Source organism: Lonchura striata, chromosome Z (genome assembly GCF_046129695.1).
Source record: "Lonchura striata isolate bLonStr1 chromosome Z, bLonStr1.mat, whole genome shotgun sequence".
NCBI classification, from domain to species: Eukaryota; Metazoa; Chordata; class Aves; order Passeriformes; family Estrildidae; genus Lonchura; species Lonchura striata.
The window spans coordinates 40,473,559-40,724,120 of record NC_134642.1 but is presented as its reverse complement, the minus strand read 5'-3'; the positions used below and the strand labels follow the sequence as shown (position 1 = coordinate 40,724,120).

Here is a 250,562-nt window from a genome sequence, read left to right as displayed (position 1 = left end):
CATTGAAGGGCGTAAAACAAAGTTTCAGCACAGCAGGAGGGTCCACTGGGAAGCTGAAAGCAGGAGACCCATGTTGCATCTTCAAGGATTCAGTCTCAACCTCTGGAATGATCCCTGGGACCTGGTTTGTGCAGGGCATGCTTCATCCCCTCCTGCAGAACTGCCCCAGAATGCATTTTGTTTAGTCTTTTATTAAATTCAACTGCTGCATCAGACCCTCTGTCTCACAGGCTGCCTCTGAAGCACAGCGGTGCAGCACTTTTCTGGGGGCTGTGTGGGCTGACATAGAACAGATACAGAAGCTTACCCTACCTGAAGAACTTGCATTTAGAAGGTTATCTCCCATGATAAAAGGGAGTTGCAACAAGGAGATTTCTCCAATCTTTCTTTCCTCTTCTTACTCCTCCCTAAAACTTGTCATTGTTGAGGAAATGGCAAGACCTGCAGCACATGGGAGGAACAGCAAACACCAAATAAAGCCTGGGATAGGACCAGCAGCAGACAAAGGTCCATACTATAACCCATTCATTAGAGTCTGGCAATTATGCTGGGTGTTAATTGCTGCTGCACCAGTTGGGAGTCAACAGCACTGGCATGTCTGGGTTGGCACCAGTGCGACCCCACAGCAGCCCACCTCTGCTCCACCTCTCCTTGGCATTGCTCACCACCTTACTCCTCTCTGTCCTTTGGCAAATCTGGCCTGCACATTTGGAAACAATGAGCTAAAGCTCACAAAATGAAGAGGTTTTGAGCAGGTGCTGGATTTATTGATTCGTCCCCTGGCCTTTCAATTGCTGGGGGTCACATCTCCAAGTTCAGCCATGAAATAACAAGGACTATAAATAAAACAAACAGGCTGAAATTTTTCACAAGGCTCCAGTCACTAACAACTTCTAGAAGACAAAGTACCAGGTGATACAGAAGTCCTCAGGATGTACAACCAAAGCTGTCAGTCTATAATCCATGAACACTTCTCTTACCAGTCATATGGATAAATACCTCTCTTACGACCTCTTCTGCCACCAGCAGCACTTTCTCCCCTCTCTGCACCACTTCTGTAAGCAGACTCTAGGTGATCTGGCTTAAACATAGGTGTGTTTAATACATATATCTCTACAGACAGCTTACTTTCTGTCAGTTCCCTGACTGGGGTTGTTTTGTGGCTTCAGAAAAGGGGGATGCATTCCCTCATTTCCACTATTTTCCATGAACAACCGCTGTGAGCTGTTTAGCCTGCCCTTAAATAATTTTAGCAGCAATTCCTCTGACATCTTCCTATAGACAGAGCTCAACAGCCAAAATCAGCTCTTCCTGAGAGCACTCTGCTCTATTTTTCAGTGTAAATTTTCTTTCCCTTCTGCTTTGTGCAACAGAGCCGTGGTACAACAAATGGGTTTTTTTCTCAGGGTCATCTATTCATAGGATCATCAACACATAGGATCATCGACTCATAGGATCATTTAAATTGGAAAAGACCTTTGACATCATCAAAGTTCAGCTGTTAATCCAGCACTTCTCTGTTCACCCCTAAACCACATATGTAAGCACAGCAGATCTTTTAGGCAAGCCCTCCTGGAGTAACACAGAGCAGTTGCTGTGCAAAATGTGCTCATTGGTGGGGCAGAGACTGAAGAGGGGAAACCCAGGCTGGGCTTCCCAAGGGGTCTGCTGAGCTGAGGGACATGGCTCTGCATGTGTGGGACCTGGCATCCCAAGGGTTTGTGTGAATAGAGTCAAGACAAACAGATGCATGGAGACAAAGCTGTGGCAGGGCTGGCCAGCAATGATAATGGCAAGGAACAGAGTTTCATGCCAGGAAGTGGTGGATCGCCAAGAGGTGTTGAAGGTCATTTAAGCTTCCTTCTCTTAAGTATTACTCCAAAATATTACTAAGAGACAGGTGTGAGTGAACATTTTTTTCTGAGGATCCTGGGGTGCTGTGCTCTACTTCCTGCTGTTCCCTGGTCCCATGTGTGCATTCATTCTATCAGGCTCCCAGCAGACTGCTCTGGCTCACCAAGGCACCATGTGCCAGCTGAGATAGGTAACTCCAGATGCTGAAGGCAGTTAATGGCTCTGAGTCAGAAGAGGCTCTTCAGCTGCAAGTGACAGGGTTAAAAACCTCAGCCAACTGCAACACAACTGTTTGTTCCTACCTGCTGGCACTGACAGACCACTCTGTCAAAGCCACCCCACGAAAGGGGTGCCACAGCTGTAGGGGGAAAGAGAAAAGCTGTGTCAGTACACTGTGAGCTGTGCACATCCCTGCTTGGCATTTTGCTTTTACCCCAGACTCTATCTTCTCCCTTCTGCAAAATGGGAGTTTGCAGTTGAACTTTCTCCTCCCCAGCCTCTGCAAGCTCAGTGCTCTGTATGGGATAGATGGATAGCCAGGGGTCCTGCTTTCTGCAGGGGTGAATCTCCTGCTCCTCCCACTGGGCTGGAGACAGCTGGGTGGGTTCTCCTTTGCCTGGTAAGGTGTGAGCATCCCTGCCACACCACGGGACCTTTCTGCCAGCAAGGACATTAGAAGGATTTCCTCTCCTCCACCTGGTGCCCACTGCAATATCACAGAAGCTTCTTGCTCTTCACATGCTCTCTCTCCAGCTGAGTGTGTTGAAACTGGTCTGTGTACTCCAAAATCGAGATGGGAGGCACAGCAGCCCCCTGTGCACATTTACACAGAGGCAGTGCTGGAACAGATGCCTGTCCCTGAGGACACTGGGCAAGGTGAACATGTCGTGCCTCATCCCCCAGGAGCCAGAGTCCTCTGCAGCAGTGAAACTTGGCAGGAAAGATAGAAGGACAATTCAGAAAGGCAGGTGGTAAAATGTATTTGCAGACAAGAAAAGAAAAAAAAGAGACACTGAGAAGACTGAATTATTTGCTAGTTTGGAATGCTTGATTTTCATCTTTTCTAGAGCATTTGCATAATCTTTTCTCTTTTTTTTTTTTTTTTTTTGGTGCATATAGGGTTTTTTGTTTTGTTTTGATTTTTTTGCTTGTGATTTCTTTTTTTTTTTTTATGAAACGCTTTTTTCTCTGTGCTACCTTGGCAGCCTCTTTTTGAGCATGAGCAAATTATTCTGTTCTTACTGCCATCAGAAGATGCCAGCTCTTGGGAGCCTCACAATGCGATTGCAACCAAAGCCCTGGGAAAGGGGAGAAGCTGGTGACAGGGAGGTCACCAAGCCACCATTGCCACAGAGCAGGATTCCTGCACCCAGTGCAGCAACCTGTGTGTATCTACAGCCTATCTCATCCCTGCAGGGCCATGGGGTGTCCCTTTGGCTTTTTAGCCTGTGGCTGTGGGTCCAGGCAGGGGATGGTGCCCAGTGTGGCGTGGGTGGAGGTGTTGCTGAGCAGAGGCAAATCTTGCTGCTCCTTGGCTTATTCAGCATTTCTCTTGATCAGAAAGTACTAAAGCTCAGAAACTCAGCGGAGGCTCTGCCAGAGTGTTTCAACTGGTTATTGAGATCCTTTGCTAAGCCCCTTCGGCACATTGTCAGGCTGACAAACACAAGCATTGCTGAAAAAAATGGAGACATTTCATTTAAAAATTGTGCTGAAACCCTGCATTCAGCCTTCTCTGCAAGAAAATGTGATTAAGCATCTCCTCTTTAACTTGAAAACACTTGCCAAGTTTTATCTGAAAATTCATTACACCCTCTCACCACATATGTTTTACAGTGAATGCACTATTTATCTCCATCCTATTAAAAATATATATATAAATATCTGTCCTTTGCTGTAACACCAGACTGTGGGGCTCATGTGTGGGTTCAGAGCCAGACTTGCTTTGAGCTCCTTCATTCTCCTATGTGTCCCTAACTGTGCTGGAAATCTCTGGATGATGGACTTCCAATCATGTCTTAGGGAAGGGAGAGGCCACTTCCAAAGGGAAAACTAAGTCATTTTAAAAAACCCCGAAAAGCCAAAAAACCCCAAACTAACACAAACAAACCAGAAAAACAAACCAACCCAAAACCTCTTGGAAATAAAAATGAGCAATCTTCAGGCTCACTGGTGGTTGGGAGCACCAGGGAAGTGATCCTTGATGGCTAGCACAGAGCTATCCAAGTGCTTCAAGTCCTGATCTCCCCAACCAACCCTCCTCCTAATGGGGAATATTTATTCTGTGTTGACAGGAGTCTGCTCCAGGGTGGGAGCTAATATTAATTATATGACAAACACATCCTTGGGCAGTGATTTGCATGCGGCCTTACATCAAACAACTCAAGGTCCTATAAAAGAGGAGCAGAGTCTGCTCCTGCTCCCTGCTGCATACTGAATGAATCTAGGCATGATATTTGATTGCTGTGACCTTCAGGAAGGTCTGAACCTGTTCCCAGCCCTTGCACGCCCACACAGGTGACTGGCACAAACTTGGCAGCCCACCTGGTGGGGCTTTTCAAATACTTTGGAGAACCTCTTGTGAAATACTGGGTGTGCAAAGGCACAGGGTGCCTCGAGCTGGGGTCCTTAAACCAGCATCATATTTATAGCTTTATCATCTGCAGAGAACAGCTGGTGCCTCATCCCACAGCACATGCTGCAGTGTGACTCTCTAACTTGCAGTCTGATTTATGGAGCATGCCTTGCTTTACTCAGTAAAATTAATAAATTGCACAAAAAAAAAAAAAAACAAAAAACAAACAAAAAAAAAACCCTAGCCCAAAAAAACCAAACAGGAAAAGAAAAGAAAAGAAAAGAAAAGAAAAGAAAAGAAAAGAAAAGAAAAGAAAAGAAAAGAAAAGAAAAGAAAAGAAAAGAAAAAGAAAAGAAAAAGAAAAGAAAAAGAAAAGAAAAAGAAAAGAAAAAGAAAAGAAAAAGAAAAGAAAAAGAAAAGAAAAAGAAAAGAAAAAGAAAAGAAAAAGAAAAGAAAAAGAAAAGAAAAAGAAAAGAAAAAGAAAAGAAAAAGAAAAGAAAAAGAAAAGAAAAAGAAAAGAAAAAGGAAAGAAAAAGGAAAGAAAAAGGAAAGAAAAAGAAAAGAAAAAGAAAAGAAAAAGAAAAGAAAAAGAAAAGAAAAAGAAAAGAAAAAGAAAAGAAAAAGAAAAGAAAAAGAAAAGAAAAAGAAAAGAAAAAGAAAAGAAAAAGAAAAGAAAAAGAAAAGAAAAAGAAAAGAAAAAGAAAAAGAAAAGAAAAGGAAAGGAAAGGAAAGGAAAGGAAAGGAAAGGAAAGGAAAGGAAAGGAAAGGAAAGGAAAGGAAAGGAAAGGAAAGGAAAGGAAAGGAAAGGAAAGGAAAGGAAAGGAAAGGAAAGGAAAGGAAAGGAAAGGAAAGGAAAGGAAAGGAAAGGAAAGGAAAGGAAAGGAAAGGAAAGGAAAGGAAAGGAAAGGAAAGGAAAGGAAAGGAAAGGAAAGGAAAGGAAAGGAAAGGAAAGGAAAGGAAAGGAAAGGAAAGGAAAGGAAAGGAAAGGAAAGGAAAGGAAAGGAAAGGAAAGGAAAGGAAAGGAAAGGAAAGGAAAGGAAAGGAAAGGAAAGGAAAGGAAAGGAAAGGAAAGGAAAGGAAAGGAAAGGAAAGGAAAGGAAAGAAAGAAAAGAAAAGAAAAGAAAGAAAAGAAAAGAAAAGAAAAGAAAAGAAAAGAAAGAAAAGAAAAGAAAAGAAAAGAAAAGAAAAGAAAAGAAAAGAAAAGAAAAGAAAAGAAAAGAAAAGAAAAGTAGCTGAGCCTCTTTACTTCATGTTCCACCCTCAGAACAGGTAAAAGTGCAGATGGGAAAATACATGCTGAGAATGAAGGAAGAGCTACTAAACAGAGAACTAGCTCCACTCCCCATGAGGTTATCAATGCTGTGGTGATCTGAGTATGAAAATAACATATTTTTGGAGCCAGGTGCCAGCAGAGGAATAGCCCAGCTATACAGAGCCTCATAAAGAAACAAATCTGAGGTATTTGGAGCAGCCCAGACAAGAGATATCTGATCCTGGAACTGTCTCTTATTTTGCTTATCCATTTCATTACCCATGGTTGACTTTCACTGCCAGAAGACATGGAAACAGCACCATGAAATCCTCTGGCTCAAGGGGATCAGTTTGGAGATGTTTGGGAAATCTTATGATTTTTCCCTCCATCAAAAAAAGATGGAAAAAAATCTGATTTCTCAATACCAAAACTTGCCTTAGGGAATGGTTGGAATGATGGATTTCCCAACTCTAAAAGTAATTGTTCCCAATACCTTTTGGAATTGTAAAACTAAGGGTCTTTGACTTCTTTCAGTGCTTACTTAGAAATGCAACCCCAGAGTAACAGAAATGTTTGAGGCGAGAGCAGAGAAGTTGACAATGACAATGTAGTGAAATACTTTGACTGTGCCAAACCAGTCTTGAAGGATTATTATTCCAGTTTTAGTCCAATCTGGAATAGACTTTTTTTTTTTTTTTTTTTTTTAAATCTTAAAAATGTTCACAGCATAGGAAAATAGCTCTGGGAGAGGCTCCTGTTCTGCCCGAATCCTATCACTTCTGTGGGGACTCCATGGATATGGTACCAGTAGGAACTATTGGGAAAAAAGAACAGAGGTGCAGAGACTGTTCTTGTCATAGTGAAGCTCCCCATGCCCTTACTGCATGTAACTTGGGAAACTCCTTACTGAAGCAGGAAAGATGGAAAATTAATCTATGCATTAAATTGGTTGTTTTCTCTGGGCCCAGCACTGGGCTGCACCTTAAGGACTTGAAGGTAGGTACAAACCAGTTGTGTGAAATTTCTGAGGGGAATCCCTTTCAAATACCCATCATCCAGAAAGGAAAGCTTAGTGACTTCCCATACCCCCACTGCCCTTAAATATTTTGCTTACAGAATTAATACCTGCCTATCTTTTGTTTTGCTTTGAATATTCCCTGAGTGCCTCCTCCCATCAGCTGGGATTCAGGACCTGTATCCTCATTTCAGGGAAGCAATTATTTTTCAGCTCTTGCTAGTGCTCTGCCTTGCCTCTCCACTGAGATATGGTCCTGACAATTCTGGGAGCACTGCAGGGTGGGATTCAAGATGAGACTTAGCTGCAGCTTATGGGAGACTCCCAAGAAAAGAAGCTTGTCCAGGCATAAGGATCACATACTTCACCCAGTAAGAGCAAAGTGCCTCATAAATAGCCCTCAGGGTGTGGGGTCTTTATCTTGCCCCTGCTGGTTAAAAAAGCCCAAGATATGTTGGAATCCCATTTCCTGGTGATTCTGAGAGAGGGTGCTCCAAGGATGGAAAAAATTTTAGGCTGCAGATTAAAAAATGTAAATGAGGGGAAGATGTTGCCTGATGGTATGAGGACTGTGGAAACCCAAGTATCAGGTGACAGAGTAGAAAAATGTTGAAATGTGGAGAACAGAAAGAGAAAAATCTAAGAATGAAAGAGAACAGCCGCTGCTGGTAGTGTGTCTTTGATGGAGAGGGAATACACACAGCTGCCAAGGGGATTTTTTTCACCTTCATGTGTGAAAATTCATGTGAATTATTTAATGAGCAGATTTCCATATTTTCAAATAAATCACAGTTTATCCTGCCAATCCTTCTCATTCTGTTTCTGTTGACAGAAGCTGTTGCTAATCGAGGAGCTCTTTTTCTGTAAGGTTTTATAAGAGGTGCTCACTGAGACACAGTTGCTCCTTCCAGGAACACACCAGGAGGGGGAAAGGCTTGGGGACAGGATGAGATTTCTCTTAGGACACACACCAAAATCCCATTTCCCAGTGGGAACAAAATCCTTTTCAGATTCTATGGTATGCTTCACTTAGGGTGGGAGGAAGCTGAAGGAGGACTTGCCATGATGTGAAAACCAGAGGAGTTAACAGTGTAGAGATGGGTTAGGAGTCTTTATCCTCCACAGAACAGCAGGCAAAAGAAAGAATTGTGCTGTATTAATAAAGCCTAGGTATGGTTTTCTATAAATGTGCCTAGGGAGTAAGCACACAGGGGTAGGAGAGCTATTTTAGCCAAAGGAGAGTGCTGGCATGAAAACAAATGTATATAAATGGCCATAAATAAAGCAGGCTGGAAATTAGTCGAGGGCTTAGAACCATTAGAGCAATTGGGTTTGGGGCAACCACCCAGTAGGAGCCATGGAGGCAGAAATCCAAATAGCTTTTAGGAGAGAGCACACTCCAGCTCTGAATGGGAGTTGTGATGTGTTACTGCAACAGCAGAGATTGAATTTGGCAAGTCTGGAATTCCCTGCCAGCCCCACATTCTTGTGTTTCAAGTGTTTGGGAGGTTTGACTTCTAATTTTTTTTGTAGATTAATATGGCTTTGTGAGCAAGAGCAAATAAACTGCTGGTGGAAAAATTTATTTGAACATTTTTCAAGGTATTTTAAGGCAAAAAGAGTTGAAAACAAAAGCTGAAAAGCCAGCTCTCAGCTCCCTGTCAGAGCTACGACAGCCTGAGGTGTCCTTTCCAGACAGGAAAGCTGAAAAATGAAGATGTATGGAAATGTCACTGACCTGTGGGCTCAAAGAGGGCATTGGGATGGGGTATCCTGGAGACGCTGACCACCAAATTCCAGAGTGGTTTCCCAGTCTTAGGCAAGAAAAGTGTCCTACCAGGCATTACTCAGTGATGGAAAGGATGGAGCTGAGATTCTGAAACAAGCTCCTCCTCATTAGTCCCTTGACAGCCCCCTGCTTCACGTCCCAAGACAGCAGTGTATTTCCTGTCCTGCCCATACCCAGGTTTTTATTTGCTAGCTCCCACTAGGATGTATCAACATCGTGCAGTTCGTGGACAAAGAGCCTCGTGTACCAATATAAGTCAGGAACCACCTGCTGGAAAGCAGCTCAGCAGAAAAGGTCTTGGAGGGACTGGTGAGCACAAACTCCATGATCCAGCAATGTGCCCTTCCAGCAAAAAAGAACAGTGGGACCCTGAGCTGCACCAGGCTCAGCATTGCCAGCAGGTGAGGGCAACTGATCCCTGCCCTCTGCTCAGCCCTGGTGAGGCCACAGCTGCAGCGTTGTGTCTGCTTGGCTCCCCACTGTGGGAGAGACATGGATGTGTTGGAGAGTGTCCAGTGAAGGACTGATGTAGGGGCTGGATCCTGTTTCCTGTGAAGAAAGGCTGGGGGAGCTGGGACAGTTCGGCCCGGAGAGCACTGAGAGAGGATCTCATCAATGTACAGAAATACCTTAAGGGAAGGTGACAGAGAACAAAGCCAGGCTCTTCCAGTACCCAGTGGTACCCAGTGACAGGAACAGAGGCAAGAAGCACAAAGTGGGACATACAAGGCTCCTCCTGAACATCAGGAAACACTTTGTAACTGTGAGGGTGACCAAGTACTGCAACATTTTGAGTCCACACTCTATGAGATCTTCAAAAGGTATCTGGACATAGGCAAGTCTGCTCTACATGGTCCTGCTTGGACAGAGAGCTTGGATAAAATGACAGAGTTCCCTGTCAGTCTTAACTAGCCTGTCATTCTGTGAGATCCACAGGCAAATGATGTTCTGTTTCAAAGGCTCTATTATATTTGCAATCTGCCATCTACAGTTTTCATTTGAAGCCTCCTAACTCCATTGTAAGGAACAGAAAATAACTGGCTTCACTCCATCCCTTCCTTCCCTCACAATCTTGCAGACCTTTCTCACGCTTTGGTTATCAGTTTGTCAAATCTTAACTTCAGCTTATTGGGCTCCTCCTCATGCAGCTGCAGTTCTATTGCTTCGCTTGCTATTTCTGCCTTTTTCTAAACCTTTCCCAAAACAGCTCACTCTGGGAAGCATCATGACACTGGAAAGTCCTAGGTCACAAACAGCAGGAGACATATACAGTGAATTTATAGGCCTTTGTCGCTTACAGAAGGTGAAATTGAGGTCTCAGAGAATAGGTGCAGTATTGACTGGTAAGCTGATAAATCAACACACAGCTTTGGGATGCTGTGCCTGCTTGTTTGCACAAGGAGGATCACTCTGATGAAGGAGCTCCATATGGACCTCCTAAACTAGTCCTAAAGCTACATCTACTCACCTTTCCAATGTGGCCAAACCACCTTAAACTGTGTGCCACTTTGGGGCCAGAGTGGAACCTGTCCAAATTAATCCCTAAAGGATACTGGTATAGATGGGGTTCAAAAGTCACCCCATCCTTGAATTGAGAGGGGTGGAGTCTGGTATCATGGTTTTCCATGGCTTGCCTACACATCTCCCACTCTCCTTCAATCAGTGGAGCTCTCTTTGTTTGGACCCATCATTTTCTGGCATATGAATTGAGAAACAGCAATTGCCAGAGGTGCTGAAGCACTGCAATTTAGCTCTGGGTTGCTGGGCAGCAATTTAAACTACCATAATTTTAGGAGATCCATAGAGGAACCCTTCCCTAATTGAGCCTTTTTGCTTCAGTCAATCAGAGATGCTTATACAGAGGACAATGAGTCACTATAGGAAACATCAATATAAGAAGTCACTGGGAAGGAACAAAACTGAGTTCAAACTGCCCACAAACTTCCTGCAAATTTCAGTTCAGCAACAGCATTTCACAAAATCAACCTTCTCTAAAATATTTTTTGAGAGCTGCTTTTTGGTTTTTATTTTTTTAAGGAGGGAAAAAAGGTAAGGACACACACAAGAAAAAGAGCTATAGCAATCCTGTTCTCTAAATTGCAAAGTATTTTCTGGTTGAGAATTGAGACACGGGAAAGGCAGTAAAGGATGAGTAGGAGCTCCTTGCTTACAGCAAAGCACGGGGTGAAGTCATGGCTCCTCACCTGAACTTGTGGTCAGAGCAGCCCATGTGGGAGCCCAGAGGGGTGACTCTGGAGCAGGGCTTTATCTTTCCACCCATGTCCTGCACCCTAAGAATGATTTTGCTTTGAGTCTGTGTGAACAGAGCGAAATAGGATGTGTGCCTGGGAGTAGGATGTGAGCTCACATCTCAGCCAGTACCACTTGCCCTTTCTCATTAAGGCAGCCACGTTTCCTTGCACTCCCCTCACAGCTCTAAACCCCGTTATTCCTTCTTGTTCCAGCTTCTAAACACATTAATTAAAAGCATCTGGGGCCAGTCCATCCTCCTGTGCAGGTGAATGTCTTTTCAGTATTCATCAAGCTTCATTCTCTGGTGCTTGGTGACAATTTTATCTTCCTCTGGGGAAACAAAAGAAGGAGAGATGATGTTGCTGTAAAGAGATGCTAATCGCACTATGGGGATCTCCTGAAGAATTCGAAGAGCTCTTTGTTGTGGGATACCGGGTCTCCTTGTCCTCAGCTCTTTCTTTCCTCTCTGATTTCTGTAGCACGTTGTGTAGGCAGGAAGAGAAGGCTGAAGTTATAAAGATATTGAAGGGCAAGGGAAGGGCATTACTTACTACTGCATCTCAGAGAATGCCACAAGCTGTTTTGAATTGAGTCTGCTTTTTTTATTTCACATGTGCAGTGCCTAGTTGACAGGAACAAGGATCTGCTCTCACCCTGCATCAGTGTGGGGGTCTACTTTTTTCCTGCTATGATTTTTGGTTCCTTTCTGGCTTACTATGAGCTGAAAATGGATCACTGTCCATACATATGCATTTCTTCTTCTGGACTTTGGGCAGAGCTTGGGGAGTCTCTGGAAGAACACGTGGAGCCAGGTGTGAAAGGAAGATGGTTCTGGATGGGACTGACAGTGTGGGACCGGCAGGGGCCATTTTCTCCTCCTCCAACACAGCCCAAGGGCAGCCATTTGCAGTCTGTAGATACATCCAAGATCTGCCTCTGTGCTCCCAAACACAGCCTAAGAACCAGTCGTCTTCTGTTTATGTCCTAGCTGCAGGGGACAATAACCAGGTGGGCTGTAGTTTGATGGCTGAAATAAGTAGTGTCTTTGAGGGTTGCTTTGCTATGTCCATCAACAGTGACTTTGGAGCCTTCATGACCCCTGCAGGTGAAGCTACACATACCCAGACTCGCCTTCTAAGTTGTCCTCAGTGTCTGACAACCAGCCTAGCATGTCCTGACAGTGTCAGCTGCCTGCAAAGCGTTTGGATCTGCATGCCACATCCCAAGGCGTGCCACATCCCAATGCGTGCCATATCCCAGTGCATGCCCTGGGCTCTGTGGACTGGCAGCTTCGATACCTTCAAAGAGTTAACTTCCCTCCAGATACTCTTTCCCGAGTGAAGTTACTTGAAACAGGGGCCAGCACACAGCAACACAGAACAGACTGGAGCAAACCATATGCTTCTGCACAAGAATAACAGCATCATTAAAATCCTGAACCAAGAACTCAAAGGAGCATTTGAAGAGTACATAGCAGCGGGTCCTGAATCCTAACTATCAGCTTCTCTTCTCCTCGAGTCCTTTGTATGGGCTGAATGTGAAAGCAAAATGTCATCACAGCATCCCACTTTCCTTCTCAAGTGACTCTCCAGGTATGTGCTCACCTCAGGAGTGAAATGTAGCCTAAAACAGCAGGGAAACAAACAGGTGAAACAATAGAGAGAAAAGGTATATGGGGGGAGAGAGAGCAAGACAGACCCCAGTCACTGCTTAAACTTCGTTTATTTACAGCTGCAGCATACATATGAAGATCTATAGCACTTATACCCAAATAAATCCTCCCCTGGAGACAGGTGGCAGATATCCCCTTCCATTATTTACAGCCACTTCTCAGTGAAAACTGCAAGCTGTAAAATGCCCATACAGTGCTGGAGAGATTTATAGTCCTTCTGTATTTCACATACTGCCTTGCCCCGCTGTGTTGCCTTTGGGAAGACATGGCAAATGGACTCCAAGGTGTTTGACAAAGATGAAGACTCATTTATTATTTGATGCTTTGGAGAGAAATATTTGTACGCAGCAGCCTACATGGGTGGCAAAGGTTAATCCTCTCCTCTCCTGTCAATTCAGCTTTTCATAGACAAGGGGAAAGCAATGTATTGGCAAGGAAAGGAGCGAGGAAGGGGAGCAGCAGCAGTGACCCGTGTCACCCTGCATCCTTTAGTAAGGCCAGAGGAGACTGGGGATTTCACTCTGCCACTGACCCTTCACCCAACCAAGTTTGATCTCAACATTTTCTTTCACAGGTCTTGGTCCTACAAGAAGGGGACTGATAACCTCACTTTTAAGCAGCAGATGAGATTTCCTAAATCCTGCTGTTAGAAGAGACTTTTGGCTTGCAGGTCAAAAGCATCCATGACACCTAGCAACCTGAAATCCAGTTGTGACATGCTTGACTCCCCCTGGCACAGTGGAGCATAGGATCATACAGGCTTTTGGCAACCTGGGCTTCAAAGGGGGCTTCAGAGTGTCTTCTCTGAGACTGAGACCCCACAAATGCATCCCCTTGTCCTTCTCTGCTGGCAGGGCCAACAGTATTTCTCTCTCATCTCTGAAGGTGAACCCTGAGAGTGGGATTGAGGCAAAGAGCCAGCGTGGTGCCAGCAGGCTGCTAGCATGCTGCCTGCTCTGGATATAGACAAAGAGCTTCAATCTCCTGGGCTGTCGATAGAATGCTTTTCAGCAGCACTAAATTCTTGCAAAAACTCGAACATGAAAACATAAAAATAAAAACACTGTGTAAAAAACAAACAATAAAAATATAACACCAAATACATCACTTAACTAAAACCACTTACCCAGTGGCTTTGATGTTAATGCATTGTCTATAACAACATGGCATTCCAGCTGAATACTAACTGCTGCAGAGCCCAAGCCCAGCCTCACTCCAGAGGTTTTTGGTTTTACTACCCTGATTTCTGCAGTCAGTCTTCCTCTCCTGGGGTTTATTAGGTCTTGTCCCCTGCCATGATCAACTAAGTGCTGTTTTCACTTTCCTTCCCCAGAATTAATTAACGCTGGGAAGGAATAACCCACAGAAGACTCCTCAGAGGAGGGAGAGGAAAACTGAGCCCAGCACGATGACAGGGTTTGATCAGTGGAGAGCTGTGTTAACAAGAGCCTATGGATGTGAGTGGGATGAACAGTCAGTGGGGAAGGCAGGAACAGATGGCACCCAACTATGTGCAGCATGGTTCCCAGTGATGCAAGTGTGGCAGCATTGTGCAGATATTCAACACCCAGGTGCAGGCAAAAGGCTAAGTGAAAGCAAGGAAGCAAGACAGAAGGGGAATCATGTCCTTGTCCCCAGGACATCTGGGGACTGTTTTGAGTTGTGACACCTGGATGCACGACTTCTGTTCCATACTAGAAGGGGTATCAGTTGCTCCAAAAGACTCTGGTCACTTTGTTGATGGAGCACCTGGATTTCAGTCTCACCTGCTATGGTCTCTTGCTGACTGCTGCCAGTCAAACGGTGAGGGAAGGGGGTGAAGACGTCCCCTGCATGGGTTAGTCAAGTCCATGGGGCAGGAACTGAGACAGGAGATAAACTGGAGGGCTTAATCCTAGAGGTTTTCACTGAACACAATGTGTAGATGCTGTTTCAACTACAGTTAATAAAACCAGTACCACAGGGTGATGGCCCTGGATGGCCCTGCCTCAGCTCACATTGCTTGCTGAGACAGCAATTGCCAAACAGACAGCTGGGGAAGCTTCCATCCATAACCTGTAAATCCACACCCTGAACTGCTCCAGCCACAGTCTGTCCTTGGATTTCAACAGGTGGAGTCATATGGAGCAAAATGATCCAAGATTTCCCATTCCTGCAAGGTCATGGTGACCACTCTCTCTTCAAAGGAAAGCATCCCATCTGTTCATGGCTGTTTCATGCTGCAGAAGGCAGGTGGTCTCTCTTCTGCCTCTGGCTTAGCTAACATTTACTTCCACACCCAATCTTCTTCCAAAACACAGTTTTGTTCCCTAAGATAATCCTGAGACAAGCATCAAGCACATGTGTTGCTATGGCCTGTGTCTGGCCCTGGAGCTTCTTCCTGGTCCATTTCTCTGCTGCTGGAAGGAGCACATGTCCTTCGCTTCTGTAGCCTCTTACCCTTTTCCTGCCTTGGTACAGGCAGTGGTGCTGGGCTAGGGCCCAGGATGGGAAGTCAGAGGCGTGCCTTTTGTCTTTAATCACACAGCAGAGGTTAAGAGCAGGGCTGTGGCTGTGACATATATTAGCAGGAGTGTGGCCTCTTCCTGGCTTTTTTGAGTTTGGATGTACAGCATGGATGGACAGTGGGAAGAAGGTGGCATCGGTTAGCTGAGGCAAAGAAATTCTGTTCCAAGTCAAGGGAGAAAGTGTCCAACTTGATCTAAAGTGAGAAAGGAAGATAAGTACCTGAGAAAGCTGAATATTACCCATAGACTTGAGTATGCCCTTCTTTAATTTTTTTTGGCAAATTATTCATCATTGCAAGGTGTTTTTGCCTTGCTTTCACCTAGATCTTGGCCTTAAGTGACCCAACCTGCAGCAAGGGTCTCTCCCACATTACCACACAGAGTGCTTGAAAAGCTGTGCAAAATCCTTTTGTTCCTCCAGGCATCCTGAGCTATTTGGTGATGTTGCTGCTTGACAGCAAGGGATATGATGGGGAATCAGAACAGGAGAAATGTCTCCCAGTGACAAGTGATGAATAGGGAGATTCCTCCTGTAAATGAGCCTACTCACCTACTAGCTGGCATCAGGGACTAGGAGAGAGACATCACAAGAGCCTCCCATCCAGGATGTGATGTTGCCTGTCTGCCCCTCTCACCCAGCCATGGATCCCACTCTGCTTCCTGCAGCAGGTCCTGGGCTTGCAGTCCTGCTCCATAGCCCCACTGCCTCCCACACCTGCAGAACATGGAGCTGTACATCTCCCCTCTGCTCTCTCATGCTCTCTGTTCCCATCAGAAGTCTCAGAGAAGCATGATGCTCTGTGGGGAGCTCAAGCTTGTCTTGTCACGCAGTCTGCTGTGTTGTGCATTGGAAGAACTCCCTAGGTTTAATTAAGGCTTTGAGGACTGAAATCAGGCAGAAAGAGGAGAAAATGCTAAGAACAGCTAATTTCTTAAGCTGCCCTCTGGCACCTTTTGAAACGTACCTCATGTAACAAATTAAAAATGCTAATAGATGGCCAATAAAAAAAAAAATCCAAACCCTTTTTTCTCTGTAATTTCAGAGAGATGAGTGGTTCTATGCATCAATTAGTAGTGGGAAATGAGATATTCTTCACTGGAGAAGGGCTGGGCCAAACACACAAACTCGTAGGCTAGCTTCTGAAAGGGTTCAGTCCCCTGAATGTCTTCAGCAAAGACACGTGAGGCCACACTGAGCTGCCCCTCTCACTTTCATAGTTCTTACAGACTTATTACTCCTCATTACCTTTTGTCTCAAGGCAGACTGTAAGTCTGGAGACTGAGATGGATCAAGCACCGCCCCTTGTTTTTCAGAGGGCTCCATCTCATCTGGGTACTGCTTTTGCAGCAGTAATTAATACAAAATTACAACAGACACTACCCTTGTACTGCCTGAAGTTGTCTTTGCAGAGATGCTATCTATTACAACCTCAACTGCTTGCCAGCAGCACCCGTGGCTGCAGCAATCTCAGCTTGTGCTCAGCTGGGATCCCAGCAGCACTAAGAGTTTTGAGAGAAAATGGTCCCTGAAGGCCTTGCAGATCTTAGGCAGAAGACATAGGAAAACCTGCCTTCTCCCCCTTCCACCCTTCTGTCACTACAGGGTTGCAAATTGAAAATACGTATACTCTTTTTTTTCTTCTGGTCAGAGGTTTGAGTACCAGGCTCCTGATAGCCAAACAAGCACTCTACTAGTCAAGACCAGAGAGTTTTGGAGGAAGGATTGATATTGATGAATACTGAATAGTTTATCCAAAGCAGGACAGCCACCAGAATTGAAATGGTAGCTTGCCTCATGTGTATCTGCAGAGGACACAAGTGAATCAGAGGAGAGATAAAACTAGAGTTTGACACTCTCAGTAGAGTGCCCAAATGTCAGGATGACATAGGAAAAAGCCTGCAGTGCTTTGGATCTTCTGTGCTATGCATAAATACTCTGTTAGTGCTCCTGGGGCAAAACCAGAGACTTCAGCCTGGAGAAGACAAGGCTCCAAGGAGCACCTTCCAGTAGCTAAACAGGCCACAAGAGAGCTGGAGAGGGACTTTTTACAAGGGCATGTAGTGACAGGACAAAGGGCAATGGCTTTAAACTGACTAAGGACAGGTTTAAATTGTACATTAGGAAGAAATTGCTTACTGTGGGATAGTGAGACACTGGCACTAGTTGCCCTGAGAAGTCATGGATACTCCATCCCTGGAAATATTAAAAGCAAGGCTGGAAGGGGCTTTGATCAGCCTGATTTAATGGAAAATGTCTCTGCCTGTGGCAGGGGGTTGGAACAAGATGATCTTTAATGTCCTTGCCAATCCAAACCATTCTGTGATTCTGTAATTCTATGACCATGCTATTTCTACTGAACAGCATGAGCTGATTCCCTTCTTGCACTGATCTTTACACCCTTTCATTGTCATCTCCCATTCATCTTTTTCCAGAAATACCTACATTTTTGAGGCCTTGGCCCAAGACAAGCACTCAGTTAAATATACAGTCCCAGCATATTGATTTTACGGATCAGCTGGAACACCTGGGAGGTAAAAAGTCCAGGGAGCTTGAAGGAGGTCATGGACAGCACCACAGTCACACAACTTGGCCTATATCCAGTGGCCCTGCACTTAAAAGCTTTCAGCCGGCTAAAAGCAGGCTTGGAGCACCAGGAAGGTCTGAATAATAACTCTTGAGCATGGTTAATGGAACTTCTGAGTTTGACATATTTCAGCCACACCATGTCTCCCTTCAGCTTCTACCCTCCTATCACTGCAGAGGAGCAGATGGGAAGGAGTGAGAAAATTGTAAGCAGAAGCATCCACTTTCCTTTTGGAATTGTCTTGACTTTTGACTCCCTCAAGGGCCACATGAGTTTGTTGCACAGCAGGCCCAGCCAAATGAACATCGACACCTTTGTAATTGCACTGGGCAAGGGAAGGTTGCTGAGAGGGGAGTACAGGATGGTCGGTTCCCAGGGCTCCATGACCTCGTCCTTCCATTGTCACAGCAGAAGCACAGGGAGCAGGAAGATAAGGTAGCCTGGAGAAGGAGAGGATCAATTTCCAAGCAGGATTTGAGCTCAGTTTTCACACACCAGGTGCTTCACAGTGTTCCAAGGCTGTTGTGGTCAGGGAGTTTCTCTTGTTCCTTTTGTGGGGCAAAGTTAATAGAAGAATCCCAGTTGGGTGCAGGCCAATTCTTGGTCACCAGATCCCAGGATACAGTGAAGAAAAGGATGAAGCTGTACAGATTTGGGATGTTGAGTATTTCCTCTCCTCATGGCCAAAACATGGCACCAGCTTCTCTATACTTGAAAAACCCACTTGTTCAGTGCAGCACAGCAAACACAACCCGATGGAAGGTTCCACTTCTGCGATGATGCTACAGAGGATTTTCTCACTATTTTTTGCAGCTCTTTGACAAACATGCTTCAGGATCACCTCTATCTCCTTTACACTCACAGGAACACAGCAAAGAAAGGAGAGATCTGTAGCTCCAGCTTGTCTCAGTAGAACAGACAGATAAAAACCAGCATGAGTTGCAGGACCTTGGTGATATATATGCCAGCAAATCAGGACTGGATGGTGATGGCACTTGCCAGCACTGAGGAGAAGTTTCATTTGCTGCTTTTCAGTGGATGGTTGGAAATTTTCTGAAAGCCATGTAATCATATTTTTTTTTCAAATATTTGTGTTCACTTCTGGTGGGACAGTGGGCAGGTTTTTGTCCAGGCTTTGGTTGTCTAGATACTTGCCATATTTCAGGCCACTTAGAAATAGAGAGTGTCTCAGGAGAGGTTGATTTTGATTTCTAGAAGTTCAGCTTTTCTTCTGTCACTTCTCTAAAGTCCCACACAACAACACAGGTGTTGCAGCCACAAGGACCATTTTGCCTAAGTAGGATGGATTCCTATGGTGCAAATCATGCTTTCCCTTTCCCCTGCTGCAGGTCACTGTCTGAAACCTGTTGAGAAGTGTAAATCTCTCCATGATTTCCCAGTGGGAATTGGTTGCACTGTAAGCTGGCTGGGCTATTAGTAGATGCAACTGAGATTCCTTGGACCAGGGGCCATGAAGGAGAAGACCCTGCTGTCCTAAGCAGTGTCCATAGGGAGTTAGAAAAAAGATATCCAGGGCTATAAGCTCTTTATCTTACACAAACATTAAATTCAATTTAATACAAAGGGGGGAAAATGAGATTTATATCTTCCAGATTCTGCTGGTCTGGGACACAAACTTAATTAGAAAGACTGAAATGTCATCATCTCCTGGAGGAGGGTGAGCATCTTTGCTGGATGCACTCACTGGCCAAATAAATGTGATCTGCTATTTCTTAAATGCCAGTGTCTCATTGCAAAGAGTGGGGAAATGACCCTCTGAAAAAAGAACAAACCTCTGCTCATCCGCTAGTCCATTTAAGGAAAATTATTAACGTGGCTATCCTTACCTAGGTTGTGCATGCTGTAAAGGGGATCCTGGACGTGGCTGTGGTTTTGAAGCCATGAGGAGAGTTTTAGGCACAGCTTCTACAGGCTGGGAAGCCCCTGGCTGTGCAGCAGCTGCAGGAAGGTTAGAGAGCATATGGAGGAATGCATGTCTGTGCCTCTTGGTGCCTGCCTCATCTGTGCAGATCATGAGCTGTGCAGAGCTGCAGTGACCAGCAACAAGCTTGTACTACTACAGGCTGACATCTCCAAAGGGCCTGTGAATTTTGCAAGTGACCATTTAATCTGGCAGGCGATGAGAACTCTGACCTTGACATCTTCCTAGTGCAGTAAGTGGTACCCACACCTGCAGGGTACTTTAGGGCTGTGGTTCCCAAACTGGGACCTGGAATCTATGGCACAAAAACGAAGTCATGGAAGATGACCTGTAGTTGTCCTTGGGAACTGCACTAGTCAGCATTTCTTCCTCAATGGTACAAAGCGCCTCAAAACATCTTCCCTCTGCCATGGGATTAAAGCCAAGGTCAGACTGTTCCCATGGAATAGCCAGGTCATGGAGAAATGTTTGTGCAGTGTTTTGTGTTTTCCATTCCAGCTCTGCTCTGCTCACTGCAGCATCTTTCACTGCTCAGGGAGGATGTGTGCAGAACAGAAGATCAGGAGGATGGGGAGTGTGAGATGGAAAGCGGAGACAGGGTGGGAAGCAGTGTCCAGGATAGGTGGAGCATGCATTGAGGAGACTGGGGGATAAAAAACAGCCCTGGGACTGAAAGCTTGATTTAAGAATGAGAGTTTTGAAGGAGAGATGGAGATGGAGATGATGGAAAGGGAGAAGGAGAGGGAGAGAGGGGCTGAACAGGTCTGTAGAATAGCCTCCAGATCTTTGTGGCAGTTTAATTTGCCTAAGGCCTGCTTCTGTGAGACAAAATATTTGGAGACACGTGTATGGGGAACAACCAGGCAGTGGTGGTAGGAAATAAACAGGATGACAGTTCAGGACTTTTCTGGTGATGTTTGATCCTGCCTCAGAGAGTGGGAGAGACTGGATTGGTTGACCTTGGTGTAGGAATGCAGAGCCTTTAAGGTGCTGGCTTCCACCCATCATCCAGCTGTGCCAGAGCTTTGCAGGGCTGGCCCTTATGTGCTCTTGGGACAGACAGTTGCACTTTCAAGGGCAACCCTTGAGTGTGTTTGGAGCACCAAGTTATTCCCACTCTACCCCCAGGACTGCTAAACAGCCACCCAGTGAATCCCAGGGCAGTGGCAGGAGGCTGGTCAAGAGATGGTTGTGCAGTACTTTCCACATGATATTTTCTGAAGGAATTGTGGGATAAAAGGAAGCAAACTCAGATGGAACAATCTTGGGCTGACTCCTCTCCAGGCCGGCCTTGGACACATCCTTAGAAATGACGGATCCTAATCTGCCTTGATGACAATCCAAAGCCCAAGTCCTGGTCTCCAGTCAGTTTGGAAAGAAGGTGATCACAGGTCTGTCCCAAAGCAAGAACACAGTCTAGGCATGCAAATGAGACAAGAAGTTCTCTCCAAGCGGATATCAAGCTGATCAACACAGACAAGTTTCTTCCAAGGAAGGCTGAGGAGTACCTTGAATGTTGTGGTCTAACTAGAATGGCTCCTAGGCTCAACAGCAATGGTCCTCCTGCCCCAGTATGGCCCACAAAGCACACATTCCATTCAGCTGAACCCCATTAAGCCATCAATTTCTCAGTTTCCCCTGAATTATGGAGATCAATGACCCCTTAACTCTGCTTTCCTCCATACATTTCCTGCTTTTTCCAAATGTGGAGCAGTTAATTGCAGTTCACTGCTCATCCTAATGTTTCCTTTCTTGCTCACTTTCTCTCTCTGCTGTAATTTACTGACATTTTCCAAGCACGTTTAGGCTATGTTGGCAGCTGGATTCTGCGATAAGATTTTTTGACATCTAGTGATCGTTGGTCGATAATATTTCTATCCCATAATGAACAGAAGAGGGGAACAGGGAAGGGAAGTGCAGACAATGAGTGATCTTCAACAGTTAGGAGATGAGATCATTATCTCTTAGAAATGTGGGAAAGGCAGAAGTGAGAGCGGAAAGGTAATGCAGTCATCACAGCTGAGAACAACCTCATAATCACCTTTCACAAGGCAGGCATTGCTTGGTACAAACAGAGGTGTCCCAGGGTGCTCTCTGCTTCCCCAGCTCCAGCCTTGGGATGTCTCAGAGAGGCAGCCCGATCGCAGATCTCCTTGCAGGGGGTGTGGCCAGAGAGGGGCAAGTACAGGTCTTGCTTTCCTTCCAGCTGGAGTTATTGTTGCTGGCTCTGGCCGTGTGTTCCTGAGTGCTAGTGGGCAGCCAGCATGCTGCTAGAGTCTCCAGAGATGGGAGATCACATCTCCTTCTGTCTTTCTTTCTCTTTCAGCTGCTCTAAGACCATGTCTGCACTTTCCACCTGTGCCTGCAAAGTCCAGCCTGACTGGTGAGTCCAATGAAGGCTGAGAGAACAGGGTGCCAAGCTCCTGATTTCTAGGAAACATCCAAAGAAATCAAGGCTGCTAAAAGTCAGGATTTGTGCCTTGGGTTATCAAGACCCAGCTGTGTTTGATCTGAGATGATAAGGCTTCAGAGTTTTCCACTATCACAGAGCCAGAGAATCACAGAATTGTAGAATAGTTTTGGTCAGAAGGAACCTTCTGAAGGCCACTTAGTCCAACTATTCAGCAGTGAGCAGGTTGCTCAGGGCCCTGTCCAGCCTGACCTTGAATGTTTCCAGGGACAGGGCATCCACCACCTCCCTGGGAAATCTGGGACCCTGTTCTACCACCATAACTGTAAAAATCTTTCTTTCCTATACCTAATCTAAATCAACACTCATTCAGTTTGAAAGCATTGAAAACATTGTCCTTTGTCCTTTCACACTATTGGGGTGAACTTGCTGCTTGGGGTCTGGCTTGGCTTGGGCCTCTGTTTAAAATCAGGTTGAATGAACCTAGATAGAAAATGCTGTCTCTGGTGAAGATGCCAGGAATTTCACACAAATGCTGTTGTGTGGGCTAGGACCATGGATGAGGGATTGTGTTCTGTCTGTGACACAGACACTATGTGTGGGTTTGGCATAAGAATTGTCTTAGTCTTTCTTTTGTCTCCCAGACTGCAAAGGAATGGTGCTTCCTAGTCAGGAAGTTTCTCTGGGCAAGAACTGCCTATTCCCTGGCTGCCTGGCATGATGGAGTTTTCTCCTGAGCTCCTAGGCTTCCACTTTTCAGCTGACATCAGAAATAGAAGTGATTTCATGACCTTGAGCTTATGGCATTAGTCTTGTGCTTCTCCATGAGCCTCGCTGGGCACTGATCCTTGCCCTCAGCACCATGGGATGGAACTCTAGCAGTAGCCAGTAACCCAAAGCAGGACTGGCTCACCTGGACCTCAACACACTCACATGCAGCAATGGGAAATGAGACAACACATTGTTTCTAACTCCATGCCCAGTCAGATCTTCAGCTGAGACCCACAGCATGCAGGGATTCACCAGGCAGCCAGGCATCAGCCTGTCTCTGACTAAAGGCATTGCAGCCTTTTCCAGTCACAAAATTGGTGATGGAGTTAGTGAACAGGGAGCTGCTCACTGCTTGGGAAGTCCCAGAGCAGCAGATTGCTGCCAGGTGGGATGACTTGCTGGGGAAGCACAACTGCAGGCTTGTCCTGCTGTGTGTGCTAGAGGTGGATGCTCCTGGCTGCTGTCAGGTGAGCCCCACTGCTGTCGTCTTTGTCACCCACCCTGTGACAGTGCCTCTGTCTCTCCTGGTTGCAGAGAGAGCTTAAAGCAATGGCACACACTGTTAAGGAGTCACACGGAAATGCAGATGGGGTAAGGCTGGACTTGAGTTTGTTTTACTGTCATTCTTCTCATCTCTGGAGTCTAAAGGGTTCTTAGCTCTGCTTTCTGCCTGCGCCCAGCCCACCCTGAATTTATACTACAGGTTTATAAGGTCAGGCAGCGAGGGGCAGAACCAACCTTCTCCTCCCAAATCCACCCTCTGCCACCTCCCACTAGTAAAAATTTTAGAGAGAAACACAAGAGACAAGGCGCATATGGCCATAGCCTCCCCACTCCCACACCTCTCAAGATGGTATCTTTGCCCTTAATAACTTTTGATGGGATTTTTTTCCTCTACTCAGGTTGTTCACTCGCTTTGGAAAACAGATGAAACTCTTGTCATCTGCAAGATCTGCTGGCAACAAACTCCACAATTTGAACACAAACTGGGGGGTGGGGAGTGATGGGTGGCAGGAAAGCATCCTTTTGTGTTCATTTTAAGCCCATTGCCTGGTGAATTCCCTATATTCTTGTTCACCCTTGTGCTGCAAGCTGCAGCAAAAAATGAATACTTCATCTGCCACCTTCTTTTAACCTGTCAGGTTACTCCCAACATCTCCATTCAGCTTTTTCTCTGAGCTGCAGAATCCTAAGTGATTTAGTCACTTTGTGTCTAGAGCTGCTGTGTGCCTCTGATCAGACCTGTCACCTTTCCTTTCCTTTGCTGTTTCCAGCTCTGTTTCTTGTCTGAGACAGAGGTCAAAGCCACATCCAAGATGCAGCTTCCCCATGGTCTGTGTGGTTGCACAGGTGCCTTCTCTATTCCTCCCCCAAAAAGGCAAAACTTTCTGTTTGCTTATTTGGCTGCTAATGAACAGGATACTGAGACTTCTGTAAAGCTGTCCATGCAAAACCCCCTTTCAGGAGGATAATAGCTTGTTGTCAGTTGAATACAGCTGTGTGAGATTCTTTGGGTTTTTTCCCCTCAGGTGCATCATTTTGCATTTGCAGGAGCCAAACAGAGCCAGTAGAGCTAAAGGCCACTCACTGCAACCACCGTAACTGATTCCAGTCACGGTGTAAGCAATAAACTAATTCAGCACAGGGTTCCTGCACCCCAAATCAGGCGGGGCAAGGTGGGGCAGGGCTTGCTTTAGGCTGCTAAAATATTAACATGTCTGCTGGCTCCTGACCTGGTTTTTAAGGATGTCTGAAGACATTCTCCTCAGCCCTGCTGCTGTATCCTGGAAGACACAAAGTCTCTGCTTCCTCAGCACACCCTTTCTTCTTCTTCCGCCCATTGCTCTTAATTTGGTCCCTCATTTATTGGACCAAGAAAAGAGGAACATCCTCTATGTTCTTGCCAATCCATCCAGATAAAACTAATGGGATTTCAGGCTGACAGGACTCAGAAAAGACTATTTTATCTGACTGAGAAACATAACCACATGCCTCAGACTAATGGAGAAATACCTGTTGAGAGCCAGATATAAAGAAGAGTAGCTGCCGGATGCTCTGTTTGGTTGTTAATATCATCCAACTTTTAAAACTCCTTAGTTATCAGATTTTGCAGATCAGCTTAAAAAAGAACTGCAAGATCTAAAAAATGGGAAGCATTTGCTCTTTGCTATATTAGGAACACATCGCCCAGCTTTTCTCCGCAACTATGACAGCAAAGACTATGCTCCAAAAACTGAAAAAAACCAAGCTGAAATTCCCTGGAAATAGCTCATTTCCACCAGAGGGAAGGGCATTAAAAAAAAATAACACCACCAAATAAAATCATTAAATGTGAACTATAGATTGTCTTTCCATCTCTACCATTACCAGGTTAACAAGGAGAGAATCAACACCTGAGGAAGGATTTTCTTGGAGATGCTTGGTGGTGAGGTTCTCCCATGTGTGGGGCATCTGATTTTTATGTCCTCCTCAGATGGGAAAAGGAGCTCAGAGACACTTCTTCACACTCCTCCCAGCAGAGGGAACTATCGGTCCTTGCAGGAGGCAGATCACTTGGAAGCTGGGACGTTTTGCAGAGCTTCAGAACAGGCGTGCAGGGGTAGCTGCAGTTTAGGCTGGGGGCCACAGGCTGCTGCTGCTATATCTTCTGAGGTGGCAGGGGATGTTCGCAAGCCCACAGGGCTGTTCCATCCTCTGAATTATAGTCCATGCAGCAAGGGCTAAGCCTAGCCTGGTCTTGGGTAGGTTTATGGTAGCTCCTGCTGCCTCTCTTAGTCACCTCCTTCAGCAAGATGTTTCTGTTCTTCTCTCTCTACCCACACATTCCTGTAAAAAAGTAAGGAAAAATGTCTGTCTGTCCCCTACCACAGCCCCTGTACAAACCCTACCTGGATTTGCCTTCCAGTGCCCAAATCCCATGTTAACGCTGTTTACCTCACAACACCCAAGGGGCATGCCTGCCCTGGTGCACCCATAATATAACCTAATTTTTATTAAAGAGGCACCATAAAAGTGCTGAAAGCAAAAATCAAACAAGTAAACCCTGAAATCTATAATGGAAAAGCTGTATCTAAGGCAATAAAGTAAAAAAGCACAATTTTTGCTGTTGCTGGAGTACCTTATTTTGCTTCTTCCCACCTGTGCTGTCTGTACTGACACTCAAACTTATAATTTTTCATAGTTCCTCATGTCTCATTTAATCTTTGGTGCACAAAGAAGATAAAGTTAACCTAGATAACCACAAATTTCCTTTCCCCCAACACTTGCCAGCTTGACCTGAGGAATATAACCTCCAGAGCAGTGTTTATGTGATTCTGCTGTGGCCGTACATGCAGCTGGGCACACACACACGCACACACAGAGGCTGTGGCCATACTTGTGATGCAGGTAGTGGGTCTGCAGGGAAGTGAGGGACTCCCAGGGAACAGATTACACCTCCCTTCACAGGCACGTGAGAATGCTCAGTGCACTTCAAGCACAAGCAAATGGCTAATGAGTGAAGGAAACTGGTGTTTTATTGTGCAGTATAATAGGATAGCACAGCAAAACACAATAAAAGGCAGACAGCCATATCCCCACAACATAAACCTGGCTGGGCTTTGGAGCACTTGGGGTCTATTACATGAAACACTGTGGCCTGGGGAAGGCAGAGGATTTCTGCTTCATTTACTGACATTAGGCAAGGCTGCTGCTAGCGTTGGTTCACCCCATTATAGCCACCTGGCAGGCTCTCCTGCAAGTTGTCTCTCCCTGAGATATCCCTGGAGTTAGGATATTCATGCTGAAGAGCTGGATGCTCCTGTAAACACCACAGCAGTTAAACCCAGTCCTTCCCAGTCTAGCTGCCTGTTGATATTTCTTTGAACATGGCTTTCCTCTTGCCCCTTTTTCTTGTTCAGTAAGTCCCCAATTATAGTCCAGCCCTGGCAGCTCCAGGCTCCCTGGGTGGCTGATACAGCCCCAGCCCTTGTGCTCTTGTGGGGCCATGGCTGATGGCTGTGCTTGCTTTAACTTTTCACCAGCCTCTTTAGAAGATGAATGAGCCTTGTTAATCAGCAACTGTCTCTAGGAGAGGACTAGGGGATAACATACCTGCACAGGACCAAGAAACTGGGTTGTCTCCTGTCCTCTGCTTTGATGCCTTGTAATGCATGTCACACCTTGGAGAGGAAGATTCAGAACTCTGCAATTAGGGCTGATTTGTTAGTATTCATTAGACATATAATTGTTTCTGAGCTGCAGAAGCCCTGAGCTCTTTCAGACTGTGCTGTTCAGCATCCCCACGAGCAAAACCTTTTCCTTGTTTCTATTCCCAGCCTCATGTGAGCCTCTCCCTGCTTCTGTCCATTCCCTGTCTGATGCTGCTTTCTGGGCTGTGCTCAGTTGCTGGTGGTCCTTGACATCTCCATCAGAGATGTGGAAGAAGATGAGTCCCCAGGTGCATGTAAGCTGCCAGAGCAGAGATGAGCTGTGCTGGGGAATTTGGGTTTGTTCCATGGCAGAGACCTGCCCATGGCTCCACAAGCAGTGCAGATGGGGTCCTCTGCTAAGGTAAACTTCACATCCATCCCATGGTGCTTCATCCCTCCAGCCACCCTTTCTGCTCCAGAGGAGACCCAGCTCCCTACATGGAAGCCATTCTTCTGTTCATCTTTGCCAGGATCCTCTAGACCTTTTCCAGCTTCATCTGGATGAAAGATAAGGAACAGAGGCACACCCTGTGCCTCGGTCAAAGGTGTAGTGGCCCTGTTCCACACCATAACATGTGTGCCTTCCTAATAATTCCTGCCTTTTGCTTTATAATTTCCGTCACCGTATTTCACCAAGCTGACATGTCACACAGGGTATCTGCCCCTCCATGATTCTTTGCTGTGTAGCAATGCTTTGTTCAGAGCAAAGGAAAACCTAAGGAAGCCTTTAAACACAGGCTTTCTTCCATAGGCTGGTGGAGCAGCTTGAATGATTCCTGAAAACACCTGCTGGATAACGTACGTAAGAACATGCTGCAGAGCCTGCACTCACAGAATTCACAGAATCCCAAGGTTGGAGGAGACCTTAAAGATCATTGAGTCCAACCCATTCCCTGACACCTCAACTAAACAATGGCACTGAGTGCCACATTCAGTCTTTTATTAAACACATCCAGGGATGGTGACTCCACCACCTCTCCTGGAAGATCATTACAGAAGTTTATCATCCTTTCTGTAAAAAACTTATTCCTAATATCCAACCTTTATTTCCCTTGATGCAGCTTGTGACTGTGTCCACTGGTTCTGTCAGTGTCTGCCTGGGGAAGGAGACCAATCCCATCTGACTACAACCACCTTTCAGGGAGTTGTAGAGAGTGATAAGATCACCTCTGAGTCTCCTTTTCTCCAGGCTAAACAACCCCAGCTCCCTCAGTCATTCCTCACAGGACTTGTGTTCCAAGCCCCTCACCAGCCTCGTTGCCTCCTCTGGACATGCTCAAGCATCTCAACGTCCTTCCCAAACTGAGGGGCCAGAACTGGACACAGCACTCTCTTCCTGCCATGCCTGCATTCTCCACAGCTGTGCTTCACCCATCACTGCTCCAGCCTGCCTGCACAAACCTTCCCAGCAGGACAGAGCTGCAAAACAGTTGATGTTGCTCCTGTGTTTTTTGCCTCCCTGGGCAGCAGCAAGTTCTCTGCATGGGTCAGCATGTGTGTGGGGGTGTGCCGGGGGGCAGTGATCTCTCTGTAGGAAGGTGGCTCTCCATCGGGGCTTCTTGGAGCAAGAAGTCCCACAGGGAAGCAACAGACATGCTGAGAAGTCACCACTGCTCTGCAAGACAGACATAGGAGCCCAGGGAAGAAAGAGGGAGTAATTTCTCCAGTGCTGTCCCCAGCCACCCTTGTGGTAACATCTCACCCACTGTTACCCAGAGCCCATCTCTGCACCCTTGCTGTGTGCTGAAATGTTGTCCTAGAGAAGCACAACTCCACATGTAACACCTGAAGGTAAATGGACTGGTTTAAAATTATGAATCCTAAAAAAAAACCCAAACCCTGATAACATGGATGGGAGGGTGGCGGTAGGGCTGTGGGAAGATCCGTATGGTGGGGTGAGCTCAGGCATTTGATGGCTGAAGTGTTGGGGGGAGATGTCTGTCCCAAAAACCTGCAGTGAGAGGAAACAGGATGCCTCAGCGATGAGACTGAGGGCAGCCCAGTTCTGCCCACAGAGGCAATGGCAAGTAATAGGTTAATAAGGCAGAGAAAAAGTCCTGCCTAAATATAACCACCGTGCTTCAGGGTGGTTAGGCCATGTCCCCAGCAGGTCATTCTGGTCCTGACCTGATCCAGTTGCAGTGACACGAATAGCCATCTGTGAGTTTTGGTGTGGAAAATATTACTAATTAAAATTAAAAAAAGGAAAGCAAAACATCTGTACTCGGCAGCATCTGTCATTCTTGCTTCTTCAGGGCATCGTGCTTGGAAACTTTAAAACAAGAGGGTATTTTTAGTTTGAAAAAAAATTAAAAGCACAATTTTAAAATTATATAAAAAAAATAAACCAGCCCAGCTTCCTCTTTTTTTTCCCCCATTGCTGCGTGTGCAGCCTGGAGAAGCTCTGTGAGCTCCTGCCAAGGAGCTGAGCATGGGGAGGGAGCGGGTGTGCAGAGGGATAGGGGTGGCAGTCTTACCCCTCCACATCAAGACTTGGCTTCTCTCTCCAGAAAGGAGAAAGTTGAGCAGGAATAAGGTCTGACTCCAGTGCTGCCTCTGCCCCTCAAGCTGCTGACAGTGTCACAGGCATTAAAAACAATGTTTTGTTAATTAGCACAGGGCTGGCTGGAGACCAGACCAGGGTAAGAAAATTGGGCAATTTTAAGAAGTCTTCCCTGCTGGCATATTGGAACAAAATAAATAAAAAGTTGCCCATGGCAAGCCAGTGGGAGACAATGTTAATTAAACTTTGTGAAAAAGAATCAGGGAAGGCAGAGAAGAAAGCAGCTAGCACCAAAGAAGGGGCAGACATGCAGGTGGTACGTGCCCTACCGGGCTGGCCACAGCCCCCACGACCCAGTTCAGCCCCATGATGCTCCCCTCTGGTCTGTCCCTCCATCTCCCCACCCCATGGACACCCTAAAGCCTGTTCCTTGGCCACAATCCAACAGCACCCCTATCTCAGAGGTACCATGTACAGCATCCAGAGCTCTGGAAAACAGGAATCAGAAGCCAAACACTTGCCTAAGCACCATTCATCTCCCCCACATATGGATGCGTCCTTGCCACCTCTGCTCTGCCCTATAGCCCTTGCTGCCTGCTGGCAGAAGCCCCACACTTTGGAGGTGGAGGGTGACCTGATCCAGAGCTGTTCTGTGGATCATTTTGATTCCTGCAGCATCTAGGATGAGCTAGCTGAGAAATGGCAAGGCTTTTCTAAAGGGCAACAGAATGGTTTGCAGTTTTTCTCATGAATATTTTCTAGATTTTTAGGTTTTGGGTTTGGTTGGTTTTTTGGTTTGTTTTGGGTTTTTTTAGCTGGTGATAGAATTACCCAAGGGCTTGTGTGGTTCCCTGCCTTAATCCTGAGAATTTTGCAGTTATTTATTGGAAATTTGAAAGACTGTGAATGAAGTTGAAATCCTGGTCTGGCAGGCTGTATCTGCAGTAAATATGGAAGGCACAAGGGGACAGAGCCAACAGGGAGGCTTGGGATGCTCCGTAACAGTGCTGAGTGCTGCAGGGTGCTGGCCAAGCTCTCTGCATTGTCCATGCTATCCTTTAGTCCATGGATCACTCACTTACACTCACTTCCATGTTGGTGATGCCAGCCTTTGAGAGCAGGCTCATAATTTCTTGACTGCTGCCAAGATTAAAGGCGGTCTCCACCCAAGGCAAACTTAAAGATAGGGACATCCAGGTGGGAAGTGCCAGGATTTATTCAATGGCCAGGTGCAGCACTAGCTTCCTTTCTTTACTGGTTAGGCTCAAACCAAGTAATTTTTAGGAGTAAGCTGTGAGGCACAACCAGTTTTCGTATGCATTTAGGTGTCTGTATGTGCACTGTCATCTGAGTGGCACTTTGGAAACCTCAGGGAGATGTTCTCTTCCTGGAAGCAGACACCATGATCTGCTAAGCATGGTGGAGAGCACAGGGACCATTCAGGTGTCTCCTATTCTCTTGTCCTCCCAGAACAACACGTCTCTGCCCTGTGTCCTGCCCACCACCTGTGCCACAGTTATCTTGGCAACTAACAGGTGAGGAGGACAAGATGGAAGTCTGGAAGAGAAATGTGCTGTCTTGGGAGCGGGTATCCCTACAGTTGTCCCCCACAAAAGACAAAAAAGAGACCTGCACCACCCTGATGCAAAATGGAGTTTGCCTCTCTAAAATCAGTGGGAAATTAGGGTAATGATTCCAGGCATGAGTTGGAGGGGCAGGGAGAAACTCAGGGCAATCTGTGACTCCGAGAGCCTTTGCACTTCCCAGACAGATGGCACTTGGCAGAGGCTGCTGTCATGCTTCTCGCGTTTGAAGCCCTGACTTGCTTTTCTGGAAGAAGACAAGCCACGGAGGGGAACTGGTAAATACTCCCAGCCCCAAAATGTCCCTGTTATCAACCCACAGCTCTGCCTAGAGCTTGGGATGCAGGCAACATGCAGGATTTTGGGCAGCAAGTGCTGATTTGTTATTGCAGGGTCACTGGGGAGCACATGGAGCAAGGTGCTGAACACAGGGACACATGGCAAGTGCAGAGGGGGAAGAGCACAAGTTGTTTAGTGCCAGTTTGTCAACAGCTCATGTGGAGGGCAGCTGTGGTGGAGGGTTCAGGGGTTTTGAGTATTTTCTGTAGGGTTTCCAGGTCTGCCTGTCCAAGGATCTGTGACTTGCCAGGAGTGCAGGGCACATGCAGGCACAGGGGCAGAGTCACTGTGCACACAGAGCAGGGATGGGACAGGAGCATAACCCCACATTGCCTCAGCTGCAGCCCATTAGCTGACCATGCTCTCTGCTCCTAAATCATTTCCTGAAGGGCTTTTTGAAACCAGAAAAAAAAAAAAATCCCCTTCAAGATGGTGGTGGAGGGGAGGGAAGGAGGGGGGTAGAAAATAGTGAAAAGTTCAAACACAGCCTGATGTCTCAGAGCTGCTTTCATGCCTGGCTCAATCTACCAGGAGTTTCATGTGGGTGTGCAAAAGGTAAAGCTGAGCACAGGCAAACCCTCCCCTCCATGGGGGTGGGAGCCCAGGGACCCAGACTGAAGCTCTTTTTTTTTTTTTTTTTTTTTCCTGCTTGTGACTTTTTAGCAGTCCTTAGGGGACATTCCAAGTATGTGGCCAGGCATGGAGATAGTTTAAAACACATTAAGTTCACGGACAAGGTGTCATTAGGGCTTCTTTGGAGGAGGAGAGAGGGAGGAATTATTTGAAGTTCGTTTGCCCAGAGGGAGTGCTCTCTGAAGAGAAATGGTTTAAGGGCACGGCGGGTCTGGTTCAGGGTTTTTGCTCTTCCTGCGACTTCATGGAGCTGTTTTATTTGAAGATGTTGGTTGTTACAGTGCAGGACGGGACGGAGAACAGAAAAGCATCAAAAGTATTTTGCCTGCCCTGCCTTTAACGTTGTTCTCTCCAGACTGTCTAGAAGAGCAGGTCGGAGCCGCAGAGTCCTGTTTCATGGGAAATATCGACCTCTTTGTTGTTGTTGTTCCAAACAGGAATGAAAAATGTAAATTTCTGGTCAAGCAAACATTCCTCAGGGCTGTTCTGGAAAATTGAAGCGACACTTTCTCAGCATTTTTGTTATATTAAAATTCAGCATGCAAATTGGCTGTGTGATATATATATTACATAACATACTGTAAGCAAATTGTAATAGAATATAAGGTATAAATCCAAAACATTAAGTGGAATGGTTTCCCCTAAATATGTTACCAAAATGATACCTTTCTGGCAAAAGGTTTGGATTCTATTGAAACAGCTTCTTCTTTTGTTTTGGAAAATTTGCCTGTTGCAAACAAATCTGAGCCATCCGCAGGCATAGTCCCAAGACAAGCCTGCCCTTCCTCGGGGCCATCTTTCCATTAGGACCATCTCCTCGGTGAGGAATGGGCTCCTTTCACTTCTCCCTGCTCAGATTTTGGAAGAGCTTCCTTGTGGCAGGGGCTGGAATTTTACCAGTTTTGCCAGGCTCCAAGATACCAGTCACCTACTTTCTGGAAAAGGCAGAAGAAAATTGGCCAGACCTAGAAGAGAGTCTCTTTATTTTTTTTCCCTCTGTATTAAATCTGCAATTACAGTTGGGTTTTGTTTGTTGGGTTGTTTGTTGGTTATTTTTTTCCCTTTTCTTTATGTGCTGTTGTTCATTTGAGCAATTATGAAATCAGACTTTTCTAGGCCCTCACAAGCAGAAATTCTGCTTCAATACATGTACTAAAGTGTATTCTGGCTGCTGAGGATGATGAGGAAGGTAGGTAAGCCTTCCTGGGCTGGAACTCACTGCCCAGTCTTACCTCAGCAATGGGCTGCCCCATAGTGATGTCCAGGGGCCTGGAAATATCCCTGGTGAAACCTCAACAGGAGGAGGGAAAGGCTCTTTTGCCCTGAAAAAATCACAAACTGAAAAGAAAGGAGATACGGAGTGACTTCTGAAGTGTCCTGAGCACTACCCCCAGCACTCTAAGAAGGAAAAAAAAGCATCTTTTGAAGATAGGATTGACTTTGGATTCACATTGCACACTAACTGCTGCAGAACTGCCTTGGGCTCAGGAGATGCACAGAGCTGAGCATCCCAGGCTGGCACTGTGCTTGTCCCTACAGCTTGGTGAGTCTGGGGGTCATGATTCCTTGGAGAAGGTCCTTGTGCAGGCTGCAGCATGGAGCCAAAGCCTGGCTGCTGTGGGGCAGCTGCATACTTCAAGAGTTGCCTCAATGCAATCAGAAGCTCTTCAGCTTCCAAAATACTTCCTGTTCAACGCCCCACTGGTGACACAGACGGTGTGTGAGGGCTACAAGAGTTTCTAATGTCTTTTTAATTCAATAAAAGCACTGAGGAAAGCAGGGTTACCTGTCTCTGTAGTTATGGGATAATTTGGGGAGGTACATTATTTTTAATGATAATCATTCCAGTGAAGGCTGCAGGAGACATTCTATCCTTAGCTTGTTTTTCTCCCTAAAGAAGTCACCAGATTGTCAGATTAAATACAGCACAGGGGAAAATTACCCTACAAAGCTGGACTGGGGTGGGGCAGGACCTGAGTCCCAGATCTGTGAGAAGGAGAGGTGTTAGAACCACTCCAGGGTGGCACTGATTGGAAAAACAAAACCTTGCAATCTTTAAAAATGTCTCTGTAACAGTAAAGGAGGAGCGTGGGGCTTGAGAACAAACTGTCTGTGATCAAAGCCTCTCCTAGAAGCTGCTTGCTGCGAAGTGATGCTTTGATGATATGTTACCTGTTCAGCGGCTGGCAGGCCCCCCCTGGAGCAGGAATCACTGCAGCCCCCACACTGCAACAGCCTCCTTCCTGCTGGTGCAAGCTGTGCTGGACAAGAGGCTGCTCAGCCCACAGGCTGGTGTCACAGTGTGGAGACAGGAGCTGTGCCTCCATCAGCTCTCTCTCCCAATGTGCCAGGGCAGACCTGGAAGCTAAGAAGGTGCCCTGAAAGGCTGAGACATCCCTTGTCTGGACTGCTGCAGCTGGCCTTGCTGGAGAAGGTGCATGATGTTAATTAACTCCATCTGCTTCTAAAGCAGGAGTGGTTAAAATTGTTCTATCTCTGCACAGCACAGCCCAGGGAGACTTCTGCTCTGAAGGGCTTACAGTGAAAACATCGAGTGAGACAGTGGGTGGAAGCAGAGGAAATAACTGTGGATAAAATCCCAGAGTGGATTGGGATGAAAAGGATCTTAAAGATCATCTAGTTCCAACCACCCTACCATGAGCAGGGACAGCTTTCAGATTAAGGCAACAAGAAATTACCTGCACACTTATGAATAGGGTGGTGCAACAATTCAGGTGTCTAGGCAGGACCAGAATTCTAGGGAAATTTAACACCTATCAAACTAACCGACATCATTGGACACTAAACCCAGCTTTTTTTGGGACACATCAAACCTTTTCCAGGTCTCAAACAGAAAAAGCAAACTTCAAAGGGAAATGCAAATTGGGAAGCATGGCTCAAAGTTTAATTGGACTTGTTAATCGGCTAGACTGGAGGAGTGAAGAAGTACCTGATACACAAACATAGGGGAGAGCGTGGCCTCTGTCCAACTGAACCAATGGTGCAGGAGCACACACAGATCACCACGGTGCCCCAGTTTGATTTTCAAAAAGATAATAAAATCAGGTAAATTACCTACTCACCTTCCCTGTTGAGGGAACAACATGTGCCCTGGGGACCGAGTCTGCCTGGTTCTGCTGGTGCAGCTCTCATCCCCACTGGGTATCAGGGGTTTTGCACAGGGGGCCCTGAGAAGTTGCAGAGCTGAGCTGGGCTGGGATGACACCCTCATGGATAGCCTGGCTGGGCTTCACAGATGTGTCAGAGGTGATCAGAGATGGGAGTTTTCCTTTCTACTGAAATCTCTGATTTTTTCCAGCAGAGACATCATGAGGGATCTCACTGAGTCTTTGCTTTGGGAGAAATGTGTCAGGAAATCAGGAAACTACCTTATTCCTGCATGCTGAGAGCCCATTTGGGGATTGCAGCCTCAGGGCTGCTTCTTGGGGCTGAAGAGGGATTTTGTGCCTGGCACTGCAGACAGAAACAGGCATGTCTGCCCTCATGGTGGGAGAACAGGAACTGGCAGCTGCAAATACCAGCAATGCTTGTTCCCAAGGGGGAATCATATTCAAAAGCCCCCGTCTTGAAAAGCTTGACAGTCTCATTTTCATACTTCTGGTCACTACAGAAGAAAATTGAAAGTTTTCCCAGCCTGAAGCACTCTGCTTTAACTTCCTGAACTTGCTCCAAGTGATTTGAACTGTGTAAGCATCTCCTTGGAAATGGACATTGCTTTTGAGGATGTTTTCCTCCAGGAGCTCAATGCCTGTTTTTCACACTGAGTCATTCTCCTGACTATGGATCTGCATCTTCCAGTGTCTTCCTTGATAACTGGGATGCCTGTCTGGAGCAGTCTGTGCTGCATGGTGAAGAAGGAGACATTTTAGGAAGAAACTGCTACAGAAGGGAATGATTCATTCATGGCTCTAAGAAATGCAATTCTCTGTGTGGAACATGCTGGTAGATTTACAATTCATCCCTTTTGCACAGCAAGTAAACTTGGATGACAATAGCTTACCAACCTTGAGATGCAAATATCTGGCAATTCTTGAGATAGCAGAGGGCAGAGCTTTGTGCTGGGACTTGGTAGCAGCAGCGGTGTGTGACTGGCAGAAACTGATTTGAATAATTGGGTGTCACGTCTCTATTTTTCTTTCAGTTTAACTACATGTGCAATTAATTAAAATAATAACCTAAACGGTCTCCTGCTGGGGTTGTGTTTGCTGCTTTACTTCAGTCTGCCATCAACGCTGCTGAAAGAGTTTTATCGAGAGTTGCTTCTTGCTGAGAGGAGCTGGAGCAGATAAAGGCTTTCCCAGCAGAGAAACCTTTAATACTTGTGGCATCTGTGCTCTCCTCACCCATGTTGCCTGGGTGGTGGATAGACAGTATGTAGGGATTTAATGTGTCACTTCCCACATCCTCTGCCTGACCTGCACTTTGCCTGGCATGGGGAGCTGCCTCATCCATGTCATGGGAAATGTGGTCCCTGTCCTGCATCCAAGGTGTCTTGGTGATGCTGCAGAAGGGCTTGTGAGGATTGCTGTGAAATCACCATCTCCCCCAGGTGCAGACACAGAATAGCCTCTAGTATTTATGACGAAGTACAGAATACGTGACCTGTGCTGGTGAAAGATCCCGCAGGACCACTCCATAGAATGTCAACATGTCCAGACTCCAGGCACCAAAGTTTTCATGAAAGTTCCAACTCTTTCTCTTCTAATTAACTCTAATCTCTAACAGTTCAACAAAGGTGCAGCTGCCTCCATATCCCATCTGATAATTTTGCTGTCTGTTTCCATCTACATTCCCTGCCTCACCTCTGCTCTGCAAGCCCAAGACTGGCAGGGGCCCTCAGCAGCCTTTGCAAGGAGAGAAAGCTCTGGTCCATGAGGAAACCATTACAGACTTTTCATTCATTCATTCATTCATTCATTCATTCATTCATTCATTCATTCACTCATTCATTCACAATGTTCCCTAGGTGAGGGCCGAGATTTTGGTGCACACAACATCCCTTGCAAGATCATGGTGCATCTTGTGCCCGTTGCTTCCATGCTGTGGTTCTCTGTGGGAGAAACGAAATTAGTTGGGGAGCTGTGCTCCTGCTTCTCACACTCCTCGTAAACAGCCTTTATCTGTGAGTACATGCATCTACAGTGGCGGCAGGAGCATACTTTGAAAAATCAAGATGCTTACAAGTCTTTCCCTGTATTCATTGCTGGTACAAGAAATATTCCCCTGCAGCTGAGTGCATTCACATCTCATCTTGTTCCTTTTCCCAGTTCTTTTTCTTGCCTGGCTGATTCTTTGTCAGCAGCCAACACTAATCTATCATCTATCCCTGGCAGTTCCTTCCCTGCTTTTAGTTTTAAGGATGCTTGAGATACAAGGTATTGACCATGGTTGTGAGCATGGTGCCAAACAGCCCTTCACCCCACAACTCCTGCCTGCTCTGGCGACAGAGGATGGTAGAGATTGAAGCACTTGACTGGCAGAAGCAAGATTATAAACTTGTCCAGAAGAAAGTTAATTGGAATTTAGCTGAATGGAAAAGCAATAAAAATTCAAAAGGTTTTGTTGGGTTTGTTGTTTTGTTCAGGTTTTTTGTTTGTTTGGAGTATTTTATGGTTGTGTGGGGTTGTTTTATTATTTTTTTGGTGGTTTTTTTTTTTTGGTTGTTTGTTTGTTTGGGTTTTTTTTTTTTTTTCTTAAACCAACTGACTGAAGTAGAGCTGCCAAGACTTTTAACTGCATTCATAAACTTTAAGGACAGCGAGGACTATTTTGATCATCTGGTCTGACCTCTTCCTTACTGTGAAACTGATCACTCCTGCTGACCTGAGCACTCCTGCATCAAGCACTAGATTTTTGTACCTCCTTTAGAAAAACAATCTGATCAAGAGAATGATGAGCATCTCACACTCTTTAGTAGTCCATAAGTGGAGATTAAGCTGATTTATAAATTCTTTGAATTAAAGGATGTATCATGCCTACCCCAGAGATAGTGAGGAGCTGCTTCTGTGCCCACTTCTGGGCACAGGGTTGTCAGAGCATGAAGGATATACCAGGAGGAAAAGCCAATACACTGAGCCAGAAGAGAAGGGGAAGGAGTCTAAAAGCATGGCTTAACAAAATGTCACCACTTTCCTCTGAGCCCATTGTCTGAAAATAAGAGATGGTGTGCTTTTGTTTCCATCCCCACTTCAATTAGCATGGTGGGGACAACCATTAGTACCCAGCATGCCTCATCCAGAACCCTGACCTCCACAGAGAGGTCTCTAAGTACAGTTGAGATCTACAGTGGGGTTACTGCAGTTATTTATCACTGGTTACAGCAGAAAGTGTTGTGGTAGGAGCTGTTACACCCAATGTACCAGTATTACACCACTTTCTTAGCATGGGCTTGAAATGGCTGCTGGAAGGGAACATTTCCTCTGGCTCTGACAATCCAGATACTTGGGAGGTGCTGAGAACTAGAAAAGAGAGAACTCCAAAAAAGGGGTTTGCTCCCTGGCCAGCTCAGAGGAGTATGTGGGAAGAATCCAGCCCAAATCCAGGAAAATATGGGGCACTGCTGACCTGGGCACAGCCAGACCAGAGCAGGACCACTGATGGGATCCAGCACACTGAGGTCTGGGCTGTTCCAGCCCCAGGGGGTAATTTTGCTGTTGCTCTGTTCACCAATCTCTAGCCTCTGCTGGCTGTATCAGATGGGCTGCACATGCCTGGGGGAGCATTCAGCTGGTTGGGATGTCTGCTACCCCCCTCTTCTGTCCTGCCCTGAATACATCCCTTCTTCACTAGCCAGTGCAGACCTCAGATGTGAGCCTCACACTGGAAAACACAGATACACCCTCTCAGTAGCAAAACTGCTGCTCAAAACATCTCACAGAGCAAGAGTCACCTGAAGGCATGGAAACTGGCCCTTCTCAGCACTTCTTGTCCTCCATGTCACTGCTCCTTTGCCAGGGGTGCCTGAGGAGCCCAGGACCCACTATTTGATATTTGAACATGCAGGAGGATGAGCCCTTGCTTCCCCACACTGCTGTAGTAACAGGCAAAAGCCAGAGGAAGGATGCAGGGAAAGCACATGGACACTGTGAGAACTTCTCAGGGATATTTTCATTTATACCATGCTGTAATGTCCAACACCACTCTTCCACTTCTATCCAGACATCAGGTTTAGCAAGGGTGCCTGTCATCCTATTTGTCAGAGAACGCCTATCTCAGTTAAACACCCCCCACACCAGGAATCACTTACATTAAAACAGGGAAAAGCGTGAGACCACGGTGTTACCTCTTTCCCCTGCAAGCTCAGCCAGGCCCCCGGCAGGCTGGGGGAAGCATCCCAGGCTGAGCACTGTCCTGCCGAAAGATGTGCCCACCCTGGAGAGTCCGCGCGGCCGCTCCGCGGGCGCCGAGCATCCTCCCGCGGTCCCCGAGCGGGCCCTGCCGGGAGATGGCACTGCAGGCACGGCCAAGCATCCCGCCGCGCTCCGCCGCTGCCAGCCGCCGCCGCGGCCACGACTGGCCTTTCATTTGGTCTTTCCTATCCTTCCCCCGAGACCCCGCTGGAAAAATATTCTTCTTGTCCCCTGTGATCGCTACATCCTCGCCACTTTGCAGTATTTCTTCCGCGCAAAACTCGCAGCTCAGGAAGGAGGCGGAGGGTGCACAAGGGATGGCTGGGAGTAGCTGCCACATCCCTGTCAGCATCCGGGCAAAGAGGGGTGGAGGCAGAAAAAGTCTCTGCTCTGTCCTTAAGCGATGAAGACACCTTTCCGGACATGGGGTTTGCAGTCTCAGACTCTGCCTGGAACCCTCCAGAGCATGAATATTTCAACTGCAACCTCCTCTGGATCCATAATCACCCAAAACTTCCCTCAAAGCTTTTTTTTTTTTTTTTTTTTTTTTTTTTCCAGTTCAAACAAAGAAGCTGTGCAAGCATAATTAATTTCCCTGTCTCTAGGTGGGAAGCTTTGCTAAAGTGGCTGTCAGGAAATCAAAATTTACAGCACCTGAAGTTTTGCTAACTCGCTGTTTCACATCATGGTATCAGGGGAGATGCAGATTTTCTTGTTTCTCATGAGAGCTTAAATCTCCACCTGGATGAGACTGAGAAATTTCGGCAGCCTTTTGCAATGCTGGCCCAATTTCCTAAGGAAATTTCATGGGCTTTTCCTCACCCTGCCAGATTTTTCAACACCTTTCAGGAAGTCACAGCTGAGCAGTTTTGGTCAGGATAGTTTTGCGTTTCAGGGAGAATATTTGGACCGTTAGGTCTTCTTGGCAAACAGTTGTTGGATACTCCCAGGATGGGTGTTTGTGCTCTGCAGTGGTGCATTGTCCCAGGCAGCAAGGTGTTCCCAAAATGGGATATAATGCAAAAACTCAGTGAGAAGACACCCATCAATTCTCTTGTGAAAACACATCTGTTTGGGTTCAGATAAAAGGTTCCACAGAAATGCTTTCTAAGGCTTGGGTTGTTTTATTTTTTTTTGGGGGGGGGGTCGGTTTTGGTTTTTTTTTGGGGGGGGGGTTGGTGGGGCTTTTGTTTGGTGGGGTTTTTTTGGGGGGGGTTTGTTTGTTTGGTGGGGGTTTTTCGTTTGTTTTTTTGTGGTTTTTCTTTGGTTTTGGTTTTGGTTTTTTTGGGGGGGGTTGTTTTTGGTTTTTTTTTTTGTTTTGTTTTGTTTTTGTTGTTGTTGTTGTTTGTTTGTTTTGTTTTTTTTTTTTTTTTCCCTTTACTGACAGTTTGGTACAGGGCTTTTTTGGATTTTTTTTTTTTTTTAACCTTCAGATGGTTGGTTTTGTTTGTCCCTTTTTGAGTGGGGGGTGAGGGGAGGAAGGGCTGGATGGGGTGAGAGGAGATAATTTTTTTAGTTGGAAATTCTCAAGTCTGAAGTTTTGAGAACAGGAACATGCAGGTGCCCTACCTGGTCTTAGGAGACAATAAAAAGCAATTATGCATTTTAACATAATTATCTATTCTGGCATTTTTACAGAGTAGTTGTTTGCTCAGTTTAAAGGAGACAAATAAATCTGAAAGAAGATTAGTGTTGCAGGGTCACAAGTGGGAACAACATGAGGTAAACAGGAAGGTGGGCTGGACACTCTGTGATTGTAACAGGTGTGTGAGAGAAAAGTAAACAAATGCCCCCTTTTGGGCTTGGCAGTGGTGAAGGTGCAGGAAACGATGGTGGAATGCAGTTAATGGAGAAGAGAGAAAAAGGAAGATGGCAGAGGGTGCAGGAGCAGAAAGAAGAGGGAGTATTTCTCCCTTTTATGAAAAGACTGTATGGTGCACAGCGGTGTCCATTCTGACTTTGTCAGTGGCCACAGGAGCCATCCCTCTCATAGTATAGGTCTACACCATACAGAGGCACCAAGGAGCTCTGGGGTGAAGACAGGGCTTAGCCCAAGAGGGTTTCACTTGCTTGATTGAGCTTCTGGACTTGTAGGAATTTATTCTCAATGTTAAGGAAGATAAACCAGCAAATCATTATTTAAAAAATGCATCTTTGAAAGGTTTGTACTCACAAGCCAGAAAGTGGAGGGCATAGGAATGGTGGTGGTGTGGTGGCATCTCTTCACAGGCATCATATTTGGGATGGTGACTTCCCATTGCAGCTCTCTCTCCAAAGGCAGCTCATGGACTCTGCTGTTAGAGATGGGAGCTCTCTCTTCTCTTCATCCCCTGCTCCGCACACCCGGCACTGATGTTTCCCAGGTGTTTCTGACTTGCAGGGTTCGAAACTGAGTCACCTTTGATTTCTTCTGACATTTCCCAGATTTTTTTTAACTGCAATATTGTATTTATCCCAAATGTGGGTTTCTGGGGAAATCATGCTTTTCAGCTAAAGGCAATAAAGAGAGAAAGTGAAACAAAATTAATCTTTCCCTATCAAAACCCCCCCCAAAAAAACAACAAAAAAAAAGCCCCACCAAAAATCCCCAACCCTTTTTAAAGTCATGGGGACAGAGGGTTTCAAATTCCTCACCAAACCACATTCAAAAAGCATCTCTTTCACTGTTTTCTTTCTTTCACTTTTTTCTTTCAAACCCGACCTTTTCATGCTAAAAACATCAAACCGCTCTAATCCCTGGCTTCTGCTTTCTTATGTGAAGAAGATGATTTGTGATAGAAGCCAGTCCCTCAACCAGAGCAAGGAGCCACGCTGCAGCAGATGCTGGCTTGCCTCGAGGTGTTAATCCACAGGCGGATCGTGGGGATGAACCAGCCCTGCTGGCATTGGCCACAGCTTGGGAAGGGTTCGCACGTGGCTGGGGAATGGTGGGGTTTTGGGGCAGGGGCTCTCAATCCAGGCAAAAGCACAACCATCGGAACATCCTTGCTTCCTCCAGAGCAGCAGGAGCACTTCTGCCATGCAGAGCCTGGGGCCGTTTGGGTGCAGTTCTGCTACAGAAGGGGCTGGAGGCAGAAGGCTCCAGAGAGCAGCACTAGCCTGGATGTGCCTGATGCCATCCACATTCCCTCTGGACACCTCCAGGGCCCCCAGCCCTGGCAGTGGTGAGCCCCTGTAACATGTCCTGATCCATGGGGAAAAAACACCCGACCTGGCAAACACACAGGATTATGGTGCTGATTTCCCCATTCCAGGAGCATTGCAACACTAATCCTGTAATTCGGTGCAAAGTGGTGCAAAACATGATCGCTTTAAGGTCTTGGTTCTTGCTTGAGATTTCATGGGATTGCTCTTCTGGCACCATAGGAAAGAGAGTGTTGAAGGAAACCTTTTCCAGACCCCTATCCTCTTGTTTCTCACTCAGAAAGGCATGTGCAAAAATGTATTTTAAATATGGCTTTCATTCCACGCTGAGCCCCTTCCGAGTGAGGAGCTGGCAGCCAGGGGTCATGTGGTGAGTGGGTGATGGGACAGACCTTATTTATAACAGCTGTCAGGTGATACTTTGTCATCGATATCTTACCCGGCAGTGGCAGCAGCACTAGTGTGGGGTCTCTCCATACTCCAATCTCTGTTTTCCAGGAGTGGGTTTGGTAACACTGAACCTGACATCCTTGTTGCACATGGAAATTTGGAAATTTCACTCACTTATTTCAGCTGACTGGCAAGACCTGGTTCTCTCTGTAACACTTTTAATCACAAATCATGCTAATCACTCATCTCTGTGCCACTTGATGCCCATGATCAGGGCTACATCCAAGGACAGGATTTTCTCCCACACAAATCTTTTCTCACATGGTTGCATCACACTCTGTCCAGGCTCTGGAGGTCCCCACGGTCTCTTCTTGCCTACGCATTGATGTATGCAGGCAGATGCTCACCACCATCACCAGGACTCTTCCCAGGCAAATGGGTAATGGACTGGAAAGCCACAGCCAGGTCCTGTGCTTTATATCTCTGTGTTTGTCTTTTGCATGTGCCTCCCACTTTCAACACAGGAAGAAGTTTTGGCAAATGTAATAAAGACAAGGTGAAGTTTTACATAAAATATTCTCTTCTGCCATGAGTTCTGAAGAATTTTAATCAGTCCAGGAGTACCAGAAGAATTCCTTTGCCTGCAGTCTTTTCATGATCTTGCTTTCCCCTCTTGTTCCTCGTGGGGAGCATTTGCTGAGAAGATGATTAAATTGGGCTGGTAAAAAGCTTGTCGGCTCCATAGCTTCCATCTTTTCCTGCTTCTTTGCAAGAACATTTGTACTTTTTTCTGGCCTGCCACATGCAAGGTCAGCTGCTTTCTTTGCAGTTTTCTTGTACGTTTCCTCACCATTGTTGTGGGGTTTTTCCCCCTCCAGAGAATCTCTTTTGTGCAAAGGCGAGAGACAAGGCTCCTAGCTCAGCCTGCTGTGTTGTTGTTCGCCTGAAGTCCAGCAGGAATTCAAGGAATGGTTCCCCACGTCTCCTATTCACCTTGCTCCTGCCAGTGGCAAGGGGTCGGGTAGGGGGCGGATATTTTGGGGATGCTATGAGCAAGGAGTGCAGACTCAGGGGCTGATGTTAGCTCGGGGATTTTGGAGGTCTGAAACTCATCTGCTGTTGCCTGCCAGTAGTTCAGTGTAGGAATTTGGGCATTTTCCTTTGAACAAATGATTCACCAGTAATCATTTAATCAGCTCTCCCGATGTTTGAATAATTTGTGAGTAATTTAGTCAGATGTTTGCCACAGAGTATCAAATAAATCGTTTGGAAAGACATTGGCTCAGACGCTCACCTCATTTATGTGCAGCTTTGGCATAAAACAGGCCAATGCTGTCCCCTGAGCTTTGGCCTCAGGTGTCCAAGAGATTTACAACTGGCCAGGACCAGCCTCAAACTGGCTGGTTCGGGATCTGACCATGGCTCAGCTGTACTGTATTTTTGCCATGCAGCTGTGAAGCTTCTGCCCTCCTGCTTGGGGTGCAACTGCTGCTGGAGGCTGGGGGTGGTGTGCAGTGCGGTAGAGTGGCATTTTTGGTGATAAATGTCCTGGCTGGATATCAGTGTACAGACTTGTGATGAGACCCTTGCTTTTTCTGAGTGGCTCCCTCTGGGGTGCTATGGATGAGGAAAGCAGCCCAGCGTGATGGACCTATGCTGGCTCATAAGCTAATGGGGAATCATTTCCCCAGGTTCAGCTCTCTTCCTGGAGTGATTAAAGCTCCAGTATCTTTCCATTCCTGTCCCCACAAAACCACCTGCTCTCCTGACACACTTCCCAATGGCATCGGAAAGCTGCTGCTTCTTGCACAGCTTTGACTCCTTCTTTTTCAGCTCTGATCCTGGCTGACAGCAGGGAGGAATGGAGAGGGAGAATGAGGGGCTGGTATTTTTTTTCCTTTTCTTCTATTTTGTGACTACTTCAATCTAGTCCTGACTTTCTGGGCAGCAGGGTCACTCCCCGGCTCTGCTGCATCCTGTTGAAAAGCCTTGGAGACATCTCCTTTTGACTTTTAATTTTCCCTCCTGTTTTTTTTCCCTGTATTTTTTTTTTCTTAGGACCTGCTATCACAGATTCTCCCAGACTCCCAACATGCTGGTTGTTCTTCATGGATAAAACTAGTAACAATAATAATTTATTGTGATCTTTCATCTGAGACAAAACATCATTATTTCCATCCAATTAATAGTGTCTTTTAGCAGCATCAGTGAAAAACTAGACAAAACCTGGCTCCCACCCAGCCCCCTTTCTCTGCCTGTGTGACATTGTCTGCAAAGAGAGGTGGTAGCTTTGATTTGATCAACACTTACCTAGTTAAAACAAAAGAGAACTACTTTTGTAGTCTTGCCCAAATGTTAGGTTTTTATGTTTTTCTTTAACAGGAAGACCAGGAAGAAAGTTCTCTTGTTTTGTTACTACGTTGTTTTCTTCAGACCAGGAGAAGTTCTGGGATGCCAGGAAAAGTGGGGACCTGCCAATGGGAGTATTTCTCCCAAGTCTCTCTGCAGAGTGTTCTCGCATGTGTTGTTTCCTGAGTCACAGGGATTTGAGCTGGGAATGCTCAGATATCTGGAAGCTGGAACAGCCATTACTGCCGACCTGAATGCTGATGTCCAGGGAGCAGAACCCCTGACACAGTCACTAGGCTGGAGATAAGGGCAGAGGATGCACGTAATGAGATACAGGGCTCTGCAGGGCTCCCCAAAATCCCCTCCAGGCACTTCTCCCTGTCCCTTGCTGGCAGCTAGCCCCTGGCAGGAAGCAGGCTGTTTCTTCATGGGCATTTGTCTTTTCCAGGCTGGGAAAACAGAGGTATTTTTCTGCACACTGGCAGCCAAGTGGGGGATGTGTCTGGGAAAGGCTATTTCCCCCAGGCCTCCTTCTCCATGGCATCCCCCAGCCACTGCCACCAGGGTGCCAGTCAGCCTTTTCCCAGATCCTACCCACAAGGTGTTTGCTGTTTTCTGGGCAGTTGGCAGGAGGCGGGGGTGGGTGCCCTGCAAGGGCGCCTTCCCCTCGGCCTCCTGCCCACCCTGCCCTTCCTTGCCCTGAGGCCGCTTGGCTGTCCTTGCTCACTCTCCCCATTGGCTCCTGCTTGCTTGGCCTCACTGCTGCTTTAATTTTAGCAATTCCTTGGAAAGAGTCATTTTCCATAACTCAGCTCTCAGCGGAGCCCTCTGCCTGCCAGCTCTGCCTTCTCACATGTGTTGCTGGCGTGCCCCAGCAGCACACGCCTGCACCTGCCCGGCCAGGCCTGCCTGTCCCAGCCCTTTGCACACCAAATCCTCACACCCGGCTCCCGTCCCCACTTGGCACATTTCAGCCCGGCACTCCCAAATCTGTTGTGCCATGGCTGGAGTGGGCAACCCGGCCCAGTTTTATGCCTACCCCTGGAGCTTCCCCCTCATCAGGGGTAACTGACCACAGCATGGGGAGATATCTGTCCTTTTTGCCCTGCAGACCCCACCCACACGTGTCTGTAGCTGTGATGGGAAATTAAAATTCCCACATGCTACAGGGGACTCCACAGCCTGGGGTTTTGATGGATGAGCAGGGTGGGCTTGTTCAGCACCCACCAGCAGGTTTTATTGAAGTGAGGAAGGTGGGCTCAGGTGTGGCTGCAATGGCTGTGCAAGAGGGAGCACAGCCCACACGTGTGGTGGTGCTGGGCTGTGCAGTGTGTGTGAGGAGTGAGATGCTTTCACGACAGTGTGCATCTTCCTGCAGGCACTGTTGGGCACTCCAGGAGGGTGTTGGTGTGAGGGAGTGCAGCACTCATGAGTGGGGCATGTGCAAGGATGCACACGGAGATGGAAGCACAGCTTCTTTTCTTGAATTGGCATCTAGTGATGGAGGGAAGGGACAGTGCACATGGAGGGTGCATTGTGCATGACCGCGTGTGTGTGTGCGTGTGCACAGGGTACGCGTGAGGTGACCACGACCCTGCTGCTTCCACTCTGGGGAAGTGGGGGGCTTGCAGAAACTGGTGCTGGTGATGTATGTGTGTGTGTGTGTATGCGGGGTGCCATCCCCACGGTTCTTCCACGAGTGTGCATTTGCACGGGGGTCGGTGGGGCGCGCGTGTGTGCTGTGCCTCCCTCCAGCTCAGCATCCGTGGGGAGGGAGGAGGCGGCGGCGGCGTGTCCGCAGGGGCGTGGACCAGTGTGTGGCTGCGGGGGGTGCGTCTGTGGGTGTGCGTGCGTGTGTTTGTGAGTGTGTGTGTGCCGTGTGTGTTTGCGGGCGGGTGCGCGCGGCGCGGCGGGGCCGGGAGCGCGTCCCCGGCGCTGTGCCGGGGGGTGCGGGCTGAGCTCATCGCTGGCTCCCCGGCGCTCCTTACCAGTGGCTTCTGCGGTCACATGGGTTATGTGCTGGAGTTTAAAAGAGCTTATAGCCCCCGAGCCGGTGCAGAAGCAGCCGGTGGTTGCATGGGGTAGCGCCGGGAGCGGCGGCAAGGAAGGCGCCGTGAGTACCGGGCGGCCGGGGCCGGAGGGCGGCACGGGATGTACCCCCACCCACGGGACGGGGGAGGCGGCGTGCGGGCACGGGGGTCAGCGGAGGCGAGCCGCGGGGCCCGCCGCCGAGGGAGGCGGAAAGCAAGGCGGAGGGGAACGCTTTCTTCCCCCGCATTCGCTCCCGGTCTTGTGTTCCCTCCCGCCCCGCAGCCGCGCACCTTCCCAGCGCCCGCGTGTGTCCGCGCCCCGACGTGGGCCGCGCGTCCACCCCTCCGTGAAGAACCAATATGGGCAGCTTACTTTCCTGGGAAGTAGCACGCCGTGCGCGTGTTCCTGGCGGGGAGAGATGGGGGACAAGGGGCCGGAGCGTCCCTGCAACCTCCGAGACACCGGGTCCGCATCGAGGCGCGGCGGTGGAACCCCCGTCCCCTGCCCGGCCGCACCTCTCGTCTCCTGCCCGGCCGAGAGGGCATCGCGGCCGGCACCACGCTGAGGGCTGGGAGGGATGAGTTCTCCCTGCGGCAGTGCACGGGGCTGGAGCGGCTGAATCTGCGGGGCGGCTCTTTGTAAACCGGAGCCCGTGGATTTCCTGGGCGGGAGAGCAGGCTGCTTCTCCGTCTCTCCAAAGGCGCAACCTGCCTTCTTCTCTGCTGTGGCAGTGCAGAATTTATTTTTATTTTTTTACTTTTTAATTTTTTTTTTTCTGAAGTGTGATTTTTATAAGAAAAGCGTCTGCATGGTGCTTCTCGGGAACTGCTCTCCCTGGGCTAGGCAGACAGTTCATCCCGAACGTGAGTACAAGGGCTGCTTTCCAGAATTGCATAATACACACCGATCCCTATGCTGCACAAAACTCCCTGACATTTCCATATCTTGGTGACTTCCCCCACTGCAATCTTGAAAACGAGTTGTGACTCCAGTCAGCTCGTGAGACAATTTGTGGTGTCTTCATTGGGGACAGAACCAGGTCTGCATGTTCCAGCTTCCCTGACTCCTCTGGCAGTTGTTTCTTTAGCCACTAAACTTTTTTTGGTATAACGATTGGCACTCTTTTACGTTCCCCACCCCATGTGCAGGGTCTGTTCAGAGCACAGGTTATAGAAAGGGACTTGCCTGCAAAGCTGTTCAATTTCTTTTCCCCATCTCTTTGTGTTTTAGTTTGTGGGATGGTTGAAGAGGTTCTTCCCTCTGATCGCTTTTTGCTCGGGAACTTGCTGATGTCTCCTCGAATTCAGCGAATTTCAGTGACTGCCCACTCTCAGCACACCATGTTGTGTGCTTGTGTGAGGGACAGGACCTGCACATGCTGCTGCCAGTCCTACTGGCTGTGTGTTCAGGCAGTGAGGCACTGACATTTCCTGCTTTCTGCAAAATGTGCAAATATGTGGGAGCAGCCGTTCTTGCTCCTGGATCCCTGCCTTGCCCCTCCGTCAGGAGTTAGAGTTTTGCTGTGATGTCTGGATATGTGCAAGGGATGCTCGTGTCTGGCCAGGCAGCATGCTGAGACCTGGTCCTGTGATCAGAACTCTCTAGGGCTCACTGAAGCAGGAGGACTTTCCCAAAACAGGCAGAGCTTTAGAAATGAGAGCCTCGTGCCTGGCAGTCTTCCTTGCGACAGCTCCTAAAGATAAGTTTATCAGAGCCTCTTGTCAGAGCAAGCCAAGCCATTGTACAATATCTTTGGGCTGATTTACCCCAAGAGGACACCATTGTGCCAGGACTCTTCATCCCCTTCCCCCTGGAAAGTGCTCAGCAGCTTCTGGACTTGGAAAAAACCCTGGTACCTCTCAGAGCCACAAAGCTTGTGATGCACACACATATTCAAATAACTGTGCAGCCAAGGCTTAGCTTTTGGGGACGTAACTGGCTCTCTGAAGCTAGCAGCAGGAGTTTTGTGGGTGCAAGCCCCAGCTCCTGGCCACTTTCATTTAATTCCCTGCAAGCTGGAGACAGGCATTCTGCTCCAGCTCAGTCTGGGGTTGGGTGTGCGCCTGGGGAGCCTGTCTCTCAGCTCTGTCGTTTATTATTGCTGCCGCTGCCATTATGCCTGACAAATGAGAGTTGCTGAGTAATGTGCTGCTTGTGTGTAAATATCTGAGTGCTCGCAGCTGAGCTCACTCCTGCCACTTTGCAGGAAGCCATCTCAGCACCTTTCCCCTGCGAAGACTCGGGAGCGCAAAAGCGTCCTTCTGCGGGGACCTTCCCACCGCTACCGCCAGCTCTAGCCTTTGCTCTCCACTGCTTCCCTGCAAGCGTGAAGCCTCCATCCTCTCCGGCTATCGTGGCGGCCCTTCTGCTTTCCTGAGTGTGAGTCAGAGGTGGGAAAGGGCTCTCTCTCTCTCTCTGTGTGTGTGTGTGTTTCTGTGTGTATGTGTGTGTATATGTGTGTACGTGCGCAGTTGCTCCCAAGGGTCCTTGTCTGAGGCAGAGTGAGTTTTGGGGACTTCGAGTGTTTTGATGGAGACAGTTGTGCATAACTAGGAAAGAAGTTTTGGGGTTGGTTTGGTTTTTTTTTCCCTGCCTACTCAGCCCTGAGTTCCCCCTCATTTCGTCCAAGTACTGATGAAGGTGCTAAATTGCTCCTTCCCATATTGTTTTCATCCCATTTGCAGATTAGCATCCAACTGCTTCTTGCAGTCAGTACTTGCTCAGCCCAGCTAGGCTGATTGCAGATTTTTTAATCTCCCCTTGTAAATCAATCCCTTCTACTGCCTGATAATTTTTGTCGCTCATTTTTCTGAAATCCCTCCAATTTGTCCATTTGGTGTCGGTGACGTATGCCTGGCCCTAAACATGATGTATACCAGGCATGGCAGTGTGAGGGAAGGACACCTCCTCCCCTCCCACCCCGCTGGGGCTTGTGATGCTTTGTCAGCACTGAACTGAGTTACTTCCCCATTATTCTAAGCTATAGTCCCTGCTCGGTGTTGCAGAAGAAAGCAGCATACTCAGGTCAGTGCCCTGGGGAGAATTCCTCCAAATTTTGGTGATGGGTTACTGAGGTTTGGTTGCATGCTGGTAGCAGATGCTGGAAGGGACTGGTGGTCTAGGTGTATTCCCGGGGTGCCTCTTCCCACAAAAACTAATAGCTAAACAGGAGGGATGAGGAAAATAAGAGACGGTAAAAGCTGGGCAGATGGGGAAACTGAGGCACATGCATGCACTTTTCCTGTGCACATTTCCAGCACACGGTTCTTGTTTAGGTGCTTTGTGTGTGGGGTGTGGTTGCACTCGTTATAGTTCCAAGCTTCCATGGGCATTTTCCGAGGAGATGCTGGATCTTTGGTCAGAGCAGGCTGGCACATGGGGATGATGCTGGGTTCTGGGCTGATTTTGTTAATTGCTTCTTGTGCTTTTAGCCAGAGCCTGATGCCACAGGTGCTCTCATGGAGAAGAAACAGGGTAACAAAGTGCCTTGCATTCATGCACTTAGAAGTTTTATCATGCCAAACCCTGAGTTCCTAGGACTGAGCATTCACATTCCCTGGAAGGGCCATGCCCTTCCAGGATCTGTCTATTTTTAGGAGGAGTTGTATTCTGGACAGTGTCCACTGCAGATGCTCTCTGCCTCCTCCTCTTGGCCCTCCTCCAGGGACACCCTTTGGGCTATCTGCTGGAGGGGCAGATCTTGCCAGGGCTCCTCCAAAACAGAGCAGAGGTGGCACCTTGCTGGGCATGGGGATGCCTGATGGGCTGTAGCTGCCCCAAGGTGCTGGAGAGGGACAGGAAGCTCACGCTGTCCCTTGCATTAACTGTTGGGAATGGCATTTTGCTATGCTCTGGTGCCAGCAGGACACGTGGATTCTTCAGTGTGGGATGAGCAAGGATGCTGCCTGGGCCAGGTGGTACCCGATGCTTGGCGGTGCCCGGTGTCGGTCCGTTCACCAGGATGACACTAGGGGGCACGAGATCTGCTGGAATTCCTTTGTTGGGGATGGGAAAGGAGGATGCAAAGCTGCTCTTGACCCTTCAAGCCCCGCACATCATTCCCCCGCACGTTTTGTAGGAATTAGGAGTGTTAAACCCCACTAGCTGTCCTGATAACTCATCCTGCTGCCAGGGTAGGACACAGCTCTCCAGAGGCTGATCCACTGGATCTGTCCGTCACTGGCCGTGGAAGTAGCAGGAGTAAGGATGGAAGCGGTCAGCTGGAAACATCTTTGATGCAAGGAGGTGGATGCAGCCGGAGTGCCAAGGAATCTCTGGGGAATCTGGGAAATCCAGGAAAACACCTTAGCATGGTTTTAATGTCTCTCTAGAGGCGTTGTCCACAGCGGGGATTAAGTTAGATTCAGGTCTGGCTTTCAAGATGCAGTGTGTTATGGTTTCATTTTCTGCTGGTTGTTAAATTCATGCATGATGTCTCCTCAGGGTCATGTTTTCCCAAAGCAGCAGAAACTTTAGAGAGTCTGATCTAATGAATGGTTCTGATCGATCTGAAGCATGGGAGTGTGTGGTGTGTGTGGTGTGTGTGGTGTGTGTGGTGTGTGTGGTGTGTGTGTGTGGTGTGTGTGTGTGTGTGTGTGAGTGTGTGTGTGTGTGTATTATATTTGTGTCCATCTGCGTATCTGGGTCGGGTGCAAAGGATATGTTTTTGAAGGTATGTTTATGCATTTCTACATACATCCAGATGTAATATTGTCCTGAGCCCTTACAATCTATTATTCCAGCTGTGAATGCATGTATATATATATATTAAAGCACTGTATACTGGAGTCTTTCTCTCTTGTTATAACAAACCTCACAGAAAGCAAATAAAGAAACATTGTTCTCATAGAAGGTTTTTCAGGGCTCAATATTTACCTTCTATGAATTTTGATAGTTTTTGTTCAGCATGTTTGCAGTTATGATGGTGGTGGGGAGTTTGCCTATCTACTTCAAATTTTGTGCTGTTGGGAAACTGAAAACATTTGGATCATTTCAGCTTATTCATGAGGTAATGAAAACAGAAGTCAAGCTTCTGGATTTAAATGTTGGCACTTGATATAATTCTGGCATATTAATTTCTCAATGGTTAGGGTTTTTTCTAAAGCCTTCTGTTGCCAGACACCAGGCTCCTTTGCTGGAGCCGTGTTTCTCTTGCAAGCCCCCAGGCAATATTTTTAGTAGGACACTGCTGCATCGCGAACACTCCTTTACTCCAAGAAAAAGCTTTGCTGGCTGTTGTTGGAAGTAGCACTAGGATGGGTAGAAAGGCGAGATCAGAGGAGGACGATGCTGCCGCTGCGTCAGAACGTTTGCTTTGTGCCTCTGATGGAGGTTTTGTGTCGGGTCGTGCAGGTGTGTGCCTGTGCGGATGTGAGGGCAATTCCTCAGCTGGGTTCTGAGACAGGACTGAGGAGCAGGGGTTTATTTATTTTGAAATGCCTTGTGAATTGGAAGGAGGTCCAGGAAGAAGTGCTAAGTCAACTTTCAAGTCAATTAAGGATGTATCTGGAGGTGTGAAGAGGTTTGAAGAGGACAGGGTGATTTGTCTGAAAGTGTTACCTAATTAGAGGGTATAGTCAGGGCTCTAATTAGCCATGACACCCTAAAGATGTTATCAAAGCCCTCTTGAGGCATGGCTGATCCAGTGCCGGGCTGTGAGCGTTCTGGTCAGTGTGGCCATGCACGGCCAGAGCTGCTGCCCTCTGGCTCAGAGGCAGACCAGATGCTTGGAAAGGTTTTTTTTCCTTTCAGGTGACTTGTGATACCCTCCGGGGCTGCTGCCAACATTGAGTGATGTTCATAAAGTCACAGAATGAAAGGAAAGCCTCCAGCAGCTTTAAGAAGAATTAATACTTGTGCCCACTATGTGGGAAATCTCCTCTCTTTTCCCTGAGGGGGATCACTTGCTGCTGCTCTCTGCCCTGAGGGAGGCTGGAGGAGGAGAGCTGTGAGGATTCGAATTAAGTGATGCTGTAACACTAACAGCTGGTGGAGGAATCGTGATCCCTTTCTTAGCATTGCCTGATAGAGGGGACATCGGATCAACTGAAACCTGGCTTGCCCAGACCTGGTTGTATTTAAATACTATGCAACACACCCTGTGAGGGGGAACTGGTGCAAGAAGCAGTACAAGAAGTGCTGGGTAAGAGGGAAAGGCTCCTGGGAAGGCTTTTCCCTGATATTGGAAGGAGCTTGCAGCCTGAACCTCTGCTGGACCATACCTGGATGGTGGGTGGTTATTTCCCTTTTGAGAGTGAGGGCTGCTCCCTCTGGGACAGCTCTCCCTGCCTGTTGTTCATGTATCAAAACCATTTTTCAGTCAGCCCTGTGAGGAGAGGAGAGTGGGAGTTGCCCAGTTCCAGCAGTGGTGCCAAGAGCCAGTAGGACCTACCTGAAGCCAGGGAGTTGGCTGGTAGATGAGCATGGAGAGCAGGGCCCATTGCCATTCTCAGCATCAGTAAGCAAAAGAGTGAGCTCTTTTCTCAGAGCTGAGGTCCTCATGGCTGCCAGAGCTCTCTGAATTGTCAGGAGAGAGCAGTGGGTGGCTCAGACCTCCTTGGCAGGAAGGAACCACTGTTACTCCTATTTCAATGGGAAATAAAATGGGTTCTGGGGCAAGTGTGTTCCCTATGTGTTTCATCAGTGCTATGGGGATTCTGGCTTTGAAAAGGGACTCTCTTTGCTTTTGTACGTGGTATCGCAGCCCCCCAAATGCAAACAAACAACAAGGCACACTCCCGTGCTAACAGTTACCACAGGATGCGCCTGCTCGTAATTATGTGGGTGTTAAGCCAATGAATTCATTTTGTTCACAGAGTTGCAGCCTGGTATTTTCCTACTGCTCCTGGTCTCTAGTGGCATTCCCAGACTCTGGAGCACATGTGCAAATAACTTGGAGGCTGGGTCTAGTAACTTGGAGGATTGTGCCACACAGGGCTGACCCAGGCAGCTGTCCCTGTGCTATTGCCATGGTGTCCCAGTGCTGCAGGGGCCACGCTGGATTTTAGGGTGCTGTGTTATAGATGATGGATAGGGAGCTTCTCCCTGGGCTGTGGCATTACAAGCTGATCAGCGCAGGAGGAAGGATCTGCACTGCTGCCCTTCTGCCTGGTAAACAGCCTGGGTTGGGTACCTCGGCACCAGGCACGAGATTTGTTTGTGAATTCAAACAATACCATGTGTAATAAAACAACCTTATCTCTGCTTTTGCTCTATGTACACTTTGCACGACAGTCCTTTTGTCCAGGGCCTAAAAATGCTGGTGATAATGAGGACACATCCTTTTTCATTATTTGAGTGTGGTTCTCAGATGCAAAGGAGAGGCAGCCTGTGCTAGACTTCACCACCAATGGGTGATTTACCTTCCTCTGTGCCACTGAACTGAGGGCTTAAAAAATAAATATGTTAAAAGGGAGTAAAGACAACAAAAGGTGCTCTGAAATTCAATCAAAAAAAGCTCTGTCCAGTCCTCTGGGCTTCTCACTTAACAAAGAGCTCTAGAAATAACAGTGCTACAGTGAAGTGCACCCACAGATAACTGTGGGTTTGGAGAAGAGACTGCTTTGTTCTTGAGGAGCCAGGTTGAAGTTAATTTTGGGTATTTTTACTCCCCACCAGAGGTGGGCTTACTGCCAATCCATGAATCCAAGGCCACACAAAGCCTGAGACCTCTCCACTTTGAAATCCTTGTCTAGCCTATTGTCTCCCCAGCATGCCAGACACACATATGGGTGGGAGGCTGCTGGATTTGGGACCTCAGCTGGTGGGGGTGGGAGAAGTCACACCAAGCTGCTGCCGCTCTTTCTCCCGGCTCGGTTCAGAGCGGTTTCCTCTCGCCCCATATCCCGGCCACGTGCGGGGCGGCCAATTGCCCACACGTGTTGCACAGACACATTTCCGCGCTGCCTCTTTGTGCCTGCCCACCTATTTGCAGCTGGGCGAGCTGAAGCTGCTCTTTCTTGTGATTCGTAAAAAAAGTCTCTGGATGGAGTTGTCTGTGCTTTTATTGACCTGGTTACGGGAATGATAGAGGCTTTTCTGTCTCCTGGATGCGTGATTTCTGCAAGGGCTCTGGAGCAGGGGCTGGTTCTTGCTGCTGGTGTGTTTCCAGTTCTCCTAACGTGATTAGTTTGACAGGCCCATTGGGTATGCTAGCAAGTCTAGTTTTTATTTTGTGCATGGAAGTAAGTGTTATGACAGGGCACAGAGCACCAGCTAATGCTGACATCTGTGCAGGAGGGAGTGCTTTGGCTGGATGGTATTTTTGGCTGTGCCTCAGATGTGCTGTGCCACCTGGCAGAAACCCCTTACCCATTTGACAGGGCATTTCTGTAGTGTCCCAACTTCCTGACCATTTTGAAGGCTCCTCCCTTTTATCTGCAGCTGGAGTTGTTTTGCCAGAAGGTGCAATTTGAGCTCAGTGAAATCTGAGTGCCGAGGACATCCCAGGCATGCACCTGACGACTCTCAGTGAAGGTGTCCACCCTTCAGGAGTCCAACAAGCTACCGACAGTCATTCCCGCTGGCACACCTTGCCTGCTGGGTTCTAGTTTTGTGCCATCTTCCAGCAATGCTGAGGCACACCATGTTTTTGGGGCTTGTTTAGATGGGAGGAGAACTGGAATGGGGGTCATCGATCATCCCTACTCTGAAGACTGCTTTTTGCTGTACAGGCATGTCTGCACTCCCCCAGCTTTCTTTGATCTGGATCAGCAGTTTCAGCTTCACCCTAGCTTGTTTGACTGCAAAGTAAGGAAGAAGAGGCCATGGTGGGTCCTTGACTTCAGGGGCATGCCAGCATATGTGCTTCCTAGATTTGGTAAATCTGTACCTCTGTTCAGGCCAGAAGTGGTGGTGTTTTTTCCAAGCAGGGCTGCCTTATGCACAGGGAAGAACCATTTCTGCACAAATAGACCTGATACCTCCCCAGTTCCTTCCAGAGGAAGGAAGGAGATGATGGTGTAATTTACCCAGGTCAAAAGAACCAACAGCAAAGGATTTCTATTGATGATTTTGACTTTGTCTCTCCCAAGGAATTTATCTGGCCTGTCTTTGGGTGTAGGACACAAACTAGAGGTTTAACTCACTGCACATCTGCATTTAGGCTTGAAGGGTTCCCCAAGGCTGTTTGCTGTGGCACATTACCAGGGTCAGCCTTTAACCTTGCCACCACTAAGGGTTGGAGGGAAGCATCATTGCCTTCAAAGAGGGGAAGCTGAAACCTGGAGTGGCTTTGGGATTTCCTTGAGGTCCCAGAGCAGAGCTGGTGGCAGAAAACCAGATTTCTTGAGTTGCTAACAGCTTCTGCCAGCTGTGGGACACATTAGTAAACACTTTGAGTAGATCAAAGTAGGGCATCCGGCTCTTTCTGCAGCACTGTGCTTATCTGTCTGTCTGCCTGTCTGCAGTCCTTCTGGCAGTCAAACATAAGATGACATTTAAAGGCTTTACTTTTGTTCTTTCTTGCCAGTTTCAGATTGAATTTGCTGAGTTGTCAAGCTGAAGATTCGTTTCTCCTAAGTGCTGGCCCAGCAACAGCTCGCTCTGCTTCATCCCTGACTTGGAGGAGTCCAGCTGGGTTCCTCCTGCCTCCTATCACTGGCATTAATGTGGGGGGCTGGAGCAACAGCTTTGCTGGTGATCAGGCCATTCTAGGCTCAGCTAGCAGCAGCTGTTCAAAAACAGCAGACTAAGCCAGATGTGTTGAGGTGGAGTGGTAGAGGCTTGCAGGCAAACACTTCCTCCTCCCTAAGCCAGCCTCTGACCTAGGTATTGAAGGCAGGCATGTGTGCTGTGAGCTGGTAGGGTCTCAGCAGAGTTCCAGCAGGCTGGGTGTCTGCCTTGAGACAACCAGGAGGAGTAGCATTAACCAGCCTCTCACCCACTGGGATTCAGCAAGGAAGGCGAGCGCTGTCCTTGCATATGCGGCGAGGAAATTGCTCCTGTGTCCCTGGAGGCTGTCACTCCAACACTTTGCCTGCTCTGCTGGTGGGGAACGGCACCAGAGGATGCCTCTGTTGCTTCTGTCTGCCTTGGGTACAAGCACAGACATGTCTCCAGCTGGAAGTCAGCTTGGGGAGTGGAGAAACCTCCCCAGAACATGCATTTGCAAGCTCTGATGTGTCGCAGTCCCTCCCAGGCAGTCACAACCTCCTGCCACTGTGTGAGCAGGAAGGCTCAGTGCCTGTTTCCTGGCATGAGAAGAGGATGGTGCTTACTCTGCTCTGGAATAGGGAGCCGGGGTGGCTAAAAGTGCTGGAGCAGTGCTTTCTCTTGGTCCCAGCACCAGTAGCCAGCTCCAGCTTTAGTCCTTGGAGCATTTCTGAGGGCTTTGTGCAATGTGGTTTCAGCTCCATCCTTTCCTCTTGTGCAAGGCTGCTCCTTGAGCAGGCACAGTGACAAAGTCAATCCTGAGACAGCTGTAATTCTCTGGATTTTTCCAGCCTCTTGCCTTCACTTTACATTCACCAGACCCTGCACAGTGCCTGTTGGGAGCTGTCTCAGCTGTCCCTGAGCAGCATCTTTCAGCAAGGATGGCAGTTCAAGAGGGTCCCCCATAACCCAGTGAGGTGCTGCCAGTTTAACCCAGCCAGTGGCCCTCTAGCAAACTCAGCTGTGCCTGTGGGGGATACCAAGCAGCTGCTACATGGCATAAACACAAACTGACCTGCACCCTGGCTTTTCAGGGCAGAGTCAGGGTATGTGGATGGAGCAAGGCTGTGTGACACAAGCACTTACAGCATTGGCTGTAAGTGACCAGAAAAGCCAGAGGTTGCTCTTGTCACCCAGACTAGGAGATGGAGAAATTTATTGTTCTAATGCATTTCCAGAAGTAGTTCTGATGCCTCAGCAACAGACAGTTCCCTAAAACTGAGATGAAAAGCACAGGATCTTTCCTTTTGCTGTGTCCTGGACAGTTAACCCTTTTAGCCATCCCATGTCCAGAGGGTGTGACCAGGCTCCATGGGACTGAGGATCATCTCTCTGGAAACACGTTTGGGCATGGCTGTGTCCACAGAGCAGTAGTGCTGAACCCTTCCATCTGCAGATTTGGTATCTGCCCTGGGTAGAGCCTTTGTCTCAGGACTGCTTAGTTTGATCTTGCCTGATCACTGTCCCCCCAGCAACTAACTGCTGCTGTGAACATTATTTTTTCCTGGATTTTTGCTTCCCTTTGACTATCTGTGCTATGGATCATTTTCCTTGCATGTATTAGCCGGTATTTTCCCAAAGCTGAAGCTTGTGCTGTTTCTGCCTGTCTTCTTCTTGCTCCCTCTTCTGTCATGCCTAAAAGCACCCTGGGCTTTTTTTCTGCTCACTTTAGAAGAAACTGCCCCTCTTCTTCTGAAAGATCATAAGATGGGAAGAAATGGCCATTTAAAATAGGAGGAATCCTATCCACCCACATCATGTTTAGCACCTGCCCAAGACTCCTGGGATGGGAGGATCAGCCAGGTGTTTTGTGGATAAGGAGAGCCTTGCAGGGCAGGAGCAAGGTGCTGAGGCTGTCAGCAGTTTGTGAGGGCTACGAGGTGAAGCTCCTGGCTGCAGCAGTGATGGGAGAGAATCTGGGAAGGAAATTCCTGTACTAGGAGGTCTGAAGAACCACATAGAATGGGTATTAAGGATGAGGCAGCAAGGTCAGGCTGGATGGGTAAGAGGGGTGTCTTCTCTCTGGTGTTGTAGCTGGGGTTTCATGTTGGGAAACAGGGTGTGTAAAAATTAGTCAGCTGTCCTTTAACAGTGGTTTTCCACCATTCTCTGCAGATTCCCTAGTGGAAACTTATTTTAGGCTTGAAGTCACCCCAATGCATTTTGCTTGTCTAGCTGTGGGTGCTGTTTCAGCTGAGACTGTGTTGGGAGTATGTGATAACTTCTTTTTTAATGTCTCCTTCTTTAGTTCTACGCTTCTTAATTGCTATTTGTAGTCTTTTATCTCTTCCAGCTGCTGCACTTGTCTCTTCTGAAGGAGAGTGGTGCTGCAAAGAGTGGGACAGGTTTGCTGCAGATCCTCAGGCCCCTAGCTGGGGACAGAGCATCCCCATTGCTGGGTCGTCTTGCTTTGCCCTACTCCTCATGCCATGCTGTGGCATTTTTTAGAAGCCATGGGCAGTCCTGTTTGCAGGGGGAGACTGACACAAGATTCCAGGAGGATGGAGTGGAAAGGTTGCTTTACCTATCTGGAACAATGAGCCCCCTTTGTGCACTTTTTGGGTTTTTTTAGACTAATCTTCCTTGTACCCTGCCTCAAAGAGGCAGGAAAATACTGCTTTTCCCAAAGCCAGGTACCAGGGGACCACCACCTCATGCTATAAGCTCAGGAGTCAGACAGCAGCTTAAAGACTAAATATATCTGCCTCTGCAGCTCTTGGCTTTTACAAAAATAAATCTTAAGGAGGTAACTTTTTGCTGTGCAGTTCTCAGAGCTATGGTTTCCACTGAGATAGCATTTGGCTAACACAGCCAACTAGGAGTGGAACAGGCCTGGAGCTGTATAGAAAGTGATTAAGATAAGGCAGGGTTATGATTTGCCTGTCTGATCCTGAAGCTTTGTGCATTATTTAGTGTGTGTAGCAGGAGGTCAGTAGCCTCCTGATAATTTTCATTAGATTAGTCAGGCAGGATAATCACCTGCTCAGGAAAAAACCAACTCGACACTGTCTGTTCAATAGTTGGGGTTTAACTGAAAATAAATAGTCTTGTAATTATAAGGACATTGTCAAGGTCAAGAGGCTCAAAGATTCTCTTTCTTTTTTCCTCTGGAATGTTTACAGAGATCCTGCAATTCTTTGTGAGATTTTTTTTCCTCCCTCAAATTCAAACTGAGATCTTCAGGGCTCTTAAAAGAAATTCAACACTTCCACAGCAGTGGACGTGAGTGGTGTTGCAATAGCCAAGTGGTACTTGTGCCCTGCTGCAGCTGAGTGACCCCATGCTAATGAGCAGGGCACTCGCAAGCGAGCTGGGATTGTGTGCAGCCAGCTCAAGCAGATCTAAACTGGAGCAGAGATGCTCTTTCCTCCTCCTCTGGGCTGACTGTGGGATGAATCCAGCCCAGAAGACTGGGTCCTGCCAAGCAGGCAGAGGATATCCCTTCCCTGGGAGCTGTCAGCCCAGCACGAGTGCCACCCTGTTGAAATGAGGATGTGCATTATCTCCCGTGGGTGACTTTGCTGCTGTAATTAGCTGAGGCTTTCAGAAAGCTCAGGAAGGAAGAGGTGGGAATGAAGCTGATGCCATAATCAGTACCAATGGGCTCTGCAAAGGTTGCTTTGCTAAAGAAACCAGTAAGTTACTAAAGCTGGGGTTGGTGCTTGTGCAGTGCCAAAATGCCTGCCCTTTTTCACCCTAGAAGGGGTTATACTTGCTATTTGTCTTCCTCATACAACAACAAAGCCCAGAGAGACCTTTGTAATCTTAATCTGTCCAGCTACAGGACTGGCGCTTGCTGGATGAGATCTAGGGATGGCTTGGAAGTGGTCAAGGTAGATTCAAAGGCAATGGTACTAGCCCAAGGTGATGGAAAGCTTGCTGTGTCCATGCTGGTGCTGTGACTCTTTGGCAGTATGCTGCCAATGCAGGTAGCATTGTGTGGAGTACCTCTCTGTTAGGAGCTCAGCTGTGAGCCAAGAGAGCTGCAGGGAACCTTCAAATATGGTAACCTATATGGCAAAAGAGGCAGGGCTTGCATGCTTGTGCTGGCTGTGCATGCCTCTGCCATGAAAAAACAGAGCTGATGTTGTGGCCAGTTAGTGCCCTGAGTCCTTGCTGCTTTTCTTTTGTTTTGTTCCCAGTCTAATTGCTCATAAGTGGGGATTCTTGTCATCAGAGCTGATGGGGCCTGTGCTCAGCCCATCTTCACTAAAAATCTGCTGCTCTGGCTCCATGTCACAGGCTTTGACGGATGCCAGGGGGAAAGCGAGGGCATGGCTTGGTCTGATATGCCAAATGACTGATGGTGTGGTCTGATGACTGATGCCACACGTCCGCAGCAGGCGCGCGGGTGCTCCCTTGCTCTTCCTCTGCAGGAGATGGGAGGAGAGGGGGCTGACTTGACAGCTTGCTTTGAAAGCAAAATTACTCCAGGGCTGGATTTCTTCTCCCCCCTTCCCATCATCTTTCCCCCCCCCCCACCTCATTTCTTTTTTGCTTGACAGAAAAAGCATAACTCGTCTTTAATTGGTGCTTTGTGCCTGTCTCCTGACAGAACTCAGCAGAGAAGGGGCTGGCTGGATGAAAGCAGCTTGAAGTTGTGAGACTGTTATATCTCTGGCCTCCCTGTTTAAAACAAAAAAACCCTAAACTTTTATTTCCAGGCCCCCTCCCTGTTTTAAGCCAATTCCTTGCGAGCCATGAAAGCAAGGAATGGATGCTGTTCCCAGTGCTCCTCAGACATCCCATCGAGGAGCCCGACTGACACAGGGAGCATGTGGCTGAGTGTGGCACACCACGCACTTGACCTTCCGCTGAGCCCGGGGTTTGGAGCATCTAATTGGCATGTGTGTGGAAGGTTGCAGATCACTTTGTCATTTTACAAATAAGACCTGCCAGTGCCTGGAATGCAAAACAAATGTTGCACGGCGGATCAGGCAGGGAAGAGGTCTGCACTCCTCAGGCAGCACTGCAGCGTGGTGGTGCGGGGGGAACAGACCTGGCCATGAACTTGTTTAGCAGTGCTTCCTATGTGAGCAAGGCAAAGGCGGGGTTCAGCAGTGCCCCTGGTCCCTTCAACTGCCCTGTTCTAGTTTCTGTTGAACATCTGCAATTTTAAGAGGCCAGGTAACATCTCCCGAGGGTGATGGGAGGAAGCCCATGCCTTTTTGATTGTTCAAGCTCCAACTCTGGCAGAAAACAGCATTATGAGACCCCCTGGAGCCTTTGCAGGCTGGGCTCACCCTGGTTTTTTGCAGAGCAAAATCACAGAATCATAGGATGGTTTGGGTTAAAAGGGATGTTAAAGAGCATGTCATTCCACCCCCATGCCATTGGCAGGGTCTCCTTTCACTATCCCAGGCTGCTCAGAGCCCCATCCAGACTGGCCTTGAACACTTCCAGAGATTGGGCAGCCACAGCTTCTCTGAGCAACCTGTGCCAGTAGTTCAACATCGAATTGTTTGTTGCAAGATGTGGCTCCTGCCTGGTTGAGCACTCCTCTGTCCAAGGAGCTCCAGTTCCTCTCCTGGATTTCTGGAAAGTATTTGGATGTCTCCAAATGCTGCCTGTTCTGGCCCTGCCTGTTGGGGTGGCTTCCAGGGATATAAGGTGTAGACCAGGTGTGTCATTGAGGTCCTTTCCAGTTGATTCTGTCCCAGTGGAAGATGGGGACAGACTCAATTGCAAAATCATTTGCTTGGAATTGTGTATTTGTTTGTACTCTGGGTTTTGCAGGTGTTTCTTCCCTTCCTCAGCCAGAGGCATGGATAAGACAAGAACTTGCAAACTGTTCCTGGCTGGGATCTCTGTTGGGCTGTTCCCCTAAATCTGCTTTTAGTGCAGACCAGCCCTGGTGCAGGTGGGGCAGAAGTCATTGCAAGTCACTTCACAGCAGTTGCTTGGTTCTTTCTGAGGCATCAAAGCAAACCTGAATTTGGGGTGGCACTTCTGTAGGTGTTCCTGGGGCTCCTACTAGGATGATAGGAGCAAAGTACAAAGTGATTTGTAGCTAAATATTGGGGGCTTCCAAGGGCATCTTCAGGAGCCACTGTTGGTAAGCAGCACTTTGTGAGAAAGGGGATGCTGGGAAGAGACTCGGAGGAGGATGCAAAGAGGGGAGTATTTGCAGCTGGAGGCTGATGAGGTCTGAGCAGGGTCTGTTTGCCTGAGGAAGGTGGCTGCAATGAAGGGAACGTGCAAAAATGGGAGCCTGGAGGAGTTAGGTGGAGTAGGAGGAGTGGAGTGGTGTTACAGGTGGTGTCCTTGAGCCAGGGAAGCACCACAGTGAGCAGATGATAGTCAGGGTGAGAATATAGTTGTTGTGGAGACTGAATGGGTAAATTGGCTTGTCCTGGGCTGAACTGGAAGTGACAGCTATTTCTCCATGAGGAGGAGTCAGACTTACACTGCTGCAACTACTTCACACAGCCAGCTCTGAGCAGGGTCTTTACAATATTTGGTAGGTGTTTGAGTACACAGGAGAAGGGAAGGAGCTGGAGTTGAGTCCTGGCTGGATTGATGCAAATCCAGAGGCACTTCACTGCCCGTGGTGAATTGTGGTACTGCAAAGATCTTACCCCACTCTTGGGACAGGCAAGGAAGGGAAACACCACTTGTGAGAGACCAAAGCCCTGATTCTCCATGGGAGATTTGGACCTCTTATGGGAGAGAAGGAAAAAAAATGTATCAGTTCCATCACAGTAAAATCCTTATTTGCCAAATAATCGTGTCCAAGGCTGTCTTCACTCCTCATTGTAGTATTTTTCTTCACTTTTTGGGGACTGTTCCAGGCATTCTCCCTCATGGGTGGTCTCTCTCTCCCATCCACAATGTTTCTTGCAGCCACCCAGAGCCTTTCCCAGCTTGTTCTCTGCTCTGGGTTGAGCAAGGTGTTGAAGCTGTGGATTGTTCTTGTTTCTGAATTTGTGAAGTCTATTCAGCAGATCAGTATTTCAAACCCTCCCCAGAGTTGGCTGTGTGGGAGAAGCTGGCAGCCACATTTGGGGGCCACTTTTGTCCCACTTTAAGTTCTAGGTCTGCAGCCTCAGGGTTTCCACCCCATCATACCAACAGAACTACTTGCCCTCCCCAGGGATATCTGGAGAAGAGCAGAGCAGGGTGCTGTAATCTGGTAGTTTAGGTAGTAATGCAGTCTTTTTTTGCTTTTCCTTTTACACCAGCTTTAGTTACTGTTTTCTTGACAGTGGAAAATAACCAGTGTATACCTACTAAGTTCCTGAGAGCTATTAACTTTATTTCTAGGCTGGAAACACCGTACTCCATATAGCAGAAACTGAGGGCTGTAGTAATCCCAGCACTGCCCTGTCACCTCTGGGGAGCAGCCCACTGCTTCTACAGCACAGATGCTTTGTTGGTATCTCCTTGTTCTTGCTGCTAGGTGTGTGATGGACAGTGGTTCCTCAGCTCTGAGTCTGGAGGCAGGAAAGAGGGGCAGAGTAATATCCTCCAGCAGAGGAGGTAGCGTTGGGAACTTTTGTCACTGTGCTTTGCTGTGGGGCCCAATGTTCTGCTCCTTTAGGCTGCTGAGAGCTCAGCCTCCTGCAAGTTTCCGATATGTATGTCCCTCCCAGGTGGAGAAAGCGCAGAGGATAGAGGGGGGCTGGCCTCTTCCTGGATCCCCCTTCGCAATCGGTGGGATTCAAAGGTGCGAAGGGAGTTCCTCTGGCAGAATTAGTGGGGAACCCTAATTGCCCCTCTTCCCAAGGCTCCCGTGCGTGTTAACGACCTGTAATGGGATGGGTTGTGCTAGCCCATTAAGCCCCAATGGGGTCCTTGTCGACTTAAAAGTGTGAGGAATTTCACTCAACCGTGTTAAAACACTTCCACCCCCTTTAATCGCTTCACGCATTGATTTAACCCCATGGCACCTGGGGTTATTGGCTGGGAAAAGCCATCTGGCTCTCCCCAGCCCGCTGCCCTGCCTTCACGCAGCTACTTTGGCCATCATTCGTATTTCTGGGGGATCTTATTAGCTGGAGGGCTGTTCTAGCTCTTGCCTTTGCGGTGCTCCTGGTGGCCGGCTCGGCAGAGTCGGTGTGGGAAGCAATTTCCCTCCCATCTCACTGAGCGTGGTCCTGCTTTGCTGCTTTTAATGAGAGTACTTTTGCCCTGGCTTGTGTCAGCTGCAGCCCACCTGTGCTGCCAATTACTCCAGCGAATCTGGTGTGACCTGCCGGACTGGATGTCCGAGGTTTAAGTGTTTCTGAGCTGCAAGGTGTGAAAAATCTCACCAGTGTTGAAACAGCAGGGTGGGGGAGCGGTTTTCTGGGTTATGAAAGACCTGAGGACATGCTGGTATCAGGTGCTGTTGATCTCTGGGGAATTTAGAGAATCAAGGGCTCAGTAATTGCAGGCATATTGCCAGCATGTTGAGAAAGAAATTCTTAATCACAGGCTGTGTGCCCTAATTATTTATTTTTTTTCTAGGTAATTGAATTAGTTTAATGTGTATTGTAACACCTTGCTGCCTGGGTAGGCTGGGAAGGATACACACGCAGGCCTGAGGTGTGCCTGTGTGCAGATAGACTGACAGGGCTCTGTGGGAGTGGCAGCGGTCGCTCTGCTACATAAACACTTTGCATCTGTCACACGTTTCCCTTTTCCGTAGAAGCTGGCGTGCCTTGCTCACGCTGATCCAGGCATGGTCCAAGATCAGCTCTTTGCGGTGCCCATGTAGCCATGACTTCCTTCTGGCTGGTGCCTGATGCTCAGATTCATCCTGTCTCCTTGTAAAAACTGTTGTTACTGTCATAGTTTGAGTCATCGCAGGGCAGGTTTGAAGGAGTATATTGGCTGGGCTGGTGTTAGACCAGATTTGTATTTATCTTGCACCAGGCAAAAGACAGTAGTGGAGTGTGGAAATTGGGGTAGCTGAGTTAATGCTGGGGAGTGAACCCTGTCTTGGGGCTCAGTGTCCCTTCTGTTGTTCATGCACCAACAAGCAACTCCTGTGTGTAAATACACCAATGCCTGAGACACACATTTAGAGTTTCTACTAGCTTGCGATCCTCTGATAGGTCCCAGCAGCTGAAAGCTGGGAGAAGACTCAGCATTTTGGATGCTGTCTGGGCTCTGCAGTGGCTTGGAGGTGCTGTGGTTCCACCTTGGTGCAAGAGCAGGAAGCACAGTCCATGGGGAGAGCAGACCCTGGCAGCACATCAGCAGGTCAGATGTGTCACAGCAATAGCAACTCATGTTAACTCTTACTCTATCGAGGTTTCTGATGTGGGGAAGAGCTTGCCTATAGAAAGGAGTTCTCAAAAGGCTGCACCAGGGTACTTAGTGAATTTTAGGGCAGAAGTTCTGCTGGTGCTTGCCCTTTGTGGGATCAGCTGTCTCCATGTACCATTCAAAAGTCCTGTGCTCCCTAATAAATACCTCTGCAGCTACATGCAGGGAAGAGAGCTACAAATATTCAAGGCGGGGCAATTACAGGGAGAGCAGTGAATGAATGAAGAGGGGTGTGTAATCTCCCTCCTCAGAGCAGGGAGGGAAGGGGGGATTTGATGCATTTAAAAGAAATGGGAAGATATTGTTGGTGAAGTCTGTTTCAAAAGCTTAAACCTTCTCTGGACACCTAAGGCACATCCTGGCCTGGGACTTTTCTTTCTTGGCAAGAATATGTCTTGTACATGGAAAGCTGGTCTGAGTGACCTTCTGCGTCTGGCTGTCAGAGGAAATGTGCTGAGTCGAAACAAGTGTTTCCAGAGCTGAGTGCTCAGGCTCGGGGTCTGTTTATCTCCATGCTGAGATGCTGGGGTTGGCAGCCGGGCTGTGGTCCTTCTCGAGTGCCTGGGCTCTCTCCCAACCCAGGCCTATCAAACCACTTGTGATATGAGCTTCCTTCTGACTCTGAAGGTCAAATGGCTTGCAGCAGGGTGACAAAGGAGCCCTTGATTCCGAAGAGATTGTTCTTGTGCCTTGCCCTAGGAAAAGTCTCATGGGCCAGGATGCATGCTGGCTGAAAGGAATGCTTAAAGTGTTCTTTCTTTGCTCCTGTCAAAAGCCCTTGCAAATGTGAATCAAAATATATGCCCCAGTGCTTTTCTGCTGCATGCTTTAGGCTGGCTTATTCCTGGCTGTGTCAGTGCATCCAAATGTCCTGGGGTTCTGTCCCTGGCACTGGACAGTACTGGACATGCAATGAATGGTGTAACAACAGTGTGAGCATGCACTATAACTCCAGTCTTTGACAGTCTCAAAAGTAAAGAGATTTTTTTTTCCCCTTGTCTGTTATGAGTTTGTCTAAGTGCATGGATTCTAAGAAAGCAAGTCCTGATCACCCACACCACCACCACACCACCCACCCACTCTAGGGAAGAGCTGAGGACCTGGCTGAACTGGCTTTTTCTCCCTCTTTCTATGGGAGCTCAGCTGCTGTCAGGGTTGAGTGGGAAACTCATCCCTCACACTCCACCACTGCAAAGCCTGTGTTTCTGTACCTTTAGCTGCAAGGTGCCCTCCAGCAAGGCTCTGCGCTGTAAGGAGCCTTGGTGATGCTCTGCACCCCAGCTTCATGCTGCATCCCTCCTCTGCCCAGACATGCCTTGTCAAGCATCTCCAGGTACTGGTTTATGTTGTATGACAGTAGTCTGGTTGTACATCTTCAGCACTGATGTGTGACAACTGTAAGACCAAGCACATCCCAGCTGCACCTCACAGAGGTTTTCCCTGTTCCTTTCTGTTCTTGGTGCTTTGTTCTATCTCTGCAATAAAGCAACTGAGGGTGCTCATACTGGGCAAATAAAATGTCAACATCTCAGCCTGAAAAATACCTCACAGATTTGTCTGCACAATTTTAAATTCAGAAGGAGAACCCATGAACTGGCAGCACCAGTTCTGGTAAGCCTTTGCCAGTCTCCTTGTGATCAGGAAGAGCCGAGAGTGACTTTGTCATGGCAGAAAGTTGTGCTGGGGCAGAGTAAGGTTGTGATCGCTAAACTGATCATCCAGCCTTAGTTCAGTGGAGATGAGGTGTTAATTACTGTCATTGTGTGTAAATTGAAGGCAATGTTCAGGTGCTGGGAGGCAATGACTCCACTTATGCATGGCAAAGGGCTTGCCAGTTGGAGTAGCCTGGCTGCATTGTATTTGTAGCCTGATTCGAAGGCTTCCTGCTCTGCTCCCGCTGCAAGTGTGGGTTTCTACCATCTGCTTGCCCTTGAGCTGCAGAACACTGCTCTTGGCCAGCTCAGTGATGCGCAGGGATGTTTGCAGAGCAGAGATGAACTGCGTTTTATCCAGAAGGGAAACACTAGCAGCAAAGATGCTGAGTGCTCTCTGTTCTGCCACTGTGCTTCCCTAGGAATGGCTGGGGCAGATGGGAGTGTTCTGGTGCTGCTCCTCAGCTGATTGTAGTCTCTTGCTCCTCGTATAGATCACTGCAGGCTGGTTTGGTGCTTTCAGGTTAGGATAACCCTAACCAGGACCTAGCCTGCAGGTGTGATGCATTGTCCCCTTGGTAGAAGTGTGCCTACATTCTTTTGGGCCACCAAAAGAGCTGAGCTCCTTCCTTACAGAAGAAACAAAGGACCTCTTGGTTCATGCTCCCCATGGTGGGGCAGGGTCTGAGCAGCCAGTGGAGAGCATGTTCCCTGCATGGCATTAAACCTTGCACATTGCTGTTACATCTGGCTGTGAAGCCTCTGGGGGAATCTCTCTGCTGTCTGTGCTGTGTAAGTGTAATACAAAATCCAATCTACTTAAGATGCAGGTCTGTATCCACTCTCTCCACACTGCAGCTCTGGGTCACAGCTGGTCACTTAAAATCACAGGATTCCATCTGCCTTGAACTGAAGGAGGCTGTTTGACCCAGAGCCTTGCACCGGGATGCTGCACAGGCAGGTGAGGGAGGGAGAAAATTATTTTTTTAACCTCTTGTTCCTTGTACAATCCCCTTTGAAATGATCTGAGCTATTTAGGGTGATGGTCAGAAGGCTGGCAAGGATGGGAGAATGAGGATGAACTGTCACTTGGTGATGGTCCAGAGTACCTGAGGAGCTTGTGGAGGGCTGCCGAGACGTTCCTGCTGGCAGAAGATGAAGTGTCTGTGCTGTCAACAGCTGATGGAGAGCCCCACTCTGACACCTCCCTTCATCTGCTGGCCCAAGTGACCTTTCCTGGGAGAAAGGGACCTGCCGAGGGTACTTTTGCCTTCCCTTCTGCTGTTTCCCACATTTGGATTGGGGATTTAGATTTGCATTTGATTGAAAAGTTGCTGCATTTCTCCAGCATCTTCCAGCTCCTGGGGGACAGGCATGAGTAAGCCCACACAGCACTACCTGCATCTGCCTGACCCCACTGCTTCTCTGGGAACTGAGAGGTGTAGGACAGAAATGTCACAAGCTGCAAAGGAGCTGGTTGGTGTGCTTTGATCTTCCCCTCTTAAGCAGATCATGCAGCTGATCAGCAATCCTGGCAAGCTCCTTGTGACCGGGAATGAGAGTATCATGGCAATGGAGGGAACAGAGTGCAGAAGGTTTGAAAGGGCACCAGGAGGCCAGGGCTCAGATCCAGCTGAGGGTAGTGTCACCCCAGGCTCTCCCAGGTGATGTGGAGGAGGATATTGCTGTTGTGTGGGCAGATTGCTGTGATCCCTTTAACAGACATGGTCAGAGGCACCTAAGAATCAGGTATCTGTCCCTAGATAGAGTGCTCAGTGCCCTGTCATATCTATCTGGGCTGAGGACAGCCTGGTAAAAGGTTACCTTGTGGCACAGCACAAAGTGGGCTGGCTTCAAATACTGCGGAAGGAAGTAAGCAAATCTCCCCTCCTGTTTGTTTTTTTTTTTCCCTAAATCCTCTTCTAATCAGAGGGATTAGGCTGACTGTTGGCACGGCAGTACTCTGACTGTCCAGATGATAACTTCCATTCTTTGTCTTAAGGCATGGAAAGTACCAGCAAGAAGTCTGTTTGCAGGAAATTGTCTGATACCCCTGCCAAAGCTGGTGGTTTCTTATCTGCCCTTTGGTTGTTCAAGACCTGAGGCCAGCAGAACCTCAGGTGGAGCAAGCTCCAATTTTAGGCTTGAGTACACAAGGGCACCTTTTCCTACTGTTAAGGCTATGGTCTGTGCACATTATCTGCATTCTCTGCATCAAGGAAACAGCAGGAGTTTTAAGGTTTGGTTTTAAGGCTTGGTTTTAAGGCTTCTCTCTTGCACAGTTTTGTTGTGGCCATGAAGATCTAAGTCTTCAAGACTGCATTCCCTGACTTTTAAGGGCCACCTTGTCTCTTATGACAAAAATCCATGGCTGTTTTATGATATATTCCAACATTTTTCTGCTCACAAACCTGCTCTCCCTCTCCTACAGCTGCTTGTGTGTGCAAATTCTACTGTGTAGCTGTGAGCTTTTGCCTTTGCAGCAGTTTTTGGGCTGCTCAGTGATGCCTTCAATGTCTCGGTTTGAGGAGTGCTGGTCCTAGGGAGCAACATGCTGCTGCATGGGGCTGGGATGGGGCACCTGGAATTCATCTCCTCCCAGCACAGGTTGCATTTCTCTCTTCTTGTTTCAGTCAGTAATGCCTGACTGAGCTTATCTTGCTCAGGAGAAGTTTGTGCCTGCCTTACTCTGAGCTCTGAGCCCTTTTAATACGCTTCCCCAGGCATTTATTCCTGTGCTTTCTCCAGAGCTGTCACCAGCTCAGAGCACAAACATCTTCAAGATTGAATGCTCTCGTGTTATCATTTGGAAATACATGAGCAAAAAAGATTTTTGTAAGGAATGATAATGACCTTGAGGTGTTCGCAGTCAATGAGACATCAAACTGCCTCTTCTAGGGCTCCTTGTGTGTGAGTGAAGCTAAAACCTTTCTTTTGGGAAAGATCTCTTGGTTGGTCGCACATTCTAGCAGTACCTGCAGCCACTAGCTTCCAGTGATAGTTATTTGTCCTGGGAGGTAAATTTTCCTTGATTCTGGCATATTCTTACTGGGGATATTTCCCTAGAAGGGAAGCTGTTGGGTGAAGGGAAAGGGTTTTTTTCCTCCCTTGGTGTCAAACTTGGTGTCAGTGTTGAAACATCCTGGTGTCTCTAACATCTTGGATGTGCTTGTGCTGTGGTTGCAAGCAGTGGTGTGGCAGGTCTGTGTTTAACTCTCCCATTGCTCCTGGAAGCCTGGCTGTGCCAGAATCCAGCTTCAGACTGGCATTTGCGTGGCCCTCTGAGTCATGCCACTGGCCAGCAGACTTCAAAGCTGGTGGCCCACCAGGGTATAGTGCAGGAGCTTCTCTTGGCACCTTCTCTGATGCACTTGGATGCAAGCTCCATGGTGTCTGGCATCCCTGCTTGGAGGGGACAGGCATGCTGAGGGTTTGATCTTGCCAGCTGCTGGCAGTAGTACATTTTAATTACTGTAATGGACCTAGTTCCTGCAGAGATGGTCCGGAGAGAGATAAATCACACGACTTGGAAAAGAGAGGTTGAGGCACAGGTGAAGGGAAGAGCCCATCTAGTTCCCATCCAGTTTCTTCCTTTGTTTCTTGTCTTTGGCAAGGCAGATATGCTTCCTGCAGTTTTGGATCCTCTCCAATACCTTATAGTTTACCAGGCTGGAAATGCTATAAATCACATAATTCACAAAGAGAAGGTGCTGGACCAGAGAGTTTCCTGGCCCTGATGGGAGCATGGAAGTAAGAAAAGGAGCAAGAAGGGCTGAAGAGACGAGGGGGGTGAGGTTTGAGTGAGTGGGAGATGGTTTTCAGGTAGGGGTGAATATGAAACAAGCAGGACCCTGATTCTTCATGCAGAAAGGCTGTTTAAAGGAAGGTGGTGTGTTGCTGCAGCCTGTCACTGATGCTTCCCACCACTCTTTCCCCATCTGTCCCCACTTTTGTCACAGCAGCTGCAGGAGATGACTCGGAAGTGGGTGATGTTTCCAGATCAGTGTCTCCCACTATCACTCAGAGGAAAATAGTACTGGTGGGGGTGTTGCATCTGCAGTTACCCTCTCTCCAGGTTGGCCATGCCTCTTCTGCTTTCTTGATTGAGACTAAAAGCTCTAAAAAAAAATACAGTCTGATTTTAGCATGTGGGCTGTATGCAGCACCCCTTCTGCATCTTCATGGCTTTTCTGGAGAAAGGGACCTTGAATGTGCTGTAAAAGCAAATTTTTTCCTCACTAAGTCTTCTTGCTTATCTACTTTTTTCTGCTTTTCTACTAATGCCTTGCTGCTGAGATAGGGCCTTTCTGCAGTGAGCTGGTGAAATGTGGTCCCTGAGCACCTTTTTGAAAATTCTGCAAGTGGGGAGGGGCTGTGAGGTGCTGGGTGAGACAGTGAAGTGGCCTGCACCCCATGTGTCTGTCCAGTCATGTCCTGGGAGGCTCCAACCAGCCATGGCTGCAGAGTAGAAGCAGAAAAAGCTTAGAAGCATCTAACTCTATGTGTAATGGCAAAAACCCCAACCAAACAAAATCTATTCCCCACCTCAGATTTAAGAAAATTACTGAAAAGGAAGAAAAACTTCTTCCTTTTTCCAAAAATTCATTTTGTCAGACTGACCAGTGAGGTACTGTTGCTAAGGTTAGGAGGCAGCCTAGAGGATGGCAGGACAAAACCCCAAAAAGTCAATAGATGAGAATTGAACTCTGACTCTGAAGCCTCAGAACTGCCCAGTTAAATTTACTCTCTTGAATAAGCTCAAAGAAGCAACTTGGGCTGTGCAAATGCCCTAGGGCTTTGATATCCTGGCCTGAGCACCAACCCATGTGTCTTTGCAGGTCCTTCAAGAGCTTCTAAGTGGTTTTGGTTTGGTTTTTATGCATTCCCAGCAGCAGTTCTGCCTGTTATCCCTGTGCTACATTTTCCTGTTTGCTTGGAGCTGATGGAGACCGGAATGCACCTCACAACTTGTAATGAGCATGGATAATACAGATCAGAAGTGCTCTGGGAAATGATGTTTTCCTTCAATTATATGTGCTTGTTACTTGTGGCAAGGGCAGGAAGTGTCCCTGAAGGTGAAGGGTGGGTAGAGTTCATGCAAAACCAAAACAGCCTGTTTTGTCTGGTTCTTCTAGTCTCTCTTCCCTTCTCATGGAGATTTCTTTGCCCTGGTGCCCGGAAGCCACACTTGTGCTCCGACCTCCAGCAGTCAGGCAGGAATGGTTGCAGATGAACACCTCAGGCAGTGGAGAGGGAGCACACAGCCTGCTCTGCTTGCTGCCCTGCAATGAGTTGCCTTCCTCTCTCCAGGCCTCATTTTGTTTTTTTCTTCCCCACTCCTGCTGCATCTGCACAGGCTCTATCTAATTCTCTCCAGGCAGAACCTCTTGCTGTGTGAGTGGTTCTGGAGCTGCTGTCCAGCTGAAGGCTCTGGGAATGCTGCAGAGACACAACTGCAAATGGATGGTGGGGACAAGATAGCTTAGCACTGATCCCTCTGATGCTGAGGGGCAGCACTGCAGGCACACAGAAGTCTGGTGACCAAAGAACTTGTATTGGTTCTAGCTGCCTTCAGGAGAAGGTGATGGGAAAGCTGTGATGAAACAGTGAACGACTCTTGTGGAAGAAAAAATGCCTGGGGCAGGATTCTTGCTGTGAGGTTGTAGGAAGATTTATATGCCCAGAATTGTATTTTTAGGTTAATAATTCTGTACCTAGGGAAACTGAAGTAGAAAGTGGTCTTTGAAATGGGAGGCTCTCAGAGGTGTGAAGTGGCCCTGGAGAATTGCATCAGGAAGAGAACCAGGCAAGGAAAAAATTGTGAGAAGACATGCAGCAGTGAGGGATGTAAAATGAAGACATCATGTGCTCATATGTGGATTTTTGCAGGCCTAAGAACAGTCAAACTATTAAAAACTCATCTGCAAGAATGCTGCTAGATGCCAGAGAGGAGTGTGTACACTCTTGAGTTCACAAGGGGATGAATCTCCAAGTTACGGTGTCTAAGTGTCTGCGGTCCATGATCTCAGCCTTCACAGCTGGTGATGGAAGGAAGGAGAAAGGCTTTTTCACAGTACTGCCAGGGAGAAGAAAATAGAAGAGAGACAATAGGTCCATTAAATAGAATTGTTTTCTCACCAATTTCTTTTCCTCTTTCAGATTGAGAGAGAGGAAAAGATTGAGATCTTTGTCATCTCTTTATACCTGTGTTTAGCAAGACTAAAAAAGCCCAAAGAGATATGTGGAAGATTGGGAACAAAACATGACTATACAAAATAGCTACTAAGGAAAGCTTGAGGGTACTTTGAAAGCACCTCAAATGCTTGGCTAACCTCAGCAAATACTCTTCAGGGCATTAGGGGAATTAATAATTGAATGTAAATAACTGTGTCCCTTTGCTTTAAAAAAGAAAAAAAAAAAGGGTAGTCTGGTGCCAGGGGTGTTTACAGTGCAAAGGACACCCCAGTATGAGGGGGAAGGAGGGCTCCCAGTGATTTGTTCCTGTCCCCACATGAAGTGGTGTAATGTCTCTTCACTCTCACATGCAAACTCAGCTCCAGGATGCACCTCTGAAATGGGATTACAGCCCCAGTGTGAAAGATTTGTGCCATTTATTACTTAGCTCAAAGAGGCATCCCAGGCAGCTTTGCCTTAAAAGTGAAGTGAGCTGCAGCTGGAGTAAGGAGTGACAACCGGACTTTGGTGTTGCAGATGAGTTTTAGAGTTGCAGAGCTTCCCTGACAAAATTGGTTTCAACATGGAAGCAGGAATGGAAAAACTGTGAGACTTCAAAGTGATGGTGAAACACATGGAATGGCTGTTCTGACCTCTTGAGGTTGCTGGTCTGTCCAAAGAGATCTTCCCCTTGATCCAGTGAGGATGGCTGACTTGCATTTTTAAAGCAATATAATCTGACTTCTCTTTTGCCATTGGCCTGACTCTGAGAACATGGGCTTCTCCTCTGGCATGTCTCTTATGTGTGAAATTAAGAGATAAAAGAAGGTGCAGAGGAACATCTCAGGGTGGGCTGTCAGTAGATGCCCTTGGTGTTGTGATGCAGGTTGGCTTCTGGTTCATCTTTTTGGCTGGTCCAGGGAAGGGGACCAGGGCACCTCCAGTACTCATCTGCCCTCCTCTGTTACAGCTCAGGCTCCAATGGGTGTGGTGGCTTTCATTTACAGCTGAGACCTGGGCACAATACTTGCCTCCCCAATCTAGTTTGCCCCCTTAAAAGTGACCCACAAGTGGAGTTGTCTCCTTTGCCTTTGCTGTATGGAATCTGGGCAGCCCTGGATGAGACTCCCACTGCCAGCAGAAATCTTTCTCCTGCTCTTTTGCAGGGGGTGATTAAGTCCTCTCCTGATCATCTTTTGGCTTAGTTGAACCAATCGAGCGCTCAGGCCTGTGTCTGCACAGCAGGCTTTCCAGTTCCCAATTCATTCTCCTAATTATTTTTGGAAGCTGTTCCACATCCACAACCTCTTTTTTTCAGAAGTGTGGACACCAGCAGTGGAGGCAGTAGCCAGGAAGAGTCTCACTGTGCTCTAGCAAGAGCTAATACTAAGCTCATGCTGTTAAGAATACTCCCTGGTGTATGCAGGGCATTTTTTCCCCTTAATTATATTACTGCACTTGAACAGCCTGACTTGTGTGTAGAAGCCACAGAGGAGATTTGGAACAGCATTTTGGGATATAGGAGGCCTGTTTAGGTTAACAAGTGAACTGCAGTATTTGATTGTGCTGGCATAGGTGGTGCTCAGTCTGGAAGGGGAACTTCAGCAAAGGGGACATGGCAAGGAGAGCCAGTTGCCCTTGTGACACTGGGTGTGCAGCTGATGCAACGTGGTAGGGTTCTGCCTGTGCCATGGCCTCGGGTCTGAGGGCAGGGACAAAATAGTGATGATTACTTGGGAGGATCGGTTTTCTGCTGAGCAAGTAGGTGGAAAGTCAGGCAACAAAATTAGCTGAGTACACAAACAGTCTGGGCTAGACGAGGTCCTCTCCCCTGGGAGAGATAAAGGCACGTGGTGCTTTACGTAGCAGTGATGGCCCGTGTGCGCTCGCCGTGCCTTGGCTCTTGGAGCTGACAGTTGTTGAGCTGTTGGCTTTGTGCTCTGTCCTCATCATTCCCAGCCCCTTTCCGGTGACCAGCTGGGGTAAAACATCTCCTGACACATGCTCAGTCCTTCTTGCTGTTCTTTTCTCGCCAATGGCTGAGCACCCTGTCCTCCATCCCTGGGACACTTAAGCTCAGTTTTCCATGTTGCCTGGATCCATATGTCAGGGTGCAAATGGTGCTGTGGGACAGGCAGGACTCTGTAAGCCCTGTGCCCTTTGGTTTGTGCCAGCTGAGCTTTTAACAGCAGAGGCTGTACCTGTAAACATCATACGAGACTTCAGAAATAACTGTGATTGCACTCAGACTGTGTCCCTGAGCTGCTGGGTGCAAATGTCAGCACACCCATGAGGATGGAGCAAGTGGCATCTCTCTCAGTCTCTTCCCTGACACAGAGAATCACAGAGGGGAGGTGATAGGTGCAGCTGAGCATAGTAATAAAAGTCTTCAGATCCTCAGCTGTTTGTCACCTGGAAGTGTAGAAATCAACAGCATTCTTTTGGTCCTGGCAGCAGGCTGGTGTGCAGTGAATTTCCTTGGATCACTGTAGCCATGGTCTCTGTGGGAGGCTGACCTGGACCCTGCAGGTGGTAGCTGTTTCCAGTACAGGTGTGGCAACATCCTATCCAAAGTCCATGAAACAAACAAAAAAATAATTTGTTGCATGTTTGTTTCTTTTTTCCAGCAAGTGGACAATATCTGGTACTTAGCATCAAAACACCTTAGCAGGTGGTAACTTTTTTGCAACAAAACTTGATGCAGGTATGGAAAACTTCAGCAAAGTCTTAATCTGACTTTATTTCTGAGAAGGATGGGAGCTCTTCTACCCCAGCCTATCTAACAGGATGTAGATAAACATTTGGCAAGGTCATGGTCTGAATGTAAAGTCCCTTGGTGTGTCAGAATTTACAGTCCATGGTAAAACAATAAGAGGCTTGAAGGTGTCTCAATTGGCATTGCAAGTAATCTCTTTAATTATGCTTTTAATTTATGTCTGCTAATGAGCAGGGAGGAGTGGCAGAAGTCTTAAATTCATCTTGTGTAACTTGGAAAAGAGAATGAAACTTGAGAAGCCACAAAAAAAAAAAAAAAAAAAAAAAAAAAAAAAAAAAAAAAGTGAAAAGACTGTAAGGAAACCAAAACAAGAGAGGATGAGAAATGAAAACTCCAGGCTACTGCATGAGGGAAATTAAATCCTAAAGTGTAAGGAGTGTGGATGTTTCCTGTGCTGAAAGCATCAGACTTCAAGCATTTTGCAAATAGAGTCCAGGGGCCAGGTTTCCTTCTGCATAGTCTGGTGTGCACCATGCTGGGTTCCTGTCAGCTGCCTGGCTCCAGATGTACAATTGCCCTGCTTAGGCAGGAGTGGGGATGGGAGGAGAGCTCTCTGGTGGTCTCCTTTCTTGGTGTGCATCCCTGGGCACTCTTCCCTGCTCTGAGGCTGCTGATGTCTGGGTAGAAGTTAACACTGTGGGTCTTCCAGGTACTTGCAGATTGCAGCTTGACCTGGTTCTCTGGCTGGTTTTGGGTCAAAGGGTCACTCTGACTCACATGCTGTCTCTTTGGCAGCATTTATGACAGGGCCAGTAAGTTTGATGTCTTGTAGCTCCTTTGTCATGGGTGTGTGCCACCAGAAAAGCAATAAGGAAGGAGCAGGGAGTATGGGAGGAACAGGTCTGTGTTTTCTGTTCTCTCTTTCTTGCCTCCAATTCAGTCTGAGAAGCCCTAAGGTGGTGCCTCAAGATGAGAAACACATATTGGAGAGGACTGGAATTATGTTTTGCTAGATCCAAAAGTGGCTTGTGTCTCTGACACCAAAAGTCAAAAAAACCCCAGTCTATGTAAGCTGGGGGAGATTTTGTTCTGTCTTGCACACACCCACTGGAGTGGGGCTTTGGAGCAGGCACCTTAAACCACAATTTGATTTCTGTCTCCTTATGGCTGCCTCTGGACAAGGCAGATTTTGAATTGCATTGCTTCCCCCTTGCATTCACCTGCAGACCCCCACAGCCTTGGCTAGTAAATTCTAAGCCTAAACTTCTCCACAGGAAACTGCAAGGTTAGTAAATATTCTCTTTTAGAAACTTCTTTCCCGGTTGAATTGACTCTCTTGGTACTTTCATGCATTTTAAGAAGTCAGAGCAGATCACAATTGAAAACAAGCAATGTTTAGCTCCTGTGAAGGGAAATAGTCAGGTACCAGAAAGACTGTCATTTTCACCATGCTCTTACAAAAGAGGGTGTTACAGTAAGCTTGCTTATTTCACTGGAGGAGAATTCAGCAGGCTTGATGGAAACCAGATGAGACAGGCAGGGTAAATGGATTTTGCTGGGCGAATTGAAAGCAAAGAAACACGCACGTGTGGTGGCTGGTCAATTCCTGTGTCAGAAACCAGGAATGAATTAAGGACAGAGAATTAGGAAGCCCTGAAACAACATCTGTCCAGCTATATTTAAGTTCTCTTCACCTGTTGTATGACTCCAATGGCAGCTGGATGCAGTGAGCCAGGTGTCTCTGTTGAACTGGCTCGCTGTGTTTTGTCTCTCCGTGGGCTGGAAGGGTTAGGAGTGTAGAGCTCCAGCAGATTGCCATGCTGGTGTAAGGTAAGTTGAGGGGGCTTTCTCCAGATACAGCATTCCATGTGGCTACCATCACCTGTTGGAGGTGGCCAGGAGCTTGTGAGAACTGCTAGGCTAGAGCAAAGGAAAAGGTCAGATCTCTTGTGGTCCCTGACCCCCAGGGGAGGAGTGATACCCAGTCTTGCTGGTGGGGGCAGGACATTCTGCAGTGTTTTCCCACTTTTAGAGGGTGATGCCCAGTGACCAGTGCGGGAATCACTGTATTCCTTACTGGCACAAAACACTTATTCCCTGTTCCGATGCAACATCACCTTCTGTTGGAGTGGGACCTCTGTCCTGTCTTGCTCAGGAGGGCTGAGGCCTGGGGAGACTGGGCACTGCAGAAGTCTGCAGCATCTTATCTGTGCCTGCTTCTGCAACAGCTCACTGCCATAACGTGAGAACAAGGCTCCTGTCCTGCAGCCCTGCAGGCTTTGAGAAAAATTGCTTGTTTGCACCATTATAGCCACAAACCCCAGTCTTCTAGGGCCAGGGGAATGGGGGTGTATTGGATTTTTGTGCAAGACTTTGGTGGTGGGGGTGGGAGCTGCAGAGGTGGCTTCTGTGAGAAGAGTTGCCAAAAGCTTCCCTTGTGTTCAACAGAGCCAATAACAGCTGGCTCCAAGACAAACCTGCCACTGGCCATGGCTGGGCCCACCAGCAACTGTGGTAGAGACTTTGGGATAACAGATTTAAGAAATGGGGAGAAAAATTGCAGTTGCAGCCAGAGAAGAAATGAGTGAGGGTATGTGGGAGTGGCAGCTCTGCAGAGAGTGAAGGCCTGGAGAGAAGAGGCTCCAGATGTCAGAGCAGAGATTCCCCTGCAGCCCATGTTGAAGACCAGGGCTGTGCCCCTGCAGCCCTTGGAGGTCCATCCTGGGGCAGACATCCATGTGCATCTGTGGAAGACCTCACGCCATAGCAGGTGGATGCCCCAAGGAGGTTGTGACCCTGTGCTGGAGCAGGCTCCTGACAGGACCTGCAGCCTGTGGAGAGGAGCCCACAGTGGAGCAGGTTTGCTGGCAGGACTTGCAACCCTGTGGGGAGCCCACATTGGAACAGGCTCTTCCTGATCCTGTGGAGGGGGACCTATGCTGGAGAAGTCAATGAACTGCAGCTGGTGAGACAGACCCACGTTGGAGAAGTTTGTGTAGGACTGATTCCTGTGGTAGAGAACCCACTAAGGAGTATGGGAAGAGTGTGAGGATTCCAGCTTCTAAGGAGGAAGGAGCAGCAGAGACAACGTGTGATGAACTGACTGCATCCTCTAATCCCCATTTGACTGAGCCTCTGTGAGACAGGAGGTAGAGAAAATTGAGGGTGAAGTTGAGCCCAGGAAGAAGGAAGGGGTGGGGGAAGATGTTTTAAGATTTAATTTCTCATTACCCTACTCTGATTCAATTGGTAATAAAATACATTAATTTCCCCAAGCTGAGTCTGGTTTTCCAATGACTGTAATTGGTGAGTGATTTCTCCCTTCCCTTATCTTGACTGAGGAGTTTTTGCTGTATTTTCTACCTTCCCTGTTCAGCTGAGGAAGTGAGTGATAGATTTGGTGGGCATCCAGCCCGGGTCAGTCCACCACAGGGAACTCTGAGCTTTATCCCCTGGGGATAACCAGGCAGGAGTCCAGCAGAAGGGAGAGCAGCATGGATGTGCTGCACTTCTCCCAGCCTGATGAACAAGCCTCAAAACTGCTGGGGACTCTGTTTAGTGTGTGAGGACAAACGGCCTTTCTGATTTCATCGTAAGGTAAACCACCCTGGCAGGGAAAAATCTGACTGCCAGCATAAAATCTCCTCCTTAATCATACCCCAAGATACTCCTCTAGCAGAGACTTCTTTCCTAAACAGGAGTGACATTGGCCAGGTGTAATGCACAGCAGCAGGCTTCTTGTGTAGCAAATGTGACCCAGAGTGTTAGGAAGAGGGGTTTAGTTCTTCCATGTTGACTGTCTTGCCTCCCTGGTGAGCACTGAGGCAGAAATATGTTCATTAATAAAAAAATATTGTGCTCTGCCTCTTGGTAGTGGCTCTATTTACTTTAGTAAAGGGAAGTTATATTCTCCATCAGTATAAATCAGGAATAGTTGCCAGTGCTGGGTCTCTTGGCAGGCTCATGAGCTCCAGCCAGAGATGCGGAGCAGAGGCACTCAAATGGGGGGCAAATAAGCATATTATAAAACTTACCTTTTATAAGCTTATAAAAAATAAGCAAAACCAGGTAAAAACTGAAGAAAGGGAATCTCAAGATGAGGGAGGCTGCTTGAGAAGAGGTTGCCTGGGAAATGCTTAAGAAGTGCCTGTTTAACCTTAGAGCACTACACCCTACATGTAACCCATGAGTGCATTTGGATCTTGGGGCTGATGATCTATGCATGGCTCTTGGACTATTTGTTTATGTTTTCTGCATTTTCTGCAAATTCAAATGCATTTATGTATTTGAAGCCAAAACACCTGGAGTCTCTATTGCTGACCTGTATAAGGTGCAAGGTGGAGACGTGCTTGGACTCAAAACCTTGATTGCAGATTCACAGATTGGACAGGATCTTTCAGTCTGTGTTAGAAATGGCTGGATCTGGAAGCCTCTGCTGTTTAGCAGACAGATGTAGGCCATCTCTGTGTGTTGGTTAGCGGCACACACCAGCTGGGCATCATGGTTGGTGTCAAGGCTTAATGGAAGCCCGATACTGCAGGATGAGAGGGATGGGGAATCATGGGCCCTGATGGCAAGGGTAAGCCGAGTTTATTTCCTCTTTGCCAAAAATTAAGTCCTTCAGCTTGTGAGGTGTAGCAGCAGCTTTCAGTTTTGCAGAGATATCAGTGTCCTGCTGTTTCCAGCACAGGGTTCCCTGTGGCCCATTACTGCTTTACTCTGGACCTGTTCCATGTCAGCCTCTCCCTCGCTCCACAGCTGGCATGGCCACTGCCTGGAATTCCCTTTCCCTGCCAAGGTGCTGCCTGCATCTCCCTGTGTGTCAGCAGGAACCTGCATGCCCTTTGAAGGGAAAGGGAACTTGTTTGCCTGGAGCTCCCACTAGACTTTGAGGCAGATGATGCCTTGGGGAGGTGTAGAGCGGTCGCTTTGCAGTTGCTGTCATGTCAACAGAGGCTTGCTATGGAGCCACAGCTGCTGTGGGACAGGCTCTCTGTCTTGCTGGAGGGTTTGTTTTCTCTCACCACCCTACTTTGCTGAGTTAAAGCCTCTGACCTGATGAAGTCTGGCAAACTGGGCTTCTTGTGAAATCTGCTCTGGGAAGGGCATTGATTAGCATTGGGTTGTAGCTGTCCATTGAAAAGACACAGCAGGATTTTTACCTGGTGACAGCATTCCTGGGCTCAGCAGTCTGGCAGGACTGGCTGGACCCAGAGTTGTGGTTATGCAGCTGCTCCAGCAGCTTTTGCAGCACCCAGGGAGCCGTGTGCCACTGCCATTGCTGGAGGGCTGGAAGTGCTTACAGGTGGGGTTATGTCCAGTTGTCAGGCTGTGTCCTTACTGAGTGCCTGCATCCTGGTCTCTCCCACTACACCAGAAGTAAGACAGGGTCCTACCTCCCCCAGATACTGCAAGGGCAGAGCATTTTTGGTGTGAACTACCTCTGTGCCTTTCCACTGGCTTAGAAATGTCCTAATCTTTATGCTAATGCACTTCCCCATTCTCCTCTAGCAGGGCTGGGTCCCACTGCCCCACACCTCTGGATTTGTCTTCCTTACCTCTCCATCCTTTTAGGCCCTCACCCCAGCCTGGCAGTGCTCTGGGGAGAAGCATCCTTTGGGGAGTGGACGCTGGGGAACCAGACAGCAGCAGGATGAACAGAGAGAACATGTTGGTGCATCCTAGTCAGCAGTGCCACCTGGACTGTCACATCTCCTGCCAACCAGATGCTGCCTGTGGACCCCATGTCCCACGGGCAGGCATGGGGAGCCCATCGAGTGGCTTTTGGCAGGAGGCCAAGGCTGCTTCTCGAAGCTAGGGGGACAATGAAGGCGCTGAAGCAGCCAGAGCATGGCCGGGGGCAGAGGGGGACAGGCAGGCAAGGGGAAGCCATGCAAATGGGGACTTTGATGTGGCTGCAAGGACGGGGCTGGAGCATTGTCCCTATCACATCACATCAGTTTCACATTCCTCATGCAGGAGTGATCAACGCTTTCAGGGCCAGACAAAAGAGCAGGGAGATGAACAAAAGCGAGAGGGGGGGGCTTTACCTACTGCAGAATAGAGACAGAGGATGAATTGCTCTCTTGGCAAGCCATGGAGATGGGCTGCCGGTTGCTGTGCTTTAGAGCACCAGCTTAAAATTTTTCTCTTTTATTTAGAGGAGGGTGAAAAAAAAAAATGGTAGGAGAAAGGGTTTCCTGTGTGTAAAAGGGAGTATAAGTAAGATAGTGTGCCAAGTATCTGTGGTTCTATTGCTTTCCCTTGCCTTGTCTGCCCAAGTGATGACTCTCATCCTATTGCAGAAGTGTCCTCTTGAGAAGAGCAGCTGGCCAACATGAGTTTGACCCAGACTGCAAGGTGAGAATACTTTCAAGGGAAACTTCTCCCAAAATTAGCAGGGTGAATGGGCTTGTAAGGGTCTGACCACATATTGTGGAAGACTGGGCTCTGCAGACCCATGAAGGTTGCTGTCATCAGCCCTGGAACAGGGGGAATAGCCGTTTTGGAGGGAGCTGACCATTGTGCCCACCTCTCCTAAGCTGGAGTGCGTGGAGTAGGAGGGTGGAGGAGATGAGGAAGCACTTCATCTTTGCTACTGGTCCTTCTGGGGTCCTGCCTGTGCTGCAGGGATAACATGGTCAAGGCCCTTCGCTGGGCTGGGTTTTGCTAGAGCGGGAGAGCAGGGATAGGGCCCAAGGCAGAATATGGCACAAGTCCATATTTGTGTGTGCTTCTGTGCTGCCATCTCAGCCTTTGCTGCAGTTCCAGTAGCTGAGCCCAGGGTCACTGAACTCTGGCTTTGCATACTTGTTTCTATCCCTGGTATCTCCTGGCTCTTGCCTGTCACTGACTCCTCTCTTCTCCATGAGCCTGGGATGCCATTTCTGCCTTGCTCTCAGCTTCCTGTGTTCTCTGGTGTATGCTGCCATGCACTTATCTCAGGAAAAAGGGCATTGTACCAAATCTCTATTTTCCCCTTGTGTGTGCTATCTGCAATTTGGATTTTGCCTGTATTAAGTGGAACTTAATAGCTCCTCAAGGATACTCCAGCCTCTCAGCCTTTCCCAAAAACCTTTCTCTTGTGGAAGCACAAACCTTGAACACTGTCCCCACTGCACCACTGTCCCCTGCTCTCCCAGCCCATGCACTGCTCTGGCTGCACCCCCCCCGCCCACCCCCCCCCCCCAGCCCTGACCCACAGACCTCTCCCCTCCCTCAGCTCTGGGCCCCTCTGCCTGAAAGGCTGTCAATCAGGCTGAATTGTCTGGTGGTTTTGTGATGTGGAAAGACTCCCACCAAGGAGTCAAGGGCCAGGCTGAGACCTTTAAACTCGATCCCATTTGTGTCTTAAATCAAACAGGAATCCAGGTCCTGGGATGGAGGGGGAGGTTTAAGGGGATACAGAGGCTCAAAAGACTCCACTGCCCCCCCTCAGTTTTCCTGGAGTCCTTTCTCCACCTGCACTGTGTGGAGCAGGGAATGTGCCCATGGCCCTGGAGTTTAGGGCTTTGTTTCTCTCTGTAGCCCTCTGCTCTTGGGGTTGGCAGCACTGCTTCCTTTAGTCCTGCACCTTTGAACCTCCCTCTCCTTGGGGTACATGGCAGAGGTGGTCCTCTGAGTGAGGGTTGAGGAAGGGGCTGGAAAGTGGAGACTTCTCTAGGGAAGGGAATCTTTCTGGGATCTGCTGTTGGGAACATATGGGGCTGGGAGGTGGGCAGAGCTCAGCAGCATCTCTGGTCTCCCTAGTTTGTGGTGGCTTCTGCTACATGGGAGGATGTTGGTGCAGAGGACAGGTTAGTGACTGATGTCCTAGAGAGGGTTGTAAGGTTAAAAGTGATGGCTTAGCCTCCTCCCAAGATTCTACAGGTAAGCTTGACCTTACTGGACTGTTGTCACGGCAAAGAGGACAGTGCCCTGGTCACTATCCCTGGTTTACCCATGGTTCAGTGGCTTGAATCACACAGTGTCTGGTGTTGAAATTTGTCTGCTGGTACCCATAGAGAGGGGATAAAACCAAAATGAGATCTCCCAAATTCCCAGTCTACTGCCACAATAGGGCATCAGGGCAGGCAAGGAGTGTTAAACACTCTCTGCTTGTCCTTACTGTGTGTAAAGATGAGCTCAGTCTGCAGAAGGAAGATCATCTGAAATGACAGGTTGAAATTTCTGCATTTTTCTCTAGAAGGGGGTTTGACAGCAGCAGAGATAGAGCTGCCTTAGGATTGAGGCCCATTTCATCTCATGGGGCTTGCTGGGGGCCCTTGACCTAGGGCTGCTGCAAAGGGAGAGAGAGCAGGGCTGGGTGGGGAACCAGCTGCTTTTTCAGCTCAGTTCATGTCTTTCTCTGCCTGCTTGTGAGCAAAGAGTTTGCTTTTCTTTTTTTCTTCCAACTTCTTTCCAAAGTCCGCATAGGTCAGAGATTTTGTTTGGTCTTCCCGAGGGTAAGTTGCAAATCTCCCTTCCCCTGACAGAGCCATGTTTTCAGGAGAAGCCTGGGGCTGCCTTAAGACATGTACAAGCTCAGAAATGCAGTGGCTGTGTTTATTTTTTGTGTTCTGGGCAAAGTCAGAGCTGCTGCCGGTGCTAAGTAAATACAGAACTACCCTCATGAGTGACTGCATTAGCCAGGGCCATACTTGCTGCCTGCATGAAACCAGATGCATCTATCTGGGGACTGGAACAGCAGCTTCCTTGTGACTAGCAAAGGCAGAGCCACTGGCGTTTGGATTACCAGCTCTCCTGTGCTTTTAACAGAGTGCCAATGTTTGACAAAACCATTAAGTTAAATTAAACCCTACGTGTTTCAAGTGGATTCTGAGACTTCTGGCTGACTCATTAGCAGAGCTGTCTCTTCTCCTTTTCGTTTTTTTTTTTTCTTCCTTCCTCTCCCTCCTCCATTTAATTCCCTCTCTGTAGCTGGTTTTACTGCTGACATTTAAAAGCAACATGTGGAGACTGAAGGAGAGACCTGGCATTGGGATGCTGCTGCTGTGAGCCCAGACATGCCCGGTCCGTCTGTGGTGGGCAGGGAGGTTTGGAAGGTGTTTGCTCGAGGCAAGCGCTGGGTCCCACAGAGCCTGCGTATGAATTAGCCAGGGATGCTGCGGTCCCTGCAGAGCCCACGGCTGCTCTGCTTTTACCCACTGCCAGTGTTATTTATGGCCGGGGCTGCTGCCTTGCTGGGCCGTTTCCAGAGGGCAGAGAAGGATGCTCTGGGTTCCCCGGGGCTCTCCAGGGACAGCAGGGAACATCGGTGGGAACAGGGGCAGCGGCAGCACGATCTGTCCGAGTCACCTTGACTTGCCTCTGGCGAAAGTGAAGTACTTTAAAGAGGCACAGGGCGATGACCTTGTAAATGGATGTGTGACCCAAGTGCTTCCCTGTGGCGTCGGCTTCTTTGTGTCCCTGATACTGCTCTTCACGCCTGTGGGGCTGGGGGGTGGATGCTGGGGTCTCATTTGCACAGCTGCGTCTCAACTGTGCAAGCTCTGCTAGTCACTGGTGTGAGAAATGTTGTCAGCCTTTCCCTGTTCTCTAACACGGCTTTTCTTGGGGCAGCAGAGCCCCTGTGGGACCTCACCCTGGCTACTGGTGGAGCTGTTGCTGCCCTGGAGGGTATTCTGGGGGTGGGGTGTGAAGAGGCTGAGCAGGAAAGGGGCACCACCACCTACGGCACCGGGATTTGGAGGGATGGATTAAATCTGCGTGAGGACCAAAGGCAGCTGCTTTACCGGAGCTGTGCTAGTGTGTGAGATGGTGTCAGGAAAGAGGGAGAGCGGTGGCATGCAGTGGTCTTAAAGGCCAGGGATAGAAAAGCACTCAATACTACTGGAGTGAAGGCTTTGCAACCAGTAAATGTGCTGAGGGGGATCTGATGCAGCTGGTGGACTAAGGAGAAGGTCCAGCAGTTGGATGGTGGAACAAAGCTGGAAAGGACTTTCTGCTGGTGTCTGAGGCTTTGCAGTACTCTGATGTGCTGCTCTGTAGTCCTGGTCCATGGAAGCACACTGTGCCAAGTGCTGTACTGACAGACAACACCCCATATAGAGGCTCTGACTCCTCTGCCTGAAAACTCCAAAACATCAGTTGCAGATGATGTGGGGACTGCAAGCTTTGGAGAATATGGTCTGTGCTGCTGGAACAGCCTTCCCACTGCGCAGGTCACTGCTCTTTGCACTGAAATGCCCTCAAACCTCTCTGCTCCTGTGCACCTCTTGCCCCTGGGTCTTTGCTGCCTTGGCCCCATGTTTATCAGGTCATTCTGAGATGTGGCCTCTGACACACACGAGCTCCCCTCTTGCTCTTCCTGTCACAGACTGTCTGGACAGGAGCCAGGAGCTGCATGAGGGGAGATTTCAGCAGATCAACACGATTTGGTCTCGGGTGTGCAAAGCTGGAGTATTAACCCACGGAAAGCACATCTGGGTGAAGCCTTGGGAGACTGTCAGCACTGTGGAAGCCGCTCCCATTGACAGCCAGAACATGGTGCCTGTCACCATATCTCCCTGCTGTGGGCACAGCCCCCACCCCCCATCAGTGTCTTGTTTCTCTGGGCGCTCTCTAGTTATTTCCATGTTCATTAATGCTGATACGCTCAATTGCATCAGCTCGTTTTGAGGGACCAAGTGCAATCCTGTGCCTTCATTTGCATCCCTGCTGCCTAGCTGTTGCCCAGGCAATGCCAGGTGCTTTGACATCATTACCCAGCCAACTGGCATCCTCTCTGCCCCATTAACCTTCCTGTAATTGACTTCAAATTGAACGGGGAAGGGAAGGGGGGAGGGGGGGGTGGGGGGAGAGAAACTGTCTTGAAACAGCAACTGTTCGTGCCACCATGGAGCAGGGCTCTTTTTTTCAAGGGAGAACTGTGGCACTTGTTTAAAACTGGATACAACTAGGTTTGGGGAGCAGTTCTTATCTGTTAGGAAGCTGTGCAGTTTGTCTTGGTTGTACATTTCCCCACCATGATCTCCTGGGGGAATGAGATGTCAAAACTCCTTGGGGTCATTTTGGGCAGGGGAACTTGGAGGGTTTGTGGAAAAAAATTATGTTGGAGATGCTGGGAGCACTAGGTTCTGTGCAGCCTGGGAAGGGAAGGTGAAGCAGGATGTTGAGGGGCATCATGACAATCTTGAATTCCTTGATGGTAGGGAGAGGTAGGAGATAGATTGGTTTTTATAAGCACTAAGGGACAGGGCAGCAAGCCACAGCCTAGTCTGGGGTCAGCTAGTCAAGCATTGGGAATTAGCTTGTCCCCATATCAAGCCCTGCAATAACAATAGGAGATAACAATAGCATCTTTGAGATGCTCAGCCCTGACCTGTAGAACCTCTGTACCTGCATGGCATTAAGTTGAGATCTGAGTCAGGCTACAATATTCTATAGCTCTGATCCTAAATCCATTCTGGTAACTACAAATACTCTTTTTTTTAATTTTTTTTTTTTTTTTTTTTAAGTCTAAAATGTTGAAATAGTATAAAACTTCTCTGGAGTTTTTGCTTTTAAAGATAGCACTTGTTTTTTGTTGTCACTTTTGTTTTGTCCCCTTTTGGGCCAAAGTCACCCAAACAGATGCTTTACAGATTCTCTACCACTGAATTGGCATCTTCTATCAACTTGAGTCAATTTTATTTATTCACCTTCTGCTTGCACAGCACTGTGGCCGCCAAGTCTTCCTGTGTTTGCTCATGACTTGTGCTGGATGTAATTCGTTAGGCTTAATTGAGCTGCCAGAGGAGAAGGGCAGTGTGAGAGTGGATGGATGGAACCCTTGGCATCAGGTGCTTGATTGCCAAACCCAGCAGAACTGGTCCTGATCCAGCAGAGGCCCTGGACAAGGCAGGTCTCTACAAAGTGGGCAAGTGCTGAGTGTCTCTTGCAAGAGAACTTCCCATGTGCTTCAAAGCTGGGGCAAAGGGGTGAAATACTTTAGAACTTTACTTCCTCTTATTCATTATTTACTAATATTATTATTTTATTACTTCTTGCCTGTAACGTACTAAGAGAGGAGGTAATTCTGAGCTGTCTTGTTAGTTTTTCAGAAGTCAGAGCTGAGGAACTTTTGGCAGAAGGATTTCTTAAGACCTAGGATTTCAGATGGCATGATCCTTTCTGCCTGACCTGGGCTGTTTCTTACATGGCTTCATTTCCTTATTCCCTGAAAGATGCAGGAGTCCACACAGGACCAGAAAAACCTGGAACCTTTTGTACAGACCTTTTATTGCTGCTGGCTTGTGGTGATAGGAAAACTGCTCATCCCCTCCAAGAGAGGAAATCTTTATTTGGGGTGAGCCCTGGGGCTCTCACTCCTAAGTGCAGTGTTATAGAAAAAGTCTGATGGAGGCAATCACTGGTGCTTGTGTGTGGTGGCCTGGGGTCTGACTGTCAGCTGGGAGAGGGTGTTCGAACCTTTGGTGGTCACAGTGCTTGGAGGCACTGTGGATGGAGGAAGTATGGTATTAAGAGATCTCTGGGCTGAGGCATGCAGCTCAAGCTGGAAGTGGTGTGACTGTGCCTTCAGCAGCTCTCTTGGGGAGCTCAGACCCCTCATACTGCACTTGTAGTCAGTGAACCATAGTGTGAGGGACACAGCTCTGCCTCTGTTTCCCCTAGAGCTAACACAGCTTAGTATCAATTAGCAGCTTAATTTGTAATTAATAACTTGCTGTCTTTTTTCTAAATGGCTTGTGGAGGGGGTTTACACAGGAGGATTTCCCAGCCTGCAACATGCTGTCATCATTCTGCTGAGGAGAATCCTGAGATCTCAGGGGTAGGTTTGGACATGGGTGTTGTTAGAAAGTGAGGAAACAGCCCTGACAGGGGATTGGGATGCAGACTGTCCTGGAGATGAGTCTGAGACCTCAGAACACTCATGCTTTTCTGCATTTGCATCTATGAGTGCTGGTTGACAATCCTGGGGTAAATGTTGATCACTGAGCCAGGATCAGTCCAGGCACTTCCATCCTTGGAGTCCTCCTGTGACAGCCACCTCAGCAGTGCTGTGGGCTGCCCATGTGTCTGGCAGGTGCTGTGAGGGGCTGGCAGGGCCACTGCTTCCACCTGTGAGTGGGAGCTCCTCCAGCAGCACAGGTTGTATGTGCCCTACTCCAGCTCAGAATCTTCCTTTCTGGGGCTGACATATGTCATCTTCCTTGCAGGTCTTTGTGGGTTTCCCTTCCTGTCCATATGGATTGTTGCTTTGCTGGCTGTCAATATCCTGTGACAGTGTAGGGGGACTCCAACCTGCTGACTGCCCCTTGCAAAGTTCCCTGCCATGTAGAAATTGGAGCTGCTGGCCAAAAGTGGCAGTGGGTGAAGAGACAGCAGAGACACAATTAACCCAGGGCCACCCAGGAGGATGAACTTCCTTGCACCCTGGGGAGATCTGCTAGCTTTAACTGTGTAGCATGTTGCTTTCCAAGTAGTCTTCCTGGTACTGTCCTCCAAGGAAGAAGTGGATGTAATGATGAAGATCCCCTTTCTTCCCAACCCCCATTCTGCTCCATCCTTCTCTGGCACGCAGGCTCCATGTAAGTGGTACATAGGACTCCTGCCTTTGTGGCTTGCTCCCAGGCCTTGGACCATCTGTCCCTTCCACTTTTCTTGGAGTCTGTACCCATTTTAGGACAGAAGTGCTAACTTTCATTTCTTTACTGATTATTCCTGAATGACCGATTGCTGTCCCATTCTCTGAGAAATCAAAAAAAGTCTGTGTACAGGGAGAAAAAAAATCTAAGCTTCACCTGGCAGAGGAGAGATGGCACAGAAAATGCAAAGTGTGCAGCTGTGGGAACCGCTGGAAAACAATGTCAGGATGTCAGCACAGGGGGATGCTCTGCATGTCCCAGGTGGAGTGGGAGACACAGTGTCTGAGGGGTAGATGTTCTTATATCACTCTAGCCTAGCCTTGCTTTTGTGAGTGATATAATTAGGTTTAAGTTGTTTGTATTTTTCTATTTCAAGGCTTTTCAGTGCCCAGCTGTTTAAGCCAAGTGTTCCCTTAGCATTTGAGGCTCTCTGTGCAGGCAGAGATTTGCATCTGAGTTGTTTGGCATTCATTTGCTGTCCAGTGGGTCTCCTGTCTGGAAAGGTCTGCAGTCGGGTCAGAAGCTGAGTTAATTTGCACTGGAAGTCAGGCATACTTTGTTTTGCATGCTGTTTCTTGCAGAAATCCCATTTGAGGTATTTGTTGTCTTATTGAAGCTGTGTTAGGAGCCATGGCAGCCTTCCTGCAAGAATAGAAAAGAGACAGCTAGTCTGAAAGGTGCGAATTAAACCTATGCTCAGATAAAAACTGCTATTGCACTGTTAATGTGGGCCTTTCTTCAGAGTTTTGAGGCTTTTTGTTTGCAACTGAGGACAAAATATTAGCGAGAGTCCTTTGGGAAGTAAAGCAGGCTCCAGAGTTCAGTTTGCAGCTACATTGGATGAAATACTTTGAAAATTCAGGGAGAAAGTGCCAGAGGGTCCTTAAGTCTCATTTGGATCAGCTCATGAAATGATCAGACAGGGCAGGCATTTTGGCACAGCTTGCCTATGAGGAAGGAGACTTGGGAAGAGCAGCTGTGTGGGGCTCTGGTGCTGCTGAGAATGGGCGATGTGGCCGCTGTTCAAACACAGGAGGTCTTTGGATTGAAACTTGATTATCCAAAATCTTTGCTCCTCCCTGCCTGGGTGCTAGTCTTGGGACCTGTGTGGGTCATCTTCTCTGTGTCCCCAGGAATATGTCCTTCAGGGATTGCTCCAGAGCTCACTTCCAGCTCCCAGCAGTGCCTTTTGCATCCCAGGTGGTTGTAATCACTGACAGCCCAAGGCCCATGGATGCAGCAGTAAGGGTCCCAAAGGGCTGGGGTACAGATACTCCAAAAGCATGTGTGTGGGGAAGGCAGATCCAGCTGCAAGTCTGGAGGGGATCAAAACCAGGAGCGGCCATAAACCCTCTTTGCTGTTAAGAGGCTCTTGGTGACTTGTTACAGCTCTTCATTGGAGATGCTGTTTGTACAGTCCCCATCTCATCCCAGCCCGAGGGTGCTCCTGAAGCCTCAAATACACTTTTTTCATGCCCTGCAGCAAGACTATCAGGGCTTTGACAGGTAAAAAGTGATCCCTACTGAGTAGTGTCAGCACTTGAGCTTTCCTTCACCTCCCTTTGCACCCTGACCAGCCCAGGAGGGAGCTGGGAGAGCCACCCATCAGTGATGCCAGGGCTGTGCCATCTGTGGAGGGTCTGGTGCCACTGGAGAGCCACCTGTGGACTGCAAAGGGTTAAAGAGACATTGACAGTAAACAGAAAGAGAGGACAAAGCAAGTCTGCTGTAATTATGTAGCATTTATTATTAATACACTGGAATTGCTGGAAGCAGGCTCTGTAATGTGAATACTGATACCGAGGTTCAGAAGACAATTTACCTCATCTGTCTGTTTATTAGTCCCCTCAGCTCCGGCAGGCAGTGAACTAAAGCCTTGTTTGCCACTGCCTTGTTGTACTGTCCCGCCCTCTGCCCCTGAACTCTTCGCTGTTACCTTAAAGAAACCTGGTTTTGTTCATCCTCCAGCTGGGCTCTGCAGCAATGCATGGCATGATCCTGGAGAGCCAAGCAAGGCTTTAATCCTTGACCTGAGCCTGCCTGTTTGCCAGGCATGGCCCAAAGTGAGGCACTGAGCTGAGCAGAGCCATTGCCTTTCTGAGCGCAACACAGCCACAGCTGATGCTGGAGTGGGATGTCCCAGCTCCCGGGGCACAGGGCTGCACATCCCTGGGACAGCAGCACGGCCACATGGCATGGGCTGCTGCAGGCTGGGGCCCACAGCTCATCATGGGGGTGTATGAAGGGAGAGGACAAAAGAGCTTTAGGAAGCTGTCTGGGAAGTAATTGGTAAGCTGGCTAGGAAATAATTAAAGGCTGGTAGGGTGGAGAGAGCAAGAAGAAGTTAAACCATCTGTCAGGGGTTTCAACAAGTTCGCTTTTCCTTCTGTGGCTCGGTAGGATTTGTCATTCTCACTTCTGTCCAAGTTTCTGAGCTTCAGCTTGGGTTTTTTCTGCATATCCTGAGCATATAGGACATCCATTCCCTTATGTATTATACAGTAGTTTAAAGAGGATTAAGACAATAGCTAATCTAAATGATGAATGATGTAGATTGCTCAGCCTCTGAGCCACCGTGGTTTTTCTTGCACACAGATTAGTCAGCTCAGTAGCTAAATATTGGGGCAAACAGTATAAATCCATACACATAAGCCTCTCTCGCTTGAACAGGATAGAAGGATTTTGAAATGGACTCCGACATTGCTCTGTGTCTTGTCACGGTGTCTGTGGCCACGTCGCTGACACGACGGATGGGGAAGGTGGCTGGTGCACAGCCCAGGTGGCTGAGGAAATACAGCATCCAGTGCTGCTCGGTCGATGCTGCTATCAGATACGGATGGTGGCGGAAGAGAGAAGAGATCGATGCTCCTCACCTCCCTGCTGCTAGAGTCGGCTGTGGGCTGCTTGAGCCAGGGGAGGCTGATCTTGTATCCGAGAGGGATACATTATCCCTGTCTGCAAAGGGATAACACAGGCTGGTGGGGTTTCACTTGCATGAAAAGTCTGGTGTGGCTGGTACCTGCCCTCTATGCCAGCATCAGTGTCTGGATGGTGCTGGGAACCCCCAGGGAGTGTGACCTGTAGGAGAGACCTTGTACTAGCACTGGAATGACAGCAGGTTTTTCTTAAGCTCTGAAGCAGAAGGATTTAAATCTTTTATTTATATGTCTGGTCGAGTCTGTCAGAGTTGTGTCAAATATTTTTGGCAAGCAAAAATGCCATTTGCTTCAGTTTAATGAAAAATGATTTTTATTTTCTCCCCCACTCTAGGAAATAAAGGAATTGTAGTTTCAATTGCAGACCCAAAAGCTCCTCAGGAAGGGAAAAAAAACCCAACAACAACACATCACAAAACAAAACCTAAAACCTGATTGTTGTGAGAGTTGGCTGTTAAAAGAGGCTCTGGGCTGATGTTTTGGGTCTGTGTAAAATGAGGGTCTGGAGAGCATTCTGTCATATGGTATCTCCTTTTATGAAGCTTTCTGGGCATTTATTCTAATGATGTTTAATGGCACTGATTTCTTCATCTTAACCAAATGGGTCTTTTCCCAGTCCCACATCATTTTAATTTGTTCTCCTTCTGAGAAGCATGAGAGCTGGGACAGGCTTGACTTGGCACAGGAGAAGAGTTGTGTTAGTGCCTGTCTCATCCCTCCTGGTGGGGATGCATCTGGCTGTCTAAGGCTGAGGGTTGTGTGGAGGCAAAGCTTGCATTAGGACCAGCACTTGTCAGAAGACCTGTTCTCAAATATTCTCTGTCCCTCTGGAAATTGTTTTTTGTTGTTTAATAGGTAGGAGTGTGGACATTGTGGTTTGGCCAACACATAGTGTCTAGCCCAAGGTCCTGTAGCTAAATAAACCCTGCCTCTTCCTTCTTCCCAGGTTAAAAAGCCTTGGTATGCTTGGAATGCCACGATGCAGAAGATGCTTTGTTCCCTTTTCCCTGTGCCTCCTCTTGTCTCACTACTCCCCCCCTGTGAGGACCAGAACTATATGTGGTGACCAGGTGACAGTCACATTTTGGACTTGTACAGTGACCATATGGCCTGGTTTGGGGCAGAGGAGTGCTTGGACCCTGTAGCATAAGTCATCTACACCTCAGGACATGGATACAAGTCCTGCTCAGGAATGCAGGATGGATCTATGTCTGGTTTTTACCTGGTCTCCTCATTGAGTGAGATCTTGGTTAAGATTCAGTCTGGGTCACAGCTGACTGTGGAGAAGGTCTGGTTGCCACAGCTGGAACTGCATATGCATCCCTTCAGCTGGCTGGGTAGTGTGAGCAGAGACACAGATACTGCAGGCTTGGGGAAATGTTCCTATCTTCCCCCACACCCTCTTTCCCATTCATTCCAGAGTTTCAGGCAAGGCTTGCTTTGCCTATGCCCTCATCTTTGGGCACAGATCTCCTTTCTCCATAACCTAGCCCACTGCTTGGTAAGAGAGGTTGCCAACTGGGAGGAGGGCAGGGCAGTGGGGCAAGCTGACAAACACTCACTGCTCATCCTGAGCTGTTTGTCTGTGCATCCTGACTCAGGATCAAGCTGTCACAGCCCAGTTCCCTGCCTCGTGTTTCTTCCCCTGGGAGCTGTCAGGAGGCAGCTGGAGCCATGCGGTAACATGGGTCTCGGGGAGGCAAGCAAGGTCAGATGTCTGCTCAGAAATGAGATTGGCAATGATGCCACCAGTGCTGACAAATGGCCTGTCATTAATCTCTGACTCATGGCAGTGGAGAGGGCAGCAGTGGAAGAAACCTATGAGGTCACTGGCAGCCTCTCTCCCATGGGACCTGCACACAACTTCCACCCTAAACCTTTCCACATAGGGTGGGCTCATCCCTAGGATGGGAGGGAGTTCTTTTCCTACACACCTGCCCTGAGTTTTTGTGTTTGTGTGCAAGTGCATGGCACAACTCCAGACGAGCTGCAGGCAAGCCCCTAAGCACTCAGGAACTGTCACAATCATACAGTCCTGTGGGAGCTGGATTTTGGCTTGTGGCATAAATCTGGCTCAGCACTGGTGCAAGCAGGATGAAGGTTATTGTTTTCAATGTGTTGCAATACCATTGAGAGACACGAGGTGCTGTGCTGCTGGGAGATGCTGCAGGGAGCTAGGGGAGACCAGACTGGGATGCTCAAATCCTGACTGTGCTCCCTCATGCTGAGATACTGCTGGGGGCTGGGTCTGCAGGGTCAGCCCTCTTGCAGAGCAGCCTTTGCTCCTTTCCTGCTTTTTGAGTCTCTTCTCATGCTTTTTATAGAAAGGGGGTCTTTCCTCAGTTGTGAAATACTCGTTGGAGGTTATAGCCAAACAGACAGGACTTTCTGTGGTAGTGGATGCTGGTGGAGATGCTGCACTCTCTGTTCAGCCATGCTGGTGAGCTGCACAGGGCTGAGCTGCCTTTTAAGGAAGTTGTTGGTGCTAAAAGTACAACCTTTGCATACGTGCAGGGAAGAGGTAACTTTCTTCTCTGGATTATTTGGGGGTTGCTTTGGTCTCTTTTAGGATGTAAGGAGACATGGTTATTCTACTTCAACTCACTCCAGATGCTTGAACCTCTCATCTTGCACTAGGGAGTGGATGGGCAGCAGAAGGCAGAGGCTGCAGTGTGGGATGGGGATTGGGATTTCTGTGTCTGGGAGGGCAGGGGAGAGGGGTGCACTGATAGGGATGAGGAGGTGCTGATTTTGGAGAGTGAGGGCTGCCACCACCCCAGGCTGCTGCAGCAGTGGCACAGCCTGAGCTGTGCCTCCAGGACCTTCCCCCTCTGCCTCTGCTGAGCCGCGATTTAATTTTTCACTTTTCTTCCATCCCTTCTTAACTGGAAGAAGTCCTAAATAAAGTTGCTGTCACTTTTATTTATGAGCACAGAGGAAGACATGGACAAAAAGCCTGTGTGCTCCTGACAGCTACAAAGCATCCGGCTGTTTTTCCTTGCTTGCCTTGGTGAGGCAATCGATCTGGGTACAGGCAAGTACCCTCCCTGGATGCATGGGGCTCCCACATGCCACTGCCCAGGCACTCCATGAGGATGGATGGGAGGGGGCTCTGCATCCTGGGTGCTGGCTCTCAGCTGTTGCAAACCCAGGCTTGTCTGGGAACACCTGTGCTAAAATCCTGGACCCCTGAAAATACAGATGCATGAACACGCCTGCCTTAAGAATCCATCACAGGCTTCTTGTCTCCATCTTGATTGGTTCCAGTGAGGTCAACTTTTTTTAATAACTCCTGGACTTCAGCAGGGAAAACTATTTCCTTCAGGAAATAATATAATTAAGGCTGCCTGACACTTCTGATTATAAGCCCCTGTCTTCAGTTGCTTGAAACGATGCCAGCCTTTAACCATTTGGACTGAAACTTCACATGTCTCTGCCTCCGGCTGAATTTTTTTGGAAAATTTTAGCAAAGAGAGTTTTAAACTGCTCTCAGGATAGGGTTGGGGGGTGTGGGGGGGAGGCATTAGTTTATCCACAGTTAAAAATAAAATTTAAAAAAAAAGCATAAAAATTCTTGCAGTTGTGCTGAAGAAATCCCAGTATCTTTGTGCTGTGAGACTGATCCTGACAGTTTTGGGGAAGGTTTTGAGCCAGGCATCAGGGTTCTGATTGTTCCTGATGCCACAAAAATCCGCCTGCCCCGTGCCAAGTCGCAAGGCTGTAGATTGCATGGCTGTGTGGGTGTGTCATCCACAGCATGTGCAGGGAGCTTCCCACAGCAGGAGCTGCTCTGCCTCGAGCACACAGCGCTACAGAACCTGTGCCCCCCAGCATGGGACATCTTGCTGCTGGGAGATGTTGGGCCTCTTCTTTTAGAGCAAGTAAAATTCGTGGATCCCTGATCACTGTAGCCCCAGCTTGTGCTGGAGAGAAAGATTTTTGGCAAATGCTGCGTGTTTGGATTTTTTTTCTTATTAAGCAAGTGTTTCAGTTATCCATTAGCCCTTGCTGTGCCAGGCAGATGCATCATGTGGGACATGAAGCATGCCACGCGTGCTGAGCTTCCTCCAGCATTTTAAAAAGTTAGTGCTTTTGCAGGCAGGTTTCTCTTAATTCAGATTGTTGCTACAGAAATGGCCAAAGCAGGAATATTTCTGTGGAGCAGCCCAGACGGGTCCTATAAAACAGGTGTGACATTCATGAAGTGCCCTGACCATGGCATTTCTGAGACCTCAAGTCCTGGTGATGCTCAGCAGTGATGTAAGCCCTCCTGCAGGAACCTGACCCAGGACTTGTCCCTGCTCTGTGGCTGATGACATTTGCTTCTTGTGTGAGCCCACCTGAGCTCTGCTCAAGCTATAATCCCTTGATTATGGGGAAGCACAGGTCTCAGATCTTCCCTCTGGCTCGACAGTAACTCATGCTCCAAGTCAGTTCCTTCAGCTGGTGACCTGTTTTGGACATGCTGAGTTTCCTCCAGAATCCAGTTTGAGCTCAATTTGAAGCCCCTACAAAAGCAAGTCATGCTTTGATTTCCATGTGGAAAGCTGGGCTGCTGGACCTGTGGCAGGTCCCTGCCACGTCTGTGTCCAATTCAGTACAGGACACAGACGTGGCAGGGAATGTCAGTTTTTCCACAGGTTTCAGAGATGTCTCTCGGAAAAGGCACTGGGATTTTGCACTTTGTACCCATAATAATGCACTGTCTCCCTGAGGGTACTCACTGCTAAGCTCACTCTTTCTTCTCAAGTCCCTGCCAAGCTGGAATTAGAGCCCAGAAGGGTCTCTGGCAGGTAATGACAAATGAGCCTCATCTCTTGCTGTAGCCTTGTCTCCTTTCCTGTTCCGCTTCATCTGTGGGTAGGGAAAAAACCCAACACCCACAACGAAAAATGCTTCCAAAAAATAATCAGAGAGTCACATTTGCATTGCAGAGTGAGAGGAGGCTTGGTGGGGAGCAGCCCTCTCTCCTCCTTTCCAGTCACTCCTCAGCTCTGGGGTGCCTGGCAGAGCAGGTTTTGAATAATGGGGCGTTGTGGGTGCTGAGCCTGGGGCAGCTGGAGTTAAATTTCTTGGTGGCTGACACCTGACAAGTGTGATAAATTGCGGCACACGGTGGCTGCTGGCATGACAAACAGTCCGCTTTCCTCCTTGTAAACTCTGGGAAAATTTTGTAATTATTTCCAAGCACTTTGCAAATGAGGGTTTCGGTGTCAGGCACCCAGTGTAGTTCCAGGGTATGGTCAGATATTTATTTAGGTTTTGTAGGCAGGCAGGAGGTAGATGGGGGGATTGTAGTTTGGGTTTCTGCAGCATCCTCCCATTGGCTTTTCTGGGCTTTGCATGAGGTCCTGGGAGGAACTCTGGCAAAGCTCATCAGCTGAGGGTTGGGTGCTAATTAATGCCTGTGGTGTTCCAGGCTTGGAGTCACTGTCACCCTTGGGAAAGAATCTCTGCAGGAGTCCCAGACTTTCCTCTTGCCAGTGGATTTCAGTTCCATTTTTTCATTTTTAATAATGCAGAACCATAAGACTTTTTTTTTTTTTTCCTCTTCAAAGCATTTAAAAAGACGTAAGGGGAGCAACACAACCTCAGCCACAAGAGCTGGATAATGAGCACAGATCTCAACTAATAATTTGTTTGTCTAACACAAAAAGCGTATTTCCTGCTATAAGGGAGGGCACTACTGGTTACACTAATGCCTCTGACTCCATCTCACCAGGCAGCATGTCAGATGTAGCACAGAAAGTCCTCCTCCTGTTTCCAGTCCTTGGTGTCTGTGTTGCAAAGCCATACAGGCATGTTTTCCTCTTCACACTCCTGGGTTCAGTTGGACTGGCCTCTCTCTGCACCGTAAAACACGTGTGTGAGGCTTTTCAGGATTAGGGCTCAGGCAGCACAAGACCTCATGGGTGAATGCCTTGGTGCTGAGCTGACAGCGTGGTGCTGCTGTGCTGTTCTGTCTGGGGAGGATTGCTATCTGTCTTTAAAGAAGATCAGAGATGCCCCAAGCTGCAGGGGTCTTTTTTCCCCTCTCCTGTTTCATGTCTCTGAATCAAAATAATTAAGCAAATACGTGCTGTGGGGCTGGACTGTGATGCTCTTGTGGGAGAGCTCTTATTCTAACTAGGTTCATGTTTGCACCAGTTACCCCAGCTGTCAGGGCTGGAAAACAGATGCCTCCTTGCCTCGGTTGTCTGCTGAACCTGAAGCAATGACAGAATTTCACATGGTAACCTGACAGGCTGTCTCTTCTGTTTTGTTGAAGAAAATCCCAGATTTGAGCAGTGAGGGTCGGACAAGCAACCAGAAGAATCGCCCAGAGGTTTATGAGAAGTTGGGGACACCCCAAGGACTCTGGACTGGTGGAGAGGTAAGAGGTGGGTTAAAACCTTGCTCACCCAGCTTGTCCTGAGTTGGTATGCTTTGTGGGAGTGCAGGACACAGGTCTTCTGGCAAGGATGGTGGTGTTTATATTAGAGTGTGGCAAAAGCCTGCTCCTGGCTCTGGCATGTGAGCAGCCTTTTAGCTGCTGTGCAAAGAGGGTAGCTGCTGAGAGTGATTATTTAGGATGTGGAGGGGGCAAGTATGGATGAACAGACTGGAAAATTCCATGTTATGGTCTGCCTATGGACAACTTCTCCAAAAAGACCCCTCCCACTTGAAAGCCCTTTGGGCAGGTCGGAGGTACATAGTCCAGCCACAGTCACAGAGTTCCCACATTGTGGCTGAACCACTCTGGAGCAGGTGTCACCCAGCCCAGCTATGTGGTGGAAAGTGAGGTGCCACCTCTTGCAGACAAGCACAGCTTGAAGCTCTCAGGTCTGCTGGGTGGCTTTTTTTGCTTTCCTGCCCTGGTAGGCTGCAGCATTAGGGATGAGATGCATGGGCTTGGCTTGAAAAGGAATGCATCCTCTTAGGAGATCACCAGCAGCAGCAGCCATGGGCAAGAGGTTGCTGCACCTCTGAGGCCTGTTACGTGTGTGCTTAGTATGGAGCTGTGGTAACACAGTGCTGTTTGAGGAGGGGTTTGGGATCATGTTCTTTGAGCCATGGTGGAGCAGGAAAGGAGCCTGGAGATGGAGCTGCCTCACTTGGGGATGTAGACCCTGCAGAGCTGTGCTGGGGAAGCCTGGTGCTTGCTGCTTCTGTGTCTGAAAAAAGAAAATGATGAATTAAAATTTAACAACTCCCTGAATGCCAGGCAAGAATGTCTTAAGTGGGAATTGTCACCGTTTGACTAGTGCAGCCTCTCACTTAGCTAAAACGGCATGGCTTTTATTACGTTGATCCTAGAAAGCAATAGCTTACACTGAAGAGGAGAAATTGTTGACCAAAATAGCATGAATGATTAATTTTTCCTGTGCCCCTTCCCTGCCCTCTACACCTGCATCATGCTTCCTAGAGTTGTTTTGCAGCCCCTTTAACCCTGGATAAGCAGAGTACTTCATCCTTTGAGCCACAAGCAAGGACAGAAATGCTCTCTGTATGCACACTTGATTGTTTGCCCTGGAGTTAAAAGGTCATGGTAAAGGACCCAAAGGGGTGGGCAACACCTTATGGAGCCACAATGGGGAGCAGGCTGGAGTCTAGGCATGCAGACATGCTCTACAGGAGCAAAACCCTGCCATTGGCATTGCTCCTTGGTGGCATCTGTGGAGCGGCATGGAACAAGGACTCCCTCCCTCCCCATCCTTGAGGTAGATCAACCCACCCACAGGACTCCTTGCAGCCCTGCAAATAGAGCAGCTCGAGCAGGGCACGTCGCTAATAATACCAATTACTGTTACATGCTGGCTACAAGGTACACTGGCAGTAATGGGATCCTGGGGGGATGAAATGAAAGCGATATAATATGGTGAGATAAATTAGCGGTGTAAAATTAGCCATGGGTCTAGTCAGGGATCTGACAAATGTGTCGCAGCTTTGGTACGAGCTCTGAGCACTGCTGAATTGGATTTAGTGGCCCAGAGCAGAGAAGATGGGAGCAAGGGAAAAAAAGAGTTTGAGGGGTCTCCATACACACATGCTACCAGTTAATGCTGCTTGTTTCTTCCTTGGATTTGTGCAATATGTCCCCTGACGCCTGCTTGTGCATGGCAGCAGATGAGTAAGAGCCCAGCCCAGATGATGTGCTGCTAGAGGAGCTTGAGCCTGGCAGAGAGATGGGAAAGTGGTTGGAGAAGCATCAGCAAGCTGGCATTCCTGCCAGCTTTGGTGCATCAGCTGCCAATCCCTGCCCTGTATCACTGGCTTGCTCTCCCAGGTTTGCTCCCAAAGGATTTGGTGGGACATGTGGCAGGCATTTGCACAAGTTTTAGCTGTGTAGGAAGAGTAGGAAAGCTGGTTACTGCTTTCTCTGTTTCAGGCTGACCTCTTTTTCTATGCCTGGATGGGCTCTGGGGCAGAGGGATGTCTGGAGTTGGGCATCCCACCACCCAGGACTTCTACCTGTTGACCAAGGGTGTACAGTCAACTCCTTCCCATCCAATGCACACTTTGTTCTTCACCCTCTGAGGCAGAGGGTGGAAGCCAGGAAATGGGGTTTTGTGCCTCATGGAGACTGGGAAATGGGTGTGGTCAGTTCCAGTGCGATCCACTTCCTGGTGGTCCATTAGGACAGGATGCACCACAGTGATGTGAGTGCTCCTGCACATGAGAGGACAAGAGCCTCTCATGGATTTGTAAATGCAGGATAATTACATGTTTAATGGCTGACATATTATGTGGGATCTGGGGAGAGGCAGGCATGATTTAGGTCTGGTTTGATAAGGCATGTTACGTAACTCACTATAATAAAAAGGGGAGAGAAAAATTCTGAATATGCTTTGTAGTTCCCTGCAGTGGAGCTGAGGGGGGCAGAGGGTGGCAAAGCAATCTGTGCGAGGCCTCTCCCAAGTCATGCCAGGATGGTTCAAGAAGAATGGTGGGCACATGGCAGACTTGTCTGTGGGTGGGAACCAACTTGTCATGTCCCTGGGGATGAGTTTGTAGAGGTCAGACCACTGCAGTTCTGCAGCAGCACCAGCTGGAGAAATGAATGCCAGGGGGTTGTCTCAGTACTGCCTGGAGCATCCCCAGAGAGCTGAGCCAATTTGTGAGCTGAGCCTGTGCGGACAGAGGCCTAAGGAGACAATCTGCATCTTGTGGGAGGTCAGCCTGGCCACTGCCACTAGTCCCTGTGTCCTCCTGCTGCAAGCAGGGCACAAGGTGCAGTGCTGACACACTTCAGGTATATCAGACCCCAGGCAGCCCCAAGGCTGAGCTGTCCTGGCAGCAGTGGAAGGAGCCCCTTCCCTCAACTTTCCTGCTGGAGGAGTAGTGATGTGGGACTGCAGCAGGACATTGAGCCAGCAGTTGGAGTGCCAGTAGCAGCATAAATAGAAATACAACTTCTCAGTTTCTTGTGCAGCTATGATATATCTTGTTTATATTGACTTTCTTAAACCTCTAAAATACATTGTAGATTGATCTACAAATCTGCAAAAAGCACCTTTTTTTTTTTTAAGCCTAAAGCAATTTTCTGCCTGCTCCTTGTGGTTGGCTCTGAACAGACACATGTTCTCTTGTCGTATTTGAGGCTGGCATGCTGCCACAATAGTAGGAAGTTTAGCAATACTTGAGCTGGATCGATTCAAGCCCATTATCTGTGCTGCCTGGGACTTGGTGGTGAAGGGGAAGAAAATATTCTCCCCAAACACATCAAAGCCCTGTGATAAGGACACACAGTTAAGATCTATTTATAGATGGACAGATGTCTTGCCAAAGCTCTGCTGCTGTCACTTGATTATGCAGTTTATGAGTGCTTAGCAGTGTTTGGATCTGAAGGTGGCTGAGGTGTGTCCCCTCCAGGCACCCCAAGCAATACAGCTTCTAGGTGGTGTTTTGCATTCTTTCAAGAAGGGGCCTGATGTTTAGTTGGTAAGAATGAAGTGGATGAGAGATCTTTTCTTGGAGTTGGTGACCAAGGTCAGGTAAATAATGCCTCATCTTGTTCTTGCATCTTCATAGACCTACAGAGCCCTTGGAGCTCCAGAGCAAAGCTGCCATGGATGTCACATCAGAGTGGTGTGGCTGTTGAACTGAGGGTTCATGGCTTAAGCATGGGCATCCTCCATCACCTGGGATACCTGGCTCTCAGCTGTGCCACTCTTCCAGCAAAGAGATTTTTCCTACTGTTCACGCTAAACCTCCCAAGCACCAAGCTGTAGCCACTGACATGTTGCATCTCATGAATTTTCCTTCTTTATTGAAAGCTATCATGGATATTTGAATCAGGACCAGTCATGCAAGTTGCACATTTGGGATGGTTCCCTAGGCCAAGTTGTCTCAGGTCTTGCCGTGTATGTACACTTACATGTTACATGAGTGTTTCGTTTTTGAGAGGATGGTGGAAAGGGTGATGTGAAATGGGTTAGCTAATCCAGATTCTGCTCCTGGTGTGAAGGAGAGCTGATGCTCATTTGACAGAGCTATCCTTAATTTCCTTCCATATGTTGCTCTGATGCAATAGTTGTGAATTTGGCAATGGGAGAAGGGCAAAAATTCTGTGTAACCTTGAGTGTTGTTAAAGGTGCTGTGCTGATTTTCTCTTGGTTCTGACCCTAGATAAAAGAGGGAAAACATTCTCCTAGCATCCAGTGGGAACCTTCTGTTTCAGATATGCCCACTGTCACTTACCTACTTGCTATGGGTTCCTGTGAAGAGTCTGGTTAGGTGTTCTCAACAGCTTCTCTGGATATTTCAGTGGCCCTGACTGAATTTCCATTATTTAATTAGCACTGGGACTTCTCTTGGGGCTCCCAAAACTATGGGCAGTGTCTTGATGTGGTTCAAGTGCTGTGAGATGTGCTTGCTGTGCCTCTGCTCCCACAACCCAGCCTGCTGTTGATCCCTTTGCTACCTGGGCAGACAGCTGGCAGGACCACGCTGGCACAGAGTAGGTGTTCCTATACCCCAGCCCTGCACCAAACCACAGCAATGAGCTGGAGAATTTCACAGTAAGTGCTGTTTTTTAGGCCTCAGTGAGCTGTAGCTCCAGGAGGGAAGTTGTTGTATATAGGCAGGTCTGGGGACCAAGACCTGACTTCTTTCATTTATTTAACACATTGTCTTGATCAGGTGCAGGATAGGTGCATGATGGATCCTGGCTGCATGCCGTTCCCAAGACTGGGAGAAGGGAGATTTCTCTTCCCCAGGGTGTCCGTAATGCATTCACCTGCACGGCTCCTGCAGAGCCCTCCAAGCACTGTTTGGTTTTAGTCTGTCTCCAGGGTGCTGCTCAGCTCTGCTCATATATCCCTCTGATGAGTGGGCAAGACAGGAAGCAAATACCTTTGTTACAAAACCACATATGGGCTTTCAGTGGGTGATGACACTTCCCTAAGCTATCTGTCTAGTGAATGCACTTTCCCTCCTGCTTGTTTATATTCACAGGAGTGCTGGCTTAGCTGCTCAGGTGAGCGACAGATGTCAGGAAAGATGTTAGTGTCAGGAAAGATGTTAGTTTCAGGAGAAGGCTTTAATACACATCTTCCTGCTGCTCTGTGAGGGATGGTGGATGACACCTCAATGTGCCAAGAACCAGGGGAGAAGGAGTGGGACATTCTGCTGGGTCTGGCACAGGGGCCGTGGTTGGGAGAGTGGCTGCAACAGTGCTGGAGGTGGCATTTTACAAGATGCTGATCTACAGTGTGACCAAGCTGATAATTCCGTAGATGAGGGGTCTGATGGAGGCAAGCTGTGTATTCCAATTCAAAGAAATAAGCATCAGCAAGAAGGGCTGGACTCCTTTAAAGCCATTTCAAAGGGTGTCATGGATGCTGTTGGTCTTATGGCTCCCGAAGGACCTTGCTGGTGGATGACTGATACTCTGCCCAGTAAAGCTGGAAACCATGGAGCCACAAACATGAGATGCATTTGTCAGGGGTGGTAGCTACCCCACTGAATCCTGGCTCTGAGGCATGGGCAACTTTTGTCAGCCTAGTGGAGGGCATATGTATGTAAAGTGGACATCTCTGGCACCAGATGGAAGTCAAAAGTGCAGACCTACCTCCTTGTAGTGCCCCTTAATGCCCAGGGAAAGTGGCTGGAGGTGGGGATCTACTGGAGGAGCTGTTCAGCTGTGGTGACGAGCAGGATCCCACATCTAGGTGGGAAGAGGAGCGAGGGGCTCAGCTGCACACACCTGCATCCCTTCCATGGCTATGGCATTCCCACTGAGGTTGTTCAAAGAGGAAGTAGACAGCAGCACTGATTGCAATGTTTAATGTATTATTTCCCACATTAAGATTACTCTTTTTAAGCTCAGGATAGCTCCAGCAAGCCTGGACTGAAGCCCATGTCTCCAGGGCAATTTACAGCACACACCAGTCCCTCAGCACTCATTATAGCCCCCAATGAGGACACCTGAGTGCTGCCCTTCAGTAAGATCACATATTACTGGCTCTTTTTTCTTTCTCTTGCCCCAAATCATTGCACTTTATATCTAAAAGGAGGGGGATGCAGGTAGGGAGCAGCGCAATTTATGGATCAGAGATTTATATGCTGCTGAAACGCTGTATTTTTTTCCCCACAGTGACACTTTATTGCCACAAATTACCAAACAGGCAAGGTTATGCGAGTGACAGCAGGCAGAGCTGCAAAGGACAAGAACAAATGGCAGCAGGAAAAGTACTCAGAGGAGAGGGGGAGGCCTGACAGAAATAAAAGAAGGCGGGACAAGCATCAGAAATCAGTTTGCCTTACCGTAGGATATATGGGGGAAATCTGGGAATCAGTATGCCATCTCTGGTACATGGGCATGACATGGGGATGGGAGACCAGCTGGTGGTCTAGGTTGGGATTCAGTGAATCTTTGTTTTTAACTTTCTTTTTCTCTCCCTTCTTCCTAAACTGCCAGGTCCTTCCCATTTGCAGGCTGCTTCTGTTCTTTTTTTCTTCTTCTTTTTTCTTTTTTTTTTCTTTTTTTTTTTCCTTTTTCTTTTTTTTTTTCTTTTTTTTTTCCTGTAGAAATGACAGGTTTGTAGTTTTTGAAGGCTTTTTTCCCTGTCTTAAGGGTGGTGTCTGCAGGGAGACAGTTCCTGGGAGGTGATGGTGTTCAGGGGGTTATTAAGAGGTGTTTTGCTGTGCAAATGGTTGCTATTTTTTCTTACTTTATGGCTGTAGAGGGTGCAGATATCTCAGTCATGCCCTTTTTGGGGGGAAGCATGGTCACTTATCCCAATCTGTATTAACATATTCAATGTCCTTGATGGTGTGTGGAGGACAAGTACCAGCCCCTGGGCAGAGGAGTGTCCAAAACATTCTTTGGCTTTGGTTGAGCGACTCTGTCCACATCCACTCACCCAAGTTAGATCAGCTTAACTTCAAACAAATGTAAAAAAGGACAGGCAGGAGTTTGGCAGAGGTATTAAGGGTGCCTTTGAGCTGGGGATGCTACTTAAATCTGCTGGGGAGCTGTCACTCTATTATTCTTGAAACAAAACACTACCAGTGGAGCTGAGAGCCTCAAAGGCTCTGGAGCCACAGCCAGAAATTGCATTTCACTTGCAGAAATGTGCTACAGCCATGGGGCTCACCATGCCAGCCCCAGGGACAGTCAGCACTGACATGTTCCTCCCTTGCTGGCAGCACAGAGGGGATTTGGGGGCACCTCTGGACCACAATGGACCATTGCACAGAGCAATTTGACTTGTCTGTTCCCATGCTTGAAAAAGATAATTTCCATTGAATCCCAATGCCATAAGCCAGGTATTTAATCTTGCTTGAAGGGAGCATGTCTGAAGCATGCAGGGCATCACAAACAATAGTAAGCAATCAATAGGCTAAATCCTGAGGTCTCTTATCCAGACTTTGCTGGAGTAAAGGTTGACAAAGTGCTGAGTAGTTTCTCTAGACTTCAGCCTTGAGCTGAGGGCAGAAGTGATTGACTGATTTATTGATGATGCATTTCACTATGAATCTAGCCTGTCTATTAGTCACAAATGCTCATTTAAGCATAGATCGTGGTCTGCCATAAGCAGATAGCTTTTCCTGCAGCAGAGCTGGGAAGAAAGATTTTAGATGAATGGCTTATTTGGTGAAAAATAGTTTTGGATCAACGCAAATAGCTTGTGTTTCTGTGTTGTGCTTGGCAAATAGCCTCACAGAAGAAAGTGAAAGCCCACTTGTGAAAAAGATGAAGAGCTGGATTCTGACACAATGTTTAGATCTCTATTCCAACTGGTTTTAAGTTTTCTTCCCAAATCAAAAAGCCAGACAAGTTTCAGAAGATTCCTCTAAAACACTTCTTTCTTGCCCTCTGAAACTCTTTTTCCTTATCCTCTGTTCTTGGCTTTTGCAGCAAAACCAGTGACACAGAGCACTTCTAAAACCTGACACTGACTCTCTGTGAACCCACACCTAATTTATTTTTAGTTGGCCCAGCAGCATGAGGGCTCAGGCTCTGGCAGGCATTCATTCACTGCTGCTGAGCTGTGGCCTGGGATGTGTAAGGCTGCTGGATTTGCTGCCCTGATAGGGGACAAGGCTTATCCTGTCTTGATGGAGCCTTGGAAGGTTTGGAAGTGGGATACAGCAGCCAAGAACACCTCAGCCCCAGTGCAAGGCTAGGCAAATCATTAGCTGTTCCTGCTGCAAAAGACTGCAAGCTCTTGGAAGTGTCTATGGTGTCACCTTCACCCCAAACTCTCAGCAGCTGGGGTGTGGCTTGCTTGCTACCCTGTTCTCAAATCACCACCCATATTTCAATTCCTTAAGATTAGTGGTTTCTTACTATTCAGGAATAAATTCATGGTACTCAATCACTTATATAGGTGTTTTTCTTCCTCATAATGTTGCTTTTTCTTTGTTTTGAACCTGGTTGCTGTTGGCTACATCTGCTGTGGCTCCCAGAGCTTGTGCTTACTGTGGCAGCACATGAGTGCATCCGCAGTGGATGCTGTAGGAAACCTCTCAGACAGATTTGTGCATGTGTATATGCCTCTCTCAGTATTTCCTGTTAATTAATGGACACTGGAGTCTGTCGCCTGTAACAGCACTCACTGGTGGGTGATAAATTGTTTGTATGACAAGATGGCAGTGAAAACCGGGCAAGCTGAGGCTGTCGGCACTGGGTTTGGGAGCCAGGGGTGAACGTCAGTCAATAACTGGATAGGAAGAGGGATGGTGAAAAGCCCAGCAGCTGATTGCAAGATCCCTAAGGAATCCTGCTTGCTCATGCTGGAGGAATCCTTGCTGTGGGCTCCAGCAAAAGGGCAAAAGTGCTGCACCAGACCCCATGCTTAACTGGCACACCCCAGCCCTATTGATGCTTTCTGGTGTGAAGGGAGGAAGGGAGAAGGGTCTTATGCCATCCCTACTCCACAGGGATGGATGCTGGCTAGAGCTTGTAAGGATATACTTGGAGCAACCTCTCCTGACCCACACTGGGTTTTGCTGCCTCTCAATACCACAGAAAAGGCACTCTGCCAGGGCTGGGTTCTGTTCTTCTGCAATGCTACGGCTTCCAGCAAACCCTGATTGGTAGCTAGAGTGCCCTGCAATGCTACCAGCACCAGAAAACCCTGACATGCGATGCCTGCTGATGCCAGAATGCTAATGGTGGCACGAGTCTTGGCTAGGCATCTCCATGTGGGACTGGTGGTTTTGGTGGCCTTGATGGGCAGCCTTCATGGCAGCAACTGTGTCTAAACCCAGTTGCCACCAGTAATTGGGTTTAAACCACCAGCAGGTGGTGGTTGAGATGCTGTGTTGCAGAGCTTACAAGGCACCATGGGTGTGCTGGAGTGTGGGGCTGGATGTGGTGGATCTGGGCTGCTGGTGTTCACAGTGTTTTCAGACTGGTCAGTTGTGGTCTGGGCCCAGGCTGAGCCCACGCTGTGAGCCCTGCATAGGAGACTCATCCCAGGGAAACAGTGCTGGCACCAGAGCCCAGCCGCCCGGGGAGAAGATGTGGACTGACATTGCTTCTATTGCATTCCCAGTGGGACTGGTTCCTGCTGCAGCTCTCTGTGTACTGTGTGCTGTAAGTCCATCTCCATTCTGGCTGGCATACTGAAGGTGGGCTTTAATCACCCATTGTGCTCATTGCGAATCCAGAAATCAGAGCACAGATCCCACTCAGGAGGACAATGTAGGATCCGTGCTACCCTGGGACTTGTTGTGCTTCCCACAGTGCAGGGGGGGCAGTCTGCATTTACTGGGAAACAGAATTATCTGCTTCCCCAAGTGGGAAAAATAATAATAATAAAAAAAGTGCCTTCCACTAGGTCATGAGCCATTACCTCGAGGTGCTCTTCATCAGCTGATGAATTCTACTTAATAAAATAAATACTGAGAGAAAATGTAATTGGATTTCATTTATTACCCAGTTCCGCCTAGCAGCCCCAGATTATACAAAAGCAATTAGAGAAAGCTCTCCATTAATAGCTATCTTCAAGCCGCCCAATGGGTTCATTCCATCAAATCTTCTGGCTTGTGTAATTTCCTTTCTTGGAGCTCGCTCCTGGCTGGGGGAGGATGTGGGGTGCACAGTGCCATTGCCAGCAGCCTGTAAACAAAAGCAGCCCTGTCTCTAACATTTGCACAGGCATCATCTTCCCAAGCACGTGGCTCAGCCAAAGGGTATCCTGGTTTACGGCAAGAAGCCAGGGCACCTGGGCAGTTTGGCTGCTGTCTAGGGCTTGGTTGTGCCTTCCCTAGGATGAGAGCATCCTTCCTCTGGTTGGCATTGCCACATGGTGAATCTGTGTTGCTTGGCAGTGGGTGGGTATGCAGCATCCATGGGGGCATCAGGTATAACACTGTCTACCTGAGGGCCTGGCTGGTTCTCTGATGCTAATTTTTCCTGTAATTCCAGCAGGTTGCATCCCAGCTTCTGTCTCTGGCAGCTTGCAGGGACACACAGTATAATACTTCCTTGGGGTTTTTTTGGGTTTTTTTGCTAGGAGTACAAGGAAAGCTTGGTAAAGCTTGCTAAGGTTGGGTGCAGGAGGATGTCTCATACTATCTCCCTGAAAGTCTTATGGCAACACTGGGAAGCATGTTTGAGCCCTCACAAGGTGTCTGGCACCTGTTGTCACAGAGGACAATGGCAGCTTAATCTGCAGCAGAGTCTTAATCTCTTTTTTCATAATCCCTGTTTACAACAGTGGACCAGGAAAGACAATTACAGTGGAGAGGCAATGGGGTGGAGAGATGCTGAATGACCCTGGAGGATGGTTAGTGAGGAGTAGTCCATGGTGGGAGCAGAAGGGGATATGCACATCCCTTGTGTGTGTAGCATGTGTGTGTACAGCCATGAGAGGATGCAGCCCTCTCCCTCACACTTCCAGTGCTTGAAGCCCTGGAGGAACATTGTCTGGCCATGCTGCCTGCTTTTGGGCCAGTCCCATTTATGAAGAGACCACATTTTTGTTCTACCACAGCAGATGCAGGGCTGGAAGGACAGAAGGGATTTTTAAGGTTGGTCCCTTTGCAGTGTGGAGGAAGAAGGAGGGCTTGAGAAGCCAGAGGTTCTTAACTTCTGTGTGGGGGTAGCATTGTCTTTTCAACCCACTTGTCACTCTGGGCAGAAGCCCACACCCTTTCTCAGCTCAGACAACCAGAACTGTTCCAGCTGATGCCCTGATGGAGCTGGAGTGGCTCATCAGGGATGTACCAGTGCCCATCATGCTTGGGAACTTGCACTTGGCTCTGGCATCTTTGGTCACCCTTGCCGTAAATACACTCTCTCCCCCACTGTCCCTTACTGTCCCCATTCTTGTCTCAATTTTCATCCTCTCCCTTTCATGCCATACTCTCCCTGGCACAAGGTTGGGGTGAGAGTAACAGCACAGCCAGGAAGGAGCTGATGTTTAGTTTCAGACAAGAAACAACATAAGGCATAAGGCAACCGGAAAGGTGAGGGCAGATGGAGAGGGCCGGCAAGGCTGTGTGGCTCTTCATCTTCATTACAAGGCTGATGTCTGTGGTCTTGCTTCCGTTCTGCTTGCCAGCAAAGGAGGGATGGCTAGCAAGCAGAGATGTGCAGGGAGAGCTTTTCTTGCAGGAGGTGAGACTGGTCGTACTGGATGGCGAGAAAATCAGAAGGGGATTTATTGGGGGGTAGCAAGCATGGGAGCAGGGGGGGTGCATGAAGATGACGTGATGGAAGACCCAAAAGAGACAAAGAGGGATGCTCTTCTTGATGGGAGATGGCAAATGCCTGGTAAACGCAAGCTGCCTGCTCACCCTGGGTACTCTGGAGAAAGGAAAAGTGGAATGTCTGAGAGCATAGGAGGGGAGTGGTTGATGCTGATATCATCAGCAAGGGAGGCAGGGGATTAATCTGCTGGTGAAATGGAAGGTGGTAAGAGGGCACCTTGCTCAGAGGGTGGAGGAATTAGAGCATGAGATGCTGAAAGTGTGGGTCTGGGAAGAGGGCTGAGGTGTGGAAGAAGGCGGAGATCTTTCTAGCATGGAATGAAGGATGTGCAAAGCTCAGACACTGACTGTTAGGCTGTCACTGATGTTCCCTCTTTCTCAGAGCAACATCTTCTCTTTGGCATAAGGGTTAACCTTGGGCTCAGTTCTGAGATGACAGAGAAAACTCCAAAAGAAGTAAATCCAGCTTCCAAAGAAGAGTGGAGACTTGAAAACTGCTTTTTCCAAGCCACCCAACAGCAGTGATCACATGAAACCTTCCTTTTTACTTCATTGTTTATTTTTTACAGGGGTCTTTTATTTATACCCCCTTAACATCCCTGCTGTTAAAGCAGCCTTATTAGGATGCTGCCCTTCACCAAGGAACTCTGCTATCGAAAAAGAGCATTAAAGATTCAACAAATAGCTGAGAATTGGGATTGATCCTAACCTCCCATAAATGGGAGTACCTTCCCCCATTAATCAGCCTTGGTTTTCACTTACAGGATGATGGCCTCAGTGCTACACTTCTTCAGGACTAAAAGCACGTTAAATATTTATCACAGCTGAGTATTCACTTCCCCCACTATTGCCAACTAAGATCCACTGCTTAAGCCTGCATTGGCTTGACAGGTTGTGTAGTGAGGTGGCATGCCATTAGGAAACCTCTTGTGCCAATGTGCTCTACTCATTTGCTGTGCTAAGCACAAAGAGATGGTGGCATCTCTCATCTCAAAGCATGGTCAGCATGGGACTGTATTGTAAAGTCTCTCTGCTGGCATTTTGCACTATTAAATTAAACACACTAGGGATAAGATGCTTGGATCTGCTCTTCAGCAGCGGGCTGGATCATCCACACTCCTCCATGTCTCTTAACCTCAAAAATAGGATTATTGCATCCAAACTTCTCTGTAGGAGCAGCCTTCTGTCTGTGCTGAGGCTTTGCCCCATGCCAGGGTCTTCATTAGCAGTTCAGTGTTTATGTTGCTGTGCCTGGAAATATTTCCCAGTTTACCACTATGCACTCTCCTCTGCTAAAAGGATGAGGCAGTATTCTCTGCCTTTCCTTAGGGTGCTGGGAGGCTTGAAATGATGACAGAGTGCTCAATGATCCAGTTATTAGTATATACATATGTAGACACATTCTTGCTAATTGTGCCAGGTGTGCCCATAGTGTTTCACGGAGCAGCTATTTTAGGAGCTTCTCTAGAAACTGCCTTTCCATTTTGCTCTCTGATGTGCTGGCATTTCTTAAAAGATGGTGCTTGACTTTGAGAGATGCTGATGAACCTCAGAGGCTGGAGATGGCATGGGCTGCTCCCTAGCTGAGGTGCCCTGAGGTGCTGCTGGAGCAAACCTGAACTACAGAGGGAGCTCAGGGAAAGCTCCCTGCGATGTTGTGTGGAGTTTAACTTCTGCACTGGGGCTTAGTGCAGACTTCATTTGGCCAGTTCCAAGAACTGAGATTGAGCTATTGCTGGGTTAGTGCTTTGCTGCTTTTTTTTTTTTTTTTTTTTTTTCATTTTTAGCTTGTTGGTTTGGCATCATCATGATGCATGTCCCCGTCTTGGCACCCACCTCCCACCGCCCCCACCTCCAGTTTGAGCTGCTGATGTGCGCAGCCTGGCTGTAGTAGTTTACATGTACGGGCGCACAATGTGTTTCATTATCCTTGTCTCAAACTTGTTTTGCTGCTGTCACGCACCAGAAAAGTTAAACACGTCTGATCAAAGGCATGTAAACACAGCTTCAAAACAAATGCCCTCGAGTCCTGCCAAAAGCACAGAGCTGTCTCCGAGCAAATCACGTCTCTTATTCCCCTGTCTGTGCCTCCTGCTTCTCCAAGCGGGTGTGCAATGCCGCCTGATCTGTGGGAGCCTTGTGGGCTGCTGTTTGCAGCAGGGAAGAGTTGCCCACTGGTTGAACAGACTGCAGAGAGTATTTGCACCAGCGAGGCAGCTGGGAGGAGAGCTGAGCCTCAAAGCAGGAGGGAAGAGCTTGCTGCATCCTTGCACGTGAGAGGCAGCAAACCCCCATGGTCTGCAGCTCTGGGTCGAGGGAGAGCAAAACATGATATGAATTTTCTGGAAATAAAGGTACCAAGTGTGCTTTTCCCAGGTCTACCCACGTGTTCCATCTGGTGTATTATCCTGATGCAGTAGCTGTAGGACCAGGAGCACCCAAGATTACTGCTGCCTATGCTGCCAGGGCATCACTGGGTTTTGGGCTTGGCTTGTTGGAGAATCAGCCAATTGCATCATTTGTGGGATAAGAGGGACTGGGCTAAGGATCTGGGGATGGTCCCATACCGGAAGATGCTTCTGCTCTGCTAGGTTTCCAGCCCCTGAGGGGCATAGAAGTGTGAGGTGAATTGAGGTGAAACTTATATCCCTGGTTCAGGGACTCTGATGTCATTTGATTTCCCATGAGATTGATAAAAATAGGGAATTCTCTATAGTGTCAGACAAGTCAGGTTTTCATCTTACTACTGCTTTACAGAGGGCTGGATATGCATCTTAAATAGGAATGGAAATCTTTGGGCTTTTGCAGCCTCTGAGGGCAGGTGTTTTCAGAAAACACTGGCTCCTTTCAAATCTGCCAAAAATCTATTCACAGCTTGGCTACCAGCACGGCCAGCAAATAGTTTGGGAATTCATGAGCTTGTGAACTGACCCGGACTCTTCAAATGAGTTGCCCAAGGTCTTTGCCAAATGCCTTTGAATAATGGACTTGTCAGAACCAGATGGGGTTGCAAATGGCAGGTTATTAGTGCCCAGTGCCTGTGCCAGGCAGTGCTGCACGTGTGTGCAAGCACGCAGTAAGTGCAGGGCTCGTCTCTGGAGTGAATGGAGTGGCTGGGTTGCTGCAGGTAAGACGATCCAATGGGTCTCCTTCAAACCACCTAATTGCATTAACAGGGGAGATAAAATCTCAGTCATCCCCCACACTGCTGCTGGACAGTCCAGGCAGGCTGTGAAATGCCCTGCAGGCAGTGGGGACATGGTCAGAGGTTAACGATGGTGTCAGCCTTCATAAATCATCCCTAATGAGACCTGGGAAAATGTTGGATTGCAGCTCTGATGCATAGCTTGGCTTCCATTTACTTTAGGCTTTTTCTGCCATTTGGTTTCCAGGATTATCTGTATGACCCCTTTGTGAGGCTGAAGGCACTGGAGGCTTTCCTGCGTGGTGAGGGGTCCTGGGCTCTGCCCCTAGCACAGGCTGGCTGATGTGCTGCAGAATAAATACATTTCCCCCCTTTTGTTTTCCCTAAGGACAAGTTCATGTGTCCCTAGGGTGCCAGAAGTCTCGGGCTGCAGGGTACTGCCTGAGTCCTCCTGTGGAGGAGCAGTGTGCTCCTCACTTGTTGATGCTGGGTTTGGGATGCCTCCAAGCAGAACCTGAATCATAAAGTCTGGCTGGTCCAGTGCTGCCTCTGGGCATCATTCTAGTCTGACAAAGGGCTGCAGAGACCTTTCTAAAGCTTTCCTCCCAGCCCTTCTCACCTGCATTGTGGGTGTATCTCACATCATGGGGATATCACAAAATCTAAATGCTTTGTCTGTGCAGGAAGCAGGACTCCACATAAGTTGTGCCAGGTAGGAAAATGAAAAGAGGTTATTAATGTCCCCACCAAAGGCTGCCTCCGGGGCTGGCAGTGGTGGGCTGCTTCAGGCTGTGTGTGGTCCCTGCAAAAGCTGCCAGATACCGGCCAGGACACTGGGAGGAATGAAGCAGGGTACAGTGACTGCTGCCTCCGATTTATTATTTATAAAGTACTGTCACAGCCCTGGAAGTGTTGGGACTCTCAGAAAAACTGTAGGAATGTACTAATTAAAGAACACAATGGGAATGTAAATTGGGAAAGCTCCCCAGGGGAAAGCAGCCCTGGGGGGAGCTAATTTGCCAGTCCCCACTCCTCCCCTGCAAACTGGCTGAGACACTGGAGCAATTAAAGAGGAATTTGAGTGTTAATCTGGAATTGTGTTTTGTTTTTTGTGGGGTTTTTTTGGTGTTTTTTTTTTTTTTTTTTTAATTGGTTTATTTTTCTCTTGGGTGACTCTGTTACCAATTCTGTAATCCCAACTTTAACCCTCTGTTCTGCTACAATAGGGGCTTTTTGTGGGATTTTTTGCGGGTATGGGGGTGTGGTGCTGTTGGTCTTTGTTGTTGAAAATAACTTCAGGTGAGTCTTCCAGCACCAAGGTGGCAGGTCACCTCCTTTTGCGATGATGGGTATATGGCCCCAGGGCAGGGCTAACATTAGCCGATCTTGTAAGACAGTTCCTGACTTTGGAATCATGGAATCACAGAAGAGTTTTGGTTAAAAAGGATCTTAAAGATTATCTAATTTCAACCCTGCCATGGGCAGGGACACCTTCCACTAGACCATCTCCCTCAGGATTGCCTCCAGCCTTGCCTTGAAACACTTAAAGAGATGGAACATCAGAAACTTCTATGGACAACCAATTCCAGGAATAAAGTACTGATTTTCAGAGTTGTCTCCTGAAATCTATCCTAAAAATATGGCTTTTTTGGTTGGCACTTTTTTCCTGCCCATTTCTTTTCTATGTGGCCTGGCTTACTCATTGTGCTGTTTTCACTTATCTTGCCCTGCTCAGGAAATACAAGTCTTTGGTGTCACTTGAGCTGTGGCCAGCAGTGTGGGCTCAGGGTAGTGGCTGTGACTTACTTCTCTTTTCCTGTCAAGTTATTTTGTACAGTCCAGGGTGAGAAGACAAATGGAGAGACTGTCACAGATGTGAAGTAAAGACATGCTGAGGCTATGGTGGTCAGCAAGGGGTGGCCATCAGCTCATGCGCTGTTTGGTGTTGGGTTCACAGGTCAGCTGTCTCCCTGTGTCCAGGCACGCAGTTGAGCAAAGGGCTTGTGTTCTTGGGCTTTGAGTTTTTTTATTTCCTTTATCCTTAGCACACACTTCAGTGTGCTGTTTACTGGAGGTCTTCAAAGCTTGTAAAAGAGCTTTGAGAAGAAAAACTAGTGTGATTGTAGCTGGTGTTGTTTGTGATGGCTTGGTGTTGGATCATTTTAAGATGGTGTTCTCAGGCAGGCAGCAAGTAGGGTGTTGCAGAGTCCTCTTCCCTCGCTCATTTTTATCCTTCTGATTAGCTTGAATATTTATTACATTTTATCAATAGGCATTAGTTGCCTGAGATTCTCATCCATTGCTAGCTACTGTTTGCAAGGGTTTGAGAGCTCTCAAAGCTGAGACATCAGAAAACATCATAGATGTAGATTCATGTGATAATGAGAACCCACAGAGCAGTAGGATTTTGTCTGCCTGTGGGGGCTGACATGCTCTGGATAAACGAATGCTTTGTGATAGAACAGCATCCCTGGTCCTCAGTGAAAAGCCTGAATTCAGCCTTGCATGAGGGTTGCAGAGCATCCCTCTTTCTCTCAAAGATATTGGGAAGGGAAGCCCCCACCCACACAGCCCACTGCAGCTGGTGATTTCTGCTGCCACCAGACCAGGCTTCATCCCCAGGGTCATGTCACAATACTCCATGACCTCCTTGCTGTGTCTGCTCCTTGACAGCCTCATGGCTCTTCATCTCCTCTGTCCACCTGGATCCAATAGCGTGTGGGGAAAAGTCACAATGAGCCCCAGAGCCTGGGGAGAGCCCCTCCCTGGCTAGGGCTGGACAAGCTTGTCCCTGACCAGGGCAGGAGGAGACCACTGTGGTCCACATCTGCCACTCAGCAGAAATGGGCCCTGGGGTTCAGCATTGTTCAGAAGATCTCTGCCAGGATCCAGAGCAATCCCAGCCGTTTTCCTCTAAGCCTGCCTGTATTTATTGCCATTTGTTCTGGTTTATTTTTCCAAAAATAAAAATTGGTTGAAGTAGTACAAAAGCTGGGGAGGAAACAGGCTGAAGGAGCCTGAGGAAATAAAGATTTAGAGATTGTGTTGCCCCTACCCCCCCTTCTCATCCCCATCTCTGAAAAATCTATGAATCTATGGACATGTGGAATTTAAAACCCTTCCACCTTTTTTTTTTTTTTTTAATTTTTATTTTTACTGTAGGGCCTAAAGATTCAATCTATCACCCACAGTACATAGTCTGGTGAGGCAAAACAGCAGAAAAGTAGTATTTTCCCAGTTTGAAGGTGGGAAGGATAGGGCTGGGAACACATAGTGGAACCAGGAGTATGGCCTGTACCTCTTCGATCACTGGCTGTCTCTTTCTCTTTTTCTCTTTCTCTCTTTCTCTTTCTCTTTCTCTTTCTCTTTCTCTTTCTCTTTCTCTTTCTCTTTCTCTTTCTCTTTCTCTTTCTCTTTCTCTTTCTCTTTCTCTTTCTCTTTCTCTTTCTCTTTCTCTTTCTCTTTCTCTTTCTCTTTCTCTTTCTCTTTCTCTTTCTCTTTCTCTTTCTCTTTCTCTTTCTCTTTCTCTTTCTCTTTCTCTTTCTCTTTCTCTTTCTCTTTCTCTTTCTCTTTCTCTTTCTCTTTCTCTTTCTCTCTTTCTCTCTTTCTCTCTTTCTCTTTCTCTCTTTCTCTCTTTCTCTCTCTACCTGCAGCAACAATGATGATCTTTTAGAGAGCATGCTGGGACCTGCTGACATTCAAGATTGCATTCAGGTTCCAAAATGGCATTTTCCAATGTGACCTCTGACCAGCCTGAGCTGCTGGGTTATCAATTCTCCCCAGAGCTGATGCTGATCACTCTCCCTTCCTCCCTCTCTCACCATCTGAAGTTAGTTTCCTCTGGAAGACAGGGGTCAGGAATACTTGGGTGCTGACAGATCAGTAGGTGCTTTCCTGGATCTGGGCTTTGCATTCCTCCTGCCTGTCCAACTGGATGCAGGATTCCTTCAGGGCTTGCAGAACTGGAGAGATGCTGCAGCGGGGCATGGGACCCGAGCAGTGCAGTGAAACCTCTCGCCCGCAGCCCCTGCTGCTGCTTTTCTGCTGGCAAAGGATCCACCCTATTGTGGGGGTAAATTAAAATCAAGGACCAGCTCTGTGCACTAGGCTGGGTCAGGCTGGAGGTGGGTATAGGTGCTCAGTCCTAACCCCAGCCAGGTCATTTAACTTTCTGACCTGTGAGACAGCAGCTTCCCACTGGGAAACAGCCGTCGGCTTTGCTTGTCCTGTCTGTGGGCGAGGGGAGAGGTCTCCTGCAAGCGGGCGGTGTGCGATCCCAGTCGGGGGTGCAAGGTAAGTCACCTCTCTGCGGGGTTGTTTGCACAGATGCAGTGGCCATGCCCGCTCCAAGAACCCCGCGTTCTTTCCCGCGCCGAATATCCGGGACAGGCATCCCTCCACGCTCTGCACACTTCCATTTCTGCCGGCGAGCCTGGCTAGCCTCACCCAAGCATCTGAGCGCTGGGACTCTGGCCCTCCCTCATCCCGCTGGAGTTCCTTGCCTGGCCGATGGCACCACGGCGCAGCCAGCTGCATCCAGGCTCCTCAGGAGCTCCGTGGAAAGCTACCCGTGGGAATGCTGCCTTGGAGTGCAGCTGCCGCCCCGCTTGTCGTGGCTCGCTGGCAGCCAGGCTGTGACAGCGGGAGGTTCTCTGTGACCCCAGGGTGCTGACAGCCTCCCTGCGCAGAGCCTCCGCTGTCACCCGGTGCATTGTTTTGTTTCTCACCATCCCTCCCACTGCCCAGCCAAGCCCTTCCCTGCATGCGGATTTTATGGCGGTGCCTACGGGACGCTGACAGCCTGCTGACATCCGTGGGTTGTGGGTTTTTTCCTTTGCTTGACTGCCTCCATCACCCTGAAACCCCAGCATGACGCTCATCTTCATGCAGTGAGGTTTTCATGGCTTCTCTGTGTTCTTTTCCTGCTTTGCAGAGAGCTCCAATCCTGCCCCATTTGTCCCGAGACTCCACAAAGCGGCGAGCCCTGCACAGACAGCACGCTGGGGCAGCTGCCCATCCTGGCCCTGGGATTTACTACAGGCAGTTTGTTTTCCTGAGGAAGTTGTTTTCCAAGATAGCATCTGGTATTTTATGAGGTCTGATAAAGTAAGGTGGTATGTGTGCAAGCAGGAGGTGGTGTTTTTATGCTTGTACATACATGTATTTTAAAAGTTTTGTAAATAACGGAGTGATGAGATGCTTTCTTAGTCCAAAACTGCATCTCTTGTTCCTGTGGTTTTGCTGAAATTATTACTGGATCCAGAAGGCAAGTTACTTCCCTGAAACAACACAAGAGCGGTGCAAATACTCATGTCTTGGAAGATATACATATTAGCAGTAGTATTCTGCAGCATTGATGCAGAATTATTCTCAAGGAGCATTATTCACAGTGCAAGAGGCAGTCAGCCACAAAGGTTATGGAGGAAAACCAAATACTTCTGCACACAGCTTGCTGGCCCATTGAATCTCTTCAGAAAATGCCGAGAGTCATAACCTGTTCTTAGGGTCTAGGACTCAGTTTGCAAATAATTTTCCTGGAATTAAAAAAAAACAAAACAAAACAAAACAAAACAAAACAGAAAAAAAAAAACAAAACAAAAAAAAAAAAAAAAAAAAAAAAAAAAAAAAAAAAAAACAAGAGAGAGAGAGAAAAGAAAAAAGGGGTTTCATTGTGTGTTTGTGGGCAAAGCCAGAGAGAGAAGCTATATGCAAGTTTCCAAAGGGTTTCTGGGGTTTCACTGGTGCACAGCAGGTCCTACATGGAAAGACTAGATGGAAACTTGATGTAGAGCTACTTCTACTTGTATTTGTTGCTTTTAAAGCTTTGGCTGAAAGAAAGGAAACAAGAAATGGAGGTGCAGCTCTCAGATGTTAGCTTTTGGGGGAATTTCTTGCAATGAAATTGGAAGGAGGATTGGGTGAAAAGCATTGTAGTGACAGAAGAGGGAACTGTGCTATTTGCAGCTCTTTCATTAATGGGTGGTTAATAAGTGATGTGATGTGCTAATCGTGTGTGGGGACCTGGTTACTTGTGGCTTTCCACCTGGGAAGTTTTAAAAGTGTCTACAGAGCTGTATCGTCTTATTTATATTTTAATGCTACCACCTCTTTCCTTCCCTTTATTCCTCTGTGTGGATCTCTTTCACTCCTTCTAGGCTGGCTGCAGTGGAGCAGGAAGGCACCATCCCTCGGGGTTATGTCCCCTGTGGGAAGCCTGGCTGCCAGGGAGGCCCCAACACGTAAACTTCCACCAACACGTAACTTCTCCAGGTGGTTTGGGCAGCTGTGAAACCCACAGGGACACAACCACCCGAGTGAGACCTGCCCTGCCCTCCTGTTGGCAGTTTTCAGAGTATCTGTCCCTTTCCTCTGCCTTTACAGAGGCATGTCTGGATGTGAGTGCTTAATCCCCTCTCCCGTGGTGACCCCCACGGAGCCCACCCTGCTGACAAAGATAACACCACTGCCGAAGCAACCCCTCGGCACATCCCTAGCTCCGGGATTTGTTTTTCATTTCCTCTTGGTCTCCCCTCTCTCCCACTGTGAGATGTAAGGGTTTGGCAGCAGATCCCATTCACCCTGTTTGCTTTCCTGCAGAGAATAATTTCTTCAGGGTGTTGTGTTAGCAGCGATGTGGGGCTGAGCTGCAGCCACTGACGTCTTCTTGAAGAAGATGTGAAAAGCAAATCTGTGCTGTGTGACCTAACCTATCTCCTTGCCACTCCCCAGGGGACCACCACCAGCTTCCTCAGCTCCTTCCTTGTTGTGCTGTTCTGTACACTTTATTTTTTCTGGAAAGTTTTTAAGCTATTTCTATAAACTTGTAAAGAAAGGGAAGGCAAAAGTCATCCCTATGAGACAGAATGACAATAGAGCTGGTATTTCCACTACTTTAAAGCAAGCCATTATCAGACGGAACCAGAGTTTTCTTTGCCATGACAGAAAAGTATTACCTAGAACCAAAAAAAATCCCAAACCAAAAAAATCCCACCTTTTCAGTGGGATATAGAATTACCAGCTGATTTAGCATCTACACCCAGGCTTTGCTGATTGGTTAACCTACACGAGGGTGTCACTGCACTCACTTCTAGTTTGATACCAGCTGTCCTACAGGCATCTGTGAAACAGTGCCCACATGATGAAAATGTGATGTCTGGTGCAGGTACTGGTTTTTATGAAGATCAGCGCTGCTGGACAGAGGTAGATGATATTTCACATGACAAGCTTCTACTCTTTCTGCTGTGGGAATGGCCACGAAGCCATTCATGTAGAGGGGAAGGATTCTGGGGACAAGAAGAGCTGGTTGTGTGTTTCTGCATGTTTATAAGGGAGATGGGAGAGGTAAATCCTTTTGATGGATCCTTTTACTTTGGCTCAGTAAAAGGCAAAAAAAAAAATTGCCCTGAGCTTTGATTGAAAGCCTGGGTGCTGCCTTACCAGGAAAATGCTATTTGCTGCTGTTTGCACTGCTGTGGGTTATTTACTCAGTGCCTCCTGCCAGCAAGTGTTTACATCTCTCAGGAGCAGTGTGCCCAGCAGGAACTTGCCTCACGTCCCTGTTTCTGGCTGCTGGTGGGGCACCGAGCTGTGTGGGTATGAGGACACTGGCATCAAGGTACTGGGCCACCTGCAGCTTCATGGAGGACAGCTAATGTGCAAGCAGCTTCTGCTTTAGTTTCTGCTGGAGACTGAGTGCTCTCCTCACACCTTTGGGAGATCTTTCTGGGGCTCAGTGGAAGCAGGAGGAAGATATCTGCTCCTGGTTTTGTCCTATGTTTCTGCCTCCACCTTTGCTTGCTCAGCTGCCGTCGGGCTCCCTGCAGAGGGCAAGTCTGGTGCCATGAACAAACAGCACCAGGGATTTTCTGCAGCCAGTGCATGCTCATGCCTGAGTTCAAAGCCATCTATTCATGAGAGCTTCATAAACCATGCTTCTCCCAGGCACATTTCTTGCTTTTAGCTGAAGTTTTTCTGGGAGGCAGACACAAAATATTCATGGGAAATTACTGCGAGGTATTTGCTCAGTTCTGGGTGTGCATTGAGGAGGAGAAGGCAGTGCCTTACCATGACCCAGGAGCCCCTGCTCAGTCCTCTGCCCTTGCAGAGCAACAGAGCAGATAAGAGATAGCTGCCTGATGTTGTACACTTTTTTCCCCCAGCTTCTCATTTGGGATGAGGTGAGCATAAGCAGGGACTAGTTTGTTAAGCTATGACAATTCATTAAACTTCTTGGACATTTTCTTTGCATTTCCTCTCCAGACACTGATGATGCTGAGCTGGTGTGGGGGTGTGTGTGCAGATACTATGGGACAGGGCAGGCAGTGGAAATTTTTGAGATTTTAGTTTCCAGACACCCTTATCTATTTGCAAAGCCTGGCAAGTGCCTGCAAGAACTTTTGCATTTTAGCTATTTCTATTTCAAAAAGCCTCTGGAAGTAAAGTTCATTTTCCTTGGCTATTTTTTGCCTTGAAGCAAGCCTTTTTTTTTTCTAGGAACTGATGGCTAAGGCTTAGATGTGTAAAACTTGGTGAAATTAATGGGAGCCATGGCCTGAATCTCCTGCACAGCTCTTAAATCCTCTGACTTGTAAACAAGGAGCCTACTCTGCAGCTGGCTTTCAAAGTCTGCCAGAGGAAAACCCAAAAGGCTGAAGGTAAAACTAGAGGGATGCTCACAGGGAAGGGAGCAATGTCATGTTCTATGATTAATACCTTGTTAATTGCTACACAAATAGTGGGGTTTTAGCTTGTGGCGGTGAAGTGTCAGGGCTGTGCCAGTGGTTATCACCATCACACCAGTCCTTTTTGGCTCTGAAGCATGTGTAACCCCACAGGCTTTGCAAGGAAACCCCAGCACTCAGGGCTCTCTGGGCTCTTGCAGTGGGTTTGGCTGCCCCGTTGGGTTACTGTGCATGGGAATGTGTTGCTGGCTGTATTTTTACTAGTGTGAAAAAGTCGTCTTGAAAGAGAAATTAATTGCATGCAAAGCTGTGCTACCCCACAGTGAGTTTCACCCTGCACATAGCACAGAAGGGGCAGCTGAAGGTAGACATGTGAGAGCATCTCTTGTGTAGCCACAGAAATCTCATTTGATCCTCAGTGGTGGGAAAGGAAACGAAGCAATAACCCAGGACAGTTTAATAGAGTTTGGGTGAAATACAGTTGTTTTTGTAAGCTGGTCTCTGTGCAGTGAGGGCTCTTTAGCCCATTTGTTGTGCTTGGCTCTGCTCTGGATGTTGGCATCAGCTGCTCTGCAGGTGCACGTGTCTTTGGCAGGAAGGAGCTGGGATTTGGGGATTCGCCTTTGTTGCGGGAGGGGGGAGAGCAGGGGGGTGGAGGAGGAAAAAGCAGTGAAATGTTGGTTGTGCTTTCAAGTGAGTAGGATACACTGGGGAGGCGGAAGGATACAGCCCAGGGTTCAGTCTTGTCTCAAAGAGTCAGCTGGAGAGCGGGGTCCCATCCTGGTGGCTCTTTCTGCTGTTCCTGGGACAGAGCAGGAGTGAGTCCTGCAGACCATGGGGCTGCAGAACTAGGATGAGGCCAGCTCTGGTGAGCGGAAGTTTGCCCCAGAGACGAATGCCCTGAGACAGGGAGAATTTCCTGTCATGCTCCCAAAAATCTCAAAAGTTTGGGGCAGCAGGAAGATTGTACATTTCCAGAGCAGAGCCTATAGGGATGCAGAGAGATGATATTTTGGAAGGTTTTTTGCAATGTGCCTTTCTATTGTTTTCACCTCCACCTTTGCTCCTTCTTTCTTGACTTGCTGTGCTGAGGACCAGCAGAGGTCAAAGAGGTAAAAGGCACAAAAAAAGAAAGCTCAAACCTCAGGTGCCCCTGAGGAAGTGGTGTCACCTTCCCAGTCAGTGGTTAGACAGAATTCCCAGGGCAGCTGTCCCTGAGGCCCTCAAATGTAGTTCTTGGGGGACAGCACTGCTGTGAGCACCACTGTGTTTCCCAGCTGCTGCCCAGTTTTAGAGCACAGGGACTAGTGGGAGCAGGCTGAGACCCCCTGTCACCCATGGACAGGGGCTATTGGGCCCAGCAGACAGAGGAAGGGAAGAGGCTGATGTTTGCCCCAGCAAAAGCCTGCGGATGAGAAGAGCTCTGCACGCTGGCACAAGCCCAAGGCATCTTTGCTTCCTGCCACCCTTTCAAATTAAGCAAACAATTCATTTTATTTCTTTAATTTTCCAAATGGAAGTGAATTGGCTGCGCTGGCAGGTGCCTGATTGACGTTCTAGAGAGGATGGGAGCTGGGGGCTGGGGGGGCTTTCTGATCCATGCCTACCCCAGCAGGGATTCAGCCCTGCTGCTGGGGGCCACTTTCTCCTCTTAGGAACAAGAAAGGAACAGTCGAATTTCAAGCCATGGATAAAACAGTAGCAAGGCTGAGCTCCTTCGAGGTCTTTCCAGGGCAGAGGAGAGAGCCATGACACCCCTAGTGCCCCCTATTAACTCCTGGTATTTGGTGTTTTATGAGTGTGGCTTTTCCTCTTGCTTTTATGATGCTTTGCAGACCTTTTCTCATGCATTCATTCAGTCCCTGCCTTCATCACAGGGATGCTATCAATAAATAACACTGGCTTCAGCAGTAAAGGGAACAGAGTCCCCATTTGCAGGGAGGTTTTGGGGTGGCATGCACCTACTGGGGACCCACAGTGAGGGCCATGCAGCCCTGCCCATCTGGGCGCTGCACCCCTAAACCTCCCTGGCTCTGCACACAGGTGCAGGGCTCTCTGCAGAGCTGGCTGCAACTCTGCCTGCAGTGAAATGAGCGTCCAGAGATGGAGAGGGGAAGATTAGCCCCACTACATGACAGTGATAATCAAATCTATCCGCTGCATTGGTGAAATGAGCGGCAGCTGGTGGCTCACTGCCCGAGTGTGTGGCGTGTAATTAAGGTCTAGCTCACCAGTCTCTGTAAGGATCCCTCCCTAATCTCTAGCATCACAATCTCGTTCTGGCTTTTTACCCCTGCTGCTGTTTTTCTGCTCTGTATTTTCCCCTCAGCTGCCCTCCCCTGTCTCTTGGCGAGCAGCAGTGGGGTAGGAATCCTCTTGACCCAGTCTGGGGCACTGGAATGCAAACACTAAGGATCTGAAGGCATTGTTTGCTGTCCTGGAACTGAATCAACCCTACTATGAGATGCTACTGAAAGGCCCGGGCTTTTTCACCTTGCCTCCATATCTCTGAAGCATCTTGCCTGCTCCATGGGGTCCCTGGGAGGGTCCAGGGGGAGCAGCCTTGGCTGACCATGTAATCCCCTGAGCTGTTCTACTGTGGATCAGGAGAAACATGGTTGTGTTGTGGTGGTGATCCTAGTCTAAGTATTAAAAGAGCAGTTTAATTGGCCTTTTGAGGGAGGAAAAAGCAATTTTCACACTCCCCTTACCTGCTGTCAGGGAGGAAATCCCCCCTGAGTTTCAAACCAGGACTGATGTTCTTGGGACCCATGCTGCTGTCTGCTACTCTGTTTGGTAAAGGTGCCACCAGCTCTCAGTCTGTTTGTGGCAGTGGGGAAACTGAGGCACAGCATGCTAATGCAATGCGTTTGGTGCTGCTCAGACTGTGTCCCAGGCCAGCAGGACTCCCAGCAGGGCAGGGACTGGCCATAGGACAGCAGAACCCACAGCATCATCACTGTGCCAGCCCTGTGGAGTGATGGGGTCCTACAACTGCCCCCATCTTTGCAGCATGTCCTGCTGTTCCAGCAGCCAAAGATCAGCTGCACAGAGGTTGCAAGCTCACAGAAATAGAGTTTCTGCTTTCCCTAATGCTCTGTCTATGGAGGACAAAACCTTGGCAGTTTGAAAGAGGAAAGGTAAAACATGAACTGTCTGTGAGCTGCATGGCAGCCAGAGGGATGCAGATAAAAGCTCTGCTGTCTACCACCGAGATAAATTTCATCTCTGGCTAATTCAGGAGTAAAAAGGAAATTCGGCAGCTGGGTTTTGTAATCCTGCACAGACAAGGTTTTCTGGGAGACACTGGAGCTGACTCATTTTTACGTGGGCATTAGAGATGTGACAACTTAATTGCAGTGAGTTCTTTGGAAGGGGAGCAGGAATCAATAGGTGTTGGTTAAGGCACTCGTTTTAAGATAACGTCTATTTGTTAAATTATAGTAATTTGTCTCCTTGTAGCCTCAGAAGCTGTTAATTGCGAACAGCCCAGAGGGTCGGCATGCTCTGTCCCAGCTTGAAACCCAAATAGTGTCCATGCTCTTTGGATGCCTGGGACGGACGCGCTGGCAGTGCTGCCGGCTAGCGGTGCCGCTGCTGCGGTTCAGGCAGGAGGGTCCCCACTCCGGGGGACGCTGAAGGTTATGAATTCAAGCCCTTAAGCGTGTCCTGTAATCCCTTTTCTGGCGCGGAGTAGAGGCAGCCTCTTCAATTTCCAGGGTATGAAGGGCCGGAGGGTATGCATTTCTCAAAGGCCAGCCCAAGGCTGCAGGGAGAGCAGCCAAAAATACTCAGCTTATTTGGGCACGGTAGGGATTCGCCTTACAAGGCTGGAGAGTAGTTTGTTAAACTAAAAAAAAAAACAAAAAAAAACCCAAAACAAAACAAAACCCCCCAAAAAAAAACAACCAACCAAACAAACCCCCCAAAAACCCCAAAAAAAACAACCCAACGCACCCTGGGACCAGATGCTGAGTTTTGCATGATGGAGCAGCAGGGAGGTCTCCATGGGCTCCTGGGGACTGGCTCTGCTCCAGATGTGCATGCACATGCCCCCCTGCTCCTGTCTTGGTCCCACTAGGATACGGCTCTCCTGGAGCTTAGAGTTTTCTCTCCGGGGCTTTGGGCTGATGTTGTCCAGGCTTAGAAGCATGTTGCAAGCAGGAGAAACTTCAAGGGGATGCTGCTGCTCCTCAATGGGTTTGAGGAGGGGGTTCTCATACAATCACAGAATGCTGTGGGTTTGAAGGGACCTTAAAGATCATAGAGTTCCACCCCCGCCATGCAGTGAGCAGGAGTGCCAGCCACTGGATCGTAGGGCTTTGGTGTGGCATGGTCGGACAATGAATTCCCCCAGCTGGTGCCTGCTGCAGACCTCTGTGCTCCTGGCAAGTCTTGGCAGCTCCTGTCTTTCTGAGCCACTTCGTAGTGGATCCGGGGGGCACTGCACACCTGTGTGTGAAGGTGCCACAGGAGTTTGGGATACCTGGAGGAGTTTCTAACACCTGCAGGAACTGTATTTTCAAGCCCTGTGCAAGTCAACCCTCAAAAAACCCTGCATTTGTGTGTATTTTCACACGGGAGGCAGGAAAGTGTGTTTTCTACTCAACGTTTTGCTTAGAGCATACTTTATTTTTCTGATTTTCTCTCTTCTTTTTCTGGCTCTTCTTTCACTCCCCAGCCGCGTGAGCACAACCTACTGCCACCTGGTGAGAGCTGTCTGATGCTACACATCCCCCTGGGCAGGGAGACTTCCCCAGGCTGCCTCCCTGCTTGGCTGGCTTTGCCCTGCCCAGCTCCTCAGAATTCACACAGCTGGTACACAAAAGCAGCAAGGGACTTGGAAGAACAACATCCAGATCAGAACATTAAGCAGAGAAGGCTCTTAATGGAGCAAGGGGTTGTATAGTCTCCCTGTCTGACATTGGGGATATCTGTCGTGCAGTGATCTGGTCGATGGTGCTTGAAGTATCCTCCAGAACTCTTGGGAAGAAGGAACACCCAGAACTGGTTTAATGCTGTGCTGTGCTGCAGCAGTCCAGCTGACGAGCAGGACCAAGTGGGCCCTGCTTTTCCCTCCACATCCAAAATGTAGCTCAAAACCATGCAGAAAAGAAGCCGGGGACAGTTCTTTCTGTATCTCAGCCCGTCAGCGCAGAACAGGGTGAGGGCTTTGTGTCAGAAGGCATAATTTCCTTGGCAGGCCATGTAGCCAGCAAGCTAGCACTGCTCGCTCAGGGCTTTCAGCCTTTGGTACAGGCACCACCATGCTACCCTGGCTGTCTTCATCTTCCACTTACCCATCATAGTGTTAGCCCCTGGATTTGGTACTGGAGGGTTAATAACTGAGTTCTGCCTTGGGCAGTGGCTGACTTTGGGTGCTGGTGCTGAGGGGAGCAGGATTTGACCTTCCCACTCCCATGGTATCTCTCTAGAGATTCTAGCAAGAAGGGTTCCGCCCTTGTTCCCGACCTGAAAGGGCAGGATGCTCCAGAAGAGCCCAGCACTGAGCAATGTGGGTGTCCTGGGATCCAGGGCATTTGCAGGCAGGTCACGCCAGGGCAGCCAGGAAAGTCCTTTGTATGCGGGCTGGATATGTTAGTCCACACCAGGCTTTGTGTTTGCCTGTTCGAAAGGACATGTGTGTTCATCCATGCATGTGCTCAGAGGGATAGGGAGGGTGCCCACATCCCACACGCCTGGGGTGCAGAGGGGGTTTCTGTGCTCACAGGCTCTGGGTTGGGAGGACGGAGGCATGCACGTGACAGTCTTCGTGCCTGCACACCGTCCACATTGATCTCATGTGCTGAGATTCTCGCAGGCACCCAAAGGAGTCATCGAGCTGCGTGCTGATCGCTGCACGCTGCCAAAATCCTCTGGAATCCTCTCCCCTGCGTCGCCCCTTCCCAGGTCAGCATCAGGCTTTGCCGCAGCAGGTGCTGAAACCCGTCCCTCCTCGCGACCTGCCTCCCTTGCTTTTCCAGCACATTTTCCAGAGGTCAGTCATCCCCCCCCCCCCACCGCTGGATTGCTTTCCTGCCCCTTCCCACCTGCTCCATCCACCCAGCAGATTTTTGGAGCTGGGGAGCAGCTAAGGAGGGGTCTTGTTGAGGGAACATGAGTCCGAGGGAAAATCAATCCTATCATGACTTGGAGCTGAAATCTTGGAAACACCATGTTCTGATCCAGCAGCTCTCGAAGAACCAGGGCCGAATATGGCTCTAGCTATTTCTGGCCGCTGGCTGCTATTCCTGGCCTTGACCCCAAGGTCAGTCCTTTTTTCTCACCTCCTTCCCTATGCACTTGGGTGAGCTCAGTGCAGGGTGTGCACACTCAGCCAGCTATAAATAACAGCAGCCATGGATGACCCCTTGGAAGGGCTCCGAGCGGAAAACATCCCCAGCTCTGCAGGCAACCAAGATCCCCTGCTCCAGCTCAGCTGAGGGTGATGGGCTTAGCCTTCCCACCAGGGGTAATTGCGTGTTTTCCATGGGATTTTGAGTCCCAGGGCCCCACTCTTCCCTGTAAGCAGCCATTCAGACTTTCAGGCTGAGTGAGTGATCATGGGTGAGTTTATTTTTTTAATATTTCTTGAAAACCACTCAAGCTCGACTTGCTGTCCTGCAAAACACCTGGGTTAAGATATCTTTTTTCCTCCAGATCTCTTTTCCTCTGGGGAGTATATTGAGCAACCCGATGGATGCGGCAAGGGGAGTGTCCAGGCAGGAGCCTGCATGCCACTACAGCCTGCTGTTTCCTCCGTGATTTCCTCTTCACTCTCCCTCTTTCCTTCTCCACTTTCTCTGCACTCTTTCCCCCTCTCTCTCCACTATCTGCACCTCTTTTCTGTGCTCTCAGCTTCCCTCTCCCTCAGTTTTCCTGTGTGCTTTTCATCCCTCTTCATTTCACTCCACAGCTACCCTGTGATCAGATACATTCCCCTCCATACTTCCACTGTTTTTAGCCCTCCTTCTACTCTATTCCCTTTGTCTCCTTGACACTCCCTCAGCCCCTCTCTGCAGCTGGGTACCATTTTGCTCTGCCAACACCAGCTGCCTTGTTTTTCTTGTGGTACAGCAAATGTTTCTGTAGTGTTGTGGAGATCACCGAACAAAAGGATCTTTTCATTTCAGCTGCAGGATGGAGAGGGACTACACTGCTGGCCTGAGAGGTCAACGCTCAGGTGGCTCCCACGCCTACATCCAGCCACCTCACCAGCCTGAGCACTGACCCCCCCCCATCCATGGAGATGAAGGGAAAGCCTGGTGGTCTTAGGGTCACTTGGGATTTAGTTGAAAACACCCAGCTTGTGTTCACTTGTTTCCCCCCCGCCTCCCCCCCCCGCCTCTCCTGCTGCAAAACCGGTGTAATTGGAGCAGGAAATTAAACATTTGAAGTGTTAACGTGATAATCTGCTGATTTAGTTTTTGCGGGGGCGGGGGGGCAGGGAGCTACAAGCTGAGCACTCTGCTGCTGCCATGGTGTGCAGAGAGGGAGAAGGGACATGGCGCCAGCAGGGTCTCCCCAGCATGTCCCACACTCTTGGCACACCTGAGGAAAACACAGAGAGGGCTCTTCTTCAGTTTGCTTTATCTCAGATGGTCTTCAGGCTCTTATTTAGGATGGGTTTTTGTTTTTCCCTTGGTCCTGGTAGCTGTACCTCAGTGTCCTTGCTGGTGAGTTCAGGACCATTGCTGGTCTGAGGCTGCACCCATCACCTGTAATGAGTTTCTCAGTGTTCTGCTGATGCTGGTGGTGTACAAAGCAGTCGGAGACCTATGCATGTCCTACATCCCCCAAGGCCATGGTTTGGAAGCAGTCAGTCTGGAGAAGAGAAAGTCCAAAAAAGCCGTAAGCTTTCAGAGATGCAAAAATCTCATGGAGAAACCAGCACTTGAGTCCCTGTGGCAATAAACTATAGGGGGTAAAACACAGTATGGGAGGTTCAGGCTGGGTGCCAGGAGAAATGATCCTGATGGAAAAGATGGACAAATATCCAAACTGACTGCCAGGCTATTAAGCTGGGTTTTCCATCTCTAGAAGCATTGAAGAGCTGAGCAGATCCTGATCAGGATGACTGCACTGGGAGATGGTCCTGAGTGCAGTGGAGGGTGCATTCCTCTGAAAGAGTTTGGGCACCAGGCAGGCAATGGAGAGACAGTGTTCCCTTAGCTCCTCAGTGGTCTGTTAAGATGACTGGCACAACCATATTATGTTTTTTAATTTCTTTTTTTCTTTTTTGGTCAGGCTTGGATTGTCAAATAGACGCTTGTATTGTAATTTTTTACTTTAATAGGAATCATTTGTAGAGAGATCTGCTGAGCTCAGCATCCTGACTAAAGCTTTTGCATTATGGAGAGCTGCTGTCTTTGCAGATGGATGAGTTTCAAGGATTTCTAAATACACAGGCCTATCTGTCTAAACAAAAGTTCAAATGTTGTGCAGTTCTGGTTTGGAGCAAATGTCAAAGAGGCAGGATGGGGCTGTCACCACTAAACAAAGCTCTGTCCCATTTTCTTTTGCGTTTTCCACAAAATCCTGCATGAATTTGGTGTGATCAGCTCATTTCTATTTATGGGGTGAAAAACCAGTGTGGAGCAGAGCTGTGGAGTTTTTTGCTCTGCTTGAGCTTGTGAGAGTGTTGAAGGGAGGAACAGTGCCACAATTGCTATAACCCCCTTCCCTGTCCAAAAAGTCTTTCAGGGAAGAGATTGTGACATTTCCTGAGAAGCATCAGTCTCTCTTGGCCTGACATGCTGAGTTGATGCCTTTTCCCAAGAATCTTAGATGAAGATGAAGGTTGTCCAACATGCTCCCTTGTACTGGAACATGACCAGCATTCTCTCCCTCACCCATTGTGATGACTGTCTCACTTTTCCTAAACTATACCCCAAAATACGGGCCCCAGAGCCACTGGCTGCAGAAATGGGACAAGTTCCTGCTTGTGTCTCCTGGATTTTAACATGCTGCAGGCCATGTGGAAAATAAAAAATACAGCTGTTTGCTGACAGGGATGTCACCAGGAGATGCCTTTGGGGTTAGTGTTTAACTCCTGCCCTGACCTTTGTCCCTTTCCTTGCTGCAGCTCTGAGGGTACAGAGAGGAGAATGTGCTTTCTCCAATCACACTTGTAGCAGAATGGTGAGATGGTATTTGGGCAGGGGCTCATACGTGCAGCTCTCTGTGTCAGCATGGATGTGTTTGAAGACTTCCAGAGTAGGTGTCATCTCCAGATTCTTACTGGTGCCAATGGGAGCAGTGAATCCTCCCCTTTCTTCACCTAGTCCAGTTCACTGACAAGCTCAGAGGGAAAGGATCGTCCCTGGCTATTAACCCTTCATGGGAAGGCTTTGTGGGATGGAGATAGCAGCTTGGCGTGGGAGACAGGAGACCTTTTTCCCTGACACCTGCATATGGTGCGACTTCGGCACAGCCTCTCACATCCGGTGTTTTTTGTGTGTTTTCTGAGGCATTTTGTGTTTGCTCCTTGGCCAGTGCTGGGAGGACTGGATTGGAAAGGAAAGGGATTTTCATACTTCATCTTTTTCTCGCCGGGGCCTGAAACGTGAGCACCTCTGAGGCGTTGCCGAATGAGGTGGTAATGTGTTCATCAGCTGGGAAATCACCAGACCTCAGAAAACAGGGAGGGAAGAGATGGAGATACACAAAGATTTGTGTCTGCCCACCTGCCCCTGGGCAACTGTGGTTTTAGGATGCAGCTGGTGAATGTGAGGAGCATCCCAATGGTGCTGAGAAAGCCAGGGATTCTACCTCAGTTTCCCCTCTGTGGGCAGCAACTGCACTGGAGAGCTGTGTGGACATGGCATTTGTAATGATGTGCAGAGGGTGGTGCTCCTCATCAAGGGCTGGGGGAGACATGAGAAGAGAGGACCCAACTCATTAAATACACCAAAGAAGTTCCCAGGAGAGCCTGCCTGCTGCAGGCCATAGGTTGACCCGTGGCTCTGTCCAGCCAGGAGCAACTTGCTGTGGGAAGCACCCATTTTCCCGTCTGGATAGAGGTCTCAGCCATTAGACCCTGTGCTGGCTGTGGTGGTATCTCTCTCGACCTTGGTGTTCTTTTTCACAGCCTTACTCTTCCTTCACCCACTCCCAGTGCTGCCACACACCTATAAGTCTTTTTAGATATCAAAGCACTTGATTTTAGTTTTAAACTCCCCCTGATTGTGGATCTGCAGGATCCTTGGTGGTGGCACAGACCTGGCTGTGCACCAGGTGCTACTGTAAATACAGCAGCTTGAAGTCTCCTTTTTAGTTTGTGGACTCTCCTGCCTTTCCAATATTCAAGGAACATTTGTCAGATCCCTTTTTTTGCTCTCTGAACCTCCTTTCTCTTCCTGTTTATCCACCTCCTCTGTAAATTAAAGTCTCAGGCTCCGCTCTTTCTCTGCCTGTCATTGCTTTTATTGCCTGTCTCTAAACAGATACTCTTTAGCCCTGATTTTTTAATGCAGGATATCCAGGATTAATCAGAATGTTCCAGGTCAGGGTGTATCGTTGATTTACAGCATCACATATGATCCCAGGTCTTTATATATCACCTAACATTTTGTTTGCCATTTTAGCTGTGGCCACAAAGCAAAGGCTGACATCACTTTTCTGCCTGTTTTCAGCTAATTTAGGCTTCAGCAATGTATGTGATCAAAATCTCCCTTTCAGCATGGCATGCATTGCATTTAACATCACACCATGCTTCCTCAATTCCTGGCACTGCCACTCACTTTGATGATCTCCTCTGTCCATCGTATTCTTGATTAGCCTAAATAGTATTATCATCTGCCAGTTTTTCCTCCTTATTGCTCAGCCTCTCTTCAAAGCATTAATAAACAGATTATAGCATGCTAAGCCTCATCCAAAACCACGAGGCACAGAGACCTGGCAGTGCCAAGCTCAGTCCAAGCCGCTTTGGCTGCTTAATAAATTCAGGGTGTGAGACATGAAGAAGGTGACAGCAAAAGGAGACAGAGAAAACTCCCATGGTTTTGCTATAAGTAAAAGTGCTTCTATTTTCTGACATGCCCACGTTGCTGCCCCTTTCATTTTATGAATGGCTAATGCCAGTCTGTATAACCAAATATGCTCTTAGTGTTAATCCTTTGAAATGTTACCATTGTGCATTTAAATAGCAAGGGCCTTTTTAGGGCAATACTTAGGACTTTGGTTTCATGGGAGTATCATAGTTTAATATGAAAAAACTGTTGAGTATTATTTATGTGCAATATGGTAAAATTATGGATGTGGACATACGCATACAGTTAGATCAATAAATGTTATTAATGTGTAAAGATATTATTTTTATGTTTATTTTTTTTTCCAAAGGGTTTGTGGTTAGTTTGTATTTTGAGCTTATTGATGAAAGAATAGTATTTATTTTGAAAAGTCAATGATTCAAATCAGGGCAATTTTTTTAATGGGCTGTAACTTTTAAGGAGCATAATAAATTTTCTTTGTCATTTACACAAATGCTCAAAATGAATGTGGCAGTCTTCAGGTCAGTGGCTGCAGTTTTCCCTCAGGTAAATTCATGAGGTGCTGAGCTGGCCTCTTCAGGGTGAAAGCAGCTTGCTAGCAAAATCCCTTAAAATTTGCATTATTTAGGAAAGGAAACAAGGGAAGAGTGATCACAGCCGTATTCACAATTTTCCTATGTGTTGCCCAAATTTAAATAAATGTAATTCCTAAAGTACATAGGAAATGTGGCAGAAATAGCACGTCTGTGCTCTGGTTTGTAGCCTCACAGCTTCTTGGAAGCAGCTGCTACTCTGGCGGCTGCATCAGCATTAGCAGACCTGCACTTGGGAAGGTCCCTTCCCATCTGCAATCAGGATGGGTGATTTTTTTCTACATTATGCCCTGGCAGTGACTTCTGATGTTTCCTGAAGAATGAAAATACCATGAGAGTTGTGTCTTGTGCTTGCTGTAACTGTTTGATGGTTGTATTGAGCAGCCTGCAATTGCTGCGCTGAGTTGAAGAGCAGCCTGTGTCTCCCTTTTCACTTCCCTGTTTATTTTGCCTGTTTTGCTTAAAATTCACTATGGAGAGGTTGGGAACTGTGTTGCAGCTTGCCTACCTCTGAAAACCTCTACATAACCTGCTTTGAAATGCTGGTTGGGAAGTGGAAGGAGAGCTTCCATTTTTGGGAAGGTGCCCTGTGGGTTCTGTGCCCCCTCCATTGGTTGTGGCTTTCCTCTTGTCTTGGGAAAGCAGTGCTCTTCATAACCCTGAGCAAGAGCTGATCATATATGGGAGAAGGACTATGCTGGTGTTATTTGTGTCTTTGTGTTGGTGGGACCAAATTTCTGCTCTCACTCTGAATTCAGCTTGGGTCCCTGCTCTCCAGGCTCCCACTGTGCTCCAGAGCTGTTAGGAATATGGTTCCTCCAAAACCTCCATTTTCCTTTTTAGAGGATGGTGGTAACTTTCTTTTGCTTCTATTTTACTCAGTAAGTAGGATGAAAATATATGAGGTCATTGGTGTCTATACAGGCAGATTTGGCCTCCATTTTCTGTTTACTAGGACTGCATTAGTTATGAATAATGGCGCGTCAAACTACTCACTCCAAGCAATTTATTCATGGGATTTGGCCCCGTTTTCTGTCTGAGAGTTGCCTGCCAACATAATCTGATTTTTAAAATACACTTACAAACATGCAGCCATTTGCCCAATCTGTTTGCAAATATATCTGGGCCTCTGGGTGCTCAGCTCTCCTCTCAGGATGGCACAGCTGAGCTCTAAAAATCACATCCTGATGTTTGAATCTGTGCATGAGCAGTGGCCGTGTCCTTTGAACCAGTTAAAAGAGATGGAAGACAGTAAGTCAAGGGTGATTTTAAATAGTGGTCTTTCTCTTTTTGCCCCGGGGAATGTCATTATGTGAAGCTGACAGCACACACACAATCCCAAGCCTTTGAGACAGGATTCCCTCCCTAACCCAGGAGAGATGGCTACAATTTCTAACTCATTTCTTGCCATCTGGCAAATTTTATGTCTGATTTTTTGCTCTGTCATGTCCCCGTAGAATAACCATTGATTTATATAGCATCCAAGTTCAAAACAAATGCTGGGTACTTGTATTCTGTCCAAGATAGGGTCCTGCTCCCCAGACTTGGATAAGAAAGCCACAACCAATGGGAAACCCCACTTGCTGTGGTGTTGATGGAGAAGAGATGCAATAGCCCATGTGTGATGGGAGGCAGCCTCAGGTCTGCCCTGCTCTGCTGCTGGTAGGATGTGCCTTGTGCACTGCTCTTTTCCCAGGCATTGCTTGCTTGATTGATTGCTTAATTCACGTGCCTCTGCGATAGCGACTGTCATGCAATGGCTCTTTTGTCAGGCTGGACTGAAGGATTTTATTCTTGGGAGACAGTTTAGGCTCCAAGATGCTTCCCGAAAATGCCTGAGCTGTTGTTCCCATGGGCCATATTTGGAAATCCCAACTGTTTCTGCTTGGCCAAAAGCACCAGTTGATTTTAAAGGATGTTTTGTTTGTGTTATTGTGCAAGTTTCTGGCCCCTGATGGTCTCGAAAGAAAAAAAAAACCAAAAAGACCCCCCACATTCCCAGCTCACAAGACATTTGTACTAATTAAACTGCAGGGAATGTGCTTCACTTCACTACAAATTTGGTTTTCAGGCTTCTGTCAAGCTTTTTGCACACAGATTTCTACAAACCTTATTAATATGGTAGATGTCATACAAAGTTGGGAAGGTTTTTCCTCTCTAAGTTGGTGGGTTACAGGCTGAATATTAGGGACGTATTCCCACCACCTAGTTCCATTTCCTGCTGTTCCAGATCCCTTCCTTGCCTCTACAGGAAGGAGGCTCCTCAGTTTATTAGCAGGTGATTTATGCCACAAGCCTGTCCAATGTCCTTTGTGCTGCTGCCTCTGTCCCTGGATATAGAGGGATTTTGGGAGAACTGCATCCCAGCCAAGATAGTGAGAAAGATGCACAACTTCCCCTGGGTACCACACCACAACTGAAAGTCTTACTACTTTTATTGTTAAATTCTGGACCCACTGGTGACTTGGTAATCCTCCTTTGTCCCAGGGAAGCAAAGCAGTCCCTGGAAAGCCACCAACAGATTGGTCTTCGGTGATTTACTTCTGCTGCCAGCACAGCAGGCTGGATAACATGACAAGAGAACCCTCTGGACTGTAATAGATGCCCTGGTGTTACTTGCAGTATTGAGACCACAGGGGCAAAGCTCCTGGTCCCCACAGTTTCGAGCAAGGGACTAAATCCTTAAGCAAGCCCCTGATTCTTTCTTCAGCAAGGTCTCTGATTTCAACTACAAATTCCCCTTCCTTCATCCAAGAGATTCTCCCTGAAGCACCCACCCCTTCCAAGGAATATGAGGATCATTTTCTCTCCCCCTCCTATGCAAAATCACACAGTCAACAAAATTTTTTCCAGCGCTAATCCTCAGCTATGCAGGAGGACTCCTTTGGCCCCACGATAGCAGGGGAGAGACAGATGTTCAGGAGATAATTAGTGCAGTTGTGCAGCGCCTTCCTGCTTGAAGCCTGGATGCCAGAGCCTCCAAGTAGGTTGTTGTGTGTCTGTCTGCATTGCTTTGTGCTGCAAGACCTCTTTGGAACACCAGCACCAATGGGACTTGCTGCTTTAGGAGACACCATGCTCCTCAGAAAAGTCCTGTCTCACCCCAGTTCTCAGAGCCGTTTCTCCTCCATTATCCATTAAAGCATCACTGAGGCTCTCCAAAGTCTTTTTCCTATGGTTGTCCCCAAAAAAGGTGCTTATTTTTTCCCTTTTGGAAGTTTTCTGACATCAAGGGTTAAATTTTAGGACAGAACCAGCTCCTTCCCAGAACCAGCTCCTTCCCTGAAGATAACAACACTGAATGCAAAGGGAAGTGATGATTTCAGCACAGGGCGGGAAAACACGAACAGTTTCTATAGGCTTCAATTCTTAATTTCCATTTTTGAGTTATTTTCAGAAGCAGCCAGAAAAGCCATAAGCTGATTTTAGTTGAAAACCAGGGAAGAGGAGTCCTGACTCGTGTTTGGCAAATGGCGTGAAGTTGGTTTGTAAATGCCTTGCAGAAACTTGGCTTTGTAGGAACAGGTGGCTCCTTTTTTACATTTTCCCATGGTGGTCTTGAGGTCCATCATCAGCTTAATTGTTTCCTAGTAATTGGCTTGTGTGGATGTGATGGCATCTCTTAAAAGCCAGGTCATTCACAGGACACTGGAGTGCTGGGGGTGTGACACAAGCTTGTCCTTACAGTGGCACTCCTACACCAACATCTAAGGACACCTGTAAGAAGCTGGCAGCCATGAGGGTCAGAGGTGCCCACAGTGTTAGAAGTGCTCGATCCTCCAATGTGAGAGGTCCTAATGGTTGAACTCAATGAGATAAAAAGTCTTCTTTTCCAACCTTAACAGTTCTATGACTCTTGGTTTATGTGGCTCATTTCGCTCTGACTGAGAGGGAGTGGAAATGGAGAATGCTATTCCAGTTTCCCAGGACAGCAGGACCACTCCCTGAGGATGAACACCTGCATCCTTTCTGGTGTCAAGAAGACTTGCCCAAATTCCCTCTGTGGCATTCCCCAGCTGCCTCTCCCTCTTGGACTCCATTTGCTCTCAGACTGTTTTGCAGAACTCCTGCCGTTCTGATACCTGCTCTCCAGTAAAGTGCCTATGGCAGCTCATGAAGGATCTGATGAGAGCTGGCAGCTCATTGCACCCAGATGAAGACAGCCTGGCATAGGGAAGACCTATGCCAGAGCATGATCTTTAACATCCTTTTCAGCAAATTTAGTGTTATCTTTTAAATCTTGGTTATTTGTACAGAAGCACTGCTTGCTTGCTGTGTGCTCATGGGGTGGGGATGGCCTGAGAGGAGACCTACCATGTTTGGCCCCAGTAGCTGGAGTAATTTGCAGGTTAGTGAGTGGAATAGCAACTGGAGAGCCCAAAAATGGATCCAAATCATTTATTCTTCCTCTGTCCTCCTCTAGGCAGCTATGCAGCTTGCTCAGTATTCACCATGCAGCATGAACTGACTGTTCACAGCACTTAGTCTTTGGGGTTTTCCTTTGTTTAAAAAAAAATCCTCTTTCAACAAAAAAAAGGGCAACTTTTGATGCATGCCATTCCTCCCTTCTTGCATATGTTCATTTTTGATTCAAGCACACTGTTGAAACCTTTCCTCCCTCACAGAGCAAAATCCCCTGGAAAAGAGCAGAGCCTGTTTGTGTGCATTTATTTTTACTGGATCTTGAAAGAATTTGTTACTTAAAAGGAGAGAGGGGGAAAAAAAGCCTCTATTACTGATTGAGACCACTGAGCATTACTATGATAGGAACAAAAATAATAAGGTAACACACAGCTCTAACCTCAGCTTAATTAACATGTTGTTAAGATCAAGTGTGTGGTGAGGTAATGGCTCAGTGTCACTGTGCCTGGCACTATGTTCTTATGGGTGAACTGGGAGGTGTGGTGACCCAAGAAATGCATCACAATTTATTTCTTATTTGAGTGTTTATTCTTTAGCCCCAGTGTAGCCTAAGTAATTTTTCCAGGGGAGACCTGCAACACTCGTAGCAATTTTCAGGTATAAGTTGGAAGAAATTAGTATTGTGAGAAAGGGCAACAAGTGACGAGGGAAGGTTTGCTCAGACATGTAGGCAGGCCCAGATCTGGATCCTCGGCTGCTGAGAGCAGTCAGGAAAATGGGAGATGACTGAAAGCTTTTAGTGCCAGAGCTATTTGTTGACATCTGAAGCAGATCGCTTTCTGATCTCATCTCCCCTTGCGCTGGGCTTGGAACCAGAAGGAGAGGTAAATGGGTCAAGATTCCCACGGGGGTGGTGAGAAGGGCCAAAAAGCAGGCGTCCGCAGGGGGAAAACAGTCGATTTGGCAGGTCTGGAGTTCATTGAGAAGTTATTGCTTTGGAAGGCACAGGAATATCTGTTGGGAGTCATAGAAGAGTTATTGGTGTTGGAAGTTATGATGTAGAATTATGGTGGAGGATATAGAGACTCTTATAGAAGCTCAGCAAACCTGTGAATCCATCTATCTAAGCACCCTCAATTCCCACTGAAATCCTCTTGGAACAATAATAATCATTTAACAAAGGAAATGGTTTTTGACCCAGACAACTAAATGCATTTCCGCTTAGTGCTTCCCAGCCCTTGCCTGATGCTCAGCCGTGTGTTGAGGTTGCCTGTTATTTTCCCAGACATCAAAGGCTTTGAAGGGAAAAAAAATGCAACTGGGGAAAAATTGATTGTTTGCCATGAAAACCTACCCTGAAAAGAGCAGCCTGAAGAACAATTAGCCAGAGGTATGCAAACAGATTGCAAAAGAAAACACGGCTGGGGAGGGAGGATTCCCCTGCGAGAGGTGGTGCAGTGCCCTGCTGGTACAGGAGTGGTTAAGAAGCATGAGGGCATTGCAGCGACATTAATGTCTCCTTTAATCAGGTTTTGTTAGAGTGGGTGGTGGAGGGGGATCAACTCCAAAGGAGTGCTGTCAGGAAGGAATGGATGAAGCCTGGGGCTTTGCTCTGCCTTTGGAATGCCAGGTCCTATCTAATACATCAAAAGCTCAAAGAGCACCATGCCATGTATGGAAGGACTGTTCTGCTGCTACCCTCTTGCCTTCAGCTGGGAATCTGGGGTTCTGAAGTCCTTTTTTTTACTGTCTTTCCTCTAAACAGGAGGTGGTGGTAACCACTCATGGCTGCTGCTGAACATCTCTACCAACACCTACCTGCACCAGCTTCTTCTTCTATGAAGCCCTTTTTGGGTATTGAATACTTAAAGCTAATGATAAATTTTGGTCCACAAAAACTCACTTTCTATCTGCAAACTGCAACAACTCTTCCTTGACAATGGAGAGAAATAAATGCATCTTTGTATGGTTCTGTCTGCAGAAGATACCATGAGCATCTGGGAAGGACCTGAGTCCCCCTGCAATGCCAATGCCACATGCAAGCATCGAGTTCATTTTGCCATTGCAATCTCATTCCTTTATTTTTTTTGTGTATTTTGAAATAAAGAATGACCATTCTGAGAAGGGATCAATAGCCCAGCTGAGTGTTCAAGTTATTAACTCACAAACAAACAGTGTCAGGGTTGATGGGAGGAGGAAGAATGTCAATTTTCTATGCAAATGTTATTGCGAGGAGCCCTCAAGGAGTGTTTTATTTAGCAAATCAGGGCTATAGGAAACTGCTGTTCCCTTTCTGGGAGAATGGAGAGAGTTGAGGAATCAAATTATGTGTCTAGTAAAGTGCCTCAGGAGGGTTAACCTTCAGGCTGAGGGTCATCCTGAAAGGACCAGATGGGGTAGGATGTCATGTGAGAAGGATTCCTCTCTTTTCTTATCCATCTGCCCATCTATCTTTGCCCCCTCCAGTGAAAAAAGCTCTCTGCTGAGTCTTTTCTTTCCTCTCCCCTCAGTTTTGGGATGTTTGCCTTTACAGGCAAAGGACATGAACTCATCCTGATTCTTTCCATAGGAAGAAAAAGAGGAGCTGTCCTCTTCAAGCCATTCTCCACTGGAAGTGGCTGATAAAAAATAGGGAATCACCCACTTAGCACCTTTAGGGCTACCCACAGAGAAGAGTGTGTGTCTTATCGTCCTCTGAATTCTCATCTTTCTCTTGTCTAGAATGGTGTACCAGTGTTTTACATCCCCTCAAATAATTTTTGCCTTGTGCCCATAATAAAGAGTGGCAGAGGACTGGAGGGCCAGGCTGGCAGCTGGGTCTGTCCCAGTTCTTAGCAAATCCTACCATGCATTAAAATCTTTGGAGTCCCAGCCCTTTTCCCCTTTCATGTGCCATGTCAGCAGTGACTCAGTATGTGAAATATATTACCAAGGTCAGAGTGTATACTTTTAAATTTCAGCTGCCACAGAGGAGGTGGCTTTGAAACACATAAAATGTAGTTGGCGTCTTGCCACATCGCAGACTTGCAAATTTTCCATGCAATATGCTCTCTTGCCTGATGCTTAGAAAGTACATGGGGGGAAAAAACCCTCTATTTCATTGCACTGCACTCAGATTTGTCCTGCTGCTAAAACCAGAGAGAGTGAGGTAGGATTTCTCTAATGTTTTGGTGTGGATCTTTCTTATGGACGTTTTTACAGCGAGTGTGCTGAGCCCTTATCCTTCAAGGGTATTGCTGTGACACTAAAGGGCACTGGGAGGGCTACAGCAAGGAAACCTTGGGCCTGCCTTCTCAGTTTTAAAGTGTTCCCTGATGAACTTCTAAAACCTGGTGTTACTGTGGGGCTGAGCACATGACAGTGCCAACCCTCTGTCCTTTTCTGCAAGGCAAGTTAGGTGCTGATTGTAGGAAAGCAGTGCTCTGCTCTGACCCAGTGTGGGTACAGGGGTGGGAGGGCTCCTGCCTATCTAAATCCCCTCACTTTGCACCACCAAGGCCACTGCTCTCCACTGGTAAAACCTTTCAGGTGGCAGGTCCTCAGGGAAAGAGAGCCTGACGTTTTCAGAGAGTGTGCAGCCACCTTGCCTTTACAAGCCCATAGCAACAGGGTAGGAAAAAGTCTTTCTATTGCCATGCAGCCATCTAAGAAAAAAAATGTGCAATCAAGGCAAACATCTTCTAGGGTTCATTAGCTCAGCCCTGCATGATCGTTTTCTTGTGATTACTCTATTTCCATGATCCTGTGGGGGTCTGTGGCTATATTGGGTAAGCCCCTGCCCACTGCAAGGGGTATGGCTGCACTGGTGCATCACAGCCTGGGAGCTTTATTTCCCTCAGAGAGCAGCCAGCCAAGTTTTGGGATTCACGAGTGTACAGTCTTGATGCTTTCGGGGTGTGCAAGGCAGAGGGACTTGGTAGTCCTGGACCCAGCCATTGTTCCTTTGCTGAATCACATATCTCAAGCTAGATTTTAGGTCCTGATGTTCCAGTTGCTGCTGGAAGCAAGAGATGTCATGCCAAACCCACTTGGCTGCATGAGTGTTCCTTTACATACCCTTTGTTCATACATGTGTACATCACAGGCATGCTCCTGTGAGCATTGCAATTTCTTACAGGTTGATGAAAAGCCTTTTCCTCAGTTAGAGGTGGAAAAAAATAGAAAATAGTGAGGGGTGGCACTGGGTTCACATCCAGTGAACTTCTCCCACTGCTGGTTTGCTGTGCAACATTCTGCTGGGTTCTGGTGAGGAAGTGCATGAGGTGCCTTGCTGAGCAGCAGGCATACACCAGAAAGCAGTTGTCTGCTGTTCTGTGTTACATTTCTCACCCCAAAACACTCTTCTCTTCAAACACAATTTGAGAGTGACTTTCTGCTGTGTGGGTCCTCTGACTCATGCACCAGCCAAGTTTGGGGTAGAGAGGGCTGGTGATTTGCAGGGCAGAACAAGTTGTGTGAGGAGGCAAAACAACACAGGCTTTGCCCTTGAATGAAACAAGAAAATCTGGCCATATTTTATTCCACATACAGCAATTCCTTAAAAAAAAAAATCAAATGAATGGGCCCTTCATATTTTTATAGAGCTCTGGTCCCAATCAAATTGCTGGACTGGGAGAAGCAATGGGGGAACAATCTCATGTTAGTCCATTGGGAAAGTTAATAGACATTTTCCATCCCAAGTTTGTAGGATTCTGGGCTTTTTGCAATCGCTGTTTCACTTAAACCACAGCTCTGTGCATTGCCTTGCTCAAACTGACGGCTTCTTCCCCTCCAGTGGGAGTGCTTGTCTCATTAAAGCTCCCACCTTTCCGCTGCTCAACTGAAAATCAACAAAAGGAAATTTAGGCTGGATATCAGGAACAATTTCCTCAAGCTGACCATGAAAACCCCTCCAGGGAGGAGCAGTGGAGACTTCATTGCTTGCAGCCTATAATGGGTTTCCCATCTAGGTGTGGGAGGGAGAGCAGCCTGTGCTCAGAGCCGTCCAGAGAATGCTGGGCATCCCTGGCTGTGGGCAGTGCTCTTTCCCTTCCTTTGATCATTTCCCTAGGGAGAAGCATAGCAGGTGTTGCTGATTCTTCTTCCTTAATGCTCTCACCCCAATGCTTCATGCCTGTCAGTGCAGTGAATTTCTCCATTAATAAACCCTGAGATAACTCCCTGCCTGGGATACCAACCGAGGCATATTCAACTTGAAACAGCATGTGCTTACTAGCTGTCCAAAAACTGGTTTCAGGTGAGAGTAACTCCACACATGTGCTGGAAAAAGCAGGCGCCTTCCTTTGATAACTGACATTCTTTCAGCATCTCCTCCTTGGCCCTGCGTTCACTGGATGGGGGTTTCACTCACAGTTTTTCTGTCTCAGGTTAGCTTGGCTTGGGTCTTCCTCATGTTGGGGTAAGCCTGTGGCTGCACTGTTGGAGCTGAATCCTGGCATCACCACGTTGCACCTGCTCCACAGTCTCTAAGGAACAATCACTGCAGAGGGTCCCAAGGCATTCCCTTCCTGGGGAGGCTGATTGTGGCATGTCACCATGTTGGAATTTAATTTTGTGCCGGACTTTTAAGCTAATTCTTTTAATTGGAAATGCTATGTCTCGTGCTAATCCTCTTTGACCAAACAAAATAGCGGGGAGGGTTGAGGAGCACGCATTTTACTGAGGTCAGCCACCTTGAATGGAGAAAACCATATTTTTCTGGGGGGAATGCTTGAATTATCGTGGAGGATGCTCTGGAGCAGAGGAGGCCTGGAAAGGAGCAGGCATAGGCAGGGCTGCCATTTCTGGCTGGTGGTGCAGCCAGAAAGTGGTCACAGATGAGAGGCTCTGAATCAAAGTGAAGCAAACATCCTGAAGAGCTAAGCTGAGGGGTCAGCTTGCAACTTAGACAATTTGAGAGATGGGAAGAAGAGGCAACAAGGAGGAAACAAAGCCCTAAGGGGAATTAAATCCTTGCTGATACTCCTACAGCAGTTGGAGGATTTCTTGGAGATCAGGAGTACAGAGGAACAGAAAACCTAAACATCCTACAAGGATATTTGATCTTACCTTGAATCACTTTTAGCCTGGAAGGCTGGTACATGGAAAAAGGCAAAGAAAGATCTCACAGTTTAGCATCCCATCATATGGTTGCTGTTGTGGGAGCTCTGAAAGAAGAAACCACATTTGTGGTGTAAGAGGGAGATCAGAGTTTTGCAGTCCACATTCCTCATGGTGCCATGTGAGTATCTTATGGCTACTCATGGGCATTTCCCTTGCAGGGACCTTGTGAGGCCATACATATGATGGAGAGAGAAACCCCAGCATTTCTGTGGACCACCATTTCAGGGTGTTGGCAGATAGTATCCCACAGTGATTTTTCTGGGTCACATGTCTTTCCTTTCCCACCCTCTCTCCACAGCTGGTGTTGAACAAATGCAGAGGAGGACATTTAATCCTTTCTTTGAATAATTTCATAACCTAAGGCCAAAGGCTACAGATGAGCATGGCCTGTGGGGGACAAGGAACAGTTGAAGGTTCTGGTCAGTGTGACAGGAGGTGGTGTTAGTGCAGCAGTTGCCAGGTTGTTTTAAAGCAGAACCCTCTCTAGATAGCTTTTAAAAATGTACGTGATATCTCACAAAAACATGGTCGAGGTGTGGATTCCAGCTGTGCACTTCAGAGATTTCCGATCTTTTGTTTCCCGTGCATGAACCCAACACACTAATCTGCAATTTGGGTCTGTCTCTGCTCTTTGCTCCAGCCGGTGGAGCTGTGCCGGGAAGTGGGACGCCACGTGTGACCCGCAAGGGCTCGGCAGAGAGCAAGCCAGGAGCAGCGAGGGGGAAGGGGAGCAGGTTGGGCTCGATTTCAATGACTCTTTTTGCAGAACACTGTCTTACCATGCAGGATGCTTCTGGGAGATGGAGCATCTCCTTGGATGCACTTCTAAAAGATGTGGATCCTTCAAGTAACCTGCTGCCCTCACAGAAGGCTATGTCAGGGCTTTCTTGGTCTGCATTCACATCCCAGTTCTCTGAGGACGCATTGCTTGGAGTCTTGCTTTTGGTGCAAAGATGTGCCCTGAAACTGCACACTTTGGCAGCATCCCATGAGGGTATAGTTGTCGCTTATACGAGCACATAGAGGAGCAGAGTTAGTGGAGACCCCATTTTGCTTATGCATCACAGAGGATCGGCAGGATGGGAGTACATCTCTAGGCCCTTTCTCTACTAGGATTGTCCTTAGACCCTCCAGGATGGTCCCTGGGTGTCTTTGCCCTCCTGTGCACAGGGGTTTCATGGGCACTTCCATGGCATCACTGGGGAAACTCATGAAACAGGACGAAGACCTGCAACCCACCACAGGGATCAACACCAGCAGGATCCATGTCAAGAAGTCTGGAGCCAGGGTGTACCCAAGCAGCTGGGAACACAGGCCTCAAGAGTTTCTTTGGAAGAGGAAGCCACAGCCATATAACATAGGCAGGGCTGTTCCTGTAGCACTCTGGGCTGGGAGCAATTCCTTTTGTGACGTCCAAATGTAGCCCTACAGATTTTCCCAAACTTTCTTAATTTTGTCACTGACTCCAGCAACATGAGGGTTTCCCTTGTGCCATGAATGCTTGTTTTGCAATGGAAATGACATTTGTTTCCTGCAATGACAACACTTTGCGCTTCCAGTGCCAGCTGAATTCTTGTTAATCCTCCCTTCCCTCAATTCACACATTTTTTCTTCATTCTGCTCCTAGACCACAGCACTTCGCTAAGCGTCACAGTCAGCAGCAGGTAATTTAAGCACACATCTGCTTGCAATCTGGAAGGAAGGAGAGAGGCAGTTTGTCTTTGTTAGAAGCCTGGCGGTCATGGCTTTTTGCTTACCTGGTGGCACAAATAATTTTCTGTGTCTCTGTGGGGGCCAGCTAGGAACTAGGGGTCAGCTAGGATGAGGACACGATGCCTGGCTCTGATCCCTTGCCCAAGGGCATCTTTGGGCATGTCCAACCAGGGCTGATGTGCTCAATGACCCAACCTGCGTGCTTTGTTTGGCCTCCTCATCTCTCTTCCCTTAGCACCCTTTCTTGTCACTGCTGGACTTTCAGCCTTTTCCAGGGAAGGCTCACCACCCTGCTGGCTGAGGGCACCCAGGTTTGAAAGACAGAGAAAGACACAGGAGTCGGTGCCCAGACCCATGCACTTATTTCAGGAAAACTCTGAGGTTTTGGTCCCATCCCTATGGATGAGACAGGGAACACTGAATTCACAGGAGGAGGTTGGAGCTATTGCTGGGGGCATGGAGGAATTAAATAGCACAAGCCTATAGGAAACCAAGGCTTGTCTCCTTCCAGTGCTTCAGGGCAAATTTATTTCAGCAAATTCTCCATCCCCTATTACTACTCCCTCTTTTGGGTCTCCTCTCAGTGCACCAAGATGCTTGGTTTATTTTTGAAACTGCCCACTACCCACTGTGGGGAGTGGGCAGAACAGACATGCCAGAGCATTTATGTGTCAGAAAGGCTAGAGGTCTGGAAATTAGGAGGTACTGCTGATTATCCTGGAGAAATGAGGACATGTCCCTACATTTTTCCAAGGAGCTGTAGGAGTGGAGCACTGCTGAGATGCTGCCATGAGAAATTTGGGATGTGGAAGGATGCTGCAACCCTGAAACACTCCTCATGCACCCATGCAGCCCCCTCCTTCTGTGTGATTAGTTTTTAAATGCTCAGAAGTCTTTCTTCATGTTTTGCTAAATTTAGACTTCTTGTCTTTTCTCTCGGTGTCCCAAAACAGCTGCTGAATGAAAGGCAATCTTGTTCTGATATTCAATACCATAAGAAGGAGTGATTTGAAAATGTGTTGGTTCCTTGGACTGTGGGAAAAAGACCTCTACTGCTGGCAAAATTGGGCTGAAAAATAATGTGTATTTTTTAAGGGTATTTTTTTTCTTTTTTTTTCAATAGGTTCATGGAAAAACAACTCATATTTCTTCATTACATTGAATTTTCTCTGGAGGATTCTAAGGGGCTGAAGTCTTGTATTTCTATACACTTGTTTGCAGAGATGGCAAAATACAGTGGATTCACACAAAAGCCTCAGATTTGGCAGTATTGGAAAAAGGGGATCTGTGTAATGCCCTGAAGCATTGTTCTTACAGCCCACAAAAGCCAGACATCCCAAGGGGAACCCAATGCCAAAATTAGCTGAATTCCCAGCCACATCAGTGGGGTGAAGTGGCTGTCCAGCGGCCGGAGGAGCTCTGCTTCCTGGCCCTTGCTTTGACACAGATGCTTTGTGTCATACTTGGGTCTACTGGCAGTAGTGCAAGGGCTCTCCACTCCCTGTGCCTTCAGGGCATCCGTGAGGGAATTGCTCCCATCATCAGGCTTTACCCTGCTGGCTTAGTGTGGGGTGAGAGACTGATACCCAGGCTTGATCCAGATGCTGTGCTGCCGGCTATGCGTGGGCTTTCCTCCACCCAGACAGCAGCCTCATGTCCTCTAAAGATTGCATGTTTGAGATATGTGTAATATTAGTCCACATAAATCACATCAATCCCGTAGTTTCCAGCACTGCTGGCTTGGGCTCTTGCAGGCTGGCTCACTGTCACACAGACACGGGCTGTCTAGGTTAGCTTAATGAGGAAGCCAGACTAAGATGAAATAATTAATGCAGCTGTAGGAGTCTTTGGGGTATTAGGGAGCTGGCCCAAATATTCCTCCCCAACCAAAGCACTCCAATCCTTTGTGAAGGTTCAGAAATTCTCCATTTCCACTGGGTGCTGAAGGTGGGTCTGTGGTCCTTCCAACTCAGGATGCTCCCAGGAGCTCTCTGAACCAGCTGTATAGGCATGGAGATCTGGGCTGGCTTCAGCATCTGGGCTCAGACTGTGAGCAGGGAGCATAGTGGGGAGTTACGGGTGTTTTGGGAGGGTCAAATTGCCATGAGAGGGGAGAAGAATGGTGCCAGGCTCAGGAGGATGCTCTATGGTTAGGATGCTTTTGTTGTCTCCAAGAGTGGAGAGATGAATCAGAGACTTCTCTATCAGGGCTTTCCCCACTCCACCAGTACAAATGGGCAGTGACAAGGGGAGGCACACCCTCCCACTGTGGTCCTGATGCTCAGCACGAGCCCAAATTAAAGAAGGTTTATTTAGTAAACCCATTCCAGGATAAAGCATTTGATTTATAGGCGCCCAATAGCGCTCCAAGGAGAACTTGTACAACTTTAACTGCATTTTCTCAGCATCACACCAGCCCAATAAAAGAGAGTTCATATGCGCTGCACAAATTCTCACTTCCAATATAAAAAAGGTTTTATGAGACTGGAAGTCTCACTGGCTCTGCGGGGCCGGGTGTATTGGCGGATACTCTGCATGACAGACCCTTGATTCCTCTTTGAGTTGTCAGACTTCAGTAGCATTTACAGCTATTTAGCTATCAAATTTTATGTGCAGCTTTGAGAGAAATGTGTCTTTTAAATACTGCTCTGTCTCATAAACAGCAGTCTGTTAAACCATGTCAATGGTACATGCAGTTTGTGGAGTCCTACAATGCAATCACCTACAGGTCCTCTCGTTACCTGAGCAGCAAAGTGCTGAACAACTCACAAAGTTAATTTCTCGAGCCAGTTATCTTGGCTGGGGATCAGCTTGCCAAGAAAAATGTGGTAATAACCATGCTCCAGCAGCCCATATTCAGGTCATGTTTTAGGTAGAGTCTCACTTGCTCAGTGCTCACTCTGACAAGGATCTGGTTAAAGTCATCTGCACTATGGTTATATCAAGAAGCCATCAGCAAGTTCACATCCTTGTTTTCCAGCCTAAAACTTTGAAGCTCAGGATCCTCTCCTTTCTACAGAAAGACCCTTTGGTCTTCTCTTTGCTCCTTCTTCTCAGAGAAGGAACTGGAGGCAGAATATTTCCAAGGTGCTGTCCTTGACCTTGGCCATAACAGAATCCCTTCACTGCCCCTTCAAACTTCCCCCTAGGACATCCCTTTCCTGTTGCTTTCCCCCTCTGTGCATTTCCCAGCCATCGTTCAGGCGAACAGTATGTACCACATTACATCTCCACTCTATTTATTTCATGACCCAAGCTGAGCCTGCTTGTATCAGATGAAGAACAGAAGCTTTCTCGCCCTTTTTGCCGATAGGGCAATCATGCCAGTTCCAACACTGGGATGTAATTTATGGACTCTGAGCAACAGTTTGGAGCCAAGCCAGACATGGGCTTTCAGACGCTTTTATTTCATTCTTTACTTGTGGGTTTTTTAAAAATAATTATTGTCGTGCAAACTGGTAACTTTATGTGTGTGTTTTTGAGCTTGCACCTCTTAGAAGGTGCAGACAGTGTGGAGAGCCTGGGCTCTGGGTGCCTCCACCCCAAGGCATGGGTAATGAGGACTTGGATGCCTAATTGGTGCCACGTGCTGCAGCCTGGGAGGTTTGCTCTCCCATCACTGCTGTTTCCGTGTGCCATGAGCCAGGGGGATGGCGAGGAAAAATTATCTATCTATCTATCTATCTATCTACCTACCTATCTATCTATCTATATATATATATCTATGTGTGCAGCATGGTTATTTTCAAATATGAAATTGCACCTGCAAAAATAGAAGCCAGGAAAAGGACTGGCAAGGTGCTTGGATCTGGGAGGCGCCATGCGTGCAGAGCAGAGATGGAAACGGCGTCTCCGAGTTCCTTTCCCATGCTCATGACGCCTGATAGTTTTAGCGGACACGGCTTTTCCTCCCGCTTGCATTTCAATTAATCATCTGCCTGTCAGCACTCTTCTCCCCAGCTCCCCTCCCCGCCAAGTCCCAGGGAGCGGTGCGCACACATGCAAAGCGCCCATGCACGCAGGCTGCATGCTGACGGGCTTGGCCGTGCATTAATCACTCACTGGTGTCATGCAAGGCAGTCCCCCACAGAAGGGAGTTTGGAAAAGGGACAGACAGCCATCTCCTTGGTCTCCACTTCATCAATGGGGTTGATCGAAGCACAGGATCTGGTCCTGACACACTGCAGTCCTGTGGTCTCTGTTCATCTCCGTGCTCTACATCCAGGCAGAGAGCTTGTCAGATGTGTTCACCCAGATTTTGATTTCCAGTATTTGAAACAAGCACTGAGCAGGTCCATCCCCCTAATGATTTGTGGGGGACTTAATGATATTTAATTTTTCTTGGCATGCTCATCTGTCCAACCAGATAAGAAATGGTCTGAGAAAGCTCTAGTCCAGAATCCTGTCCCAGGCAGGGTGAATACTGAGTGTGGACCAATTTACTTTGCCTATTTGAGTTTTGAAAACCTTCAGGTTAGGTACTACAATCTATCTGGGTTCACCTTCTAGCAGGTGACTGTCATGGAACTATGCTTTACTTATGGCAAGCCTGAACCTCTCCTGTTGCAGCTCTTGCAGTTCATGCCTGTTGTCTCTCATCCTCCCACCATGAAGGAAATAGCCTGTCTCCATCATCTCAGTAATCTCTAGATAGTTGTTGTCAGGCTGCTGTTCAATCCTTCCAAAGCCATCGCTTCTACAGGCTGTGCAAGCCCTGTTTTCTCAGCCTGTCTTCATCCCCAGCCTCATCACCACCCTTCATGGACTTGCTGGAGGTCAGCTTTGCCAATCTTACACCAGAGCCCCAAAACTAGGCACAGTGCTCCAGATGTGCTTTAAAGACCTTTTTTCCCCATTTAATTTTTTTTTCATAGTGAATCTTACAGACCCTGCCTAGGCATACACTTGGCATCAAATTTCCCCCTTCCCATTGGGAAAGCTTGCCAAAATATATGAAAATTAATTTAGTCTGCGTGTGTGTGCACTCTAGTGTGCACACTTCTTTAGGCATGATTCCTCTTTTGAACATTCAGTAGAATTTTTTTTATTAATACTTTCCACAAGTGTCTCTAAGAACTACAATTTGAGCCCTGCACAAGGGTGCTGCTCTGCTCAGAGACTCCTCTCATCCCCCGCAGGAGCAGTGCCCTTTTCCTGAGCTGCCTTTGACTTTGCTTCCACAGACATTGTAGGATCAGATAGTTTCTTTTCCTGTACCCTCTCCTTGCCCAGGGCTTCTCCTAATTAGTACTCTGAGATTTTTCTGCCAAGAAAAAGCTTTTTTTGGGGTCAGAATTGCTCCAGCAAGGCTGGTACACTCTGTGCTGGGAGGTGCTGTAGCTGTAGAAATTTTTAGGAATGAGGGGTGCAGCCAGAGCTGGAGAAAGAGAGCACAAATGTTTTAGGAAAGATTAAAGAAGGTTTGGGTCCAGGAAGGCTGCAGAGCAGGAGGCAGAAGTAAGGCCTTACAGAAAGAGGGGGACTGAAGAGGAACAAGGGAGCATTTGCTGGAGGTGAGCATCCCAGTGAGAGGGTGAGAAGGTGCTCAGTGTGAGCTTGGCTCCTTCCAGAAGAGCTCATTGGCATGTTGCAGAAAAGCCAATGCTGCTAAGACAGAATATGAAGGTGAAAGGGGGAAGCTAGCAGCACTCTGGAGAGATGAGGGACCAAACAAGCCATGGAAGTCATCCCCTTGCTGGGTCAGGCTCTGCTCTGTGGCCACAGTGAGTATTTTTGGTCTTCCTTAATTTTGCAGAAGGGCATTAGCTAGGATATACCCAGTAGCAAGTCCAGGATGAGCCAGCTCCACATCTCTGGTGTGGAGAGCTGGGATATGAATTGAAACATTTTTCTGTGCCAGGGAAATAGAAGCCAGGCTCCCACTCTCCATCTAGGCAGCATCAGAATGGGCTCAAGCAACCAGAAAGCAGCAAAACCAGGGGCAGAAATCTGTTTCCCCACATTTGCTGCTCATCTGTGGCTCTACCCTGTGGTGAGCTCAGCGAGCTGATGAGTACGAGCAGACCTGACCCTGGCTCAGTTTTTCCTTTGTTCCGCCATTGACAAATATTCAGGGATTGAAGTGAAATACTGAGTTTTCTCTCTACCACTGGAAAAAAAAAAGAAAACAAACAAACAAAAAAAATTAACCAACAACAACAAAAAAACCAACCAAACAAAAAAAAACCACCCAAAAAACCCTCAAAAAAACCCCCCAACAAAAAACAACAGAAGAGAAGGTAAGGAGCCCCTTTTGCATGCTGCACCAGTGAACCTTCATCATGCTGTAGCAGGAGGCCAGCACACATGAATATTCCTGTGCAATATGCGCAAGTGATGAGCCCCATATGCAGGCCTTGGGAAAAATTAAATGTTTTCTACAGTATTTTCCAAAAAGCCCTTCTATCAAAGTGCTTGGTCAGGAGCCAAAAACACCCCAGCTTTCGTGGCTCCAGCTGGTTGACACTTTATTATTTTATTTTTAAATGCTGATGAATATTTTGTAATTAAAAAGCAAGCCCTCCCCTAAACTGAGTCTTGCCCCAGTGGATGGAGTGGAGCCAGAGACTGGGAGAGAGCTGGAGGCCACTGGAGACTCCATGGCTGCTCTTGGCTGATGGATTTCTCTTCCTTTGGTGCTGGAGATTGCAGGAAGGGTCCTGAGACAAAAAGCACATGTGGTTCACATCTGTCCTGCCATGCCTGGTGAAAGGCAGCCTGCCAGGCAGGGGTGGCACCCTGGTTCCTGCCTGCTGCCTGGCCCCCAAGAGAGGGGAGGAATGAGTGCAGGCTCCAGGCAGAAGATTTGAAGCACACCAGCCTCCTGAGGGGGAGATGACTGGGGTGCAGCTAGGCAAGGGGATTTCTGGGTCAAATTTGACATTGCAAGGGCTGTGCTTCATATACTGACTACTTTGGCTGCAAGGGTGAGAAGGAGCAAAGCCATGGTGTAATTTTAGGGGTGGAAGTGATTTTAGGGGTGGTTGCTGAGGAGAGGCAAATGCACAGGATGAGACTTGGTGCTGGCATCTGTCTTGAGCACAGGATCAAAAAGTCCTGGTAGGTTTAAGGCATGTGAACGTGGTGCAGATTTGGATAGGGGCTGACTTATCAGGGGCATAAAAGGGAGACTGGCACTGGTTCTGTGTACTGGAAGGACAGGAGAGCCCAGAGAGACCAGTGAGAGCCTGGCTGGTGGGGTAGGGTGATTGTGCAGGGAGTGTGGGGCCAAGCAGGAGAAGTATTAAGCACTCTTGTGCTTACTCTTAGAGTCTGGTAGCATGGCCACCTCCAGACTCACAGCCCCTAGAACTGCCCTAGGATGAATAAAGACCTGGACCTGTGCTCCTTGGCTGTGATTCCTCATGGCAGATCACAGAAGCCACAGCATTCATGTTCAGTGCTTGGCTTTGAGGTCTTACTTGTGGAAAACATGTCTTGCTGCAGGAATACTGGCAGCAGCTACCCTCACCTCCAGCCTGCTTTGTGATAGCCACTTGGCTTGAGAGTGGGAGCTCACAGAGGAAGCTCAGGGGATGGAGAAAAAGGCTTCTGGGATCTTGCAAGGTGGGACTTATTCTAGCTGAGTTGTTGTTCTCCTATATGGCCAGGTTGGCTTCAGACTTCTTCCAGTGTAGGTAAGTAGGTAGGAAGGAAGGTGATGGTATGTCCCTCTTGGATGCTGTATCCCATAAAGAACAGGAAAAAAAGAAAATAAAGAAGGGAACTGCTGTTTGATATCACTAAATCAGTTCTGGGGCTTGGTACCAATGTACACATCTTCCCTCCCTTGCAGGGCTGAAAACAAATGGGATTTTAATCCAACCTCTTCTTTATGGAGTATTCATTTCATTCTGCTGGCTTGGCATGGCAAGATCTTCCTTCAGGAGTACATCTTCTTGACTTTGTTTTTTTTGGAAAGAGGCTGAGACCCAAATACAGTCTCGCACCATGTCTCACCAGCCAGTAGCAACACACAGCAATGCTGGGCTTGCCAGAGCTGTGCTTGGTGGGAACCCTCATTCCCAAAAGGGTGTTTTGTTTCCCCCATCACCACTGAGCACACCACCCCAGCATGGGTCTCAGCAGACAATCACTCCATCCTTTTCTCTGCCCTGCAGGAGCTGCTTCCCTGATGTCAGGCAGGGAATACCTCTAACAAACATGTTAATTTAAGAGCTGTTAAAGCCTAGGGGCAGTGGGAGGTCACAGTCAGCACAAACAAATGATTTTTTGTCCTTGATAATTAAACTTTCCTGTAGCTTTGGGTGAGATACTTTCTTGACTTTTATTTCAGCACAGCTGTCTCCAGCCAACTCCATTTCTCCCTCCTCATCCTCTGCTGCCCTCATCAAACACTCTGTGAGGTCTGGGGCAGGATCCCAGGGAGACCGAGGGTCCTCAGCAGCCCTTTAGTCTCACCCCACATGCTCTGCTGGCTCCTGGCTCTGGCAATCAGAGCCCCTCAAAGGGGAAGCAATTGGAGGCCAAGAGAGGACTGCCAGCCTGGGGCTTTGGGGTGCCCCCAGCCCATTTCAGCAATGCTGCTTCTGCTGTCATGTCTGCTTTTCTCCTTCCACCAGCTGCATCCAGCCAATGCCAAGTTGAGCAATAGAGCAGGAGTCAGTGATGTCCTGCTGCAAACTAAGGCAGCAGTGGTGGCAAGACAGCTGCTGTCATGTGGTGAGGCTTGGCTATGTGTAGGGCCACTGGGGGGTCAGAATAAAAAGTGGTCATTTTCTACCCCCTGCTACCCCAGGAGGGCATTTGCAAGCAGAAGAGGGCAGGCACATTGCCCCAGTCCCACTGCCAGCCTTAGGCTCAGTTCTGGGGCAAACCCCTGTGTCTACCAAAGAGGTTGCTGGCAGCAGGAAGCCCCATTCCATCACCACTTCAGCCAACATGGGCTGCTTTCACCCAAGGGCAGGATTAACTCCTCCCTTCAGTGCCACCCATGTCACTTGTCATCTGGACATTGCAGAGAATCCACGTGCCTCAGTTTTCCCCTTCAATCACCACTTCAAGAACTGGGTGCTGCTGCATATGGATGCAGACCCCTAAGGCTGCACAGGAGATGCTGGGCACCTGTGGAACCATGTGGGGTGAATGTGGTGATGGAACGGGATGGAGCTGGATGAAGCAACAACCAACAAATCCCATCTGTCTGAAGAATGGGCAGAATTCCCCTTCAGTCTTCTTTTTCATGCCAGGTTTTGAGTAGGATTCTTGCAGTGAGGAGGGAGGCAGGGGACAGCCCATATGCAGGTGGAGGACAAATGTCCTCACTGTCATGTCTGTCCTGTCTGCCTACAGTGGCACATGACCCCACAGTAGCTTGTGAGCCAGTGACCCCAGTATAGTTGGTTGTCTGAAGGCATTAGAGGCGGTGGGGACACAGCACCTCCCATGGAACCTGGACAGGGAAGGACAGCAAGCAGGCACTAGTGGGGAGCACAAAGTCCCCAGCATCCTGAGCCGCTGTCTGCATCCAACAGTGTTTGCTGCTCTCCCTGGGCCTTAAAAGCTGCATGTCTCCTGCCTACCCTGTCCTGCCAACATGTACTGCGGGCATGGAGGAGAGATGAAGCAAAGCAACACAAGCCACAGTCACCATCCCTGGAGGTATTTAAAAGACATGTAAATATGGCACTTTAGAACAGAGTTGAGTGGTGGACTTGGCAGTGTTAGGTTTACAGTTGGACTTGATGAGGTTTTTGTCCAACCTAAATGATTGATTTTATGATTCCATGAATCCTGAGGCATCTCTGGGGAGGCAGCATCAGAGTCATTGGAGTGGCTTCCTCTGTGCCAACTGCTTAAAAAAAAAAAAAAAAAAAAGCCCAAGCAAAAAGCCAAGCTGAAATTAAAATTAAAATGCCTGAGAAGATCTGTACAATAGGGTTTTTCATCAGTTACTCTCCCAGTACTGCTAGGCCAATATCTTCTTCCCTCCTTGGGCAAGACATCTGCCAAGATCTCTTCCAGTGTTCCTCAGTCCAATCCTGTTCATGTCCCTGAGGCCCTGCAACACAGCTTCAGGCTGTCATCCTCCTCTAGCTCTCTCTAGTGTGTTGGCATAAAGCAAACCTGCCTTGCTGTTTGAGCAGCAATGCTGTGGCCTCAGTCCTTGGATGCCTTTGTTGGTTCACGAATGAGCTGTAGCTCTCCCTGGCTTTGGGACATCTCCACTAGGAGATTTACTGGAGCCAAGCCAGCATAGTCCTGCTGTGCTTTCCTCCCCTGAAGGAAAGGGGTCCTGTAGGGATACCAGCAGCCTGGTTAGGATTGCAGCTGGCAGTTTTGCCCTGCTTGTCCCTGTGTTTCCACATCAGCACTGTGCTCTTCACCTCACATAACCCCAGTGCCATTGAGCTCAGACATAGTGCCCACATGGTGTCCAGCCCTTACCTGTGTGCTGTAGGGAAGAGCCCTCCAGAGGAGCAAGACTGGGCTAGTAAGATATGCAGTCTTTGTATATCAAACAAAATAAGGTTTCTGTGGAACCTGTATCTGCAGGTGCTATTGAGAAGGATGTTGAAGCTGCTATGGCCAAACATGCCCCAAAATCTCCCCTAGCAGTGACCACAGGAAACAGCATGCTCCTGTATGCCATGTCTGCTGTGTCATGGGCATCCAGCTGATAGAAAAATCTGTCTGGACAAGTCCTCTCTGTCCTCCCTTTCCTCTTTGTTTTTCTCAGAATGGCACATGACTATGCCACAATCCAGGTTTTAGTACTAGGCTGCTTTCCGCTGCCCTGGAGCTTTAGATCTGAAAGGATGTTGGGTATTTCATAAAGTAGCCTCACTACAGAGTCTCCCCAAGGCAGAAAACAGGGTTGTGAGCAAAATCCTTGGGGGACTGAAGGGCAATACAGCCCTGCAGACAAAAATAAGAAACGTTGCCAGTATTTGCCTGGAAAGCAGAAACCAAACCTAGCATGAGACAGCAGGACATTCCTAAAGTATTTGGGCTGGTTTGCTCAGTGTATGGGAGTTTGGTTTTGGTTTTGCAGGGTTGTTTTGGTTTGGTTCTGCATCATTAATTTTCTGCTTTTGTGGGTGGAGGTTGGGAATCTAAGTGCTAAAAATCAGCATGACACCAAGAGCCATCCCACAGTCACCACAGCCTGGAGACTCAGAATGAGCGGGAACAGCTCCCAGATATGCCCATCTCAGGTGATTTCTCCAGCTTCCAGAGAGGAGCACTGGGAAGCACCTGAACCACAAGTATCTCCTATCTCCAGTCTCTCTCCCTTCTCTGTCTCATCCCTTCTGCCTGTCCCTGGCACCATCTGTGGAAAAACACTGCTCAAGACCTCATTTGAACGGAGGGTCCAGATAAAAAACACTGGTTTTGGCAGTTCTTTATTAGGAGCAAAGATCCTATTGATTCCTGCAATCTCTCTCTGCAGGGAGCCAGGAAATACTCAGTGCAGAGGAAAGTTGAGTAAAAAGAGAGGGAAAATTTCATTTTCCACTGTTGGTCTGAGCTTTCCTGCACCTCAAAGGTTTGCTGGGTAGATCTGTGGGCTGTAGAGAGGTGGGACTTGGGTATGGCAGCTCAGCTGAGCTTCCTGCCCAGGTGGCACTGGTGCCTCTGAGGAATAGTCCCAGGATCATGTTGCTCCTCTGCCATGGGGATTCAAGGCCCTCCTGCCCTGCTGTGCTTCCTCACAGTGCCGGTGTTGAAGACGTGTGATGCTTATTAGTGTTCCTTGTGCTGGCCTTGGACTGCTGCCCTCCACTTGAGGAAAAACTGGTTGGCATGGTGGGAGTTGTGAGGACAGGTATGGGCTGTGAGGAACATCCTCCTTCAAGGCTCCAAGCAGGAGCAGGGAATGGGCGCCAGCACGCAGCTGCCTGTGAAGCTGCACTGCCCCACAATGGATGTGCCACCAGGGGCAGGGTCACTGGAGAGATTCCTATCAATTGTACCTGTCCCATGCTTTCCTGACATCGTGCTCCTGCCTGTCCTTGGGCCACAGAGGGATCACAGTACCCCAGTGTGTCCCAGGGATGGAATGCACTGTCCTGATGCTTTTGGGCACCAATTTGAAGAGCTGTAAGGTGTGAGGTGAGAACCCCACCCTGCTCCTGGAGCAGGAGTCCCCAGCCCCTGAAGCTGAAGGGTGACAGCCTCACTCCTGGGATTCTCAGGATTCTGCTGGTCCTTCCCTGTCCCAGTGGCAGCATGTCACCATGATCCACAGAAGCAAGAAATTACCTGTCCTGGGAGCTAGCTTGCCAGTCTGGGTGATTCTCAAACAGCCTGAGCCTTTTCATGGGTTGCTCCTCCCTAGACCATCCCAGCTACCCCTGGAGCTCCTAAGCTCTGCATTACCCCCTGAAAAGTAGCTCTGATTTAATCTGGGCTGATGTTCCTTCCCAAAGAGGTTCTTTCTTCAGCATCATGGATATGGGAAGCAGCTTTGGTCATTGCTTTCCACACTGAGACACCTTGCCAGTGGCATTCAAGGAAGATGGAGTAACTTTCAGCAGGAATGTTGGAACCAAGAGCTCTGCAAGTCCACAGCTCTCTTCAGAGGCACACTTTCAACCAAAGCAGCTGGCAAGTGATGTGAGGACTATCCTTCCACTATTTGCCCGTCTCTCAGAACCACGAGGGCAGGACGGTCTGCTCTGCCATCCAGGGGTCCAGCAGTGCTCACTGGGATGGCAGAGGCAGAGTGATGAAGGAGCTCTCTGTGGGGTGCTCCTTACTTCAGGGTATCCTCTTCCTTGGGGTCTTCACTTCATTACCAGAAAGGGAGGATGTGGAGGGAGGGAAGTCACAGTCCATGAGAGCCAAGAGTGGATTTATTTCATCTGGCCCTAGTCACCCCTGTGGCACTCATGGTCCAAGGGGGCAGTGCGAATTGCTCTATTGACAGTGGGGGTTTAAAGTAGATTTAAGAAAACTTTGCAAGCAGTGGTGATTCAGTCTCTGCAGATAACATTTTCTGATAGCATGTATGAAGGAGATGATAAAGTCCCTCTTTTCTCTCTTCCTCTTAGGCAACAAAGAGTTTAGTGCTGACAGGGCATTGTAAGGCCAGAAGGCTTTAGGGCTTTGGCAAGTGTCTGAGATTAAGTGACAACTATTTTTTCCTCTCCTTCCCTCACCTTGCTGGCAGGGGTGATCTGAAAGGAGAAGACAGCACTCAGTGCTGTCAGGTGCCCAAGCACTGCTGGCCACATGTGGTACAATCCCTGGGAACACAGGGCTGTAGGTTGTCCTGCACATTTTGGTGCTTGACTGCTCATACCAGCAACACACCCTGCCCTTGGGGAGGGATGGCATGCCAGCAGAGACACACTGGATTCCCTGGGCTGGAAGAAGCTGTGTGAGCATCTCTGGCTTAGTCTGAGGAGTTGAGACTGGCTTTTGTAAGGGTGTTGTTTCTCCTTCAGTAATGCTGTGGCCGAGGAGGTGCCTGCTGTGAGTGCAGGGGCACTGTGGTGTCTACAGCTGGCATCTGCACTACAGGTGCAGTACCACACCTCAGGAAGAAGCAGACTATGACCTGGCCTGAAGGACAGGTGGGCTGCAGTGCCTGAAGTCAGCATCTGCAGTCCAGATGTTGGGTACCACCACAGCCAGCACCTGTGGTGCAGGCATGTGGTACCGCCTACCTGTTGCTATTGGACATGAAATGATTAGGCAGAAACTTGGTAAGCTCAAAAGAGAAAAAGACTTAGTTTTATTCAAACATCTGGTATTTATAGAATTCCAAAGGTGACCGTGGATTGGAGGATGGAATTACCATCTCTTCAACTACACCGGTTCAAAGATCAATCAATCAGTTCTCTCCACCCACAGAGAAATATGTAAACTATTCTATTTATACATGAAATTATGTGGGAACTCTGACTCTTAAATATACAAACATTATCAGAAGGCTAAAGAAGTTTTATGAGAACTTCAAGATTTTTCAAAGAACTATAAAAGAAAACTTAACACTTTTAAAAATCAAAACAACACCTACCCTTGGCTTCTGTGGTACAGGTGGTACCTTGCATGTGCTGTTGGGGTCTGCAGCACAGGCAAACTGCAGCAACTACAGCCCCTGTCTGCAGCAGAGGTGTCCATCCACAGCCCATGTCTGCAGCAGAGGTTGTAGCACAGCATCAACACTGCTGTCAGCAGTGCAGTCACGCCGTGGTGCCTGCCTGCAGGACAGGCGCTGCTAAACTCCTTTGGAAGGCTTAGGGCAAAGCTGGAGGGGAAGGAAGCAACTAAACAGTTTGTTTTTCCCCCAGTTCACCACTTCAGAGCCAGACTCCATAACAGCACCTGGTGGGGAATTGTCTCATGGAAGACTTTGTATGGAAACACTAGGTTTTAAAACTACCAATTTTCTTCGGAGGCAGCCACACACTTCTAGAAGGAGGGTTTTATTTATTTATCATTGCTGAGAGCAGCCTGTGGCAGGTGAGAGTTGTGGTGGGAGACTGGCTCACATCCCTCACTAGTCCTGCCCTGTAGCTCCTGTTTCCAGATGCCAGATGGTACTCCATTGCTAAAGCTTTGGAGATTATACTAAGGGAGAGCTGCAAGGGATCCATTCCATTGCCTGCTCAAAGGAGGACAGTGGGACTATTAAGCAGAAAGTGTCATCCTACTTTTTGCTTGGATATACAATCTCTTTCACCCCTGCTGTGCTCCCCCAGGGCTCTCCTCACCCCATCACACCAGCACAGTTAATGTCACATCGCTGTGCCCCTTCAGTCCTAATCCAGCTCAGGGAGCACATGCCTGGAAACATTTGGTTTAGATTGAGAACTGCTGGAGGGGACCTTATTCATGTCTGGGTTGAGTTGCCTTCTGCTAAGAGTGACAATGACTGATGCCCTCATTATGCTTGGTGTAGACGACAAGGCAGGGAAATATCAACCTTTGATGTCTCCCCAAACAGGAAGTTGTGGACAGGGAGGATGGCTATACGGTCCACCACTTCATGTGTTACCTATCCTCCTTTCTTCCTCCCTAGGCTTCTCTTTCCAGTCTACCTCCAAGAAATTATTCATTACAGGGGAAAATTTACCTTTTGCACGGAAGATTGAGTTTCACACTGTGGGCTTTGCTGTGTAATAAATGTGGTTCCCCTCCCTCACCTGTATACTGCTCCCTGCTGACACGGGGACATAGCTCAGGATTCTGAACACCTGGTGAGATGCTGCTTACTGGCCTGTGCACCCAAATACCAGGGTGCTGGCTTTTACTAGAGAAACAGATAAGCAAGGAAATACAGCAATGAAAATTTGCATTGGAAACAACTGCAGAAATTGTGAAGGCTTTGTTATGTGCTTGGAGAAGAAAAAATCAACATGGCTTTCGGCAAAATAGTCAAACAAAACAAATACTGCATAGAAAATTGCAATTCCAGTGAGAAAAAGTTGGTTTTCTGGCTATATTTTTTGTTCTAAAATAGCTTCACTCTTGCCTTGTCACAGGGCTAATCTCTATGAAGAAATGAGGTTTTCCAGGGTAAGAGCAGTTGAGTGGTGAATTCTCTGTGCTGTCACTGGAAGCATCTGCCTGTGTCCTGGCCATGCCAAAGCATCCTTAGGGATCTTATCTGGGTCCCTCTGCTCTCTCTTACTCCACCTGTATTCCTTGAGACTAACAGGGCTCTGGGACAGAAACCATTCCCTGCAACATAACTGTGTCTGTTTCAATGCCAGCCTAGGCACATCGGCAAGAGCAGCAGCAATTATTTTACAAGCTGAGACAAGGGAGGAGCAGCAGGGTGTGGGCAGCAGGTGGCTTTGTTCCCTGGCAGGGCCGGGAGATAGAGCATGATGCTGGTGATGGTATTTACACTGAGCCAAGGTGAAGGCTACATCAAGGAGATCTCACACTTTCCAAAGAGCAGGCTGGTTGTTGGGGCGTCCTGTCTCACCTCCTGTCATTGCCATTGTCCCCAGAAATGGGGTGGCTGCATGGCTGCAATACCTGGAGATACCTGGATTGTGGTGAAGGGAGATTATGGCCCTGGTTCCTTGCTGACTTCAAGTCCTAGTGCCACCCATCAACTCCCAGGGCTGTAGAAAAGGAATGTTCAGTGGAAAGTAAATTTGAGTGTAAATAGGGAGAGTTGGTTCCTAGGTTGCATGTGGTTTCCAAGCTGCTCGGGGTCACATGCCAGCAGTGCCCCAAGATGTGGCATTGCCACAGCAGGCAGGAGAGAAGCAGGGGGAAAGAAGAGTGAGTGATAAGGAGGTTGTAATTAGCACTTAGCGCTCCTGCCCAGAGCTTTCAGAGGAAGGTCACCTTCATTATCTCTGTTTTACAGACGGGGAAACTGAGGCATGGGAGAGGGGCAGATGGAGTGATTTGCTTAAGGTGACATGTGAGGGCTGCCAGCAAGGTCCAGGGCTTGCATATCTGTGCTCTGCAGTACCAGCACACTTGATATGGCTCTTGCTGCCAGCCCTTGGAGCCCAAATCCAGCACTGAAAAATCAGTAGTAAAGGACATGGATCCCTTCTCTGCCCATCTCCAGACCCACCCTCTTCAGACACACTATGTCCCACAGCATCCCTGCCCCTAAGAGACATTTGTGAATCAGACTGGTCCAGCTGCACTCCTTAATCTGCCCATGAAATCCCACCCAGCTGCTCCTGCTTTCCCCTCCAACCCTGCAAAGGTTTGCTGTGAACCTGAGGCCATCTGTGCTCCTGCAACCGTCACGTTGGGTAATGGAATATGTTTTGCTGGATTTTTTTTCTCTCACCAATGGAGCTCCCCCTTTATTTAGGTTTAAATGGATGCCATCTGGCTAATGAGCCCATACTCATGTTCTAGATTAAAAGGCAATCCTGTGCACGTTACAGATATGGCACTGGAGATTAGAGAGGCTTAAATGGTTTTGAAGGTGCAATTTGCTTTTCATGCATGGTGCAATTTACTTCCTGGTGGGTGGGCCAGCATCCCTGTTGCTGTTCCCAGCAGCTCCCTTCTGGCTCTAGTCTCCTATACCAGCCCTGCCTGCAAGAAAATGAGAGCTTGGGCATCTCCAGCCTGGCAGGGCCGTGCAGGGTATCCTTGTAGTAATTGCTGCCATTTGTCCACTCCTAGATGGGCTTTTTGGTGCAGGCAGGATGTCTTGATCACCTGTTTTCTTAGCTGTCACCCCCTCCACACCTCCCTGCACCACACCATCCCCCAGGACAAGGCACAGCTCACCAGGACAGAGTAGCCTCTGCCCCTCTTCCAGCCCAGAGAAGTGAGGGACAACTGTGGCCCATCAAGATATGGATGGCAGGTGGCTGAGGCTGAGGTCTCTGCTGAGATCAACATCTTGCACATCCTGCACCACCAACTGCTGCTGTGAACTACCTGGGTGTGCTCCCATCTCCTCAAAACCCCTATAACCCATTTGCAGGTAGCATTGGCTCCTGGGATGCTGCTGCATCTGCCAAGGAGAGCCCCACCAGGGGTTGGCTTTCCTAAGGAAAATGTTGAAAACAACATGAGGAAGATAGAGCATTTGTGCAAGACATATCATCACCTCCAGGCATCTCCCATGGGATGTGCCACAGGCTATTGAGTGATGAGGAGTGAGCCAGCAAAGTGCCTCATTTTGGAGTGAATTTCCCCTTGGTTGCGATGGAGCTGGTTTTACAGTCATCTCCTTGCTGTCCCATCACTGGGGTCTCTCAGCCCTGGGGGCAAACCCTGACTGCTCCTGCCTGTGTTTGCTTCCACAGATGGCTAACCCTGTCCCGTCAGCCTGCTGCGTGGTGCTCGCCGCGGTGGTGGTGGTGTACGCCCAGAGGCACAGCCAGCAGGGTGAGTCCTTCACACCTCCCAGGCCCTGGGGGTCCTGAAAAATGGGAATGCTGCTCCTTCAGCCCCTCGTTCCTGGGTGAATCTGGGTGCACCCTCCAGGTGTGCCTGATATTATTTCTGTGCATGTAATCACTTCTCTCCATGACAAGTGTCCTTTCCAGCCCATCACTGTGGAGTTTGGGCATCCTGCATCTCCCTCTGCTGATGCCCCTTGCCCCGCCCATAGCTGTCTGTGTTCCTACAGCTTTGGAACTCTTTGCCCACTCTTTTGTGGATGCTGCCCCATGCAGCCTGCCCATGAAGGGGTGAAGAGTTGGGAGGAAGCATCAGCCTGACAGCTCCAAACTCTAATCATCTCTGACAGCTCCATGACACCTGACCCCATGACAATGATGCATGATGCTTCATCCTGCTCTCACCTCCTTGGGATGACTTAATCCCCACTGCCACCACACATCTGTGCCCACCATTAGCTCACATCTCTCCAGGTTAGCAGAGGATTCAGGGCTTATTTTAGTGGTACCTTTAGAGGGATTATACTTTAGAGTCACTGGTGGCATTGGGAGCCAGAGGAGCCCCACATGATTTTGCATCTAGGTAGGAGCAGGAAGATTATGAGGGATGGTTGGGTCCTGGTGTGGAGTCCAGCTCTGCAAAAATTGGAAAAAATGGGGAAGCCGGGAGCCCACAGAATTCCCTGCTTTTCCTGGCAGCCTGTCTGTAGTAGCTTTTAGAAGATCTTAGAGGGGAATTTTGATTATTAACTCCAGTAAAGACATCTATGCATCCTTGGGCTATGTGAAATTGAAGAATCCACCCAGAGTGCCCACTGAGCTGCCCTAAATCCAGGCAGCTTTACATTGCCACAAACTTCCAGGTTGGACAAAAAGCAGCCCGGGTTTGACAACATATCTGCATTGCATGGGGACAGCCACTCCCTGGACACAGAAGGATCTTGCTGGCTGGTGTTGCAGGAAGGTCCCAAACCCTTCCCAGGGTGCCTGCTCAGAGCATTTAGGTGCTGAGCTGTATGCTGCTTGTGGTGGTGTAATGCTTCCTGCAGAGAAGCAAAGCTGCTCACTGCTGCTGTGCTTGCAGGATCACTACCTGGGAAGCTTTAAAGGACGTGGCAACAGGACTGCCAGAGCATCCTTTGGATGCTTTGAATAGTAACCCAGGCCTGTTGCACTGGGAGATGCACAAAACACAGACATGCCATGTACTTCAGGGTTGTGCACACTTGAATTGTGTTGTCTAGAGAAGAACAAATGCTGCTTCTCACTAGGTAAGCAGGTCCACACATTTTGTCACTGACAGCTGGTGCAGAGCTGCAATGACTGTTACCTTCTGCTCTGTGATAGAGCAGGATTCAGGAGTTTGGCAGCATAGCGTCCCATGTCCTTGTGTCCCTCCTATTTCCCTTGCCTGCCTGTGTCTGGGAGGAAGGTTTCTGGGGCACCAGCTCAAAACTGAAGCTGCTGAGGCCTGTGTGCATCAACAAGTGCCTGAATGGTGTGTGGGAATGAGGCAGGGCTCTTCCCATCTGTAGCAGCTTCACTGGGGGACAAAAAAAGGGTATAGGATTAGAAAATTACTTATGAGATAGTAGGATGCCTTCAGCACTGTTCTCAATCTATTCCCCAGGGGCACTGCATGTCCCTCTCTGAAATGCCAAGGTGTGCTCTGGGCAAGAGCTTTGGAGCAGCAGATCTCCCACCCACGCCACTGTGCCTGGCTTGGAGAGGCTGCACACAGGCAGGTCAACAACAGAGACCCAAAGCTTGTGCCCTGTGCCCTCACCCCCTGCCCTGCTGCAGCCTCTCCTCACCAGCCAACCCCAGAGCTCATCCCCCACCAGCTGGGCACTCGGGCTGGAACTGCACAGCTGGAATGGGGTGGGAGGCTGGATTAATCCCACTGGTGGCAGGGACTCGGTGGAGTAGTGGGAAGATGCTGGCATAGAGTCCATTTATCATGCACTTGAGGCACGTTCGACTTTAATAGCTCATGAAGCACTCTAAGAGATGCATTAGCACTGAATACTTGAGTGAGGAGGATGTGACAAGCTGTTAAGTAAGCATGAGCACTGCGGAGGGAGCCTGGCCACCCTCTCCTGGCTCTCATGTGCACCGAGGTGATTACTGGAGCGTCCTGCAAAGTGCCACATGAATTAATAAAAGCAGCATCAGGCTTCGCGAAGGTGAGGCTGTTCCTGTATTAACCCCTCTGCTGCTCCCTTTGGTCCTTCTCCTTGGAGCTGGCAGAGCATATGTCTGGGATGCAGAAGCCTGGGATGATCTCCAGTGTTGGGAGAAGGGAGTGGAGGGGCTCCGAGGTCAGTGGATTTGGGGTTTCTGTGGCCTTTGGGGTGAAGGAGCTCCCTTGCTTTGCATCCCTGTCAGGCTGCTCAGGCTTCACATGCATCATACAGCTGGGAACTGAACTTCCCAGGGGGTGGGCACTGGGTGATGGGAGACCAGAAACATCCAGCAGAGTAGCCCTAGGGCGATGCTCAGAGGCTGGCACTAATGTTCTGGCTCTTAGCAGTGGGTTTGACATATCTGCTGCAGGGAAAGGCAGAGGGGCAATGGAAGAGGGTGTCCAGGACTGTCATCCCTAGTGCATGATTAAACAGCTTTAATGGGTCTGCCAGATTGGGCCAACCTGCCTGCAGAGATGGGCATTGCACTGGACAGCTACAGGGCTGTCCCCATCTGCACAGATACAGCTGGCATGGAGGGATGGACAGAAGCTGCAGGAAGAATAGGAGAGTGCACCATAGGCAGAACAAGCTGAAGACTTGGGAGCATTGTGCCCTCCATAAAGAATCACAGGATGGTTTAGGTTGGAAAGGACCTTAAAAATCATCAAGCTGTAAACCCACAGCCATGGACAGCAACTAGACCTTCACTAGAATAGTTTGCATAATGCTCCATCCAATCTGCCTGTGAACACTTCCAGGGATGAGACATCCACAGCTTCTCTGGGCAACCTTCACCAGTGCCTCACCATCTTCACAGTGAAGGATTTATTCCTGATATCTAATCTACTCTCTTTCAGATTAAAGACATTATCCCTTGTCCTGTCACTGCATGTCCTTGTGACAAGTGCCACCTCAGGTGTCTTGCCCCTTTTTGTACTGGACAGTACTATAAGGTCATCCAAAAGCCTTCTCTTCTGCAGGCTGAAGAATACTAAATATTTCAGCCTTTCCTCACAGAAGAGGTATTCTAGCTCTCTAATCAACTTCCCATCATTTTGGATAGCTAAGTTTTCCTTCCTGTGTTTTGTTCTCCAGGCAGTGGTTGCTGCTAAATTTATTTCAGAATGGAGGAAAGTGATGGGGAAATCTGAGCAGAGCACCAATGCGACTGCTGTCTGCTGTGACACTCACACCTTTGGTTGTCCAAGGCCTCCACTGTGTGAGAGCAGAGCTGGTGGGGGTCCCTGCAGTGCAGTGACCTCCTCCCTATCAGGGTCTGGGCTCCTTCAAAGGTCTGGGAGAGATCACAGCATGAGCTTTGGGGTTTAACCCAAGCTCTTATGTGGGAAGTGTGTACATGGTGGAGATGCCTAACCACCTGTCAGGCTACCAAGTGTACATGCATGGGTGATTTCAGCTTTTTGTACTGAATGCTGTGACTGCCTGTTGCTGGAATTACCTGTACTTATTAAACTCAATGCTTAAGGCAGTCCTGAAAAGAGGGAGCTCTACTGTGACCAAGGTGTCTTTGCCGTCCATCAGCTCTGACAGAGTTATGTCCACATCTGTCCCAGACTGAGATTTCTTTGCTTTTAAAAGAGGAGTAATTCTGCTTTATTGATCCTCACCTTGCTGAATTAACTCATGTTTAAACAATAATTATGTTTTCACCCAGGAGAGGAGACAAAGAGATAAAAGGCTCTGGAAATGAATGCACTTCAGATGCCACATGCTGGGGTTAATTTATTGATGGGTGAAGAAATTCCCATCTCCTCTCTTCCTCACCAGCAACAAGCAATTAGCCCCCATCATTCCTCGGCCAAGGAAAAGAGAGATTTTTTTCATTACTCTCCCTTTTTTCTTGCTCTCTTAAGCCCTGACTAATCTTTTGCAGTCAGTTCTGCTGCAAAGCCTCCCAGGGGCTCCAGTTTGCACATACCTTGTTAGAAATGCTGCTGCAATGACAAAGTCTGGACCAGTAAATAGCCTTCAAAATGCACAGCAAAGCCAGGAAAATTGGCTTTTCAAAGAGAAAGCAGCTGTAGATAGGAAAACCTCTTTCCCGTTCTAGAATTGCCCAGCCTTGTCCGTGGTTTTGGCTGACCAGCACTTTCTGGACTCTGCTTCCTCCACATAAGTCAGCCCATGGCAGGGAATGCCATCTGCCTGGCATGCTTAAACTAGATACTTTGATTTTGGAGGTGTTCTCTGCATTTGCTCTGTAGGAGATGGTTTGTACATTCACACTGGGCTGTGTGTTTTGTTTGTAGACATCTGTGTAGGTTTTGGGTGTTGTGCAAATGCAGTTGAATTGAGGTGACCGGATTTAAGAGGTGTGATGGGGTGGCCTTCTGCATCCAACCTAAGATGGCTCTGCAGGAGTGCTATCTACAAATATACATTTGTAAGTATATTTAAAGTATCTCCTCTCCCTCTCCCTCTCCCCTCCCCTTCCCTCCCCACAGCACTATCACAGTGTCCTTCAATCATGCATTAAGCAACATGACAAACATCTGTTGTGTGTTGTTTGTTTTTGCACCCATTCCCCAGGGTGTGTGCAATAGAGTGATCTGGAATTTTTGTAATTGCCAGGGCACAGGCAGTTGCTGGGGAAGGCGAGGTCAAAGGGACTGACTGTGTGTGCAGTGGCTGGCTGGGAGGCTGGAAATGGTGCCTTCTTCCAGGCTTAGGTTAGGGCCAGTTCAGGAAAAAACTCTATATTCTCATTACATAGCACCTTTCTACCTCCCATGACACCTCCTTCTACCTCTGGCCAAGATTTCTCTCAGCACTGGCACTTTATGTCCAAGTGACTCCTGACAAGGCCTTGTCATTGTTGTCCTCCCCAGGACACCATCCTGCATTCTGCAAGTTTGACCTACATTCCTCCACTGGAGATGAATGGACTTGTGTTTGTGTGCATAAAACACATGCTCATGCTGAGGGAAGGCTCGTATATTAACTGCTCTGGACTCAGTGTCTGATGGACTCATCCTTTCCATTATGTACGTCAACTCCTGTGTCACTGGCAAACTTTGCCAGCAACAGTTTTATGTTGCCTTCAAGATAATTGATAAGACGAGTGATTAGAAATTGGCCAAGAACATATCCCTGCAGGACCACATTGGGAACACCCTCCTGCAATGATGATTCCCCATTAACAATTAATTCCCCATTAGCAATTACATTTTTTAATCCTTCCTGTTATAACTCTGGATGCTCTCGTTATCCAGCTGGCTGAAAATACCAGCCTCACTCCAAACTGCAGCCCCATTCAGCAGAGCCTTCTTAAATCATTCTGAAGGCTGCCGTTCAAGGGCAGGCATCTGCTCTTTGCTGCTCACAGCTAAGCTGGCTCAGGCTCATGGCCATTCCCTGGGAATCTGCATTGTCCTAGTGGGACCACTGCATCTGCTGGGGGACAATCTGCTGGCCCAGCCTGTGCTAGCCAGAGGTACAACCTGGCTGTAATTCAAGTTGCCCTCTGATGCCTTTCCAAGGAAGGTCCATCATCTCTATCCTTGAGCATTCATTACCGTGATGGTTTTCCCACTGCCTCCTCATCTTCCCTGCCAACCCACAGCTGCAGGGAAGCAGAAGAGACAGCAACTCCACCTGCAGGGACACCCCTGCTGCAATCTATTAGACTTTGCTGCACACTGTTAGGGTGTTTAATAGCCCATCAAGTTCTGGAGCCCCCTTTGTTGCTCTGATCTTCCTAGGTGAAGGTGAGCCTGTCTTAAGAAGAAGAACCCCAGACCCAAACAGGCACAAACATCTGTATCCTCCCCTTTCCATTTCTACCCCTCTCTCTGTTGATGAGCACCTGGCTTTATTTTTCTTTTTTTCCAGCACAAGATGCATCTCCTGAAAGATTCTCTGCCTGCAAAATAAAAGAAAACAGCAAAAATAGCCCAAAGTCCTGGAACAACTTTTTCTATTACTGGACATCCCCCTGAGCTCAAGTAGATTTCCTGCCCAGACACAGAGTGAATTACGGCCAAGCTCTAGGCAGCTGACCTTGTGGTCAGCCAGAGCACAGGCTTGCTAATAAATGTGGTCAGCCCCTACCGCAAACAGCCTATTTTTAGTGCCTGTGCTTTCTTGCCCACTGCCTCATCACTCCACAGGTTCCAGAGACAAGCATCCCACAGGGGTCCGGCCAGCAACACAGGATAGCCCTGTCGGGAGCACATCCCAGGCTTGCTCCTCCCTCCTCGGAGCTGGAAAATCAAGAGAGTTCATTTCCACACATTGTCTGTTAATTTTGTGCTGCAGAAAGTTGCTGGTACATGGCAGAGTGTTGCCTGACCTGCTGGGACACACTGCAGGAACACAGCTTGTGCCTCTCAGACTGGGATTGGAGAGCTCACAGCTCTTACCTGTGTGTGAAAAATAGCCACAGGTCAGCAATAAGATTGATGTCCCATTGTGCTAAGTGCTGTCAGATGCACAAGGTAAGATGTTCTTGAAGTGCAAGTGTGGGAAAGAAGGGAAGGACAGGAAGAAAAACAGAGGGACTCGCAGTTATGTGAGAGGAAACACAGCTTGATGGTTCAGGGCTTTGAAGTCTTGCTTTTTGCAAGTTACCAAAGTTTGTGGACATTGCAAAGAAGCAGCCTCCTTTCCATGTACAATTCTGTCTGTAGTCACTGGAACTGAATTTGCCACTTTCTGGAAATGGAAGTAGTTATTTGAAATAGAGCTGATGAAATTCTGGAGTAAAGTGAAGATCTGTCCCACATGAGCCATACAAGAGCTTGGAAGGAAACCTAGTTGGCAATATCTGTGATGCTATCAAAAAAGGGAACCCTTCCCAAAAATACATAGGCCCTATGTATTGAAGCAGATCACAAATCTGTAAAAGAATCAAAGACAAAAAAGAAAAAAGAAAACACAGATTTAGCGTGTGGATCTATTAGACTTTGTACAAGCCTGTGATCCCACAAAACCTATGAAAGAGTTCATGTCTGTGGTGAGAAGAAGAAACTGCCAGGAGGATCACAATCTGCCAGGACTCATTAGTTCTGCCAGTGTTAAGGAAAAACACATCTCACAAGTCTCGCAGGCTTCATTACACATCAACAGGCAACGGAGAAGGAGGAATGGGGTTTGTAGTCCACCCAGACATCTAGGGAAGCTTCAAGTGGAGGATTACTGCTAACACAGGGCAATGCTGCCACAACCCTTGGGGCAGGGGCAGGACCGACCAGGCTGTGGCTGTGCAGAGGGGGTAGAACTAAGTTTGTGGATCATCTACATAAGCCAGAGAGTCCTTGCCAATAATTCATTGTTGAAACCCAGTGCTGAGCAAGCCCTGCTTGTTGGGGAGAGGCTGTGAGGAAAGGTTTGGATTTCCTTCTTGGCATAGCATTGTCCTGCTGTATGGAGCAGGAGCATGGCTTCCTCTGCTGACACGTAGTTATAAATAGACACATTGCCACAGCAGCTGGGAGCTCCCAAAGGCTGATAGAAGCCAAAATTTGCACAGATTTTCAGACCTTAGGAAGCTGAGGTTTAGCCCAGCACAGAGGGAATAGCCATGGACCTTGTTCTTTACATGAGGACTGACTGCTGAAGAGGAGCTGTGTCCTGTCCTAGCACTGATTTCCTTTTGGTGGGGGAAGAAGCAATCCTCATCCTTTCCTTACATTCTCTAAGGTTTCCAGAAATGGAAGATTGCATAAAACTGTGACAGGTGGAGTGGAAACCTTTAGTGCTTCAGGGATTTGGCTTCAGTTAGCCTCCAAAAGCTCAGAAAGGTCTCACCTCAGAAGTCACATGTGGCCATCCCAGTGAAGCAGATATCTCATATTTCCAGAGCAGCCTGCTCCCACCAGCCCATGTGTCCAACAGAACTTGGACTGAATGTAACGCTCATTATTTATCCCATTTGAAGATTTTCCAGTGTCTAAAGTCCTGGATGCTCTGAGACTGCACAGCCAATTTCCCATCAGGCTCAAAGAGCAAAATGTAGCAGCCCTGGGGACAGCTCTGGGCACCACTTGTAGGAGCCCACAACCTCAACAGTGGGTGCTCCCAATCATCCCCACAACATGTCACAGTAGCTGTGTGTGGCAGAACCCACGACCAAAAAGTCAGGAAAGGCTGAGACATTCAGGTCCTGAACATTCATCTGTAGTGTTGGGCATGGAATCACTTGCTGTTATCTTCAGCTCACCTGTGACACATATGGAACAAGCAAAGCCCTGGATAATGGGAACACAGGTACAGCAAGATATTTAGTACAAACATCATCTCTGCTTCCTCAGGATTTTCTGGGGTGGGAACAGAGCAAAGATACCATAAAACATATTCAGGAGTGCAGATGCTGGGACACAACATCCACAAACCTGTTATCAAAGTCTTTGCTGATGTTAGTTTCTCTGAACAGACACTGTGCTTCTATGGAAAGGGAAATACCAGATTCCTAATCAGGCCAGGAGATGCTGGAGTGTAAAAAGTATACAGAATATCTTGCAAGATGTGCAGTCTGTGCTGTGGATGAAAAGAGTGCCTCTCAGGATAAGTGGTCTTGGGCAGCACTAAATGGGATGGATCCATGCAGAGAAACTAATATAATTGTGGCATATTAAAAGGAGAAAGACAAGAAGGATTGAGGAGGGGCTGTGTCAGGCTCATTACAGAGGGGAAAAGCGATGTATGTCACCTTGTAATGGTTGCTCCAGGAAGGTCCATCAGGAGGAGAAGTGAAGTGAAACCACAAGGCAATTGACAGTGATGGAGGCAGGAGGGGTTACAGCAGTATTAATCCTGTATGAACCATTGATCTCTTGGTGTACAATTTGCTGGAAAAGACTGCTATACAGGCTCAGCTGTTAGCAGGTGCTAATTGAAGCCAAGCAGTCTGGAGCTTCATTGCACTGCCTTCCCTTGATTAGAGCAATACAGGGGAGGCTGGTGTTGGGGAAAGGGACTTGTTGGTGTGATTCACAGCACAGGGATAAAACAACCTTTTTCTCTACTTAAGAGACAAGAGGAAGGGGATAGAATATTCTCTGTACACAGCTGCATGTATGCACCTATGTGCAGGGAGAGTCCCTGGCAGGACACATCCACTTCTCAGTTCAAAATTCCCTGTGGATGGGACAAAACCTCACCTCAGGATTCACTCAGTTGACAGAAAGGTAGTGCCTTTCATCCCACGTTCCATACCCTTGACCTTCCTAGCTTTTTTGGTTTGCAAAGCCTGCAGCATTTTCCCCAGAGCAGACCTGTGTTAGCAGATTTAAGTCATTTGCCTGTAGCCAGGCTCTTCTTAGTTAGCCATTCTGGAGCCTTGCAAAACAGTCTACAGAGCTGATGCTACAAAACATTGACCTGCAAGGCCAAGAGCCCACAGGATTTCTGCCAGCCAAGACCTCTGTGATTTGTAGGCAGAGGAGAGCTGGCACCATCACTCTGAGGGATTAACTTGGATGCACAAGCAGGGCTGCAGCATGTGTCCCACCTTGCTTGATTCCTGCTGGGTTTGCTGAGGTGTTATGAGGTGTGCCCACGAGTGCATGTATTTCTGATGTCCAGGCCTTGGGTGTGCTGCTGAATAAGAGCTCTGCTCACAGAGAGATGTTGAGGAATGGATGCTCTGCTCCTGCAAAGGACACTTCTGTTCTCTGGTGAAAAGTCCACTCCATGCTCAGCTGAGTCTCTGCCACCTGCAGGAGCCCTACACTGCTGCCTCCAGGATTCAAACTGAAATAAAAGCAAGGAAGTTGATGATCATCCCTCACAGATGTAACAGAGCTCCAGAGTGGGATCAGGGGCTCATCTTGTTGTGAGTGGCATGAAGGCAAGTTCACAACAGCTGAAAAACAGGGTGTTGCAGGGCGTACACACAGGGCTCCACTGCTGGGAGCTTGTCCTCATTAGCCCCATATCCATCCATCCATCCATCCATCCATCCATCCATCCATCCATCCATCTATCCAAGTGAGGATCATCTCCAAACAGACGGTTGAGCTCTACTCATCATGTGCATTGTTTATGTACAAATCCACTTCCAGAGGGAGTGTAAATTGAGCCTGGAGTGCTTTCCATGGGATTCTCCATCCATAGCCATGAACTTAAGACTTCACAGGATGAGTCACAGAGAGCCTCTGACTCCAGCCAAACCACAAGCTGCGGCAGGTTGGACTCCACTGAGTTAATGGCTTGTCTGTGCTGTGGTGTGGTAGCTCCAGCTGACTGAATGCTGTGCAAGGGAGAAACTGAGGCACATAGGAGTGACAGTGAATTAAATCCAGAAGCTAATGTCTGTCTGTGTAGTCCTCTCCTGCAATTTCCCATTGGAAGCCTCCATGACTGGCTATAACTGTGAGCCTGGAGACCTGCCACAACCTGTGCCAGTCTGGGTGCAAAGTGATGAAAATGCAGTGATGTTGCTGAGCAGCAGGAGGAGGCTGCTTAGCCTTGCAGGAGCTCCTGTTGTTGGGAGGGAGTGTAGCATTACATAGGATACAGCAAGCCATGAGCCTGGCGGTCGTATCCGTGGCACAAGCTCCTGTTCTCAGCAGACTTGAAGCACAGGGTCTTGTGTTTTTCCTTTGTATGAGGGTCTCTCAGTGTGGCATAGTGGAGGGGCAGATCAGGAAGTGGGATTTCCCACTGGTCCCTCCTCACTCTTAGAGCATCACAGAAATCCTCTGTCAGGGTTAGGACCCACGGCCACAGGCTCACCTTCTAGTGAGCTCCAATACTGTTCCCACTGGTGCTCCAGTGAAGTCTATTCTCTATCCTGGGATCCTTCCCTGTGTCTTTTGCTCTCAAGGAGCTTCTGAGTCTTTGTCCATTAGCAGGCAGCTCTTGCCTTCCTCTCTCCACATCACTTTGGGCACTAAGACAAAGGACTTTGCTCCTCCTTGGTTTTGGAGGGTGCTTGTGCTCTGTCTCTGGTCCCGCCTCTCAGCCTTGGCTGGGGCAAAAGCTGTGCCAGCTCCCTGGTTGCTGTAGGCAGAGAGCCTTTAGGAATGCTTGCAGGATGCCTCACTGCTGATTTGCAGCTGCAGCTCACCAGGGTCTGCCCCAGCTCAGATTCCTCCAGCTCTAAGCTCTGACACAGACATACCTGTCCACTCCTCCTGGTTTTCAACCAAAGCTGCTGGAGGCTGATCCTCGCTTTTATGAAGTGTGAGCCCTGAATATTCAGGAAGCAACATTGAAGTTGGTGTGACCATGGTTGGCAGGCTCTGGACCTTAATTAATTAGCATTGATTGTACTTCCAACAGTGGAGGAGGGAGCTGCAGCTCAGGGAAGCAGTGAAGTGTTGCAATATAATCACTGCAGATATTTCCACGCTGCTGGTTGGTGCTCTTCAAAAGTTACCTAGCTGGTGCATTGGCAGCATGGTAGACAGAAAGGAAAACCCCAGGGGGAATAGTAGCAACACAGAACTTTGGATGCTGTCATTTTAGAGGAAACATGTCTGTATGTCTGTGCAGGGTTGGGGTTTTTATATGTCTTGATTTTTCCTTTTTAAAATTTTTATTTATTTATTTTCTGGTGATTGGCATTGCCTTAGCTTGACTCAGCCTTATCAAAGGTGCTCTCCATGTCTTTCATGGCAGCAGGGGCAGTTCACCTCAGGGCTACTAAGAAGTGCTGTTTAAGTGGGATGTGCCTTATCTCACAGGAAATTTGGAGCAGGTTGCAGGGTTGGGTCAGTGACTTTAAAGTGGAAGTGCCTGCCCCATCTGAGCAAGATACCCAGTGGACAACCCTACCTCTGTGCCAATGAACCCACTCACTCTGTAATCGGGCAAGTCTATTCCACTGAGCTCTCTGAGTTCGTGGGTTTTTGTATCCAGGATGCACTTCTTTCCCCATATTTTTGCAATTTTATTCTTGGCAGCTCCAGAGAGGTGGGCCTGAGCATCCTTCTATTGATGTATGAGAAGGACTTTGGGATGAAAACCCAGAAGGAAAACTTCAAGATTTAGGTAGACAGATTTAATCCCTCTGCATTCTTCATCCTGCCTTAAATCACAGCTCCAGAATGAAGAACCTCACAGCGAGGGTCACCATGAGCACTCACAGCTCCTTTAATCCGGTTACCTGATGCTACAGATGTGTCTCCCAGCCTGGCAAATACTGAACCCTCCTGAAAATATTTAATGCCTTTAATTTATGCTGTGGCATAGGGCAGCAGCTCCCAGGCTTGTCCCTGAACAGCCCATAGCCCCACAGTGTGCTGGACTGACTGTGTGTTGCAAGCTGGGACTCTGGGGGCCTTCCTTTCCCACATAACACGTGTGCACAGATGCCTTGCTAGGATTCTGGAAAAGCAGTGCCAAAGCTGGATGAGGGGTGGGAAGTGCATGTCAGCAGCCTGAGACCTTCAAGTCAAGCCTGGTAGCAAAAGGGATTAGTGGATACGGGCTGTTGGGTGATTTAATTGTGTTTTCCTTCCTCCAGTGAGTTTGCACCATTTTTCTTAACTTGCTTAGCCCTGAGGAGTTTTTTAGTGTAACCAGTATTTATGGAAAGCTTTTTGCTTTGGTGCCTTCCAGGGAGTCACTGGGATGCACAGCAGCAGCTGTTTCACAGCCCCACAAGCCATCCCTACAGTGCCTGAGTGCTGGCATCCTGAGGGCCATACAGGGGTCCCAGGTGGATAGAAAAGCACCAGCTGAAGTTAATTCAACTTTGTGGTTTTGTATTTCAGCAGGGTCAGGAGAGCCTGATCAAACCCTGTTGTCAATGTACCAGGTGTCATAGGATCACAGAGAAGGAGGAAAACCAGAGCCTAGCTCTGATGAGAACAGCTCTTCTAGGCCAGTCATTTTATCTGCTCTGGGGACTTCTTCTCCATGTGTAAGACAGGGAGAATGATGCTCTCCTCATTTGTTTCAGTCGGTTGTCAGATCCTTGTGATGGGAGCTGCATTTTGCTGGTGCCAGCATGAAGCAGTGGATGACAGGGTGGCCATCCACAGCAGCCTGCAGGCACTGTGATAGTGTGAGTGCTGAGGAAGAACTGCCTCCATCCCCTGTGCTGGAATCCTGTGCTTCCCATGAGGGGCATCTCAATCAGTAAGTAAAGCACTGGCTGCCAATCTGTCCTGGGCGAAACTGATGCAGAGAATCCTCAGGAGAACAGCTTTCTGTTGGACATTGAGTCCCATCAACATCCAAATGTTTTACAAAACCATATTTCTCTGTCAGGGGAGATAAAAAAGATGAAGCGTAGGGGAAGGAAAAATTGGAGTTTGTCTTTTTAGTATTTTTCAGAAATTGTTAAGTTCTTAACTTAGAATTGACACCCCCTTCCCCTTAAAAAAACAAGTGTTTTGCAAAGCCTTTTGTACAACTCAGTTCAGAAGTTTCAAAAAAACCCCTAAAACACATGAAAATCTTTGATTTCCTTCTGAAGGAAGGAACTTGGCCGTTTTGGTGTTTTCTTTCCTCTTTAACAGAAGATATTTGTAAATTTGGGCTTTTGCCCTGGTGGAGGCAGAGCAGTACTTTCAACTTTATGGCACCCTGAGCCTGCCCTGGCCATGCCAGAGCTGTGGGAGTGCTGCAGGCAGCGGATCCTGGAGCAGCAGGGGGAATCTCCTCTAGCCCATTCCCGCTCCCGTGGCTGCTCTCCCGTTACCATCTGCAGCCGCTCTCCCTGGGTGGGCTGCAGAGGATTCTCTTATTGCTGTGCTGCAGTTTTTCTCTTCATAATCTTGAGCTGGAGGTAGGGGAAGCGTGGCTTGCTGCTTGTAGCTGCTTTCCATGCATGTGTGCATAGATTTGCACTGATTTTCTCTCCTTAAAGACTTTCTGGTATTCCCCCTCACACGCAGTGCATGTGGTTGTTTGCAGGCTTCTGCCTCTGGGCAATTTCCTCCTCCTCATTACTACCCTTCATTCCCTCATCCCTTATCCTCTTCCTGATGGAGAGAGTCTCTCACAGCCGACTCATTTCAGAGATGTTTTTTTCATTGCTGAAGCCAAGATTTTTCTCTCTCCCATTGCATTTCATCTGGAAATGGGAGGAGGAAGCAGGTTTTTGGGTTTGGTTTGGGTTTTTGTTCAGCATGAAATAATTTCTGAATGCTAAAGAGGCAGGAGAGTGAAGCTGGCGTTAGGCTACGTTGAAATACTCCATTTGTTCTGGGAGTCTTTCTCCGCCCTCCTCCAGAAAGCTTCCTCTAGTGTTTAATTTTAAAGCAAGTCACTAATATTTTTTGTTTTCTTACTTTCCAGAGAAGATTCCTCTATTACTTTGGCTTGTCTGGAAATTTCTATGTACACCAGAATTTTTTCCTTGGCTTTTCTTTCATCTTTGATTTCTTTTCGACAGGGTTAAAAGCCCCAAGTCAGCAAGGTACTTAAACACATGCTCAAAGTTAAGGCCTTGCCTAAGTGCTTTGCTGACTTGGAGCCAAAGATATTTTCTCAAGTCCTTTAAATGCTTCAGAACCTGAATTCAGAACGTTTTACAGAAATTCCAGATTTCAACTATCTCCTGTGCTAATAATAGTTGTAATTCAGTACAGCCTTCAGATGACTGGAGCTCTGGACATGGTGAGCTTCTGAACAGTCTTACTTTCAGAAAATTTCCCTCCCTAAAATCTTCTGCTTCAAACCCAAGAGCTCTCCAGAGAACAGGGCACACTTTCTTGTATTTCAGTCAATGAAACATAACTGGCCTTTTAGCTGTTGTTTTGCAATAAGACACTTACAGCTTTTAAACACTGAAATTTAGGAAATAATGTGCAATTGGTTCAAGAATGAATGCCTGCTCCTGAACTAGCATTTGATCATTATCTCCAACAGAGGCAATAAAGAAACCTAGTTCAACCTGAAGATTCTCTGACATGGCAGGATCAGAAATTGAAGGTTAGGAGAGGCTCTGAAAGGTAAACTGGGCTCCCAAAAGCAGCCCTGCTGTCTGCTTTAGTCACATGGATGACAACAAAAGTGGTATGGAAAAGGAATGGCAGCGGGTAGATAGGCAGAAAAAGGATGTGTCAAAGGGGAAGAGAGGGAGGAGGAGAAGGAGAATGTAATTCTAGAAGAAGAGAGGCCTCAAATATCAAATAGAAATTATGGCATGTTTTTTTGGGGCTCTGTAAGACGAAGCCATTAGGGTTCTGCATGATGAGGCCACCAGCCAGCTAGTGGGAGTGGCTTTGGAAATGCTCAGCTGCTTAATGAAGAGCATCTTCTTCACAGGTTTTGGAAAGGGTCCTGGACATTGGTGCTTAGGGCACCAACAAAAGGGCAGGGCCAGGCAGGAGCTGGCTCAGTTAACAAGTCCTCAAGGAGTTGCATGCTCCCTCCTCTGAAAGCACTCTGTGATGCTGCTGAGAATGGGACCTACCCTGCTGAAAGCTCCTGGCTCACCAGCCTCGTCTTAAGCTTCTGTTTTCTGAGGTGGTGTGATCTCCTCTGAGCTTCTGCATTGTGCTTTGCAGATAGATGAACAGGATGCATCCAGTCTATGATTCTGTGATATGTCCCCATCTGTTGGATTAATGATCTTCAGAGGTCCCTTCCAACCCATTCTATGATTCTGTTATCTGCACAAGAAGCCATGCAAAGGCTCTGTCTGCCCCAAAGCAGTGAGCACTTTCAGTCCCCTGCTGTCTCATGGACCTACTTCTTGCTTCTGGGATCTTGCATGTAGTGTGCAGAAAACCCTGTCTCTCCTACCTGCTCAGACACAAATCCTAAAGACAATGCCACCTTCGATAACTCTCTGACTGCAGAGTAATTTGTAAATTGTCACATAGTCTGAGGATTTATGGGGCTCCTGAATAATACTGACGCCCCAAGAGGAGCTCAGAAACTATTTGGGCACCACAATCCTGCAGTCATGACATCCATTGTTCAGATATACTTCCCAGCCCTTAATCAGAGTCCCAGCCTCATTCAGCCCCAAGCTGGAGCCTGTCTCTAAGCTCTGCTTAAGATCCAGGAGCTCTGTTCTGGGGTCCTATTGTGTGGTGTGTAGTGCTTCATTAGCTATACTCGGCAATTTATTTTTTGTCTCTGGTGTAAGTAACACTTGCCAGCCTGCCATGGGTCTGATATGTGCCCATCTTTCCCCCCCAGCAGATGCTCTATGTGATGGATGGGCTGCAGCTCTGCTGGCTGTGACACGGCTTAGCACGTGCAGGTGATCCTTTCCAGGCTTGGCTTTGCTTAAGGATCCTTAAGTCATCCTCAGAGGATCCTTAGAGTGAAAGGCATCAAATGCAAATGTAGTATCTTGTTATTACTAATGCAAATCCCCATGCCTTGTCTTAGTCCTTAATATAGCCCCTACAGGGGAGAGACGATGAATGCTTTATTTTTAATATTGTTTTGAAATCAGCACCAGACTCCAGATATGCAGGTGTTACTTGGAGGAGTGATGGTGACTGGGTCAAAAGAGCCCTCTAACTTGAGAAAATGGTTACCATTTTATCGGGTCTATTCTTCCCACCCTCTTCACTGTGCAGCCCTGGCAGCAGGTCATTTCCTCTGCTATTCTGTAGTCATGTGCACAAAGAAAATCTTGGTGTTGGTGTAGGGGGAAGAAATCCCTCTTTTGGGAAGAAAAAAGCCCTGTGATGTAACCTTCAGTGGATGTACAGGTGGCAAGAAAAGTAGTGGTGCTTCTGTTGGGAGCCCAAGGAATGCCCTGTCCCCCATGTCTTGGTGCTACAGGCTGCACCCCATTTTAATTTCTCAGTCCAGCTTCAGTGATGCTTTTGCATCCTGTCCCTGTGTGCAATGCACGCTGTGCATCTTTCTTGTGGAGCTGAGCTATAAGGAGGTGGATGAACCCCCTGTACCTGTGTTTAAAAAAGCAGAGAAATTTTTCCATCCTGAGGCACAGAATTTCATGTGTTAAGTTGTAGTTACCCCAGTTTCAAGCCCAGCTGCTGCTGATCCACCCAGGGGCGTGAGCGTTACATCTGTAAGTGAAAGCCACTGGCCTACAGCATGCAGAACCCAAGCCAACAGACAGAAAGAGCCTGAGGGGCTGAATTTTAGAGCTATTAAATGATTAAATGCAAGGGGGAAAAAAGTTAATTTAGCATCGCAGTTGTGATTTTACACACCCAAGAGCCTGGAAATTGAGAGCTCTGCTTCTCACACAGGGATCGTAACTTGGCACTGCACAGATTGTACAGTATGTAAAATTAGACTGGAGAAATAGTAAATATGCTGCAGGGACCAATACTGTCTTGGCAGAAGGAGGATGGACTGAGTGGGACCCAACAGGTCTTTTACGCCTCTGACTTCCATAATTCTGTGCTAATAAAAAAACATTGCACAATGCCTGATGCTAATCTGCAGCCCTGAGTGGGGTGAGGCGGGAGCTGGGTTGTTACGTGAGCACATAGTGGTTGCCCCCGGTGTATTTGAGTGGAGCTAGGCTGCTATATGAGAGTGGGCGTGTGGGCATTGGCAAACAGGGATGGGGAGGTGTGCGCTTTGCACTGGGCTGCAAAGGCATGTTGAGGTCAGAGGAGAGTGAGGCGCCCTGATGTCTCTATCCAGCTCTGCCCCCACCTCCCCCTCCCCAAACCTCGGTAAATACAGGCATCTTCACGCTGTTGCTGGACCACAATGAGCTTTTCTTGTGTTTACGGCTCTGATTAGGGCACCTAATTCTGAATTGTATTGATTTCCCCCTAAATGGCATCGAAAAGCCTGATCTAAGCACTCTTCTGTGGCTTAGAGATATTTGTCCTGTCTGCATGAAAAAGCAGGGCCAAAAAATAAGTCTCTAATTCACCCACAGTGCTAGCTACGGTCATTTGGCAGCAAAGGTTGAAGGCTCAAGTGAGCCCAGATTGGAGGATATTGGTGGGATTTTCCTGCTGTGTGCTGTTCCCCCTTAGCTGCCATTCCCTTTGGTGTTCCAACACCTTTCCCTCCATACCACCCCACATGCTGGGCAGCCTGATGCAGTTGCAGAGAACTGGAGGAGTTGCTGCTTTGCTAAGCAACAGCTCTTCCTCAAGATGAATCACCTCAAGCTGACTCCACAAGGAAGCCAAGTGGGCAGGGTCCCATCCAGCCTTGTCTTTGGATGAAAACAGTATCACAGCTCAGACAGTTGCAGCAAGGAGAGCACTCGGAGTCCCAGGGTCCAGAAGAGCTGGGACAGACATCCAAGTGATGGTCTTACCAAGACCTTTGGGAAATAGATCAACACCTGAACTCAGGACCCCTCCTGGGATGCAAGTACAAAGCCTCCTGTGGAAAAACCTAGAAAGCCACAATCACCAGACCAAAAGAATATAGAGTTCTCTGCTGTAGAGCTGCTAAGACAGACAAACAGAAGTAGCAGCATCTTCTCATGGTCCCAGCTGTCTCAAAACATGATCCAGGATAGAGGTATGCGACCACTGCAGTGCACTGTTCACACCGGCACTAGCACCGTGGGGCAGAGCTCACTCCTACCCTGAAGCCGTGGGAAAGGACAGCTTCTTTGTGGTCTCCTGCCCATGCATGGTGAAGGAAACTCTCTTAGAGATGCAGGATGGATTTGGTTGCTGTCCTCAGTTTTGCTTGACCCCTGTGACCAGGGCTAAGTTGTGCTTGGGGCACCACATCTCTGTGCAGCTCCTACTACTCCCAACAAGAGCTGGGCTTGATGGCATGCAGGAAAAAAATGCTGCCTCTGACACAGAGCCCTTCTGTCTTGCAGCCAGGAGCACTGCCAGTGTGGAGCTCTGTTTTGGCATGTCTAGAGAGCTGGTAGAGAAGCTCTGTCCCAGCGTGGGTTTGATGAAAAAGCAGCAGTACCAAGACAAGACACAGTCATAATAAGGCACAGGGAGGGCACTCTGCCCTGGTGAGATCCCGCTCAGACCAGACCAGAGTTGTTGATTCAGCCAGTCTGATGATATGATACAAGCAGAAAAATTACACTTCAGTTACTTGTCTACTAAGGCAGCATTCCCCATCCTCCTACAGTCTCTGGCAGCCAGGGCTCCCCGCTGGCCAGCAGCCCAAAGGACATGGTGAGGTGCTGCATCCAATGGGCTGAGCCAGTGCTGCAGCAAGGATTTGGCCCTCACTTTGCTGCAAGACTGTATGTCTTCTGCTTCCAGAAGTGGGTCTCTGTTCTGTGGTTCCCTGCTGGGTTTAGCACTGTGTTTTGTCCCCAGGAGGCTGCTGATTCTCTGCCACTGCACAGCCTTGCTGGCCCCTGTGCACAAGTGATGCAAGTGACATCATCCTGATGTGCTGCCATCCTGTCTGCTCCTGTCACCTGGAGCTCAGCCTGGGCAGTGCATGTCAAGCTCATAGCAGGGCAGGCATCACACCTCCCCACTGCTGGACCATCAAGTCCAGGATGGAGCCCGTGGGTTGGATTATCATTTGTGACAATGGAACACTTGATGGCAAAAGTGTCCCTTCATCCTCTGAAGATGTTGCTTTAAGGATCACGGGTGAGGCACCAGCCTTGTGCAGCTGAGCAGGTAGAAGGGCCATGAAGGCCCTTGTCACCCCACAATGGACATCTCCAGCTGGGTTTGCGGTGCAGCTTCAGAGGAAGGTGAAAGGTGAGTCTGCTCAGAACTGGAGCAGAATTTCTGCAGGAGCATCAGGGCTTTGCCAACGCCCACAGGAGGGTGTTTTGTGGTCACATCCAGGCTGAGGGAAAAGGTTTTCCTCCCCTGGATCAAGCATGTTGGAGGGGTCAAGTCCCTCCTTCACAACACTCCTGAAGTAAACCAAGGTCTGCTTCCAGGCTATCGTGGTGTGATTGAGTACAAGTCCTTTAGCACCCATCTGTTATCTCTTAATTAAAGTTTATTTCTAATTATTTTTTCTTGTCAAGAGTAAAGCTGCTGACACCAGGGATTTACCAAAGTAGAACAAACAAATGCGGTCCCTGCTTTCTGCAACTCTTCATTAATGGACAAAATTAACTTGGAGCAGTCCATATCTTTGGCTACATCGATGACACTTAATTATGCTTGTTTCCTTACAAAGATATATCCAGTTTTAAATCACTTGTGGAAGAAATGCCTCCTTAAGCATGAAATTTCTTTTCCTTGAAGGAAGATTTCTGCTGGCAAGAAAAGCTGTGCAAAGACCAAGTGGCATCACAGGGAATAGATGTGAGATCAAGAGTGAGGTGTGCTTTGGGAAGCTGGTGTCAGAAAGCCCTCTCCAAGACCGGGACCTGCTTCATCTCAAGAAGGGCAGACCTCAGGGACTGTCAGGCTGCACAAGGGAGTGGAGACACTGGCATTCCTTGGACACAGTTGGTGCTGCTCAGGACAGTGGGCATGGGTCCCGAAGCAAGGGAGAGGCCACAGGCTTGTGCCACTACCCTGTCAAATGGCTGGAGAAGGCCAGGAACATCCTCTCACAGAAGCTGGTCGGGCCACCTCTCTGTCCTCTTGCCCTCTCCATCCTCTTGGGCTCCGTGCTCATCTCCTGTGGGCTGATTCGTCCCATTTATCATGGGAAGCTGAGGAATGAAAGACCCTTCTGGTTTATATGCCTGGAAAGCTCTTGGTATAGTCCTGGCACTGTGTAAATATTAAATGTATAATTTATTCTGTACACAGACAGCTAATTAGCTGCTGAGACAATTATTTGTGGCTGGTTTCTCAGCTGTGGGAGGGACATATGAAGGCCAGTGGGGTGCTGTGAAGGCCTCTGTCCAAAGAAACGCATGTAATGCTCTGTCCCACTGCAGAAGTGCTCCATGTGCTATCAGAAAAAGTGAGGACCTGGTCTTTCTCACTGTGTTGGTTTCACCATCTGCAAGACAGGCAGAACTAGAGGCTGTGGAACCTGCAGAGTGCCCTTCCCTCTCCCCAAACATGCTGCAGTGTCTTTCTTTTCCTCATTCTCTGCTTACACCAGCCACAGCCCTGCAGTTCATATTGTCAGAGTGCTCAGAGGGAATATTTGTCCCAGTCTGCCTGCAAATCACTGTCACAGCAAGGATGATTTTGGCCCTGTGTGTGTCTGCTGGATGTTGTCTTGCCACAGGCCCTGCCTGAAAGACTCCCGTTAAAGGGCTGTGGTGAGCACTGCTTCCAGGAATGTAAACCATCCTCTCCACTTCCTCTGCTTACTGTTCCAGTGACCCCTCAGGCATATGGGCATAGACCCCAGTGCCAAATCTGTGGCTCCACACATGCCAGTGCCCAGCAGCATTCCTGCCATGCCTGGCAGCTGCCCATGCTGGCTGGGTTGGAGGTTCAGCTAGAGCAAAGGAGTGGATATGGAAGGTCCCAAGAGGAGTTCTGCTCCTTCCTAGCACAGTGCATGCCAGGGCTGTCCTCACCCTCTTGCAGGATTTCTTTGTGCTATTGACCTTCCAGTTACAATGTAGGTCAAGATTTCACAAAGGACAAAAATGAGGATGAGGTTTCTATTTGATTTCTAGCTGGATGGGTTTGGGAAGCATAGAATATGTTACCATGGGGCCCCATGTCTCAGCTGCTTTGTCTCATTTTCCCTCCACATCTCTCTACTGGACTCCTGTCTGCTGTCCTGTTGGTCCCTCTTGCAGTTGCAGGACCTATCAAGCTGCCACTCATCACTGATAGAGCAGCAAAGCAGCTCACAGCTCATTTCACCAAGCTGCCTCAGGTTCATTACTAGAAGCTCTGTATGCTTATTCCCATCTTCCCTCCACTGCAATTTTGTGGAGATGTGGGTAAAGCTGTAATTTCTCCCGTTATGCATCACCATGGCTCCTTGCTAGATCTGGCACTGCATGTCATAAGGTGTGCTGTGCCTGTCAGGTGTGCTGTGCCAGGCAGAGGATGTAGCCCTTAGTGGGCTTGGATGCTGAGAAGAGGCATGTTTCTGGTTGGGGTGCAGCCCCTCTGTGATGACATCACAACCTTGTGTTGTCACTTGACCCAAAAGACAGCATGCTTTGGAGAAGAAGGGTGGTGTAGGGGCAGGACAGGGCAGCATCTTGAAGTGTCAGTTCTAGCCAAAGACTATATCCATGTTGCTGGGAATGAATCTCTGGAAGTGTCTAGTCCAGTGCCCCACTTGGAAGAGCTCTGTCCTCAGCAGAAGGTCAGATAAGCCATGGCTTTGTCAACAGAACCCTGACAAACACCATGGATGAGGATACCCCTTCTCTGTGGGTACCTGTCCCAGTGCTGTTACCCTCCAGGAGAATAAATAATCCGACATGTCCAGCTCAAATCTTCCACCAGGATACTCCTGTCACTAGTTGATACTCATCCAAAAGGGTTGGCCCTGCAGAACAGGGCCATCTTACTGCAGAGCTGCTATTGTCAGTGAAAAGACAGGCTTTTCCAGCATTCCAGGGGAGCTGTCCCTTCCCAAAGGGCTGCCACACATCTGCACGTCACTGTGGTTGGATGGGACTCCCAGACCTGGCATGGGACAAGGGATGTCATGAGGACTTATCTCTGCTCCAGTAAGATCCTCAGCAAACCCCGCTGGAAGAAATGCTTCCTCTGAAGCTGCGCTTTGTGTTTCTCCTTCATCAGGAACCCTAAATCATTACCTTGGAAAGGAGCATTGCTTTCAAAGACCTGTCTTCCAGGAATGGCTCCCTCAGCCCTTCTGGATGAATGCCAGTGTGTTTGTACTTTGTTTAAGGAAGTAACTCAAGGTGACTATTTTCCTTCCCAATTGAATTGTTCAGCCACTAGCTACAGACAAGCTCTCAGTGATGGTCCTGAGAGACTGAGCTGAGCATCCCAGAGCTTTCCCCCCATCTCAGTCCCTCTCTTGAAATAGGCACCAGGCAGGCAGGAACCAGGCAAGGGTGGCAGGTCTGTGGATCCATCACTGCACTAAGCCTTTCTCCATGCAAGGCTGGTGGGTGGTGCAATGGTGGGTATCAGAGCTCCAATGTCTCTGATAAGCAGAATTCCAAGTGTAAGGACAGGATAGTCGATGGTTGTGTGAGCGAACAGGAAAACCTCTTTACCTTATACAGTAGAAGAAATTAGAGAACTTGAGTAAGATGCTTGAATTCTTACTGAAACTCTGATATCTATATTTGTCTATCCACACATGTGCCTAGTCATCTGTCTGTCTATCTGTTCATCATCCAACCATCCATCCACATCCAGAGCCATTCAAGTAGGCAACCATTCACCCAACACCACTCACATTCACTGTCCTTCCATGCCTCCTTTCCTCCATTCCATCTGTGCCCATCCAGCCTGTTGTCCATCTGTCTGTGGTTATACACATTCATCTATACACTGTCTTCTTCCACTTCTGCCTATCTGTCTGTGAATCTGGTCCTGTTCCAGCTACCCCTCCTCACACAGATGCTTCATCTTAGATGTTCTTCCCTCTATCTGCCTGTCAGTACACTCTCACAGCTTTTTAAAGACCCTTGAAATACATTTTTCTGGTCAGAACAGTTTCCCAAAGGTCTCCATTCTTGCTAGTGTCAGAAATGGTCCTGAGGCATCCCGCCAGCAACTTACTCACAACAAACCACTTTTTCCCTTGTCCTTAGCACCCCCTTTCCCAGCAGGGACAATATACCCAAAGTTGCTCTATTCCTGTCAGAAGCAGGCGTCCTGACAGACCATCTGCAGGATGGCTGAGACCTGCCAGGCACACCTCCAGAGACAGCTTTGCAGATGGGATCAGGACATGGGCTTAGGCACAAGGAATGGCTGGATCACATCCATGTAGTCCCACCTATCTGGTGGGACCCAGGAGCTGATGTCTGGAGAGGGAGAAAAGAGAGGAGAAGCCTTGGAGGTGCTTCTTCCACCTGTTTCCACCATCAGCTGCTTGCAACCTGCCAAGGCTCACTGGGCAGCTCAGTTTTTTTAGGTCATCTTCTGCTATGAATTAATTTACCCACTGTTCCCCCCTCCAACGTTGACATCAACAGCATCTGATAGATATAGATTTATGTAATTTAATCACAATTTGTGGAAAAAAAATAGGACCACTTTCTACTTCTTGTTTTGCTCCCCCTTATTTTATTAGGAGAAAAAGCAAGCAGTCCTTCTCCATTTGTCCTCTTCATGTCACTCGTCATTGCTAAGGTGTCTGTCATATCTTTGCTTGGCTATCTCCTTTTATGGATGAAGGGTTTGAGTCTACTAAACCATCTTCACATGGGATCTGTTTCCAGCTTCAGCTGATCTTGTTTCTTTCCTTTTCCCTGCTTTCACTGATGCTGTGCTCATAACACCATGGGAACAGGTTTGTTCATGGCTTTTGAGTTACAATAATTTCTATGTTGGGTTTGAGTTCTTGGTCACCCCTGAGCTGATGTTTTAAGGGAGGGAGTGTGATAACTCCAAGGTGGGTTTCTGTGGAGGCTGTGGCACATTTGAAACCATGAGTGAGTAGGGGAAGGAAGGCTGCATGCATTCCACTGTGCATTAATCGACACAGGATTACTGCCTGGTGGTCTGTACCATGATGTCCTCCTGCAGCACTTTGGAACCCAGCTGTGCTTTGGCTGCCCTGACAGCTGTGCAGCACTCTATCTTCTCTCTGCCCTGATCCCTTTTACCTGTGAGTGACAAGGATGTTGGGAGCATCTGATCCAGCTCAGATCTCCATCAGACTTCAACACTGACATCTTCTACTGCTACATTTGACAGCTTGTTTTCACCTTTGATCTCGTGACTTTCACTGCTATAAATCTTTGCAAGGACTTTTCCCATGTGTCAGGGCTCCTTAGTTTCCTTGGAAGGCGCCTTGTCAAATGTGATTTTGAAGCTCAGAAGAATTTTGAGAACTGAGCCACACTTGTCTGTGCACAAAGGCTTGATGAAGCCTTGAACAAGCCTCATCCCCATTCATCCTTCTGTCCTGCTTCACCCTGTGTCATGCACACGCACTCACATGGTTTTATCCTTGCCACATGCAGCTCAGCATAGCCAAGTGTAGCAACATGGGAAATATTCAGTTGCTAAGGATCATTAATGAATGTCAGCTCTAGCTCCTGTCCAGAAACCTGAGAAAATTCAATTAGGCAGCTGGTGCCCAATGAGCTGTGCTGCCCCACTCGTGAGCTGCTACATCAAACAGCTCAGTAAGCATCATGTTATTGTGGAAAGAAAAGAAAACCCAGACAGGGAGAAAAACAGCACTGTGTGCACCAAGCAGCTGCGCCTTTCCACAGCACAGCAGTTAGATTACAATCCTCCTGCCTGGTGTACTGGATAGGGATTTGCAAGGAGAATTACCTGCTTCCCATCTGCGCTAGTAAATATATGGAGTTTGCTGGTGACATGTCCTGGGGCTGTGTCATCTCTGCTGGGAGTTTCTGATCCAGGTGTTTGGTTTGTGTCCTGCAACAAGTCCCCTAGACACACGACTGGCAATATCTTTTGTGTCGGGCCGTGCTGTGGGGTGTTCAGTTGGTGAGGCATATTGTGTGCAGTCCTGACATGTGTTCACCATAGCAAAGGTGAGAGGAAGCCATCCTGTGGATGGAGGTGGTCCATGTTCCTCTGCTATTTGTCAACCGGTCCACTCTAGTCTAAAATAAATAATGGCTGGAGAGAGGAGCAGAACTTGGGCTTCCCTGGCCACCGGCAGTCGACACTCCAGTCCTTCTCTTTACTTCCCAGATGGGAAGGTAAGATTCCAAGGCAACTGTGCTGAGGGGCTCTGAGCTCACCTGTTTTTCACCTTTTCCTTCCCACAGACAGCCACATCCAGTACGAGCGGGTAGGTGCAGACGTGACCATGAAGTGTGGCTCCATGGACTGGGATGCAGCCGTGACCTGGACAGCCAACGGCACCGACATCGACGAGTCTCACCTGAACGGGTCCTACCTGATCCTGAAGAATGTTGACCTGTCGCAGAGTGGCCAGTACTCCTGCTACGAGGGCTCCTCCTGGCACCTCAAATACCAGACCTACCTGAGGGTGGGAAGTGAGTACCCCAGCATGTCACATTGAGGGGGACAGTCTCTGCTCCCATACTGACTCCCCACAGCCCCCCTCCTGCCATGCCAGCCTTTCTACTTTCCTTACATAGGGTTGTCCACTGCACACTGCCATATGAGGTCCTCATGACATACTAATCCAAGCTGAAATCAGCCAGTCTGCCCCAGGAATCAAAGCCAGTAGATTAAATGATGCCTCAGGAATAATTTGAGAAGGGATGTGCTACAACAACCATCTCTGCAGGTGAAAAAGCTATTAGAGAGGATTGCAACCATCAAGGAGAAACCCTGGCTGGGATTACTGCAGTGTGGTTGTTTCAGAGGAGCAGCCAAAAGGTGTTGCAGGATTCTGGATGCACGGGTGTGCTGGAGGACAGCTGCACATTCCCCAGCATTTTGTGTTTTCCCCAGCATTTTGTGTTATCTCCAGCACGGGATGCGCAGATTCCCAGGCCTCAGCGGGGAAGATAAGAGTTGTGCTGTATTTCACATGATGCTGAGAGCTGATAGCAGCTGTGTGTTTTGAGGGCTGCTGTGTTTGTACAGCTGATAGCAACTGTGTGTTTTGCAGCACGGCGTGCGCAACTGGCAGCTGTGGGTGTCTGGGAGCACAAGCTGGCATATTCGGCTGTGGGACAGTAATTGTGATGCACCAGCTGGGAACCCTGCCATACAGGGATGTGTCATGTAGGTGGCTGTATGTTCCCAGGTTTGGAAGACACAGAAGAGTCTTTCTCTACTCCTTATCTCACCTTCTGCACCTGGCATCAGAGCCAAGGTGGTGTTTCCATCCTAGGCCATGCTCCAGGGACAGAGGGTCACAGGAGGGTCTGTGTAAGCCCTGAAAATAAAGCACGAGGGGTTCGCTGCACCTAGAGATTCGAGTTTTAGAGATGCTCTACAGTGTCCAACTTATTTGAGGTCGTGTGGGATGGAGCCTGGTGTCTGGGCCAAGGAGGAGGGATGCTGGAAGGAGCTGGAAGGCGATGCGAGAAGCAGAAAAGGGGAAGCAGTCAGAACAGGGCAGGGCTTATTTACATCAGCAAGCAGGTGTGGGGGTTGGGAGCATGGTGGATGAAAAGGCCAGTGCCACTGCCTAACAAATGAGTCAGGGGTTTTTAACTGCTTTGTGGTCAGGAAGTGTTCACAGCTAGTTCAGAGCCAGAAAGGGCAGGAGCTGGGTCCAGTGCAGGCAGCAACACAAGGAGGTTGTGTAATTCCTCTGCTTGGGCATGTGCTCTCCAGATCCCATCTAGGGAGAGGTCCTAGGCTGTGCCAGTGCACAGAGGGCTGCAGCCCAGACCTGCAGGAAACAAGGGGAGTGGGGAGACTTCCACAGCCTCCAGCCGCCGCCTCTGCAGCTGTGGCATCGCTGTGATTTTGCAATGGCTCTTCCATCTGCTAAGCACCTCGCTAATAGTAATCCCTGTCAATCCCCTCAGGGACCCGTGGGAATTGCTTAGCGTTAGAGCCCAAATCCTGCTGTTCCCTATTACTTGTGTTCCCATTTGCTGAAGAGCCACAGCCCCCTGAGCACTGGGCAGCCGAGAAGCCCAGTTGGACACTGCTGGGGCCACCAGCCCCCCGGAAAGAGTGTGGCAAATAAATAAACAAGTGTCTGGCATTGTTAGCACAATTAGCTATGCAAGTAACTAATCAGGTAAGATGCTTTTAGTGGTAATTAATTTAACTGTCTGGATTTTAATTTAACGTTCTCTGTGAGGTTTCTCTTCCCAGCTCTGCACCCCTAGCCCCTGCCTCCTGCACACCATCCTAAATGTCCTGGCTCTGCTGGAAAAGATTGATTCCCTGGAAGTGTGAGGATTTATGCAAAGGAGTGCATCTGGGAGCATACCGGCAGGGAATAGAGATGGGCTTGGGCATGTAGATGGGGATGGGTGACTTGTGGGAGGTTTGTAGCATGGCCCTATGGTAGCATTGCTGCTGCAGCTGAGTGCATTGGGAGCCCCAGACCTGGGATTTGAGGGATCTTGGACTCATTTATTTTCAGTTGCATGGGAAATTAAATGAAAACAGGCCTGTGCCTGCATTTTTCTCTTTTGCTGGGGCAACAAGAAAGATGATTGCAGCGAGAGTGAGGGGCTGGGGCTGCATGTGGAGAAGTGCTGGGGATCTCATTAAATAAATTATGGTACCTGGAATGTGCTCCCCAGGTGAAGCAGGGGTTCTCCTGAGTATACAACACCACAGGAAGGATGTGCAGAGGGAGCAGAGAAGGGTTGAAGACCATGAAAGGGTGTCAATTAGCAAAGCAAGCTCTGTCGTGGGGGTCAGCGAGCACAGGGATAAAGGGAGACCTGCCAGGAGTCAAGCTGAGCAAGACCTTGCAGAGGAAATGAAAAGGGGGGTGAGCCATATAAATAGAGAGCAAACGAGGAGAAAAGAGCGGAGTTGGTTCTGCAGACAGGTTTCAGGGGAGATTAAAAGTAAGCTCAGCAGAGCCCAATACTAAATGAACCCCACCAGGTCTGAGCAGTGATGCTGCGAGCAAGGGCAGCACAGGCTAAGGGAGAGGAGGGAGTGTAAAACCTGGAGGTTATCCTCTGTTGTGGAGGCACCTTCAAAGACCACAATGCACTGAAGGCCTGGGGAGCACCTCATCCCCATGTGAGGACATCTGTTCATTAGCAAGGCTCATTAGCAGCTGAGAGGCCAGTGGTGGTACCCAGTGCAACATGTCTCCTGTGCCTGAGCGAAGGAAAAGTCCTCATCAGCCAGCCTGACCCCACAGCACAGTGGGGGCCACATGGTGCACTTGGAAGAGGGAGCAATTAAAGACTTGGACACAAATGGAAAATAGGAAAAAAATACAAGGGGGGCTTGCCAGGGATATATCATAGCAGATTAACCTGATAGCTCTCTTTGATAAGGGAACCAGTTTTCTAAGCCCAGAAATGTGGTCAGTGTAATCTGTCTTGACTTCAGTGAAGTATTTGCTATGGTGCCACATGGGAAATTATGAGTTAAACCAGAGAAAATGTGGATTAGTATGAGAATTGGAACACAGCTTAGGAAATGGCTACAGGAGATCAGATTGTGCTGAAAGGGGGAGCTCCTGGAAGGGATGGGGAAACTTTGGCACCATGTTTGGACCGCACTTGGGCCACTCTCTCTGGTGTTATCTGTAATGGCTCTGGCCCACAAGGACCAGGAGGCTTTGGTTGGCTATGCCAGTGGCTAAGCGGGGAGAAGAGGATATCTGGGATGGAGATTTCATGCTGAAGGGATCAGCATGCTACATAACAATGCAGGCACAAATGTGTGGAGGTGATTTATCAATGTGCTTCAGCAGTGGGGTGGGAAGGCACAGGTAGCTCATCTGGTCCCTGAAATGGGTTTGACACCCAAGTGCACATCATGGGAGCCCAGCAGCACCCTGCAGAGGCTGGGGGTGGCTGGGCTGTCTCACTCACTGCAGACATGGAAGCACTGGTGCGCATGTAGTGGGACAGTGTGCATTCAGGGATGGGGAGAAGGGATCCCCAGGTTTGTCCATTGCTAAAGGTCCCAGATCAACTACCTACAAGGCATGCATCCTCCTCAGCACAAACTGGCCTGGGGGAAGCTGGCACTTCTCCAGGGGAAACCTTTTCCAAGGCACTCTGAGCAGTCGCTTGTTGGTCTGCCCCTTTCTTTAGGCAGTTGAGCATGAGGTGAGCACAGGAGAACAACCAGATGTTTACCTTCAGTGATCACCTGCCCTGCAGGCTGACCACAGCAGATGCCCATGTGTGGCTAAAAGCAGGAGATGGGTCCAGGTCTTTTTACACACCAGGCATCCCTGGCCTGAGCCCAGGCTGAGCACCAGGAGCAGGGCAGGAGGGAGCACAAGGCTCTGGGTAACAGGATTGTGGTGCCGGGCTCCTGGCTGCCCCCACAAGCCACAGCTCTGCATTTGGAAATGCGCAGCCGGAGGGCCTGGGGGTGGATATAACAAAGAGGTTGGGAAATAATGCACTCTTGAGGTTTGGCACACGGCGCTGTGCGTTACAGAATGTTATAAAAATACTGCTAATGGGCCAGAGAGGAGTGGAAACGCGCGTCGGAAAGGCTGCCAGAAGCCGGAGAGTGCACATGAGAGCGGGGAGGCCTTGTGTGCAAAGAAGGGAGGGTTGGAGGGAGGCAGCCAGGGCAGGAAGCCTCCTTGTGCTCCCATCCTTCCATCCCTGTCTAACCTGCTTATCTCCATCCTGACCCAGCACCTCTTCCCCTTTGCCCCTCTGTCCTGCTCTGGGGGTGCCCAAGCCCTGGTGGACATGCATCTGACCTTCATCATTTGGCGTGCTGCCAAAAAGGCTGTTGCCTGACAGGATGGAGTGCAAGCATGGGAGAGGAAATACAGCAGAATCCTTTTCAGCAGCAGGGGCACAGATCGGGATGCAGGCAATGGATTTGTCTTCCATGTTGCAGTGGTGGCCTGGGGTCTTGTAGCCTGGTGCCAGCCCCAGCGCTGTCCCATGGGCATTGCTGCCTCCCAGGCCATGGATGTGGAAAAGGGACTGGCAGAGTACAAGCAGTCCCAGGCTGGTCTGCTTCCTCCATGTCTGTCATTGCACTGGCTGGCGAGAGAAAGAGGAAAAAACATGCGGTTTGACGGAAAATGACATGGAAAAAACAACCAAATTAACAGAAAAACAAACAAAGCAAAACCAGAGAGAGGGAGGGAGAAAGCAGCAAAGCAACAGGAACCACATGTGAGCGGGGAGTCCAGGAGAGCCTGAGTGTTCTCTGGACTGATTAGCAAGCAATCAAACATCGGCCACTAATAAATAATCAGAGCCTCCCTTTTCTCTGACTTAGAATTCTGTCTTTTTCCTCCCAGCTGGGCTCCAGCTGCAACCAGAGGGTTGTACTGAAAGTTTGTGTCTATTTTTTGTTGTTATTTTTATAACTTTTTTTCTATTTCACCTATCCAAAATAAAGAAGCAAAACAAGATGGTCGCGACCTCTCAATGTCATGCATCTCTGGCTCCACCACGGCAGGCATGAGTATCCCATGACGGGCACTGGCTAAACAGTGCAGGAAGGCAGTCCCATGGACTGGTATGTCCCTGCCTGTTTCCATGGCTTGGTTGGGTGGAAAAAAAGTGCAGGAGGGCACAGATGACATGCCAGCTTGGGAGAACAGAAGTTTGGTTGACTCTGACAGCCAGTGGTGAAGATGTGGCATTCAGACCAGGGTGCCTCTTGTCAGGCTGATGCTCCTGGCTGGATGCTGCTGGAGAAGCACAGGCTCGAGGTCAGCGTGTGCAGATAGTTCCTTGCTTGTGTCTAGTGATTTGTGATGCAGAGATTTTTTTCTAAATTATTTTTTAAAAAGCCCTCTTGATGGATTTTTTCCCCTTTGAACTCTTCCAATCCTTTCCTGTGGTGATGTAAACTTAGGCTATTTCAGGAGCAACAAGTTAAACATGACTGCAATTATTCTCTGGCACCAGGGCCAGTTGGCAGGGAACAGGATCCACTCCTTCTATTCAACCCTCTCTCCCTCCCAATGTGTTCCTGCCCCTTGGGATAGTCCCCACAAGGCAACCCCAAGGCTGTGCCCAGCCAGTGCTTGAGGGCAGGACTACATCAGCATGGACCAAACCTACAGCAAGGGTGGAGCTAATAAATGTAAATGACCATCCATATTCCAGAATCAGAAGATGCACCCTAGAGCTGTTGGGTTCATTACCTATGGAGGGTTTTTTCCCCTGTGTGCCTGCAGCACTGGGGACTGGGTAGGTGCAGTGGTCCTGGGGTGATTCACAGCCAGACATCCTCCTCCCAGTTCCTGAGAGACACAGAAAAGGAGCATCAATAAGCTTGCAGGTATGCTTTGCTCTTTGAAATTCAGCTTTATTTCACAAGGCTTGCATGCTGTCCAACCAATGCCTTCCCACATTGTGCTGTTCATGCATGGCTGGGAAAATTCAATGGATGAACTGTGCTGCTGCCATGCGTCCAGACTTTGGGTCTTGGCCAGACTGTGAGCTGAAAAGGCATTCTGGGTAACAGTATGCAAATTACTATCCCGGCTCTTTAAGGAGAAAGCCAAGAAAAACCCACCCAAAAACCCTGCCACGCTCCCAGATGCAATTACTCCTAATTGAATTAGGAGCCAGACTAGAAAAACAAACACGTTTGCAGGCAGCAGACGACCTTTCTGCCCCATTCAGTGGGCTGCAGGCTGCATGCCACAGCAGGAAGGGCTGAATTAAGCCGTGCCCCGTGGCCCACGTATGCACACACTCGTACGCTCACACCCGCGCCCCGCTGCTCCTCTCCTCCTTCTCCTCACTGGGCTGGGCAGCCAGCCCAGCTGCAGCATAGCAGAGTGATGCTTCCTTGTCTCGCTGTGTAAAACATGATAATCTGGAGGAGCCAGTGTCAGAAACAATAAAAATATCCCCTCTCCCATCCTTGTGGCTCCCCTCTTCCCCCGGGGGAGTTGGGGACAGCAAGGAGCACGCAGTGGTGGGGCCAGCAGAGCCTCACAGGGTGTTTATGAGTAGCCACAACTCAGAACAGCAGCATCAGCAGCTCTGCCCTGAACTTGCCTATGCTACTTGTGGAAGGAGCATGCCCAGGAGGTGGCCAGTGCATGCAATATCCCATTCCTACATCCTGGTACTGCTAGTACCCAAGGGATGTGGCCCCACAGTTGACCCCAGTGACTGATGATCTCGTGCTGTGTTGAGTGCTGTAGAGAGCTCATGGTGGAATCATGGCAGGAGCGGCCATGTAGCACAAGAGCACTGAGAAGGACAGAGTTCCAGAGTTCCCAGCAACGAGCCAGAGCCAGGGATCACGTGTGTATGAGAGAGGTTGCTTAAGATGCAAGAACCCTCTCAGTGAATGAGCTTTGGATCTCCACATGGAATGAGCCCAGAAGCTCCCTGTGCATCCTGTCCTGCAGCTGGACTGGGAACAAGATCATGGGACAGGACCAAGAGGGAGCCTGGCTCCAGCTGCTGGGCTGGAGGAGAAAAGGAAAAAGGATTTCAGGGTTTGGTAGCTTCCTGGAAACCCCCCCCATCCTTGCCTAGCACAAATACCAAATGCTGCATGCAATGCCAACATCCCACGTCCTGGGTGAATGGCAGTACAGCCTCTTCCTTCTCTCCTCAGATTTGTTTATCCTGCCCAACATGACAAAAACAGCTCTGTAATTCAAGAATCCCAAGTCCAGTCTAAACAGCTTCCCACAACCCTTGCTCTGCAGTGCCAGGAATTAGGGATGTCTAGGGCTGAGAAGACAAACCTTGGATGGGGATGGTGGCCATGGATGGATACTGTGACTGCTCTGGGGAGTGGAGGGAACAGACACCAGTTGTCTGTTCACACTGGCCTCTTCTCCAGGAAGGATTTTATCTGAGCTGCTCCTAAGTGCCCCTTGTCAAAATATTTGGTGCAAACTTCTTGCTGCCCACCAGCAATGTGTCCCCAGCTTCCAGGGTCCTGGGAGGGGAGGAACGGGTTGGGATACAGCCACTTCCTGTCACTGCAGCTATGGGACAAGGAGCAAAGGAGTTGATGCTCCACATGTGAATGCTGATTTCTTTTCTCCACCACAGCTCCAAAGGGCTGTGATACTTAAATAAGATCATTGTTTGTTTCCCAGAAGGTGCTGAAAGAAGAAACCCCAACAATGTCACCAGCACAGGGTATAACTCTTGCCTGTCAATGCCCATATGTGCGCATGTTTGCAGGTACCCAGGCCAGATAGTGTCACCAGGAATGGGAAGACCCCACAGTGGAGATCCTCAGTGTCCACATCCCTCCTATCCGAAGGAGAGGAGATGACAGGCACCAGCAAATTCTCATCTTTTACCAGTATGCGAAGCTCTTCCATCTCTCTCTGAAACTTCTGGTAGTGGCTGGGAACAACGGTGGGGCCCAGGCATGCGGTGAGGTGCCAGCCAAGAGCTCAGCAGGGTCAGGGCAAGGTCCAGGGCACTTCAGCATAAAAGACATTGTCATCAGCTGTGGTTTCCCAAGCCACTGTGTCTGCTGTAAATAATTTAGCAGATTAAATGTGTGCTAACAGCAGGTCAGGACAGGGAGCAGAGGAGAATGAGCATAGCTTTGGGCCTGGACACTAGGGAAGGGCATCAGGATAAAGTGAGATTATTTTCCTTCTGTTAGCAGGACACAGTAGTGTCTTCCCCTGGAAAAGGAGTCAGAGGGTTCCCATGCCCGATGGATCCCTTTCCTCCCCAGTCCCTTCCTGAGCTGTCAGCATCAGTACCAGAGGCAACTGCAGGACAATTTCCAGTTGCTCTTGCTGCAAGCACTTTAATGCTGTTTAAACAATTACGCAGTTGATAAATTTTGACAAGAAGAGATAGAAATAGCCTGGGAGAACCATGCAGTAGAAATGCTCTAAACAGATGTCCCTTTTCTCCCCCTCCTGTGCTCCCTGGGGGTCTTTATCGTTTGCTGCCAACTGAACAAGGCAGCGTTCGCATGAGTTAGGATGGTGGGGAGGGGGAGCAACATGTCTTATTAAAATGGTTTATGATACCATCCCTAGGGTGACGGCTGCTTGTTTTCTCTTCAGGATGGTCTTCTCAGCACTGACAGGAGCCATACACAGCCTGCTGAGCACAAGTATTGTCAGGTTGTGTGCCCTTCTCTCCACCAGCTTACAGGTACTAGCCTGGGCAGCCTGACTGATGATGATGCTGGGGAGGGAGAGGGTTGTTTGCCAAAAGCAAGTGAGCAATGAGTAGCTGATGTGCCAAGCAGCATGGGGAAATCTGGTCTCACTCTGGGGACCTGAAGGGCAGAGCCCAGAAGTGTGTGCACAGAACCCTTTGTCAGCAGGGACCAGCAGTGGCTCTCCAGTGCTGCAGTTTGCCCCAGGTGGCAGATGTGGAGGACAGAGGGATCACAAAACCATGACTGGACCAGAGTCAGGTTCACAGGGAAACTTGGTGTCCTGTGTGGCTGAGTTTAGATGTGTAGGATGAGGAGGTAAATCCTCTGGAAGTTCACCTCTGGAGTACAGAAGATCACTTAATGGGTCCATGCCAGGAAACCATGTGGAGGTTTGGAGCTGTGGCTCAGACCCTGGTGGTGCATTTTTGCTCATGTTGGGCTGTCTTGTCTTGAGCATTCCCAGCCCTGGATCTTTTTCCTCTCCACAGCTGGACAGTGTGAGTAGCTTTGTACTGAGCACAACCCAACTCCGCACATTCCATGAGGAGCAGCCTTGTATGGCATGGCTTGTCACATGTCATGGATGTATCATGTCCTCTTGGTCAGGGAAGAAAGCAGAGGGTTGAAAGCAGATCTCTGGCTTTTGGCTGCTTTCTGGATGCTGTGTGACCTGTGTTGCTCTGAGCCACTGCCTGCTTCCAGCAGGCTGGAGCCAGTGTGAAATATTTTGTTTGTATGGTAGATGAACTAGAACCTGCCATCTTTTGATGTCTTTGCAGTTGATGGGGTGCCATTCACTTTTTTTGGGAAATAGTTTCTCAGCCCTCCAGTGCAGAGTTCATCCCTGCTCCCTCCATAGGGACTCAAGCTGCTCCTCTTTCCCTCTGTGCCTGACTTCCCTGAGCTGCCAGCCAGGTGCAGCTGCCCTCTGAAAAGGCTCTTTGGCCCCACCAGTCTCTTCCTCCTCTTCCTCTCTTGTCTTCACAGAAACAAACAGACATGGACTCCTGTGCTGCACTGGGGACACAGGGCAGCCTGTGCCACCTCTCATTCTTCCCCCAGCTTGGTGGTTAACAGGATGTCAGAGTCTAAATGAAAAGACAGAAATTCAGGGGAAATTAAGACACAGACTGGGGAGGAATTTTCTGAAGCCACAGAATTTGACTTGAAAACCTGTGTAATGATTCTGTGCCTTCCTCACCCTCCAAGGCTTCCTAAATGGGGTGTGTTGGATTGGACACCCCTAATGCCAAGACTCCCACCCATTGCAGCCCACCCCAGAGATCTCTGATCACACAGATCTGCATGCTTCTGCATCACACCATTAAGTGGGACAGCTCCCAGGCAGCTGGCCTGGACATGTCATGGGCAACCTCCCTTTCTGCCACAGCCTTTGTCATCCAGTCCTTCTTCCCATTCCTCTTTCCTTTCCTGGACAGCATGTGGGTTTGCTTCTGCCTCTTCTGCTCACAGAGTCATGAATTCTCAGGAGAGGGAAATTCCCCTATGTCCAGCTGACCTGAAGCATTGGACTAAGGTGGCCAGATAAGGTCCAAAATCAGAAATCACTGTGTTCCTGAAACAAAGAGCATGGAGGGAGGAGCTGGTATTGTGGGCACCTCTGCTGTTCACATTGATTCAAAGTAGGTGATTATGCTGCTGGGTTACTCTGTGGAAAAGCACCAGGCTATTCCTTGGTGCAAGTGTCAGTGGCGATACATGGCCCCTTTGCAAACCCCACTTGCTTTGCTGGAACAGCACAACCACACCAACTATGGTCCCATCACCTCCAAAGGCTCAAAAGGGGAAGCCCCACTCACATTTTTAGCTGCCAAAGCAGTGTTCATGGATGTAATTTTTGCCATGGTGGTGTGAGAACTGCTGTGTCAACCCATGGAGGGTTTTGTCCAGAAGTGGAAAAGTGCAGTGGGCTTTTACATGGGCATTAAAAAGCTCACAGAGCGCTGTGAGACAAAGTCATTGCAGGCATCATTTTGCAGCATTTCCTTGTCCCACTTCCCTGTCTCTCAGCAAAACTCAAGGGTGATTCCCACTTGGAGTGGGGAGAACAGTTGCCCAGGAATACTGGCAGTATGGGGTATGTGCTGCCACACTCCTCCAGGGCTTAATTATGACCCAAAAAAAGCAAAATGTCAGGGAGTATAGAAGACAGCTCCTGCAGGAGGATGTCATGAGGGAGGTGCCCCACACAGTGAGTTTGTGTTATGACAGGCTGGCCAAAAAGGGGACTCAGATCCAAGACTGAGCCAGCTCTGCCAACTGCTGCATATGTACAAACAAAGACAATATTAGATCCTTGCTTAGTTCCTGTGATATTATCTAAGAAGATATTTGAGAAGGACCCTGGGAAAGGAAGAGTAAAGAAGGAGATGAAGGGAGTAGGGGGAACTGCCAGAAGGAGGAAGACTTTAAATAGTCTGTTCAGTGACTTCAAGGGAAGCTGGAAAGATGCCTTGACTCCTTTTCGCAATTACCTCCAAGCAGAGAAGATACTGGGTGCTAACCCAGCAAGCAAAGGCATAACGAGCCAATAACTGGAAGCTGAGCCACAACTACATTTGAATTAGAAATGAGGCTCATATTTTTAATAGAAAAAATGATTAAGCATTGGAACAAATTGCTAAAAACCATGTCACCTCCTCTGTTGCTTGTTATCTGCAGAGCAAGGCTGGCTGCCTTGCTGAAAGATGGTTCTGTCAAACACAACTTATTGGGCTCAATAGAGGGGTAATGGAGGGATGTAATGGCCTGTGCAACCCAGGAGGTCAGCTGAGATGAACTAATTCTCTCCCATGGCCTTCAAGTCAGTGACTTAAAGAAGGTGCATATCCCTGTCTTGCAGATTTAGCTTCACAGCTGCTGTTTCTTTCATCAGATAATGTGGCTCAGGTGTTTAGTGATGCAGATCAGGGCTGCAAGGAAAAACCTGCAGAACAGGAAGATGTGCGATGTTCAGAGGATGCTGCATGTCTCCCCTTAAGATGCTCCTCACCCAGCTCCATCCCACTCTATAATGTTTTGGCTCTTTGTGCACCCTGCTCCTGGCTGGGAGGAGACAAATGTTGCCTCAGAGACAAATGTTGCTTCAAATGCTGAAGTGTCTGTGAGGCACAGGGTAAGGCAGGAAAAGAAAATGGGACAAAATTGGACAAGATGGCTCAGGTCCGAGAAAGGGAAGGAAGAAGAGAGATAGGATGGAGATACTCATGTAAGCATTAGCATGAAGGACAGAAAGCTCTCACAGTCTTCCTTCAAGGGAGGGATTGACAGAGAGCTTTTGATGAGGAGCCGAATGGAGATAATGCGCCATCAAACAGCATGAACTCTACCTCCAGCGTGCAGACAGGAGCTTGGCATAGCATACCCAGAAGCACTTACCTCCCTTAATGGCCAGGCAGAACCTCCCAGACCACCCCATTACAAGCTGCCTCCCCAGGCAAGTTGGCACAAAGTGCTTGGCCAGCCCAGGAGCAGTAGTGCCATAGTGCCACAAAGCCAGTAATACTCCAGCCCCAAGAATCCCAGCCCCTCCAACTGGGTGTAAGGCAGACCCTGAGAGAACGGTGGGGCAGCACACAAGTTTGGGGTCAGACCTGGTTAGTTTGTCTTTTTCAAGTTGTCTGACCCCTCTGGGAGCAGGAAAAGCCTTGCATCAGTCACAGGGGGCTGTGCATCCTGCATATCACAGTGCTGGCATTGCCCACGGGGCCACTCCCCACGGCAGGAAGAACTGGTGGCGCAGGGTAGCAAAAGGGCTGTGGTACACTTGCAATTGGAGTTTCAGGGTTGCTTGTGGGCAAAGCAGCACCCACTTCTCCAGGCTCCCCACCAGCACCCTACAAGAAGCAGGCACAGCTGAGTTTATCCTGGGAAGGCAGCCCAGCAGAGACACAAGAGGAGGGGGATGCAGCCCCACCACAGGGCTCCTGCTGAGCAGCTTTCCCCACAAAGGAACTAACATGCTAGCAGCTGCTGGCAAACACAATCTGGGGCAAGCATCAGCAGGAGGAGATGGCTCATGCTAGGAGGGGGGCCAAGTCATGTTCACCTAGCACCCCGACAGTGCTCCCTGCTTTGCATGAAAGAGGCACTTTGATTGCTGACATCTGTAGACAATCAGATAAGAATTAGAGTTATTCCTCTAGGCATAAATGGTATTTCTAATCTCATAATCCTTTAATATTATTCTCACCAGGATGTGGCTGGTGCTAATCCCAGAGAGTTTGTTCTAGGGCAAATTTCAGGAAAGCCATGGGGGTGCAGGAGGAGGGGTTGCCCACCTTTCCTCTCTTCAGTCGCAGAATCCGTTCTGGGTGCAAAGCAGGCAGGGACAGCAGGTCAGGCTGCAGCCCCTCTTCCCAGCTGGAGGATTCTCATACTAGGACAGAAGCATTTCATAGCCCTTTCACCACTGCTGCAAAGAGCCTCTACAAGGGTCTTCCTACCCCTATCACTGCTCTGGGTTTGTCTCTTGGCTTATGAGGTCTGTAGAACCAGCAGAAGGCTCCAGCTTCATTTCTCCACTTGGCTACTTTCCAGAAGCAAATAATGATCCCTGAGGAGCACCTGGGATTTCTGTTCTGAAGAGGTGCAGTGAGGGAAACACCTTACTCCTGAAGGGCTGCAGAGTCCAAGGTTCCCAGCCAAGTAAGTGTGATAAGTGTTTTGTAAGGACCCTGGGCTGCCTTTGACCCTAATTTTGCATCCTCTTTGGGATAGTGTAGGGAGAACTCCTTGGGTTGTGCCTTACCCCCTGTCCTGACATTGGTGTACTGCATAGAGATGTCAATCTCTTCAGCTTCCCACAGTGACCTTCCATCCTGGCTACTTTGCAGGCATGGTCAAGGTAGAAACTGAGCTGAAAACCTCTCACCATCTACTATAAGAACAGGCAGGGATTCCCTTTTCTCTTGTCCCTGCTGCTTCTTGCTTTCTGCAGCCCAGCCCAGCTGTGTGTGACAGCTCCAATGGTACTGAACCACTCCAGGGACTTGCACACTACTCCCAGCAGAAGCTGGGATGATGTTCAGCCTGGCTGGGTGATATCAGGCTCTTGTGCTGCCTGCAGCCATGAGCATTCTGCCACAGTGCAGAGATGAAATCATACTCTGGGCACCAACCCATCTCAACAGATGGTAAGGGGCCAAGGTAGCATTGTCTCAAGGAAGCAGCTTGCAGTTCAGAGGCCTGGTGTGTGCAGACACAGGTCTGTGCCTTGCCTGCTTCCTGGGTTCCTTCACTTTTACAGCAGCTGTTGCTTTTCCTGCCATTTCAAGTTTTTCACCACTTTTATTCTCCAGGAAGTCTGTAGAGGCAACACAAATGCATTAGCCATATTCTGGGCATCTCCTTCATCCTGGCAAGGTGAAGGTGTTGGAGATGGCTTGGCAGCAATAAATACCCAGCGAGTCTGTGTCTATTTGTGAAGTTTGGAGAGCCTCATGCTGGTTCAACATGCCCATGGCATGGACATGTAGCAGAACAGGGGATGTGTGAGGAGGCTTTTTCCCTAGGGAAGCATGCCCATCATTGTGCTCTCCACACTCCCCTCACACCATTCCTATCCACCAGCAACCTTCCCATCTGCCTTTCTGAAACTTGTCCATCACTGCCTTGCAGCTCTGAACAGTTTGTTACTATAGCTACAGTTTTCCATGCAGGGAGAGCTCAGATCTCTGCTTAGGTGAGGTCTCCCTCTCATTCTTCAAGGCTGGAAGGGAAGGACAGGGTTTTGCCTGGAGGCCAAGCACTGAAGACTGTGCCATGTGAATACTGTGAATACAGGAGTCAGGACAGAGTGCTGTGGTGGTGCAACTTATCTGGGAGTCCCTTAGAGTCTTGCAAACACAGAAACTATGAAAAGTCCCTGGGAAGAGAGGGTTGGATGGTGTAGGTTTGTAGTGAGCCAGCCTAATGCCACAGCATACATCCCTCCTGCTCTCTGAAGGGTGGCAACTGGAGAAGAAGCTAGCAGGAGCCCTCATTGCACTGGGAGATGCTAATCTTCAGATTCCTAAGCAGTTTGCCCAGAAAGAAGAAATGAATCAGAGTTGTGAATCACTGGCAACTTTGGGAAAAAATGCCCTGGAAGTCAGAGCCAGATGAAAATTTTTGTTGTATATTGTTAAAGAGTTAAGCACTTATGTTCAAGATTTTGCTCATTTTATTTTGGTTTGATGAGGTTTTTAATTAAATCAGAGGGAGCTCCAGAAGGAAAAGCCCTGAAAACCCAACCTTTCATTTCAAATCACCAGAAGCAAAAGAACCCCTGCAGTTGTCATCCTGTTTCTGTTGTGAACAAACAGGCTGCAAAGCAGCCACAGATGTCTGAAAGCCTTTGGCATAGCCAGATCTGTGGTGGTCCCCCAGGCAAGGTGCTGGTAGGACAGTTTGCTTTGTACCCATTTAAGTGGTCCCTTGGTGCAAACTGGCCCTGCTGGGGAGGGAGTGGGTTCATGGTCATGGGTGGGTGAGCAAATGCTGTTCTGAGTCACCCGGGACTGGTGCGGGTACAGAGCAAGGGCTTACCAAACCCTGAGACACAAGGGTGGGAAGGACACAGGTAAATGCATCCATTGATACTGGAACTGGGAACCTCTGCCCCCTTCTATACCTCCCATCCCTGGATGACTCTCTCTGTGCAGGACTACCATCACCCAGCCCAGAATCTGGCTTTGCCCTGTGTCAGATCTCGGACATAGAGTCCTTGAGATCAAATAGACATCCTAACTTTGCATGACTAGTGCATCCACATCTGCAGAGGGAGGGCAGTGACAGCATTCCCTGAACTCTGATGACCTCCAGAAGTGGATTGTGCCTGTGTTATCTGCCTTCTATGAACAGCCCAGTCCCTGTCTCTTAAAACTTGTTTAAACCAGGTCTTTTTCTCCTTGGGGCTGGGATATCATTGCTGTTCACAGCCAAAGGCCCTCACGCCTCCATGGAAATCAACCAGGGCTGCACCAGGGAAAGCAGATAATTAAATTCAGGCCCTTGCTTTTCTCCCATCAAGCAGATGCAGCATGAGATTTTTGTTTGGGGTGGGGGGCAGAAATTTTTGTCTTGAACTTCCCCACAGCAGTTGCTCATATGTGTCCTCTGAGCCAGGGACCTTCTCCCCCTATCCAGCCATGCCTCGCTGGCTTATCATTTCCAATCCTATCAGAAACAAAACTGCTGCTGCTTAATGCTTCATTACAGGCTGTTATGTGTCTCCTGCACTGCCCAGGAGAGCAGCAAGGAGGGCTCTGACTCTATTTAATAACTGTTTCATGGCTCCTAATTGACAGATAAAAACACTACTAACTCAGTTTCATCAAACATAAACCATGGGTAGGAGCAGTGGTGCCCTTCTGGAGCCAGGGTGGCAGCATGAATTTTGATCTATTATTTTGACATGGGAAATCCATATTATGCTAATCCACCATCACAATGATGGCTTTATGATTCACTTTTTCCCCTTGTTGTTTTTGGCTTTTGCAGCCTCGGGGGAGCTGCTGGGGAGGGATTCAGGCAAGGGTGGCCAGGGAAGAGAGAAGAAGTGAGATGGTGACTGGTGCTTTATTCTGAGGGTCCTTTCCCACGAGGGGCTGGTGCTTGGCAGCAAGGATTGACTTTGCAGCATGTGCCCATGGGGGATCCACGTCTGCTCAACCTCAGGACTGTGCATTACCTGGCAGGTCCCCAGCCCCAGGACTGTCACTGTGGTTGTTAGGCTGAACCACACTTGCACTCAGGGAAGATTCACCAAGATTTTCAGCTCTGTTAGAAAATGACCTATATGTGCTCAGATGAAACAGGTAAAGATTTTTTATTGTAATTTGGAGATACTGTTAAATCAGAGTGTTTCCTTATGCCCTGTGTGGTTAGCAGGATTGTGGGGCATTCTCCACCCTCTTTTTGCTGGTATAGATGACCAAGTGACCCAGACTTCTTCCATGCTCTGCGCTTGGAAACTTCAGACAGAGAAATCCCTGCTCTCTCCAGGAATAGTAATGATAAATATTGGGATTCAAAAGCCACATGCTAGACCTGAAACCTGCTATTCAAACAATTTGGGATTTGCTTTATTAGATCCCACATGGGGCTGGCACTCAAGAAAAAGTCTTTGGAAATGTGATTTTTCAGGGCTTTCTCCTCCCATCACAATGACTGGAAACTTAAGTACCATCTGGGAGCCCCATAGGTATTTGTGACTGCTGCTGGGGTTGAATTGCATCTGGAGTGGGAGCAGCCTCACTCCCAGGAGGCATAGGCAGAGGTGGAGTTGCAGAGAAGTGTTGAGGGCTCATAGCTCTGTGTAGAGCAAAGCAAAGCTGACAGCCACTGAAGGCATGCTGAGAGGATGAGAGGTTATTAGTAGTGAGCGCTTCAGGGATAACACAGAAGATATTGATTTAAATAAAAATCACCATAACAGCAACTCTAACAGTACCCTGTGGGTCACTTGGAGGAGAATCAGAGGCAGCAGAGCTCCAGTGCTGGCACACTCAGAGCATTTCCTAGCTGGAAATATCACGCTGGAGAGAGCCAGGACTGCTGCCCATGCTCCTGAGCAGGGACACAGACAGGGACAGGGAAGCAGGCACTGTGCCTGGTTGTGCAGCACACACTGGGATACCTAAAGAACATCACTGTAGTGAGGTGAGAGGCTGGACTCACCGTGACCCACAAGGGCACACCGTACTGTTTGCAGTTCTGCTGGGAGCTGCAGTGCCAGGACAGGGATATCCATGATCTCAGCCAGTTGCACAGCCCTCGTGGAGGTCAGATTCCCGAGGTGTGAGTCAGCTGCATTCCTCCCCAGGGTCAGCGAACTGTGCTGGGCTTCAGTGGCCTCAGCTGTCTCCTGCCCCGATGCTTGCAGTGATTAACTGCACTGGGGATGCTTGGTTTGGGTGAACAACACAAAGGCTAAGGGTCTCAGGTCGGCTGGGGACAGCTTCAGCAGCTCATCCATGGGAGAGGAGAGGAGCAGAGCAGTTTCTTGGCCACCCTTCATACCAGGAGTGCTTTTATCAATGGGGTGTGAAGGAGTGATAAAATGCTACCAACTGTCTCCATAGACAGCTAATCCATCGGTATGGATTTGTTGTTAGGGAATCCTAACAGTGCTGTTCCTCTGACTGTAACTCTCCTGCCATGGGTGCAGCCACCTGCAACACCAGCTGTCCCCATCATGACATGGAGCCATGTCATGATGTGCTGTCAGCAAACAGAGATGTGATGCAAGTCAAGATAGAGAAGGTCTCAGCACCTAACAGAAGGGTTTCTCCACCCCAGGGATTTTTGTATGTGGAGTTTTTAGTGTGGTTCCATCTGATCAGCATACTTCCATGAGAACTGGGAGTTTTGCAGAGGAAACCTCCCATGCCCTTCAGCTTTCCCATCAAATATGGGCAGACCATCTGCTGGACTTGCTGCACAGACAGCACAAGGTGCATCTGTATTACCAGATCTCTTGTCACTTCCTGCTCAAGGGAATTAAAACCACCTGGAGCAGCCTCCTTCCTCTGGGAGAACACAGTTTCTCTCAGGCCAGCTCACAGCCTGGTTCTGGCATTGAGCAGCACGTGTAAAGGTCAATCCAGCACATTCATGCATTACAGTCAGTGAACGGATACACCCACCCAGCCTGGATCCAGCCCTGATCCTGCCCACTGGGCTGTCCTGGGAGCATCACACACCTTATCAGTATCAGTGTCTCTCTGAGGACAAGGCAAAATGAGCAAACTCACCTGCACTGGAATGGCTGCTGGGAGTGGTCAGCTGCCAGGAGCTGTGGCTGGGAGCTCCCCATTGTTTCCTGTGGTACCACAGTCTCTACTTTGCACTCAGACTCTGCGCCGAGACAGTCACTCAGGTTTAATGTCCCTGTAAATTACATGTGTGGGGCTTTTTTCCAAATCAACACAACCTTCTTGTAGATGTGAAGATCCCAGTGCAGTTCTGCAGTCCTCCCAGCAGCACCCCTGCACTCTGCACAGCCCCTCAGGGAGCTTATTTCCAAATGGAAAACCCCACATGGGGTAAAACTAAAGGAGTACAATCAAAATCCAGCTGTCTGGGGCTGCACAAGCCTTACTGTCAGTGAGTGCAAACCAGTGGTAGTATGAACACAATGTCAGCATCTGCAACAGAGGTCAGGATATATCCAGCACTCTTAGAGGCCAGTTTACAATGCTGGGATTCTCTCCAGCCAAACCACTTGGGTTCAGATTTTCACTAACCCTCCTCATTTTTTTTAATCTCCCAGCAAAAGTTAAACCACTGGCTGCTTTGACCAGCTCCTTGCCTGGAATTAAATTATAAACTCCTGGCCACTGGTGGTCCTGGGCTGGCTTGTCCTAGGAAGATGGCAATAGAGAGTAAAAGGTAATAAAGAGTAAAATTTCAACCAGAGAGCTTTGGTCAAGCAAGCAGCTTTGTCCTCAGATGTTACAGGATGATTGACCCCAATATCCTTGTGCCATGGGAAAAGGCAGATGTGTGCACCCCCTGCAGCATCCCTGTGATGTGGGATGTGAGGAAGACCTGGGGGCCCAAGGCTGCTGCCTGCCCTGCTCTGTGGCCCTTGCAGGGCAGGATACTTGCCCTGAATAGATCTCTCTTTGAAGGGCAGCAAAACTGTGAGGAAAGCATTCAGCCCTGATATGAAGACTTCCAAAGGCTGGGAATCTTCTTGAGCCTTTGGCAAGCTCTTCCAGGTGTCAAAAATATTTAGCATTTTTTATGCATTTTTATCAGGCACTGATCTCTGCTCTGTGGTGCCCAGTGACAGGACCTGAGGGAATGGCCTGAAGTTGTGTCAGGAGGGATTTAGGTTGGATATAATAGGAAAAGGTTATTCACACAGAGGGTGGCTGGGCACTGCAACAGGCTCCCCAGGGAAGTGGGAAGCAAGCACCAAGCCTGACAGAGCTCAAGAAACGTTTGGGCAACGCTCTCAGGTGCATGGTGGGATTCTTGGGGCTATCTATGCAGAGCTAAGAGCAGGATTTGATAATCCTTGTAGGTCCCTTCCAACTCGGCATATTCCATGATTCTGTGAAAACACTGCAGACAGGTGTGTACTCCATATAGAGGAAAGATTCAATTTGCTCTTCCCACATGTCTGTCTGTCTCCATCAGGCACAGAAAGAGTAGAGTCAGACTGCTTGACCCAACCAGTTACTTTCCAGGTAGTTAAAGATAGATAAAGGCAACTGAGAGCATCAGGACAGCCCTTCAGAGAGGTGACTATCCAGCTCTCCATGGCATTCCTGCAAAGTTTCTCACCAGGCTTGGTTCCCATCAGGCTGGAACCACTCCTGAGTCAGGGCTTGGGGAGGACAAGATCTGCCCTGCACGTCTTCACTCTATGATTCAAGTCTTCTAAATCCTGCCTTGAGAGACATCCCACATCTTGAAAGGCTTTTGGCCATGTCAGGGCCAACTTCCCCATCTTGTAAACCCTCAGCTCAGGCAGAGTTCAGGTGGTTTTCCTTACTGAGATCTATTGGCAGCTTTACTTTTAATAGCGTGTACGTGATGTGGAGTGGGATAGACCACTCCAGCTCTGGCTGGCACATTATAAATCTCAGAAAGAAAAAAAATAAAATGCAAAGGGCCAGGAGACTTTGGGTGTGTGTGGGGGGGGGGGTGGGGGCGGGGGTGGGGGGGGGGCATAAAAAAAAAAGCAGAAGAAAGAGACTGCTTTCCCAGAACCCAAAAGCAGACAGGGGTGGGGAGCAGGAAAGGCAGGGTCGTACAGCTCACTGGGGCAGAGTGTGCAGTTGTTTATACTGGAAATGAGTTTCTGTTTATTGCAAGCTATGGTGGGGAGACCACAAAGTGAACGTAAAACAAAATGGGAAGGGTGTGGGAAAAGTCAGGGGAGGGGGAGCGGGTGCCTTTGACAAACTCCAGAAGTCACGTCCAGTAATAAATCAAGCCGAGATCTGTCCCGGGACACAGGACCCAGAACATCTGCTTGGGCTGCAGGGAAGCCAGGCAGGCAAGGAGGGATCTCCCAGCCTTGCCTGGGGCCAGGCAAGAGACAGGGACTTGGGCAGCTCAGCCACCCATGGGTGCGGAGCTCAGCAGTGCTCAAATGGCTGCAGGGGTGACTGAGCACCTGGGGTTCAGCAGGGAACTGCACTCGGGGCTGAGGGATTTAACAGGCATCGTCTGTCAGCCTCTCCATCCTCAGTAGCCTTCCCTTGACTGCTCTATGCCTCTATTTCCCTGTAAGGTGACTGTAAGGTGGCACAGGATGCTTTTCTCCCATCTACCACTTTTCCCAAGCCTTTCAGCAATTCCCACATGGGCAGGCAACTCCTGCATCATTTCAGAGCTTCGGCGTGGTGTAGGTGTCACCAGGAAGGGAAGTCCACTGCCCAGTTCCAGGGCAGCAGGAATTAGTATGTTAGCAGGGCTGGTGGTGAAATGAGAGACAAATCCCACAATATCTCCACTGGGACCAGCAATGCATCCATTCTGTGTACAGGCTTTGAAGGTATTAAGTGCTAAGGATTTTGGTTTGACATCTGAATCCAGCTGCATTGTTGTGAGAAGCCCTTACAGGTTATTGCTCCAGACCAAACTTCCATAAATAATCTATTGCCTTGGGTGTAGTGCTTCAGAAGGGGTGGTGAATATTTGTTTTGCTGATTTAAGTATTCCCATCCTCTTCTTCCTTTTCCCCTTCCCTGGAAAATGGATCCTATTAACAACTGCAGATGACACAACACATGCCAATACATTTGCAACCCATTTGGCTCCTAGCGGCAGCTGCTTTTGAGCTACAAACTTCCTCAAGTGTCCAAGTAAAGCATCAGCATGGGGGTGAAACAAAGACAGTGCATCTGCCCAGTGGGTCCTGGCCCAGTTCTTGCCTTTCCATATCATATTAGTGCAGAAATCAGGACAGAAAGCAACTGAGATGCATGTGTGTGTTAGGACCTCAAAAGTCATTTGAGTTTCACTATGCTGGGCCATGGTTTGAGCTGCTCTGCCATAAAGCCATGGGTGCTGCCGTGGGATGTGCTCTCCAGAAATGCCTCTGAACAGCATTCTGGGCATGGGGCAGTACCAATGCTATGCCTCCAGCATCTCCCTCTGGCAGGCAAACACCAAATCTTCCCATACTGCATCCTGGCCAGGTTCAACCTCATATCACCACTGCAGGGTCAAAACTTTGGCAGTATCACAGTATTTCCCCACTTATTCCAGGTGTGTTGCCTTCTTTCCCATGCTGCTGATGACTTATACACTATGGGACAGACCTAACTGCATTGGCAGTAACCCAGTCAGAGCTGTTTTTTCTGCTCCAGTAGAGGATGGCAAACTATTGGGTATACCCAGACTGCTCTGCCCTGTCTGGTTTTTTGCCAGCATATCCTTGCAGCTCTAATCTGCAGCCAAGCCCTGGCTCTCAAACCTGTCCCAGCTGCTCACCTCATCTCAGAAGGATCTGTGTGCATCAAGAGGAAAGTTCCTGTTGCAGCAGGCATTTGCATTGTGCTCCTGGTTCATGATCAGGAAGTGAGGCTCATGTGAGCCCAGACACCACAGCATCCTTATGCTGGTGGCAAGGTCCAAACCACAGGGCTTGCTCGTCACCTGTAATTTTCTGTGCAATGCTTCAGAGAGCACAGCAAAATCCTTCAGTGACTCTAATAACATTTCTTTCCAAAGCTCTAGGGTATTTCCCCCCCCCCCCCAGTCCCTGTGAAGTCATGCTTCAGGTCTGCTGAAATCCTAGCAAATGCCTCCTAAAATCCCCTGGAGCCCCTGCGACACTTTATCGAGAGTCCAGGACTGTTTGACCTTGGAGGGAGTGAGAAAGGGAAGGGAAGAAAGAGCAGCCTTAGGCTTCCCTGCCAAACTATTTGATCCATTGCTGAGCCCCTTGCAGAGACCACAACACAGCCAGAAATCTCTCCCAGACCATCAGTGGGGTATCTGGGCACAGTGCCTTCCTCTCTCCTCTGCCACAGGTCTCTCCCAAGCATCTCCCACTGTGCTGGGCAGTGCTGCTGCATGAACACTGTGATGTATTCCCTAAAATAGCAGCAGTGCCCCAACAACCTGTGCATGGTTCCCATCCCAGTATCCTGGCCCCCTCATCCTGACCAAAAAAGACTTGCGATCCTCTGGGGCACGGCTCCTTCCCTGCTGTGGTGCTTGGAGTGTGCAGAAAGGTTACACACCCTGGGGGATCTGTGTGCTGGGGTTTCCCACCATTCCTCAGTAAATAATTAAAAAACTGATAGCAATATTTTTATATGACAATAAGTGCTTTAAGTGCTTTTTATTTCTTCTTTGTTTTAAGCAAATCAGAGGATGTGTGGCAGGCTGCTGTCCTCCACAAGGCAGGAGAGGCTGTGCTGAGCATCCAGATTATCGCTGTTTGGGCAGACTTGGCAAGGATGCTGCTATTGCCACTGATCCGGCGCTGAAACTCACAGAGAAAGTGTGTTTGCTTCTGGGGTTTCATTGTTAAACGACCATTGATAAATTGCAGGGAGTCCGGAGGAAAATTGATTAAAGAATTAAAAAATATCGTATGACCTAAAGGGGAGATTAGGGGAATTTAGTGAGGTGCTTGCTGCCGAGTGGAGCTGGGGATAGTAGGGAGGGAACAAAATGAAAACAACCTTGCAAAGGTGGTGATTAGAGCAGGTGGAAACAGTCTCTGTGAGTAACTGAATTGGTTTGTGCCTCACGTTTTGTTTTGCAAATGGTAGGCTTTCACACATGGGTGGGAAGGGCTCCCCAAGCTGGAGTGAAGCTGCCCCAGCCACACATGCCATGAATATCCCCTGGGGTTTGCCCTGCTTCGTGTGGGGATTTAAGCATCGAGCCAGGATGTGAGGAAGATGAGCATCACGTTCATGAAGCAAAGGGCCTTTTTTAAGCTCAATTTCTTTACAGATGGACTGGATAATGGGACCTCCCTTGAAGCCAGCTGAGTTAAGGACACAGCTATTACTTCCAAATGCAGTGAAGTCCAGAGCTATGTGTCTTACATCATCCCAAGGACCTCATTTCCTTAAGAAAAGAATGAGGCCAGGGTCTGATTCAGGCCTGAGGATAAAAAAACAGACATTAGTAAAGAGAGCAGTGCTGTTAGCTGAGCTGGTATTGCAGCCCAACACCTCCAGGAATGTCACATCCTTTTGTTTTTCATTTGCTTGAAGGATACATTTTGGGTGAGTTACAGAAACTGATGCTCTTCCTGCCTCCACCCCAAGGTACCAACAGCACAGAAGATTTCAGCTTGAACTGGGAACACTTCTACTGTTAGTGATATGTCTGGCTGGTATTTTCTCAAAGCCAGAGAGTGAGCAGCTAAGGACTGGTGTGGAGACCTCATTTCCTATGATAAATTAGGTATTTTCCCAAATGCATGTCATTATTGGGCTATCATCATCCCTGAGCAGCCAGAATAGCAGTACAAACCAGAGCCACCCCCTGTGGTGTCCATCTCAGCTCCATCCCCACCACGGCCCTGTGCTGTGATTTTTCCAGGGTGTATCATACAGAAGCACAGGTGGCATGAGTCAGGTGGCTTCTCTGGATGTACCAAAGGAGGCTGACTGCTGCTGGGAGGACTCTCACATATCCAGGAAGGGAACAGCATGGGGAGAAGCTCCTTCTGGTCCTGGGTCAGTTATTTACACCCACCTCCAGCATCTCCTTTGGCCCCAGCCCAGCTGTTTTTGCAAGGAGCCTGCAGCTGGTTTCCCAGCAGGACTGAAACAATGATATGAAGCTGGGCAGAGCCACCAGCACTGCAGGGGACAGGGCTCTCACACACTCACAGCAGGATCCCAGCAGCTGAGACATAGGCACAGGCTGCGGATCAGCCCCAGGAGCAGAGCAGCATCTCACCAGATCACATGGAACAGAAAGGCAGCCCCAAGGATGTGAGCTGCTGACCAGGGGATGCTGAGTTTGCATGAGCAAACCCAAATGCAATCAGGATGGCCAAACACAGGATGAGCAAATGGCTCCTCTGCCTGTGCCCACAGCTGGTGCACCATGTGATACGCATACCCATTTTTAAGCCCCCTGTCCTGACTGAATCCAAAGTAGTGCAGTCAGTACAGGCTCAAGGGCACCATGGGGTCTGTCTTGTGAGGGGATGGAAGAACAGACTGCGACATATTCCTAGCAGAACATGTGGATGAAAGGAGAGGATGGCTGAAAGAAAGGAACTTCACATGCAAAAGCCAGTGCAGCTGTGAGGAGGAAGTGGGTAGGGGGTATGTCTGCTTAGTAACCATTCCCATCAGCTCCTCCTGCCCAGACAGGAGAAGCCCAAAAATACTCTCCTCTGCTGCAGAGAGAGTTAGAAACCTCTTACTTCTTCCTCTCCATTTCCTATGGGGTGAGAGGCCTCTCTGCCACCAGGTACCTCCCTCACTGGGGAAGAGGAGAGCAGAGGACATATCCAGATTGCATGCCAAGAGAGATGAAGAGAGAGGAGGTATTTGTGGAGAGCTACTGCCTGTTAAAGGGAGTCCACACTCCCCTGCTAGGAGATAGCTGGTAATATTCGTGGCTAGTTTATTGCTCAGTACATGACAAAGTGCTTATAGCTTCCCTCTAGAGGCTCCTCCCTGGATAAATATACAACTTCCAGGAGTTCTGGTGGGACAGCTTTGCCAAGGATACACGGCTGTTGATGGTCCCAATTGTGTCTGATCACACCTGCTATTTTCCCTGTCTTCTCCATCTGGAGAGAGGATGGATTGTTTTCTTGGACCCACTAAAGAAGGTGATGGAAGGCGCAGGGGCTTTGCATGGTGTAGGCTGTGCATTTCTGCCTGGAGCTGGGAAAAGAGGAAGAAAGGAGTGCTGAGTTTTCTGCTGCATACAGTGCAGGCATGGAGGCAGGAGTCCTCAATACCTGAGGAACCCTTGGGATTACCCTGCATTCCCTCTCAGCACACAAGGATGTTTCCTCTCTATGGCTTTTTCAGCTGAGTTCCCAAAGCAATTTGTCAGAGTCTGCAGGCTGCTCTGGTCAAACCTTTTACTGAGGAGAACCAAGGAAGTCAGCTACTTCTCCCCAGAGATCAGGGCTGTGATGTGCTCCCACATGCACTCACCACAAACTCCTTGGGGCGTGGAGCAGTTGCTGGGAAAGTCATGTGTTACAAGGAAACATCTTGTGCCTGCATTGCCTTGTCACAGCGTATCCAATCCCATGTCTAGGAGAATAGCCCACTGGAAGAAGAAAGTATTTTGGCAGGGACTGGAAAATCCCATGTAATTCATGCCCTTCATCTTTCCCAGCCATTTTAGAAGAGAGAGTCCTAGCATCTGGGTGGGTGGGAGCTGCAGGGGCATGAAACTCTCCTTTCCAAATCCCAGCTGTGGAAAGCCCTGAGAATGTGCAGAAACTGAGAGCACATGAGCCCCCTGCTCTCCCCTACTGTCTGGGCATGGCAGACTGGCATCCTGGAATGCTCCAGCCCTGAGCTGTAGGCAGGGATATGTTCTCCATCCACGGAGCCTGCAAAGGCCCCGTTTGCCGGCACTTTTCCCTCGTTTGCTGCACACTCCTTCACTCCAGAGCGCTCTCCAGGTCTCCAGGAGCTGGACAGGGGCCCGGCACAGTCAATCCCAGAGCAGCCGGTAACGAGGTTTGGTCATTACTGCCCGGGGCTATGTGTGAACCAGTGACCTGGCTCTGAAATGGTTTATGTTACATGCAAATCCCCTCGCAGAGGTGTTGGGGGAGGAAAGCCGGCCTCGCCGTGAACTCCCTAGGCTGATGAGCAAACCCCAGCACAGCAGAGAACTTCCCTTGCCCGGCGCGCTGCTGTGCTGCCGCATCCCACCTTGCCGCTGTACCCATCCCAGGGGTACCACGCTGAGCACTGCGGCCCCAGCCCCGCTCCAGGGCTGGCGGTGCTACTGTTATACACAAAACAATAATCAGCTGCTGTAACGAGGATGCAGAGTAGCTGAGCTGGCTTCCCTGCTGTTGTGCCGGCTCCAAGTGGAAACAGCTGCATTTGGTTTGGTTAAATGTTTTATTTACTCACAATTATCCCAGATAACAGGTTTGCGTTCGTTTGTTCAATATTTGATAGTTTCAGAGCAAACCTGCTCTTCAGTTTCTGGTAGAGGACTGGGGGGTCAGAAGGGACTTCCTGCTGTGGTGTGGTCCCAAGTGAAGGGTGGAGGTGTCCAGCATCCCTCCTATGCAGCACTCCCTAAGGCACCCAGCCTAGGATGCTGTCCCATGGTAATAAAGTCACCTCCAGGAGCACAGCTGTGTTTGGAGTGCTGGTGTGCTCAGGAGGATGGGCATTTTCCTGGGACAGCAATGCTGCCAAGCATCAGTACTGCACGAGGGAATGGCAACAAGAGGGTCTGTCATGGGTTTGGGATGCCAGATGGCTTCTCCTGCCTAAATCACCTTCCCATAACATCCTGCACCTTGGGGAACACCTCCAGCAAAGGCTGCCATTCCAAACAGCCAGCCCACCCCTTATCAGGGTTGTCAGAGCCCCTCTGCTCTTGCTCCTTCCTCTCACAGATCAACACGGTGAGGTTTGCTTGATCATTTTCTAGGGTCTGGAGAATGGTCAGGTTTAAGGAGCAGTTCTGCTGTGCTGGAAACAGTGTGGCCTCATGCACTGCACATGGAGCAATCTCCAGTGAGCCTGTGATCACACTGGGAGCTTGCCCTGCCACTTTGGCTCAAAGTGGGATCCTCTCCCTCTCCCTCTCCCTCTCCCTCTCCCTCTCCCTCTCCCTCTCCCTCTCCCTCTCCTCTCTCTTCCAAAAATTTACAACATTGCCTCTTGCCATGCTCACTGAATTTTCTGCAAGGGAAATGAGAAAATCCATACCTTGGTTTATGAGCCCCAATCAGTGTAAAATAAGGCCTTTTAGAAATTTATCTGTTGCTGAGTCCACCTTTTTCTCCAGCACCTTCTTAGGGAATAAATTCGTGCTCTTTGAGGCTGGGGAGATGTCTCTTAGGTGGCAGCAGGGTCAGGGGTCTTTGGCTATGGCTGCAGGTGCCCCTGACCCATTTTGGGAGCTATCAGGGAGGTGCTGTAGTGTTGAGTCTGAGGGCTAGGCTAGATGCTAACTGAATGTAGGCGGCTGTGGTGATCAGCTGGGTTGCCTCACACTCCAGAGGGATATATCTTCAGTGTCTTATTTCAAGGGAAATTAATGCCCCCTGAAAATGTCCACTTGCTAAGCGTGGGGTGGCTTATACTGAAAGGGAGAGACATAAACCCTGTCTCCATCACTTGCCCGGGTCATCCAGGAGGTCAGTGAGAAACAAAGCTATCTCATCCTGTGCCCCTTCACCTCTGGGTTCTCTGATTCTCTCTCAAATGAATTTTGCTGCATCAGCTACAAAAAGCAAAACAAATAAAAGCCTACAAAAGCAACAAATAAAAAACAAACACTTGCTTTATCCTTCTTGAAGAAGTGGTAGTTATGAACATGATATTTCTAGAACATAGGGAGCATCACCTGCTGTCCTCCACACCCCTTCTCTCCTTACACTTACCCAAGAACAGATAGTCAAGGAGAAACAGCAAATTCAATCACCTCCCTCCCTTTCTCCAGCAACAAAATACAGTTGCACCCAAACATTTGGGTCCGTGGAAGGGACCATCCCCAGACATAGGCATGCTGCACTCCAGCACAGGTAGCACATGGCAGACAGATGCCCCCCTGATACACCTGGCAGTAGAAATATTATTTATTTGTCATTGTTTTCTTTCTTGTTTCCTACCAGCCTCCTGTACTCAAACAAGCTTTTAGAAAAGCAGTGTTAGATAAATAATACATTGTGCTGGCAGCCAGCATGTGCATAACAAAAGCATCTGTGTAGATGCATGTGTGGACTAGCAAGGTCTGCTGCTCTTGTGCCCACATGCTCAGTGATGGTATCTTGTGCCCAGGTGGGTTCCTGTTGTGCTGTCCAAGCCTCTGCAGCTTTGCTTTTGGTCAGTTGGGTGGCTTTTTTTTTGTATTTGTACATATCTACCACCAGTGGTGTGAAAAAAGTCACTGGGTGATGATGTGGTCCTGCCGTGGGCACTTGGGGTGCAAAGAGCAGGACTTCTGACAGCAGAACAGCATTGGTTGTGGGGTTGTGCCCCCATGTGGGACAGCACAGGGGTTCTGCCCTTGTGCAGGCAGGCTGTGTCACAGCTATACCTCTAGTTCAAGCACATGCTGCTGTCAGGGACCCTGGAGTTTTTGCTGGCCCAAGGCTGAGATGATGAGTTATGCAGGTGACCCCAAAAGCACACTATGGGCTCATTATCCCCCATCAGCCCAGCGCCTGAATGTGCCCCGAGTGCACCAGAAAAAATACCTCCTACAGAAGTGTTTGAGAGGCCTCTTAAAACTTTTATTGGTGCTATTTTTTGTATTCCTCCACCTGTGGAGCAAGGCATCTTTAGTACATTCAGCCCTCAGCAGGAGAGGAAAATTATAACTGATCCATTTCAGAAACCTCTAAAAGTGACCTAAAATAACTTTTCTATATATAAAAATGTCATGATTTTAATGTCCATTATCTCATGACCTAGCAGAGCTAGGAAAAACTCTTTAGATACATTTTAGTGGTTTCTAAAATGGATTGGTCACACTTTTTCCCCGCACAGTGGAGCTGAGGGTACAAGGATAACTGGGCTTTAGAGATGAGGAGGGAAACAAAAATCTGTTTGTGTGCTGGTGTATCCAGAGCTGTTTCATCCCCCAGGGCCACTTGTGGTGCTGTCCCCAGCTGAGCAGAAGTGCTGAAGCTGGTCAAGTGACAGCTGTTTTCAAAATTCTAGAGATTCAGAGTTAAATGGATGCAAAGCATGGGGCACTCTGTGGTGGGGAAGCCAGCTCCATCCCTGACACTGGTCTTTTCAAGGATCTGCTGAGATGATGACCCTGATACCAGCTTTCACTGCTGTGGCAGACCCCAGATTTTGCTGCAGCATCTCATAGTTTGTGAGCCATGTGCCCAGATGGCATGTTCTCAGCTCTGAGCTCAGCTCTGAGCCTTTCTTCACCTCACCCAGAGCTTTTGTAGTGATGCTGGTTGCAACCCAAGCCTCTGGGAAGCTGCCACAGCCAGGCATTAAACATGCTGGGTTTTTAGAGGACATCAGCAGAGCACATGGGAGAAGTGGCTCCCTGCCATGCAAGAGGTTAATAGACAGATGAGACAGGGCAAGCACTGTTTGGGCAAAAGGAAAAGAGCTCTGCTTTTACAGAGTTCATCAGCTCCATGAAGCAACATGGATGGAAATTTTGCCAGAATTAGGGAGGCTGTGTGCAGGAACCCAGGGAGGAGAGCCCAAGTAGCTCAACCTGTTGTTCAGGCTGCTTGTGGTGTGGGGCAGGTGCTGAGAGCTGGACATCATCTGAGGGAGAATGGAGAAGTTTGGAGCAGGATACCCCCACACCCAGCAGCACTGCCTAAAACCTCAGGGCAGAAAAAGCCTTTAATGCTGTTCCCTTGATGGCTTTGTTTTCCTCCACTGCCTTTCTTGCTCTCTCTGTTGGCCTGATGGGCTGGCCCACCTCCAAAGACAGCATTATAGCGTGCTGGATCGATTGGAGCCTGCAATTTTATTTGCTGTCTTTAAGAGCCTTTGATGGGCAGCATGAACTGTGCCAGCGAGTGCCTTTCCTGGGAGAGAAGGGGAGAGGAGCAAGGTTGCAGGCTATCGTCTCCCATAGGGAGATGAAAAATCTGTCACCATTTTGGAGAAGACAGCATGGCTGGGTGGGCAGAGAGAGCCCTCCTGATGCAGCCAGGCAGCTGAGAAGTGTCTTGCAGCCCTAAACTCTGTGGTGCCTGGCAGTGGTGGCCACGGTCACCCATGTGGTGTCACGGTCACAGCTCCTTGTGGCACATTGCACTGCCCTCACTCACACTCTGCCACGAACTTTCTGCCTGCCAAGGTGGGAAGTGGGGTACCTGCCTGACAAATCCCTCCTGGGACACCTGTGGCTCTGGGACTGATGGCTCTTTGCAGTGAGGGAGGTTGCAGGAGTGTCTGTGTGAGACAGCTTGTGTCAGCCCAGAAAAAGAGGGCAAAGGGTGAGACAGGCTTCATACAGAAGCTTCCCTTCAGCTGCATCTGTGCTTGAACTCTGCATCAGGAGAGCAGACATGAGAGGATCATTTTGTCTCCCTTCCCCAGTCTCTCCTTCCACATCTGGTAAAAGAACCAGAGGGTAAGAGGTGGAGCATGCTGGACACAAAAGGTTGGGGACTAGCCTCGAAGCAGAGGGCAGGATTTTCACGGCATGTTGTGGAAATGGGGCATCTTCCAAGGCTGCTGCAGAGTGGGGATCGAAGCAGGGAATAGAATGCGCAACCCTCCCTCCGCCTCCCAGCAAAATGAACCTGGAGGAGTGAGCCTGCCCCAGCCTCCTCAGCGGAGGAATTAGCACAGATCACAAAGAGCCGGATCCGGCGTGATACTGGAGACAACAGACATAAATTATCCCTCAGATGGACTAATTGTGGCGCATAGCAGTGCAGCATCTTGGGCTGTGCTGGTAGGGCTGGACCCTGCAGGACTCCAGGAATGCTCGAAAAAGCCCCGCCTGCTTCAGCCCGGCTTCCCGGCGACTCCCGGTTACGGGCGGAACAGCTGAGCACAAGCAGCAAGTGTGCGAGTCGCCTACGGTGGCATCCCCAGTGTCCCCAGCATCCCCAGGCAACATTCCCAGCCCATCCCGGTTTGCCGGGTGCCGGGCAGGTGCTGCTAGCCCACAGTGCCACCACGCGGTCACCGGGCACCCAGAGACTGTCCCCAAACCCCTTCAGCCCCTCCGGGACATCTTCCGACCCCCCAACCCCCCCACTGCATCCTGCAAACAGTAATGCTGCCCTTGGTCCCGCACGCCCAGGGGAGGCAGGGAAGGAGTTAAGGAGCCTGCGGGGAGGAGGAAGAGGATGGGTCTGTAGCAGGGATGAGGCTCTTGTCTCTGGCTTTGCGATTAGCCATTCTGTTTTGATGTGGAGGGTCTGCTTGAATAATTTAACCGGGAGGCTCATTAACCAGGCTCTGGCCTTCGTCTGTCGGCTGAAGGCTGAAATGGCCATTAGGAGGAACACTCAGAGCGGAGCGGCATAGCCTTCCCTCCCGCTGGCCCCCTCCATTCCCTCTCCCGTTCCTCCTTGCTCTCCCTGCTCCCTGGCCCTGCTGCACTTGGCTCCCTTATCAATTGCTTGCGCCCTCTAAGTCCTGCCCCAGCGGTGCCGGGGGTGCGCAAAGCCTGTGCCTCAGTTTCCCCTCTGCAGATCGTGCTAGACTGAGACTCCAGTCGCAGCTGGAGCTCATTCCCGAGAAGGCTGTGCCCCCGCGTGTGTCATGCCAGTGACAGACGGGCTGTGGGGCTGAAGCGGCTCTGAGGCTGCCAGGTCTGCTCAGTTTGCTTCAAGCCGCCTGCTCGGAGAGAAGAGCATGTCCTGGGATATTTGCAGTGGATATATGGGGATGACGGCTAACAAAGAAGGGGAAAGAGGGAACACCACAAGATCAGACAGCCTTTCCAAGGGGAATCCTGGTGCACATCTAGCCCAGAGGGTGTATTCTGTGGCAAGGCACTGTGCCAGGCGGTACAGTCAGTGCAAGTTCCTGGGTACCAAGAAGAGTTGATTTCAGTGTCAGATCAGGTATGATTTTTAACACCAAGGGTAAAATTCATCAGCCCAAAGGTATCAAATCTCATTCTTTGCATGCACCATCCCTCAGCTTTTTGCAGAGTTTTCCTGAAGCCCTTGCTCTGCTCCTGCAAAAAGGAGAGTGCATTGCATGTGCATCCAGGAAAACCAAGTACAGTGTGAACACTGCTGGGTTAAAATCCTCTTGTGCCTCTAACCTCTAGGATCAACTGATGAGGCCAGAGGAAGGCTGCTCCTACTGGGTGCTCTCATCCTGTCTTCTGTTGCCTCTTTGGAGGCAGTGCAGCAGATTCAGGGATGCTCTTTCCCATGCCAAAATCATTAACACAGTTAGTCCTCTTGCAGAGATGGATTTTGTCCACTGGTTTCACATTGTTCCTTCTCCTCTTGCCAGTGGTCCTTTCTCCTCCCTTTGGTGACCTCTGATCATTTGGAGGATCATCCCTCAATAATTTTATCACTCCCCAGGGATGGCAGAGAAAGCTGTGAGTAGTGTAGATTGATGGGGTCAAGAGAACAGCACCTCCTCCTCATCAGCAACATCTCTGTCACAGCCTTGAAGACAATTTCCCCTGGTACCTGCAAACCATCTCTATCACTCCATTCCTCATTAGAAGCAGTGAGCTGCCCAAGGAGAAGGTGGGTTTTGCACAGCCCAGCCCAAACCTAGGTGTCATGGAGGACCTCAGCAGAAGGCATGGGACAAAGACCCCCAGATCTTTCCAGCATCTGATAAACACAGGATAGGCTCCCCTTGCAAATTCTCCCCTCCCAGTCTGGCAGCAGCTGGGAGTGGAGGGTTGTCCCTTTGCTCAGAACTTGGTGGGGAGCGCACTCCAGCAGGTAATTACCCTTTCTCTTTCCCTGGCAGCCCCCCCGAAGGAGCCAGTGCTGATGTGCCGATCCAACAACTACCCGAAGGGTTTCTACTGCAGCTGGCACCTGCCCACTCCTACCTACATCCCCAACTCCTTCAACATCTCTGTCATGTAAGTGTCTGGGGAGAAAGGGTGCAACAGGGTGAGTTTCAGTCCCCACAGCCTGGAGCCTGGAGGTCTCAGGTAGTGCCATGAAGTCTGGGGACAGTCACAGGCAGGGTCTGACCTGTGCTGAGCATATGGTATCAGTGTCCCAAAAATGGGCAGGGCAAAGGATTTTCTGGGGAGATATAAACTGGATGTTTGGGACCAGGACCTTTTGCCAAGGAAGTTTCAATTTCCTCAGAAAGGACCAGGAAAGTCCTCATGCACAGATCCCCTTTCTGTGTTCCCCAAGACTATCCTCTCTGCACCAGTTGTCTGTAGTGATATTGTGCCCATCGGCTTTTGGCACATTTGGCACATCCATGCTCTTTTCTGGTGTAAGGAAGTTGTTGTTGGGCAGCAGCCGTGTCTCTCACCTAGAACTGGCCAAGACATCATTCCCTACCCTGAGCCAGAGTTGTGGTACAGCCCTTATTCAGGCTGATGCCATGTATTATCTTCTGATGTTTGTGTCACCATCAGGAGACCTGGTTGCTCCCATGGGAGGGCCAGACCCACACCCAACCCTGGCTGGGTCCCATGCTTTCCTTGGGGCCAGCATGAGGATGTTCACTGAAGCCGCTTGGGAGAAAACCCTCATACACAGGAGCTCACACAGTTCCCTGGCAGAAGGAAAGGAGCCTTTTGTCTGCAGCAACGGCGAGTGAATGCATGGGGACCATTGTCTTTGAGGGGATGCAGAGCTGCACAATCTGCCTCCTTCCTCCAGCAGCTTGGGTGCATCCACAGGTAACAGCTCTTCTCACCTCTGTTTTCCAGACACGGCACAAAAGACATGGTATGTGAGAAGGATGCTGTTCCAAAAAACAGGTGTCACATCAGATACCTCCAGCTCTTCTCAACAGTGAAGTACAAGGTGACTCTGACAGTCACGAATGCTCTGGGCAAAAACTTCACCACTCTCACGTTTGACGAGTTCGCCATAGGTAACTTCCACGGCAGCAACTGGCATCTCCAGGGCGGTGTTGGGTTTGGCTTGCTCTGCCAATCATCCATTGGGAAGATGGGGCAGGGAAGGGACTGGCTCTCCAACTTGAGGTTCTGCCTATGCATAGAGATGGGATCTGAGCCACTCTGGCATCCTCCCTGTGTCCCTCCAATTCTCAGGGCCCTGCTGGCACTTGAACATCCTGGAGGAGCCAGACAGGATGCCCACAGGCAGCCTCCATGCTGGTCACATCAGTGGCCTGGTGTCTTGTGTGGTCCCACACCCAGTGGTCCAGATTGCCCATGGTTGCCAAATTCTTCCCTGTTTGGGATGCTGGAGGAAAAGCTGCCATGTATTAGGGCAAAGAACTGTGAAAATTGTGAGGTTCGAATGGTGTTGCCATTCTTACTCCTCAGAGAGTCCCTAAAGGAGAGGTTTGGTGTTTTTGCTGGAAGCAGAGTTATGGCAATTAGGACTGGAAGAGAAACTAAAATGTCCCATTCTCTTGTCTCCATCCTTAGTTGGGATAAAGCTCTTCTGTAGTCATGTCCCCCCAGCCCTTACCTAATATTGTCTAAAAACCCTATTCTTTCATCTGCACCTGTTCACTGCCCCATCAGGACAGCAGATGCTGTGCAGCGTGGGACAGGGAGAGGCAGGCCCTGTGGACTGGGGTGTCCATGTCTCAGGCTGTGCCACAGGGATGCTTCCCAACCATGTCCAGTCCCATGGCAGAGATACTACCCTGACTGCAAAGGGCAGGCATGAACTAAACAATCCAGTGCCGAACACAGCAAAGCAGGCAGCTTTTGCCATCATCCAAAGCTGGATTACAGCTGATGCTGTGACATCCTCAAAGAACAGGAAAAACAGGAGAGAATGGAGTTCAGGAATAGGCTGGAAAACAATGTTCTGTTTGCGTGTGGCAATGGATGAACCTGAAAAACAAATTAGTGAATAATTAAGGTGCATCCAGTGGTTGGTCTTTGCCTTTAATGTGCTACATGTCACAGCATGGAGAAGCTGGAAATGCTGGAGTGCAAGAAGAGGAGCTCCACTGCTATACCAGATTTTCCCTTTGTACCCCAAATCTTGGAAAATATCTAACAAGGCACCAGCTCTGAACAGAGCAGGGAAATAACTTTGGAGCGGGACTGTCCTGCTGTGTGCCTGCAGCCATGGTCCATACCTGAAGCTTGTGTTCATCAGTGCATTGGGAATGCCGATAACAAGGCATGGAGCTTAGCAGGGAAGTGATGGAATTTCAGTCACTTGGGTGCCTTTAAATGGAAGTTGTTGTGTTTGTCAAGATACACTCCTTAAAAATGAAGGTAACCTCCAGTCTGCATGGCCCAGGACAGCAATTAAGCAACATTTTCCAAGTTCCTTGCATTCCCTCCTGCAGGAGTTCAGGGCATCCTCTTGTAACCTCTGTATCCCACCCATGTGCTGCCTAGCTTCCCAAACATCTGCTCCTTCATCCAGCACACAAGGGCAGCTCCCCTGGGGAAGCACACCCAGCTGCAAGCCTTGGGCATCCCAACACCAGCGCAAAGCTGGATCCAGCCCAGGTCTGAGGAGTGGTGAGTACAGGTTAACACTGCCCCGGACCAGCCCTCAGCACGGGTGTACTATTGCTGCCTCTTGCACAAGTGCCTGGAAGGGTGCAGGGTGCCCAGACACATCTCAGCAGTGCACTGAGAGGTCACACCACCTGGCATCACCTGGCTCCAGGATGGCACTTGAGGAAGGGGTGATGGGCTGATGCCAATAGGAGAGGCTGTGTCCTGTGCCAGCCCACTCCCATAACCACTTCAGTATCCAGTGGCCTTAAAATCTCCATATTCTGTATGACTGTGAAATTCTCCTCCTCAGGATTTGGTATGGGTGTCATCCATCAGCAGCACAGACAGGGTGGTGACAGAGTGCTGAAGCAGGCAGTCACAGGCTTAGCAGATCATTACAGCATCTGCTGCTGCTGAACAACAGCCACCTGTCCCGAGTGGAACTTCTCCTCATGCCATCCTGGTGTTAAAACAAGTGCACTGCATTACTGTGTTTTGCTAGGCAGTTTTGCCCCAGGTTGCCTGCGGTCCTCACTGAAACTTCAGTGTCTCTTCCAGCTTTCTTCTCTGCAGCTGCACTCCAGGACTGTGTCCCAGTGTGGGGAATGGAGGTGTGGATCTAGCATCCAGTAGGTTCTCTGGGGATTTCAGCTGGCCCAATGAGCTCTCATCTGGGAGATTATTTTGGGTTTCCCTTTGCTAAATGGAGGGTGGAACACCTATGGCTCAGGGCAAAGCCACTGCTTTGGCTCATTGAGAAAATGCTGAGTGGGAACATCTGCACACATCCTGCTAAAATGAAGAGACAGTGTCAGCCAGGACTTGTGTGAAGTTTCTCCAGAAATCCCTGGGTCTGGTTGTCCAAGCCTGCCTTGTGTTTTCCCCTTAGCCTAGGGAAAAGCATCATACCTTCTGCATGAAGGTTAAAGGGCAGCCATATAGCCCCAGTCTCATGCCCTGCTGGGGACAGACCAACCCAAAGCCAAGGAGAGTGCAGTGCAGGGCAGGCAGTTCTCCCTTCCAGCACCATCTGAGCTGGGAGAAGACACTCTTCTGGGTCAGACCACCCATCCAGCCTGGACAAGCACAAAAACCCCCTGGGAAAGAGTGATCTGCTTTGGTTTTGCTTCTTCACTCCTTTCTCCATCTCTGAAGCCGCCAGAAGAAAATCCCTTCCCCAGCTGCTCAGAAGATGGTCTCTAATTGAGTGGAAAATGACTGGTACTTTCTTTTGCTGTCCTGAGCCCATGCTTTGCTGGCTGTTGTGCCAGTTATTATCAGCCAGCTATAAAGGGTCACTCTGCATTGTCATTTTCAGTGATGACTGGAAAAGTTTTTCCGGCCCTCTGGCCCCCATTTCCTATTGGAAAGAGATCCAGATTGCCTTCATCTTGTTCCTGCAAATTGTTTTCATAATTACATCTTCTGCAAAAGTATTTATATTAATAAAGGTGAGTATGAGGAGATCCTGCAGAGCCCTACAGACATCAGGGCTCCAGCCTCAGGGATGAGGAAAAGGGACTGTAGGGAAGAGGACCTGGAGGCAGAGGAAGATGCCAGGAGGAGTGAGGTGGTGTGTAAGAGCTACCACCTCCTTTATAGTGGCTGGAACAGCATGGGAACATTTTTGGCTGACTAGGATACAACCACACCTTCTTCACTTATGTTTCAGCCCAAGATGGTTTTTGCGTCCCCCAGGAAAGCCAGGACAGCACCACCACACTGCAGCCTCATCGCCATCTGGCCTCAGCACCTTTCTTCTCACAATCCTGGGGAAAAATGTGAGAAGATGCACAGCATTAAAAGGAGGAAGGCAACCTTGGATGGGGCCTTGCAGGTGTGGATACCTTCTTCAAATCTTCTGCCAATGCCTTTTGTGACCTTGAGAAGGTCATCTGATCCTTCCAACTCCAGCTCTGTGGCAATGAAGATGCAGAGCAACTCAGAGAGGCTGCATAATGCCCATGCCTGTATGAAATTCAGAGTCTTTGAACACAGGTGTACAGTTGCCTAAGCAGAAGGTCAGCTCAATTCATACTACTTAGGAAGGCAGAATTAAATTACCTAGACTGACATTTGGCTAAGATATGGAGCTTAATATCCCTCTGCTCATGGAAAATGCCAGGGGATATTTAATGGCCGCAAGGGATCCATTTTAGTGCTTGCTGGAGAGATGGGATGGGTGACGGGCTGCTCCATGCCACAGGGTCTCAGCTGCCTCTCTGAACCACCAGATTAATTTTGAGACATGTCTGACAACAGCCAGGGGCGATGGATAGCTAAAGACTCGCAGTTAAACACGAGTGTGCAGTGCCTTAAGGAGAAGCTTCTCCCTGATGTTCTTCTTGCACTCCAAGCTCTCGCTTAGACACAGCAGCCAAAAACCAAGCGGGAAGGACTCTGAGTAGCCTCCTGGCCAAGTCTCCTTCCCAGGAATGTCTGATGATGCTCCCTTAGCTCTGCAGGATAATATTACATCTGGTTTTATAGCCGCTTAACCAGTACTCAGCCTAATGCCCATCATCCATTATTATTATTACTATTACTGCTTTTATTACATTACTGCCTGCAGGCCCTCAGTGAGGACAGGGCTCTATTATGCTGGCTGATGTACAGCCAGACGGCCCCTGCCTCACCATGTACAGCCTGAATGGAAGCAGACAAAAGCTGGAGAAGGAGGCGCACTCGTCCCTGTCTGCAGGGTATAAAGGACCCTTTCAAGGTCAAATAGAAATCAGAAATCTGGACACAGCCTGTCTCTCCTCACTCCTCAGCTGGCCCCTGTAGGACCAGCCCAGGTGTTTCCTGTGATGAGCATAGTAGGATGAGATCTGTCCTAAGAGGTTTATCCCCTCTGGACTGGCTGCCAGTGGTATGGCCCTCTCCTGGCTGTTGTGTCCCTGCTGCCTTGGAAGGACATGGCAGGAACAGTTTTGGCTTTGTTTTGGAGAGATTGGCCCTGCTGTGCTCTCTAGCCTGGGCAGGACTCCTGTGGATGAGGGACACATGAAGAGGTACCAGGGACTTTTGGTTTTCCTGTTAGCCTGCAGTGCTGTTTGAAGGCTCATAGCAGCTGGGAACACAAACAGCCTTCCTCTGTGCACTAGCAACAGTGTCCAACTCACAGGAGAGGGTCTAGGGGTCACATCCCTGCAAAATGGGCAGGTGATTCCCACTTCAGCATGGGGCATTTTTTTTTTTTCTGACTTCCTTAAACAGTTACAGTAGCATTTCTCATTGCTGCCCAAGCACATTTGCCATGCCCAACTGAATTTAATCATGCCTTCAGGCTGGCATACTAAAAACCAGGGCCAGGCCCCCTGCATTACCCCAGGGAGTATCCATTGCATCTATCCCTAGCCCAGCACTTTTTCCCACTTCCTCGCTGCAGAGCTGCAGTTCACAGTCATCTGCATTCGTTCAGCCAAACAGACTTTTGTTTTGCAAACCCATCCTGCTGAGCCAATGCTGGATTTATACTTTTCCGTATGCATTTGGACTCCAAGTCCCTGTCGATGGAAGCTGATGTCCAGCCCCAGCCCTGGGATTCGAAGTGAGCAGAGGAATTGCAGAGCCATCTGGAGTAGCTCAGCACAGCACAGCCCCAGCAAAGTGTTTCTGCTGCCGAGGATAAATCTGTAAATGGAAAATTATGCCCCATCCTGCCACAGAGAGGAGCCTGTGGGAGTTGGGAGGTGGCACTAGGCACCTGTGGTCAGACTTACCAGCTCACCAGCCATTGCCAGAGCCTCTGGGAGCACCCTTTGACCCTGAAATGATATTGGGAAGGAGGAAGCTATCCAGCCCTGCTTGCACCTGCTGTGACAGAGGGAAGGTGAAAGCCAGGGTGGTGGTGAAGATGATGATGATAAAGGACTGCAGCAGGGTGTGTGCCAGGGTGATGAGCAAGAGGAGGCTGGAGAGACAGAGGAAATGGTGGGCTATGTCTTGGGGGAAACAGGTCCCACCAAGGTAGCTGAGCTGTGGCTTCACTTCAGCACCCTCTCTGCCTCACCTGCAGACAAGAAAGTGTGATCTCAAAGCATCACAGGCTGGTTTCACCTGAGAGGAGCAAGCAGTAGCAGTGCCACCATTATTCTGCAGCATGGGTGGCAGCAAGCAGCTCACATGTGACTGCACTTGCACCAGACTGGCCACAGATCAGCACCTGATCTCATTTGAGTGAGGGAAAGATGCCCTTCAACATACGGCAGGGCTGCAGGCAGGTGGTGAGGGAGCAGCTCACTCTCCACCACCTCCTTCCTCTCTCAGGAGAAGCAAAACCCCTGTGAGGGCATCACTTCCCACCCACAGCAGGTGAACCCTGGAGTCAGCATGGAGAAGACCTCTGACTGCAGGGCAGGAGCTCTGCCAGGCAGAGGGGAGCTCCCACAGCCCCACCATCCCTCCTCCATCCTTGGGAGGGGAGTTTGTTGCTGACATTTTGACAGGCTTCCACTAAAGACAGTCAGAGCCTGGGGACTATTGTTCAATCCAGAAATTTTCAGGTCAGGAAGGATCCACTTGCCTGCATGTGGACTTGGAAGAGTGTTAAGTGCCTTCCCAGGACAGGAAGTCTCAAGTGCATTGCTATTCTTGGAGCACACAGAGAGCCCTCATCCACCTCTGGCACAGCTGTGTGCCTAGCTCCATGTGTCCAGCTCCTTCCTGACCATGATTAAAGGATAAGCATGGGCGTACACAAATTTTTTTAGCTTTGCTATTGCAATTGGGAGTTTGAGCTGTCAGGATTTGATCAAGCCCTTGGCAAGGAGCAAGGACTGCTCTGCAACAGGCAGTGACATTCATCACAGCCTGTCTGTCATGAGCTTCTGGCACTCTTGAAGTAGCTGCAGCATCAAAGCACATTGCATAGCCCACAGACAATTAATATTCACCTGAAATACATGTCAAGTAGCAAGAAAATATTCCCATAGCCCAAAAGCAGAGCAGGGCAGTGAGAGAGAGAGAGCTGGAGTGGAAGATGACCAGGGTAATCCTTCCCCTTTAGTAAATACCATGTGCCAAAGCTTTGAATCCTCAAAACCCCAGCCCTAAGCCCAAGGGCCAAACTCTGTCAGATTATTGTGAGGCAAGTGGGATTGAATGTGTGTCAGTCACAGAAATCAGCAGTAGTGAGGGAAGAGCAAGATTTTGGCTTGGTGGGCTCCTCATCCTGATCCAATTAGCCCTGTGTAGGAGGGACGCTCTCTGCCCTGGCCCAGTTGTTTCCATGTGTCTCCAGTGCTGTCACCTCCTTAATGGTGGTATTTTGAGCCAGGACAGCCATATCACTGACCTGGACTACAAAAGATGATTTGCATCTAATTAGTTTGGGGAAAGGATGCATGTTAGCTGCTCCTCTTGGAAAGCACATGGTGCAAAGTCCAGACAGCTTTGCCAAGGGGTATAAAGGAAGTATGCCATATGCAAAGCTTTTCCAATTCCCCCTCTTTTCTTCTCTTACAGTAAAGCCAGACCCTCCAGAGAGTGTGGTGGCCAAACCTGTGCCTAATAACCCTCGAAGACTAGAGGTGTCATGGCAAAACCCCTCATCGTGGCCTGACCCTGAGTCTTTCCCACTGAAGTTCTTCCTGCGGTATCGCCCTCTCATCTTGGACCAGTGGCAACATGTGAGTGATGCTGCACTGCCTGGGATGCAAGAGAGAGGGGAGAGCTGGTGACTGGGAACAAGCTGCATTATAAAAAATTGTTCAGGGACAAAAAATATGTATATTTACTGCCCAGGCAACCTGGACCCTGTTCCTCTCCTTCTCTTTCTCATGGCTTTTCTCTTCCTCTCCACCTTTTTTGTAGCTCACACTCTGCCTACAAATGGCTCTGCAGCCTCTCCTGCTCTGCATTTTCATCCATGGCCCCTATCTACTTTCCATACATATGTTCTATATAAAACTTGCCAACGAGATGTAAAAGGCATTTAAAGTATAAATGTCACCACATTTAAATGCGCCTCTGCCACATTTAGATTTTGAACTGGAGATAAAATACCGCTCACCATAACTCAGAATACAGTCACCGAGCAATTGCTGAGATGTTATCGTATTTCCTACTTTTATTTCTTGTTTCTTAAAAAAAAATAGTCAGTGAAATCCTTGGTAGCCTGGAGGACAGATTTCATTTGTTACTGCAGAAAGATAACAAACAGGATTTTTTTTATTTTTTAAAAACTCTGTGTGCTGCTTTTATGCTGAAGTTGTGTAGGAAAGCATTCTGTGGCTAGAAAGGAGGTGTTGCTGCTCTGGCATAGCTCATCCAGCATCCCTTCTGTGCCCAAGCTGGGCCAGTTGAGAGCTAGTTAGGTACTTTTCTTGATAAAGAATTTTGCTAAAAAAACCAAAAGTGAAATAAGAGTCAACACTGGGTCCCTGGGCACCTGCATCAAAGAGCCAAATGGGATTTTCTTCCAGCCAGCACTTCCTGGGGAGAGAAATGTGGAAGGATGGATGGGAGTCCTTGCTCGTGGCTCTGTGAGTTGTCTTGGTGACTTTTTGATTTGCTTGGGCTTTTTGTTGAGGCAGCACCACAGGTTGTGTCTTAGATTGCAGCCTTTGCTGATGGCTCTGAAAATAAGAGGGTTTTCCTGCTTGCCTCCTTGCCTTTGCTTCTTTTCTAATAGTGGGAGAGCATCTGTGGAGCATCCAGAGGGGTTAGAAAGCATAGACGGAGTTTGGCTATTAGTTTTCTGTAAGTATTTTTTTTTTTTATCTGGGGGAGGAATGCTCAGACTGTAGAAGCTGTGTAAAAAGGGGAAGATTTAGTGGGAACTGCCACACACAACATTGTTTTTGTCCCAAGGTGTGTGATTGTTGTGAAAAAAGCTGATGGTTTTACCCTGCCACAGCCTGATCCAGCCAAATACCCTGGTTTGCACCCAAAAATGGTGGGGTAGCCACTGAGCTACCTCCTACCTCAACACCCTCGGAGTGGCTGGTCCCTCAGTTACTGGGTGTGGGTTACCATAATTTCAGTGTCAAGACATGCCAGTCCTTCCTGGCAGAGCCCTGAGAGGATGCTGTGGCCTCTCCATCAGTGCCCCGAGGCAGGCAGTGACAGTGGGAAATACATGGAGGTGTTAGTGACACTGGTGGCAGGGCCAACCTAGTTGGTAAAGGCAGTTCTTAGGCAGTAAGAACTTAACTTCTTCTGTGTAAAAATACTCTGAGGTGCAGAGAGACCTCAAGTACCAGCTTTCCTGGTGGGTACAAGGATGGCTGGGAAGGGTTTCATTTCCCAGCATTTCAGGAAGGTGCAGCAGTCCTGGGTACAGCTTTTAATCAATATTCCCTTGCAAGAGACATGTTCCTCATCACTGACTGATGGAGAAGAGCGTTTGGGGAATAATTTGCTCAGTGAGCAAGTGCAAGCATTCAGTGAGTGAGGTGCCAGCCTTGTTTTCTGACTCCCTACCCTGCTGGCTGGGTAATGAAAAATCTGATTTGTGGATGATTTGAGGAAAACTGCCACTATTCATCAGATGAATTATTTGCGAAGCCTAATTCAATCATTTCCCAGAGAAAGGCAGTGCTGCAGCAGCTGGAGCTGCTCTGACCCCAGACCCCACTGGTACATTCAAGCTGCTTAGCCCAGCTGAGCACCCTGCAAACGCAGGTGTTTGTACCTAAAATTAACCCCACCAATGTCAGCATGCTGGGAGCATGCCCAAGTCTCCCTGCACTCTTTGTTTGACATTACCTGTTGTTATTTTGGAGGGTGTCTCTATTCCCCCAAATCGAGACAGAAAAGGGAAGGACATGGTTTGATGGGTCCAAGCCTAGCTCATCTGTCCCTCTTGTCCTGCAGTAGTGGTGTTGGGTCTCAGCTCAAAGGGATGACTGCCCTGAGAAAGGATGAGGTGTGCATGAGGGTGTCTTAATTCTTGTCAAGGTGCAGGTCTCTTGCCACAAGCTGCTCCCCATCTTGGCTCTTGCTGTCCCCACAGGCAGTTGGCACAGAGAAGTCCTTGCTTTTTATGCCCACACAACCTGCGCGCTGACAATGGGGCAGCTTGAAGCTCAGTGGGGAGAGGAGAAGTCCCGGCCAACAGGCAAGATGAGTTGGGTAGCATCATGTTCTGACATGTCCCTGTCTGCCCAAGGTCCACAGGCTGAGCCCTGACCCTGCCACCTTATGGCAACCCTGCTCTGCACCAGCCGTGGGTTTGAAGCATGTACTTGGCAGCCCTGTGGAAAGGCCAGCATCCCTGCAGGAGAAAACCCACAAAGGAACATCAAAGGCTGCCCAGAGACAGAATATCCATGCAGGCCCTGCTCACACATGGCTCACACTTCTTGGCAGAAGAAGCAGCTCTTCTTTCACCTCACCACCTCCCATTATCTTTGCAGGGTCTGATTTATGCACAGCACCTCGGCAGGCAGGACCAAATGAGCACTAATAGGATCAGATGGATGTCGAGCTGTCGAATACCATAGGGCCTGATTCAATCAGCGTCTGCTTTCTTCCAGTCTCTTCCTTTCAGGATTTTAATAATGCCAGGGCTTGGCACCAGAAGATGAAGCCATCCATGGCGGGAGTAGTGGATCTTATTGAGACTACCACTATGTGAGCTGGCCTCTGGCAGTTTCCCCTCTGCCAGAGAAAGCTAGGTGATGCCAGACTCAAGCAACCCACACCATGAAACAATCTCTGGGGCTGACCCAGTGGTGGGGAGAACACCCTTGTCACCTTCCCAGTGCTTTGCAAATGGGGTTTGAGCTCCAGCATGCCATTTACAATCCCTTTACCCTGCTCAGCAGCACCTTTCCACCCGGACCACTTAGCAGCTTTCATGTTGCCATTTACTCTGGAAATTATGTTGATGTGCTCTAGGAATTATTATCATGGAAGGATGATGGGTTTCCACATGGACATGCAGTGAAGGATATGCCAGATCGTGCCACCTCACAGCAGCTCCCTTGACCCTGGGCACAAGCATTTTGTAGCTGTTGGGGTTGCAGCTATGTCACATCATGTCACATCATGTGGCCAAAGACTCCCCTCCACCTCACCAGCACTGAGCTCACTCTGAAACTCAAGCAACTTTAAAATCATACTCCTCCCTTTCTGGAAGAGGGGCTAGTGGTTTCTCTGCTGCCAGAAGAGAGATGGATATTTGTAGCCTAAACAGGTTTTTTATTCTCTCGTTTTGGCAAAATCTCCCCTTCTGTCTCCTAAATATAAAACATTAAATGTTTAGGGTATCCTTTATTTTTCTCCCGCTTTTAAGTTTGTAATTCAAGCCAGATTAGCATGGTTTCCTCTTCTGTTTTATAGCCCCATCCTGGCCCCAAGCGAGCTCCCCTAATGCTCTCAGATGTTCCTCTAATGGCTTACCTAGGCTGGAACTGGATACCCTTTCCTAATGGATTGCTAATAGCCTGTTTCTGGTTTTACAGGCTCCTTCAGTTAACTCACAACAGCAGCGACTGCCGCACTCACACATGCGATCTCCCTGCGAGCACATCTGCACGCTCACCCCTACACGCAGGCAGGTGGCCAGACACCATCCTGAGCATCTCTGGGGAGCCATGGGCAGGTCTTGCACCCAATTTGCTCCCTTCTCATGGCATTTTCTGGAGCAGGATCCCCCCTTTTAGCAGATTTCGGAGGGATATCACATGAGCTGAGCACTTGCCAGCTCGATGCACATTCCAGGAATGTGGCAAGGCTCAAGAAGGTATTTCTTATGCAGCGTCAGAGCTGGTGGCCAGACTGAGGGAGGATTTCCTACTGTGGGTTGCCAGCAATTTGCAGATGCCGTAGTGAAGTCTAATTGAACCCATTGGCTGCACTGACAACATGAAATGTTAACGAACCGTGAGGCGGGCTGCACCTCAGATCTTGAGATTTGCAGTAAAAGGTCATGAGATATTTAAAGCTAATAATGTGGTTAAGTTCTCTCCTTCCTCTTTTGCGTTGGAAGCATTAGGGCCATGTTCGTGAGCATTTGCAAAGGCTGGAAGGGTCCTTCTCTGGAAGTGCAAGCAGAAGTGGTCTCACCATCACAGGATTTTAGGAGATGGGGCAAAAAAAAAAAAAAAAAAGCCCACGCAGACATCTGTGCTTGCTCTGATGCAGTTAAATGATGGGGTTTTGGGGACAGGAATGAAAAGTTTGTGGGTATTACCAAATACTTAGTGTTGGGTTTGTTGGTGCAAGGACGGCATTGTTCCCTGGACTGACCTCCCTCATCCATATTGGAAGTGGCTGCTAGGGTGGGCTCAGGATTGTTTCTCAGGGCAAAGCAACATTTTTTCATCAGAGAGGTGAATCTTACACGCTGTCTCTGGAAGTTCCTGTCTTGGAGCAGCTTGAAATAGCCTGAAGTGTGAGCTAATGCATGTATCCTGTCTGTGATGGGCAAGGAGAGGATGGAGCAAGCAGGGTAGGAAGGCAATTAGTGCCACTGCCTGCCACAGCAGCATCCCTGCTGGCACAGTTGCAATGTCACTTTGCAGCAGGAGTGCCTCTTTGTGCCCATTTGCATCACCCTTTGCCTCTGCTGCTTTGCCTGCACTCCCCCTCTTTGCAAGGCAATCTTGGCAGGGAGGTCACCCTGAGCAAGCTAGGTTACAGCTTCACGGCTGGTAGCTTTTATTGCAGCATTTCTCTCCCTTCCCCTCCTGTCAGCAAAGTCAGTGATTAAAAAAGAAGGGGGAGAAAATCCAAAGAATTAATAGGTGGGAGCAAAATATTTAGGTTGTCATAATGTCACTCACATCTCAGCGTGGGGCAGACAAGGCTGGAGCAGAGATTTTCTCAGAGGAGGGTGGAGGTGGGAAATGCCCAGAAATCACCTTTTCAGGGACACAGCAGGTTCAGGACCCTTGGCTGGCATTGCCTGGATGGTCTCATCCCCCTTGGAAACTGCTGGTGACCTAAAAGTACTGAGCACCGGCCGGCTGTAAAGATTACAGAGTGCAGCAGAATACTCACATGTGCACGTCCTCACCTGCAGGCTCACACAGCTAAAAGCAGGTAGGAAGGTGTTGACAAGCCTAACTTTCCATGCCCACATGCAGACCACACCAGGCAAGTGTCAGTGCTCTGCCATGCCCATGCACAAGGTGCTTTCACCCTCAGCCCACTGTATCAGCATGCTAAAGGCATCTGCAGGCAGCATATGCCAGTGCCAGCTGGGTTAGAGTTGTTGCTGAGTGCCCTCAGCATCCCTGATCCTATCTTCCCCAGAGCCACAAGCAAAAGTGACTTCTGTTGTCACTTGGCAGGAGGGGGCCAGCACATCTGGAGAAAGTTTCCTGTTAATTTGTTTTCCTGTAACAACCCCCACTTTCAAAGATGGTCCTTATTTTGAGCTAGAAGGGATTCATTCAGCTGCATCTGGTGTGGCACAGCCCAGGCTGCAGAGGAGCCCTGTGATAGCTCATCCTCCCAGATCCATAGCAGGACTGGGCTCTGTGCAGCACCACAGCTGCCTTTCCAGGAGGGGGTGACAGCAGAGAGCCCAGTTCAGACCCTGCTGGAGTGGCTCTTCCACTATGTGGCTGACAAAGAATAAGAGGGGGTCACTAATTTTTCCCAACTTTTGGTTATCCCAGTGTCCAGGTAGAAAGTTTTGTCTAGGGTTATACCAACTGATTCTTGTGGCTCTGAAGAAGGAGGCAGTATCTGGGGGTACCTTTGTTAGTAATCACTGTCAGACATATTTGCTCTCCAGGCATGGCTTTCAAAGGGAAAAGTAAAACATTTATTTTCCATATGGTGACATCTTTTCTCAAGCTTCACTGTCCATTTGCAGTGACCATCCTGAACTTCCCAGTGCCAGGGCAGTTTATTTGGGGATTACTCCTGGTTTTGGTTTATCTTGTTCCCCAGGACAGGCGGGAGCCCTGCTGAGATCCCCCTGCACTTGCAGGGACTGAAGGCACCCGAAACAGCAGCTGTTTGTGTATCTGAGTCCCTGCAAAGCTCATTGCAGCCCAGTGGCAGGATCCGGCCCTTGCTGTGGGGAAAAGTGGCTGCGAAATAGAGCTCACTGTGTGTCACATCCCTATCCCAGTTCCAGTTTCCCCCAGCATCCAGTATAACTCGAGTAGTATCCAAGGCTGCAAGGATGCCAGATATTTGGCAGTTCCAAGTTATGCTCTTAGAAGAGGTTTCTTCCCATGACTGCTGTGGGTAGCAAAGGCTGTGTAAGCACATTATCTTCATCTTACAATAGCCAGGGAGGGTGCTTATTTTATTTTGGGGATTAAAAAAATCTAGTATCTAGGCTTGATACAGCACCTGGGACAGGTGCATGGTCACTGTCCTGTCACACACAGAGATAGTTCATCCCTGCCTTGGGACAGAAGGGCACCAGTCCTCATCTCCATACTGCCAGTGGAGCACTCCCTTCCCACTCTAGGAGCTGCACTGAAAAGCAGGAGGTGTCAAGGAATGGAAAACAGCCACTGACACCACAGGGGAGCCAGCAAACACATTTTCATGTGGGATGCAGAAAAGGAGGCATCTGATTCCCCCTTCTCCCCCTGCACCTCCTTCCAAGACACACCAGCCCCCAACCCACCTGTCAGGGCAGAGGAGGGTGGTGTTTTCTTCCCTGCCCCCCTTCCCCATTCCTTCCAAAGACCATCTGGTTTTCAGACCTGCCCATGCATCACCCTATTCACAAGTAATTGCTACCTGGTCATCACCCTGGACCAGGAGCAGAGCCTGGGTGGGAACAAGGCACAGTGATATTTTTTTACTGCCAGGGTGGGCTGGGGGCCATAGGAGCAGGATGAGGGGAGCTCAGACAGGATAATAGCTTCCCTAACTCCTGATGTGCTGAGCACTGTGAGACAAGGACACTAGTCTGCAGGCAGGGACTGGAAGATGGTAGGCATGGGTGTTGGAGTGTGTGTGACCACTGTGGATGTCCCCAGGCCTCCAGCCTGTGCAGGAGGGACCAGCATGGACAGGGGGAAAGCCAAGTGGCAGGCAGTCCTCTCCTCAGCCTGCCCTAAGAGTCTGTCTCCATCCCAACAATGTGGTGCTGGCCCACGTGCTCATCCTGGTGCTTGGGACTGTGGGTGGGCACTCAGCAGCTCTATAATCTTTCCAAGAAGGAATGTGGGGGTATGTGACCATGGAAGGGAATGGGATCCCAGCCCATGCTGTCCTCAGCAAGCTGTCATCTGAATTACTGGGTTCAAGGGCTTTTTTTTTTCATTTCTCTCTCCTGTCTCTCTCTCTCTCTTTCTCTCTTTTTATTTTTTTTTCCCCAATGCTAATAGTTCTGCATTGCACTGGCTACTGATCCCTCATTAATCTGGGCAGAACTTCACAGCTAGTCAGAGTGACTTTTGGCAGGTGCACAAAGGCAGGCAGTGACACACAAACCCCCACCCCAGACAAAAAATTACCATGCACAGCCTTCCTCCAACTTTTGTCTCTGTATGGCGAGGACATGGATTAAGGAATTTCTCCCTCTGCCTTTGATGATGTGTGTTCACCCGTCCCCCCACAGCCTCCACAGTGTGTCTTCTCCCAGTTCTGTCTCTCCCTGTCTGTATCCAATTGGACCCAATCCTGTTGTGCTTTCCCATTTGTTGTGGCACTTCACCCACCCAGTAGCTTTCTCCCCACCATGACAAATGCTGGATATATCTGTAGCTGCCCAGCTCAGAAGTTCTACATCCAGAGGTTGTGTGGGGAGAGATCAATGATATCATCCGTGTTTTCTCTTTTTAACTGCTGTATAAAGCTGAGCTTAGAGCAACACCCTCCCAGGTCCTACAAGGAAGGTCTGGGTCCTGGAGGGACATTCCCCCTACCCAGGCAAGGCACAGATTTAACCCCATTGTGCCTGTGACACCCCACCTACAAAGACTGAGCTGCTGATTGTGGGTGGGAAGAAGCAGGAATTGCTCCCAAGGGAAAGCTGGGAGAGATCTTGGGATGGGGAAAATGGGATCCTGATGGGAAAGCAGCCTGGCCACGTCATAAGGACCTTAGTAGGGCTGGCCGACCTGCAGCCTGCTTGGTGCAGGTCTCAGGGAGGAGCCAGGAGGTTCAGAGAATGCTGGAAGTCTTGGATAGAGTTATACCACCAGCTGGATAAGCCCAGAATGTCCCCATTCTGCAATTCCAAGCCATAGCCCAGCACAGAGCAAGTCAAGCCAGCAGGGTGTTGGCAGCTGACCCTGTGAGGTTTCATTTCATTTAATTATCATCAGGAATGAACTTGATTCCCTTGGCATTGCCATCTACACTGGTAGGTGCCTCCAAAGAGCTCCCAGGGTGGCACAGAGAGCCTCACTGTGCCAATACACTCCAGGAAGATGCCCTGCCTAGCAGACCAGATGATTCATAACCTAGTTTGTCTCCTGCCTACCCACCTCAAGGTGTCTGGGCTCCCAGTGGCTGTGAGGGAGACCAGTCAGGCCTGCATCCAGATGTGCTCCAGATGTGGGGCTCAGGTCGGGTGGCAGGAGCAGCTGGGAGTGCAGAGCCCAAAGGCTCTGATGTTGTGGAAGTGGGAATAGGGAAGGAAAGGCTTTCACTTGGAGCAAGAAAGCAAAAATGCCCCTCCTCCTGTTAGGAATCCCCCAGAGTGACAGTAAAAGCCTGGAGGGGGCTGCAGCTTTCACAACAAAGGGATTGCATCTGTGCTCGGCTGTTGCATGTGCTGCACAGAAGGGACAGGAAAAGGGCTGGTTCTTTCTCAGGGTGAGTTCCTGCTTTTAAGGTGTGCAAGCTGTGATGGGGTAATGGCACTGACCATCTAGTATGCACACCATTCCTTGTGTGTGTATAGCCACACTGCCAGGGCAGCCTCATCCCACAGGTGCATTGGCCCAGGTACCTCCTGGGCACTCCGTAGTGCAGCCCTTCCTCCCTCCCTCCCATGATTCTGTTCCTGACCTTCTCCTGGGTGGCTGGGGACATGTGGAGGACCCCACACATGTAGCACCAAGAAGCTGCCCCCACCCATGGACGTGATGCTCGCCCTGCTAGAGGCCCTGGCTGTGCACTGGTGCTCACAGGTGGGCTGTGTCAGTCCCACTCCACCCCTCATGTTGTGGCATCTTTATTAGAAAAGTGTCTGGGCAGGAGTGGCCTATGTGCCCCCTAAACCACACACAGAGCAGAGGGGTACTCAAGTGGGCAGCATGTTGGTCCTCAGTCTCAGAGATGGGGTGGAGGGCAGTATCCCACTTAGCCTCTGCCAGATACTCTTGCCCTGGTCACTTGGATGCTGAGCCCTCCCCTTCTGTCAGCCACATGTGTTTGCTCACCAAGATTGGTGCCATCGGGGTGCATTTCGCTGAGCACCTGCATCCCTCTGTCCTGGAGCCAAGCTCCAAGTGGATCAGAGATCCCTTGGAAGGTTAAATGGAGTTAAACCATTGCACTTTACAACACAAAGGATGGCAGGGTCTTCTACATCTCAGACAGCAGTGACAATGGGACAGAGAGAATGGTTTCTAGGAAGGATGTCTGGACAAAACTTGATACTTGTCCAAGGGCCCAGCTGGAGGGGATGCAAGCCAAAACAATGGGATGCCAGCAGGCATGGGAGCAGACTGGCCAGAGGTGTTGCTGGTGGGGAAGCCTCCTCCCAGCACTGGCAGTGGTGCCCTGAAAGCGCATTGTACATCCCAGCCACTGCCTGCAATATCCAACTCCCAGTTGCCCTAACATGTCCAAGGGAGCCCGGACACACATCTGCTAGTTTCTGGTGACCTCTAGAGGAAGTTGCTCCACTCTGACATCGTGAGTTTGGGAGTGGAACCAGGTCTTTAGACATTTAATGAAGCTGCAGCTGGAGCATCTCCCTCTACTTCCCTCTTGTGCCTCTGCCCACAACGCCTCAGTATTTCCAAAACTGCTGCAAAAGCTAAAAAGACTGATTGCCTTACACCTCCTGGGGACTCTTCTGACTACCCTCCTCTCCCCACTGCTGCCCTCAGGTCGAGCTGTCGGATGGGACCTCGCACACCATCACGGACGCTTACGCTGGCAAGGAATACATCATCCAGGTGGCAGCCAAAGACAATGACATTGGCACGTGGAGTGACTGGAGCGTGGCTGTTCATGCCACCCCCTGGACAGAGGAGCCTAAGCATCTCACCACGGAAGCCCAGATCACAGGTAAGAGCCTCCTCCCAGTACAAACAGGTTTCCTCCAGGAGGAACCAAGGACTCTGGACTGAATGATCTCCTCTTTGGCTCCATGCAAGTTTTGCCCACAGCCAAGGATAGCCCCCAAACACCCGTGGAGCTGCAACCCTTCATCCTGCACTCTACCCCACCCTGTTGCCCTGCCAGCAGGTGCAGTAGAATGCTGACTCAGCTCACCTGGGTACACCATCCTTCTTACCAGGATACTTGGGCCAGGTCAATGAGGCTGGCCATCGTAGTTGTTGTTGTTGTTGTTGTTGTTGTTGTTGTTGTTGTTGTTGTGGTTGTGATTGTGGTAGTTGTTGTTCCCTGGAGTTATGTCTTGCTCCAGCCCTCCTTCCCCTCTCCAGTCCTACCCACTCCACATCTCTGATCCCTCACAATAGCTCAAAGGGACACCAGTTCAAAATAAAAGCCACCAAGTTGACAAGTCTGTTTCTAGGAAAAAGCTGGGACTGTGTCCAAATGGGTATTATCAGCCTTCTGTTTCCCAGAAAGGATGGAGCAGACCCTGCACTGGTTTCCTTGACTCCTATGCAGAGAAACCACCCCCTCCTTTTTTAAAACAGCACCTGGTAGAGCACCTGGATATTCAGGCAGCAGCAGGGATTCACAGCCCTGCCACCATTCCCAGGTGGATAAACCTCTACAAGGAGTGCAGGAACACCATGCAGCAGTGCTACTGTCCACATTTTGGTTTTGCTTCTATTCCCACTTGCCATATGCTAAATGCGAATACCCCTCCCAGTGTCACCTGCCCGCTCCCTGTGCAGGCACACATGTGTCCCTCACATGTATTCCTTGCACACGCATCCCTGCACACGCAGCCTGGTGCTGCCAGGCAGGGCTGATGCGGGACACCCCAGCTCCAACGCTGTGACACCTCAGTGGAGTCTGAAAGATGCTGAGATAGCCTCTCTGGTCCCCAGACATCAGCTGAGATTGTCTGGCCAGGGACATGCTGGGGCCAGCTGTATGTGGCCAAAGTTGCCCCTGCCTGACTGCTCATCCAAGCACTCCCTGCAACCCTGCAGCCCTCTGCAGGCATAGACAATCCATCTGGTTCAGAACAAAGCAGGAAAAACCTTGTGAGCCAGCCCAGCAGATGCAACCTGCTGTGTGTGGCATGTTCTGTGGACGAGGGATGTTCTCAGCTGAGCACTGGTGGCTCACTGTGACTTCTTAGCTAAAATTCCCACAGAGCTGGTGCATAGAGTGGCTCAGCTGGTCAGGATGGGATGAGAAGAATGCCCAGCTCTGCCTAATGGCAGAAACATCTCCAAGCAGTAGATCCACTGTCACAGCCAGGAAAGTCTTGTGGATCACACCATCCCTTGAATCATCCCTGCCCTCTAACTCAGCCCCAGTGTGGCATAGCACTGAAAAGGGCAATTTGGGGCCAGGTCCTATCCACACCAGCAGAAGATCAGGGCTGCTCATATGGAATGAATCCCAGGGTATCCCAGCTCCCCTCACCATCCACTCTCCTTTCTTGCAGAGACAACAAGCGCTAGCACCTCCTCTTTCATGGCACCACCCACAACTAAGATCTGTGACAAGGGGGCTGTGGTGGGCAGTGGAGCTATGGCAGTGTGTTGGACAGCTGGACTGGTTGTGGCTGCCTATAGTGTCTTCTTTATTTAGTGAGTATCTCCCAAATCTGAGATATAAGAGACAGGAGGTGGGTGCTGGGATGGGGCAGGGATATGGGGACCCTCAGGGTTCTAATGTGGTTGGGAAGGGGCTGCTCTGGCTGGACTGTGGGTGAAGGGCATTGAGAACAAGTCCTGTGGGTTTTTCTTGTAGTTTTGTAAATGCACCAAGCCTGACTGCTTTTCCAGATGGATATTGGGCTAGAGGTCTCAAAAATGGCTTTTCAAGCAAAGTTGGCAAAGTGGTCACTCTTTGATGCCTCGTCCTTAGCAGCCCTCTCTCATCCTCTATGCTGATGTTTTTATGAGGCAAAGAAAACAAATGGAAATCTAAGGCCTTTGCTTAATGATGAAAGAAAAATTGTCCGAGATGAAAAAAATTCAGATTACATCTCAAAAATGTCCTTAATTTAGCTTAGGATGGACTTGGCAGCCTGGAGAGCCATGAAACAACCCTCTCCTCTACAGACCAAGGCTGCTGCCTCATGGGTGTCATACCCAAATGCCCTTTTACTGTCCCCATATTGCCCAAGGCCGGGGATGGATCCTGGAAGCAGCCACATGTATCCCTTTTGGGAGATAAAGGACAAGCCACCCATCCTTTGGTGCCCACAGATAAGCCCCTTGTGGGCACGGGGTTCTTTGCTCCCCTCTGACAGTGTCATCTCATGTGTGACACCAGGAGAGGTGGTGGCATGCAGCCAGGGGAGGGTGGGCATGGCCTAGGCTGGGGAGGAGGAGGTGGAAATGATGTGTTTGGGTACCTGAGTGAATTTCCCCTGTGGAAATTCTGCTGGGTGTGTCCCAGCGGTGACTGAGCAGAGCTGAGTTTGGAGCGACACGGTGACCCTTTGCTCCCCGCTTGCAGATCTCCATCTGTCCATCCACCACAGCCCAGCGCAGACACCTCCCCACCGCCCGCCGCCCGCCGCCCGCCGCCCCGCTCCCGGGTTGAGTCTCTTAGCTCTTCGATTTTGCACACGTTGAGGACGTATCACGCTTCTCACCGCCACTTCGGAGGAGGACAGAGCTGCTGCCGTCCCCCGGGGAGCCGCAAGATCCTCTCCCAGCCCGGAGCGAGGAGCCCCATCTCCGTGCCCCTTTCCTCAGCCAAGTGAAGCGAGCCCGGGCCCCGCGCGCAGCTGGGGGCCCCACTCATACAGCTGAACCCCCCCACGCCAAAGACGTGCCCGCCGCCTGCGCGGCCGCGCACCGAGAAAAGGGGATATGAAAACGGGGGGGTGGTGAGGGGAATGATGCTCCAAGCTGTGTACCCCCTCATGGCAGAAGGGGGTCACCCAAGGACTGGACTCGCTCCCCTGAGCTCTTGACCATGTGGCGAAGCTGGAGGGGTGCACGGATCGGGGCGGGGCATATCTTGGTCCCCTCCGAGGGGGTGGTGGATGGGGGAACTGGTGGCTTTCACAAGTGCGATGGGGAGCAGGGAGCTGGTGGGGTTTTAATGGAACAAAAAAAAAGAATTGAAACACCAGTAAAACCCCCCTGCTCCTTGCTGAGCACCTAGGAGAGTTGTCCCTCCACCTCCCCTCCACAGCACCCTGCAGGAGCCTTCGCCATCCCCAACCCCGACCCAACATCACCCCCAAACTTTTAACCATGTTGGATACAGGGAATCATCCTCATTGATGTCTTTGTCTCATTCTCCAACAAAAGCAGAATAGCTCTGCTGTTGCCTTTAGAGCTGGAGCCCTGCAGACCTGTGCCCCGCTGTCCCCTGCTGTCCCTGGCTGTCCCCAGCTGTCCCCATGCCTGCTCTGCTCTCCTCCCCGTCCTGCCCGAAGTCCTGTTTTGTAAAGACACCTCCTCTTGGCCCTGCTTGGACCCAAGCGCAGTATTTAATACCATACGTCCTAGTATTCCCACTGTTGACATGCTGTATTTGAATTTTTTATAGATGTATATATATAAAAAAAAGAAAAATAATAAAAAAAAGTAATAGAGGGGATAAAACTAAGCTCACAGAGACAACGCACACATGCGCGCACACACACACACACACACACACACACACACACACACACACACACCAGGAGAGACTGTCTTCATTAAATGTTCATTTCATGTTGACTGGCGGCTCCGGGTGTCATTTCCCTACCATCTGGAGAGGGGGGTTTTGGCTGCCTTCTTCCTTGCATGGTGCTGGCTGAGTTGGGGAAGACATGAGAACAACATCGAGTGGACACACACACACCCTGGAGCCTGCTCTGGCATTTGAGACCATAGCACCATCCTCCCAGAGGGGTGGGAGACCCAAAAGCTGGCCTTCAGGGCATCCTGAGAAGGTGCACGGGGGATGCCCAGCCTGGACACTCCTGGTGAGGGAAAGGAGATGGCTGTCACCACCCCATATGACACCTGTGTTGCGATGGGGAAGTGCCACATCTCCCCATGCACGGGCCGTGGAGGGTCCCATGTGTCCCCAAGCTCTGGCTGCACCCTGACATCTCTCAGGCAGGCAGGAGGATAGAAATCTGCCTGTGCCCCACTGCAGCCTGGAGGCTGTGTAGTCACAACTAATGCACTTCCCATGTCTGATTAATAATTTCATGTTAGGAAAATGTCACTGGCCCAGATGCTCTGAATTAAACTTCTGTCAGGGCAGGGCTCACAGGGACCCAGTGTGGGGCCAATGGATGCAGCAAAGCACATTGCTGGAGTCTGTCCTTTCCCCATGTGCCTTGCTTGTGAGCACCACCTGGAGCAGGGGTGCTATCAATCAATGCCCAGTGGGAAAACTCCACTTTTTAGAAAATTACCTCTCTGGTGCCCCAACTAAGTCTCTACAGCAGGGAGATGTGTGGCTGGCTGGCTGCCTGGATGGACACATGAGTGTCCATCACGATGGATGGGTGAGTGGGTGGAAGGAAGGATGGAAGGACCGAGATCAAGGAGGCACAGCCTTGGCTCTGCAAAGCCTAAGGGCAGCACCAAGCTGGTCACTTGCTCCCACCAAGCACTTGCTGTGATTTGAACAATGTCAGAGCTTTATTTAGGGAAGAGCTCAGTCAGATGCAGACCTGTCTCTGGCTTGGTCATGCTGGCGGCAGTGCTGACTTGGTTCACTGGTTAATGTTCCATTACCAGACAACATGCCTCCATCATTTATTAATGTTTCATTAGTGTTAAAAACATCTGGTAATTAATTATGCACTAATTATGGATTCACAGTGCTAAAAGCTGGGGTAATCTACCATAGCAGATGGCTCTTTGGGGCAGGGGAAAGGGACAGCTTTTAGCAGAGATAAAAATGTCAGGCACAGCCCTTGCTAGGCAGAATCATCCTAGACAGACAGACCACCTTCATCTCCTCCCAGGATTTCCATAGCTGGTCTAGAGGCATGCTGTCTCAGGTTGTTAAACAGAAGAAACTTGTCCCTCTCAAGCTGTTTCAGGGACCAAGGGATTGTTGCTTCCACTGCTCAGGGCAGCTATGTGAGAAGCCACCTGAGAGCAGTGGCTTTCACACAAAGCCCCAGGCATCATCCAGCACCTGGAGTTGGTACTCGGCTTTCTGCCAGCTCTGGGATGCCATTTGTCAGCCCCTCCGTGGTTCCTGGCCATGTTAAGCAGCAGTCTATAAAGCAAGGGGTGTCGTAAAAGCCCACTCATTAAGTGCCCCAGGAATATTATGTACAGATGTGCAGAGATGTTTCAAACTGGGGAAGATCCCAGGGGAGCATCCCTGCCAAGCAGAAAATCCATCCACTTAGGAGTATAAATCCATACAGGAAGAAAGAGGGAATTACAATGCTCAGAGAAACCTGTGCATCACGTAACCTGAAATCCAATACATCACCCGGGTGCAATGGGTCCCTGCATCTTCCCAGCACATATGTGGCAGTAAATCCCACATTAGGTGTTGTTTTGGGCTGTTGCTGATGTGAGAGCAGCCTTGCACAGAGCTCCCCAAGCTCTGCAAGAGGGATCAGAAGTGTGACTGGAAAGCAGGAGCTATTTCCTGGACTTGAAGCCTTGGAGGAAGCAGAAACCCCCCATGCTTGAGCAAGGGGCTGGACAGTGGAATGGACTGAATGACTGCACCTCCTGCAACCTTCCCTTAAGTGGGTGCTAGCAGAGGCCTCATTCTCCCTGACCAAATAGTCAGAAAGTCTAGCTACTCCCATAGCCAGCCCTCTCATGAGCTTAGATCTCCCAAAAGATAACAACCTGTTTATCTATCCCAAATTAGGCTGTCAGGAATGTGTTGTGCAGCCTGTGATGGGGTGACCTGCTTAGGTGGATGAAGGAGGAGCAGTGGTACTGTCTTGTGCATTTCATCTCTGGCAGAGCTTCAGTCTGGCACAGTCAGAGGTGAGAATGGGGAATGAAAGCAGGCTCAGCTGTTGAGAAAGCACACCCATAGCTGCACTGCCAGACCTGAGCTGAGAGCTTGCTGGGTTGGGTGGAAATGCCAGGTGGGATATTTGAGCCAGTTGGCAGAGGAGAGCTGCTGCTTTATTTGCACAGTGGTAGATCCGGTCCTCCAGGGGAAGATACCCTTCCTGCATCACAACAAGTGGGAGAAGTGTCAGGTGGAGGTGAAAGCAGCAGGAGCTGGTGAAAAGGCAGTCCCTGGGATGAAAGAGTAAAGAGCAGCATCTGTGAGGGATGAGATTGTAAACAGCCAGTTTGACTTGGAGAAGCCCAGACTCTCCCAGTCCTCAACTTGCAGTAGTGTCAAGTCCAGCAAATACAAGAGCCCAGCCCAAAGCACAGGGTATTCATTCAGAAAAAACTGATGTTTCCTGTACAGAGCTTATGTCTCCTTTACACTGGATGTCTCTGGCAGATTATAGCCTTCCTCCTAGGGCTTTCTTCCCCAGTGGCAGGAGTAGCAGCTCAGGCAACTTGTCCCACCATGAGGAAAGCCTCTTCTCTGACATCTTTGGTGCAGGAATGAGCCCACAGAGAAGCAGATGGAGCTGCAGGTGCAGACCTTGGAGGTAAAAACAGCCTTGGGCATCCTCACAATCCTGTAGGGTAGAGGTTTGTAGTAACAAGAGGTGACAGATCATCACAGCAAACCACAAATGACACTCTTGGACCATCTTATTCATTGGTGACTCCAGACAAGGACTTGATTCACCTCCAGAAGAGACTGCCTGTTGTTTGAAAGGCCTCCAAGCAGCGAGACTTTTCTTCCTTGTGTCTATCCTGACTGGCTTAATGTCTGTCCTGAAATTGAATCCCTGGTCCCCAAACTCTTCTGCCTGCAGCCTCATGCCCTCCCTCCCCACTAAACCCACCCTGAAACCTCCCCATTGCCCAGATGGAAGCTCCCACCACTGTTTTCCCATCTCTCATCACTGCCCCAGTGCTACAACCTCCCAGCTCACCTCCACTCTACCCCAGCCCCCTCCCTGCTCTGGCCAGGGTGACCCACATGGATTATCTGCTCACAGCATCCCAAACCTCCCTACACACAGACACACCAGCCAAGCACAGCCCGCCCGGCTCAGCTGCAGTGTGGAGACCAGACCACACCAGAGTCCTCTAATAAGCAATTGACTCTTTTTTTCCTCCCTTTCAAGAAAAAGCCAAGCATTAATTTGGCTTCTGCCACTCTGTTTATCTAATAGCATCACTGATTGATTGTCTTATTTATAACCCAGATCCGGTGTCTGGGCTGCTCGTGGAGACTGAGTGATTGATGGAAAGAAGACAGCCAGAACGGGACTTAATGGAGCCATGTGGCTGAGCAGTGGAGTAGTGGCTTAGGCATGAAATGAAAAGTGTCTCCCACAAGTCTGGGCTCCTCTCCTCCTTTCCTGCATGGTTCCCAGGGAAGCTGCTAAGTGCTGGGAGAGAGCAGCATGCTCCCTACACCCTGCCAAAAGCAATCAGGGACCATGCTCAGGTCTCCTCCAGCAGCCTGGCCAAGGGGACACAGCCAACAGGGACTTGGACTGCTTCCTGAGAAGGCGTCATACAGTCTCTGGGAAGGTTTCCCCTTTCCATGGTGGAAGGGATGGTTGAAAGGTGTGAGACAGCCTGAACCCTGCCCAACCACTAGCCTGCTGTCAGGATGCCTGTCCTGCCAGCTGGAAATCAGGTCCCTGCACAAACACATGGTGCAGAGATAAGCCCTTCACTTGGAGGCTGGCAGCATCTTCCAGAAGTCTCAGTTTTATTC

At 48.9% G+C, this 250,562-nt stretch overlaps 1 protein-coding gene across 6 annotated transcripts; it reads left to right on the top strand.

Annotated features, from left to right (window-relative positions):
* Window positions 1–47,024: 47,024 nt before the first annotated feature.
* Window positions 47,025–245,342, top strand: CNTFR (ciliary neurotrophic factor receptor). 6 transcript variants are annotated; one of them, XM_021554696.3, is made up of 11 exons: window positions 47,136–47,239; window positions 49,364–49,547; window positions 99,396–99,500; window positions 164,576–164,657; window positions 190,472–190,702; window positions 223,946–224,063; window positions 224,877–225,043; window positions 232,080–232,243; window positions 242,546–242,726; window positions 244,255–244,399; window positions 245,277–245,342. In XM_021554696.3, coding segments are annotated over exons 4-11 (1,089 nt in total). In that variant the 5' UTR covers window positions 47,136–47,239; window positions 49,364–49,547; window positions 99,396–99,500; the 3' UTR covers window positions 245,278–245,342. The 6 variants fall into 6 exon arrangements, with proteins under 6 accessions (XP_077646474.1, XP_077646475.1, XP_021410371.1 ...); XM_021554697.3 differs by having other exon boundaries at window positions 99,396–99,507; XM_077790348.1 differs by lacking the exon at window positions 49,364–49,547 and having other exon boundaries at window positions 47,025–47,239.
* The last annotated feature ends 5,220 nt before the right edge of the window (window positions 245,343–250,562 follow it).

What these genes read in the sequence shown, in the direction of transcription:
- CNTFR (XM_077790348.1), top strand. Translation starts at nt 47,141, where the DNA reads ATGTGCTGGAGTTTAAAAGAGCTTATAGCCCCCGAGCCGGTGCAGAAG. An exon ending in TCCTTCAACATCTCTGTCAT is followed by an intron (nt 224,064 to 224,876) that starts GTAAGTGTCTGG and finishes TCTGTTTTCCAG; the next exon opens with ACACGGCACAAAAGACATGG. An exon ending in GTTTGACGAGTTCGCCATAG is followed by an intron (nt 225,044 to 232,079) that starts GTAACTTCCACG and finishes CTTCTCTTACAG; the next exon opens with TAAAGCCAGACCCTCCAGAG.